This window comes from Lipophrys pholis (genome assembly GCF_963383615.2).
Source record: "Lipophrys pholis genome assembly, chromosome: 18".
Lineage (NCBI taxonomy): Eukaryota > Metazoa > Chordata > Actinopteri > Blenniiformes > Blenniidae > Lipophrys > Lipophrys pholis.
This window is the reverse complement of record NC_137646.1, coordinates 19518938-19733157: the sequence shown is the minus strand read 5'-3', so window position 1 is coordinate 19733157 and position 214220 is coordinate 19518938. Positions and strand designations below refer to the sequence as shown.

General features: G+C 42.9%; 10 protein-coding genes across 15 annotated transcripts; 7 read left to right on the top strand and 3 right to left on the bottom strand.

Moving 5' to 3' along the window:
• Positions 1 to 9412: 9412 nt before the first annotated feature.
• Positions 9413 to 15612, bottom strand: zdhhc21 (zDHHC palmitoyltransferase 21). Its single transcript, XM_080486811.1, has 8 exons — positions 15367 to 15612; positions 14811 to 14975; positions 14610 to 14708; positions 14352 to 14463; positions 13805 to 13943; positions 13484 to 13600; positions 12912 to 12955; positions 9413 to 12106 (listed from the first exon to the last, which is right to left on the bottom strand). Exons 2-8 carry the CDS (start codon positions 14962 to 14964, stop codon positions 11974 to 11976), a joined length of 798 nt encoding a protein of 265 aa, XP_080342937.1. The 5' UTR covers positions 14965 to 14975; positions 15367 to 15612; the 3' UTR covers positions 9413 to 11973.
• A 790-nt stretch (positions 15613 to 16402) lies between these two features.
• plaa (phospholipase A2-activating protein) lies at positions 16403 to 22722 on the top strand. Its single transcript, XM_080485811.1, has 14 exons — positions 16403 to 16633; positions 18242 to 18435; positions 18523 to 18623; positions 18801 to 18921; positions 19178 to 19345; positions 19498 to 19633; positions 19817 to 19986; positions 20079 to 20230; positions 20308 to 20527; positions 20695 to 20760; positions 20836 to 20907; positions 21478 to 21585; positions 21783 to 21953; positions 22047 to 22722. The coding sequence occupies exons 1-14, from the start codon at positions 16485 to 16487 to the stop codon at positions 22613 to 22615; spliced, it is 2397 nt and encodes a 798-aa protein (XP_080341937.1). The 5' UTR covers positions 16403 to 16484; the 3' UTR covers positions 22616 to 22722.
• A 1178-nt stretch (positions 22723 to 23900) lies between these two features.
• On the top strand, positions 23901 to 29945 carry haus6 (HAUS augmin-like complex, subunit 6). The gene is made up of 16 exons (XM_080486011.1): positions 23901 to 24324; positions 24488 to 24583; positions 24662 to 24740; positions 24977 to 25103; positions 25213 to 25357; positions 25942 to 26004; positions 26089 to 26146; positions 26306 to 26479; positions 26661 to 26857; positions 27126 to 27252; positions 27351 to 27441; positions 27530 to 27587; positions 28020 to 28164; positions 28277 to 28375; positions 28526 to 28661; positions 28849 to 29945. Exons 1-16 carry the CDS (start codon positions 24179 to 24181, stop codon positions 29499 to 29501), a joined length of 2394 nt encoding a protein of 797 aa, XP_080342137.1. The 5' UTR covers positions 23901 to 24178; the 3' UTR covers positions 29502 to 29945.
• A 1129-nt stretch (positions 29946 to 31074) lies between these two features.
• dennd4c (DENN/MADD domain containing 4C) lies at positions 31075 to 64231 on the top strand. Of its 2 annotated transcripts, XM_080486328.1 has the most exons (34): positions 31075 to 31397; positions 42935 to 43245; positions 48135 to 48387; positions 48469 to 48538; positions 49803 to 49972; positions 50065 to 50306; positions 50434 to 50500; positions 51498 to 51556; positions 52881 to 53025; positions 53872 to 54047; positions 54204 to 54304; positions 55066 to 55290; positions 55803 to 55948; positions 56157 to 56195; positions 56501 to 56631; positions 56718 to 56850; positions 56942 to 57148; positions 57474 to 57602; positions 57717 to 57870; positions 58007 to 58156; positions 58254 to 58370; positions 58482 to 58613; positions 59238 to 60322; positions 60461 to 60653; positions 60755 to 60852; positions 60942 to 61117; positions 61197 to 61355; positions 61446 to 61644; positions 61730 to 61840; positions 61925 to 62062; positions 62206 to 62323; positions 62508 to 62664; positions 62768 to 62832; positions 63308 to 64231. In XM_080486328.1, exons 2-34 carry the CDS (start codon positions 42947 to 42949, stop codon positions 63442 to 63444), a joined length of 5781 nt encoding a protein of 1926 aa, XP_080342454.1. In that variant the 5' UTR covers positions 31075 to 31397; positions 42935 to 42946; the 3' UTR covers positions 63445 to 64231. The 2 variants fall into 2 exon arrangements, with proteins under 2 accessions (XP_080342454.1, XP_080342455.1); XM_080486329.1 differs by lacking the exon at positions 56157 to 56195 and having other exon boundaries at positions 31134 to 31397.
• Positions 64232 to 65818: 1587 nt separating this feature from the next.
• Positions 65819 to 67779, top strand: cdca9 (cell division cycle associated 9). The gene is made up of 10 exons (XM_080486399.1): positions 65819 to 65954; positions 66026 to 66157; positions 66248 to 66285; positions 66385 to 66436; positions 66583 to 66629; positions 66758 to 66819; positions 66909 to 66989; positions 67065 to 67146; positions 67234 to 67320; positions 67618 to 67779. The coding sequence occupies exons 1-10, from the start codon at positions 65843 to 65845 to the stop codon at positions 67660 to 67662; spliced, it is 738 nt and encodes a 245-aa protein (XP_080342525.1). The 5' UTR covers positions 65819 to 65842; the 3' UTR covers positions 67663 to 67779.
• On the bottom strand, positions 67414 to 71056 carry plin2 (perilipin 2). The gene is made up of 8 exons (XM_080486398.1): positions 70981 to 71056; positions 70780 to 70825; positions 70437 to 70632; positions 70064 to 70146; positions 69638 to 69926; positions 68901 to 69079; positions 68676 to 68795; positions 67414 to 68567 (listed from the first exon to the last, which is right to left on the bottom strand). The coding sequence occupies exons 2-8, from the start codon at positions 70807 to 70809 to the stop codon at positions 68109 to 68111; spliced, it is 1356 nt and encodes a 451-aa protein (XP_080342524.1). The 5' UTR covers positions 70810 to 70825; positions 70981 to 71056; the 3' UTR covers positions 67414 to 68108.
• A 12198-nt stretch (positions 71057 to 83254) lies between these two features.
• Positions 83255 to 171707, top strand: LOC308123763 (ADAMTS-like protein 1). 3 transcript variants are annotated; one of them, XM_080486422.1, is made up of 26 exons: positions 83255 to 83478; positions 116242 to 116358; positions 139981 to 140108; positions 146061 to 146106; positions 146390 to 146626; positions 147547 to 147673; positions 148109 to 148183; positions 150840 to 150997; positions 153550 to 153661; positions 153770 to 153908; positions 153993 to 154043; positions 154117 to 154321; positions 155057 to 155204; positions 155416 to 155500; positions 159577 to 159884; positions 162164 to 162293; positions 164226 to 164436; positions 164519 to 164698; positions 164786 to 164939; positions 165068 to 166076; positions 166171 to 166298; positions 168126 to 168246; positions 168369 to 168573; positions 168679 to 168788; positions 168904 to 169124; positions 169873 to 171707. In XM_080486422.1, exons 1-26 carry the CDS (start codon positions 83413 to 83415, stop codon positions 169980 to 169982), a joined length of 4581 nt encoding a protein of 1526 aa, XP_080342548.1. In that variant the 5' UTR covers positions 83255 to 83412; the 3' UTR covers positions 169983 to 171707. The 3 variants fall into 3 exon arrangements, with proteins under 3 accessions (XP_080342548.1, XP_080342549.1, XP_080342550.1); XM_080486423.1 differs by having other exon boundaries at positions 169876 to 171703; XM_080486424.1 differs by lacking the exons at positions 83255 to 83478; positions 116242 to 116358 and adding an exon at positions 137106 to 137251.
• Positions 171708 to 171908: 201 nt separating this feature from the next.
• LOC308124025 (NACHT, LRR and PYD domains-containing protein 3-like) lies at positions 171909 to 176057 on the top strand. The gene is made up of 6 exons (XM_080486799.1): positions 171909 to 172380; positions 172695 to 174411; positions 174574 to 174657; positions 174794 to 174877; positions 175124 to 175201; positions 175286 to 176057. The coding sequence occupies exons 1-6, from the start codon at positions 172092 to 172094 to the stop codon at positions 175602 to 175604; spliced, it is 2571 nt and encodes an 856-aa protein (XP_080342925.1). The 5' UTR covers positions 171909 to 172091; the 3' UTR covers positions 175605 to 176057.
• Positions 176058 to 176420: 363 nt separating this feature from the next.
• larp7 (La ribonucleoprotein 7, transcriptional regulator) lies at positions 176421 to 182068 on the top strand. Of its 3 annotated transcripts, none has more exons than XM_080486806.1 (13): positions 176421 to 176549; positions 177212 to 177429; positions 177549 to 177649; positions 177778 to 177861; positions 177985 to 178149; positions 178264 to 178366; positions 178443 to 178751; positions 178896 to 179049; positions 179197 to 179348; positions 179949 to 180055; positions 180183 to 180342; positions 180820 to 180911; positions 181202 to 182068. In XM_080486806.1, the coding sequence occupies exons 2-13, from the start codon at positions 177225 to 177227 to the stop codon at positions 181277 to 181279; spliced, it is 1710 nt and encodes a 569-aa protein (XP_080342932.1). In that variant the 5' UTR covers positions 176421 to 176549; positions 177212 to 177224; the 3' UTR covers positions 181280 to 182068. The 3 variants fall into 3 exon arrangements, with proteins under 3 accessions (XP_080342932.1, XP_080342931.1, XP_080342930.1); XM_080486805.1 differs by having other exon boundaries at positions 179946 to 180055; XM_080486804.1 differs by having other exon boundaries at positions 179925 to 180055.
• A 25711-nt stretch (positions 182069 to 207779) lies between these two features.
• LOC308123907 (uncharacterized protein) lies at positions 207780 to 211941 on the bottom strand. The gene is made up of 4 exons (XM_080486637.1): positions 211796 to 211941; positions 209371 to 209529; positions 209114 to 209265; positions 207780 to 209026 (listed from the first exon to the last, which is right to left on the bottom strand). The coding sequence occupies exons 1-4, from the start codon at positions 211930 to 211932 to the stop codon at positions 208356 to 208358; spliced, it is 1119 nt and encodes a 372-aa protein (XP_080342763.1). The 5' UTR covers positions 211933 to 211941; the 3' UTR covers positions 207780 to 208355.
• Between the last annotated feature and the right edge of the window lie 2279 nt (positions 211942 to 214220).

The window sequence follows — 214220 nt, the reverse complement described above, 5'->3', positions numbered from 1 at the left end:
GCCAATGACTTCACACCACTCTCTCTCTCTCTGTGCCTCCATTAATTTACCCTCATATCAAGCACATCACCACACACACAGACACAGACACACGCGCGCGCGTCCCTCTGAATGGAAATCTACCGCCCCCATGTGGGCACAAGAAGAACAGCAAGTTACTTGTTTTCGACCCACTGGAGAAGGTGATGCGCTCATATAGCATCGAGACGATGGCAAAAAAAACCTTTAAGTCATCACACACATGCATGCACACACATATTTTCATTTTCTTCACAACCTTCAGAAAAAGCTGATTTTTTTTTTTCCACGAGGGTCATCCTCCCATGGTCAAAATTCATCACAAATAAGCAAAAGTAATGGCAATATATGTGAACTTATCATCTCTCCACCCACGTCTGAGTTTATCATCCCAAACAATGAAATATTGCAGCTTATTTTGGCAGCACGCGTCCTGACTTATCACAGTGGGAAAAAGTGCAGGTGTAATTAATAACATCGGTGGTGGCCATGCTCTATTTAGGAGGCAGATATTTGGAACCCTGCCACTATTCTCATTATTATTTATAGCTCTTTTTTTCCTACTGTGACTTGTCATCACGTCTCCTGTTGAAAAAAAACCCCCCAAAAACATGCAAAACAGTGCAAACCCCAGGAATATAACAGGTCTCAGTTACTGCTTTTCCTCGAATAAACTATCTCTGCTGTGTACCGCTAGGGGGCGACACTATGTTGTCATTGTTGGAGTCTCAGAGCGTTTCACTCCACCGACGTTGAAAATCAGCTTTATAATTAAAAACAAAAACAAAAAAGAAACATGAGACTGAGTGTAGATTTAAATGAGCTGTAAAAAAAAAAAAAAAAAAAAAGCTGCAGTGTGAAGAAAGTGAAATAAGATCGAATCGGATCAGGTCAGGGCCACATGGAGCAAAGCTGGGTGGAGTTTGCATGTTCTACCTGTGCATTAGAGGTGTGACCAGCTAAACAGTGGTGTAGTGTGTGTGTGTGTGCTCGCTGTGACCTGTCCAGGATGGAACCTGCCTTCACCCCTCATCAGCGCCCCCCCCCCTTCCCCCCTTCCCCCCTTCCCCCCTCCCTTCACTCCGTGACCCTGAATTAATAAAGCCGTTCAGAAGATGGATGAGATGTTGGGGAAAAAAACTATAATAAGACACTTTCTAGATCCGACCCGGACATTTTACGGGCTGCGGGGCCGCATGCGGCCCTTCGTCTGTCCTTGTCCCCGAGGGGGTCAATGAAATATTATGAATCCAATGAAAATTAAGTGTTTTGCTTCCATGTTGAAGATGGCTACTTCATTTTTCTAATGAAACATGGATTGTGCTGTTGGGCGGAGTTCTACACATAAAGCTTTACACAAACAGACAGAACATGGAGAGATTTACTTGATTAATGCAGAGTTGAAGCTGTAGCTTATGAAAACCATGAGACATAATGCCTTTTAATAGGATTTTTATTTTTCGCAGAACTTATGGTTTGAGCCTCTTTTTTTTAATGCGGCCCATTCAGGGAAATGAATTGCCCATAAATTGGGAGTGGCTGATCTAAAATACGTCTACAAAGTAAGTGTGAATGAAGGACCCATAATCACATGCATATGTTACTGTTACAGCTTCAACGCGCTCAGATTACTTTTATTTATACGTATAATTGTATACATACAAAGTACAGATGCAACTAAGAGACCATCAGATGAAAAAGGCAATCAGATTCTAGTGTTTATTCCCGTTCCCGACATCATTTGTAAACAGATGTAAAATGTTTAGGAGGAGAAATTAGTATTTTTTTATTTGTAGCCGAGACACCATAAATAAGAAGCTTTGTCAAATCAGCTAAAGATGGCAAAATCGTTACATTTATTTTGAAATACAAAGACAATATAATGTATGTGTTGCTTCAGGACATTTCTATACTTCAAGACTTTACTGTACAGATAAAACAATATACAATCAAATGTGCTGCGAGTACTTAGTAGTATATTCATTATCTTGCACCCCGTCAATGATTCAGTAATACTACTGCAACTTCTTATAAGTGTTTCTTCCCATGGTGCAACACTGTATGTGAAGCCCAGAAAATGAAGTTAAGAACAGTATTAGATGTGCAATGCATTGCAACCGCAGCCTTTAATATTTCAAATTTCAATAAAGACAATTAGGTCTCTGCTGCTTCTGAAGGTGACGCGCATTGCTGACATGTCAAACAGGCCTCTAGCAGGTGAGCGGAATAAATGAAAGGAGGCAGTATAGACGAGGGGCCCGAGCGTTTCTTTCAGCCCGTGGGCGTTGAGACTCGGTAAACAAACCTCGACTTAAACCCGGGGTGACGGTGGCACAATAAAAGCTCGCCTGTAGTCAGACAAGTAAATAAATATTCAGAGAGAAATGTCAGCCCGCGTTGCCTCTTCAGCATGGGAAAGGCGCGGGCTGGACAAGGGCTCTTTGTCCAGCACTAAATTAACACGGCCGAGGGTCCACAGAGAGGTGCACTTGAGGAACACTCCGATACTAAAAGCCCGGCTGAGTACTTCCTTTTAGTTACTCATCTCAAAATAACAGGATTTATGTTGGAAGTCCTCACCTCACCGCTGCCAAATTGAAATATCACTGGATTTAAACCGATGAAGGTTCAAGCGTTCGGAAATTAATGTCATTGCCAAGGATGTTGTTTTAAAAAAAAATGTTCTTTTGAAAAGTTTTTAAAAGGATGTGAAGAATCCCTTTCTCTTTTTTTTTTTTTTTTTTTTGGTGCTGCAGCCAAAATCATTTATGGGAAAAGCCTTCCCCATAAAGTCCCTCAATAATGTGATCAATCCTGGCCGGAGCACAGACGGAAAAAAAAAAATGGTCTCAAAGCAAAAAAAAAAGAAAAAAAGTTGGCACCTTGAGTGAATCTTCTTTGATTAAAAACAGAAGAAGAAGATTAAAAAAAAAAAAAAAAAAAAAAAAAGAGTCAGGTCATCACAGGATAAGGAGAGGACGAGAAGCTTTTGACTTACCATCCACCACGTCTGGGCCGATACGTCATAACAAAGCTGCCATTTAATGGACCTCTCCGTCAGCGTCCCGGCCATCCCTGCGCTGCCGGTTGGACGATGGAACACCTAATCAGAAAGGGGCATCAGTAGAGGCATGCTGGGCCACATGTAGGCCAGTCCTTGACAATGGTGCATTATGGGAAAGAAAAGAGAGAGAGAGAAAAAAAAACCAAACCCAGTAACAGCTTGACCACTGACTTGAACCTGACTGTGGTAATTATAAGAGCCTATACGACCCTGCAGCCCCCCCCCACACACACACACAGACCTCCTCCCCCCTCGGTCCTCCCCACTCCCCACGCTCACTCATGTACAAATAGCTGGAGTGATAGAGTACAACTAAATTAGCTGAAATAAACCCCCACTCATTCTTGTGTGATTTCAGTTTTTTAGTATTGTCACGCAGTCGTCTGTGATTAATTCCCCTTCATCACTTTGATCGGTGCATCAGTGTCTCTGCTAACATCTCCGTTTATTCTCTGTACATCTTGGGGGGGGGGGGGGGGTGGTTTGCCGGAGACGATCGCTCACGTGTCAAAGAGCAGAGCGGCTGCGTTGCGGTTCCCGCCAACATTTTCACTGCGACCGACCGCGTTCTGGACCATAGATGAAGACGTCTGGATGGTCCATGTAAATGTTATCTGAATGCCAGTTGAAAAGACCTTTTCTCCCCCTGCCACATTCCAATCCTCCTCACTGGGGCCGCTCGGTGGCAGCTGGATTTCCACACAGGGCCCGTGGGTGGACTTAGCAACAGTAACTTAGCATTAGTTACAACAAATAGACCATGTGTGCAATAATAACCGAAAAACAACAACAAAAAAAAAAATAATCTGATTTTATTATGTGACCTTCCTTAACCCTGTGGTGGGCTCATATTTGACCACTTCTTCATTTCCTCTGGTTGGAGCACAAAGTCATCCGACTTGAAAACCAGATTTATTCACAGCGCCCACAAAAACAAGTGACCGGAGACGGAATGGAGGCACGTCCAGCAGCCTCGGTTAGAAATAACACATTACGCATCAGGACAGTGAATGAGACGTGTCTTCAGAACCCAAAAAATATATAAGCTCGTACAGATTCTATGCTCTATATAATGACATATTGACAACGTTGTATATTTTCCCCCCATTATGAGTGAATTGCATATAACGGTCATTTTAAAATCACAGGGATGAATTAACTTTCAGACCGTCCCTATGGAGGGTTTAAGTTCCACTTTTATTGAGCATATTAGTGAGTGCCCCCTAAAGGGTGAAGTGTACTAATTATAAAAATTTTAATAAAATAAATAAAAACATAGATAAAATAAAACATAGATCTTTATGTGTATATTCACAAAAACGGTTAATTTGACCCCACACAGCAGCGTCCAAGTATTTCTGACTTAATACATAAAAAGTACAGTTGGGCTTTTATTAGTAATGTTATCTTATGGTATATTTTTGAGCTATTCTATTGACTATTCCTTTTTTTCTACTTTTAATTATGTCTCATATTTAAATTTGCCACGTTTTTATTTCCATCATTTTATGATGTTGTCTAGTTCTTAATCTTTTATTTTTTATTTCTAAATCAATTGATCTTATAATTATTTATCTATTTCCCATCCCTTTCGTGGCCTCCTCCTTTGTTTTGTCCGATTCACTGGAACAGTTTTTCTGGGGAAGCACCTTGAGTTGTGACGACGCGCACCCTCGGTGTGATGAGACGTCCGTCCTCCCGGTGAAACCACCGACTTGAAGACTCGACATGGTGGACGCGACAGCGACCTGTTGCCCGTTTGTCCCGCGGCTAATTACCCCGTGTTGCTGCTCTTCACGTCTACCTGTTTACAGTTGACCTTTGCGGTGCATCTGGCTCCGATAAAGGACTAATCAGCGGCCTCATTAGGGGAACTGCCTCCTAAAGAGAGAGCACAATGAGACACTCAGCAGCTGCTGCTGGAGGTAAGTACCAGCGGAGCAGAGAGAAAGGCCGATCACACCGAGGCCACGGAAGGTCGCAAAAAGGTAGGGGGGGGGGGGGGGGGATACAAATTTGCAAAGAAACCCGACAGAATAACACTTATTACACGAGTACTTTTGGCAGTAACACGTTGGTTACTGTAATGAAATAATAAATGTTAAATTGCTTGAGCTTACCTTTACAATATCTGTCTGTCTACATCAGGGGTGTCAAGCTTAAGACCCAAATCGGTCCCGCACATCTCGGCCGCTAAACAACGAGCACATTGTAAACATTTAAAAGAAAACATTCATTTTCTAATACATTTCTTAAGAGTAGCGGCAACGAATTCGAGCGTATCCGCAAAACTTTCTTCACTTTTTGGGGGGGGGGGGTCCGTTTACACGCACCAGTTTGAGGATGCACTGTATCCGCAAATCCCTCCTGCAGAGACTGCCCGGAGGCTACAGAGCCTGCTACTGCGCATGCACATCTCTCCCCCTCCCTCCTGCTCATTCTTGTTGTAAACAAACATGGCGGCCGCGTAGTGGTACGACCCGCAGTACATATTCTAGTTTTATCGTCCATATCAGTAGTTTAATAGTTGAGACTCACCCCTGATAGCATCCCATATGTCATCGGTCCATGCGGATGTCGGGTGCTCTCCATTGTCTTCAGGTTTATAGGGTATTGTTCAAAACCAAATCAAGCGACAGCGCCCTCCAGTGGCCCGGCATACTAACTACATCTACTAACTACATGTGTCCGCTGCTGCAGTGTAAACGCACTCCTTTTTTTTTTTTTGCGGATTATGTGTTGTCACGTGAAACTTTATCTTGTAAACCGGACCGATGGTGCCAATAAAGACCTCGTTACGAAAAATGCAAACTGGCATTAGTCGCTATGGACCCGGTCAGACCTGGAGGAAACATGCGCCTCGGGTAATTCGATCACACGTGGCGAGCCCTGACAAGACTGGTTACACAGATGACATTTGACTGCTTGTGGCCCCCTGAACTGAAATGTGTGTGTCAGAGCTGGTCTGCATGTTATTTATTCAAGTGCACCATGGGCACGTTGCTTCACTTGCAGCCAAATAACACATTTGCACCATTCCACTCTAAAAAAAGAAATTGACAGTCTTCCCACTGGAGCAATTTCCGGCCCGACTTAAAATAATGAGTTCTTTTTTTCATGTTTTACCTGCAAAAACATAAACTTAACGGTTATTTCTTCACTCTGGTGCTACATGGACTTTCACCGGTCGCGTTGCTTTTCAACAGGAATTTGAAATGATGTTTTTTTTAAGTGTTTAATCCTGATAATCAGGCGTCACTTCGTCTTGAAGTTGGTGGATTTTTATCTGCACTTCTGTCGGTTTCAACTTGCTTTTACACATTTATCCCCCGAATTGTCCAACATATTCTGCTGGAGCGTTTGTTTGTTTGTTTGATGAGTTAGTTGAACCCTTTCAAAGTTTGCATATTCTTTTATTTAAATCTGAGAATTAGCTCTTGGCAACCAAACCCCAAAAAATCCACAGTGTTGTGCTTTGCACGCTCAGCTCAGCTCAAAAAAAGATTATCCCGCCGGAAAACGGTATGTCCGACACATTCTTGAGACAACAGTGAGCGTGCGCCTTTTCCTTTTGGAGAAAGCGATGCGTCGAGCGCCGGGCGCATGCACAGAGCCGCTTGCACCTTATTGATTTTGAGGTTAAAATCGATACATTTCATCGTCTTGATTGGATTAACGGTTTCAAGTGCAACTTTTAATTGGATTTCTGCTTTCTACGATGGCAGCTTATTTGAAAATCAATACACCAATCAATACCTCCACGTTCGGGAAGGTTTCAGCCGCGGCGCTGAAAATGGAGGCGCGCAGCGGACTCCTGCCACGAGGCCGGCCGCACGCGGGACCCGCTGAGGTCTGACAAATCTAATTATCCTATTCAAAAGGGAGAAAACGGCATTGTTAAATAAGTTCTCGCGATGTTTAAGCGCGATCGGGGGGGTCAATAAAAAACTCCAATTGTATCTTAACGAGTCACAAAGGTGTTTTGATGTTTGTGTTGGGCGGAGGAAGGAAACACGTGGGATGGAAAAAGGCACCAAAGTGCCTGAGATGGTTGTGATGGGTCCGCTCATGAGCTCGTAGAGGATATATGGCCCATATGGAGTTAGATCTACAAATGATCATGCGGCCTGTAATTAGTGATCCAGTGATAAATTCTGTGTTCATGGCGTAAACTTAATCCGTGTCTCGGCTTGGCAGAATAGTAACAATACACGCCAAGCCACTAACTCCAATCCTAGACAGGTAAACAGCCTCGTATGTGAGACATAACTGCTCCAAGCATCATTTATGTTTATCAGGCACGCGGCTAATTATTTCTTTTGTTCAGCCAGATGCCATAGACCATAAAGCTAGCAGGTGGTCCCTTATTCAATTAATCCAGTTGACCAACCATTACCACAGATTAAAAGCACATTCAACCCGGGCAGCTGCGGGCTGCTATCATCTCCACTGGACTCCTCACATGTGATCGTCCCAAAGCCAACACCGACAAATTAAGTGCGCGGCGGGTTAAAACCTTTTGTATCAGTATATGGACACGGACATGTCTGCGTCCCGTGAACCAGGGACGGACACGCTGGATCGTGGTCAGGATCACAAATGAAGTCACCCGTGCGAGCATCGGGCTCGTACGACAATTTTGGTTCGAATTTAATAAAAACTTGTAGGTTTGTTAAGGAAACATGTATATATTTGGTATTTTTAACTACAGTTGATATGTGCAAACGTGTGAAAAACAGTACAATGATTGTACTGGTGACAACTGAATAATTATGGTTAAATATTATTGTTTCACTAGTGAGTATACGTTAATTAGAGGCTAACGTCTTACAGCTGGCTGAATCTATTATTTACATGCTTTTCAATATGTTTATACATTACATCAAAACCCATTTCAGAGCCCTCGTGAGAGAAATATACATATACAGTCAGGATAAACTTGGATTTACCAGTGATGATCCAACACTGATTAAACACTAAAAACAAAATGTCTAAATCAATATATCAACGAATGGATGGATTTATAATCTCATCTCAATTCAGAAGATAATAGTTGGTCAAGCTGTTTGGGGGCGACACGTGTATGAATGCATTAGTGAACAGCTAGAAACCATTTAAGATGACACACAATAATTCATTACACGCGCCTCAGTGACACTGGAGAACCCCTCAAAACAAACGACACTTGGCTGGAAACAAACGGAACCATGATTTTGACGCTGAGCCTGTAAAAAAAACAAAAACAAGTAACATTTATCTTGTAACTCCGCGGCCGTAATTTCACCGTCGAACACGATCAGACTTCTTTCAACTTATCTTAGCGGGAAAAGCAGAGGCGACATCGCAGCAGGAAGTTCATCCTTAGTAGCAGGTTGCTAAGTGCTTGTCGGATCATATTTGTATTTACAATGAGAGGGGAAAACAATAGTTTCAAGCTTCCAGCTGACGAGACATTGGCACGTTGCTCAGCAGGAAGTTTCCTCTATAAATCAGTTTCAGCTCGTCCATGTTATGAGCATGAATGGCTCGATTGTGATCATTCCACATTGTTGTGAATTGAAGACATTATGGTTGCGACGGCATTTTCTCATTGTTGGGCTGATAAAAGATAGATGCCTTACACCATTGTCTGTCAGACTCGGTATGAGCAGGAAAGTCACTTGCCAACTGGTGAGAATATGGACAATCCTCACCAGAAGCTGCATTCAGAACGGAGTTTGCACCTTCTCCGTGTGCTTGTGGATACCTCAGTCTTCGTGCCTTTCTTGGTTCCTCCAAGCCGCTCCGGGTTAGAAGATAGCGTGTCGCCCAGTGCCAAGGTTGGTGGTTCAATTCCTGATACTGCCTTGTAGAAAATCTTCATTATATGAACCGATTTTAATGACAGACCTGAATATATGTTACGGTTATACCTTTTTTTTGTGCTGCTCATTTTTTCACTGAAGAAAATCGAATCAAAAAGTGTGAATGGGTAAATGTGATTCCTCCAGTGAAGCACATATAAGAAAAGTACATTCGTCATTTCCAGACATCAGACTATATGTGCTGGTTCTGTACCAACAGCGACTTATTCTGCTCAATCTAAAGACTTCTGCAATACGAAGGGAGCTTTTAATAGGCTACTGTTCCTGCCCAGTATTAGTCCCGTCTTGTACGTCTCTGCTTTTTTGTATCTGACTAAGACATAGCTGTTATATAAAGTATTGCATACACCTTACACAAAAAAAGGAAGGAAAAACATGACAGGTGAAAAAGCAGAATATAAGTTGCAGATGCAGCCGATAAGAGTTCCTGGCATTCCAGATAAAAACACAACAAGTCAAACTTATTCAGAATCTAATTTATTTAAATATGGATACCTATATATTCCTGTAATCACATTGAATACTTTTGTAACATAGGCAATTGGAAATTCAACTTCAAAACCAGTGATATTATGAGAGTGCATTAAATGAATTCACAAAACAGTAATGTTTCCCGCGTCTGAGGTCAGAATCAAAACAGCTTCAGATCACATTAAAAAAAACAAAAAAAAACAAGAAATAAACAAAGTGAGGATCCCATTTGAAAGCCCTGGGGGACGCCCGTTAACATCTGAGAGGAGAGAAGCACAACCTCTGATAAATGTTCCTCCTCCGGCTTCCTTCCGCTGCTAATAAAAAGGAAATAAGGTGTTCTGTTGTTCGGTAAATAACTTAGTTCGGTGTCGATATTACCATGAAAATATGCTGTAGAGCGATACACAGCACAGCTACAGTAGTGTTGCTCTTGGCAGAGGCTACTGAAGGACTGACCGTTGTCCAAGTCAGGCGATCAGACAAAAAGACAAGACACCAGTTTATAAACTCTGCAGCACACAACAGATTTCAACCCCTTTAACTAGAAGAATGGCTTTAGTGATACACAATGCTTATTGCTTTCCAACGTCAACGTTTTTCAGTGCCAATCACAAAAAAATTCTAAAATAAATCACACAAACATCCAGAACCCTGACTATAAGTGATTAAAAAAAAAACATTCATGCAAACAGTCTGAGGAACCCCACCGACATCACAGAGCAAAGACTCTTTCAAAAGTACCACTGATGCAACAAAAACGACTTGTGTGGGAATGTGAGATTCAGTGCATAAAATCCAACCGCTACCGTCTGTAACTTGGCGAAACATGCGTGTAAGTGAAAGCTTGTATTGCAACATTTCCCCTGTTCTTTGGCTTTGTACGGAGGCCGCAAGATGACGATGCTGATTAAACTGGAAGCAGAAACACAAAACCCAAAGAGGCACTTAAAACTACTTGAATATAGTGATATTCCCACATATTATTAAGCTTTTGCTTACGTACAGTTTTAGCGAAGAGATTGCCAAGTAATACGGACGAGGACAACCACACATTGCTATCATCATCATCATCATCGTCATCACCACCTTAAGTATCTTGTTAAACACGTCAATAAAATCTCTGAACACAAAAACAGCAAAAACTACCATCAATAAATCTCCAGTGTTGTATTAAGTGTACCAACTGTACGTCCCCACAAGTAGACCAAACTGCTTTGCTCACAGTAAAAAAAAAGAAATTTAATAAATAAACGTGCATTTAGATCAGTGATTTAAGTAATAGGTTGACATTGTGGGATATTTCAGAATTATGGAGAGAACTCCCGCAATTGTCCATTGGCCCGCAGCAATTTAGCTTAGCCTTAAGATTAGAAAACAACCGTTGGTTAAAATGTGAGAAAACGAGCTGCAAATATAAGCAGACTGTTGGTTTTTCTCAACCGTGAACATGTGGAGTGACCTCTAGTGGCTGAAGTAGGTGTGACAGACGCAATGTAGAGAGGTAGAAGACACATCCTAAGGTTGGGGGGGGGATTGTAGGACGGGATAAAGGGCTGAACAATTCAATCAGATGGACGGCATTCAAGTGAGAAATTGCTTTTCATTGACGCGAGTTTACGGTTTCACCGAAAGCTAAGCTAACTAGCTCCGGGCTAACTGGCTACGAACCATCAGCCTGGATAATTTACACAGAATATCAAAGCCTGATTTAAGTTATCTCTGAGGACATTATATGAAGCTTAAACACCAACTTATGTTCAGTGGATTGCGTGAGCTCGGTTCCAACTCTGACTTCTTTTCACGTCGTAAAGCTATTCTGGTACATATTTCATATCCACTCGGTCACGGAGCAAAACAGAAACGCACGGCAAGATTCAAGTTACCATCTCAGTTCAGCAGGTCATGCGTCGCAATAAAACATAAAATTCATAAAAACGTTCATATAACAATAAAAAAAGAGACATTCGTCAATCATTAAATGAAGACCAGTGAAAGGAATGCAGCTGAAGACAAAAAAAAAATTAAAAATGAACAAAAACGCTCACAGCTTGTGTGACAAATGAACATTTAAAAAAACAACAAGGCACAAACCTGATACAAAAAAATCCTTTCTGATAAACATGCTGAAATTATCCCAATTCTGTCAGGAGTTGATTAAAGGTCAGCAGTAAAGGCTCTTTATTACAGTAACCTGAGAGGGGGTCTCCTTCGCCAGCTGCTTGCAGGTCAACCTCTTCCATCCTTCTGAAGCACGAAGGTCTCCAAACGCACAAAGTCGCAGTCACAGTGAGTAAAAAAAGCATCGTATCCATCACTCTCAAAGGTGTTTCGTGACCCTATTCACTGTCAGCCGGGGCCTTCTGAAGAAAAATGAAAAAAAAAAAAGAAAATAAAGAAAAAAAGAAAAAGCCTTGAGTATCCACTGACGAACCACGACTGCTGCCCGGCTCTCGGAGCAAGGAGGAGGTCGGCGAAGGCGAGCAGATGGATCGGCGAGTGCGTGTGCAGTGTCTCGTCTGTGCAGGTAGGGGGCGGGCTGAGCCGCCGGCGTACCTACACGTGGGTGCGGTAGTGGTGGGTGCCTTGGAGGGGCTTCCTGCTGCGGAGTGGGAGGAGCCACAGGAGTTTCCAGCGAGTGCCGCAGACCTCAGCGAGAGCCCACTGCCAGGTCTTCTTGATGCCGTATCTAATAGGAACAATGACGTGGAGTTAATGGCACCGAGTTCGAAAGGTCGGGCGTGTGAGGGTTGAAGACAATCTAACATTTGTTGCCAATTTTCCAAAGACTCCCTGAACCCCGTTTGGTTATACTAACGAAGCTCAGTCAAACCAAACACTGACATAAAAACATGGCCGTTTTTCGTTTCTGCAAATTTAACCGTCGTCATAGATTCTCCCAGCCGACGTTCTGCAATGTGAGTAAACTGGAACCGTGTGCAGTTGAAGAAAAATGTTCCGAGTTCAGACGCACCACTACATCAATTAGAAGATCAAATCTCAAACTGAGAGAAATCCCACATACGTAGCTCACGATTTCTACTGGAAAATCCTTGAAATGGACTTTATCGCTTCTTAAAGACTGACTTGGCATCAGATGAATATTACTGTCCTACAATACGCTATTTCGAAGAAGTATATCGAATCTGACTGGTTAAAAGAAATGCAGGAGTTTTCTTTGGTCTCAGCAATCTTTTACGTTTTTGTGAAATGATTTTCTAAAGCTTCTCCTTGAGCGTAAACATTGTGGATTTTATGCTTTTCCCCCCAAGAAATACTACAAAAATAACACATGTAATGGAGTCATATATTACAGTATTTCCTTCAATTCACCATTATCAGTATAGATGAAAACATGTAGAGCTGTACACGGCCCAAACAGATACTCCGATTGATCGTTTTCGCAGAGTTCAGCAGAAGTAGCGGGTTCGCTCAAATACTAAGCTGTTCTGTGAAGGCGACTTGCAAATAAAAGTGAAGCGGAAGACACTCACATTTCATTTGAGAAGGATGACATTTTCTCAATAGTGGTCATATCCTGTAAGAAGAAGAATAAAGTGAAATGACTGGATCATTTTAACAAAATAAATAAACACGTAAGAAACAATACTCATTTTTTTTATCATAAAACCAACTGACATGGCCATTTCAGACATTAATTTGTTCTGTCAGTGAAAAAAAAAAAAGGATTAATATCTTGTGGGTTAGTGATGTCATGTCTTGGATTACAAACACATCACACACACTCTCCTGTTTCGCGCCTATTGATCGCTGCATTACTGGCATTGATTGTTTTATTTCTGTGTACTGAGTCATGTCGGCCTGTCTGAAGCTGCGGCTTTGTTTGTCTTGCTTTCAAACGGCTGAAAATGAGCGCCATCGCGTTCACTCTACACGCCCTGCACAATGGAGTGCAACACCGACGACAGCCTGAAAACACATGTTTTAGCTAATGAGGCCACAATATGATCTCATTAGCACAGCGGCAGTAGGCGGGAAGAGACTTCAAACCTCAGTCGAGATCGAAAACTACAGGAACTCGTCCGCTTAATGACTGAATACTCACGGAGAGAATGCCCGTCATCTGAGTGTAAAACAAGCTCGACATGCCCCCGAACATGACCACACCCATGAGCGCCGAGACTCGCAGCAGAGCCAGTTCATGACGTGTTGTAAACTTCTCCTGGCGAGAATCAAACAAAGCAACCACACTGAGGTGAGGCACTTAAAGAAAATTCACATTTTGTTGATACAGAAATTATTTTTATTTTTTATTTTTTTCGATACAGAAATTAAAGACAAACCTGGTTATGGCCATGCGAATGGAACCAATGAATATGTGTGGATTGAACTTGCAGCCAATAGGCTGAAGCTGTGGGTTAGATACCTGGTCGAGCGTTGTCAGTGGCTGGAAGTAATAGTACTGGCAGAAGTCCAGCACCAGTGTGAACAGACTGAGAAGCTGAGCATAGAAGCACAGCTGAAGAAAGAGCCAGTGGTTGTCTTCTCCCACACAGTTATTAATCCTGAAAGGAAATAAACTGGATTCAGGATCAGCATGAGGCATGAGTGGCTTGTGATGGCAATATAAAATAACGATCCATCTTCTATGCCAATTTACGAGCTTAATAAAAGGTAAAAGCAGGGTACACCGTGAGCAGATTTCCAGTCCATCACAGGGTATACTCAGAAAATACACACACACACACACACACACACAATCGCAGCCCCGAGGGCACGTCACAATCCAGAATCCAAACCAGTGTTTGTGTACAATGTTTCTGAACTGTTGAATATCAGCAGGCAGCTGGTTGCATAAACTCAAGATACTGGTAGAGGGCATGACTTTCGTCCCAGATCATTACTTTGTTATCCTCCTTTCAATTCAACAGTTACTAAATGACAGCTCAATACCTTCAAGAGTGTGTGCTCACCAAGGACAGTGGTGGTCCATCCTGCGCACACAGTGGCCACAGCGACTGCAATGGTGCGACCTTTTGGGCCTCATCAAGTTGCACTTATTGCACAACTCCCATTGCTCTCTCTCTGCAATATAAAGGCCACAATCACTTTATTACCAACGATGACATCCGTAATCATGTTATTGAAGAGATAAGGATTTAGTACATGTTAATCATAGGTGTATACACGGTAAAGTGGGTACAGGTAAGATTTTTCTTCTGTTCCCATACCGGAGTGAGGTATGTGAGGATCCGCAGGAAGACGTCCGGGATCTGCCGTGGAAGCTCTGAACAGGGCTGCTATGCAGAGAGCTGATGCTATGTAATAACCTGGATAAATACACATTCATACAGTCTCATACTGACCTGAGTCAGTGGGGGGATTTTTTATTTATTTATTTATTTTTAAATCATGTGTCGACAGATACTCACAGACAACTATTGCCCAGGGGATGTGACCTTCGTCGTAGTGAGGAAGCAGAACCAGTTTGGGAACGAAGAAGGAGTTGTAGAGCCAGATCCCAAACACCACACTGATGCACAGCCAGCCCATGGGATCCACCACAAAGTGCAGGCGAAGCTTCATGGCTGCAGAGACTGCAACACATCAAGGAGTACTACCACTACTGATATAGAGATGTTGATAATAAGGGTTGATAATGGCTTTGTATTGCATAAACAGGAGATTCAATACAACCTGATAACTACTGTGTTGTAGCAAACAAGCCCGATGTTTATCACATTCCACTTATTATTAACTGCAGCTATTACAACAACATTTAATCCCACATAGAGAGTCTTTTGTGGCTGTGTTGAGCTCCATCAGTGATGATAAACACTGTGGTGGGCTGGGCTCTGCAGCCTCCCTGTGTTAGCTAACATCAGCGGCCCACCTCATTAAATTCATTTATCTACATGTACTCCTGACGCGATACACAGCCAGAGGCGGCATCCGTGATTTCAGGACCGAAAACGAAGGGATACTTACTTAGATTTCAGCGCAGGTTTCGGTGGAGGTACTTCCTCATCGGAGGTGGTGAAGGCGGCCGCACAGGTCTGGTCAGTACCTGCCTCCAGCTGCACTTCCGGTCCGATCGCTTCAAAAAACAAGAGGCCGTCAACAACACGCTGAACGGAATGTTTTACTCAGAAACTTCTCATAACATATATCCTGGCTAACAGTACTACTGCTTTCGTTTTGGTACCGGCTTATTTTCTCCCCTCAGTTTAATGTAAAATGTGTATTTTTTTCCGGCTGCTTGATTGACGAGCATGTGCTCAGGTGATGGTGCATCAAAAACAGTCTGCTGCCCCCTTCCGGTCACATTTAGTAAATGCATATTGGTCTAATCCAGGGGTGAGGCGCCGGGATTAAATTTATCGTCTTTCCACTTCATAGTTTGGATTATGTGGTGAATATGTTCAGGTGAACAAGATAACTACACAGATGTTTGGATTAGAATGTTTTATTTGTCACGTACAAGTATGGCAGTGAAATGCAGCGCCTGTCCACCAGGCTGTTCGTTTGTTCATGAAGGTGGCAGACACCTCTCTCGCGCTCTCTCGCTCGCTCTCTCTCTCTCTTTCTATTTATAAATATATATATATATGAGCTAAAATGTGTTTGACACCAATGATATGAACAAACATATTAAAAAAAAAAAAAAAAAAAACAGCAGTGTATCGAGACTTGAACTATAAAGTATAGTTTAAGAGATTCAATAATAGAATAAATGAATTAAAGAGGTTATCAAATAGTCTAAACAACACATTCTTCCCCTCAAAAGCTCAAATCTTTTAAAAATGTCAACATGAATGACAGTACACTATTTATGCCATAATTGTGTCAGGGCATTCATTTCAAAAGCTACATGTTACATCAAAATATTTCTTGAATCCATATGTTATGTCGGTTTTAGCAGAATAAATCTTTTTGGATAACTTTCTAAAAATGTTTCCTTAACTTTATTTGCATTAGCGTACTGTAAATCGTCAAACAAGAAATTCATTCTTATGGCGGATGTGACGTCAATTCTCTTCCGCTAGCGTTACGGCTGGTGTTTGTTGACAGCGACGCCGCTCCAGCTTTCCTCTGCTGTGCTCGCTATGGCGTCTTCTAACACCTACAAACTCAGGTGCTCCATCCCGGGCCACGAGATGGACGTGAGGGGCCTGGCGGCGGCTGATTTCCCGGATGGATCCTTCGTGTCCGTGTCAAGAGACCGAACCGGAAGAGTCTGGGTCCCAAACTCCAGGTAGCTTTAGCATTAGCTTTCTGCTGACTAACTGATCCGGCTGGTTTCGATTTACTTACTAAGATCTCTGGTCCGGACAGGCATCTGGGCAAGAACCCAACAAGGACACAATCAACATGAAAAAACAAAAACATTTGCGAGTTACCAAGTTTAAGGATTGAAGTAATAATTACAGGCGTGTCTTTGGAAAACGTGTTGCTAACGGCTCAAATTAGCTTTGTCATTCATTCACATGAAACTGTGAATGATCTGCTTGATTTTCTCGTCAAACTCTCACAGATTGACATCTGATCCTTAAACTTTTATCTAACTAACTGTGTAAAGAAGCCAAACATTTATTATAAAAGGTTTCAACATATGTTGTGTATATTACAATTAGTTCATGTACTATAATGTACTAGAACTCAAAGGCAAAAAATATCTATATTTATATAGCACCATTCAGACGCAATGCTTCACAAATAAAGACATTAAAAACAAGACGATTAAGAATGTTAAGTGATTAAGATTTTGAGAAACATTAAAATAAGGAATGGAAAAGAATAAAGTTAAAACTTTATTAAGTCAAAGGTAATAAAATAAGTAAAATATCAAATTTATTGGGAGGCCTGAGCTAATCAAAGTGTTTTAAGGATTTAAAAGAAGTGTCTGTGTCAGCAGGACGTTTGTTCCACAGGTGAGAAGCGTAGGAACTAAAAGCTGCTTCATCTCGTTTGCTTGTGACTCCAATACACTTTAGTAAACCTGTTCCTAAAGATCTCAGGGTTCTGGAGGTTTCATGTTCTACCAGTAAATATCAGATGTATTTAAGCCCAAGGCCATTCAAAGCTTGGACAAGAAGTACTATTTTCAAGTCGATCATTTGACACACAGGCAGCCAATAAATAGTAACTGTGACAGCAATCAGTTTCATTATGACACATTACAGCTTGTCTTGGGACAGCTTTGATGAAAAGGAGATATGGAGTTACTGCAAGAAATAGTTGAACAACAAGGCGCAAAGTACTGTTATTGACATGTGTTAATCTGTATTGTCCACTTAAATGGAAGGTGAACTTAATGAAGCAATTTCATTTTTCTGACTCGTGGTATGAAATCTTAAGCATTTCTTTCTGAGGTTCCTATATTGTATCCTTTTAATTGGACATATTCAGAAATGTGAGAAGCCTTCATGGAAACCTAACATCATATGGTCTATGAATGAAGAGATTGGGAGTTTGCGGGTTCGATTCCCACAGCAAACAGGTCATCACCGTGGGGCCCTGAGCAAGACATTTGATCCCCAATGTGGCTGCCCACCGCATTATAGAAATAGGATCGGTCAGTGTGGAAAAGGACTTTCCCAAATCACAATATAGTGTGATTAGTTTAGTTTAAAAACAGTGAAAGGACCTGTAAATATAGAAATTAAAACTACTACCATCTACAGAACCTTTATTTTTGTTAATGTGAAGGTGTTTACTCCTTTATTCCCCCCCCCCCCCCCCCCCCCCCCCCCCGTATCTCTTGGAGGTTATATCACGATATCATATAAAAGTTTCACACTATATGTTTAGATTTTTGTCACAGTGATCAACTGTAAACCTGTTCCCTCTCTCCTTTTCACAGCCCAGACAAAGGCTTCACAGAGATGCACTGCATGTCTGGTCACTCAAATTTTGTATCCTGCGTTTGCTTCATCGCTCCTAATGAAACGTACCCTCGAGGACTTGTCGCAACGGGTGGAAATGATAATAATATTTGTGTTTTCACACTGGATCAACCACAGCCCCTGTTTACTCTCAAAGGTCACAAAAACACTGGTGAGTATATACATTTTATTTAATTTTTTTCCTCTTCATCGTTCACAAAACTCCTGGCTCCATCTTTCCACCGTTTATCCCACACAGTTTGCACTCTGTCATCTGGGAAGTTTGGGACTCTTCTGAGTGGCTCCTGGGACACAACAGCCAAAGTCTGGCTCAACGAGAAGTGCATGATGACTTTGCAGGTATGCCACAGTTTAACTGATGCTTATTTTGACTCTGATTTTCTTTTCATTGCTGTTTCCCAGTGGAGACAGTCTTACGTTTGCATTCCTTTGCTTTGAGTTCACGTGTTCAGCCAAAGCAAATCATATTCCAAAAGTCTTTCATAACATTGGCTGTGCTTGATGGTTTCGTCGTAGGGCCACACCGCTGCAGTGTGGGCAGTGATCATCTTACCTGAACAAGGCCTGATGCTTTCGGGGTCAGCAGATAAGACCATAAAACTCTGGAAGGCTGGTCGATGTGAGAACACATTTACAGGTGAGTGTTTGCACATGTTTTTTTGGGGGGTCTTGTCTTTTTATTCAATTCAGTTAAAAACAAAAATCTGATCGTAAGTAGTTTTGCATTTTGGTTCTTAGTGGCCCTGTCGTTTTTAGAAAATATCCAAAGGTATGACGTTGATGTACACTTGTGACAGTGTAGTTATAAGACAATATACTCTTGGATTTTTGTCAAAATATTTATCTCTCCTTGTCCTGGATACAATGTCGTCTTTGTGTTTCTCCCCTTCTAGGCCACGAGGACTGTGTAAGGGGACTAGCAGTGATCAGTAGCACTGAATTCTTCTCATGCAGCAATGACACAAGTATCAGAAAGTGGCTGGTGACTGGTGAATGTTTACAAGTCTATTACAGCCACACCAACTACATCTACAGCCTTGCTGTCTTCCCCAATGGCCAAGGTTTGTTCGTCACCATCACATTTCAAGGCATGTGTAGGAGGTGAATTGAGGGAGGCTCTGCTGCAGCAGCAAGGAACTGTGCTGTCACTGGTATTTGTTTCTATTCTGTGTAATACTCATTCATTTATGGCATCGGGTGGTTTATTTTTCAGATTTCATAAGCACGGGAGAGGACCGGACCCTGAGGATTTGGAGGAAGGGAGAATGCTCTCAGACCATCCGCCTGCCTGCCCAGTCTGTCTGGTGCTGCTGTATTCTGCCTAATGGTGATATAGCTGTTGGAGCCAGGTAAAGAAAAATAGTGTGAATGTTTAAGTGGTTTATCATTATAATAAGTCACACTCTAATTATTTAAAAGCTTTTTTTATTTTTATTTTTAACATGCCTTTAGTTTTTTTGACCTCACTGTTGCATTTAGAAAGCCTGCAAGTTATTTTGTGGCTAACTGAAAAGCTCCCCCTCTGCTCACAGTGATGGCATTATCCGTGTGTTTACGGAAGCCGAGGACCGCATGGCTAGTGTGGAGGACCTGCAGGCCTTCGAGGATGAGCTTTCCAAAGCCACCATCGACCCCAAGACCGGGGATCTTGGAGACATCAAAATGGAGGACCTTCCTGGACGGGAGCATCTAAATGAGCCTGGTATTAAATTCTTCTGTTGTATGTTTTATTATATCCGACTGTGAATCTGTTCTTAGTTCATCAAGCTAGATCTGGGTCTTTTTTGCATGCAGGCAATCGTGATGGGCAGACACGCCTGATTAAAGAAGGACAGAAGGTGGAGGCATACCAGTGGAGCGTCAGTGACGAGCGCTGGATGAAAATCGGAGATGTGGTCGGCGGCTCCAATCAACAGACGTCAAAGAGCGTGATGTACGAAGGAAAGGTAAAGCCGCGCCCTTATTGATGAGGAGAGGGACTGCGAGTAAGACCCGTCATCACAGAGACCTGCTCTGCTTTCAGGAATATGACTATGTCTTCACCATCGACGTGAACGAGGGAGGGCCTTCCATGAAGCTGCCCTACAACGTGTCGGAGGACCCCTGGCTCACAGCACACAACTTCCTGCAGAAGAATGACCTCAGCCCCATGTTTCTCGACCAGGTTGCAAACTTTATCATCGAGAACACTAAAGGACACGTGGTGGGAGGAGACCAGCCTGTTGTTGGTGACCCGTTCACAGGTCAGGCCTAAAGCTGGACATACACTCGTCTCTCCATTTATTAATTTTTTTTAGAACTGGTGATGATTTTGTGTAGAACAGAACCCCACATGAATATTTGCATGACATTCATGTACGAGAACAGAGTTCTATTCCCACTGATGGAGTTTGGTCTCTCCCATTGACAGGAGGAGCACGTTACATCCCCGGTTCCTCTGATGACAGGCCAGGCTTCGCTGGTGATCCTTTTACAGGTAATTGATTTTCTGCTGAGGTTGTCTGAACATTGAGCATGAGTGCAGGTGCTCAGCTGCTTTCTTGCCTCTCAGGCTCTGGTCGCTACATCCCAGGATCAGGCCCCGACGTGAGCGCTCCTGGAGGCGGAGCCGATCCTTTCACAGGTGAGATTTTGACTTAAGTGATATAAAGGATTAACAACCAATTAGTAGTTCAATAAAGCTCTCTTAAGCAATGCACACATTTACAGCAGTGTTCCTAATATGGACTAAACTGTGAACAAACCCCCTTTTGGAATAAAATAGAGCCTCTCCGAGCCAAATAGGAACATCATGCAAACTAGTATTTGGCATACAATTAATGTCTCTAATATTTATTATCAATAAACCGTTTACAAAGATTACTTGACGAGTGTTCAGTGATTGACGAGGTGAGAACTGCCAGCAAGTGGTGTCAAATGAACTGTCCCTTGGTGTCATCTTGTAGGACAGACTTTATTCCCAGGCTGTGTTTGATGTGGGATGTCACACTTTGCAGAATCTCATCTTAATATCTTTTTGAACTGAGATCAGCCAATCATGACACCCGATTGTCAGCACATGGGGGCAATAGAGGCTCCAAACTCGAGTAAACAGCTTTAAAAAAAACTTTTAGACAGAGAATATTTGACATGGAGTAATTTTTTAAATGGTGCTTGCACCTCTCATATACCGACTCTCGTGCCCATCTTGCAGGAGGAGGTGCCTACTCCTCAGCAGCCCTGAGGCAGACCACAACCAACATCTACTTCCCAAAGACCGATGGTGTGACCTTCGAGCAAGCCAATTCCTCTCAGATCATTGGTAAGGTTTTTTTTTTACTGGTCTTAATTATGGCAACCTGCATCACACAAAAAGTCTTGCTCATATAGTTGTTGTTTTTTCATTTGTTCTCTCGTATAGAGTATTTAATGTCTTAAGCCAGATGGCATTTCAGCACAGTTAGTTCATGTTATTTTTAGCACCTTTTCTGCACCAACCACTTGTTCTATCTCTACCAGCCAAGTTGAAGGAGCTGAATGGAGGTGCCCCGCAGGAGCACAAGCTCTCCGAGGAAATCCTGGAAAGCCTGGAGAAGCTACTAATGTCTGTGTGTGGGTCCGGCTCCTCTGAGCCTCCCCCAACCATGCAAGAGATCAACGTCCTCTGGACAGCTGCTCACTTGCCTGAAGGTACAACAACAACATGTCATGTGATTTGACTGTGTTTAAAAATTAATCCTCACCACTGCACAGTACTGAAACTCCCCGGTTTGTGTGTTGTAGACATTGTGTTTCCTGTCCTGGACATCATGAGGCTGGCCATGCGTCACCCGCAGGTTAATGAGACTCTCTGTGGCGAGGCAGAGGGAGTCCAGCTGTGTAACCACCTGCTGAGCCTGATGAGGCCTGAGGGGAGGCCTGCCAACCAGATGCTGGCGCTGCGGACTTTGTGCAACTGCTTTAGTAGCAGACACGGTCGAGCCCTCCTCATGGCCCAGCGCGAAGCGGTGCTGTCCCGTGCCGCCGACCTGGCCACCGTCTGTAATAAGAACATCCACATTGCCTTGGCCACACTGGTGCTTAACTACGCTGGCTGCCTTCACAGCCAACCTGACCTCGAGGCCAAGGCCCAGTGCCTGTCTGTGGCCAGCCGAGCTCTGGAGACCGTACAAGACAAGGAGGCCATATTTAGGTTGCTGGTGGCCCTGGGAACCACTGTGGCCTCGGACCAGACAGCCCAGGACCTGGCTCGCTCTCTGGGGGTCACCTCTCAAATCTCAAAGTACTCCTCAGTGTCTGATCCATCAAAAGTGGGCGAGTGTTGTCAGCTGGTTTTAAAACAACTACAATGAAGTGAATGATTAGATGATTTAAAAAAACAAAACAAAAACACTTCTTTCTATTACGCTGTTATGCTTAATCTGTTGTGGTGCAGAAATAATTGTATGTTCTACAATTAAAAAAAAAAAAGACAAATTAAGACTCTGTCTTCTTACTATGTGCTTTCAATACTGCTTCAGGGAAGAGAATGGATTTGGAGTTGGAGCTTCCAGCTATTAGTCTTGTAAAACAAGCTGAAGTTTCAGTTAGGGGAAGGTCGACATAGTGTTAACTTTCAAAACCTTCCCATTTGATAAAGCTGGCACTGAAGGACTGGCTCCAGTTCACTTACACAGTTTCCTAGTCAAGAACGTTCTACTTTCCTTGCAAGATCTTATCTTTTTATCTATTGCTATCTACTAACCTGATGGTTCTCAAAGTGTGTGGCCAACCTTTCTTTGGGTGTGCCGGAGCTTCAGGAGGTCCACAGTAAAACAGCAATTTTTTTTGAGTTTTGAGTAGAACGCATGTAGACAAGAAATAGGTGTAGGGTAAAACTATTACTCTCCTTATTAAACTAAACATTTTTATTACTATTTGTTGAGGAATTAAGATTTTATTGCAGCTTTAAAGGAAAACCACAAAGTTGGTGATTGTTGCTGTGAGGAGATTGATAAACACTATTTCATCTACAATTTGCCGAGGTTGATTCCAGGTTGGTTATTGAGATTTGTGGGGGTTATAGTCCTTTGTGTGAGCTGCCGACCTGCCCGGGGTTGCTTCAGTCCATTGTAAAGTAGGGTTGACTCCAGCCAGACAAGATGATTCATGAGATGGTCAGTAGACTTAAAGTCGTCATTATACAGCTTTTCAACACTTTCACGTGGATCTCATTGGTCCAAAAACGTTGTATTCAAAGTTTATTGCCCGAAATTCAGCTGTTCCTTAATTTGCATCTATTCGAATCTGCTATGTTTGTGTAAGCTGGACTGGCTCCGCCCACACATGCCCATCTTAGGCATGTATTGGATGCATATTACTGTTGTAAAACCATTAGAAAGTGAATTTTGCATAACATCACCCCTTTAAAGGGTAACTGAATCCATAATATTCCCCCATCTTTCGTTAGATATTACTACTAGTTTTACATTTGAATTGCCTGTGATGTTATTTCTTGTGAAATGCTTTATATAAATATGTTTCACTTATTTGCATGTACGAACAATACGTGCTAACCATACATTAAAATAATAAATTGGGGGGGGAAATTAAGTATGAAAATGAATTTACGCTCCCTCACAGGAAGTGATTAATAACGACTTCCGGGTCAACATAAAAAAACTGGCGGGTCCCGCTGCTGATTTAGTTTGTGTTCAGAATTTAAAGTGTCGGTCGTGTCTGTGGTCGTGGTTATACAGTCTTTTGTCCAAAAAGAAGAAGAAGAAGAGGTAGCAGTCTTTTGTCCCTCGGTTCCGTTTCTCACTGACTGGATGCGGACACTTTCGCCAAAGTTAGAAAGCTCGCGCTAAGTTGGCTAACAGTAAATTCCCCGCTCCCGTTGGACGTTTTCACGCCGCTTCGTACTCCTCCGAGCAATGGCTGCAGCCTCCACAGGGTTGCTGAATGAGAATGGAGAACAACTGTGGCTCGCTCTCCTGGCGCTGGGATTTCAAGCGGACACCGAGAGGCTGTCGTACGCCAGGAAAACTAAGATCGCTGCTAAACGCATCCAACTGGGAGCGTGAGTCTGTGTTTCACTTGTGGGGTTTGGGAAGTTAGACAACGAGAGAGAGAGAGAAATAAATGGGAGAAGTCGATCCACTGTGGTAACTTTCAACAAGAAAACATAGGAAGAAGATTTAGTTGACAATATATCGAGCGAAATATTTGCTTCTGTTCCACAGGTCCATGTTTGCCAAACCAAACAAAGATGCCTTCCACATCGTCATTCATTTTCTGCTGGTGAAGCTCAATCCAACTCGATTTCGTGAAGCATACAGGTACAGTTTCCTTAAATAATCAAATGATTTGTCATTTATTTAATTTCTCAAAAATATCCGATGTTTTGCTTGACCTAGGGACTGTTGGCCTGTTTTGGGCCAGAAGGAAGATGCCGAATTTCGTAAAGTGACCTCTGCTTGGATCCGAGAAATAAGGGTAAGTGCAAATCACTTTTTTGTTGGTTAGGTGTTTCATTCATTTGCCTTTATCTATTCAGGAGACCCACATTGAGATTAATAATCTCTTTTGCAAGTGTGTCCTGGTACGCCTCAAGAGTAAGATCCTGAGCATTTGTTTGCTCCACAGTGTTGGAAGCTCCATCCTGGATTTTGTTGTTGTTGGTTTTTTTAACCTTCCCACATTAGCTTGACTTGTTGCCTGTTTTTGTGTAGGATGCAGCCGGAGGATCCAAAGTGGTCCCATCATTATTGCTCACTCCTGGAGGCCACAGATTTGTCCGATTGATGCTTGACTTGGCCAAGCACGTCCTGATGCAGGATATGCTGACATTTACGACAGGTAAGCACTAATTAGACACTATTTGCAGGCTGTCTGCAATTATGTGGAATGACACGGCACTGGAGCTACTTTATCTCACTTTGTTGAATGATCTTGTTATTGTTGACAGATGGAAGCTGGGTTCCAGAGGCTGTAGTAACACCGACCTCCTCCCTGGACATGGAAAAGAAGAGATTCCATCTGGTCCGCAAAAGATTTTTGAAAGCTGTTGTGGATCAGGATCGTTTGCTCAATGAATACCACACACAAGAACAGTAAGTCTTGAATCACTCTTTCTGGCAGGTTGTGCCTCGTTTGAGTCTTTAGGGTTACATTAGTAGTCACCAACTGTACACAGTGATTTAAAGTTATTGGATGGTAGATTCTGGGAGATAAAGCTACCTTAATTCCGATGTAACATTGGTTTTTGCTGTTATTGATGTTTCCCAATTAACTCTTTTTACTGTATTTTAACTTCCATCCATCCGTCTTCCGTACTGCTTCAATCAACTTGAGGATGCAGTGTGTAGGACCAGGTTGTAGTTTGGCTTTAGTGTATATATTGTGACACTGTATCACTGATTCTATTTACATGACCTTCAAAATAAAATGGCAGGAAGATGATAATTAGATTTGATACACTCACACGCACAGACATGTCAGAACATTTGATTCTCAGTGCTTTTTTTACTGAGAAAAACCCAACAGGGGTTTTTCAGAGGAGGATATTGCAGTATTTTGCTGCAACAACACTTTAATATTGTCCTGGACCGTCATACTTTAAGACACTCGATAGAGGAGCTGGTTTGATGGTATTTTGCGTTCCTACTACCACTTCCTTTTCTTTTCTCATTTGAAGGCTAATGGTGAAGTCGATGAGGGATCTTAAAGCCCAATGTGCCAAGTTTGACGAGCAACTTAAGTAAGTGCAGCACCGACATGTTCCTAATGTGTCAAAGTAAATGAGTTGTGTTGCGTATTCACTCAAAGAGAAATCTTATTTTAGGTGTCAAAACAGTGAGTATGTTCCTGAAGAAGCTTCTCGAACAGAGAAGATCGAAAAGGTTAGTTTGACAAACTCTTTGCAAAAGATATAAATAAGAGGCTAAAGTCTTTTAAAAACAATGCTACTGTGTCTTGGGATATATAGCTTGTCAGATGTTACAAGATGTTTAGTGAAGAAGTGTATATCTGTTCACCAGAATGCCCCTTTTTTTCCACAGGTGCGCTCCTTATGGTCCACCATTGATGAAATGCTGGCAGCGGTCAAAGAAAATCAGAATGCAATAGAAAGTGTTTCGAAAGGTGAGGTGGATCAGTACAGACTGGATGGGACGGATCGAGTCCTTAATATCCCCAACGTTCTGCTGGAGAGAATAAAACAGCTCCCACATCAGGTGAGGGTGGACATTCTGGGGTTTATGTGTCTCTGAACAGATTTATTTTTCCTCGTATGAAATGTATCAAGTCTTTAAATTAACAGAGAATTTTGTGAATATGGAGGAAATGTGGGCGCAAAAGTGGCTTTACAGCGACTTGAATTCCTCTGTTCTGACTGATATTGCATCTGTGCTCCAGTTGAAGTCGGGGAACCTGCACGAAGACGGCGAGCTGAACCTCCTCTGTGTGATGGAGCTGCTGAATCACGCGTTGCAGCTGCTGAAGGAGGAACGCTCTCACACGTCTCACCCGTCCAAGTCCCAGCTCAGTCCTCAGCACTTGCAGAAACAGTGTCATCAGATGGACCGCATGGTTCAAGACCTCACGCTCATGAGGTACACCTACAGAGAGCGTGCATGGTGGGCAGCAGTGTATTGTCGGCGGCACACTGTTTGTACATGGGAGAAATGTGGGGATGCACAAAATTTGTGATTTTGGTATTCCTGCTGTGCGTGTAAATGGGTCTTTAAATGATCTAATTACTTCCAGTTATTGGATTTTATATCCTGCGAACTGCACTGACTGAATGGGCCCTTTCCGTATGAACTGATTTGTTCATTTTGCAGCCAAAAAGTCCCATTATGTTGCTGTCGTCCCTCTCAGGGAGAAGATTACTGAGGAAGAAGTGAAATTCTCAGGCGCCATCAGAGAGCAGGAGGCAGACTGGGACCAGAAATGGACGGAGACTCTGAAAGAAATGCCTCTAGCCTCTTTCCTGATTGATGATCCTGTGAGTGGTCATAGACATTTCTCTGTCATAATCACAAAAATTGTAATTCGACATAGATTTTTACTGTTTCCTGAACAACTTTTAATCTCCTTTTTTAGGTTTATGGGTTTCTTTTGCCGAAGACTTTAAACTCGGAAGATGAAGATGGTTACAGGAGTAGCGACCTCTCTCACGACTCAAAACTTCTTGGTGAGCAGAAACAATCTTATCACAGACCAAGTATGAAGTTTATGTGTGATTTTTGTTTTTAATTATGTTGTCTCTTTACCATCCGAAGAATCCGCAACAAGTGACATACAGGAAGATGGTGTTCTTGGTTTATCTACCTTCAAAAGGTAAGTTTGTTTGTTTGTTGTTGTTGTTTTCTCTTGTGGACTTGTAATGTCAATGGGAGGCAGATACCTGGGCAGTCCCAAGCAGTGCTCTGTCCGTCACTAGTCCTCCCTACAGCATCCCTGCTCTCTGATGACCGATGCGAATTGAGAGAAATCGCCACGGACAGATACGGAGCAGACATTCTTGACAACTTTAAATCAATGTGGAAACATTGTGTAAATAGACATAAATAATAAAAATCCTCCAGTTTCGTGTTTGGAAAGTTAAATAAAAATGATGCTTTAAAAAGCTAGAGCATTAAACTGATGGTTTATTCATTGCTGGAGCTCTGAAATATCTGTCCTGCTCTGCATGGTGAAGGAAATCACTCGTCGAAGAGCCTCACTTTAGAGTCGCAAAAGCTTTCTTAAATGTATCATGCTGTCCTGCAGATATACTCAAAGTCCTGCACCCGTTGAGAGGCGAGAAGAGGCTCCCGTCGCTCCCCAAACATCCAAATCAAATGCATCCCTGCACCAGCTGTCTTTCTCGCCCCCATGCAAACCCGTGAAGACTCGGTCTGTCAAACCGTCTCAGGTGAGTCGTGTCATTGAGCTGACCCGGTGGAAGGTTATTTCACCAGACTGAATTCAGTTCCACTTTGAATTTGGGTCTGGGCGAGCTGTAATGATCGTGCTTGTGTTGTTAGGTCACTGTGGAAAAGAAAGCCCCTGTTCACAGTGAAGAAGCTCGCGTGAAGACCAAGGTGCAGATATTAGACATGGAACATGAGAATCTGGCTGACCAGGTATAGTAATTGTCAAAATAATGCGACCCCCGTTATTAAGTGAACCATTGAGTGTCTGACACTTCCTGTTTTTTTGATCCAGTAACCAGTAGTCGGACGTACAACAAGAGTCTCATGATCTGGTTTCTCTGACAAATGTTTGCGTCTCAGTTTGCAGACGCTTTAGCGGCGATCAGTCCTCCGAGGAGCAACGGGAACGGTTTGAAGTTGGAGGATCTCCTGGACAATCTGCAGAGAGATCCTTTCTCCACCAGGAAACAGCTGCCGCGTACACCCGAGAGCTTGAGTAAGCCAATTCAGTTTCCACCGTTCTTTCCTTTGTCCCCACCGTTTCATTGCTTTTGTAGTATTGTTTGCGATTGTACTTCCTTGTGGAGCACTTAAATTGACTCTGTATATAGACAGTGTTATCTAAAGGTATAATCGTTGACTTTCCGTTTGAAAAGTAATCCGTTTCCTCCTCTTGCTTTCAGTTATAGATGTGAAACGCTCCTGGCAAAAGGCTCTTAAGGAAGACGAAGCTGCAAAACTTCAGATGGCCACGTTTGATGACGGCATCAAACAGAGAGCCAGCCCCCCCCATGAGGAGTGCAGTGTCTTCAGTCCTGACGGCCCCTCCAACTTCGACTCCTCCAGTATCATTTTCCCCGGTCGAAGCCGCAGTAGCCAGCACAAGGTCCTGCAGTCCACCTTGTTGTGGGACACTTTCAACATGGGGAATGCTGACGGCAGGGCAGTGCTGTTCAGCCTCGAACATGAAACTCTCCCCGAGCTGCCCAGTTTCGACTCCCTGAACCTCACGGATGACCTGGTGGAGAGCGAAGGTCAGGAGCAGCCACTCATCCCTTCCCCGAGGACTGCGGCGAAGGCGTCGCCCCCCACCCGTCAGATCCAGCAGGTGTGCAGAGACGACGCGGCGCCACAACACGCCAGGACGCCCGAGTGTCTCCTGTCGGATTTCAGGCTTGCTTGTGCAGACAGAGATTGTTTGAAGGAGCCCACCACAGAAGCATCCACAGAAAAGGTGTTTTCACTGGATCTCGACAAGCTGGGGATGACCTCACCTTTAAAGAATCAGAACAGTCTCCCGAAACTCCTCACATTCTCCCCTATAGACGATATGTAGTTTTTTGGCATATTTCTCCCGTTTCGGGTGGTAAAGCTCTGCTGTGATATGTAATATAGACAGTTTGTATATGTCTGTAAATAAACCCACATGTTGCACTATTAAAATCTTAATGTAATTACATGAGTACAATTTACTGACTTAATGAAATGAAGTACATTTTTTTTTTTTTTTTCAAGAATAACATTTTAACTTTGTTTCAATTTACATTTGTTCATTTGCCCAAGGGGATTATTAAAGTTAAATTCTTGTTATTTCAACCAACATTCTTTGTTGTTCTAACATTCAGTGTTAGATGCACTGCATTTGTGGTCCGAATGGGCCTCTTCCTGTTGTGGTTTGTGTATTTAGTCACCTTGCAGTTTGGAGATGAGCAATGTACAGATGCCATGTACACATTTTAATTTTTTTTATTTGTTCAGCATTAAATGATGAATGCAAGCCAGTTGGTGTTGAAGTTATCTTTCATGCAATTGAGGATAAAAACTAATGCCAGGGTGTCCTTAACCGCAGTCTTTCAATTAAAGTTTGCCCACAGAATTGCTTTGAAACACCTTCGGTTTGATTTGTGAACCCTGAAAGAAGTTAGAAATGGCTTTATTTAACCCCATCACATTAACACAGAAAGTCTGTCGTTTGACTTGCAGTGATAAATTAGTTTTTTTATTTTGTAAAAAATGCATCAAATGTATTTTGTTATTTTTAAAGCACTTTATTGTGGTTGTCACTTCAGCAAGTGAAAGGTGGGGGGCGTCAGAAACTGATCAATCCACATCTGCAAGCATAATCAAGTCCCCATGGCACTAAAAACCCCACACAGGAAGTTCAAACACCACCCTTTCACACAAAAGTACAAAGTGATTTTAGAGCTTTCAACTTAACTTCTTTCGATTAATGTCTTGTCATTGGGTGTTGCGTGGACTGTAATTTACCAAGTCATGAAATGCAATAGTAGTTGTAGCTATTTATAAATAATTGTGCAAGAACATGGTTTAATAAATGTCTGTGATGTGAATCATGTATTTCAGTCACACTGGGCATTAATGGGCTTATGAAAAATTCACATTTTGCACATTTATTTGCCTACTAAAAAGCCTTAAAAGGCATCTTATTTAAGAATACCACATTTGCACAGGACATTGAACTTATTTGTATTAACACAGTCAATTCTAATCTTTATCTATAAATCTATCTCTATCTATCTGTGTGTGTGTGTGTGTGTGTGTGTGTGTGTGTGTGTGTGTGTGTGTGTGTGTGTGTGTGTGTGTGTGTGTGTGTGTGTGTGTGTGTGTGTGTGTGTGTGTGTGTGTGTGTGTTAGTATATTCACATTTTTGCATGTTTCTTGAGGATGGATGCAACTTCATTAGTTTGAAAAATTAAAAGTATAACTCTCACGTCCTTTTATCAGAAAATGGATGATATAAACAATGATGCGTAAACTAAGATATTTCTTAGGCAATTCTGGATAAAAAGTTTTCTTTGAAGTTGTAAAGCGTTGCGTTCGTGTTTTATAGTGAAAAGGAGTTCCGGCCAGCGTTGCGTTCACGTGTCCGCGCTTGACGCGGACCGCACGGTGTGCCGTGTGTGTGCGCGCGGCCTCTCCTCGCGCTCCTCTGGGCGGGTCCAGCCTCAGAGCCGTTTAGGAAGAAAACTCAGCGCAGACACAAACATGGCGTCTACCTCCGCCGACAACTTCAGATGAAAGTGTGGCGAAGAAGTGACCTGCAAAGTTTCGGAGGACTGTTCTGTGCGGGCTTCTTCTTTTCTTCCTTTTAAACTTGTTTATTTAATTTTTTGGTTCCCTCGCATCTACTCAAAACACGGAGTAAATAAAGCGGTGGAACAGCAAGTTGCCTACATGTCAACATTGTCTCTCGCTGCAGTGTAAACAGCTGGTAAGTGCTCCAGTTTTCTTCTCGCGGGGTCTCGGGGGAGTGTGTTTTTTACCACGGAGTTATAGCAGTTTTCGTGTTTTGAGGCGACTTGCGCTGCGGTTAGATAAGGTCACACGCTGTAAACAACATTTTCCTGCTTGTGCACTTTCCACCGTGTTATCCAACCGCGGAGAGGGAGAGCCACGTATCCCAGCGTGTGCCACCGATCACGGCGGGGGGGTGGAAACTTCTTTTGTTCGACCCGCGCTGGTGTGTTTTTGACCCAGTTGTGGTTCAGATGCAACAGTTGGAAACATAACACCCCACTCCTCCTCCTGTCTCCTCTCCGGCTCTTCTTGACGCCACATTGCCAGGCTCAGCTCCCCGCCTAACCCTGCAGGTGTCTGGACCCCCCCCCCCCCCCCCCCCTCCCCCCAGTTGCTCATACTAAACACCCCATATGTGTACTTGCTACTGCACGATATATCACAAACTATATACATATCTGAAGGGACTGAGTAAACTACATTTAATTATGCCCCCTTTGCATCATATTTGACCAATCAGATGGAACCCTACTGCCATAGATGCCCACCCACTACAGTTAGATGAGAATCTGAGGTTGCAAAGAGTGCAAATAAACATGGCCCAGTCACACAGCTGGTGTGAATTAGGGACAAGAGAAAGAGCACTGTTATTTTGAAGAAAGCATGTTGTTATCGCAGTACTCATAAAGTTTTACTGCATGTTTCAATCAGACACTTTTTCCTAATCATAGCTGTGCTGAGATGCTCTTTTTGTGCGTGTGTCTGCACAGATGCCATTGTACGAAGTGCAAAGGTACAGTACTGGTATATCTATGCCTCAGCAGTTGATGGTTTGGCAGCACCCTGCTCCATCGCCACACCACCGTTTGGGTGATTCAGGACATGCGTGCGATGTTCCTGTTGTGACAGCCATGGCTTAAGTCCCAGCAGAGCAAGAGTGTGGCACTTCCTCTTGTATTGCGAGAGTGCTCATATTTTCAAAGAGGTGTTGTAAAACAAAGCTGGCACATAATAACGGTGTCATCCACATTGGTGTGGTGTGGAAAAAAACCCCAATGGGAACCACTTTGGCAGGATTTACAGAGTCATTGCCGCTTGGAAACATGCTGCAAAAGGTCCCGTCATTCTTGACCTTGGCTTGGCCAGGCCTGAGAAGAAAAAACACTGGAGAGGAGCGTAGGAGAGAATGTTTCCTCCTGCTATCCGCTACACGCCGCAGGTTTAAAGTGGGTCACGGCTGCACTGTGGCTCTGTGGACATTGAACTTGCACTTTGTCACCTCCATCGGTTGACCAAAGGAGCCGTCAGGTGACCGTGGACAGGAAGTAGGTTGGCCAGTGCAGCAGCAGGCTGTTGAGCGAAATGTGTGGTTGCCAAGATAAAAGTCAAATAAGGTTTTGATGTGTGTGGGAAAGGCTGGTATACTTTCTGCGGGAGTGTTTTATTGCAGTGTGACAAATGATTTGTAAACGCATCTGTTTTTATCTGTAGAAGCAAATCATTCAACTGACATTTTAACCGTTTTATACCTTTTGTTAACACAATCCACAATAATATTTCAAATACATTATTTTTTTTGTCTGGTATTTTGTGAGGAAAAAAATCATAAACTAACTTAGAATCAGTGCTTGTCAAGTTGTGTGGAGAGTTTTACGAATTTGTTGCATGCTTGACTGTTTATTTTGAAATGAAAATAAAATGTTACCAACAGAAACGACAACTGAGCGGAAGTGGGCCCTGGGGGAAAGTAACCTGTTTGATAGGATGTCTTAATCATTGAGTACTCGGGAAAGCATGAATGCAACTGAAAGTGAACGATGAAGCAGCTCATTCTTGATCTATGACCACATTTGAAAGAGATGTGTGACATTGTCAGATATATAAGATGTAATTTATTGTAAATGTGCTGCAGTGAAGAGTCTGAATGAGTTATTTTTGCATGAACTGTACATTCATGCTCCGTTAATTCAAAAAAATAATCAATCATGATTGATTTGCATAAATAGTGTGATCTAATAATCAGAAATTGGAATTGGCTGCTGGAGTGTGTTATTTGGAAAAAAAGATCTCAATGCACAGAGACATTAACATCATATAATAGCAATACAAAATGAAATTATTGAATGTCACATTTTCACTCAATATCTTGCCTCCTAATGGGGAGCCTTGTCAGCTCTTCAAGTTCAGGCCGGGCCCGTCAATGTTGAGTTCTCCGCGTTCTCCCTGTGCATGAGTGGGTTTTCCCAGAGTCACTCCAGTTTCCTCCCGCAGTCGAAAATCATGCATTTGAGGTTAACTATTGATTCCAAAACTGTGCGTAGGTGTGGACATGAGTGTGTTTGCCCTGTGTTGGACCGGCCAACAGTCCAGGGTGTGTTCTGCTTCTCGGCCATTGTTGGCTGAGATCGACTCCAGATCTCTGTTATCCTGAAGCGGATTAAGCAGCATCAAAGATGAATGGCTGGAGGGAGGAAAGCAAAAAGATATTTGAGATTATTAGATTCCTAAAAGAAATTGTTCTCTTATTAGTTGAGTTTTGTCTAGATTTTCTTGATGAATGTTTCAGTTTTCGCTTTGCCTATCCCCACTGTTTGTTTTATTTCAGATTCCTAATTTGTGGTGGAGACAAATGCGTGACAATATTGGAACTTCCTTGCATCTTATTAGTAGGTGAAATAGTTTAGGTTCTCCTAAAATGAACAATTCAGCTCTGTACTGAAAAGTTCTTCTGTAACAACACTGAACAAACAAATCAACATCTTTTTCAAGTTCTGAATTTGTTCCCTCCACTGCCTCTTCTGTTTTCCTTTCACGAGGGCGGTTTTCCGCCACAATCCGATCCGAGGTCAGTGTGAACAACGCTGTAACATCCAGACATGATTTGGGACTTTAGTAAGATCTGCGTTTCATGTCTGAACTCATTGATCCAGAGAAAACTGCAGGTTCAACTGGTGTTAGTGAAACCTTGTCTTAATACAGGTTAACTCTCGAGTCCTAATTTGAGCCAAAACCAATATAAAGTAACCTATTTCTCTCCTCCGACCCTTGTACTGTGCTGTGCCGTGATGTGCCAGTGTTATAGTTTTCTGTCGTTGGGCCTGAGCTGGGCTGGTGCAGTCCCGGTTAGTTAGTAAGGGCAATGAGTTTGCTCCCGTCTCCTTAGAGTGGAAAGAATGCTCTCTGTCCGCCGGGCTGTCACGCTTCAGGAGGGAGGCAGTCTTGTGACGTTTCTGCTTAACCTACGACTTTGCTCCGAGCTGCCTCACATCATCTAAGGAAGTGTTTTTACTTATAAAAAAAAAATCTGATTTTTGTGCAAACTGTTACCTGCAGTGTGTTTAAAACCTTTGTCACATTCTGTGTAATCTTCTTGAACTTGGACTCCATGTTCCTGCGGGCTGTGCAACAGTTGCTTTTGACAGAGCTCAGCAAACACTCCAAGTGTGTCCCTTTCTTCTGAAAACACACCTGCTTCTTGAGTCAGGCCTTTGCACCATGCAGCTTCAGACCCAAACTGTTCTGAGGAGTGGAAAATGTCATTTTTTTTCTTGTATTTAATTTTCTCCATTGTCTTAGTCTGCTCTGATTTTATGTTTGCCAAAACATACATGAAATAGGGATTTACTGCTTTCTTATTTAAATTGAGTGATCACATACAAGAGTGAAAGATGTCTACTAAAACCCTGAAAGAGATTCCCATTTTAATTCAGGTCTTTGTCGTCCAATAATTACTTTCAGGTACATTGCCTGAATGGCATCTGTGGTTAACATATTAAGAACATATTTCAACAGAAATGTGTCATTTAAATATACAATGATAGATTATTTATAATGTTTAAAGACTTGACAGGCTTAATAGGCCAATATTGTCTTCTCATACTAAAATAAATTATTAACCTGTGAAATATAAAAATTTCTCTATTTTTGTTTTTGACTTTCTCAACGTCATGTGGCAACATTATTGATCGTAATATTGTGTTAATAAGTTTTGCCTACCCGTTTGAACATTACTGAGTACTTTACTGCTTTGCTATAGCCATTAGTAGAGAACGTTAAAGTGCACCATTGTAACACAGCACTGTTTTGGGCTGTTCTGCAGATATCAGAAGCAATGAAGTGCAGAAGAATGAGCGCGGTACTACAACAACTTAGGAGTGAGCAAGTGGCTCCATGCTGTAGCGAGTACTCAGGTATCAGTGCAGACTAAAGTGTGCTGCAAGACACGTAGATGTACAGCCTCAGCATCAGTGACGAGTAAATAGATCTAGAATCTGAAAGCAGAGTTCTGTGTTTTGCTTCGTGACCGCTGAGTCAGGAGGCTAACAGAGTTCGCCTAAAAGTTTGGATTGATTTAGAAGATCCATTGAAAAAGGCCTTGTTTAATAAGACTTGTAAATATCCTAATATAATACCCTGTGTTTATTTCTCCTGACCCATAAAAACACATGATCCTGGTAGCACTTTATCAGGTATCAAGCTAAAAGTTCCACCTTGCAAATCGAGACACAGCCTTTTCGTTTCATGGTAGAAAGCCTGACCGTATTCATTAAAACATCACAGCGTGTGCCCAGAGGATCAAAATGAAACTACTACTATTGTAAAAGTACAATTCTTTTATCACCTGCCATCAAAGTCCAAATGAAAGTGATTTTTTTTTTCCTACGTATTTGTTAATCCTCGGTGACATTTCTTTACCACCCCATTCATGCACAGGATTGGGAAACAGAGTTCACTGAAGGGTTTTTACTTTGTCCGGACTCTGCCGACCAGGAGAGCTGTTGTTAGCATATGGATGTGATACTGTTATCACCTCTCACACACTATGAATAGCAAATATTGAAAAGTTAAATATGGGTTTTTTGGACTTGTATTAACGGCACCCGAGGGCATTTTTTGTCTTTGCTGATTTTGCACATCTGAGCTGCCGGTGCCATCATAACAGACAGTTGAGATGAATTAGATCCTGCTTTAACAGGCAGCTACGCACACGCCTACTCTTAAGCAGACGTCAGCACGACAGCCTCTCGTTTTTTCCTGGAGTAGCGAGGCGTTCTCTGTGGTTGTCGCCTTGTAAGAAGGTGGTTTCGTCACCTCGTTGGCATCATGTCTTCACCCTGGTCCCCTGCAGTGACGGTACACTGCGATGACAGGTCGCAGGGAGGGCCACTTGGCTCCCCACAGCTACAAAGTGCCACTTGAAGCAGACGCTGGTGCTGCGAAGGGCTGACCCAGTGTGGCTCTGCAGTCACCACTGCGCCTGAAAGGGCAGTGTGTGTCTGTGACTACTACAGCTGGAATAGGCATATCTTTTCCTTTACCCGTTTCATTATCTCAGTTGGCATCGCTGCTCTTTCAGGAATTACTTCAAGTGCATTGTAGTGGCCCTCTGGCAGCGCTCGCACTGAACCTCGCACACATGCACAGTCGTCACAATAGAGATGCTGGTGTGAAAGTTCAGCCGGACCAAGTATTTATAGCCACGGGCCGGTCTGCTCCAGAGTATAACGACCGCATCTGTCCACACTTTATATTCCTATGCAGTGTTTGAGTGTATCTTTGCGTGTGTCATACCAGCAGCTGTTTGAGATGAGCTGTGAGTGGTCGTGCACGGCGAAGATCCTGCTGGAATGACTGAGACAGACACAGCACTGTCCACAGGCCGGCGTTACACACTCACACTTGTGCATGCGCACACACGCAGGCAGGCTCTTTCACCCATGGGGAGCGAGCCTCCAGGCTCTTTTGTGTGAAGGGGTGAGATCATTGTGGGGCAGATCATGGGGGGATGGAGTAAGGGGTTCCACACTGTAGACCTAAAGAGAGAAACTCCTCTTTCCATGTTTATTTCAGTCGCTTTCTGTTCAGCCCACTTTCCTCTTTAGGCAGGTCTGAATTCATCGGTGGCACAAAGGAGTGACCCAGGTGAATGGCATGAACACCATCTTTTGTACCCGCTCACTGAAGAAGTAGGGCACTCCCTGGTTTTATTTTACCCCGTTTGAGTTTTCCTCCGCCCTCGGGGGCTGCGGGACTGTACAGCCAACCTTTTGCACGTTTGCAAGGTGCCGCCACCGTGGAGCAAAACTTTACAATGCATCCTAGTACTAAGACCGTTTTCACCCTGAAACTGACTCATTAGGCTGAATTTTGAAATGGGCCAGCATCTGTGACCCATCAGCCTTTGACAGTCCACAGTTTACAGTGCTTTGTATACAGTATTATACTGTGTTGCAATCGTGATTATTGAAGGATTATACAGTAGTGTAAATGGGAATAACTGACGGTGTATCTAGAATTGCCGGTTTAACTGTCCAGCAATGATATACTCTGATGTGCATTGTATAAAATCGGAGTTCAGCAGGAAGAAAGCTGTTAAGATGGAAAAAACTGTTTGTGGATTTGGTGGTTTTAGTCCAGAGACGCCCGTAATGCCAGAGGTCAGGAGAGCTAACAGAGGCTGTGCTGGAGGGCAACAGGCTTTCATGCAGTCAAGGTGAGGATCAGCACTACACTCTCACTTGCTGGGGCTTCCAGGTATTCTCCTCTGTGCAGTGCAAAGCGCTGATCTTCCAGTAACAGACAGAAACCCATGAGCTGCAAACAGAAGTGGCTGCAACAAATGGTTCTTCAGTGTGAAATTGTTCATGGCACAAAAACGCGAAAGTGATTCTGATAGTGTTGATATTTTCCTATGTCGTTCTCTCAGAAAATAGTCTTTTATATGCAGGTATAAATTAAATCTTGCTGAATTACCATAAACCTATCCTGTCTTGTGTTACATTTCTCAAGGGCTTTCCTTTACCTGCTCCTCAATATGATCAGAGAGCAGCTCTGAAATTCTGATTTGATTACAGACAAGTACTGACATTGCTGTTCCCGTAACCACAAATACATCCAGCTTCCAGAAATCTCCCAGTCACTTACCAACACTACTCGTTTCAGCTACAAGGTTTAAAAGCATTCTTTTCAGTAAAGTTCTGAACAGTTTTTGAACTTGAGGTGGAGATTTGTAACACTACCAGTGTAAATGTCTTACGTTTGTTTCATAGTACTATTTTCTTCACAGTACATTTTGCACTTCTGTTGTGAATACAGCAGAATCCATGACACGTCCATTTCTGTCTGAGTTTCACAGGAACGACATTGCCTGTATCCACAAAAGCTTTCTAGTATTTTTTGTCATGGTTTGGACTGACCCTTCTCTCAGCGTGTTCAGACCAGACAAAGACTGTGACACTTGATCATCGGGGCTGGGGAGTAACACAGGAACAGGTTTTCACATGGGTAGGGAGGGGCCGAGCGCAACCTTTAGAGTCGGGGGCTCAAATTACAACACAAGACTTCATGTAGTGGAGGACTGGTTTGCCTGACACTTTTCCAAACCATTTCGTAATTTCTCACAAGAACTTTTGAGATGTACCTCTTGGGGTTAACAGGTTTTTCCTGATCTTCTTGCCTGCTGCGTGCTTGTACAAGTAAGACCAAAAAAATCCTTGATGTTTTTGCTCCCCCATCTGTGAACAATAGCTTTAAAGCTCGTGAGGCTAATCCCATGTCAACGCCGCCATTTACGGCCCCAAATGGATTTTATTTGTTCACCACACATAAAAGTGGACAATAAAACGAGCCCTGTCTGCCATTTTGTTGTGAGTGCATCTCGAAACTGAAGCCGGAGTTTGTCTCTGTGTCCTCTGAGTCCGACTGCAGGCTGCGAGATGAACATGTCAGCTACTCTAAATGTACCCTTGAAAGACTCGGAGATCAGTTTCCTCAGCTCGTGGAGTAACAGTAGTCGCCGCTCAGGGTCGCTCAGCCGCCTGGCATTGTTGCGACTTGGTTGCCATGGCAGCATCACTATTTATCTTTCCTGGGCTGTCAAAAAGAGACATTTGTATGGTTGTGGGGACTGTGGTGGAAGAAAAAGGTCAAATGATTCGCACTCCCACAGTTGTGGCCATCGGTTGCTATTTCGTCTCGTGGGGCAATCCAATCATTCATTTCAGTACTTGTGATCTGATGGTAATCCTCAATAAAGGTGCATATCAAAGAGTCAGAAATGTGTCTGGCACTGTGTCAAGTTGTGTTCAGTGTTGCCGTGAGTGACTGTCTATGTTGCACTTCCCTTTTTGTTGCAGAAGTGATATAACATCACATATCATAGACTAATCCTTCCTGTCAAAGCAACTTGTCTGTTACGGTTACAACAAATAATGCGCTGTGCTGGCTCTGTACCATTTTCAAATTGACCGTTACACTTGCTGACATGTGAACCTGATGCAGTTTTTACACTGTCCCACATAAAGGAGACATTTAAGATCTTTATCTGCACAGATTTCTGTAAAAAAAAAAATGTTTGTGTAAAATGTAAACAGCTTTATTTTATGAAATCGTTTCTGGATATAAAATAAATAGAGCTCGTAAATGTGGATATTGAAAGAGAAAAAGGCCAGGGTCAGTAGATTCTGTTCAGTTCATGGATCTGCTGCTTCATATTTCTGATTTAATATTTGGGTCCCTGCTGCTACTCTGTGGTGAGTAATGGCCATGCTGTCAGGATGTCAGTATGACTCACAGCCTTTACAGTTTTCATATAAACGTCATTATTGCAGAGAAAATCGAATGTCGAGGTTGGTGGTTGTGATATTTCAAAAGAGTAGCCAAACATAATAAAAAAATTTAAAAAAAGAAGAAGCTGGATATGGCTTGAGATCATTAAATATTTATTTGCAGGTTACTTTTTCCTGATCTGATATTCTTACTTTGTTGGAGTAATCATTGAAGTTACAATCTTATTATTTTGTTGAAATATCAATATATGCAACCAAATTTGGCAAAATGACGCACATTCTAGATGCTACTGTTACTCAGTAATGCACAGGGAAAGAGTTGGATATGGAACTAGACGGAGAATGTAGAGGTGGCAATTTTACCTTCTTGGGGATTGGCCAACTTGTTTTGGTGCAGCGCTGGGGTCGTTATAATTGCCAGGCTATTTTCTGCTGCATTGTATTAGTTGTTAGCAGCAGTCTCACTGTGCTACATAAGACCACAGATTTGAAACCACGATCAGAGATTTCATCACAATTCTTCAATCGGACACGGACGAAATCATTTAACTTTGTTGATAATGGATGCAAATCTACTCCAAAATTAAAGGTCATATTGTGACTGCTAAATGTAAACGAGTGACTTTTTGCTCTTCATAATTCCACCTGAATAGGATTTTTGCTTCTGGAAATAGATGGAAAGTATCCCAATATACAGCAATACAATATAATTAGAATTTCTATAGTAATGATCAGCTGATGTGTGACCTCCATATTTAAAGTTGAGACTACAATTTACAGGTTAATTGTTAAAACATCATAATTCAAAGTATCACAAATGGGTGCCATGCAGGCAGCTGCAGATTTCAAATGAATTGTCTGACCTGTTCCTACACTGTGATTTAAAAAAAAAAAAAAAAAAAAAAAGAATTCTGTTTGCCTAAACTGCTGAAGTGCAGATCTTCGTGCATGTTTGTTAAAAGCATATGTGGTTTGTTATAGAGCAGATATGGCCTGACAACTGCGATTCTTGCTTTTGAACTAGATTTTCACCGGTGAGATGTAACCATGGATACATTGCAGTAAATTTCTTCAGGGCAATGAGTCTTAGCCCTGACACTCCAATTTGCAGTTGTACTTCATGAAAAAATAAAATCTGGCTCCAGTCAAAACGAGGACAATTTTTAAAAGGAGTGAGACAGACAGGATTTTTCATTGTGTCGTGAAACAACTAGGCCACATCTGGAAGCATTCGTATGAATTTTTATATACAAGTACAAGCACGGACAGAGATTTCAGAGGCAAACAGTGAGGACGAGTGAATGTCTCGTAAAAAGACGGGTGGCCATCATCAAATTTAATCGGGATTCTTCACTTGACGCGCCAACCGGACCAAACATGGGCAGAACTCACATCACAGTCACCTGGTAGTCAGTCCACTTTTACAGTTAGTGGAAACTCAAAGTCACTCCCCTCTGCACGGATATGAAAGGAAAGTGGATTAGTTATGCTGCTTGAGGCTCCATGATCTTTTATTGGAGTGTTTTCCTGGCATTGTAATGACAAATGAGCAGTCCTCTGGGCAAACATCCAACTGCAGTTCTTGAAAAGGTACCTGGACTTGAAAACTGCTCAAAGTCAGTAATGACCCCTTGTGCACAGGCGACATGCCAAGTTCACCACTCGAAAAACTAAGCTGTGTGTTGTGGTCACTGAGAAAATGGGATGAATCCAAGACAAATATTATTTGTATTATTTGCTCATCGTTATATGCACCGACCAATGCATTCAGTCAATGTTTGTTTAATGGAAAGTGTGTCAACTGTTCTTCTCAAGGACATGGATGCAGCAGGGACGCAGCTGGAAACAGCTTCATGTTTTTAGATTTGCCGCGTCACAACAATATAAAGTGAGCTGTATAAAGTCATAGGGTGTTTAAGTTGCATCCACAATGTCCAGGGCCGTCTGTACTCGCTGTGATTGTGCAGAGCAGCTCCTTTTTCCTTTTTTTTTTTCCCCCCCATCCTCCTGCCACAGCTGACTCACCGCTGGAAAAATTGAACTTCCTGTATCCGTCCTAAGGGCTCCTTTGAAGAGGAGGCGAGCTTTAAGTTACTCTTTTCTCTTTAGACCACCATTTGCTTTGTCGTTTTTTTTTTTTTTTTGCAGTTTGAACCAGTAAATCAAATATTGTCCTTTTCTTCTCATTATGTAGTATTTCTTTGACCACACGTTCAAAAAGTGCCCTTTTTAGTTTGTGAACAGAGATGTCATTGAAAAGTAAACTGGAGCATGGCGGCACTAGATCTGTGTACTGGTTCGCTGGCTGTGATCTAAACTTGGTGGCATGACTCATCACTTTGAGAAAACATGAACTTCTATTGAATGCATTCAATCGGGACAAGCTTGGGGCTTCGCAATTTTAACTGTGGAAAATCGCCAAATTTTCCGCGAACAAGTTAAACCTCTGACCATATTCAAAGTGTTTTTTTCAGACTCACTTTGGTGTCTGCTTGATTAACGCTCCCCGTGGCATTTCTGAGCATTCCTCCGGGCTCGGGCGCTCTTCCCCGGCTCTGTGCTGCCATCAGATCTTTCACTGGCTCCATGTGTTTGGAGCAGCGTGGTGATATACAGTGACAAGAGCGTGAATGTCCGTGGATCCAGTCCCTTCGTCAACCCCTCTCCTTAGTTTGTTTGCTTCATTGTGGGGCCGGAGTCCTAAAGGATTCTTTTATGGCTTTGCCGGTAGTATTATTTAGCATTCTGTGTATGTTTGCAGTTGAGTCCGTCCCACTGTCCCACACTGAGATGTCAGAGCTTTGCTTCCAGTTTTCAGTTCCACTATCTGCAGTAGGGGTTATGCATGTATGAAACTGTGGTCGAGATGTACGAGAACGGAGATTTCTTGACCTTATACACAACATTCCCAACTGATTACATATCCTTTTATTTCTCCGCCTAGGTACGTCCAGCCATGATTGAAGACAAGGGTCACCGCGTGACCGACTACTTCGTGGTGGCCGGGCTGACCGACAAGTCCACGCCCCTCGAGCAGGACCTGTCCGAGGCCAAGTCCAGTGGGCCCAAAGCGCCCATCACCGACTTAGCCGTCATTAACAAGTCGGCAGGAGAAGCCGTGCCCGAGGGCTTCACGTGCATCGACAGCACCAGCAGCGGCCAGCCAGCAAATCTCAATCATGGCAGCATCAAGAGTCCTGAGCTCTTTCTGTGTTATAAGAGGGGTCGAGGGAAGCCGCCGCTCATCGACGTCGGGTGAGTGACTGATTTCTTTGCTGTGAAACATCAAATAGTAGCCCGCTCTTTTGTGTACTTTGACCACAATCAGAATATTTCAGCCCAGTGTCGGTAATAAAAGGCATGTTTTTACCCACTCTCACACAAAACCTTTGCAGCAATGTAATCAGAACTTGTTCAAACCAAGCAATCATTATTTTAAGGGCTGTGTATGGGAAGGAATCAGGGAATGGCTCCACGTTTACCAAACAAGATGTATGATATTTGAGTGTATTGATTTTTTTTTTTGTGGCTCTAATCAGTGAGTTGGTAAGATTTCAAACTTTTGTGATAAATTGCTTAATATTTAATGATCTGCAGATTGCAGTAATTCTCCATTTCTGTTCTCCTGGATTTAAATCTTCAATTATTATTATGGTTGTATTTTTGATTTATTTGCACGCTAATGTTTCCATGCTTTAAATCCATCTTGTGATTTTAAAAAAGCGATCAAATTCAACTAGTGACAGCCCAATCCCTTTACTTGACTTCAGCCACCAGATACTGATGCTGTGATTCACTGCATTTAAGACATTATTATGGCTAAAAGACTGGGGCAGAGGGATGCAATATAAAAAAAAACATGCATTTAGATAGATAGGCAATTGTTGTAAATATGCACAAATAAAAAGTTGGATTTAAAGGAAAACCCTGATTAGCTTACTCTCTTGTTAAATTTAAAACCACTAACTCAGCTATTAAGCCAACGTTTATAAAATAAGTGTGTGTGTGTGTGTGTGTGTGTGTGTGTGTGTGTGTGTGTGTGTGTGTGTGTGTGTGTGTGTGTGTGTGTGTGTGTGTGTGTGTGTGTGTGTGTGTGTGTGTGTGTGTGTGTGTGTGTGTGTGTGTGTGTGTGTGTGTGTGTGTGTGTGTGTGTGTGTGTGTGTGTGTGTGTGTGTGTGTAAAGTGAAGGTGATTATTTATCCTTTAAACTCTATAGTTCCAAGAGAAACCCCGGCTGGCTCAGTCCACAGATCTTGCCAGATCTTACCATGTTATAGCCACAGATATGAGTTTTGACACTAAACAAAAAAACTTCCAGCCAGGTCCCGGTGCTGCAGGGACTGATGTGTGCGTGGCCTCCAGACCATAGCAAGCCACACAGGAGCAACGGCTCAATCCAATCGGCAAAGAAATAAAAAGCCAGACACGGGAAACAGATGCAGCAACAATTTCCATTTTTCCCATCATTAGTCTGGAACTGCATCCTACACAGCAACATGAATATAAACCAGCCTGACATTAAGTTGCTCTGCCAATCGAGGTCACCATCTGTGCATGTTGGCCTGTAAAAGTTTTCCTTCCAAACAGACTGTTGCGTGTGGTTTCATCGGCCAACAATGATTTTTCTGTCTTTAGTTCAACTTTGGCGATAAAACGTGTCCTTCGATCATGGATGGAAGTAGACCTGTTGAGCAGCTTTATTGACTTTATTGAGCATAATAATAAAGCAGCTTTATTGACCCGAGTTCATCAGAATTCCTTCTAAGCCAAACTTCCCGTCTCTGACTCGGTTGTAATTTTCCAGTTTCGTCCTTTTACCACATAAAAGGGAACTACAATATAGTTTACTTAACTCTGTCTAGTAAGCTTGAAGGTCTTACTCACCCACCCACCCCACCCCCTCCACCTCCAACCCCAACCCCACCCCAGTGCAGCCAGACCTGTAATCTACGTTTCATCATCAGTGCTTTTACTCTAAACTCATCCGCATGGCCTCAGTGATGCAACTGCCCAGGGCAATTAAGTTCCCCACACACCTAAAGTCTTTGTGCAAACAGTTTGTGCGTCCCACTAACAAACTGGAGTTTCCAGTTCCACGCAGCACCCGTTCTGGAAGATTTCCGTTTACTCTGCAAGGTCGAGACTTTTTGAAGTTTGAAAAGCTTCCTCTGTCTCCGTGTCAGACTGCCTTCAGTTGTTCTTGACAGGTATTTACTTTATTTCATGAGTTTCTGAAGACGTTCCTAGAACGACATGGAATGCTCATGAGCCGTTTCCTTTGAGAGATTGTGCAATCCTGTCCAGTATGCAAATAGCTACATCGGAAGGAGAAAAAAACATGCCTACGTAGATATTTTGTTTTTATCCAGGCGAGTGCTCATATGTGCCCATTGATGCATCAGAGTCTGAATAGTAAGTTCTTAACTATCTAAGAGATATGCAACAGGTGAACATTTCGGCTCGTGTTTTCCTCCCTTATCAGCTGAGCACGGAAAGAGTAACTGCAAACCTTGAAAGCCATAAATCCTGTACCCATCCTCCTGTCACGTGTGCTGTCCATGAAGCATTCCCAACCCGGGGCTCCGGAGCGTTACCACTCACTGTGCCCATTAGGACGCCGGTTTTGTTTCCTAAATGAGAATCTGCTGGCAACTGTCTTCCCGGCCTCTTTAGGTTTGTCCGGCATCTCTTTTCAGAATAAATGGAGTGTTTCAGAACTGGAAAAAAAAAAACCTGTTTTAGTCTTAGGTTGTAGTGAGAGCTGCTGGCCTCCCGTGTGGCTTTGTCCAGAAAGAAAGAGAGATCATGGAGCATGATGCTATAGAACTGCTGCAGCCAAGCAAAGAAATACCAACCCTCCACAGCAGGGCACTTATTTCTTTCCTAACTGTGACATTTCCCAGCAGGGTTGCTTAAGGATACATAGACGGGTATCAGATGATGCATGTTTGATGATCTATGGATAATCGGTTTATTTTAGACTCAAATGGATAGAGTAGTCCTGTTAATGTCTGGGATTTAATTTAGTCACTGAGCAAAAATGTCTGAATCACGTCATCCGTATGAGAGAAGCTCTGGTTTCCGTTTGGATCCAGTGTGAGAAGAACAAAGCCGGGGGTGCTGACCACACACCGATCCTCCTTGTAAAGCAGGAGAGACAGATTATTCTCTCTACAGAGCCACTTTAACGTCGTCTTTGTTGTTAATATAAAACAATTCCCAGATTTGAATGTGATTTGATAGTTTTGTTGGTTTCGTCTTATTTTTCACAATTTCAAGTCACAGTGGATTCTTTCTTTTTGTTGATTGTGTTTAAGTCATGTACACAATGTAATCCATTGCCCAATTGATTTGTGACATGTCTGATTTAGAAAAAAAGAAAAGTTTATGTTGCAGTAATAACAGAAGATATCCAATTTAATGCGGTTCTAAATCTGACCCGGCTCAACATCACCTCAGTCTGAGTGCCTCACTTCATCCGAGTTTCATGTGATTGATTGAAGTGAGGCGGCGTCATTGTGCAGCGGAGGAGGCGAGCCATCAAGATCACATTTCAACACTGTATGAAACACCACATCCACAGTTCCAATCACGCACACCTGTACAGACGTAGCAGCCACTGACCACAAAAGGCCATTGTTAATATTTCAGCTCTGATTTCACAACTTGAACATTGATACAGTGTTCTGCGTATGCGGGTCACTTGAGAGCTGTAGATTGTTCATAAAAAAAAAAAGAAAATTGTGAATGAGTTTTAACAGGGACAGTGGAGGCCTGGAGGAGTCATTCCCAACCAGGGGGGCCCGACCGCTATCGGGGGTGCCAAAGATTCATGGAGCGAGGGGTTGTGAAGACCTCTTGAATTGAAGAAATAAAGCATTTTTTATTTATTTTTATTAAATACGTCAGTTTGCATTTGAATAATTTATGTCACAAAACTACTGCGGAGGTTTGCAGGATTAAATCCCCCGTCTAACTTCATCTGCTCCTATTGTGTGTGTTGTTATGGTGCACTATTTATAGTTTTCTTCTTCCTCCTCTCCTTAGACCTGAAGAAGTTTCAAACATCCAAATTGTTCACCCAAAATCTGCCCTATATCTGAATACACAATTGTCGACATCCAGTCAGGAAATACAACTTTGTACAACGGTGATGGGAACATAAACTAGACAGGAACGGGATCGAGACGGTCAGGAATTTGTCTGCTCTGAGAGTTATTCTTCAAGGAGGAGAGGGATCATGTAGAGCTGCTTTTCAACCAAAAGCACCCCAAACATTTAGTCTCAGGTGCTCTTATGTTGCCCGCGTTTCTACTTGGGCCTGAAGTTCCATGAGTATTAAGCAAATCATCCTGATGTTTAAATCCAGGAGGGCAATTAGCAGAAGACCGAAGTCGTATCACAACAACCCCATAAAAACAAAGGATCCTTGTTTGACAGGCTGAAAGCATCAGGGAGGTTTATGTGCTTTTTGGATGGTGCTTTATTGTATTGTCAATGAATTCATTAGGCAACACAGGGAAGGAGATGAGCTTTTCTGGCATTTCTGGCCAAAATCTGATGAATTTTCTAACTTGGAAAAAGTTCCTGTGAACAAAATACAGCTTATATGCATCTTAAAAGGCTGATTTAGTACATTTACTCTCAAGGTAATACTGCAGTACGATATCTCTAGAGTGTGTTCAGTCAAAGAAAATAAATAAACCCTGTAAATTTTTTGATGAGATGCAGTGAACACAAGGAAATATAAATAAAACAACTAAATTAAAATCAAAACAAACTCTTTTGAATATTGGAAAAAAAAAAAAGTCCCAAGAGGCCCCGTGACGAAGTGTAATTCCCCTGGAAGTTAGGTTGTGATCCTGACTGGAGTCTTTCTTTTCAGCTTCCTGTTACAAATTCCTGATTTGTTGTTGGCATTCTCTTTCTGTTTTTCTACTCTGCTACGCCATTAGTATTGAGTTATTTTCCTGTTGGCAAAGGAACCGTGTTTGAAAACTAAAAGCACTTTTAAGTTACATTCCTGAAAACTGTGAAGACTTCATCTTTTCTTCTATATTCTCGCCCGCATGCACATATTTCTTTTACTCCTTACGAAGGCCTATAGCAGCCACATGTCGCCTTCATCTGTTTGTCTCTCGCAGGGTGTTGTACGAAGGCAAGGAGCGTCTGATCCAGGGCTGTGAGATCATCCAGGCCACGCCGTACGGCCGCTGCGCCAACGTCAACAACAGCTCCGCCTCGTCTCAGCGCATCTTCATCACCTTCCGTCGAGCTCCGCCCGTCCAGCCCCAGAATTCCCTGGCCGTCACCGACATTTGTGTAATCCTCACCAGTAAGGGGGAGATACCACCGCACACCTTCTGTAAGGTGGAGAAGAACCTCAATGGCGGCATGGTAAGTGTGATTTCTGTAACTCTGCTGAAACGTTTCCAAGTAAACACAAACATGAGTGTGAACTTGTGGCGACTCTTTCAGTGGGGCTCCAGCGTGTTCCTCTGTTACAAGAAATCTGTGTCTTCGTCCAATTCCCTCAGCTACAAAGCTGGTGAGTAAAAGTGTGACAATGGTTATGATTGTAAATTTCATGAAAAGTTAAAACAACAACTTCAGCTGCCATGTTTTGCGAGTGCTACCCAGAAATGTCATTTCATTACAATGCCTCTGCTGCATTGTTATTAAAAGATGGCTCTTCAGGTTAGATTAACATGTTTAGCGCAATTGGTGATTATATATAATAAATGTACCTGTAATTATTAAGTAATACAAAAAGATATATTTATGATTAAACATAAATTTGCTTGTTAGCTCTGTTGCCTCACAGGTTCTGGAGCTCAGTGGTCTTTCTTTGTGGAGTTTGTATAGCCTTTTATGCGTACGTACGTACGTACGTATGTGTGTATGTGCGTTTGCTTGCAATTTCCCCTCACAGTTCAAAGACGTGGGTCTGAAATCCTGTTTCTAATTTTGGGGTGAACTGTCCAGGTTGTAACCTACTTTCTTCTTTAGTCGGTGTTGAGTGATGCAGGCATAAAAATGAATGGATATTTGGACTTTAATATGACATTCATTGGCGATATACAGGTTGTAACTGTTATTTTTACATTCTTGGTTGAAAAGATTTTCGATTCGTGTTGTCAATAATGATTGGTGCCAATGTTAATGAGTTTTCAGCTTTTGCTGAACGATGTGACACGCTGATAACAAAAGCACAGCACAGTGCGGAATGGGGCCGCATTGTGTGTCGTCTCACAATCGGCCGATCTTGTGTTTGTGTGTCGGAGCTCGAGCAGGCGGCTCCTTCACTGTGTCTCTGTGATCGGACAGAAGATGGTAATTGCTCATTACAGCTGGTATTTTGAACTGCTGTGTGACATTTTGCCTGACCGAATGTTTGGCCTTTCCAGCATTTCATTGTGCAATCAGTGTTTGTGTGAATATGCACACACACACACACACACACACACACACACACACACACACACACACACACACACACACACACACACACACACACAGAGATGCTGGCTTTATCTTTTTGGCAGGCTGTCTTCCTGTGAGGTTGCTGTTTATTCAGCTGAGACAACTGTGCATCCTGCCACACCCAGAATTTCTGTGACGTGTGTGCGTGCAACATGAAGAAAAAATGTGGAGCATTTCTGTAGTGACAGTTAAATTGTTTGAGCTTTAAGCTGCAGTATGATTTGAATTTTATTGTAAGATCTAAATAACGAGTACCTTGTGACTTATTCTGTGGATGTAATACACACGGGAATCATGGAGTTATAATATGTGTTTTTGTTTTTCTGCAGGTCTGATCTTTCGTTACCCAGAAGAGGATTATGAGTCTTTTCCTCTGTCTGAGTCTGTACCCTTATTCTGTTTGCCCATGGGCGCCAAGATCGAGTGTTGGGCTCCGGACACTCGTGATCCTCTGCCAGTCTTTTCCACGTTTGTCTTAACCATCTCTTCAGGTGAAAAGGTGAGTCCAGCAGAGTCCAACTCAAGCTTCAGCTATAAAGTGGCTGGTCAATGTGAAAGTAACCTTGGTTGTTTGTCCCCCTGTGCCGCCAGGTGTATGGGTCAGCCATTCAGTTCTATGAGCCGTATCCCGTGGATGTGTTGAGCGAGAAGCAGAAGATCCACCTGGGACTGCTCACCACAGTGGAGAAGAAGATGATCCCCAACCGGCCTGTGAACACCAACAAATGCATCTGTCTGCTCTCCCGATGGCCTTTCTTTGAGTCTTTCAGAAAGTTCCTGATGTTCCTCTATAAGCTCTCCGTCTCAGGACCGCACCCACTGCCTATTGAAAAGTAGGGAAACACTGCTGGAATGTCGCCAGTCACTCATACGTTAAATTAACTTTTTTTTTTCTTTTTTTTTTCTATTTAAAAAATGAGATTATCCGTCTCTGGCTTGAACTCGTATTTCTTTCAACAGGCACATCTCGCACTTCATGCACAATGTGTCATTCCCTTCCCCTCAAAGACCCCGAATCTTGGTTCAGGTGAGACTTCACATAATTGATGACTTTAAAATACAAAATCTAATCGGAATGAGCTGGTATAACAACTCGGCGTATTAGACTGTAGCCTTATAACAGCCGATGTTAGTATTGTTTTCCAAGAGGTAGAGTTTTTGTTTAAAGCCTGCAAGCACAACACTAGGACGGCACTTTTTCAAACCTGGAAGTAGTTCCTATACTGTGTTTTTCTTTCAAGCATGAAATCGTTAAAAGTCAATGCCACTGTGGCCTCACAAGCATCTTGTTAAAGTATCTCTGGGATTAGTTCACTCAGGTAAGACCTTGAGACCTTGATGAGGTTTTAGAGGCCAGTAAAACTGTTATGAGAACAGAAAATCGCTGGAAAGCTGTCGGTCAATACATTTTATGGCCTTCCATATATAGGCTTCAGTTCAGTGCTTTTATTGGAGCTGCGGAGTTCTTATTCTCTCGGACAATCAGTGAAGGCTGTGGATTCTAGCAGCTCTCTGTAATTTTTCTGACAAAATATTCGACTCCGTTTTGATAAAACCAGCTACAAATATGCAGAGGAACTCCTGCTATGTTTCAGCGTTTCCTGCAGATGCCTTCAGTGCTCCGCGAACCTTGAGGCAAAGCAAGCAGCTCTCTGTTAGCGGCACACATTTCACATTTTGAATCATCAATCCAGATCAGGTTGCTGTCACTTTTATGCACTCTGGAAGGTTCTTAAATCTTTCTTAGGTTCTGGTTCAATCTACACATTTAATTTCTCTTCTTTAACCTGGTTTATTATCACCGTTTAGGCGTGTAGTGAGATACATGACTGGTATTTCAAGATGTTGATTGAAAAGAGGTCTTTCTTGAACAGTGTAAAGGCGCCACCGGATTTCTTTTTCATATCAATTCTGAAGATATGAGACAGCAGTCCAACTCCAAAGTTAGCGAGTGAAACAGAAGTGCTTAATATGTCCTTACTGTGTGTGACTTCTGCTTTAATACTTTTGATTTTCTCTTGCAGCTGTCGGCACATGACACTTTGATCCTCTCGCAGCCCGTGTGTACACCTTTACCCCTCAGGTACTTGATCATGGAATACTTCACAAATTACACTTGTTTGTTTCCTCAGTGGACTGAAGAAATGCCAGAGTTTTCCCTTAAGTTTACTAAAAGACGTTAAGTTTCAGCTGCTCCATTCCAGATGATTTAATCCTCATGTTTGATTTGGCACAAGTGTCATGCCGACCTTGTCTCTCCATTTAAAGCTAAATAAAAATATATTGGCTTTATGTTATTTACCTCATTGACATAGCAGCATATCACCTCTGTCTTTCCGTGGTCACATGTTTACAATTCTCCTGCAGACTTTACACAGTTTTTTTTATACCATGGAATGTTTGTATGTGCAGCCATAATGCATGGACACACACAGTCGAGCACACTCCCACCACTGTGCAGAAATGTCAGTAAATATGTTGAGTCGACTACCTAAAAAGCAAAAACGTCTGCCTTTTTAAACTATCCCCGTATAGCGAAGATCGTAAAGCTGGCTCACCTGTGAAGAGCAGCTAGATTAGCTCCCCTACATCAGGACCAAGTACGGAAAAGACAGTGCTGCTGACATGCAGCTAAAGTCCAGTCACTTTTTAAAGGGGGAAAATCTCCCCATGGCCGATCTCACGCATGCACTCGCATTGAAGAATCCCATTGAGGGTATGGGCCAACAAAACGGACACTAAAACTAAAAGCCGCAGTTTTGTTCTGATTCGACCATGAAAAATGAATGTCACAGAAAATATCCAAATGCATCATAGAATAGATAGAAACTGTCATTGTGACTTTACATAATTTTGCAGCTTCAGACGCTGCTTTATGTAATTCCGACGCTGTAAACTGATGACTCGACATACGAACACAGTCTGCTGACTGATACTTAACATTGTTTGTCTCACTGTTGTTGCTCATCCAGCATTATGGGAATTACATAGAAATGTAGCACAAATATCATGATGTAGCCTTTTTCAGTTGGTATATTAGTTTATATTAGTAAAACACTGTATCAAGTACATGTTCTGATATAGTTAGAAATATATCCGTATTTGAAACTAGAGCGGGATTAAGAGTTTTTCTTACTTGACAGAGAATAATTTTGGATTATTATTACATTACATATTAATTTAAGATGATGGTCTTATTTTGTGCTTTTGCACGTTGTTACATCCATCCTGGGAAGACTCAGATTTGACTTGCGTGTTTGTTATTCAGCCTTCTTCGCCTTTGTGTCTTTACCTCTGGCTACAAAACCATTTATTAAAAAGACTGAAGACTGCCGATCCTTCTCATATTTACCTTTTGTATTCATTCTCTTTTAACTCTTCCGTGGTGTTTTCTTCTCCCTCTGCAGCGGGGCGGACTACGGCACCCTGCTGGTGAACCTGGGCTCTGAGAACTGCGCCACGCTGCTGCACTTTGTCCTGCAGGAGAGCAAGATCCTGCTCCACTCACTCCGGCCCGCCGTGCTCACCGGAGTGGCCGAGGCTGTGGTGGCTGTGAGTATCACACAAAACAACGTTGCTGGCAAGATTCGATTCAAGCCACAATGGTGCAGTCGTATCTGCATTCACTCTCAAGTCAATTTAACATAGTGTTATTTTGGAACTTGAAAAATAAAAACACGGATCATTCCCGGCTAATAAAGAGTTTTAAATGAGCGACACCTTTACCTCAAGACACTGCATATTGTTTATAGTTCTACCCGATAGATGAGCTTGTTCACTGACCACATAAGGTATTTTAATACCCATGTGTTGTTTATATGGACTTTGATCATAATTTCAATCGCAGCTCAAAATAAACAGAAGATTTTATATGATACAGTTTTAATTGGATTGGCATGCTGGTGCAGCTACTGGTAATCTTCAACGTTCTAAACGTCTTTTGAATTAGAAATCCCGCTACTAAGCGTAAGAGATAATACAACTGCTATTATACAACAGGTCATGATAAGTAATAGTATCTATAATGTCATTTTGTTTTCATTGTTATTTCACTTTATCCATCATTCTGTTTTTGTTTGCCAAATGTGACAAAATAAGGTTTTGTTTTTCGATGCAGAATGTCGCATTCAGCAAAAATCCCTTTTATGCAATGAATCGGTTGTGATCAACAACAGACCAAATTTCTGCAACATCTCCAAATGGAGATGATGATGATGATGATGATGGTCTTGCTGTAGGAACCCAGTTAAAATTCATTGGAACTTAAAGTGTACACAGCTTTTTCTCTACACTCAAGGCCAAGACTTACTTTAAAACTTTAAACTCCATTTGATTAACCGTGAGCATAATCTTTAATTGTGTGTAGTAACCGTTATGGTCCCTCTGGTCTCTCCTCAGATGATCTTCCCCTTCCAGTGGCAGTGTCCATACATCCCCCTCTGTCCACTCTCCCTGGCAGGTGTCCTCAATGCTCCATGTCCGTTCATAGTGGGAGTGGACTCCCGCTACTTTGACCTGTACGACCCTCCTCCAGATGTTGTCTGTGTGGATCTGGACACAAACACTATTTACCTGTAAGCTGTTATTTACAATGTAATTGAAACTATCCTAATCCAAAAGAAGTTGAAAGAAAGCAGAGCGGTACTTCCAAAAGCAGGAAGCCTTTTTTTTTTTGGTGCAGCTCTCTTGTTACTTCCAGCTAACTAACTCTGCGGTATTGTTCACTGCAGGTCTGATGAGAAGAGAAACAGCAACTGGAAGAACCTCCCAAAGAAACCCTGCAAGAGTCTCATCAACTCTCTGAGCAACTTGCACCACCAGCTGGCAACAGGTACAAACTGCATGTGGTTTTCTCCTTGAAAGAAAACCTCAACCATTTACCAACTGCATGAAAGGAAGGAAGGTCAATAAACAGCCATAAACAAGCATGTTTGAAATTCATGAGTTTGAAATAGCCTTTGAAATTTTTTAAAGCGACTTAGTTTCTTCCATCTTTGTAACAATATATATAAGGCTGCTCAGTATATCACAAATGTATTATTATCTCAATATCAGATGTATATACTGTGGTCGGCGCCTTCATGGACGGCAAACTGCAAATTTTAGATATGAAAAAAAAGAAGGATTAATTTTTAACAATTACAGAATTAATTAAAAAAAAAAATTGATAAACTATCAGAAGAACTGCAGTGTTTTTTTGTAAAAGAAGCCTTGAAGCAGAAAGACATTAACATCGTCTCCCTAACTGTTAATTGTTATCTTAGACCAGAAGAAACATAAACAATCAAATAATAAATAAATTTTTTTGATCAATTGGCTTTTTTTGTACATATACAGTGTCTGAAGTAAATTATTTAGTTTAGGTCACTTACTGACATCAGGCCAAAATAAAACATTATATTATTTGGCATAAAAAAGCCACTAAGTGAAGCTGGAATCTTTAACAAAGAAATTAATTTTTTCAAACTGTATGTTTTTAACCGGTTTGGAGAAGTTATTCATCAACCAATCATTGCAGCTCTTAACTAGTTGACACGAACAAAAGTGAGACATTGTTTACAACATTTGACAGGCCCTGGTTTGTGTTTGCAGTTGCAGTGCGTCCAATATCGCAGGACAGCTCCGCCGTGGACATGACCCCCATTGAGGCCGATTTCACCTGGCACAAGAAAAAGACGTCTCTGGAAATGGAAATCCAGGAGGCCTTCCTCCGCTTCATGGCCTCCATTCTGAAGGGCTACCGCTCGTACCTCAAACCCATCACGGAGGCGCCCACTGTAAAGGCCACGGCTGCAGATTCGCTCTATGACCTGCAAGGTGAACGCCTGACCTCATGTCATGCGATTGACTTGTCGAGCGTTTTGCAATCCATTTATAGTTTTGAGCCTTCATTGAAGTCTTCACACCTGAGTGCACCATTACTGGCATCTCTATTTCAAGAGGCACCGCTGGTATCGTCAGTCTCTGCTAATGCTGGGAAATTAGTTTGAAAATGATCTACCTGGGTGACGCTTCAGATATTTAAACACTTTTCTAAATAGCAATTATTGATTAGTGAATGAGGGTCATTCAATAGATATAAATACTCAGAGCCCTTATGTGTGGTACAGTGGTGTCAAGTTAAGTGTAGTCTGAGGCCATAATTGGGCCAAACCCTTGAAATGGCAGCATTAAAGAAACAGCAACCTATAATTAAAAACAAATCTCAGTCTATTTTGTCCCACAGGATGTATGTGTGACTCGTACAAATCACTCTAACCTATCAAGTCCTGTTTGGGCATATTCTTATAATCACCTATTTCTTACATTCGCTCCTTGGATGTCTGCAGGTTTTCTCAAAAGCAGAGACCGAGCGCATCAGAAGTTCTACTTGATCCTCACCAAGACCCAGATATTCATCCGTTTCATCGAGGAGTGCACCTTCGTCAGCGACAAGGACACCGGCCTGGCGTTTTTTGACGACTGCGTGGAGAAGGTGACCACCGACCCGGTGTCAGGCGCCTTGTGCACAAAGCTGCATGCTGGTGTTTTGTTTTCTCCTTGCCAGAGGTTTCCTTCCAGGGACAAGCCTTTGTTTTATGTTGGTTTATTGGCAAAATAACTTTTGTGCACTGGGAGACTAAGGAAGCTCAGATTTCCTCTGATTCATTCTGTCCCCTTTGCTCTCTTTCCTCTTCTTGCAGCTTTTTCCCTCTGATAAAATCACCGACAAGGGCACCAAGGTAATTGTGTAGACTGTAATTGGATTTCCTTCCTGCTTTTTTTTTTTTTTTTTTTCCTCACCCAACATTATAATTTTCCATTCTCAGCAATAATTATGGGTGTTTCCTCCTTTTTTCTTTTTTTTTTTTTTAATTCCTTCATTCATAACAAAATTATAAAGGCACATTTTGCTGCTTAGCCGTGAAGGCATCATTCTTCAAACATGTGAAGTCATTTACTTTCAGCCATCAGACTAAAACAACCATAAAATAAACTTGATAAAGTTTTTTCTGAAAAGAATGAAATGTTTGGATCCTTGCTTTAGGTTGAAGGAGAGTCATTTGAGGACACCAGAATTCTGGAGCTGGATGAGTCTCAAAAGAGCGAGCACACTGTTTTTGTCATGCCTCCCGAGCCGCCACCTGACGACGGGTCTGAACCGGCGCCTCGATACACGTGCGTCTGTCTCTGCCTCTTGTTGGTCTGAGCTTTTGGGGTCTTGGCACCGATGTGATTATGCGACTGTGTTTTCCCTCCTGCAGGTATAAATGTTTCCCCAGGCTGCAGGTGAATTTGTTCGACCGCCCCAGGGTGCTGCGTCCAGCCCTAAGCAGCAGGGCGGCGGGGGCCAGTCTGTCCAGCAGCCCTGCCCTCCTGGCTAAAAGGACAAAGCAGGCGAGTGCAAACAAGAACCGACGTGTATTACTCGCCAATAAAAGCCAACCACTTTTTCAATGACACTGGAATTGTGGTCCTGATTTTAAAGGAGATCAAGCTGGCCTACAAGATGGCGAAGCGGTTCTACCCCCACCCGCAGCTGTGGGCCCGCTGTCTGTTCAGTCACTGCTACAGCATGTGGTTCATCTGCCTGCCAGCAGCTGTCAGACTGGCCAAGTCCAAGAGCCGGGCCATGCAGCAGGCGTACAACGTCCTGCTGAAGATGAGGACCACCGAGGTGGAGATGCTGGATGAGGTGCGCTCACGTAAAGTAGATTTTACCACGTTGATGCCTAATCCAGCGTTTGTCTTGTCTGACAAAGCAAATTTGTTAGCTGAAGCTTGCACAGTGAGCAAAAAGCAACTTTTTGTTAGTTGTTTAAGTCAGAGATAACTGAGGTGTAGCTCAGTGAACAGACTTGCTGCCCGCTTCGAGCATGTCCCAGTTAATCCTACTTCTTACCACTCGTGTTACATTACTGTGTTGACTTTCATTGGAAGCACAGCAGAGGTTTGAAAATGGCAAATCCAAAATGTGAGTGTTTTGTTGTGGATTATTAAAATAATCTTTCAACTCTCAGGTGTGTTACCGAGTGGTGATGCAGCTCTGTGGTGTTTGGGGTCTTCCTGTTATGGCTGTGAGGGTCCTGGTCGAGATGAAGAAAGCTGGAGTTCATCCCAACGCCATCACATACGGATACTACAACAAGGTTTTATTTGTTGCAGAGCATTTCAATACATTTTTTTAAAAAACCTTTTACTTGCATACTGAGTGAAAATATGCAGGTTGAGAGCGTTTTGTGAAAAGCCCGTCTTCTTTGCAGGCTGTCCTGGAGAGCCCGTGGCCCAGCCGGAACCGGAGTGGCCTCTTCATGTGGACCAAGTTGCGCAATGTGCTCCGTGGAGTTGCCCAGTTCAAGCACAGTCTGGATCGCACGTCTTCCTCTTCCAAGACGGGATCCAAATTAACAGTCACAGGTGTGAACCAAGTTTGCAACACACACACACACACACACACACACACACACACACACACACACACACACACACACACACACACACACACACACACAGTCAGTTTTTATTTCTCACAGCTTCTTGTTTCTTTCAATAGCTGCATCGGTAGGCGGGTCAACAGTCACTGATGCAGACCGCTTGAGTCATGGAAGTGCTGACAGCTCAACCGAGGTCAACGGTGAGGAACATAATGTATTTGGCCCCGGCCACGCCATGGAGGACACAGCAGACGTTCACTGTAGTACAGGTACTGACTCCCACATCCATCGAACTGATTTAGGAGAGCTGGAAAAAGAATATATTTGTGAGTGCAGCCTGGTTTGTGCTATTTCTGTGAAATACAGGACAGTCGGATCAAGGCTACGGCTCAAAAGATGAGTTACATCAGGATCTAGCAGAGGCTTTACATACAGCTGTCCCTTCTGCTGTGGAGAGAAACGATGCCAAAGACCAGCATAATGGTAAGAAAAGAAGCTACATTTCACAACTCCACATCTGCATTTTAAATTTGTTTGTGCATGATTATCTTTGCTCTTTTTTTAACATGCGACTTTGTACAATTCTGTAACCAGAAGGAGACATTGCTGGCTCCGTGGACAGTGCAGTAGCGGTAGTGGAACCCACAACGGCGGTTGAGGTGCTCGCTCATGTCCCCAGTATTGTGAAGTTATCAACAGGGAGCTTTGATGGTGGCAGAGAAAAGGGTGAGTGAGGAGTGGAGATCAAATCAGATGAGTAAAATTGTTGAACAAAGTTTGCTTCATTGGGAAATTTATTGGTAATTTTTGTAGTAAATAACCAGATTCCAAGTCAGCGTCTTCAAATGACTTTGCTCTAATGATGGATGTGTACTTATCACTTGGTTTCCAAAGGTTCCCTTTCTACTATTGCTTCTGAGATATTTTGACTTAAAAGGGTCATAATCTGGAAAATCGTGCAACCAATGTCCTTTTCCCGTCTTAATTATACTAGTATATTTTATTCTTATATCTGTAAATTACACTAAGATGTAACAGTGTACAATTTCAATGCTGATTGGGGGACAAGACTACCTATTAAACCTTGACTTATTATTTCAAGTAAAAATATGCACATTGTGAAGCAATCCAAAGTTGCTTCATTAGTAAAATCATCTGAAATATGTGTGTATAAACTTTTGTCCGTTGTTTTATAGACTGAATATTTTTTCTATCATCTCCTTATTAATGAGCTGTCAAACCGTTGTTTTTTTGTTTGTTTGTTTGTTTGTTTGTTTGCTTCATTTCCAGTCATTTTTTTGCTTCAGTCGTACTTTTCAGTGATATGACGATGTTGCATACATTCCACAGGTACAGGGAAGCTGTTCAGGAGGCTCAGTAAGAACGATAACGTGTCTCTATGTGATGAGGATGCCCCCCTTTCTTCTGGAGCGAACCAGAGTCAGCAGCAGCGGCAGAAGGCCTTCTCTGAGCGTAGCTGTAGCTTCAGCGCTGAAACCCGAGCTGGGATGCTCTTGGAGAAAGGCGTGGACCACATGGCCAGCCAAATGGGAGCTGACGCTCGTATCCTGGCCGCGGCACTCTCCGGAAGCAAAAGTCCGCCCCCTAACAGTGCGTCCAAGGCACTTTTTAAAGACTTGGAGGAAGAGCCTGAAGATGATGAGGGCTTGACGCTTGGGAAGCTGCCTGGCGATGAACGTCCAAGAGCAGCGGAAGAAGAGAAGGGGAATGATGAGGAGACGAAGGGGGCTGAGATAAATCTGCTGAAGCGAGAGAGGAAGCTCACAGAAACAGCTGAGGATGAGTCTGGAGCACGAGGAGCAGCCCTGGAGCGGGCAGACGTGGAGGCGGGCGCTGACCCGCTGTCCCTCCTGGTGTCGGAGAAAGAAGAGTCGGCATCTGTTACCAGTCAGGAGCCGGCGCGCCCAGTACCCGCTGTCGTCTCCCGTAACCTGGCCGAAGAGATTGAAATGTACATGAGCCTGAGAAGCCCTTTGGGGGCGAAGTCTTCCAGCATGGAGCTCCAGCAGTCGGAGGAAGACGCCACTGACTCCCCTCAGACAAAACAGTCTCTCGAGCGGAGGTCCAGCCTCCCGGTTCCTCCTGTAAAAACTCCAACGGGCTCGCCAGGCGACACGCCAAAACGCAGCCCCCACACTGTGACCCGCTCCAAAACGTTTGCCGTCAAGACAAAGACGCCAGGAAGCGGCGCAGCCAGCCCCGGTCCCAGGTCGTCTTCACTGACCGCGCTGGTCAAGTCCTCACAGGGAGGCTCGCTGGGCTCAGTCATCAACTCCATTTCAGGAATCAAGATGGACAACCTCTTGTCGGGCCCTAAAATTGATGTGCTGAAGTCGAGCATGAAGCAGGCGGCTAATGTGGCCAGCAAGATGTGGGGGGCCGTGGCCTCAGCCTACTCCTACTCAGATGACGAGGTGAGCCTCAGCGATTCAGGACTCCAAGCAGTTTAATTATCGATTTGAACTAATCCAGTCCGTACCGGGATATAAAAGCACTCTGTCTGCTGATCAAGTGTGAGAGTTTAAATAGTTTTCTTCCTTTTCTCCCTGCAGGATGAACAGGCTCAGGGTGCTGGAGGCTTCCCAGCTCGTCTGGATGACAACATACTGACGGAACACGACTTGGACGAGAGTCCTGAACGACGCGCCATCCCGGTTTTGTTGGCTAATGGTCTGAACCAGAGCTGCACCAGCCTGGGCAGCAGCAGCGGCAGCAGCGACACCGGCCGAGGGACCCACCAAACTCGTAAGCAGTCTCTTTTAAAAGTGTTTCCTTTTTTTATTGGTTTCTGAGGTAAGCAGGCCTGTGTGAGCAGCTGGTAGAGTTGTTTTTGTCTCTGTGCGCAGACATGACTCCAGGGCGTGCAGGCAGAGGTCCTGACTCGGAACAAAGCTCCTTGCATCACGCTTCCTCCTCCAGCATCTACCAGAATTTTGCAATTGAGGTCTGACATACGGCATGAACAGAAACACACATAAACACACAAACATCAGAATGACTCCTGACTGGCAGTGCAAACCTCCCTCCTTGCAGGTGCTGATGTCCAGCTGCTCTCAGTGCCACTCCTGTGAAGCTCTGGTATACGACGAGGAGATCATGGCCGGCTGGACGGCTGACGACTCCAACCTCAATACCAACTGTCCCTTCTGCAACACTGCGTTCCTTCCCTTATTGCACGTCGAGTTTCATGATTTGCGCACAACTAGCGGGTAGGATTCTACTGTCTGTGTAGTTTCACTGTCTCTCTCCAGTGCATTTTCAACTGCAGCCTCTTTTTGTACCTCGCAGGTTTTACATGAATCCCAGCGCCTCAGCCGACAGTATCCACAGCACCAGTGTTCAGCCCACAGCGAGCAGCTCCACCGACATGAAGACGCCAGACCTTCTCACTTTCCCTGAGGGCGAGACCCAGGAGACTCCAGATAATCGTGCTGGAGCACACAAGAGGTACGTCTTGCAACACAAGTTGGATTAATCCTGAAAGAATATATATTCACATTGTGCTGAAATTATTTCCGTTGCTCTTTGTGTTTCCAGTCTGGTTCCAGAGCCGGTGCAGACGGACCCGCTGGGCCTCCTGGAGCACCAGGCAGCAGGGAAGCAGCAGCGGTGCAGTGGGTCGTCACTAACGCGCAGCAACAGTGTTGGGGGACCGCTGCAGAGCCTGGACTACTCCCAGAGACCGGGACACGGCATCTCCACCACCAGCCTGCCCTGCAGCCTGCAGGAGATGTCGGTCAGTGTCCTTCTGCTGTTGCGCACTCAGCTTGCAGACGCTTTCAGCTGTGAAATGAATCGGCTGGACTGTTTGTGCTTCTCAGGATGGGATGGGAACGAAGCGGCCCAATCCTAAACCCGTGTCTGTACCGTACCTCAGTCCCCTGGTTCTCCGCAAGGAGCTGGAGACGTTACTGGAGAATGAGGGCGATCAGGTAAAGAGTTGACATGAGATGGCAGTTTTCTCCAATAAGCACACAGTCGACCCAAATCTCCCTTTTGCGTTTGTGATCATCCAGGTGATTTACACCCACAAGTTTCTCAGCCAGCACCCAATCATTTTCTGGAACCTGGTGTGGTATTTCCGCCGCCTGGACCTGCCCAATCACCTGCCTGGCCTCATTCTCACCTCTGAACACTGTAACAACGGAGTGCAGGTTGGTGACCCCACATGTCATCGTTTTTGTTTGTTTGTTTGTTTGTTTGTTTGTTTGTTTTTAGGTTAAACGTGATGCAGAATTGACTCGCTATAAAAGATGCACGATGGCACCAACATCATGTATTTTTCTCCTCACTGCAGCTGCCAGTGACGTCACTGTTGCAGGACAGTAAGCAGGTGTACGTGCAGCTTCTGTGGGATAACAGCAACCTGCACCAGGAGCCCGGAGAACCCCTGCACCTGCTCTGGAGAAAGTTTTGTGAGTGTTTCAATGTCCTCAAGTGGTAAACTTGTGATTGCAGTGTCTTTGAATGTTGTAGAAAACTACAGCTGCCACCAGAGGGCATCCAAATTACAATTCTCTAATGCATGAACACAAAGTGAAGCTTATATGAGTTCATTTTTGTTCATTTGGTGTTGTTTTTTTGTTTTTTTCCCCCCAGTGGAGAAGAAAGGCACCTTGGCTCCGACAGACCACCAAGAGATTCGCACCCTCCTCAACACAATCGTCCGCAACATCCAGACCAACGATGTTTACGGGCCGATCAACCTGCTGAACCGAGAGATCAAGCGGCGTCCTGACGGGGTCAAACGGCAGAGGTACACCCCTTCTGCTCTTTGTTGTTGACATTTATTGGATCTTTTGTTTTAAGCTGAGCGAGTGTGAATCAAAGTTCATTCCCGTGTTCTGTCTTGGTTTCAGGAGCATCTACAGAGAGATTCTGTTTCTTTCAGTGGTCGCCTTAGGACGGGAGAACATTGACATTGGTGAGGGAATGTTTTAAAAATAAATTCACCGGTAATGGTAAAGAAAAATGTTTCTATTTTGTTTAAGACAAAAAAAAAAATTATTATTATCATTAGTTTGTTCCAGAAAATATAAAATACAGATGCATACAAACGAAAATCTTATTTACAGTATTGTGAATTTATATATAAGTAAAATGTATTTATTAATGAATTTTCAGTATATTTTATAATTCTGCTTGCTGGATTTTGTGGTAAATAGTCATTTAAAAAAGAAGAAGAGATTTGTAACGATATGGTTGTGATGCTCGCTGTTTCGTGGGTTTTTGGCGTATTTAATGTAAAACACCAGGGGTGAGAATGAATTCTTCAAACCAACCCCTGAAGAATACAGAATTTCCAGTTTAGCTCTTGGCAACTCCTCGCTTTTCTGACATCTACACCCCCTCCTCCTCCTCCTCCTCCTCCCCCCCCCCTCCTCCCCCGACACCCGCAGAGGCCTTCGACAGGGAGTACCGCACCGCGTATGACCAGCTGAGCCCGGAGCAGCTCAAGTCTTTGCACCGCATCGATCGTCCGCCCACCGCCAGCATCCAGGCGTGCCTTAAATGTTTCGGAAGCCCTTTCATCTGAAGACCGCCGCCTCCTGCAGCAACACAAAATCTGACTGCACATGTGCAACGGCTGCAGGGGGATAAGTGTTGAATGTTGAAACCGCTGCGATCGCCCAGTTCATGGTACTTCTTGCTCTTCCCCCGGTTTAAACAAAAAAAAAAAAAAAAAAGATGCCCAGTCTGTTTATTTACTACCTTAATATGCTTTGCGGGGTGTCTCCTAATAGGTGTGACTGTTTTGTAAAAAATAAAATAAAAATAACAGCTCGGAAATGAATTTTTGGACTAGTTGAGCTGTATTTCTCTCCAGATGGTGTATAGAATGATTAATCGCTGTACAGAATATTTTTGACTGCACAGATTGTATAGACGTATCTGTGTATAACCAGAGAGTCTGCCCCTGCTGGTCTGGTAGCTTTTCCACCCTCGTTAGACCCCGACTCTTCCTTTGTGCACTTTCCAGATAAAAGAAAAACTCAAGTCCACCCGTTTTGTTTTGTACATATTTTTGTTCAGTTATGGGAATTTTTGTCGCCTTTGCCCGTTTTCACACCATGAAGAATTGACTCTGTGATTTAAGTCTTAATGAAAGTATAAATGTTCACATGAGGGATCTTTGAGGCTGGTACCATTCTGCTCGCAGCGCGCGTGTAAACGGGAGAGGACTGAGACGATCACTAATCCTATTAGCTCTTAAAATCTTTCTCTTTAACATTCCAGATGTACTGCGTTCAAACCAGGACTTACGCAAGTATTGATCTCTGCAACCAAACATGAGAGCCGTCATTTATAAGCCGTGATCCTTTAAAAAAAAAAAAAAGTTTTGAAGTTAAAAAAATAAAAAAAAGTGTGCCACACTACTGATTCACATAAAAAAGACGCGTGGTGTCGTTGATCTGCAGACGGAGGCGTTCGATGGTTTACACATGTAGCTTTGAGAACCAGTGCCAGCAACAACAGCACAAAGGGCTTTTTTTTTTTTTTTTTCCAGTACTGCTGATACTGTTTGGAGAAAAGACAACTTTGTTGTGACATTCCACTAAATGCTGAAACAGACGGGTGGGAGGGAACAGTTCGGTGTTGGGGGGGGGGGGGGTGAAATTTGGGAGAGCGACGCCGACTTGTACAGATGACATGATGTAAAATATTCCATTTGCACTGCAGAGGCTGAGCTGAATCGGTGGCCAGGAGAAGATAAAACCTTATCCGAACACTTACAACATACAAAGGTCTGACTCCATGACAAAAAGAAATGATCAACTATTTATTTTTGTATTATTGACATTTGGATTGCAGACAGCATGCTAACTTAGAATTTTTATGTCTAACAACTCCCCCCCCCCCCCCCCCCCCCCCCCCCCCCCCCCCCCCCGTTTCCTTTTTAAATCTGTCTCGAGATTCCTCCCTGTACTGACTTTGTAAATTTGATCCATTTATGGCAGAGGATGTACAGTAAAGATTGTTTTTGTTTTTTTTAAATAGATTAAATGATCTCTTACCGTCCTGTGGAAAGGAAATGAATGTCTTCACTTAAGTGCGCTGCAATAAAATAAAACATTTGTGAAATAATTTTGAAAACAAAAAATTTGTTGTCTTTTTTTTTATTTTATTTCCTTTCTTCCCTGCCCTGAACAAAAACCTCTTACATCTATCAAGACAAGACGTTTCTTCACAGTTAGAATAATTAAAATGTGTCCTCCGATTTCTCAGCTGTCGAGTTGTTTGTTACAAATCCTGCACATGCGTGTCTGAAAAGAGACGCCTGTATTAACACTTTGGTACAGATGCAAACGATGGCAATCCGTTAAACTTTCACTTTTTAAATAAGATGAAATTCTGATTTGTTCAGTTTTTCCTCTGCTTTGCTGAAAACCTGCGAAGGACTACAGCACTGCCCACAGCACCTCCTGGTGGTCAAGGTTATATTAAGTACGCTGCGTGGGATTACCTCAACTTTATTTGTCATGAGTAATTTAAGCCAGAAAGATAATACAGAAACATAATTGTTTTTATGTTACATGAAATGAATTTGTATTTTGCTAAAAAAAAAATGGGGTTTTGTATTTAATTCCTATTTTAATTAATGACACATCTTGGTAATCATTTTAATGTATTGATTTAATTTTGGCAGTTTTAGTCAAAATATTTTTAGTTTTTTTTTCTTTTTTCTGGGGAAATTCCTAATATTCTGGTTGTTTTACCCGCTTTGGTATTCAAATAAAATAAACATGTAAGCAAAATGTGTATTGACTTGTGACGCACCGCCGCGCTTCTGCCACCAGGCGGGTGGGCGGAGCCTAACACGCGGTCCACATTAAAGCCCCGCCCCGAAGCGCGCGCTCCGTCCAGGTGTGACCCGGAAGCGGGACTTGATTAACGCTCATCGGGAGTCCCACCGGTGACACGCGGACAGCAGGATGCCGGTGAGGAGGCAGAGAAACGCCGGGGCCGGGCAGAGCAAGGAGCGGCTGAGCCGCGACATGCGGCGGAGTAAACTGACACTTTTTATCCAGCAGTTCGAGAAAGAAGGTTTGGTTTTGGAAGTTTGAAAAAAAAAAAATAAATAAATATTCCCACTAACTCCAAACATGTGGCGGCAGCACAAGAGCGCATGAACGAGTTGGAGGTGAAGCTGGAGAACATGCTGGCCACAGTGGACAAAGCCTTCAAGGTGGAGCTGATGAAGATGCCCCCCTCCCTCCAGAACACTCTCATGGGGGATTTATTAAGTGGTGACTTTCTTAAATGAACTCCATCTGACATCTCGAGGTTGTTTTGTTTTTTCCTTCTTCTTTATTGAACTGAAGTTTCTGTGTTGGCAGAGGACGTGTCAGCCAGTGAGGTGTCCATTGCTGCGATGGTGAGTGGACTTTTATTATGAAATTTTTTTTTCTAATTTTAGCTCAGATTTCCATAATCCACTGTCATCATGACACTTTTACATACTTGCTGTTTTCAGAACGAGTCCCGTGAGGCGCCTCAACCAATCAAAAGGATGCCCAGTAGAAGAGGTGAAACTCTTCATTCTACTTTACAAAGATCTGTCAGTTCACCTGTGGCGTCTCGTCTGTGGCGTCTCATGAGGACGGCTGGACAGGTTTCATGTTCACGTGCTAAACGGGTCATTTGATCGTCTTGTCTTTCTGTTTTTTGAAAGTGAAATCGGCAGCTCCCCCGCCCGCCTCCGGACAGAAGGCCTGCAAGGTCAGGACGGGTTTGCACATATTGACTGTGTAATATTTGTTAAACGGCACATTTCCAGTCTGTTTTTCTGTTTTGCACTCCTCACCTTTGATTTTTTTTTTTGATTTTTCTGTTTGTTTGTTTTTAAGACGGTAAAAGGGCCTAAACGGACGAAAACCTTAGTTGGCAGCAACAGCACTGGAAATCTCCTGTAAGGTTAAAAGTATGCGTGGCCATCGTGGTATACTGAGCGTTATACAGTCATTCAATTGTGCTCTGCGTTGTATCTTCTTCTTCCAGTGGTTCTCCGGTCGTGGCCAGTCGGACCCGTAGCGGCTTGCCAAGCCGCGCTGCCAACGGCCAGGCCAAACCTAAACTCAGGTGTGTTCTCCGGTCGCCGGAACCTGCTGTCGTGTTGTGTTGAACTCCCGGTACTGAAACGGACTTTCGTCTCAGGTCTGTGGTGTCTGCTGGTGACATGCACTGCGCCATCGCCGGAGCTGCTGCACACGTCACTGTGACCACGGCGCGTGGGGAGGTAATGAACCCCCCCACCCCCCACCCCCCACCCCTTCCCCAGTGGGTTAATTTTTTAGTAGTAATGTTTTTTTTCCCCCTTTTGTAGGCCGTCAGCTTTTCTGAAGAGATGGAGAACGACGTGAACTGTGATTTGCTGGACGACGTGGCATGGCACCAGATTCAGCAGCTTGTGGTAACGGATGACATATTGACGCTCCGCGTTAGATATTATTAACAGAGTCGAGGATTTTGGAGGGGAAAACATTTCAAAAATGCAATATTTCTTGGCAACACACGTCTTGCGTTGTTCAAAAGACAAAGATGGTTTATTCCTCGTCATTGTCATACCACTTAAAAGAGAAATGAAGAAAAAAAAAATCATTCATTTTAAAGATATTAATTGGCAAACATGGATTTTATTTGAGTTTTTTTGCTATATCTGTAGTAGCTGTTGTTGCCCCTGTTTAAAACCAGATTTTTGGGTTTGCAGACGATGTTGGAGGATCTGTCTCATCGAAAGAGCAAAGATGCCTGAAGGTCCTCCTGTAACCAGGGTTTTGGTCCAGCCGGGCTCCGTGAACGTCATATTTCAATTTTATCCAATGGTCTGTTTTGCTCTTAAAGTATAATAAATATTTACTTTCAATTTTTCAACTTGAGTACTGAATTATTTCTATTTTTCCAATATGTGACAGAAGAAACAGTACTTGTGTGATGTTTGTCTTTTAGACAAATGTTTCAACCAATAATAACTACAATGTCACCAGAAAAGTACTAAAAACAAGCTTAATTTATTTAATACTGATAGAGAAGTACAGGATTACACTTTGCCAGAATGAGTTCTTATCTGCCCGAAATGGAACAAAAAACACTTTGTCATCTCGTTTAAAATAATAAAAAAGAAAAAGGAAAATTCTAACACATTAAGTTACATCTTTGCCTACGAAGCATTTGAAAGCCGCGACGTGGATCGGGCCTGGATTACTGCTGCTGCTGGGAAGACAGCGACTCCATCTCTATGTCGGCCGGCTCGTTCACCACGTGTGGCGGCGTCGGGGGCGAGCTGGAGGAGGAGGAGGACCGCGTGCTGCCAGCAGAGGGCGCCTCGTGGCCGGGCTCGCGGGGCATCCGGGGGTAAAAGGGACCCACCAGCCAGTTGAGCGGCGTGTTGTTCACCAGGTAGTCGAACACGTGATCCAGCGACGTTCTCATTTTGCCCAAGTGGACTCTGCTGCTCGCCAGCATGCTGTCCGACACTTCGCCCAGCACGTTGGCCTTGCTGAAGCCGGAGTAGATCTGCGAGGCGGAGTGGCTGAGGGACAGCGCCTCCTGCTGGATGTGGTTGGGGAGGCCCTGCAGGCCGGAGACGAGGACGAGGCAGGTGGTCTGGAGCTGCTGGGTGAGGGAGCGAGCCAGCGCCAAGGTGCGGGACTCGATGATCTGGAGGACGGGGAGGGCCGGGATTTAGATAAACGTGTCCTTGTAAATTTTAATGCTCTGATAAGCAGGTGGTTCCATTTTGTGTTGACGCAATGTTGTGTCCTTTACCTCCGCCTCATGGCTGCTGCCCTGGCCCGAACGGCTGGATGACCTCCAAGCCACCAAGGAAGTCAGCTTGTCGTTCAACATCTGGTTGGCCCCGTGGATATTCTTCCGGCCATATTCAATCTGTGAAAAAAAAAAAGTGACAAATTAATTTTGTTCTAATTAAGCCGATTTTGTACGTCGAAGCCAAAAAACGGTGCGGGTATCAAACGCAGGAGGAAGACCCACCAAGTCGACGGTGGAGTTGAGCTCGGAGATGAAGTCCACGCTGCGCTGCTTGCCGTCTTGCAGCCGGGTCAGGGCTCTGGTGTACACTCTGCTCCGGACCTTGGTGGAGAGGGAACCCAGGCGGATGTAGTAGCTGGGCTCGTTCCTGTCGAAGCCGTCCACCGTTTTGTCCTCCAGCTCTGTCACGAGGTCAGAAGACACACAATTCCCCAGTGAACACGAAGTCCAACGACATTGTTGCGAGTGGCGCGTTATCAGTCGGGACTAAATGCTGATAAAAGTCTTAACAACTCTCAGGGGTCGTCACCTTTGTTCAAACTGAAAGCTACTTTCATTGATATTAAGGGACACTTGTTCTAATCAAGTTATTTGCTCTGACCGTTACTGAACCTGCTTGTGCGAGGCTCCCTGTTGGCACGGCGATGGCACGAGGCGCTTAAATGAGCTTAAGATCTGATTTAGATTATGAAAGTCGCCGCGAGTCGCTTTGAGCCCCACCGCAGTCCCGGTCTTAAACAATTACGTCTTTACAGAGTGTGGAAAAACTATTTGCACCCTGCGATTTGTCTAATTAAGGAAACCCTGTTTTTTCTGGGAGCTGGGTCAAATCCATTCTGAACAGTGAGCTTCTGCTTACAGCCGATCCTTTGTAGAGATTCACGGCGACAAAAACCCAAAATATCAAGTCGTTGAGAATCCTCCATTCGGTACTTGTAGCCTGTGATGACGCCACTCACCGACAAGCTCGTCCTCCGTCAGCGGTAAGTACTGCTCCACCAGACTCTCGGACGTACTGAGCGCCGTGTCCACGCCGCTGCTGACCAGCCGAGCCACTCGGCTCTCCAGCACCGTGCTCACGCTCCCGTTGACCACGGCCTTGGTCTTCTCCATCCCGTCCTGCACCGCGCCCCGAGTCTTCTCCACCACTGTGGTCAGGGTGTCCGACACCGTGTCCTTGGCTCCGGACACCGTGCCCGTCACGGCGTCCTTAGCCGTGCTCACCACATCCTTGGCACTGGATACAATCTGGGCGGGCAGATTTCAACAATTGCAGCAATTGTTGTGAAACAGCAGGACACAGGTCATGTCTGACCCCCCCCCCCCCCCCAGGAGATTAGCCCACATCAACATTGTGTATTTAAGCCTGGTTATGAAAACCGTACCTGATCGGAGGGCTGGTGGAGGATTGGCAGGGTTTTCTCAATCTTGTCCAAACCTTTACAGGCCAGGTCGTTGGCAATGGCAACTGCAGGAAAAAGGTCAAATCAAGCTTTATGAAGAACTTTGTACCGGAGAATCGGCTGGAACAAACACGCTGCTACAGGCAGGTTTTGTGGGGAAGTAATACTTGTGAAGCTTGTTGTGGTTTATTCCTGGAGAATTAGTCAAACTGGGTGAAAGGTGACGTGAGTAATAACTCCGACCTGAACTTCCTGTTTCAATCTGACTCATCTGTCCAGTTTCAGTATGACTGGAGTTAACTTTAATTTCCCAGAGTCGGGGTGTGTGCTCCTGGAATCGACTGGAGGGTCTTACTTTGGGGCTCCAGCTTGCCGATGATGGGCGAGGCGGTGGTGAGGGCCACGGAGGTGATGGTGCGTACTCCTTGCTCGGCCGCCTCGCACACCGTCCTGATGTAAGGGTGGTTGTCCTTGGTGCTGGAGTAAACGCTGGACACCAAGCTGTAGGTGGAGCTGACCAGGGGGAGGCTGCTCACCCTCTCCACCACATTCTGTGGAGGAAAAAAACACACAAGTCAGTGTTGAAAGTCAATAAAAGATGATTTCACCGAAACAGATCATAATTTAGTTTTTTCATTCGTCAATGTTTTTTTAAAAAGGCATTGTGTTGAAATACAAAGTCTGTTGACCTGCCTCACCTGATTCGAGATAACTACAGCTGCTGCCATGTCTCTTCAAAACAATCTATAGAGAGAAAAGTTCAGGAAAACAGCAGTTGTTACACATTTATTCTTCACATACACACGAGATTCTATTCTACTACAATGTGCTGCTTCTAGATAGTCAATGAATAAGTGATTAATAATAATAATAACCGCGCCACATCTGTTGACACTCACCCAGCTGTTCACTGCTCACGAGCCGTCAGAGGTCTGATACCGCCGCTCGCACTGCCGCCGGCTTTATTTATGTGCCGCTCGATGTCGCGAGACGAAGCGTGACGCCATGACGTCACTCGCAAGTCACTCCGACATGTGGGGCAAAGGTGAGACGGGTCAAAAGTTCAGCGGGGGGGGGGAATTCCTGCGGTGCGCCTGTCACGTGGACACGTTTCACAACTTTTATCTTCTGATTTTAAAATAAATTTCAAACCCCGAAAAGTTTCCACAACTTAGAAACGTTGCCTTTATCATATTTATCATGCTGAGGCCACCTTGTGGCCGAGTTGGGAACATGCAGCTGTCTGATGACTGTAATCTGCATTCAACTGTAACAAGTAGAGTGAAGTACTTTCAAGGTACAAACCTTCAACAACAAAGTCAAGAGTTGTCTCATTAAGTTAAATAAATCTCTGGATGCGAGTATTTGTATTCAAGTGAAGAACAAATACATGAAAAACATACTTGCAAGTAAAACTAGAGGTTTGCATTTCCAGAAGAAAATACAGGTGTGACTGCTGATGGCTGCCCCGGATCCCCACGTTGTGAAGTGAGGAACTCGAAAACATTAGAACAGGAACAGAGAATAAAAAAAACGATTAAAGCAAAGTGCAGAAAAATGAAAGAACGACATAAAACCAGCATATATTTTTCATGTAAAAGTGTTAACAGTCTGGAAAACAATAGAGATAAAACTATAAGTTAAAAAAAAAGTTGATAATGGTAATGTTTTATACAGGATTACATAATACATTTTATTCTAGTTGAAGCAAAGTAAATGTCTATTACAGCATATTCATCCTGTAATAGTTAAAAGTTAAACATATTTGTTGCCGTGTAGCTCCAGCTCGGCTGTCACGTGACTTATGAGAACTATTAGAACGTTTCTTAATTTCTTAATTAATGATGCATTTAAATGTACATTTGACCCGAGCAACACCTCTTTGAATTTACATCTGATCACATCAACGGCTTGACTTTTACAGTCCTCCAGCGGTTTACCAGAAAATAAACAAGTCTGTGTCTCATGTGTGGCTTTGTTTTTAATTACACTGTGTTCTCCTTTCTTTTCTTTGTATGTGTTATCTTTTAAAAGAGATGTATTAAGTGTTGATGCCATTTCTGTGGATATTAAACATTTGGAGGCCAGATGAAGAAGCTGCATTTAGCTCAGATTCGGCAGTTGGCGAACACATGAGGGATCCTGTATTGTGTAGATGAAACCCTCAAGGGCCCATTTATCAGCCTTGATGGAACTCAAATAGACCCCATATGAAAATGTTGGCTGCAGTAAACCACAGACATTGAGACGGTCTGACTGAGCGCCAACATCCAACTTCTCCGGTTTACGCTGACCTACTGAGGAATCACGTCATTAAAGGTTTGCCGGGCGACTGATTGTCAGTCCACTGAACACAGAGTCCGTCTTACAACGAACGCACACCGAGACGACACGCCGTAACAGACACTGATCCGATCGCACTTTATTGTGCAGGTCGCTCTTTGTTAATGGCCGTAATCAGCTCATGTGTGATTCACCAGCAATAAAAGCGGATCAGAACGCTTGCTTGGTCACTGAGACGTGATGAAATCTGGGATACTTCAGCGTGACCTTTGATTGTACAAGTGTGTCGTGGAATCAAACAATTATTTCTTAAGAGGGGAAAACTAGGGCATAGAATTCAGTTTGGATGTGTCTCTTATTAAAAAGCAGCATGTTGCAGTATTGCAGTATGTTCCGACTGATAACAGTGAAACGTTTGTGTCATTCTCCTAGTGTGGGGCAGTTTCAATCTTCAGCTTTGTAAAGGAGTTACTAAAATATGTAGGGATATACATATCTCAAATAAAAACGACAAGACAGCGTTTTATCTGACTAATATGAGATTTTTTCTTTTTTGAAGTTTGTTTCCCTTTAGAGAGTGTGCCCCCCACCGAGTGAGAACCAGACTTTAAGAAAACTATGAAACATTAATTAAATACCTTTTGTGTTTTGTGATTTTTGGATACTTCCACCAACATCATATTAAGGCTGAAGGGGCCCCCGGATGATGATGTGAAATTTGATTTCAGCATTAATTGAAGCTCGATTTTCCTGCTTTTTTTTTTTGTCTTGTTTTGATCTCTTGCTTTGCTTTTGGAGTCAAACACAACTTCCCCGGTGATGAACTTGAATTTCGACTTGAACACTGTTTGCGCGTGCATGCCGAGCCAGCAAGAGGATGCGTTTATTCTTAAAATCAAACACACACAGCTTGCGGGTGTATGTGCAGCTCTCTGGTCAACACTTCCATACAACACGTCCACCTATATCTTACAACACGTCCTTCAAATCGGAACTTCACCCGGGTTTCCTGTCCTAACTTCACCAGCTTTAAATCACAGCCCCACGGTCTGTCAGGTTGGGGGAAAAAAAGAAAAAGCATTAAGCTCCTTTCAGCTCCTCTGTTTAAGTCTTGTTTCAGCTCTGTAATTCTTCACATGTGCCTGTCACTTGCACTCCTGTTCTGCACTCCGCGAAGAACGTCGTCCAAGTGAGATGCGAGGAGATTGCGAGTGAGGTTTTGCCAACTATTTTTAACAAAGCGCTTTGAAAAATAACAGAGACTAAAAAGTTTCTGCTTTCTGTTTGCAATCTGGTAGTTTTCCCTCCGTTTCCTGTGGACGAGAGGAGAGCAATCGCAGGGGGAAAACGCAACAGATTGACCCGTATTAAACATTTAGTGTGTCATTTTCCCAGTAATCGAATTTAAGTTCATACAATAACAAGATACACGTTTTTAACTGAAGGCATTCTGGATGGCCTGCTTTTTTTCTTTTTTTCTTTTTTTTTCTTGTCTCCTTAGATTACTTATATATTTAGTCCACTAGATGGCATCAATGTAGACAAAGTTTTTTTTAATTATTGCGGTTCGTCCAGTTTGCTCCCCTCTTCAAAAAGAAGGCCTGTTTTCAATCATTTGGACTCAGCTTCATTCTACATATTACACTCAGTCATGCATAAAATGTAAAATATGCAGTAGATACTGGATTGGAAAATGAAGCTGCACACGACTTAATTTTGACTTTGGAATCAGATAAATATATGAAGACCATGCACAGTGAAATCTTCTGCTTTTCTCTTCCCACCGGTTTTCAAAGAAATTTCTGTCCGTTTTTTTTTTTTGGCGTCCGGGCGGGGGAGGAGATCGGAGATCCTCACACGGGATCCCTCTATTGTGCCCTCTGAGACAGGCGGGGGGGCCGCGGGGGGCCGCGGGCGGCGTGCCAAGGCTCCCGGCCGGGGTAACGGATACCTGCGGGCGACTGGGAAAGTGTCACACCTCTGGATCACACACAGTCCCAGGCACAGCGGGAAGAAAGAGCGCAGACAGCGAGGAGAGGGCGAAAGGGCCGGAGATGTGGCTTTTAAAGCGGAGGAGTGACATGTCTTTGGTGCCGTGGTATGCTTTGGTTCACTCTACACTCCAGTGGGGCTTCTAATTTGAATGCATCTGCTGTCAGGCAGTGGAGGTGAGCCAGGGGATCGGTGGCTGCCGCTGTCGGTCACATTTGCTGCGGACTCCCAAGCGGGAACACGTTTCGTTGGTTTGCAGCCTCAGGTTTAGAATCGGTTAATGGATTTTCAGTCAAGCAGAATTACAGTGCAGTTTATTTGTGATTTTGTGTATTATGAGGATTACAGACAGATTTTTAATCCTTTTTTTCAATGAAACTTGTGGACTTGCCACCTCGTACTGGTGTGATGGAGCAGTGCTGCTCAAGGTGGAGGACAGGCCTCGCCTGACAGGCGCCACAGAGTTTCACAAGGTTCCGAGCAGCGAGGAATAATCTGGGGATCGGGGTGATTTTTCTCCTTTGAAATCTGAGTCAAGTCGACGATAAAGATGTTTAATACTTTATTATTAGACGCATGATTAGAACTGAAGTTAGAGTTGACGCAGTTGCAAAGTCGTTCCCAAACAGCTGCCATTGAAAGTCCAAATAAATCCATATTAGTGTCTATATGACAGCTAGTTCTCATGAAATTGTTGAAAATTGGGCTTTTATTTCGGTTTCTTTCAACCAAAACAATGGTAAGTTGCCGACGTCTACAGAATATATGATTACAAAGTTGTACGTTGAGATAAGTGCTGCTTTTGTGGGATTCCACCGACGTGAAACTTTCAGTTTTCTGTGTGTGGAGCGTCCTATAAAATGACTCCATATCTCTATTAACATCCACAGGCACTGACAGGCTCCCTTCAGTTCTGGATAACGTTTGAATAATATGTGTTTACGTGTGTTTAATGGTAAGTCACTGCCTCAAGTGCGGATGTTACGCCTATAGCAGTTTGCTAAAAGACGCCAATTATCCTTTATTCTTCTCTGCGTTGCCGAGTCAGGTCAAAACTCACCTTTGTTTCTGTTTTGAGGTGGAAGCTTGCATTTACATTTGCACAATGTCAGCACTGAGGAACACTGACAATGATGTGACTCAGACGGAGCTCCTCCCACCAAAGGTCTTTTGGTTTGTTTTTTCTTTGCATTTCGTGAAATTCCGACAGGATTTCAACATCTGGGATCAAACATATTTCCATAGGCTTTTCGTCGCTTGTTCTTCCTTCGAGCTTCGACCTGGCGCGACAAGCGTAGAGGTCGCGCACAGCAGAAATGAATCACACGTTAACAAGATGATGCCCGCCCTCTTGAAATAAACCATTACTTCAGCCTTTAATAAACGACGGGATCTGTGCAGACAATGTGCGTTTAGTGGGGCAGTAACTGCAGATTTATAGCAACAACACAGACAGGAGTCCTGTTAAGCAGGGTTCTGTGCACCTGTCAGAGGTAATCCTCCAATAATGACTCCGGCTCATTAGGTGGGACATTCAAGTTAACCCTGTACGTTTCCCCACTGCGAGGATCAAGTTAAGAAATGACTTTAAAAAAATGAAAAAAAAAAAAAAAAAAAATGTGTATAATGCTGGGAAAAGTGTGAGGGGAGGTCAACGTCTGGCCAGAGTGTCTTTGAAAATGAGATCCTCCACATTCCAGTGGTAACACACCCTGACTCCACTTGCACATAATTGATGATTTTCAGTAATGACCCCCCCCCCCCCCCCCCCCCCCCCCCCGCCCCACCCCCCACCCACACACACACACACACAAAAAGAATCTCATATTGCATAGTTGGAGGAATATTTTTCTGGCCATTGACCTGTGAGGCACAGATACAATTGCTCCGCCGCCCGCTGAGCACATACTCCGAATGGGTCAGACAGCAGGTCAGACAATGACCACAGAGGGTTCCAACGCCGTCCCACATGACCCCGCCATGTTTCGACGGTATCCCATCACAGAACATTTTAACAGCGCCGTGCTGGGATTAGCAGGGCCGGCTGTTTGAGCTGGCGGGGGGGGGGGGGGGGGGGGGGGGAATGCATTTTCACAGCTTTTTTTTTCCTGGGTGCCGTTGCTGACAATCACGGCGAGTCCGAGTAATTATAATATAATTGAGAATGATCTAAAACCAAATGGCCGAGCTGTGGCGGCCAAGGCTGTGTTTACAGAAAACAGCTGCTTAAATAGGCACTTAGAAGGAATTAGAATAACATTTTTTATGTCCCAGTGTGTGAGTGTGTCTCTGTCTGTGTGCAAGTGTGCGTACATGCGTGGGTTGGCAATTTGGGCACCTAACACAGACAATCTCTTTGTTTTGGAAGTGTTCTCTTAAGTCTTCGGGGGGGAGACGGGAGCCAAGAACAACGTGGGAAATAGGCCCTCGCTCCACTTCTGCTTTCTCTCCGGGCTTCTCCTCTGCAGCCTCTCTGTCTGACGGACATTCAGCTGGCCTCCGAAACATACCTGATGCAGACGCTCAAAAGAAATCCGGGCGGACGGGGACTCGTAATGGGAACCGAGTGGCAGCTTGAAGCTCAGCCAAGCTGTCCGTCGTCACGCTCTCTTTCCACGTTGTTCTCGCTCTTTCACACACGCATCAACAGACGACACACACCCAATCTGGCCTCTGCTCAGGTGGTCTCCAAGGGTAGCCAGGGGTGTGCGGTACCAGCACAGGCAGGAGCAGGAGCGTTGTGGGATCCAGGCCTGTAGTGCAAGACCTTCTGTGCACCTCTGATTATTGGAAAATGTCGACACACTTCAAAAGCTTTTTTATTTTATGGTCATTGCGCATGTGTCTGGCAAAATTCCGCCCCCCCCCCCCTATTGTTTTCACCTATGTGACGTCTACTTCGGGCAACACGCTTCAACTATGTCCAAGAAATTTGGTAGACATACTGGAGCACGTCGGGCTGAACTGAAATGCTACTGACGCTCATAAAACCCAACAGGAAGTCCGCCATTTTGGAAAGCTGGAAAGATTCATGCACATTCATGAAACTCCACTTTCCTTTGATTGGCTGGCTCACATGCTATATGTCGCTGTGAGGGCTTGTATGTTTTCGGTTATAGTAGTGAGTGTCTAATGAGTACCTGCTCCCTTCGGGTAATCATCACAGAGTAAAATCCAGTTATCTTCAAGGAATTTCATTTTCAGTGTGATTGAGGGTGCGATATGCTTTCCTATATATAACATGTAGGCATTTTCAAAAATGCGCTTCATAACTTGTACACATGGCCCTGCTATGTTGTTGCCTCGGTGTCTGAAGTAACTCTATTTTTGTGAATGAAACCCAGTGTAATGTTTGTAGCGTGAGAATTACTCCGCACACGTCCATTCTGCTTGCCAACTTGCAATGCGGCGATGAACCGGGCGCTACGAAACCAGGTTGATCCTTGGGAAGTGACGTCATCAGGGATTTCAATCCCTGAGGCGAGCGTCAGGAGACTTGAGCCTCATCATCTTGTCAGCTGCTGCTGCTGAGTTTTGAACAGACGACCCTAAAAGGAGATCTGTGATGAGCAGATGTCAGCTCGCGCAAATCCGAGTTTTCTCTTTCAAAGAGTTAAGGAATGTGAATAATCTCATTAGCTGACATCGTGGCCGCAATTTATATGAACGCACCACAGTGTAAAGTTGTATATGTGAAAAAAAAAAGAAAAAAAAGAAAGATCTAAAACAGAATAACAGATCCTCTTAATGTGACATATTTAAGCAAAAATGCAATTTGAGAATATTATGAGTTCAGCATTTTTATTAGATATAAAATGTAAGCTTTTCATCAATGACAGACCAAAGCGGTATTACAGCTTTTTGAAGAAAATGCCTTAAATGTTTGTACTTGACACATTTGATAAAGACCAGTCATATAAGGCCATATAAAAATAACACAAGCTGGAATTACTGACTCAGGATTTGGGTTGAACTAATTAGGAATATAAAGTAAAGGATTTTTATCTTAGAAATTAGAATAGAATAGAATAGAATAGAATAGAATAGAATAGAATAGAATAGTGCAATTTAACAGAAAATAGTGCAATGTAAGAAAGACTCGTTCACATTATATGGTTGAGTTGTTGTGATGCACAGAATGTGTGTGAATCAATGAATGTGTGAATTTAGTGGCTCTTGTAAAGGAACCATTTGTTTTTGTTTTGATGCACCTTTAGTGCCTGCCAGAGGACAACAGGTCAAACTAGTGTAAGTGTCCATCAGGGAGGACAGAGGGCAGCCAACAATCTTCTCTGCTGCTGCGTTGACCCTCTGTAGCCTCCTCTCTGCCTCGGTGGTGCCCCCGTACCAGACTGTGATACTGTGCGTCGGCAGGCTCTGGATGGACGGGCGTTAGGAGGTGGGCAGCAGCTCAGTGGACAGGTTGTTCTTCCTGAGGACACTCAAGAAGTGCAGGTGTGGTGAGATCAGTGGAGATGGAAGACACCGAGGAGCCCGAAGGTGTGGGGCTCAGGCCATCAGTGGCGTCGTCAGCAAATTTGATGATCATGTTGTTTTTGTGTGCTGGACTGCAATCGTAGCTGTAGAGACGGTACAATCATTATTTATTATTGTATGACTGGAAAAATCTAGTGAGTGCATCTCAGAAGAGCGTTGAAATAAGATAACGGGACTTCACAGATTTCAAACTTTAAGTTCTGCTCTAGATAAGGACGAGCGGTTTAAACAAAACTTCATGAATATTGTTCCAGCAAACATGTTTGATTTTTTTCCCCAGAAGCCCGACGTGCGAAATGAGATACTTCCCCACGGAAAATGGACAAAAAAAATATTACACCCTTGGGTTCTCAGACAAGCTGTCTGATCACTGGCAGCAGTGTGAAGAGCGTTGTGCCCGCTGTCTGCATGTCTGACGGGCGGTTTGTGGCGCGGTGCCCTCAGACTGCACGGAGAGGCTACAACATGCCCGATGGAAGCCGGAGCCTGCAGCTGAAACAGATCCGCGCTGACAGACAGACGGCTCCCTGTAACCCTTAGCGAGCCTGGCATTCCCGGGACTCGGAGGCCCAGCAACGGCGAGAGCTTTCGTTTCCTCTGGAGTCTCAAGCATGAGCAGACACACGTACAAACACACACATACGGATTGCGTGCCAAATTCCACAGAGGCGTAAAGGCAATCGGGACGGATGAGAAAGGCAACGAAGTGGAGGTGAAACTGCCTGTCGGGGCCGGAGGCTACAACACGGTGCCACAACGCTTGAAGGCAATCCTGTCCGTTATCGTTTGAGGAACAGTTTTTCAGAACCTCATTATGCTCTTGCATCTGTTCGTTATATGTGAAGCGACGGGTAGTGTGTGGTTAGCCTAGCAGTAGGATGGCGAGCGGCACAGAGCTCAGTAATGAACATGTTTCTTCAATGGACTGAAAAATGTGAATGTCGGCACAGAGTAGGTTTTGATCGGGGTGTTGTATCAGACCCCCGAGCCAACACGGGTGCACTACTTACTCTTGTCACTGCTGCGAAGCCGCCAGAGACTGAGCACACGTAAGAGAGTGGTATGAATCATCTCTTTACCCGAAGGTTCATCATAATCACTTTCCAAAATAGTTTCTTTAATCATCAACGTGTTTAAAGGGGAAAAAACGTTTTTTTTTTTTCCTCCCCCAAACATTGCTCACTGCCTTTTTAATGAAAAGACAAGCGATCTGGTGTCCCATGAAGGGCATTTTCTCTCTCTCTCTCTGGTATCTGGCAAATTCCTGCCCTCTCTTTGAACACATGTGACAAGCAGCTCTTTGACTCTCAGGCCAAATAACACTGATCAAACAGCCATGTTTGGTGTCAGACAACTAGGTTACTCATATGGGGGGCGCTGACCTGCTCCAAGTATGTTTAGCCAGGAAACCAACACATGTACTGTACATACCCCCCCACCACCTTTTTTTTTTTTTTTTTTTTTTGCTCTCATGCTTGTATGTGCGTGTGTTCATGCAGATGAACTAACGGCGAGTCGTGGTCGCCTCTAGGAAGGTATCAAAGCGTCACTGAGCTTCCAGGCCATCATTGCATTCAAACAAAAGATCTCCACTAAAGACTGTCATTAGATGCTGCTTCAGCCTCTTATTTGTCCCCCCCCCCCCCCCCCCCCCCCCCCCCACTCACACACACACACACACACACGCACACACCAACTCATACCCAAAACATGTAAGATCTGTCGAGCACACAACAAACAGACGCTATTTAAACTTGACGAGGGCCTAAAAATACATTTACGCCCCCGGGGCGGGGATTTTGTGACTCTGCTGCTTTGAGCAAATGATCCTGCTCAATGCGTCCCATCAATATAAGTAACATTTGTAACATGAGGACGCAGCTTAGCTATGCGCCGCCAGTCGCCGTGAATGTAAACTATTCATGTCTCCACGCATTATCTGCTGCTTTCCGTGGCTTTGTGGGGTTTCCGTGCCGCTCTCAGGGTGCCGCGGGTGGTCAGAGTTCAGCCAGAGGCTCCCAGGGTCCTTTGAAAGACACTGGACTGTTCACGATGAGTGGCATGAGTGCGCGGCGCTTTGAATTTCAAGGAGCCATTAGAGATGATCATTTAACCCCACGAGGTGGACAGGAAATGATTACAACCTCCACCACGGGGCTTCAGGTAAAGCGTTTCCCTCCTCTCCCGGGGAAATAAACATTTACATTCTTGTGCTCAAGCGTGTTAATAGAGATTAAGCTGATTTCAAGCCTGCGTGTCAGGCGGCCATTCAGGTAGCTCATACCATACATACCTATGCAATTTTTTGGGGCTCTTGAAGGACATCTCCCTCAGCCCTTTGAGCCCGGCTGAGGACAGAAGACAATTTTGGAGGAACATTGTTATTGCGGTGGCCCTGTACAGCTTCAAAAGTGACAAGACTTGGTGCCCGACCACGGTGGGCCCGGCTTCAAAGAGCTTAATGTCTTTTAGTTTAATGAAGCTACGGGATCAAACGGAGAAGGAGTCTCCAGGCATCAGTTAGAAAACAAAATTCCTCCTTCGTTGGAGTGGAATATGTTGCAGTTCTTTGTGAGTCACGAAAAGTTAATTTCAAAATGATGTCGAAAGATCGGATTAACACCCCCGGAGTACACTCGTCCACTGAACACAAATTGAATACGACCTTGACAATAAGAAGTTATGGAGTTAATGTCCCAGTATACAAGAGGGCTTTATTAGATTTCACGAGTAAACCTTTTAAAACACAGCAAACGGCTGTTTTTATTGGCGCCGGAAAAGGAACGACATGGGTCTCATCAAGGTAAATCAGAAACAACAGCGGATTTCAATCACGTGCCAGCAAAGGCCCGAGAGTATGAATATTTCATTCCATCCAGTTGATCTCAGTTCGTAAGCAGTCGCAGCTTGATTCAGATAAAACTCCTCTTGACCTTAAATGGCACATGGTTGGCAGCGTCGGGCGCCCAACTTGAAAGACTAATGCATTTCATACTTGTGACTAAACCTAAAGCTGTGAAAAGTAGTCCCAATCTTGGACTGGTGCGCAGCCAACAACACATGGTCCGGGTTTCAGCCCAAGCCCCCCGAATCTGCGGCGCACATGATGTACGGAGTGTGGCGTGAGGAGAAGTGGAGCCTTGTTGTATTGTTTCAATTCTGAGCGTAATTAACAAAGCAGCAGCTGTTGAACGCTCACCTTATACCACATGTGCTCCAACAGTCCTTAAATTAAAAATCGTTTGTAGTGTCGAACCCTTGTGACGTACTTATAACGGTTACCACGATGCCCCTGCTTTTGGCAGCAACGCTCGTTTGCGGCTGATTACTCATGTCAAATAAACAGTGCAGCGACAAGTACTGAAGTTGTCCCTTTTTACATAGAAGGAAAGTGTATGAAAGCTGCTGTCTCCCTCTGTCCTGCAACACAAACTACATAAACACCTTAAATAAAAGAAGCAATTAAAAAAGCGAGTTCTTATTGTTCAAAGTAACGATTAATATGTCCCACAGCTTGAGTTGAATGCTTTCTCAGTGACTATTGGGTATATAAATACATTTGCGTTGCTTCTGTTTATCTTGATTTTCGAAAACAGATCTATTTATTTGCCCAAGAACATAAAAAAGAGCATATTTGAAGTTGTGTCTAATTTGTTGAACTATTTTCTGACTTCATTATTGCCCTTTTAAGCATCATTGTGTAAGAGCGAAGATTTCAGGCATAATAAAGCATGTTGAGTAACCTCTGAGAACTGAATGTGTCTCTGTTTATGGAGACATTATTTTATTATATAACTGAATCTTTTAACGATACAGAGATTACATACTTTAATTTTCAGCAAATAGCAAGGCTGGGCAGAATGTCGAGGAGGAGTCGAAAAATACTTTTTAAGGGGATTACAAGTAGCTGTGCTCGGCAAACACTAATTAGGGCCTGAGATTGATTTTTTGAAAAACAATGAGACATCAACACAAGTGTGAGGCCGAATATCAGCCTGATATCAGCCATTCATCCACATGAAGTCAAGGCAAACACACGTAGAAAAAAAAAAGAAAAAAGAAAGTAGAAGGAAAAGTCAGCAGCAGCACCACCATGAGCGCGTGCTGGCGCGAGGAGCGTGTTTCTTTAAGAATGTAAGGTGGGTGAGACCCTTTTCTCCTGGCGCGCGCCCGGTATGCGAACATAAATTTAGCAGCAACGTGTTTGCAGGGGGAAACAAAATATCTGGACGCGTCCGTGAGGTGTCATGTCGTCTCCGCTTTTTCTGGGCTGACTTTTAAAAAAAAAAAGACATTTTATTTTTACCTTTCTTTTTTTTCTTTCTTTTCCTCCTCCTCTCTCTCTCTCTCTCTCTCTCTCTCTCTCTCTCTCTCTCTCTCTCTCTCTCTCTCTCTCTATTTTGGAAAGTGGAGCGCGCAGAAGGAGCGCGGGTCTCGTTCTGCGCCTCGGACGGACTGACCGGTACAGACAGAGACAGACAGACAATCCCAGCTGTTTCCCAACCAGCCCGGAGGAACTCACGTTGAGCCTGTGTGTGTGTGTGTGTTTTTTTTTTTTAATGCGGCGCGAGATGACTGGAGGCTGCTGGACGGGAGGACTGCTGCTCCTGGCTGCGTGTGTGAAGGTAAGTCACTTTCTAAAACTACATGCAACTTTAAAGAAACACGTGAGAGTTTCATCTGTCATTGTTAAACTTGTTATTAAGTTGTAGAATAACACCTGTCACTTTTCACTTTGATTTCTTCAAACATCCAGTAAAATACGTGGAGAGAGAAATAAACACAAAAGGACAATAGATGTTCATTCATTTTCTTTTTATCTGTCTTAAATCATCTTCTTGTGATGGAAAAGGCTGAGTTCAGTTTGCCTTGATTAACTTATAAAAAGTTGACTTAACTCTAACAGAAATTTGTGTGACGGCTGATAAATGTTCTCTTTACTTTCATGACATGGATCATCTCAAGGTGAGTCACTGGGGAACTCCACTCCCAGACATTTTATAGAGACAGCATGATCCATCCTCCAGAAGGTCAGGTCTTATCAGCCCCGCACTGAAACACACCTCTAAAAACCACATCACTCAGTTTGCACTGATCACTGCTGAAAACACTTTTTACACCTTTATCTCTCAAGGACCCTTCATGCGGAGGCCACCAGTCGTGTGTGTGCGTGTGTGTGTGGGGGGCAAAGCTGTGGAAAAGCCCATTCATGCTGAGCAACATGCCAGCAGGGGCTCAGCGGGAGTTTCAAGTGGAACACAAAGCAGTTGTTTGGTGTGCAGACACGATTTTAGGGCTGGAAGCAGAAGGCAGCAAGTGCCATTGTCAGCGCGAGTAAATGACCTCAACAGGTGCTGATAGCACTTCAAGGTGATTTGGGCTTCAGACACTGTGGCTGCGACGCAGTCCATTTGAGCATGTCAACACTGTGATTAGTGAATAGCAGGGGCCCGAGCAGAGCCGGGGCTTTGCAATGCTTTTCAGGACACAGCCCAGTGTCGGACACACGATGTTACCTTTAATACTTAATAAATAGAAGTGAAATTGGCACGCCGGTGCCTCAATTTGAGACAATACAGCGTTCATCTACAAATCAGCGCTTGAGTCTGTATAAATTTATCCTTTCAACCTCTTAACATTTTGAGAAGAAGTCATAAGAAATTGATGAAATGTGTAAAACAATCGCATATTTCCCTAAAGCCTTCATTTTACGACTTTAAGTCGTAAGTGTAACAACAGTCTGTATCTAATGCGCTACTGGATTTCAAATTAAAAGCTTGTAAAAAGCACAAGAAGAGTTGTGGAATAACACTAGACTATTAAAGAGTATAAAATGCATCACATACGATCCTCGGTTTGTGTAGAAGCTGCATCGGTCGGCATTAATGGGATAAAGACGCCGCCTCATCTGCATTAAGATCAGAAGATGAAATGATTCACATGGATCCTTCGTAGTTACCGTTTTGAAAGGTGTCAGTGTTGCTGCCTGACCGCTGCGTGTTGGTGGACAGAAAAAAAGGACTCGGTCGGCAGACGACAAGCTGTCCCATCTGTGCAGGTCCTAAGTGTGCAACACGAGTCAGCAGTGGACATTTATCTGTTCGCACACATAACACAGACTGACACATGCACCGCAGTGACCCTGCGCTCGGCTTCGAGGAGGCCGGGGATCAACAAGTGCTGCCTCAGAGGGTCCCCGCTCTGCAGTGGCCTTTTCTTTTCATCCCCGCTCCTGGGTCAGAGTCTCTGCATTACTATTTGGCAGTAGAATGGGACTTCTATATTTGTGTGTACGGCTGCTGGAAGTTGCGCTGGTGTGATTTGTGTGTGTGAGGGCCAAATGGCCTGTGGCTCCAACCCCTAAATGGAATAGACCTTCTTTTGTGGGTGACATAATGACATACCTCCAGTGATTCTTGGAGGGTCCTGTTGCTCTCACTCGACTCCCCTGATTTGACTGTTTTCGCATTTCTTTTCCTTTTTTTTTTTTTTTTTTTGCTGAATGGAGGTTTGAAGTGTGCGCAGGAGGCTTTGCCTGTCAGACAATCAGCACAACTCTCTCAGCACCAGTGGTTGTAAATATTAACGTGACACCTGCCAGGGCTATGAAACAAATTAAATCAAATATTGCATTTTTATTTGCCTTGTAACAATATTTCTTGGGACATATCTCAAAAATCCAACATTCAATCCACTCAAAAATAAATTCTGATTTCTTTATGACTCCCTCAAGTACTTCATGTAATAGAAGTAGTTTTGAAATCCTTTCACAAAAGACCAATAACAGGAGAACGTTTCGTCTTGAACACAATGGGTGTCCAGAGGAGGAAGAAGAAATCAGATCAAATGTAGATGATCGGCTATTGCTGTTTTTCCCCCCCGAAGGTCTACATTCCGACTTACACAGACTTAAAGAGAATAAATAAGATGAGCCCACTTATTGTAATTACAAATAAAATGCAGGCAAACAGGCAGCCACGGTGATATCTCTACTGAACATGACTCTCCGTTTGGGAATTGCCGGAGAATTATGTTGGCGTATGGCTTTCATCATTTGATGGATAGGAATCAGTCTTGGTCAGTGCGCCCTGATGCTGCACTCACTTTACCGCATGCCTTTCCTCTAATTACTCAGCTGGAATTCAAAAGAGGAAATTAGTCACAAAAGCAACAGATTTTGATGTTTATTCAGGAAATGGTCTCGTGGCCAGCGGAGTGTATAGAGTCCTCAGGATTGGGGTCTAATGGCAGGATTAAGTGGGGTCACGGCGTACGAACGGTCCCGAGCGAGCGCCCGTCAACAACAACATCTCTTGTTCGCCGAGTCGCGCTCCCCGGCCTGATGGCTGGATCATAAAGACCACGAACCATCCAATTAGCTTTCATGAGGGCCTTTGTTGTGGACGCGAGTGGAATGGGAAGTGAATTAATTTTGAGGGGGATTGGTCCCTCCAGAGGAGTAAAAGAAAGGGCTTCAGAAAACATCTGGCCAGTGATGGATGGATGGAGCAAGTTTTTGGAGTGCGTTAACAAGAGCAAATGTTTTCAGTTACACTGCAAAAGCCCTCATACTCATCTCATTGTTCCCATCTGGCTCTAATCTGCGGAGTGAGAGTGGAGGCTTGTTGCATGTGGAAGTGCGTGTGTGCGCCTGCACTGATATTTGTAATCCGAGGATGAAATTCACCGATACTAACATTTGCAAAGGCAGACGCCAAGGTGCCCACAAGCCGTGCCCGGGCACGGGTGCAGTGTTTCCTCCTGTGTGTGTGCAGCCCAGGTGTGCGGGCAGACTTCAAATCCAGACAACAAGGGGACGCGTCCCTGTAAAGTCCTCCCAAACAGGAAGCCGCGGAACAGCCGTCTCATCGGGCCAATGAAGGAGAAGGCCTGCAGAAGAGAACAAGAGCTGTCAGCTTGGATCGCAAGTAAAATCCTAAAGTATGTTCAGTAAAACCCCCCAAAAAAAACCTTCGCTTTGGTAAAGCATTTATCTCCAATTTGTACTTCACCTCCTTGTGGATCCCGACAGCGCCAGTTCTTTCAGTTCCATTGAGGCATTGTTGGAAAAAAAAAAAGAAGAAGTTGCAATCAGACTATTTCAACAATGTGGCATGACTTAGCAGAAAACTAAAATTAGATGTAACAGTTGAGAGGAGTTCGATTGTTTTAGGTTTCTAAAACGTGGTTTCCTCTCTTGTCTTGCCAAAACCTTAGAATGACTGACACCGCTTCTGATTGAAGAGGCAGAGCAACAAATCCTGACGGAGTGCCTTTGTCTTCATCCTAACAACCTCCTTTAAAATGTTTGACATATTGGGGAAATCTCTCCTTCCTGCCTGTATATGTGTATATATATATATATATATATATATATATATGAGAGGATCAATAACAATAGGATGTCTTTATTCTAAACGTGCAGCTTTAGCCGGTGGGAGGTTTTGATGAGTGCAGCACAGAAACGGGAAACGAGGGGAGTAGTCGGCTTCTCTCTGTGTAAAAATCATTGTATATCAGTCTACTCTGACACGCCGACGTGTTCATGTGCGAAAACCACAAGTTATAATGGATTTTAGGCGAAGCGAAGCATTATCTGCCTCTTTCTCCATATTGGGAGTACAGACTTGTGACGAGGCTCTGTGTCCCCCATGAACTCCAGGCAAGAAAGCGAACGAGCACGATTCCCGAAATGTCAAACTGATGCTTTGAAATCGAGAGCTGATGAACAAACCAGGCGACGCCAAAAAACTGAAAAGATGTGGATCAGAGAATACAGTCGTTTGCCTTCCAAACAAATCCCGTGGAACCCGATCACGTTGTTTACCTTTCGATCACTTGACACCGACTTCTAATAACGCGCTGCAACCGAGTGCCCGAAGTGGCTGGTGCCAGTAAATAGCATAACTCACTGGAATCATGTTGCGCCGCTGTGCCAGAGCGTACACACGAGGACATGTTGTTCAGAGTACAATATCAGAGAGCACTAATGAGTTTTTGTGGTTTTATTTGGTTCCAGGAAAATATGAATTACTATGCAACGTGCGCTGCAAAAGTTTGATTTGAAATCACACTGCTGTCATCGCAGTGATAAAGAGCTGCCAGTAGATGGCAACGTTACAGCAGAGGGGCCCTTTGTGTCAGCTTGGATGGCCTCTCGAGCTCCCACACAAATCCCGGATAGTTGGATCTATTGTGATTTTGCAGGTGGCTGCCCTCCGTCCCGACACTGCTTCCTCTCGAGTCTCATGTGATTGTATTTGTTCCTTGATCACGCGTCTTATTTGTCATGTCCGGGACTTAAAAGCGGAGCCTTTGGCACCGACTTCCTCTGGTGAAACGTCTCGGGCTCCATCTGCAGGGTCGCCGCCACCAGCGTGGACTGAACCTTGTTGTTCTGTCCTGTTGTGTGTTCCTCTACACCAGCTGACACTTCAGCTGCTGCAGCTCGGCATCATCTGGACTGCACATTTTTCACAGAACACACACACACATACACACACACATACACACAGCTGATCTCTGCTGTGGTTAAAACTCGTGCGCCCGGTTCCGCCTGTTCTGTTCCGTCCTGCCCCGGCCTTGACCTCAGAGCCGTCCTGAGGGTGGGATTGCAGCAGGAGTGCCGGGGAGTGGTGCTAACAAGAGGGGAGAAGAAGCACTCTGGCCCCTCTTGTGATGGCTAATTAGAGGGGAGGTGCAGGTAGGAGGTGTGAGTCTTTATCTGTCTGTTTGAAACGGAGCGAGAAGCCAGACTGGACGCTCGACAGAGGAGCTGAAACACAGACGGGGAGGAAGAGAGGAGGAGGAGGAAGGTGAAAAGTTGAACAATGGTCAAGAAAATGGCAACGCAACAAAAGACTTTTGTTAGAATGATTCGGTGATAAATATTGAACATCTGAAGATAAAATCTAGTGGAATTTAAAAAAACAGACTTGAATGCCACGTTAGAGGACACAAAGGAGGGGGAATATTAATGAAGTGACACTGATGTGATAGCAAGAGGAGAAAGGGACACACCGGTCTGGGGATGTACGGAGAAACGAGTGGGGAAAGAGAGCGATCCTGACGGAGTGAGAGGGGGAGAGCGGCATGAAGCATGCACGGGGAGCAAAAGGCCAGCGGGAGTAACGCAGAACAAAGGCATCGGCATGACGAGGGAATTTAAAACATAAATATTCAAGTGCAGCTTCTTGGCCTAAATGGAGAGGCAGTAATTCCAGATCCACCGACTGGCTGACAGGCACAAACGAGAAGAAGAGAAAAAAAAATAAAAAATCCAAGACTAGTTATCTTTTCCTGCTGACCTCACTCCCTCCGCTGGGAGGGGGAAGGAGCGCTCGCATGAGAGTGTGAGAAAAGTTGAGAGTAAGTGGGGGGGGGAAAGAATGGATGGACGGGCTGAATCCAGTGGAAGCATGATTGACTGAGGGTCTCCCCCGGCTGCTGCGGTGAGTGTTTGCGGGGGCTAATGATGCTTCCTGGGGTTCTCACATCTGTTTCCCCCCCGTGGCCACATGTGCTTTGAGTAAACGCCGTGCAAGCCACAAACTAAACACCAGAGAGCCCATTACAAATGATGTGCCATTAGGATTACCCTGCGTACGTCCAGCGAGGCAGATTAATGGCCGGGTGATCATGCAAAGTAGGTGTGCAAACCTTTATGTAAATGCGGGGGCTTTTGTGTCTCACGTAACTCGTTCCCCTTTTCCAAATGATAAATAAACCCGAGAAAAACGATCCGGCTTTACCAGTAAATTGACGGTATTTTCAGTCTGGCACATTTCCACTTGTCTGTGTGTTTGCAGCGCTTTCTGAAGTCGCATTTGTATTCCCCCCCCCCCCCCCCCCCCCCCGCCCCCCACTGGATACTGTAGAAGTCTGTCTTTCACTTATCAAATTGCGGACTGAAGAAAGACACAGAAGAGATCTGCAATGCATTATGCATGTGCACACGAAAGCCAAAAGCTGGATTTTTGGCGACGATGAGCTCATTACTATGTTGGATGAAACGGTTTGTGGCCTGAAATCCTTAAAACGGTACATTTTGGTAAATCCACGTATCAGTCCTCGCCAGAAGTGAGACAGAAAGATTAATGCTCCAATCTCAGTGTGCTGGATCTGAAACGCCAGCTGATTAGCTTCACTTAAGGCAAATAATCCACAAGATTCAATACTTTTAACTGCAACAGTCCCCTCATTCAAAACAAGCTATTACTATATATTATTACTGCTGTTCCATAAAACTGACTCAAAATGTCTTTTATTGTAGTCACCGGCTCTATAAACTTCATATCTATAGTGTTCCTTTCAGACAATCGTGACATTATGTTGTTACATACATTGAATGTCAAAGAGGAAAGAATGTAATACTGTGAGGATAGGAATGTACCCGCCCTCTATAAAAACATGGTGACGCAGCTTTTTTTTTTTTTATAAAGTAAAACAAAATCTAATTTATAGACAACTGTTGAACTGGTCGACGTCGAGCAAATTTTTCAAGAGATTGAAAACACATTTGTCAAGTGTTCTTCACAATGAGCGAGTTTATGGGCGATCTATAATCTAATCTGTAAGCAAACCAGAATGGATTGTACATTTTTCTTTGTTGGCAAAGATATATATATATATATATATATATATATATATATATATTTTAAAAAAAAAGGTACAGAATCCATTCGTCTATCCTCTATAATCCAACTTCCAGTTGCAGAGAGCGAGACTTGATCCCAGATGACGATGGGCGAAGGCAGGATTACACCGCCGACAGAGCAAACACAGAGAGACACACACTCACATTAACACCTATGCTCCAAGTTTACAGTCGCCAATCAACCTCAAATGCTTTTGCGCTGTGTGAGAAAACGGAGTACCTGACGATGCGTGCACAGGGAGAGCATGAGAAGGCGATCGTATGCTAATCTGTACACATCCGTGTGGCCCGAAATGTAATTTAGTATAAATGAGCTTATTCAATCTCAACTTATTCTTCTTATTATTGTTATTATCCTCCAGAAAAGTGTAGGAGAGTTTTTCTGTGACCTCTTGTCAATGGGATGCCATCATCAGCGTCAAAGGTCACGTGGAGTTCCCGGTTCCCAGGCTACTGCAGGGATTACCTGAAATGTACTTTCACGCATATATAACAACACACACACGCTGGTGTGACCCCGGCACAGATGTAGTGGCCGATGCACAGACACTCCGTGTCTCCTCGTTGAGGAAACCCCTGCATGGGAACTTCGCTGAGCAGTATTATTTTTAGGTTTTTGTGAGTGTTTCGACGGATTGGGGGGGCATGCTGAAGCTGGATTACTGGATTTCAGTGTCTCGTCTCAACACGCAGGTTTGACCTCATGGTGAACTTGACTTTCAACCTGAAATGACCTTTACTCAAACGTTTTAATGTTTGAGCCTGTGCAGTCCTGTTGTTTGCACGTTTTGCAGTGATGGATGTCCGACGTCTGAGGATAATTACCTTTGTGACAAATAAAAATGCTCCGGCGGTCGTCAGCCTCTGTCTCGTCCTGGTGTTGCATTTGAAGTGCCACTGTGGAATTTTCTCCTCGCCTGCCTCTGTGCGGTGACGTCTTTCTCAGGACTTCTCGTTGGGATCTCAGTGGAGGTACTCAGACTCAAAACAACGCAGGAAACTGCAGCGTCACACGCACACAGCTCTGTTGACTCTGTCGTCCTCCTCCTCTCAGCAACCCCCCCCCCCCCCCCCCTCCTTTCCTCCCACCGCCCTGATGACAGATATGCTGCTTGAAAAGTATTTGGCAAATGTGACCTGAAAAAGAAAGTGCACATCTGACATTGAGCATGTCACTCAGTCTTCATTTCCCGGCTCCTCCTTCACCTCACTGGGCCATAACGCGCCCTTAAAATGAGGCCTTTTGTGTTATCGCCGCAGTTTCTTCTCTCATCTCGGCAATGATTTACTCCATAGCTGGAATAGTTGGGATTGCGGTGACCAGGTGGCCTGTGAAGTCACCTCAGTGATGTGGCCCGACACTGGAGCCTGCTGGAAACAGAAGAATGAGGAGGATAATAACATTATAACTTGATAACAGCAACAGCGGGCGACACAGTAGCAGAGTGCTGCTTTGAGTCATTGAAATGATGCTGTGAGAACAGAAAGAAGCTCCCATGTGTCACACTTTGTGAACAAAAACTCCACGATCAACTGGAATGCTGCAACTCATTTCTTTCTCTGAGGAAGTGATGTCATTTGAAAGTAGAAATCTGAGCTTGGAGTCAACTGAAAATCCACATACTGTGTGAAACTTCCCTAATTTCAGCTCTGGAGTACCGTTGGGAATGGAGGTAATAAAAGAAATAACTGCCCTCTCTTCACAACGCCAAAGTGCAGTGGGATTTTCTTTCATGTTGGTTGTTTTTTGAATATAAGATCAGTTCACGCATTCCTCAGAAACTTAGTAAAGGGTTTCGTCGACAAAAGAAGAGCCAATTAATTTCCATTGAAATGATGTTTGTCATTTTTAATCCATCTAACAATTTGATACTGAAAATCCCTGAATGTGTCTTTTACCAGTCTTTTATGGAAAAGATCTGTACCTTTTGATTCAGTGTTTTTTTTGCCTGGATTTCCTGGAAGCAGGTGGTCCAAAACATTCCCACTGGTACAACATCTTTCTTCTTAAATAATTGTAATTGGTCATTAGGCCACAGTTTTGTCGGAGCCACACAGACAAACTACGTTTGGGATAAGTTGCATATTTTTTTTTTAAGGGCGTGTTTAATTGGCTAAACATCCTCGGGGAGATTATAAGCTGTTTGTTATTTAGCGCCACTTAGCAGAGATCGTGTGTCGGCCCTCAGCAGAGTAATTTCCCTTTTTTCATGTTTGCTTTTACACCTGATCTGTCATTCCTCACTTAGTTTCTCCCCTCACTTGACTTAGTGCCTCAGTCAAGAGACTTATCATTCAAACAAACCCCATAAATTACATTATTTTTGGGTAAAATGAAAAGCTTCATTCAAGTGGAAGATCACAGACATCGTTATTTCCGAGGTAGGTAGTATAAGAAATACCTCCAATTCTTTTGAATTAAGCCGCTGACATTTTAGATCCCTGCACAGACACTTCTGTCTGCTCATCTGTCACGCTCAATATTTCACACGGCCTCTACTCCAGGTGCACGCCGCAGCAACTTAACATCACACCTCCACGCAGGTTTTTAAAAAACGGCTCAGGAAATCCCGTCATTAAGACGAGAACAATCTTGACATGAGGCCCTGAGGTGAGCCGAGGTTTCAGTGCTCACTGAGGAATGAGGGAGAGGCTCGCGCCCGGATTCTGGATTGACACGGAGAAGGCAGAGAACAGCAGGGCCCGCTTGTGTGTTTCGTCTCGGCGCATCATCAGCCGAGGCCGAGGCGATGAGGGACGCGCGTGCGTCGGTGCGAGACGAGCGCGATTGGCTGACTGTGATTGGCAGGAGGGCGCAGCAGGAATGCGGCCGGCTGCTGCTCCCCGGAGGACAGGTATGAACTGCTCCGTCATCGCATGAGAAAGTAATCATTTCGGGCAAATCATTACATGATCAGAGGGAAACGAGTCGCTGCCAAGTATCCATCGCTGGCTCGGGTTTTAGGAAGGTGGATGTTGTAATAAGTGAACGATGGAGAGCTTCCAGCTCGTAAACAGTGGGATGAAGGCACGTCGGAGACAGGAAGAGGAGTTTCAGATCGGATTAGTCTGAGCGCAGGACGATACAACAATGCGAGTGTTAACATAAATAATAAACAACCAAGTGACTCATTCTGTCAGCATACGATGAGAGAAATACTTTTCTTCACGGTCTGGATGAAGATCACTCAGCAGTCCTTTTAAAAATAAGTTGGATCTCAACGCTTTACGTCTTCTGCACCACATGATCCAACGCAGGCCAGAAGAAAACCATGATGGGAAGAAATTGACTAACTAAGGCTGGAAACTAATAATTATTGTACTGAAGAGAACTTTTAAAACTTGTGTCAATGCAGTGAAGACAAATTACAGTTATGAAATTAAGTGAAGAGCTGTAGTGTAAGAGGACCTATGTTCCTCCCATTATGCTTAATTATTTCTACTTAAGGATTAACATCTCATGCGTTGAAGGTAAAACTAAGTACTTTTGGTTAAATTATGGATTCACCGTCATTTCAAAATAAGATCTTCTCAAAGTCTTCCTCATAGGCATTAATGACATTTTTTTATTGGTGTAAGATGCTTTTATTCACACCTTATTAACATATCTCATGGTCTTGCTTTTAACTATCCGCATAGACGATTGACTTGTGCTTGATATGTTTAATCTGTATTTATAGCTCATGTTCGTTCACACCTCTCCTATTGTTTATGAATTCCAACAGTCGAACCTCAACCGAAAAATGCTCCTAAGATTGAGATTATAGATCAGAGTTTATAGTGCGACAATGATACAAGACAGTTAAAAAAAAAATCTGTCGTTTGGTTACTGTTTCCACCAATACAACCAAAATCCTCAAAACTGGTCTGGTCTGAAACTCCTATCGGGAACAATAAAGGTTCTTAGTGCTAAATATTTTGGTTCAAATCTATACGTTTCACCCAAGCAATCGCACAGGCTTAACACCCCGTGAACAAATAGACCTTGATTTAGAGTGTACATAATAAAACCCTGGTTATGTAATTGGAATAAATCTGTAAAAGCAGGAAAGCTATTTTTCCCATAGCATTACTAAAATCTCCTGAAAAGCCAACGGCAATGGTCGGACAATCAATCAGCTCAGCATTTTGTCTTACCACATTATAGTTACACCTAAATGTAACTGGCTGTGAGCCTTTATGCCTAACTTGTTTGGAATTTATTGCATTTGCCCAAAGCTCGCAAAAGTGCCTCTCGCCTCATACCCGATGCTGTTCGCTCGCCCGGCGTTAATACGACAGTGTGTGGCTGTAATTGCGCTGCCTTAATCTATGCTGACAACAAATATTTTTGCAGGGGGAATATTTTCCTTCGAGCCAAACTGAACTCGCAGACGTCTAATTGATGCAACAGATGTGGAATTGGCCAGGGCTCAGCCTCACAGACAGCTGCCCAAGTGTTGCAGCAAAATTTCAGCTGCGCTCGCAACAGTAAAAGCGCAAAATCCGTTTATGAATCCGACCTTGCATCGCGCATGTCTGAGGATATTGTTTTCCTGCAGCGCCAGCTGTAAAGTAACTGGGGTGAGCGTGGCGTGCTGGTGCTCGGCCCCTGAGCTGCAGCGAAGGATGCAGGTTTGTGTTGAATAAAAGTTTGCCAGAACTGTCTCGCTTGTCACTTTTAACTTTTATCTGTGCAACCACGCGTGTCTGCAAATGCAACCTCAGGTGATTCATGCCCCAACACGCCATTATCTTTTCGGTCGCTCTGAAAGTGAATACACAAGTGTGAGCTTACGCGTCTCGTCTCCCTTACTTAATCTCTTCATCTCCGCGACACGCTGCATTTATGTCTGCGTGTTTGGTTGTGCTTATTAATTAAGCCCTGCAAACAGCACGAAGACTTTTACATTCTAAATCTTGCTTTCATCCTCTTTTTACCCCCCCCCCACGCTGTTGGATATCTCGGTTTGGCTTTGTGTGCCCGCTGGCTGACTCGCAGAGCTCCTGCTGAGCCCTGCTCCTGGTTCTAGGGGTTCATCCACAGCCTCTCCCGTTTCCTGGCTCCAGCCGACTTCAGCTCTCAGGCTTCCTGCTCCTCCTCAGGTCAAACCTTTGAGCGCTGGTGTGTACGAGGGTAAGGATGGAGTCAGATAACTAATGTGTGTGTGCGCCAGTTAAGTCAGAGGTGTGTCCTGGAGGGAAGCCGCCCTATTCCTTTACAGTGCCAGGCAGAGAGGAGGTGTGGCTCAGGGCCACTGAGGGCAGCATGATTTATTCCATCAGAGTGGGCTGCCCAGATGTCTTTTTTTTTTTATTCATTTTATTACGAAGAGGGTGAGGAGCAGTCATGCTTGTTCAACATTTGGATTCCATTCGGCTGCGTGACTTTGTGTCGAAGAGGTTGTGCTTTCCAAACTTTACAACCAGATTTTACGATGGTATCGGATTGGCGTCGCGCCTCCTCCATGCGTCGAGCGACTCGCTGACGGTGTTTCCAACTGCTGAGACAATTTGGAAGAACATTTCTCTGTGTTTATGTGACAATCCAGGTCAAAGGATGGATTGTTTTTCTTTCCGCCGCACTAATCCAGGTTGCTGCAGAGGGCTTAGCCAGTTACTTCCCAGATTTAGCAGAGCAAACGAACCCTCTAATCACATACACACATGCACAGGACTGCAGAACTCCCCTGTAGGTAGAACCATGTGAGCGCTGGTGTGGAGCTCGTCTCAGGCTATATTGGTCACAGCGCCTGATCGACTTTTGCAATTTGGGGGCTTTTATTCTTCAGAGGACGCCAGCTGATGGCGTCCGTGTGAAGTTTGAAGTTTGTGTGGCAGCTCTCTGCATGACGCAAGTAATTGAGGGCAGATCCACCACTGCAGCTGTTGTTATTATGCTGCTGTTTGCATGATTCTCTACGCTCTCATTTTGTCCTCTGTTTCACTCAGCTGTTACTGAAGATGTCAACAGACGTCCTCTCCCGCACTGTTAACGTCTCACTCTGTCACTCAAGAGGCAAAATGTTTTAATGCTTTAGGTTCAGTAATGCAGCAAGGTCTGACACATTTCCTGGTATAATAACAGATTTCAGAAACCAAAACCAGAAAACATCACAGCTCATTCTACAGTTTCTACTTTTTTCCATCTGATGGGAAAACATTTTATTACCCCCCCAAAAATTAAGGAGGTCCTGATCCAAGAAGATGTGGCCGCTAAATATGACTCTTACATGAGCTTTCACTCAGTAGATGGTCTCTTTACATTTGTGTTGTTGAGAGAAATGCACAAGGAAACGTTAAGGTTTTATAGTTGCCAGAACAGCCGCTCACTTTCAAATATTAAGACATTCATCTTATATTCCTTAATAATGAGACACAGTTGCTGTTCTTATATGCAGGCTGGTGACCATGATTGTACTTATCTCTCACAAAACTATCCCTTTTATAGATATTTTTAAAATGCAAAAACTGAAAGGAGAGAAGCAATAAAGCACAATCATCGCCGTATAGCCTTTCCCCACGAGTCGCTCCTCCACAAGCCCGGCACACTGTCCTCCCCGTGACCCATAATTCCCTTCTTCCTGCCCACCTAACTCTTAAAGATTAACAGAGTGCTCACTACCTGTCCACCTGCTAGAGGCATCACATTTACGGGCACCAGAGTAATCTCGAGGGTCCAGTTGGTTTCTTAATCCTTGGAAACAGAAGTGCGGAGCCTGGCCAAGGTCGAGATGTTCAATTTCCAGACGAACCTGGGATTGGACGTGGCATTGTTCAGCCTGGGAGGCCGCCTGTATCGATATCGCCTCTTATAAATGTGCCAAATGCGACTTATTTAGAGATCTCATACTCTTTGCATGACATGATCTCACTTGATTTTGCAGGTTGTTTTTTTTTTCCCCTCTTTGTGGAGGTCAGGATCTTGTTTTAGGGTATATACACTGGTAGCAGCACGCGATTGCTATGAAACTGTGTTTGAGGCTTTTATTGGCGTCCTCTCTCCCCCATCACTCCAGATATACCGTCAGGATCGCTCTGTGGCACCTGGATATCTGACGCCAAATGTGAAACCCGCAGAAGGTGAAGCCATCTCTGTTACACGCACCAACAACAATGGGAGGGGGCTGCCTGGGCCACATTTGGGAGGTTTTGGTTTGCAGAGGCAATTTTGAAGCTATCAGATTGAAACTCAAGATGCCGGCACAAGTAAATTCTGTCAGGAATAATCTGGAAGGGGGCCGTACGTCTTTTGAAAGCTTTTCTCCGAATGTTTATAAAAAAAAAAAAAAAAAAAAAAAGATACTGTTTCATGACTAGACAATCGCTGTGGAGTTAAAAGATGCCACCGTGAGGTTGAGTTTCAAATTGTTTTGGGAAAAAAGACATAAAACTGTCCATGGAAAAAAAGCCACTCTGGTATTTAGGTTTCCTGAATATCTATGATCAGTTGCATTGTATTATATTCCCATAAGTGGATGATTTGTAAGGTTGGCATGTAATACTATTCCTATAATTTCAGAGGCCCTCTTATCTTTACCTGTTCCGCACAGTCCAAAACCGACCCTCTGATTTTTAGGTTTTTAGGGTCTGGTAGCCGCATTCCCCAACACTTATTGACGCCGTGCACTAGTAGATTGAGACGCTAAAGGATTTATGCATTATCCTCCTTAGGAGCATGATATATATCTCAGAAACTGTATTTTTTCTGCATGATTAAGAGACGCAGTGGTCATGTTATACCTTCTACTTCAGACGATAAACCATAATTCAGTGTCTTGACCACAGTGTTGTGCTAAAACGTCTTCAAACCACTGTGCTTATTCCTGAGTTTTTCTGCATCAGAGGTTTGCCCTTGTCTCTTAAAAGACAACTTTACATCTACAAACTGAAGGCATAGCATAGAAAAACTAAATTAGGCGGTGAACAATATTGACCTTTTAGCCTCATCCCAGCACACAACAATGTCCTTAAGTAATAATAATAGAAAAAATACATTTAATTTATTAAACAACTCAGACAATACAGTAAGTAGACAGAATAAATTAAACATAATTCTTACAGAGGCCAGAGCAGTTTAAAACTAATCCTAAAAATCTAAAGTCGTTGGTTTTTAGCTCTTTAGGTGGGCTAGTTTGAATTGTTTTGGAATCATGTGGTGGAATATTATATTTACTTTCTCCTTGGCAAATCTTCGCAAGTTTTTTTTTTTTTTTTTTTTTTTTTTCTGAGACACTGCCTCTCTGAAATTGTCTTTTTGACCCTGTTACCAATTAACCTGATTCACTTCAAAATGCTCTTCTGATCTTTTATTGCCACTATCTCAACCCAAATGATGGATGTTGTTCCAGCCTTTTGGAATTAAGCTTTTAGGTAATGATTGGCCCCGGAGATGAGGATTAGTAATAAAAGCATGATATGATAAAGGCCAGAAGTTTTTCTAATGTGTCCTCAGAGGACAGAGCCAGGTCAACGTGCCCCGGAGGTGCAGTGGGAGAATATAAAAATGCTCCATATCAGGAACACAGTTTTGCGAGGAGACTCCTCTGCCAGAACGTGAGTTTGGCCGGCATTTTTCTGTAAGGGGAAGGACAGGGAGAGGCGTCCACTGCTCTCCAGCGGGTTCGTTCTGTAGCTGTGCCCGGCGGTGCCAGACCCCCGCTCGGATGACCCTGGGCACAAGCTCCAGCTGTGCAAACACAGCTGCATTGCTGAGCACACACTCACGTTCAGGCTGAGCCAAATCCAATTATTTGCCTTAAATCTCTATTTTTTTATTTTTCTTTGTTCCATTTCAGTAGCACATACTCGGCTTCCTTCTGCCGTGGACACTATGTGCTTCAACAGAGGAAAGAGGATGACAAATTAACTACTATGCCTTCTTTTTCTCTGGACTTGTACATTTTCTGCTTTTTTTTCTCCCCACAAAATCCAACAGTGAGTGTCGGGGTGCAATTGGTTTAAAGGGGAACACGAGGCTCAACACGGCGGCCATGTAAGCCACCCAATCGTGTTTCAGTGGAGATGGAAACATGGCAAAAAAAAACCCCAACAAGATTGCATTTCTTTCATATTTAAAATCATGTCTTTCAGACTTAAATCAACTTAAATTGACCGTTTGGTCAGACGTCAGCAGTGTGTATATTATGCATGCTGATAAATGATTCATGCTCTTTTTTTTTCTGCACATTGGGGATATATTTGGGATGAATTACTGCTTATTTACTTACTGCTTACTGTTTTCCTGATTTGTTTGTCTGATTTCAGTTTTTTCCCCCAGTGTCTTGCGTTTCTTATTATTGCTGAAAAGCAGAGGTCAATATTTGCTCTTTATGAACAATGTGTGGAAGTGATGACGATTTCACTTCTCACTCAGGTTCACGGAGTATAAGCACGCAAGGTAAAGCAGCTTTGTTTCATTAGTCAAAATGTCAATGCTTGTTTATCCAAATTGCGAGCAAATTCAACAAATTAAGTTTGAAAGTACAACAGTAAAAGACCGGGCAGCTTATGTTAATAATTTACTTGAATAAAAATCAGTAGCAAAGTACAGATTTAGAAGTTGGAGTGGACTTTGTTTGGGAGCTTTGTTCCAAATATTTAGTGCTTGGAAACTAAATGAAACCTCTGGTTGTTTGTTCTGACTGTGGGAACAGAACGCTGATTTGATCCAGACTACCTGAGACGTCTGGATCACATCGCAGATGATCGGAGCTGTGTTTTAGCCGTGAGTGACCCTAACCTGAAGTGATCCGGACATCAGGTGGAATATTTCAAAAATCAACTTCCAGTGTGATAAACACAGAATTGTGCTGATGGATCAAAACTGCTGGAGTTGATTTTGAAAAGCTATGACTATAGTAATTCTAATAACTCGGCTCTAAAATCCAAGCATGGAATAACTATTAAGTCACGCTAAGACATCAGTAATCAATAATCGGCTCTCTTTTCAAATTGTATTAATTTGTCTGTCAAGGCTACTGTTGTGCAAGTTAGTATTTGAGTATACAGTAGTTGCTCCTTTTAAAAGGTACTTTACGAGCTACTTATTCTCATGCATTTCTTTTAATCTCAAAGTATTTTACAGCGGACTAATGCAGCTTAATATCCAACTATTGCATTTTATTCTAATCTGTTTACATAACCAGCATTTGATCATTTTTACTGTTTGTAGATAAGATGATGTGACGTGTGCTTTGGACCTCTCTGCCAGGTCACCCTTGTAAAGGAGATCTCCATCTGAATGGGTTTCTTCCTGGCTGAATCAAGGTTAAATAATAAAAAATCTAATAAAAATAGGAGGAAGCAGGACAGGGAGACGGCGTCTCTTCAGTTCTTTCCATCTATAACAAAAGCAAATTTGTGGAAACCCTACCTGTTGCTACACTGAATCACTTCACAACACATTCTTCCCAACAACTCCTCTGATGTGTCTGGCCTCGATTGCTTTTCCGTAATGACAAATTGACGGTGAGCAGAAGCTCTTCATCTTTCACCTTCGGCTAAAACACGAGTCGCAAAAAATGTCTTTGCCCTTAAAAGAAAGCCCCGAGAAGTTTGTCTCCACTTTGTAACGCTGACTGCCGACATGCTGACTGCCAAGTTATGCAGTGTGCTGACAAAAGGCCCTTCCTTTTACGAGAGCAAAAGCAGTCAAATAAGTTAAGTGTGAACTATCACGTTGCCGTCGGCTTGACAGTCGGAGTCCGTGCTGCAGACGTGAGCTGAAGCCGTCGCTGCCTTCTGGCTGCAACGCTTTATCTCTTCACTGCGGAGTCGAGACTATCAAATATCTGATTCCAGCTACTATTAAACACACAAATACTAACCATATTGCCATAACTACCCACACACGTAGAAGCCGGGCTGCAGTAATTCTACTTTCAAGGCCAAGTACTTAGAAATAGTCAAACAGAGAGAAAGTTGTGTACACAAGGGAGCAGCGCTTCCTTCAATAACGCTGAGTAATTTTCCACTCACGTTGGGAGGCTGTATCTATGAGAGCAACCGACTCTGGAGCAAGTAAGGTGTTATCTTAACTAAGTAATAGCTTGTTTGAAAGATTTTTTTGGGGGGTGAGTTTGGGTGCAGCAACGCCCCGACGATTGAATCTTTCATTTCCGGCGACCCATCCTGACCTTCCCTTACACATCAACCGCCCGTAGCGTGCAACAAGAGAAGCTACTTGTGGTTCTGGTTCGGAGCTAAATGATTTTCCTGAGATAACAGCATGGCTGTCAGCGCTGCCTGCAGGGAGCCCCCGTGCATAAACAAACATATGGTACGATGTCTTTTACTGTCGCCGGGCCGATATGGGAGTGACCGCGAGTTCCCACAGTTTGAACACACGGGCCAAACTGATGTGTATATGACACAAAAAAGAGAAAGTTGCAACACAAATGCCACATTAAAATGGACTCTCTGAAAAGCCGAATTACTATGAATAAAAGCAGCAGACGCGGCACGAGTTCAATCGACAGTTTCCCATATGAAACGTACATGAAGTTAAACAAACACAGGCCGCTATAGCGGACTCGCACACGAGGTTGGATAAACCTCCAGTGGCGTGTTTGAAATTTTAAGTGGCGCCTCTGATCTGTCACTTTAATACAAAGGGAATGTGGAGACTGAAATGTCCACCCCCTCCCTCCCCCCCTATTTTTTTTTCACATGTCAGGGACGTCATTCATCACACCGCTCCCTCTCATCGGCAATTACACAAGTATGATCGGGATGTTTGAATAATTTTTCTTGATGCGCTATCGCCGCTACAAGTCTCTGCAATCATCCTCCATTATCGATATCCACTGCTGAGCTTCAACAATCTGTTCTGCTACCCATCACTCTGAGATGCTTTTTTTTACAAACTGCCTTCTATCTTAAGGTATTTTTAAGTCATGTCGACTTTTCCTGAGAGATCCTTTCCTGCACTTTTGGTTCACAAAGCACCTTTTTGGACTTTGTCGTCCGTCATTAAACTGAGATTCCACAAGGTGTAATTACAGCGGGAGACTGACAACACAACGGATGATCAGCATTAAACTGTCACATCACGTTGACTGCATTGCCGTAGACAGGCAGGAGCACATTTTTTGTCTGTGATCTCCTCTGTGGCTCCCATATAGCCCCTCCCCGGGGTGATTGTCATATAAAGAGGACCCTGGACAAATCACCGGGTTTTTCCCGGCTCGTCTGTCAGACTGATTATGAAGTCGCGGTTTGTTTGGCTGCTTGAGGACGTGGCGTCAAGTGGCTATGTCTGGGTGGGTCTGCAATGCAGAGACATAAAGTCACTGTCAGTTTGAGTTTTTCTTCACTGTAGACCATAATTCAGATGTCAAAAATCTGGCACTTAATGCACAAAATTCTATCAATTTTGGTAAATGTTGCTTTAAATGAGTCACAAAAGGCAAAACTGCAACTGCTCCATTATAAAATCTTGCGACTGGGCAATATTTCAGTTTGATTTGTTTTCATCTTATCAACGGAATAGAGCAGAGGTCTGCAACTTTTGTGACCAAAAGAGACATTTTTGTGATTTTCCGCCAAATCAAAATTACCTGGCGACGCAAAACATGTTTAACTTTTAAAATGAAGCGAACCCAGCTTCTAAAGTTTCATGTTTACAGTAAAAACACAAATATAAACTATCTATCTTATGAAGTTACTGTGCCCCACACAGAATGCATAGAAGGTTCAATATCAACGAAGACTGGATCAAAATGAAATATTAATTTTGAATATTAATATGTACAAGACTTAATGGTGACTGATATAAACCCAGAAAGGATGAAATTGATTAAAACCAGCAAACACTATTTCCAGGGAGGAGTTATAGAGTCTTATGGCCACAGGAAGAAAGGACTTTTTAACCATTTTATCTTTTTTTTAATATCAGTTTTGCATGTTATTTTCCCCCCCTTTAGAAATTCTAGTATTTTAGCCTTTTTTATCCAGCAGCTAAAACTCATTTGGAAAGTGTCTGGTGTGAAAATACAATAAAAACAAGATAAAAAGTTTGTTTAGGGATCATTTATTGAAAGCCTCTGAGAGCCACTGCATAAGAGCCAAAGAGCCGCAGGTTGCAGACCATTGGAATAGAGACCTTCATCTGAATAAGAACACAATCTCCTTATGAGGTTTTACATTCATTCTTGTTAGTTAGACGGATATGGGTGTGTGTAAAGCCTTGTTACGTGGTTCAGCCAGATGCACAGAGGCATCTGTCATCAACCATGAATAGGATTACTCAGATTTACACTTATTTTGTCAGTCTCGTTACACCTGAGGCAAGCAGAAAAAAAAAAACCTGCCGGTCTGAATCCTCGTGTGCAAAAGGCAGAAATATGCTTTTACAGTCACTACACTTTTGTTACCTATAAATTCCGGGTTGAAGTGGACCCACCCATCCTATACAGTGGTCCTCTAATAAGTGCTACACGGCAACCCCAGGTCAAAAACCCAAGGAGTGTAGGGGAAGCATGCAACCGACTTTTCTTTCCTTTTTGCAGATGTAAAATGCAGTGCATATAAATTTTGCTGTTTCAATAAACGTTGTGGATGTGGCTGCATGTGTACTGTACCTATTTCCTATTACCTCTACGTGAAAATATATTGTCACTTCAAGGAAGCATTTTTACCACATCTACACTCAAAAGTCAATATATATAATTGGAAAAAAAAACCAATATTTATTATTTACAAAAGATGCCGGTCTCTTTGACTCTGGTTAATATTGTAGGTCAGATGCATTCAGTCTGAATTTGATTGGAGTCCAAGGGGCGGGAATGGGCCAAAACATTTTTCATAAATATATCAATGTGTTCTGTGCAGATCTATAAATCGAGTACCTTTTAAAATAAATTTGCAGTTTGGGAGATTGGACTAGTTTTCGACGTGGCAGTCCATCACCAGACACCTTGGCCAATATTTATCGGTACCTTTACTGAAAACCCGCCCTCGTGAAATAGATCAACATCCAAGATGAATCGTCAGAGATTCTTTAACGAGGGAAGCAGACATGTAATGCAGTAAAGTTAGTGACAGCTTTACAGGCATGAACGTTCTGGTCATGTATCATCCTGATCTACGGAGCAGGAATACTAAAATTTGATCACTAAATGGATTCTCATAGAAAACCTGCGCTGTTTGCGATTGGCGGTTTGCAGTCAATGATCTATAGAGCATCGATAAACAGTAGACGGTGCAACGTTGATCAAGTCGTGATGGCAGGCCCTTGATTGGGAAAGCCACTGTAAAGAAAGAGCAACTGGACATTTCGTTGAGGTCTGTGTAACTGGCAGAAACATCAGCTCTGCTGGTAAACATCCAAATTCCTCCCTCTGTGCCCAGTGTGCAGCTGGCTTCCAATATTGCTGAACACAACGGAAGAATGGCGTGTGGATTATGGAGCCCAGCGCTGGCTACTTAAAGATGCCATGCTGCCGGCAGGGCAGCGTTTCATTATTTACCTCGCTGCCAGCCGCATGAGATCAGTGCTGGAGAATGCCGCAGAATATGGAAATTAAGATTGTTCGATGGTCGGACAACTCCACAAATGAGGGGCTTAAGTTAGGCGCAGGAATGCGCCAGTAATTCAGTAGCAACCGCAGACGGCGCTCTGGAGAGGAGTCGGACTTTCATAATGTATGGTGATGTCGGTGAGAACAGTTTTGGGTGAAACTCTGCGGAACAAATTTGCTGGCCTTTGCTGCGGTATGAGAACTGGGTCTTCAACGGATCGCAAGTTTCTCTCGTTTGCTCTCGTTTCCCCGGTTTCAGACGTCTTTTTTTTTTTTTTTTGCTTCAGCTCGTTGAGCACCTCCAAAGGTTTACTTTGTGGCCCCTTCAGTGCCGTGTGGCCACGGTTTAGGGCCCCCAGTTTGCCAGGTTTGTTCTTTGTCTCCTTTAAAGAAAACAGCAACTGAATAGGTCTTCTGGGAGGTCTGGCATTGAAAACTTGCAAGCATTTCATGGAAGGATCCATGTTTGGGGCATTGCCACTCTGAGCTCAGCAGAGGCTTACAATGGCACATTATGTTGAATAATGGCTCAAAAGTGAGCAAATCTTTGTTTATTTTTTCTCCCTTCAACTAAATACAAACTTTGTAGCACAAAAGGTCAGTATTAAGAAGAACATTGCGGACACTTCCACTTGGAGCCATCCTGTGTGGAGTTTGCATGTTCCCTCCTGATACTCTGGGTTAGTTCTCCCTGATACTCTGAGTTGTTCCTACAACCTCATACATGCCTGTATTGTAGCATCTATTTATACAAAGTTGAAATACCTGTCCAGGTTTGTTTTTTTACTTTCTGTAAGACCAATCCACGACCAAGGTACATTCTAATGTCCACAATAAGAGGCTTAAATGATTTTAACATGAAATGCTGCAGTTTGCCTCGTCCTAATCATTCTTTTTTTTTTGCATATTTCACTCAAAGAAAATGCACACCTTCATATTGAACTATGCCATTGTTTTAATTGAAATCATGGGCTGTTTCATTTTGAGGTGAATTAATAAAAATGATGGGATTATAGATATTTTATGTTGGGATAGTCAACATGGAGCTGCAGGCTGAAGTCTCAATGGAAACTTCATAGAATTTCTGCGGCGCCGTTACAAAAGCCCATATAAAGTATTTCCATCAATCATCCAGTGACAAGTCACCTTTATGTGTGAAATCACCCCGGTGTTTTGAATCAAACGGTGAACTCACTGGCCTGCACTGTGTGGAGCATTGTGTTGTAGTGGTGCCGCCCAGCTGTCTATTTTAATCCTTCTACGAAGTGACGTGCCGAGCGAGGACAGATGTTTGTATTTGGGTTTTGTTTTGAATGAAACTATGAATGCGCTTTCAAACGCTGCGTTATCCATCTGGGTTGCAGCTTTCCTTAGCTCCTGGATGGCCACTCCGACTGCAGAACTGCTTGATTGTCAGTCAACTTGGAGCGCATCGAGGCTCAGCAGTGGCTCGGGGCAAATGGTCGAAGCTCTAGATGTATGTGCTTACCACTTCCTGTTTGAATGAACTTTGTTTTACAGTGTTGTGGTAAACAACATTTGAAATATAGTGAGCAAACAGCAGGACATGTCGGACTGCTAATTATAGGGATATGAGCATTTGGCTGCTCATTATGGATAAATACATTTTAAGTAAACCCTCTGATGTTATATGTAGTTAGTTGTGTTGAATGAAGCTATCGTTCTTTCATCTATTAAAACACTGGCATTGCACATATCGCAAGTGGCTGTGGGACCTGATTGGCTCAATTTGCCAATTGCAGATCAATTTAAAAAAAAAAAAAAAAGCAAAACGCGGCCTCGATGTGATGTTGTCGATCCCATCAGGACATTCCCAATTATATTACAGAAGATGTAATCATGAGTAACAAAAATAAACAGATTGTCAGGTGGATCATTCAGGGTCCCTCATTTATGATAGTACAGCTAAAATATCAAAGATTATAGATCTTATAATTGGGTCCTTGAGATCCCGTCTTCCCTTCAGCAATAGATGCACTTCTGTCTGTCCAGATGCTTATTGAGATCAACTAACCCTGCGCGTCCAACACTGTCAACATTAACATGTAGATCCTCGTTTCTCTGGAAAACTTCAGGATGAATTTTGTTTCGTCTTTTTTCAGCTGAAGGCGAGTGAGACAGAAAAAGCGTGACTCAGTGATTTGTACGCCCTTGTTTGCTTTAGTTTCACACTCTTGCGTAACCTTTCCCTCTGTGCTGCACGGTGGAAGCAATGCCAAGGCCATCCATCACGGGCAGGGCCGGCGTGCTCGAACAGCAAATGGCTTTTTAGGCTTTAAACGGTTGTCTTGGAGGATTCGAACTGGGTGGATGTCTTGGTGCAGAGTTAATATGTCAAAGCCTTTCATTTTTGCCTCATGGATCCCGAGCTTTGGCCGGACGAAAGTGGACCACAGGGAAATATTTAAAAGGATTAGACCGAGGCAGTGATCATAACAACCACTTAATGAAGTGATCCACTTCAGCATTAAAGTCCTGCACTGTCGTTCTTTCTGTGCGTGACGGCGTGGCAGGAAAACTTTCGTGTTTCGGGAAATGGGTTGTGATGAGTCCGGACATCAGTCTTCACTCTGCTGCTTTGTGCCTCTGCCCTCATTGTGTATTGTTGGGAGCCCATCTGGGAATCTCATTGTTTCCAACAGCTGGTACAGACTGAACAGGGTCAAGAGTGTTGGGAGATCCTCAGACTTCAGTCGCTGTGCTGCAACGTTTCTCTCAGCTAGATTTGGCCCAAGAAACACATAAAGAAGTTGTGTTTTTCTGTTACAGAATGTAGTTTGTTTACTCTCAGTCAACTCATTTCAAAGGCATTCGGTACATTAATGCTGCATCGGCCAGACAAACAGTCAACCAAACCGGCTCAATTGTGTAGCTTTTAAAATAACTTGGAAAAAAGCAAAAAATGCTGGAACTGAATCAAACACCGCAGGGCCCTGAGGTCCACACTGGTCAGGTTTTATTTAATTAGAATTAACCAGTTTGATGGAGGTCTGAATGCCTCAGTGACCCCTGAATGGATGAATCACAGGAAGTAATGGACTTCAGAAGAAGGATTGTGAGCGATGTTCGCACCAGAAGACTTCCTGCTGCTGATTCGCCGCCTCTGGACATTGTATGAGCTGCTGGTGAGTTTTCAGAATGTGAAATCACCTCCACATTAATGTCACGTCCACTGCAGTGCATTCAGCCCCGCACACAGTATTGTTTTAAAGTGTGGAGAGTTGCGAACCACCGCTGAGGAGGAGTCGGTGAAACGGTGTTACATGAACTTTCTACTGCATAAAGAAAGGGCTCGTTTGGTTTTTTTGTGTGGTGTTCCAGCATGTTCCCGTCCTGGAATTGTCAGAGCTCTCCATGCTGATTCTTTTGAGCTGCCAGAGCTCTTCTTAGGGCTTCATTAAAAACCTCCAGATTAAAATACAGAGCGGCTGTTACCTGAGCTGCAAAACCACACTGTGTCTGCTGCAGAGATTAATGTTCGTGGTAAAGCTATTTTTTGCATGGAGATAATTCCCTGCTGGCCAATGGGATACAAACGCTTCTGCGCCGGATCGCATCTGTACTGACGGCACCGCCAGCCAGGGATCGTAACGCCACAGAATTAGCTCCCCGGCTAAAGCAGAAAGGCTCCGGTGAATCCTCCCGGCCTTGCACGTGGTTAGCAGGTGGACCGACCTGTCTACTTAGCGGGACATGCTGCTTGCTAATGCTGCACACTTGGGCGGGTCAAACGCTCGGGTTGCGGTCAGCTGGTGGTCAGCCCGGTAGTGAAGAGTTGTGATTTATTGTGCAGGAACAGCAGGTGTGAGCATTATAGTATCTGGTCTCTGTTTGTGTTGCAGGCTGATATTTTGCGGTTGGTGGTGGGGGGGGGGGGGGGGGGGGGTTCTTGCAAAATCCAGAGGGTAGTTGAAGAAAAATAGCTGTTGACAACCGTGGAGGGAAATGATCGATGATGACCTCTTCAAATGATTTATCTTGCTGCCTAATGCAGAAATAGTAAGCGACATTTGTGGTCCCTGCAACATAATTCACACGTGGGACAATTTTCAGTCCATATACAACAAGCCTGTATTGTGTACTAACTACTTTACTGTGTGTTGATGAAAACCTGGGCGACCCCAAAAGAGTGTCAGTATTAATTCATCCACAGGGTACTTCTTTCTTTCACCTCAGCCCATCTTCAATGAATTCACGCCTGTAAGGTTTCATATTTTACCCATGAAAATGGTTCTTCCTGAGTTTATACAGTTTTTAAGTGTTTTTTGCAATGGTACACATTCAACCAATTCTGGTTCTTGGCCTTGTCTGGTCAATCTTTGTTCACAGCCTTGTGCAGACTGATGAACATCTCTGCATCTTTACCCTCTTGTTGTTGCTTTTTTCACTGCTGGTGTCAAACACAAAATGTGCAATGATTTTTTTTTAAATAATATGAAAATTTATCTTGGTCTCATGTTGTTATTGTTCCATAAATGAACTGCTGGTGTACTGCGGTGTACTCTCTTAATGTTAATTTGTCAAATATTTCACTTCTTGGGTTGATAAAAGTGAAACCTGATGTACATTAGAGTCATCACATCTAAAGTTGTAAAATGTGAACTAGTGCATCTTGCAGTTTTTACTTTGCTGAGCAAATACAACAAAGTTATACCATAATCCAGGATTGCTGTTAACTGTTTTCAAGTTGTATTTGTCAAATTGCTGATTATTGTCGCCCTCAAATGCCCAAGCGGATGGTGAGATGCACTTAAGTACTTTTATGCACTACAAGTCGAACAAGTATTTTGTTTTCACTGAAAAAGTTCCAGTTTTTTCTCAATGCTTGTGCGCGGTTTAATTTATCAATATATTCCGGACTACATTTATAACGGTCCAAACAGCTAAGACCCAAGTTCGTCAAGTGTTATTGTGGAAAGACAGGTATTTATTTAATACAGTAGCAACATGTTTGTACATATTTACAAAATTTTAAAGAGTTTATACATGTTATGTACATGCTGTAAATATACAGCTTCTCAATTGTAGGTACAGTTTTGAATGATAGGCAGTCGCTCTGGTGGATTCAGTGACGTCAGTGAAGTCTGAGTTGTTGACGTCTCGCCGGTGGCGGCTTCTTTCACACGAGGGATCGAACACCTGAAACGTGACGGAGGAAGACATGAGTACACATGCATACGATCATACAGTGTGAGCACAGTTCACCACACGGTCAAGTCCAGCCTGGAGTCGCTGTATATCAAGTGGAAAATAACTTTACAACAACTGACACACCTTCTGTCGTTGATAATCTCCCTCAGGGGAAGTTTTTAGTTGATAAAGTATTATTGGACCCGTCTTTGCTTTTGTTTACAATTTACAAAGTCGGCATGACATGTTGACAGGCGATCGACACAAGAATGTCGACATGTCTTAATTTGTACTTGTGACCATGTGAGGCTGAATATTAACGTCCAGGTATATTCCATGCGAAGAACAGCAAACATGTTTCTAAAGCAAAATCAACGTGCATGCTGCTTGTAGTACTTAAACCATGTTTTACTTCGTAAATATTGAGCTCAATACATGTTCATTTAATAGACCTATACTTTTATTTTTTTCCCTTTTCCCACATTCACTGAGATTTATTCTCATTGTTCTATAGTCAGGCTTCATGATGCTATTAAATTATTAACTCATTGCAACACACAACATGACCTTACAACTGTTTTACTGAGTTCTTCAAAACATCGCTCGTGTGAAATGATTTGAATCGGACACTTTTATAACTAAAAAAGAAATTCCTCATACTCAGGTAAGCCGTCTCCTACCTCTTGTTTTTCCTCCCGCTAACTTGAACGCCGTCAAGTCAAAGACGCTCTCCATGTGCAGCATTTGACTCCCAAACTCCTGGAAGGTGTCCCAAATGTCTCCACGGCCGATCCTTTGTCTTTTCTTCTCCATTATCATCCTCCTGAGGTGCAGCCCGCTCCTCACTGAGGCCATCTCTGGAGGGAACCAGTCTTTGGAGCTCCTCCTGCTCTCACATGGACTTTTCCAAGGATTCTCTGCATGTTTGCGTCTGCACTGGACAGAGAGACTCTGATGTCCAGGCGAAGTGGTTGATCCCACTGCCATGGATTTTAAGAAGCAGAAGTACACCCCTCTCACATGGGGCCGTGGTTTTCTTCTTGTGTGTTGTTTGAAGGACTGAACGGCCTGTCGTGCAGTGAGCGAGGAAGTGTTGCTGCAAGCCAAGTGCTCAGCGGTCAAAGTCTGTTTATTGAGGATATTGACGCCTCCGACTCTCAAGTATCTCTGACGTTCATAAGAGGTCTTTAAGGAGCCGCAGCCAATAGCGAGATTTCTCAGTTTGTCTCTCTGACGTCTGTTCATATCAGGTGACAACAATTGAACCATAAAAAAACTATTGAATATCGCTCACCTTATATGGAAATAGGCAGTTTGCAGCATAACTACAGTAATGCGGTGAATACAGAACGGATAAGTATGCAATGTTGAAATCTCAATGCAAACTGCATTAGATCAACTGACTTGTCTTGTTTTTCACCCTTTCCCCAAAGTGGAAGCCAATTTAACTGTTGGAGGTAGAATTCAAAACTTCAAGATGCTCTAATGTCGTCCTTATGTTTAAAAACAAAAAAGGAAAGCTTACAATACATAAAAGTGAAAAATATTAGCAAACCTAAATAACTGTGCATTCATGTGTGTGTTTGAGTGTGCATGTAAGTAATTGCTGCGGAGGTAGTTAAGGCTGTATTGCACATATAAAACAGCAGGTATATTAAAGCCGCATTTAAAACTGCAGGATAAATAGCAGAATGTGCAGAGTGGTAATATTGCTGTTAAGTAAAGTAAAAGTAAGCATCTAAGTAAGAATTTCACATGAGGACATTGTGATATTGTGCCTGAGACAATATCACACAAAGCTTAAGGTTCAGGAGGGGACACTTTTATAGTTAAAAAAAAAAAAAGAAAAGTATTCTCTAGTTTTGCTGCTCAATGCAATGGCTCACATTTTTCTGCACATTCTTTATTTACTAAGTTGAAATCCAGAACGGTAACCACGACGAGTTCGGTTGTAATAACTAGTTGTAATATTAGCATTTCGCATTTCGTGTTTAACTGCAGACCTTTTAAGGCTTTTGCAGACTGGAGAGTCCAATAAGTTAATAGTAGCAGACATAGAGAGTGGGCTGTTTCCGACATAACAATGGCTGTCCACTAACATTTCACATTCTACGACATGACACCAAATGTTCATTTTTATTCCGATACAAGTGAAATCCCACAAAGCATGGCCGCATTTATTTTGGTTTCAAGCTGCTTAAAATCAACATGTTAAATATTAGCCTTCATTCGAGATTATGTCTAAAATCCACCTTTGAAAAAAAAAAGGCAATAAACCTATAAAAGATGTCGTTTGCGGCGCTCATCTCTCTTCCCTGCATTCAACCAAAGTGTGTTTTTTTTCCCCCAGTGTGCTGCTGCTGTATTCCGTTTCAACAGAAAATACTTCAAATTGAGAGTAAAACATGCTGCTTCGTGAGGACTTTGAAAAACGACGCCATCGACACACTCTATGCATCATTAGGAGGGTGCCACGCATCGTTATGAGACGTTTAAACACGAGAGAACAAATCGGAGAGGGACGTGATGACAGTGCCAGGAAAGTTTTTCATCTATCAAAGGTGGATTTGTTTTTTTCCCCCTCCCTTGAGGTTTCTGTCCCCCACCACGCTGGTCTGGATGAGAAGTTAAAGATCGCAGCAATGGAGACAAGCTTGAGCTTCTTGCCACTCTTTCTCTGTGTTTGCCGGGGCGGATTGCACTTAGGAGACAGAGATCAGTAAATCAATTTGAGAGGAGTCTGGCAACAGAAACTGTGGCGGTGGTACATCCTCAAAGGTTGCCCGAGGGAGGAAACGAGACAACTAAATAATCCATCAGAAATCGGAGAAAGTGATGAAAGTGGTCTCTCCGTTTTATTTAGTTTTCTCAGAGAGCGTAGTCGTGAAGTGTTGCATTGCAGGTATCCTGTGTGAATGTCTGAAGTGCAAATTGTAACCAGCAGCGCTCTTTCCTCCTCGACACTGAAGAGTGTCTTGTTGCCTGAGCTGTGCCAAGGCTCTGTCACAACCTTTAGGACTCTTACATTATCAGGTTCGGAATCCTCACCGGTTCATGCACCTAAATGAGAAAATATTGCTCACAATCCTCTGTACCAATGTGTGTTTGTGTGTGTGTGTGGGGGGGGGGGGAGGTATGTTGAGGGTCCTTGGATAAGCGAAAGTGCAGGGAAGGGAAGGAAACGAAGGCCACAATGTTTCCTCTCTCGAAGCGTGTTAAGTGAAAATTCACATAACTCTCGTTGAAAGTGGATTAGCAAAAATATCTTTTCCTCTTAGGTTTCTTTCAGACAGGAGCCAGTCACAAAAAAAAAAAGGGGGGGGGGGGGGTGTCCTTATCTAAACATCGGATGGAGTCCTATTAATCAAAGGCAGCAGAGCATGAAATGTAAGTTTAGTTTTTGGAGTCGAGCAGCATGGCAAAAAGTCACTCGTTTTTCACAGTTTCCACCCAAACAGTGGAAGCTGGCACCACGGCGCAGGGAAGCTCAATTATAATATCAGGTTGGATGTTATTACTGTTGATTATGTGCTTTTGAAGACCCGACGTGCCCCGGAGTTCACTTCCTCTCCTCTTCCCTGGTTTAAACGTGCTCTTTGAAATCGAACTCGGGTTGGAGGTTAATGAATCACCGGCCTGGTTCCCTGCTTTACTTCCACCATCGCTCTTTGTGACACTGACGCACAGATACACACTTCTTTTGAACCTGATGTGTAGATTTTGAGTTTGGACTCCTCAAAAGACTTTACGGTCCGACAAACCAATGACTGTGTTTTCTTGACCTCTGTCATGTTCATTTTAGATGGATTTAAAGATTAACGTATGCAAAACGTCCATGTAGTGGTGGAAAAGAGGCCTTCGACTATCAACCCGTTCGTCCCATTTTTATGGACATTTACTCAAATAATGGAAATTGTCAAATAATTTTGTCCTACAAAATCTGCATATTGCAAAATCATGATTTATGTTTGCCATAAGAGGTTACAAGCTGAAAACAAATATTGAGGTTGGTGGTGTAGAAACATTTTGATTTTCTTTTTCCTTTTTTTTATAAAAGACGTAATATTTAAAAGAAACTCTTAGTCAAGGGCTTCTGTTTTTGCAAATGTGTTAATGCATTGTTGATATTTTGAAGTGATTAAATCAGGTCCGCTGGACAAGTCATGTGTCTAGTAGAACTGATTCTTTTGGACTTACTATACACGGCCCATGTACAACTGTTGAAAAATAAAGACTTCCACTTTCCACATCGGGAAACGTAAATCTAATCCAAGCTTAGATAGATTCAAAAAATATTTGTTTAAGATGTTTTATAGTGTATGAGTGACTTTGTTTGGCTCTTATGTTTAAAAATCAAGGATTTGCTCAGCATCTTCGACCCCGCTTCCTTACGTCTTAACGTAACTCAGCACTTTGGCTGTTTTCAGAAATATCAACTCCTGCCAGTTCCTAATTTCTCTGTCCAGTGGGGGTGTTCTGGATGCTTGACATTGGCACTGCACGGCCAGCTTGTTTTCATAAGGAAACGGGTTTGATAGATCTCCTTTTAAGACTCCAGCACGGCGGAGTGTAAGCTGCCATGCTCCATTAGGCCGGAGCTCACTCCAACTCCGGCGTTTCCCACTTCTTGGTGGAGAATGGATGCAGGCTTCTTGATGACGGGGAAACGACTGTTAGATTTGTCAAGTGTTAACGCACCAAAAGTGTGTGAGAAGATCATTTTTAAACACGCGGGTGAGAAATCTCTTGAGAAAGACACAATCAGTGTGTTCATCTCAGCCGGGCCCCCATTTCGCCTTGAGCAAGGACATCTGGTCACTTAAGTTGTTTTCATTACATCTGATCTGGGACACACACACACACACACACACACACACACACACACACACACACACACACTCTTAATGTTTGCATGCTTGACTTATGTTTGCTCTTCCCCTGAGTTGTGCTTGTGCAACATTGGTCATTTTCAGCATCACTGACATGAAATGCTTCACAGCAGTGTTCGTGAAGTTCTCGACTGCATTTTCTTAAAGGTTTCTATATTCAGCTATTGGCTTTACGATGCTTATATGATACTTGTGTGTGTACTTTCTAGTATCTAAATAGTTCATGTTTATCATCTTGCAAATATATGATGAAGGTCTCCCATGCAGCCCACTTTGCATATTGTTAGAGTATTTTCCTCTTTACTGCTGACACACGATCAAGGCAATAGCCTACAAAAATGTGCTGGTACATTGTGGGATTTTTCCTATCCAGTAATGTGTTTGCCTACATTGCGCCGCTCACACTTATGTGCTGTGAGAAGCCTCAGTGGCGCGACTGACTGCAGTTAAGCGGCGCTGAGAGGAGGCTTTGGACTAGATATGATTTGTCTCAATGAGGAGTCTTGACTCTCTGACGGATTCCCACAGAAAGCTGCTGCGGTACAGTTACTTGGCAGAATTTGTGAAAAACTACCACCCCCTAAACTGTGAAGAACCCCAAGGGTACCCAAGAGTCCACATCTCCTGCCTTTGCACATGCCCGCTGGGCAGGCAGTTGACCAGGGTCATTACATGGTGTTTATGACCCACGGAGAGCAGCTGAGGGCCCCCGCTCTGTGAATTTGTGCATCCTTGAGAATGCGGGCCCTGCTGTGCTGCTAATGGGCCCTATCCAAATCCCCCCCCACCCCTCCACTGCCACTACCGATCTCTCCTCAAGACAAGGGTTGTGATATCAGATTTCTTCTGCTGTGAATTCCTCCAGATCCTGCAAACACAAACCCTGCTGTCATCACGACTCTTGGCCGCGTTACATTTGGTAGCACTTTAGATGCACTTTTTTTGGTTGTTTGGACGGTCAAGTGACATTCATGAACATTACTGATGGCACTGTGTGACAACAGAACGCTGCTCCAGTACCACCGGAAAAAAGAAAACCCTCATTACTGCTGTGTTTGACCAACACAATGTTGCCCTAAAGAAAAACCTACACAGCAAGTTAATAGCGTGGAACGACAGTTCTCTGGATCTTTTAAAATTTGACTGTCACAGTTCTCTTGCTGTCATTGTGACTGTGGTTTTGTTTTGCAGGTGGCTGTGTTGGCCAACGATGGGGACGCAGTGTTTATCCGGGAGTTCACTCTGATTCGAAGAGATCACCTTCCCGAAGAGCCGCTTCACGACAACAGCCAAAAACCAGAGGACCCCGTGAGTTTTTCCCCTTCAAATAGTTCAGCGCTCAATATATGAGAACGTTCCCTCGGTAATTTACCAACGAAAATATACATACATATCTGAGGGTGTCAGATAAAAAGTGAATCAGCTCATAAATCTGTAGCAGTGCATTTATGTAACTCACGAGAGCAGAGGAGTGAAGAATCATGTACGTCGCACCTCAGTAATGAGTTTGTGAATGATGACTGTGGGATCTTGGGAGAGGAGGTGTAATCTGACTGCACGCTGACCCAGCTTGATGTGAACCAGGGCAGCGCGTGCAGGCGCACACATTTAACACCCGTTGCATGTTCGAGGGTGGGGTGCGGGTTTTCTTTTTTTTTTTTGCCTCGAGTTACTCCCACTTGTCATCACCTTTTGATGAGACATGAATCCTTCCCGGAGACGTTTCCTGAAGCCGCTGCTTCACCCAGATGTTTTATCTAATTGGGTGGGGGAGACGGTTTGAGCTGCTGCTGTCACCAGTACTGACGTGAAAGCTCACGTCTCACTATTCCTTTGTCTTGGCGGTATTATAGACAGGCTGTTAAAACAGATTTTTATTGATATAAGATGCAGTCTCACATGTATGCGCATGTACACACTCACACATGATCACTGTTGGTATAATAATAATGCTTCTCAGCACGTCCCCCTTTCTCATGTTTTTCCTCATTTGTCCCCTTTGCATTGGAATCGAGAAAACCAGATGTAACTTGTCGGATGTTTTTAGTAACTAAGGCGTTATTCTCCCTAAATAATCACTGAAATTTGCCAACTTCTGCATCGTCAATGTGTTTAACCGTTCTCATGAGCTGCTTGGATCCTCTCACTGGAACTAAATCATCCTCATTAAAACAAGTAATGCGCCAGTTTGAAACATGTATTTCATTTTTCTCTATTTTAAGACGATAAGATCAAAGATCAATATGGACCATGCTGCTTCCAGTAAAACCCTTTCATCTTGATTTCCCTCCCTAAACATACGTTTTGCTCCTTCTTAGCTTCTTACGTGGTCTGTGATATCCCAAAGGCAGGCTTAATGGAAAAACCATTTCAAAACTCTATTAGGAGTCAAGAAGTTAAGCACTGTGATACATGCTTACAGGGCTGTAGTTAGAAACCACAAACAGCTACCTTTACAGCAATTGGACTTTATTCTGTAACCAAGTAGCTGTGTGGTTTAGGGCACACTGACCTCAGGAAATCTTTTGAATATGCATCAGCAAAGGTTTTGAGGGATTTTCAAACCTCAGACAAATAGTATTTATAAATCTAATCCTACTTGCTGTATTATTGCCATCTGAGCCTCAGTCGCTCTTTACGGTTACAGTTATCATCTATTGCTATCAACATGCAGGTGCTTCGATTTTGACAAATACATATATGTTTCCTTCATGGTAAATATAAGTATTTTAAAGTTCAGAGAAGTCTATTGAAAGATGCAGAAGCTGGAGAGAAAGCCCTTTAAAAAAGAAAAGTGATGCCATGTCAAGTGACTTTAGTGGGATGGCCCCCAAATATTATCTAAAGTATTTAATTGAGTGGCCATAATGTGATCTTTCCTTCATGTCTGACTGGTTTTTCCTTTCATCGCTCAGCTGGTTTCAGTCTCGGTGTGCCTGTGGCGCTGCTCTGCGCTGGATCTTGCTTCAATATTAAAGCTTGATTTCAAGCCAAGATAAACGCAGCTTAATTACCGCACCAACCCACGAGGGGGATCGGTGACTCCGAAGCGTATTCGCCTTCTCTTGTTTAACTTTCACGTGCCAGGGTCGGTTGGTGGGCAGTAAGACTGACCTCCCCAGCACCCTTCACCCTATTCCCCCAAGAGGGCCACAGATGAATTGTTCTCTCGGAGCGAAAGTGTTTTTCCTGGCAGCCCCAGCGCGAGGTCTTTCGATGGGATAGAGGCGTCTTACACGGCGAGGGCCTGACATACCTCTGTAAATTAACCCATATTCATTATGTGATGGCGTGCATGTCCTGCAGAGCTTCAGTAATGTCAGGTTTTAAGTATGTTTATTGGGTTGAGAAGTTCCTGATTCAGAGAGTGCGGGGGGTCTGACGGATGAGACGTTGGCTGCTAAGTCTTGAGAAAGACTCAATGAGTAAGACTATAAAGATAAACAGAAGATAAGTCCATAAATAAAGCCGAGGCTATTCCCACTCTCAGAGTTTGACCAGGAGTGACTGTTTTTAACCACCGTGTTTCTTTGATTTGCTTCAGTTTTGGAAAAACAAAAAAGATCATACGAAGACATGAATTTATTTGGTTTTTAATGCCGTTCAACAATGGAAGAAAGTAATGTGAAAGATTGAAACTCAATCTCCTTTGAGGTCCCGGTTTTAAAAGCAATACTTGGGTGGTATCCACTGCTCAGCCTTGAGGGGTGATGGACGAGCGAAAAGAAAGGAGGACAGGGAGCAAGTGCTGTAAATGTAAGAGTTTGGGAGAACAGAGAAAAAGCAGACTTTGGACAAAAGAAGAGAAAGGAGATAGGAGAGACTCGCCACACGGTTTTCTCCTCAGTCGCTCTGGTCTAGACAGCAAATACGATCATCCTGTCAACAGCAACTTTAAATTGGGTTACTGAAAGCTGATCCCTCATTTACTGAATGTGTGTGTGTGTGTGTGTGGTTGCCAGTGTCTGTTTTACTGTGTGCGATAGCGTTTTCAAGTATCCATGTAAAGCGTTTTCCACATGAAAGCATGTCGTGTTCAAATATTTCATGGAACATCAAATTAACCAGTCATTTCAGCACTTTTTTTTTATTTTTAATACAACTGCAACAAAATAGATGACCGGTTAATTCTGTTAACCCACTTGACGCACAGGTTTTCACTGGTGTCTCTTTTATTTTGATCAAGTCATTCGGATAGAATTTGGGGTTTGTGGCACAGAGATATATTCTTTTAAGTTTGGGCAATTTATTTTCAAGCAGAGGCCTAAAAAAAAAAACCTGTTTCACAGGGTTAAGGCATGTTTGTTTCTATTTTACGTTTCCTGGCTATTGTGACAAGCTGGATACTGTAAATCACTGTCCACTTGTTCTCCCTCCGCAACTCTTCTGTGAAAAACGGCTTCTCAGTTTTGTTGCCTTGTAACCTATTTAAGTACAACGCGGGTCAGAGTGATTGCAGCTTTCGGTCACACTTTGCGTCAAACACTCCAGAAATCACCAGGATATTATGGGTTGTGACCGTTCAGTGGTCGGTAATGACGGTCATCAGAGCCCCATTTTTTTCGCCTGATGTGAGGGCATTTCCACTCTGCATGTTTTCACATGTTTCAACCTGTGTGTTTGTCTTTTGCCTCTCATCTTTCTCATTGTTCTGAATGATGGACGCATTGTTAGACATCTATTTCTGTCTGGCCTCCTGTCATCATGTCTGCTGGACTTTTTTTTTTTCTTTTTTCCAAGAAACTTGACAGTGAATGTGAGCCGAGAGTCTTCAGAGTTATTGAAGCCGGGCCAGGAGAGCCCCTAGCCAGACAGGGTGGCGAACACGGGGCGCACACAGTAGCCATGACAGCAGCGTCAGAGAGCGGTCCATTGCTCGGCCGCATGCTGACTTGGCAGCTGTGTTTTGCGTGCAGCGCCAGGTGGAAAGGGCAACAGTCTTGCACAATTAAACACTTCATTTGTCTTCATTAAAAGGATGGACATGTTGGCTTTGGCGGGAAGACAGGATGTTTAGGCGCAGGGTTTTTTTTTCTACGCTGTGCCCCCTGGTGTTAAACATGTCATGTTGGAAGCTCTGGGCCATAGCTCAGGTTCTGATGACTTGGCTGAGCTCGTGCATATATCATCTGCAGCAGTGGCAGGAGTATTGTGTGCATTTGACTGACGAAGCTGTTCTGCATCATTGACTCATTGAACATCATTGAACGTTGACTCTGACGGACCTTCATACTGCACTTTTGCTTAAAAGAAGGTGACTTGGAGAGTTTTGCTTCTCTTATTCGTACGCGTTGGCTGGCCGGCTGGTGTTTGGCACAATGTGAGCGCTGATACGAGGCCGAATCCCGAATCTCTCTGAGAAAGTGCTGAGTGCTGGTGAATGTGGTGCAAAGCCCACGTGGCTTTGGACTGAGGATCTTTTTCTCACCCCGGCGCTTGTTCCATCAGCATGTGTGTTCAGTAAATCCCTGGCCTGCGCCGTCTTCTCCCCGCTTGATGTGGTCTCCCGTCAGTGCGCTGTGGGTATTGGAGCTGCTGAGGTAACGGGGATGAGACCTCGCCGCAACGCCCACATAACAAAATATGGCCGAGTGTGTGAGTGTATGCAGACCGCCTGCTGCTGGCTGCACACACACACACACACACGCTCCGATTCGCGCAGCACACCCTCGTGTAATCCCACAGTTGTTTGTGTTTGCATGCTGACGTGTGCATGTGCTGGAATATACGTACATGTGTTTGTGATTTCTGCGCCTTTCGCGCTCGGCGTATCGCATGTCACCTCTTGCAAAACTGTGTCTTTGATTAATGGGGGGAGAAAAAAAAATCCCTCTCCCTTCCTCCCCCATCACCCTCACATGTTTCTCTCCTCACCCTATCTGCTCCTCCTCGGCGTGTGAAGGCATGCACACATTTTCAGGCCCAGTGATTGATTTCTAATTGTTTACATTTTAGTCCGCTACTCCCTGTTGCAGATGTTTGTATTCTCCTCCGTGTTCTGTTCAGCACGCATTCACACAGGCATGAACAGACCCACAGAGAAACACATACATACAATGGGGATGAGCTGGAGCCACAAACTTTCATCCAGGAGCTTTTTTTTCCTCCTTCTTTTTTTTTGGACGGCTTTACATTGGGTTTTGGCACGCTTCGTATTAATTGCCTCCAAGAGGCGATTGTTACTATTCGTCTCTTTACTTTCTGGCTCTGAATGGGCACATGGAGAAGATCCTTCAAGGTCTTTGTCATGTTTGTGGATTCATTACAGTCGAATAAGAGCATATTAAGCTATATGAAATCATGCCAGAGTTTTCTAAACAAGAAAATTGCTGCCAAAATAATAACATCTCAATCAAGCGAGTTTTTCTTCCAGCTCAGTGCCATTGAAAGAGTCAACGATGAAGTGAAACCGTCCTGTTTTCCACTGTGCGCCTGTTGACTTTACATAAAACGACTAGCTGTCAAGAGGCTGCTCCCAACTTGAACGGCTTCAGCGGCTCCTGTGCGAGCGAGTCCTTTACAGCGGACGCTTGGCTCGGGTGGCTCGCAGTGCGAAGCCGATCTCCAGCGTAAGCAGCGGTGTTAACCTGAGTTACAGCAGTAATTACCTGCCGCTGAAGGATCCCCGCCACCCATGCAGAACGGGGTTTAGGTGAAGCAGTGGGCAGGCTGCAACCCAAAACGTATCCCTTTCTCTTTAATGTGGCCCGTCACTGCTCCACGCTGTGGGGGATAATTGTTTACTGCGCTGTGGGTAGAGCAAGCACATGCCGTCTCCTGGTTTTCCTTATGCGTTAGGCTGTGTTCTGCTCTGGTCATGGGGGCCTTCTATACACTGCTGGATGCTTGTAGCAAAAGGTCAACCAGCTAGTATGTTGTCCACAAAAAAAGTGACGGATTTTTATTGCTTTTGTAAGTATAAGGTAATCTGAGCCGACTGCACCTGCGGGAGCCAGAAGGAAAACTTACAGAAAGCGAGGAAGTTGTAGCGCCTGAGTACGAAAGGCTTGCTGTGATTCTGTACTGTAAAGAGTAAATACGAGTAAATACACAGAATAAATAAGAGCAGAGAGACAGACAACATGCATGCATTCATTCATTCATTCATACTTAGAGAAAATTCATCAAGTAATACAGTCCAAGGAAGCCGGAGCACCCGCATGGAAACTCGCAAACGCCACACAAAAATGGACCAGAATGGACTGCGGCACACTCACTTCACTTTGAGGCGTTGCCAAAACAAGAGCAATGATTTCAAAATCAACGTAACTTTAAGAAGTATAAGACTACGAGGAGCAAAATGCATGTATCTGTGAAAATGTAGAAAGCAAAAGTAAGACGCCTACAGTATTCTGGTGTAATAGAGCTCTGCTCATGTTGCTGAAGGGTAACACATTGTGGCTTGGCTGGAAGTGATATTGTGATAGTAGGTTGTACAATTATCATCATCAAAGAAAAAAATGTCTTGAACGTATAAGGTTTTGTTTCAATTTGTCTAGATACAGTTTTTATGCCCTCGCATTCTTGGAAGTTCTAATTTTCGTGTTTTAAAAAAAACAACAGAATTGATCTCAAAGCGAATCATTCTCAGATATGTTTCCAGCAGTGGTTTTATTGAAGGAGTCAGTATTTTTAAGGAGATTTTAAGGTTCTTTTTAAGGAGATTTTAAGGTTCTCAACGTCCAGCTCTCCCCTCAGCATCTTTGGTTGCGAAGGTCTTAAAGCAAATTGAAAGAGGGATTTGGTCCGAACGTGGTGGTCTCCCTCTGGTGCATGCTGGGGAAGCAATCCCTGCAAACTGCTATAAGTTGTCTGAGCGTAAACAAGAGAGAATCAGAACCATGACGCTTTGTGTGTATGCGCGTGTTTGCCGCTGACACACGTACTCCCACACAACACACACACACACACACACACCCGTACAAGCTGGCTTTGTCCTTCACACCCCCCCAGTTTTCGCTCTCAGGGAGCCCTGGGAGAGAATTTAATCTGTTCACAAACCACAAAATTGAAAAATGACCCTGATACTCTTCCAGGCTGAGACGTGAACAATGCTTGCAACACAAGAAGGCACACTTAGACCAAATCTTTACTCCACACAGAGGGAAGCCTTTCGATTCTCTTCAGGTTGGGCTCCTTTTGCGTGCTCGGACATATACACACACACTTTAATTTTTCGAAGTCGTAGTGCAGCGGTGGGGCATGAAAACACTGCTGCTTTGTAAAATAGCTTCTTAAAACTGTTCAAGTCTCTTCGGCCCTGTGTTTAAATGCAGAAGAGCACATTGGAGGCACTGAAAGGAGGATACCTGACCTGCACACACAACTTCGACATTTCAGCACATTGTTTTGCCTTTATTTGAAAAAAATTTAAATTTTGAAGAGATTGTGAACAAGTTGAGGTTTTTCTTTTTTTAACTTTTTTCAATGTTTCTGTTATTTCTGAATTACTCAGGTTTATTGAACAGCTCTCTGAAATTGAAACTCAAGTTGGTGTCCTTGTATATTCAATAACAATAAGTTGTTTGATAAAGCACATTTGCATGTAGTTTAGTTATTCTAAATAGGGGAAGGTATGCATGGCTGATGACTTTATTTATTTATTTATTTTTAACAACCCCCCGCTGTCACCTGCAGTACACAATTATCCAACAAAGCTTTCTGGATTATTTTAAACTATTAGTGGAAAATTGTAAAAAATTAGCCGATTTTGGTATTACCATAGTACAAACTTCGAAAATTGCCAAAAACACATAGTTATAGTTGGGTTTTTTTGTAATCTCTGTTCGATCAAGCTTAATTAATTTTGGATTAGTAGAAGAAAGGTCCTTTTTATAAGGTTGAAAAAAAGATTTTTAATTATTTATTAGACAAGGTAAAACTTACTGTATATCTATCTATCTATCTATCTATATATCTATATATATATCAATGTTTTGTGAATTTCCAGGCACTGTCTTGTTGCTTGTCAGGTTTAGACAGTAAAGATCTAAGTATGTCAAGTTGCCTTCAGTTGAACTAGATACCAACATTTTCCTATATATCTCCCGTAAACAATTCCCGCCTTGACGAGCATCTGGCGCTGCAGGCGAGGTGCATCCTCCCACAACAGGCACGCAGATTTCCTGGATTCCTTTCCCCCATTTCTTCTTCTTCTTCTTGATTCTTAAACCAAATCACAATGAAAGGTGGCCCCGCCGAGTATTGAAGCTTCCAGATTTATGAGCCCTGAGTGAACGATGAAGGTCCCGGGGTGAAAATGTGGCCTGCAGGCGTCTGGCCGGAAGCCAGGGTGTTAGTTGACTGAAGACAAGCCATTGGGGTTTTGGTGTTGCATCGTCCCCGGACGAAACGTCCGTATTGTCTTGTTGGTGCGTCTGTAAAGATAGTCCATCTGTGATTTATGATGTTAATCTTCTCTTCACGTTGCCGCGGAGCCAAATCTGTTGAGAGGAAATAAAGCCATCAATCATTTGATCGCCGATGAAATCATTAATAACGTGCAGAAAAGGAGTGAAAGCTCGTCCCTACGCAGCGAGAAAAGGGGGGGGAAAATATAAAATAAAAGGATCGGGTTTAGAAAAAGGAGAAACATCCTTCTAAGGCCCTTTTCCTACTGACCCATATAATATTCAGCACGCTTTAATTTCCTCAAAGTGAGGAATTTACTTCATGCTGTTGGGTTATGATTTGTGGCGCCTTCGGTTTTTACAGGTCAAACCACGAGCAGACGAGCAGCGTTTCTCACCATCGGCTCCCCTGAATGACCTCACAGGGATAATGATAGGGGACGGAGCGCAGAGGATGAGCTTCCCTTCCACGCCATCTTTCACCGGGTGTGATAGACAGAGCAGAGGCGAAGGGGAAACGGAGAAAGAGGGGTGGGGTGGGGGTGGGGGGGAGTTAAACTCCTGGCAGTGTTTCGACCTCAATTGCTCGGTGGCAAACGGCAAAGGGTGCCAATTAGATGGAGGCGCAGAGTGAAGCCCTGCTCGATGAGCTCAGCGTTGCGGCTCCCGTCTGGCACACGCAGACAAAAACACGACCCGGCGCTCGAACACTGGGGGGGGGGAGGTGGGGAGGTGGTGGAGGCGCTTCTTCTCCTCACATCGTGTTCGCGGTGCAAGAATTCGATGACGACAGCACGGAGGGAGAAAAGTGTTTGTGTTTGTAGTAGCTGCTAATGATTTAAAGTGTACACACTGGTGCGTGTGATGTATGGGCATGTCTCCCCCCCGTCTGTGGGTCGGCGTGAAGATTTATTTTAACACCCTCTCATTTTGTGTCTGATGCCAGGAGCCATGGGTTCATGTAAACCTCTGCCTCAGCTGAGCGGGCCGGGACCACCACACGCACGCCGACGCGTCTCGTCAGTGTGTTCATGCATCAGACACCGACTCCCTGTGTGTTCCGACCCTCGAGTCGGAGGCTGAAGGGGATATTTGTTGAAATCCCACAAAAAAAACCTACAGTATTCTGGAGTATTACATCTTTTTTATTCTTGACTATATCTGTAAATGTGAAAATGACGACACCAAACTCCACAACCAATATCCTGTACGAGGGAAACATAAAAACTCTCTGCTATTAGTCTGCTGTTTCACCTGATGAGGAGCTGGCGTTACAAAAGGTTGTAGTTTTGTCTTTCAGACACTAGATGCTGCTGTTGAGCCACAATGGCCGCAGCAGCTTTTATTGCAGGTGTTCAGAAATAACTACTTTGTTTTGGAGTTTCTGGAACTGTAATTTAGAAGAGATCAAATGAGAGGGAAAGTTGAGTTTGAATTCTGCTCAGGAGTCACTTTTGATCTGTCTCATTAAGTTTTGGTTTAAAGCTCCTTGTATTACTTTTTTAATCACAATTTCTTGTAAAGGAAAGAAAAATACAACAACACACCCTGTATTTTTGGGTAACCGCTGTCGTCAGTGGAATCCTGAGTTTTATTGATTTTAAGTTGTATTTGTTCTTAAAAATTCCCAAAAGTATCTGAGGGTATCAACTTACTAACCATTGATCACTACTCCACAGATTTATTTAAAAAGAACAATATGACCGACTACAGCTAAGTTTTGGATGGAATATGATAGAAATTCACCAACCCTGTAATCTGCACACACACTCATTTTACTACTTTGGTTTCTTTTGCATGTCGGCAGCGAAAATATATCAATTCCTATTGTGTATTATCTTTTCCAATAAGGAACACAAACACAAGCTGATTTTAATCAAGTCTTTAACATAATCATCCAAAATAAATGTAAAAAAAAATCAGTTATGATGATTTCAGTAATGTTTTGGTTCCATGAATGTGTATAAAATTATACTGTAACTGCAGTAGACATTTTACTGATATTTTAGATAATTGGTCAACTTTTTTTGGCAGTTTATTTCTTTGTTGTAACAATGCTTTTAGTAATAACTAACTGTGAGGAACCCGCCTTATAGAAAAATGTTAAAATGACTGTGAGAGGTGCTTTGTTCAGTTGAGTTCAGTTTAAATCTGTAATTATACACCATTGAGTTTAAAACTATCCTGCATCTATGCACAAAAAAACATCACTACAATTTACATGTATGTAAAAACTCCAACTGAACAAGTATTAGAAATCAGCACTTCGTATTTAGCTTGTCGTTGAAGTGAAGATCAGACTTCGTCTACCATTACTACCGAGGCTTCCACATACACACCAGTGCAAACGCCCTGCTGGTTGGGAGTTCACTACAGTAGCGTATTTAGACAGCTGTGAGTCCAAGGGCTCCTGGGAAAACAGGGTAGAAGTGTTGTTGTTTTTTTTATATATGTGGGAGCGGGCGGACTGGGGGTGAACTGATCCACTGCAGCTCTTTTCCGGTGTGGTTACTCTTCAGTCATGCATCCAAATGTTTCCTCTCCCTCCCGGTCACCTGGGCGAGCGTTCACTTGACACTAACGTCCGAAAGCGGGACGCGCGAGGTTTCTTTTCACAAGCGTGCACTCAGTGATTCTTGTTGTGTAAACTGTGAAAGAGAAACTTGATGTAATTTCCCCGTTTCAACACTAATATAAAGAGTAATGTAGCCCAAGGCGTGAGCTCCGCTATATAAACTGTTTTTTCTCAAAGTGCAATTCGGGGAGTGATGTATTTCTTGGCATGCAAATGTGAACTGCACAATCGCTCACACACGAGGTTTCCGATCTTTTCTTTTGTTCCGCTCTCTTGTCACTTTTACTCTTACGTTCTCCAACGTATTACCCAGAGTGCACTCAGATACACGCTTCGAAGGAGAGCAGCATTGCATACATCCCGTAACTCCATATCATAGATAAATTGACATTCCCCCCCCCCCCCCCCCCCCCATGCAATCATGACCCAAAGTCGTGAAGACATGGAGAACTTTTTTTTTTTTTTTCAGGCTCCTGTACTGTACATGACCGCTGTGTAGGCTCACTGCACTGCAGCTTCGAACTTGCATCAAGTTTTTAACTGTTTCGAGTCCTTGGATTTTTTTTTTTATTCATAGGGAATATGGCACCCTGCTGTCTGAAATCACCATGATTATGGGTCCTTTGTTATTCCAGGGCCTTTCTGTCAAGTTTGAATACACTTCATTTAAATATCTTGTGCAGATTAAAGTCTATCCTAGAAACTATTCGTGAGATAAAAACATTTTAATGCCGTCAAACTGGGAAGTACGTTTTTATACGTCTATATGAGAACACATTAAGACAGTCACACACGTGGAAACACATGCGAAATGTGGGCGGAAGCCAGAGTATCCTGAGAAAACGCGCACATAGAGAACATGCAAACTCCAAAGAGAAAGTCCTTTAAGTCAAAAACAAACGACAAAGACTGGACGAAGGGACAGTTTGAAAAAGAGGGCAGAAATAGAAATATGCCAGCGGACACGAATCGTACGTAACCATGGCCGTCTTCCCGCTCTTTCATCACCAATCGTCTTCAGAATTTCACACACCGCTTCAGTCTGCGATCGTTCTCTCGCGCCACAGCATCGAATGGAAAAACCATCGCTCGTGCACCCCATCGCATTGTGGTTGCGTCTCTCTGTGGACTTGCTGGGTCGATGGCAGAAGCACATGGGCGAGGAATGCCCCGATTGCAGAGCTGTTGCTATGGCAGGCTGATGGATCGTTTCCTTTGTCTGAACGCGGGCGCTGCAGGACAAAGCCCAGTTGATGTGTTGAAGTGCGACCGCTAGAAAGGCCCGTCAGCACTTTCAGCACCCTGCCAAGCTCCGGACAAGGACGCTTATGACATAACAGCCTGTGTCATTTCATCTTTTTGGCTTCAGACGTGGAAAAATGCACTTTTGAGCATAAAGAATGTATTTGTTTGATCCCTGTTTCATGTAAACCGGTTTGAAATGCTTATTGAGAATGTCTTGTTTCCAAACATATTGATTTATAACATAATGGCATCCACAGACAGAATGCTTAATTGTAATCAGCTTTTTTCCAGACACACACATTTTTCACTCAATGTGATCTATTCTGACATTCCCAGCGCCTTCAAATGACTTACAGCCGGAACCAGTAAAAACTAGGACTATAAATAAGTTTTCCTTTTTATAAATACTGTTTGTAACAGGAATAGTACCTTTTTTACTTGCGATTCTCTTCTATTGTTACACTTCACAATATTCTAACTTACTTTTGTTGACTAATTGAATTTCGTCTACATTCTCAATTCTTTAGCGTGGCCTTTGTGGTCACAACATAGTAATATCTTGAACAAGTTTGTATTTTGTCCATATTTTACTTTGAATAAGCTGGAATCGTTAAAAAAACAAAAAAATTAATCTGGTCAGTGTAGCAAAGATCAGAAGACCAAATCACCTTACAATGCTTCCAAACTGGCCGGTACTTATTTGAACATCAGTAAAAGCCAGCGTTTTTCATCCAGAGACGAGCCCTCATCATAAAATGAGTAATGGCTTTAGAAGTGTTTTTGCTGAAAACCTGAAAAGATTCTGTGAATTTCCGTCTCACAAAGGGAATAGGAACAATGTGCTCCAAGTGTCATCCATTTATTTTTTTTTTTTCTTCTTTGATGGTTTCCATATTTGTAGGTCATGTAGAGGTCAGAAGAAGGCACTGGGGTACACACGTCTTTATGCTCTCTGTGTAATTGCGACACCATTTAACCAAGTTTAAAAAACAAAACAAAAAAAAAAGGTTAAAGCCTGCTTTGACCACCTTCAGCATATTACTATCACTTTCACTGATCAACCCGGAGCCAAACAAAACACACAATACATTTTGGACAATGGAAAACACATGTAGCTGATGTGACTTAATTTCAGGGTTAAAAACTTGAAACTGGAGCCGCGTGTAGCGCATACAGGAGATCAGACACGTCGTTCGTGGCTAAGAAAGGCTTCAACTCTCTTTGAGTGTAAAAAGTCCAAACTCACACATCATGAATAATAAGCTTCTGAGACAAACCAGGTGCCTTTTTTTTTTTTTTATTTGGAGCTGCTCCTTTATGTCTGCGCCCCCCCCCCCTCAAAAAAAAATAAAATTGGGGTGAACTGTTTGCGTCTCGTTCTGCAATTATGAAAGATGTTAACAAGAGAGTCTGTTTCATGTCTGAACTGTTTTATTGCTTTGAGCTGCATCTCTCTTTGGTCTCATGTTGTCATTAAATGGCTTGAATACCAGTTGTTAGTCACTATTCTTACGTATTTTTCTGGTTTCTGAATATGTGAGTCGGTTTTTCCATCGCATCTGTGCTTTATTTTTCGCACACTTTCTCACTTTTTCTTTTTTTTTTTTTTTTGCACAGATCAACATTTTTATATGCGACCGTGAACTCTGACCTAATCATACATGTTGTATTTACAGCTCTGCAGTCCTGATGGCGTCTGGTGCAGCCAAAAAGCTTGGGTTTCACACTGTTGATTACTGTAAATGGCTGCTGCAAATGACCGCAATATTTTTTAATCATCACGCGAGGCTTCCAGAGACGACCTCTGCGAAAAGCCAACCTGGCTGTTGAATTCTTCGGGAGTCCTGAAAAAGTGCTTCCAACTGCCTTAGAGAAACTTTTAAGTGGATGATTGAGTTATTAATCTTCTTTAAAAAAAAAAAAAGTCATGAGTGGAAAACTGTGACACAGACGGAGGATTTAACCTGTGAAGTGAGAGAAGATGGATTTAATGTAATCAGTGGAGTCATGATTGCAATCCAACGAGATGCTGTCAAACAAGGTTTTACCTCAACAGAACCCAAAGTTAACAAAAGTAACATGCATGTAGCGCATTTAAAAAACAATAAAAACAATGGTCTCGTCATAAATGAATTATTTAATCTGAAAACTATCAACAACTTTCTGAAAAAAAAAACCTAATGAAATCCAGTATTTATGCCTATAATTTGGCACCAGATGTGACATTTTTAACAAATTTTAAGCAAAACAAACGTGGCCAAGTCTTTCAATGAAAGGCACATTTCTTTTAGGAGACACAAAATAAATTTCTTGTCACTGTAAAATCAAGCTTATATCTTCTTAAATCTAAAACGAGCAGCCACATTAGCGAGCTGGACCGGGAGACATCAGCTCACATTCTGTTTTCATGAACGTCTCCAGTGCCGCCGAGCTTTGCTCACATATCGAGAATGAAACTCGTCCCTGAGAATCATCCCCTCTTCCTCTTTCATCCTGAGTTCTACCTCTTTTATTTTTTTATTTATTTATTTTTGTCATCAGAAACCAAAACAAATGAGATTGTCAGACAGGAAGGCGTTGAACAGAGAAAGGGGATGTCGTGAGCAGGATGTGTGCTGAAGGTGAACGGCCCCAGATGGAGCGCTGACGTCTCCTGTTCAGTTTCACGGCACCAAGAGGGAGAGGATGTGCAATCAATGCTGTCATGTTGGTCTGCGAGAGAGGAACCTCCTTCACATGCCGTTTTCTTTACAAAACAAACCCAGCATCCATCGTGTTTAGCTGAACCTTGTTACCTGGTTGCTTCAAGTAATTAGAGTTAGGCCTGCCAAGACATTTTTCCAAAATTACATGAATTACCTGACTTTGTAATAATAAATTGATAAAGTTGAAGTTGAGAAAATAGTTTGAAGTACTTTGCTTTTTGGATTTAATCCCAAAATGTTTGTATCAGCCCATTGAATGTTTATGGATTTGTATTTTTTTGATTATACATAATAATGTGTGGGAGAATGAGCCCCGCTCACATCTTGAATGTTATTCCCTCTACTCTCGCGCCAACAAATCTCAAACTGCATGCCAAGTAGTCTTTTCTTTTTTTTTGTGGGGTTGAATGTCGGATTTCCTCATGTTTTTCACATCATGGGACAATATTATTTGGTTCCATAAGAAATAAAAAACACAACCCACGTCGTGCTGGTTAGATGGTAAAAATCTGTTTGGTCTTTATATCTAGTCTGTAACTGTTGTAACAAAAGAGAATTTTATGATATTCTTTATTTTTAAAAGTTATTTTCCTCCACAAGTTCACTGGACAATCGGCAGCAGCTGCATTGTGTATTTTAATTCACAGGGAAAGCCTTTTCAGTCGTGACAGCAACAAGAAGTAAACGTAAGAAAGACGCATCAGAACAATAAGCTATGACAGTGAAACGCTGGAGATACGAAGCTTGATGATCGTTCTGGCACGGCTACATAACCACCCTTCAATCACATTGGCAGGTCGGATTTAACCACTTTAAAGTCAAGACGCTTTTATTGATTTCCTACACTGAAAGTACACTTTCGGAAAACGTGTGTAAACCTTTCTGAGGAGCTGTAATACCCAGATGATGTGGCAATAGGGTCTCCATATTGAAGCACATGGGATCAACTTGTCGTTGGCTCGTCCATAAATAAGCCCTGATGCTTAGCGTCTGCCCAGATCTGGACGCAGGTCCCACGCTCCCCGTTTCCTTCCAGCCCACCTTGGCGGGCCAGTTTTAACTGACTCCAGCGGCTTTACGCAGCTAATTTATGCACATCCCCTCTTTTCATACCCTCTTTAAAATGCCACAGTGGCCGTGGTCGAGTAGAAGAGGGGAGGAGAGAGAGAGAGTGTGTGTGTGGAGCTGGTGTAGTGGGAACCCTGATGGTCTCAGCCTGTGCATTCACCAGAAAGCTCCTAAAACATACGAGTGCTTTTCGATGTGCTAATGGGAAAAGCTCGGTGCCGAGAACATATCAACACAGTTTCAGGAAGCCGTAAATGTCACTGCTGATTCTTAATTACGTGCTCGATCCCTCCCGTGCGCTGCGGCCGCGCCAGGAGTTTCAGAGGTTTGCTCAGGTGGGATCAGATTGTGGTCGCGGGCTTATTCACGATGTCACTATAAAGTATAGATAAATTATTGTAAAATATGATGCCTTGACGATAGTTGTAGTCGTCTTTGAATTGAGAAATTTTAACTTTGATCATGGTAAACATATTACCAGTAATCTTTATTACGACGGCGTGAATATTGAAGTACATTAGAGTGCGGTGATTGATTGTTTGTCTATATCAGGTTGTAGCATTTCAAAATGTAATCTGATACAACATCATCATCATCATCATCATCATTCTTCTCCCCCTGTTCCTTATACTTGTGCTATTTCCTCAAAAAAATTTCCCATCTTCAGATGTAGAAGCCGTTGCAAACCAGAATATTCTCTCCAATTCTTCCTGGGCAATGCAAGTTGACAAGTCCTCAATATGAGCTCCGATTTCTCAGAAACAAATCATGTTGTTTTGATTCATGATGTAAAAAGTCCTGGGACAAGTATCCAGGCAGAACAAATGCTTTTCCCTGCAGACCTGCAGGGAGTTCAGTCAGAAGATCTGCAGGACTCCATGCCAGCAGGGATGATTGTACTAAAAGGCCATGTTTGGCGTTTGGCCTCTTCAAGAGCATGTTATTTATTCCGAGGCCTTGCATGCAGCACAATTCTTTCTCTCACCTAAACCAGAGCACAGTATCCTCAGAAGGTGTTTTTATGACCCTTTAAATCTGTCATCCACAGATTACCATCAACTGAAACCAAATATATCTATATCAAAAGCTGGACAGAAAAAGTCAAAAACGCTGACGAATAGAACGAGATAAGTGTTTAAAAGTGGGTGTTTTAGCAGTGATGCTGCTCACTCGGCGCTGCCACTTTTTTCAGTTCACCTCCCATCTGGCTTAAATTGGATTGAGTCGATTGTGAGGGCGTCACGTCTTCATTTTAATCTGCTGGTTTTGGTGGGATGGGGAAGTGCGGCCGATATTCAGCTGCAAGTCATAAAATTTGTGTCCTGGTAAAACATTTTATACCGTGGCCCAGAAAGCCTTTTAAACAATGACTTTGGTGTAAATCATGCCTGGAGCACATGCGCCGCTCGTGGGGGTGGTGGGAGGCTACTATTTATCCCGCCTGAGCCGTTTAAGTCACCCCACGGGAGCCCAGGGTTGGAGTTTGAGTTCAGCAGACGCCGGTAACTTTACCTTCATTTGTCTCTCTTTCTGAGAACACTGGGACCGTTAACGCAGGTCATTGCCTCATAATATGGCAATCTTTTAATTTGACCCTGTATGCTGCCACAGAGGAGGAGAGGAAAGGATCAGTTAAACTCCTACTGCCCGGAAAGCCGACTGGGTGACCTCTTTGTAAGACCTCAAAAGCATTAAACATGAGGGATACAGTGAGTGGTGATGGAAGCAATGATAGCATGTTTTTAGAACTTAAAGGGATACAGGTTGGTAGGCTTCCCAGAATAATGCCGGAAAGCGGAAACGACAAGCAAATTTAACTTAAATTATTATTTTTTTTTAATATTTTGGGGATCGATGACTCATTATACAGAAGATCATATGTTTAAATATGATATAAGAATGACAGTTTTATCGCCTGTTATTCGTGATGGTATAGAGCTTTGCAAAAATGAAAAAGGTCAAGGACGTATTTGCCAGTGGTATTTACAATGGTAATGTAAAACTGCTACAGTTAGTTAAAATTCTAGTAGTTGTATTGTACTATTATTTTCATTGCGCTGTAAAAAGATGTGTATAAATCTTTTTAGGAATAATTTGAAGGCTAGGATTTTTATAAAATGCAACCTTTCTGAAACGTGGTTCGCTGCACATGTGCACTACCGCCAGTCAAGATTGCTCACTTTTTAAAATTTGAAAGCATTTTTCTAATAAAATGCACATTTGGACTCGCATACACCAGCTAGTGAGTGGGCCTTAGTGGGACGCCTAAAAGGAATTTGATTGTTTGCATCTCACTGTTGTCTGAATTCATGCTGGTGTGTTTGTATTACAAAAACACAGCTCCAACTAGTGGCATGAAAGTCAAACTACAGTGTCTTCAGCATTGTTTTTATCCATATGCATGGCAATCAAAAAACTACATATTATTTTGAAGAAATAGTATTAATATTTTGGATGCACCAAATCAAGTATTAATCAAGTATTTTCCTATCTTCCAAATTCTTATACTACTATGACAATTAAGCTGCTAAGCCATTTTCTGTTCCATAGATATTTGGTAATAGAAAATTCATCTTTTGCCATACATGTTACCATCTGCTGTATGGTAAGATTAGGGCCTTTTTTGGCCGTAGGAATAACTACATGAGCATGGAAAATGTATAAATATTACATGTTCAGAAGAAAATGATGCCCAAATATCCAAAGAATTCATGCCGGAGGCTGGAGATTGAGTCTGATGTAATTGTTAGAATTTGAGTTACATAATGCAGGTAATTAACCTAACAATTACAGCTAAAAGTGAATCATTTTGGCTCCCAAAACTAACCAAAGAATGACCTCATCGTATTATGTTTTATCTTGCATCACATCTCCGGGACTGATGGAAGAGTCACCACAGTAATGTGATTCTAAGTGGGTGGACTAAACTATCTGTTTACAACCTACAATCTGCTTGTTTCGATCCCTGTGATTTTACATTGTTTCCAGATGTCGGCAATTACTTGGCACGCAATGTTATCATAGCAGATAAGATATATGGGAAAGACCCAGCCTGTAATAAAGCAGAATAATCTTTTAAAACTCGAGATGACCACATTTGTCGGCGTACAATCAGTTCCCCTAATCCGCCGAACCTCCTGCATGCTTCCTCGTGCAACTCAATCTCTCAGCCTGTTAAATAACAATACACTGTATTGTTTTTTTCTCACCTCATCATCTTTATGAATTATTGTTTAACCAGTCAGAGGACACCTCCAACAATGTTGTGGTAGAGAACTGGCTCCCAGCTCGCGTCAATCAAACGCATTCATTTCCTCCCCGGGTGTTTGGTTTTAAACTCCGGGCACATCACCGACGCCGCAGTTTATTTTCTGAAGTCGCACGTTTGCAAATATGAGAAGGATTTCTTCAGAAAGCAAATATCAGAAGGTTATGGATTAAGGCGGCATGGGGGTAAAACGCCGGTGTTATCCTGTGAAAGACGTGCACGTCCACGTCCCTCCCCGCTGGTACCGCAAAATACCCCCGTGTTAAGTGGATAGTCGAGTGTGTGTGTGTGTGTGTGTGTGTGTGTGTGTGTGTGTGTGTGTGTGTGTGTGTGTGTGTGTGTGTGTGTGTGTGTGTGTGTGTGTGTGTGTGTTTAGATAATTCTCTCAAATTTGTGGAATGTGGAGACATCTTGCTTTACCAAATCAAACAAGCTAAGCCCCGTACTGTGGGCAGTGAGCGAGGACTTCTCGCTGTTGGGGAAATGAAATACAGACAGTTTGCGTGCGTCCTCTAAGTGTCAAGAGTCTGATGTCGTGGTTGAGGCGGCCGACGATTTGCTCTGGAGTGCAGCACATTCCTGCCAGCCTTAATTGATAGTAATTATGTGGTTTTTGATTTGGTGTTTGATTGGAGGGCAGATTTGGACTCTTAATTTGAAGGGACACAGAGTTTTTATTGTCTTTGGAGCCTATTTGGAATGATAGCCCTCTACCTTGTAAGTCACATCGGGGAACACCAGTAGGTTGACACTTATTTTTCTATTTTTAAAGTCAACTCTTGGGTTTTGTTTTTTTGTGTCCAGCTTTAGCTGGAAAGCCACTCGGTGTATCGTATTAGTCTCACCGCGGCTGGAGCTGTCTATCTTTCCAGGTAGGTTTTTTTTTCCCCCCTCTATAACCAAAGGATTTGTCCCTCCAGGGGACACCTGGCTTGTTCCCCACCTCCACAGTGTAAATGTTCCCTGGCTTAAACTGCCAGATGTTATGAAAGGCTGCATTGAAGTGGACCTTCAGCTCATAAAAGAATTGGAGGAAAAATAGAAGAGAAAAAAAAGTGATTCTGTTTGAGAAATCTATCCCGATAGCTTCAGTGACCAGACTATGTCATCTGGTTTACATGGGACTTTCACATGAAACTCCTCGTGAAAAAAAAAAAAAGAAGCAGTCTTGACTCATGTGACTCCAAATATGTCCCCGTTTTGTTTAGATGTGAGCCCGCCACCCTTTCTGAGCGTGCGCCTAAATACAGCTCCTTCCAAAGACGCCAGCAACATGACTACAAATTCCAGACGTTTCCAAAACAAAGTTCTCAAAAAGGAACGTGCAAAACCAGCCGGAGCTTAAAAAAGAAGCAGTGGCACGAGGCAGAAAGAAAGAAAGAAAGAAAGAGGAGCAAGTTGGGGGAAAAAAAAAAAGAGGGAGGAATACAAGAGACAGATATTTGAGATATTATGAGAAATGGAAAAAAAGACAATGGTTCTATAGTTGTCTGTCTGCTGTTTTGCCAGTTATGTCTGACACTAGGACACACACACACACACACACCCACACACACACACACACACACACACACAGCAATGTGTGAAGTTGTGAAGTTGCAGCTGGCTCAGCTCCTTGTTTGTACAAGCACGTGTGACTGAGGCCCATTTATTGATTGGCCGGGGTGCCAGAGCTGACCACTCAAGGGGCTCGGACCCCCCCCCCCCCCCCCCACCCCACACATTCACGCAACACACGCACTGAAACCCACACACACACACTCACGCATACACACTCCCAGTTCCCCTCCCTCCCTCTTTTTCACCAAGTTACTCAGGAGGAAGAACGGGAGCAAGTCAGAGAGGAGACGGCAGCCAGGCAGGCAGGACACACATTGACCCAGAGACAGGGGCATCACACTCAAACAAACGTACAATCAGGACACCTCGAAACGGCATGGAGCAAGAGTTTACATCTTGCAAACTCCTGGTGACAGCGCTTCTCATTCTGGTATTGTAATTTGTATTATTTTTTTTCCAATTTATTTCCTGGTCGGTTACATTGTTGTTGTGTAGCTTGAGTTATTGATTTTCTTTAAACTGCTTGTTAAGGTTGCAGAAAGCCGACGCACTATAATGCCTTTATTGTGTTTGCATGATGTCACCCTGTGCAGCTGAAATGCATCCTCCAGATCTCGCAGTCTATACAGTGGTGGCTTCACCGGAGTAATTACAGTAGCATGAGTCGTCTTCTGCTGTCTGAGCTCCGGCACTTCCAGTAGTTCTGATCCAAGTCACAAAATTAAAGAGCAGTTGTCCTCGTGTAGAAGGATGAATTGTCTGACTTTAGAGCTCCCTGTTGCATTACGGTGGCTACCTCACTCCACGACAGCGAGTACATTGCCGTGCAGCGTGGAGCGTATGGCAAGGGATTCAGCAGATGTGCAAATATCATATGTCTTGCCAACTGAAAAGGCCATCATATGCATATTGACACAGTCTGCAAAAGAAGCCACCGGGGTCGGGTTTCTTTTTCCCTGTCGTGCAGTTTTCCACATTTGAGGAAAATGTACTTAATCTGAGCCGCTGACAAGCGATTCTAATACAATCTGTCCATCAGCGTGAGCAGCGACACAGAGATGACTGGTCTTTTATCACACCCCTGTTTCCTCTCTTCCACCTAATGTGAAAACATAAGACGACAAACTTGTGAAGTTCTTGTGGCTTCTTGGATTTGCTGGTTTTTTTTTGTTGGAAATATTTCAGCTTTGTTGTGTAATCAGTTGTTATTAGAGAGTTTCTCCTGATACCAAAAGGAGCATGGTGCCTGCTTGACGGAGGCCGGCGCAGATAAAAAGCCGGAGGCTTTAGAGCAGGAGAGGTGGGACATGTGGTGGAGGGTTAGGAAGACTCCAACTGGATATTTGAGACTTTCGATTATTGGCTCCAAAAGCCCAGCAGGACGGTCGTCCAACAAGCAGAGCTCCATCTTCCTCCGCCCTCGTTAAGAACAATAGCAGCACAGTTGGCCAAACAACATCTTCGTCCCTCCGTTTGTTTCCTCTCCTCTTTCTTCATCAGCCTCGTTACGCCCCCGGCACTCTTGGCTCCACAACACACGGCCCTCGGTTGTAATTGAGTGCAAAATTTGCTGATTGCTTTTCAAAGGAGACCTAAGGTGGTGCGCTAACTGGCTGCCCAGAGTACAGCCTGTGTTTATTTACTGTGATCCAAACATTGAAATAGTTGGCTTGTGTAGAAAGTAGCACCGTTGCTGATGTGTTTGGCTGCAGGCTCCACTGGCCGTGTGTTTAGCTCTTGCAGCTCTCCTCTGCCGTTCCTCAGGCGTCATCGGCGCTGACAGCCATTTATATCAGTCCCCACGCACATTTTAATAACCCACCCCTCTCTGCACTTTGTAGCATGGGTGTTTTTGGTGCTATGTCCCAAAGAAAACAGCTATTACCTTGTATCAACTTTCACCTGCATCACTCATTCATCTTTGTAAACCAAGCCCTGTGTCATTCTGTCTGGAAAAGTGGCTGAAAAAGTCAAAATAAATACATTCTCCCTCTAAAATATTTAAAGCCGGGCACTTCACATACACGTGTGGACCTTTGCTGTCAGCTCAGTGGGGTAAAAAAAAAAAATCATTCCAAGAACAGGTGATTGATGTAAACTCCTCATATTATTCTGAGTTCTCTGCGGAGCCAGACTTGCTTTGCTTTGCATTTCATGCTTAATCTGCAAGATCTGGGATTTCTGAGTCACTGTGAAAAACTCGGTTGGATGTGCAAGCCAAACTGCCACCTCATGGTGTAAAGCACCCACAGTGCGAGGCTGTCTAAAGGACACAATAGCAGCATTTTTTTTGGCAGTCTTTTGGAGGTTGCTTCATGGCTTAACCGCACCAGAAAGACAGCCGAAGTTTCCTGTTGTTGAAAATTATAATTTTTTTCTCTCTCTTATCCATCAGTTTCTTTTAAGGGCTCTAAAACCTCAGTTGAATGGCAGATTCTTTTATTAAATATGTTTGCACCTCCAGTCTACCGAGACACATTCCTGCTGCCACACGGGGTGGGTGATTTGTCCCACTGTTAGTTCCAAGGTCCAGCTCTTTTTTTTTTTTTTTCTTTTCCCATATTTTGGATTTTCCAGGTTTTCATCCATTTAACTGGTACAAAAGCAGTTTTTCCTTTTTGGCTTTCACTCACCGGCAGTTTTTGAGCAGACTGAGCTTACGCTGTCTTTGTTCTAGATAGCAAAAGCGATCTATTTTCCTTTTTCACTTAATCTGAGCCTGGTATTCAGAAAATGTAGCTCTTAGACTTCATTCATTCGGTGCTGGAAACGGCAGCGAGCAGAGCGAGGCCGCCGAGCACGGCCAAGAGCAAGAACGTTAACTCATGTGCTCCGGCGGATGATCCAATCCACCTGACAGCGCCAGCTACACAAATAAATACTCGCTTGAGAGCAAGGATAGTCAGCGCGGTCAAATCTGCTTCGAAAAATATGTTAGGCCTTGAGAAATAAATCTGAACTGATCGAGAGGATCTCACTCTCCATCGGATTTGCACAACATTAGGCTTTCACCCCGAGACAGCTCGGATAAAGCAGAATAATAGATGGATGAATGGTTGGTCTCTTTTGTGGCTTTAGATCTGAAAACAGTGTGAAAATGATGCGTATCGATAACAATGGTTGTGCAAGACTGACCATGAACTCCTCTCTGCGGTCTAGAGCTCCCGGACAGCCCGTTCAGAGGAGGACAGAGACACGCTGTGGGATGCCTGGGGCTCGTGGAGCGAATGCTCTCGTACCTGTGGCGGAGGAGCTTCATATTCCCTACGACGTTGCCTCAGTTCCAAGTAAGGCCAGCTCTCCTCTAAACACCTGATAGGTAATCTTTGAAATGTCTTTCCGCAATGCATCGATACAATAATGTGAGCACACCTGCTGATACAGAGTACTGGTATGGCATCAATGAGGCAATTTACGCATGTTTAATTTCCCATTTGATTCTGCTTATTGACTGACTTCAACGTTTTTTTTGGATATTACCTACACTTAAGCATTCACTGTCAAACTCTGCTTTTGTGCCTCTGACTTCTGGTCTGTTGCCACCAGCTATGATTTAATGTTTAATGAACGAAGTGAAACACGGTCTGTTGACACAAGATGTTTTATTGAGAAATTTACCGGATTTACTGTGCCTTTCATGTGGGAAACTTCCTGTCTGGTTCAATTTCTTGTTTGCACCTTGACACAGCTTCCGTCTAAAATAGAGGCGGCATTATAGGTCCGCATAGTGAAGCACTGAGCTGCTTCTGGTGGAAACACAAGCACATGCTGCAGTAGTGAAACCTCGCCTGGCGTAAGTGAGGGATTGGCAGTACATTGGCCACAACTTTTTTTTGTTTTGTTTTTCTTTTGCAAATATGCCACTTCACATCACTTAGCATGGACTTAGTGTCCATTCACTTCTCATGTGCAATTGGACTGCAAATTATGCACTATTGGTAATTGTCAGATAGCGTTACTTTTGTCACTGTTGTTCATCTCGTAAAATCTTAAAGCTGACGTCGCTCCTCCGGAACAGCTGAGCTCTGCTGAAAGGTTGATGCCAGTTTATGACAAGTTTTGAGTATCAGGTGAGACGTATTGGGACACTTTCAGAAGGACCAATGTCCAGCCACAGGACAAAGCTGATTCTATGCGGATACAGCTGCAAATACTCAAATACCCACTGGCAAAGGACTGTGTGTTCATATTTACAATAAACCAAATGTTAAACTAAAGTTTCAGTAACAAACTTGTGTTGAATGCATCAAATACGAGCTGCATAGTTTTAATTTCAATATATAAGAAGTCTACATGTGAATTTCCCATTTGGGGCCTTGTTACCGCCCACCCAATCATCCAGTTTGAAACATGGTGCCGCCATAGTCAAGATCCCTTCTTGATGGACCCTCTTTACATTTGTAAAAAAGTGTATAAGAAGGTAGAATAAAGGGAATACACTCATTGAAACACATTAAAATGAGAGATCATAGTCTGGGTCATTATCGTGGCGATTACATGATGACAGTGTGAGAAGATTAGCAGTAAATTGTAAGTTGACCTTCAGATAAATGGAAACATGCCATGGGCAATTTGTCACCTTGTTCCTAAACATGATTTGAGTTAATCTGTTCTTTTAAAGAAGAAAGTCCAGACTGATTTCCACATTATGGCTTCAATATTCGAGCAATGTCCTAAATCATCCGAGGAAATCCCGTCAATCAAATTGCTCCATTTCCATAGGTGCTCTAAATACATCGAATATCCCCGAGGGGTCAACTGTGGAGCTGTCTAGACAGCCATATGACACTAAACCTTGGATTCCTCAATGACACCAGTGTTTTAGTAAATGGCTCAGACACTTTCTTCCATGAGTCAGAAGAGGAAAATCGTCGTCCCTGGATTAAATGCCACATTTGATAACTTTAGATTTTATTGCGTTGAAGCTCTGCAGAAAAATTCAGGCCACATTTGGCGGATTCTCACCGCTCATCGTCTCAGGACACACTTTGAACATCTTGGTCCTTTTATCCTCCTGCCAAAGTCACCTGGGTAAGTTATGCTTCAAACTCGCCCTTTAGGCTGCAAGATTAAAGCAAGGGGCCAAGTGAAGAGGGTAAAGTGGCCAATTACAAGTGGGTTTGAGAAACAAGTGAAAAAAAAAAAAGGAAAGAGAGAAGTAGCGAGACAGTATGTTTTCCATAGAGATGTTGTCACATTTATTGGCTGGGAAATAACTGCTGGGTGACTTCACTGCATTCCTACATTTTACAGTTCCCAGAATGTATTGCTCTCTAAATTGCTGAAGGTAGCTCGCTTGGAGCGTTGCTGCTGAAGCCACCGTTGGGGACGGTGGAGAATCCAGAGTGAGCGCCACCATTGACATCGTAAAACAGTGCAACCGTCTCAAGACAAACTGACAAAACGGCCCAGATCATGCTTGAGGTCGCCACAGAGACGCATTATACCGTGTGGTTCCCCCACAGCTCCATAGCCATGAATGCATCAGTGCGAGGGTGGAAGCGAAGGACTCTCAAAACCTCAAACTGAAAGTGCCAGACACCCCCTGTGCTGCACTGTAAACACTGAGGCCAAGAGCGTTTTGTGGTGTTCGTTTCATTATATCAGCAGCTGCCACTTCTCCCTCCTTGCCCAGAGTTCTTTGGTCAGGCAAACCTCAGAATGCTACTGGCTGTAAAAGCAATTGATAGGTTAAGAGGTGCGTGGGACGTGAGCTCCGTGTGGGAAGTAGGTAATGTTATCACATCTCGGTTTAGTCGGGTGAGTTTATAAAGTTGTGTGTCCTTTGGCAGGAGCAGCAACATCCAGGGTTCTCGCGCAAAACGGTAGGACTCTCCATCCACCTCGCTCCATCCCAACCCGACCGTTGCGTGGGAATGTGGGGGCAAGTAGCCTGGCCTCGGGTGGGAGATCAAACAGCATCATTAAAAAGCGCAGCGCAAGGCCTCCTGTGTGTGCGTGCACTTTTGTGTGTGTGCGTGCGGCTGGAAACGGGCCTGCAACACCCTCGAAACCAATCCCACCAACCTCCAACTCCTCCTGCAGCTGAAATGAGCGAGTTAGTTAACCTTTGCACATGCAAAGTAGTGAGTCCTCACAGGATGTCCTGGCCCTCATTAGTCCCATCCACTCGGCACACATGATCATAAAGGCCATTATTAACAGCAGCGTAGCTGCTTTGAGGCAAGTGTGGACATATGGATTGGGTGTTATAGCGAGAGAAACCGTTGCTCCCATATTTATGAGTTTGGCACGTGATCCTCTCTTCGTTTTTTTCTTTTTTAGCGTTTATGAAAAAATTGAAAAGCTTAACTTTATTCAGAGCCAGAAAAGAGCAGGAGGAAAGGCACATCCAGAACGTGATCCAGAAAGTTTATAATCCAGTGACAATAAATGCTTGTGGCAGAGTGGATGGCATCGCACAGCTATGTTTAAGGTCCTTTTTTTTTTTTATTATTATTATTCTTGAGGGATATAGAGTGAAATCTTTCAATCTTTAATTGGACTGGCACCAAGATTAAACCGTAACTGGAGGGGACCGCCGTCTGCATGGTTTTTGCAGGGCAGCTCCACCATCACCTACTGATTTTACTGAGCATGTGTCAAGCCAGATACTAAAAATTAATTTAGCTTGTGTTGAGATATATGTGTGTGTTTTGTCACAATCAGGAAAAACTACAGTTATAGTTACGTCTTCCGCATCGACCAAACCACACTGAGTCGAGATAAAACACAGAAGGAGGATGTGCCACTTGATATTATCCCACTGGGAGCTAAGATATTGCCCAAAATCAATATAATCAAAGTCCGACAAAGACGATGGACTTTCAGATGAATATTTTTTCTCAGGTTTTCCAAACTAATCGATACCAGAGCACAAGACAACAGCATATTTCAAGCAGTATAAGATCAGCCAAACTCCTCAAGTGTATCAGTATAATGATGAAGGTTATGGGGCCCTGCCTGCACTTACTTTCAATCTCGTGAGAAGACTTGATGACATATATATATATGGGCAATGTGAGCCAGACAAATCTCCCTCCATACACATTGGTATAACAAAGGACTTGGTCGAAATTCAGTTGAGCGTGGATTTTTCTGCACACTTAACAGAAAATAGACGGCCATAATCTGTGAGTTATGCGTTATGTGCTTTAGGAATCTGGTTGGTTTCCCTTCATCAGTGATGATGCCATGATGAATCCTAAGCCCTGCTGCGACTCCTGCCCAGCCTCCACTTTGGAGTTTCCAAATTCAGAAGGAAATGAAAGAGGAAATTCATTTTATTCCCCTTAACTTTTGAATACATCAAGTTTATATATTACTTGTCCCAGTGTGAGTTTCCACACCGATTCAAATCTTTGCTACCTGTCTCTCAACTCTCCGTCTTTGAAAGTCTCTTGTTTGGGTTCCAGCCTTGTGACCTGCTGTTTGGCTTGGCAGAAGGGGGCCGCCTGGATTCATCCCAGGCTCTAATGCGCTTGCCATGCCACACACTCCACATCCATTCCCTCCACTCTCTGGAATAATATTGTAAAAATCCTTAAGCCTGCGTTTATCCGCGAGTCCGGACTCAGCGACGTTGCCTCCAATCAGGATTGTAGATTCGCTAAGGGCCGACGACACTGGAATTCCTCTTCGGTTCCCGAACTCAAAAGACTATCTTTTGATTAGTTTCCACTGGGGTCCCGGATAATTGGCCTATCAGAGTCACCATCAATGGTTTATCATCGCTCGGCATCAAAGCACAAAGGAATCCTCAATTTCAATAAGTGGTGAGCTCCATAATTTGGGCCGAGACACTGCAGACTGTCATGCTGAGAGTCGCAATCCAAACTGCTCCAATCTGTTCAGCAGACACCGACTGTGTCTGCTTCAGTGCTGCATTTGCACTCCGTTTGCTTTATGGAGCGCGGATTTGTTTATAGACGGGTACGAAAAGACAAATGGAAGTGCATTTAGAGGATCCGTTCTTTAAATTTTCCCTTTCTGACACTCAAGCTCATCTCAAGTTTGTGACCCGTTGAATAGCAGAGGTCCTTGTTTCTTTAACGCATGATGGCCGTTCCTAGAAATGATTCCATATTCACTGAGAGAATAAAGGGTGTTCACGGGCTGTGATCTAAAATGTGATAGTAACTTTTGGCACCATGGTGCTGTAGAGGTTAGCAGTAAAAACACACAAGTTTGCATGTTCTACTTTGGCATGCGTGGATGTTCTCCAGATCAGAAGGCAATGTTGAGCGGTGAATGAAAACAATCCCAGATAAAAACCTAAAACCATAGAAATGAATAGACAAGAATACAGTGCAACCTAAGATTGTTATGTACTTTTCTAACAGGCGGCAGTAAAGATAAAAGGTCCTCACTTTTGTTTTTGAACCAGGCTCTCTGGCTTCTTCGGGTGATACAATGACGTGCTTGTTTGGTTTATTGCTTGACAGAACAAGCGGTGACCGGACTGTGAATTTTAATGGTGATTGGGTGTTTCTGTGTGTTCGCCAGTGGCGGACTGCTGACGTGTGCAGGCTGTCATAACATCGTATCCTCAGACGTTTCTTCTTTTTTTTGAATCGAGAGCTGCGACTTTTTAGCTGCCATGAATTATACTCCAATACTCGGATACCTACTTGTGTGGTGTGTATGATAGATATGAATTATTATCATCAGTAAATCTTCACAAAATTCATGCGTTACATGTATTTTGTGAAGTTTTACTGCGTGACAGTTCCAATGTCAAAAGATTTATTTATTTTTTGTTCCCAGTGAAGACACAAATGCTTCCAAATACGATTTTTCATCCATGGCCATATCAGCTCACCCACAGAAAAATGCTACGTTACACCAAGGTCACAAGTTCATCTACTACCGGTTATCGTCACGAAAAATAAACTTTAAAAGATTACTTTATTAAAACCGAAGCGCTTACGCAGCGTATCTGTCTTGTCTGAGTGATTCAGCGTCCCTCCCCTCTGAAATCGCCTCGCCTTTCTCCCTCGTCACTTTGTGTCAGTTCGACTGTTGAAGCTTTGCGAACACGCCACAGACTCGTGTTTGTGGGTTTCCCACATTATCGCCGGAGGATTCCGCCCGCTGCAGAGCAATTTGAAAAATGAGACAGAAGTCGGGGGATGAAACGCCAAGCTGCTTCAGGCCAAGATGATTCGAGCACATTGTGGTTTGTTTCATCGTTCGCCTCGCGAAGCCAGTTACCAACATCTTCTCTCTTTCTTCCACAGGACCTGTGAAGGGCAGAATATCAAATATCGCACATGCAGTAATGTGGTAAGCTCGCAAAGCTCTTTTTTTTTTTTTTTTTTTTTTTTTTTTTTTTTTTTATGTAATGTGTGTCAGTAGATCTTTCAAGTGGTCTGTGACTGAAACAAAGAGATCTGGTAAATTGTAATTGACCAGAGAGAGAAAACGACCAAGGTTTAGTGCCTAAAGGGTGTAATTTAGTGATCGAGGATTATATATCGTCAGAGAGAAAGTGATGTGAGCGTTACAAAGTCGTCACTCCCACAATGTGTCTTTAACTTTCTGTTTCTCATTTGTCTTTCGCCATCAGGACTGCCCCCCAGACGCTGGCGACTTTCGCGCCCAGCAGTGTTCAGCTCATGCAGACGTGCGATACCAGGGTCAGTACCACGAGTGGCTGCCCGTCTACAACGACCCCGACAACCCCTGCGCTCTCAGATGCAAAGCGAAAGGCTCGGGCCTGGTGGTGGAGCTGGCTCCCAAAGTGCTGGACGGAACGCGCTGTTACACCGAGTCCTTGGACATGTGCATCAGTGGAGCCTGCCAGGTGGGGGAACGAGTCATTGATCTGTATTGTTTTTGATCTTTGAGGATTTCCAGCATTTATTTCTTTTTGATTCATCCTTTGTTGGGACTCAGAGTTGACGTGGGCCTGAGAGAAGAAGAACAAATATTGAATTTGCTCATTCATTCAGCATTTTGACATTTTAAATTCTTTTTTGTTGTTGTTCCAGAAGAGATTTTCAAAAACCAAAAAAGTGTTTTTTTATTTTTCAAAAACATCTGAGGAATGCATCATTCAGAGGAGCAGTTTCAGATGTCCCAATGCCACAAGCTTGGATTAAATTAGAGACAGATTCTGAGATCACATGAAGAAACAGCTGCCAATTCAAAATAGAAACATGTCCAAGTTTGCAGAATATTCCTGTTAATGACCACACAAACCCAAAGACCAGCAGTTCTTTGTAAAACTACATTTAATCAATTTTTGTAATTTATTTCTATGTTTTGAGTCACAGTGGTCCTCATTCTGAGCCATACCAGCTGTTTTTCAAATGAATACTCAACGAGAATAATATTTAATTTGAGTGACAGTCTAGGAAATAGTTAACAGTGCATTTTTGCCTCGGTTGAATAGGTTTACGTCCCAAGGCGTTTGCTTGTGTCGAGTCGATTCCGGCGCTTTAATGCACACTCCGACAGTGCTTACAATCACATGGTGGTTTTGGTGTTGCCTTACTGACAGGAAAAGAGTCCATCAATCAACTGTGGATGGTTTCAGATAATGTTGAATAACAAAAAGTGAGACATGTTGTTGGTAACTTAATCCGTTTTAAACAGGATCTCTCATGATATATTATTAACGTAAACAATGGATTACTTTTGGGTGGTTTGGGTTGCTCCATTTCAGTATTTCCGTGTCTTTTTTTTTTATCTGTTGTAAGATGTTTTGTTTTTCATTAACAGATTGTAGGTTGCGATCACGAGCTCGGCAGCACAACAAAGGAAGACAACTGTGGCGTCTGCAATGGAGACGGTTCATCCTGCAGACTTGTACGAGGCCACTACAAATCCCAGCATGCTTCAGGAAAACGTAAAGTATCTTCACTCCGTATTTGTTTGTCTTTTCAGACACCAATGCACCATCAACAATTATTACATCTGCAGTTTTAACTTAAAAGGAAACTATATTAGTGCTCGGGAACAGAAGGATTAAAAATTCAATTGCAAGCTGATTTTAGTTAGAATGCTTTAAAAATGGAATATCTTGGCAAGTTTTACTTACATTTCTCTGAAATATATTTCACTTTTGTTTCCAGGAGTATGAAAGTGTAATACAAATTCACTCAACTTTTCCTTTAAGCAAACTTTAACATGTTTGCTGCTCACGTAAAACAACACGTGTTATATAACAAGCTTCACATTTGATGATTATTGAGTTTTGGAAAGTGTATGTACCATGTATAACCATGTTCTCTTACTTCATCACACATGTAATCGGCTGCGATGTTTCCGTCTCTCTCTCCAGCTGAAGACACAGTCGTCGTCATCCCCTATAAGAGCCGCCACGTCCGTCTGGTCCTGAAAGGCCCGGATCACTTGTGTAAGTCCTGGTAGGTCCAGGGAGCACATTGCAATGTTTAATTTAGACTGTACTATGTTTTTGATACATGCATTATATACATTCACACACACACACACACACACACACACACACACACACACACAAAAAAACCAATGATGTCAATTTAATTCCAAATAAAATGTTCCAGAAGACTTTGTGATGAAGCAAACACCATGAATCATGAAAATTGTAGCACAAAACGGGGCAGCCAGTGGTGATATACACCACCTTATTAGGTAATGATTATCTATGTTTATATATCATTTCTCATACATTAAAACCAGAACTAAATGACACAATCTAATGTGATCCAGTATAACGGTTCTGCCATTCATTTTGTCTTTAAGAATGTCATATTACAGTAAACTTAACATCATTAGCAAAGTTTCATTGTACTCAATAACGCAAAGAAAGGTGTTTTAACTTACTTTGAACGTGAGCTGCCAGGATCTTCTTGCACAACCGTCTCCAGGGTTTCCAGAGATTGATCCGATAGAGAAAAGTCAACAGTAACTTAAGTAACAACGGTGAGCAGAAGACCATCTCTGATCACACAACATGTCAAAACCTGAAGACCACCCCAGGTACCACTGCTGTCAGCTACAGGCAGGAAACTGAGGCTGCGGTTCACACAGACTCGCCAAAATTCGACAATTCAAGTTAGAAAAAGAGCCTGGATCGATTCTGCCCTCTACCAGTTGTTCACATCCTACTAATCTTGCAGAGCATGTTTATCCTTTTTTATTACCAGTGCACCATCTTCTCATGGTTGCCTCCGGCAGGAAAACACACATCATGTCACAAAACTCAACTCGTTTGACGTGATGAATTAACTTTCTTCCACGTTTACCAGATTTTAATCCAATGAAGCACCTTTGAGATATCGTGTAATGAATTATTCACGCCATCGATCACTGCAGATTTGTGCAGCCTGCAACTGTGTGATACATCCATGTCAATAAGAAGCAAAAGCTTTGAGAAACATTTCAAGCATTTTCTGGAATTTCTGCCACGAGAACTAAAGCGGCTCTGCAAGTAAGAGAGAGTTCACCCGAGTGCTACCATGGTGCACCTATTAAAGTGGCCAGTGAGTGTACGTATGTATTGAATTGACTTCATTATGCTGAGAGGTGTGTCTGATACTCGCTCACATAAAACATCTCAGCTTATACTGCTGATGTCAAACTCTGCCCTGCATCAAATTGATATCAAATGTTTCTTCTTTAGACCAATTCTTTGCTCCATGCTCAGCTTACAGAGAGATTCCTAAAAGGACATATTTTTCATTAAATATTTCCACCCACTCTTTTTGCCTTGGAGGCACTTAAATTGCAACCATCTGTTGACAGATGATGACTGCTGCTGGTTACGGGTTGTCCCTGTGTTGCTTCGCTGTTTTTCCTTCAGCGTGCATGCAACATCCAGGAATTACACAAGACCCTGTTAAGCCAGGGGTGATGTGAGGTCAAACAATAGGGGGGGGGGGGGGGGGGGGGGGGGCTTACTGCGATGCTGGCCTGCTCGCACACCCACATGAGCCCCCAGGAAGTGCCAGAGTGATCTCTCCAAACACAACAGTCAGACTGTGTTCTTTGCGTGTAACTTTATCTGAGCGAGGCTTTGTGTCGGAGGCTCAGCGATGAATGAAAGTCTTTCCTTGAAGCCGTTTGTTGCTTTATTCACGTCTTTAAATCATGTCTTTCATTTGCCGTTTCTTTCTGTTAAAATAATGATGACAGACTGATGGGGAATACTGTTAAGCTGTGGCTTTCAAAGTGTTTCAAAGAGGGAGCGCTTCAGGGAAACTCTGGGGGTCAGATGGATTCCTTCTCCCGTTTGGTTTTTCGAAATAATCGTGATAAAATATGAATAATTGGAGGGTAAAACTGTTAGATTTATTTAGAAAATGTCTATTTTGAACTAAATGTTGGTGCACAAGAGAATGTTATTGCCAAACCAAAAGTGACAGATTGGACAGTTTGCATGATTTTGTACGATCATAGTTGAGAGAGAGTGCTGCGTAGTATGTTTCCTCAGTGAATTCATACGCCGGCTGTGCCTCCACCATGGTTTTGATAGGAAAACTACACAAAACCTGTCAAGAAAAGCTTTTATTTCCAACAAATGCAGCCATTTTTATGTATTATTACAATTTTGGCTTCAGTTATAACATGTTGAAAGGATTTTATTTTTTTTTAAATGCTACTCTTTAATGTAATAAATTCTAAATAAAATAATTGGCAATGACGTCGATGGCTCAAATGTCCTATTACTCTGTTGGCAAGTGATTACATTTAAAATGGGCAGAATTCTTACATTGCTGGCAGGTATTTTTCAGGTTATTGGACATTATTACATTATTGCTTGTTTTAGACCCCAACAGCTGCTAACAATACTACAATATGAAAACATGAGGGAATCCGGCATTCAACCAAAGTTCCTCTTGTTAAGCTCTGTTTCCTGTTTTGAGCTCTGTTAAACGGGGGTCACCCTCACACACTTTGAATACCCTTGCTGGAGAGTAAATGTTAATAACGTCATCGTTATGGGGTTGCTGAAACCTTAGCAAGGCAAAGTAAAAGTCAAGACTTCTGATTACATGTTGTGACCAATGTTACCATTGTGCCTCCTTCAGATGTGGAGAGTAAGACTCTACAAGGGGTCAAAGGTGACATGTCCTTGGATAAATCAGGGCAGTACCACCTGGAAAACACCACCTTGGACTACCAGAAACTCTCCGATAAGGAAGTCTTAAGGATCTCAGGCCCGCTCGGAGCAGATTTCACAGTCAAAGTAAGAGCTGAAATGATATTTTATTTTATTTTATTTATTTCATTTTATTTCATTTTATTTCATTTTATTTCATTTTATTTCATTTTATTTTATTTTATTTTATTTTATTTTATTTTATTTTATTTTATTTGTTATTATTGATTTATTGCTGTTCGTGATTAGCTGCTCAACTTAGTGAAGACATGAAAATTGAAAGTAAAGACTGGACAATGAGCCTGATAATCTGATCTATTTCCATGCACTTGAAAAAAAGGCTCATCAGGTGGACAGAAACACACCTCGATATGTTGCTCAGTAAGTGCTTGACTTGTAAATAAGCAGTAAGTATTTTTGGCTGAAACAGTGGTCTCCCTCCTTATCGGGCCTATCGGGTGCAGACTTTTGACAACGATCCCAATCTGCTCCTCTTAACTCTTTAAGACCTTTTTGTAGGGTTCACTATAAAGCTGTAATTTCAGGCACAAAAAGGTCAGTTGATACCGCAGCTGAACTAAACTGGGTTCAAATCAGGTCTTTATTCCTGTGAACTCCCTGTGACCTCAGAGCCCATAGCTTTGAGATTTAAAGATATTTGAGGACGTGTGAGCCACTTTAATAGGAAATTCAAGCTATTTCTGTCTCTGTTAAATGTTGAAGCACATGTGTCATGAATTAATAATAGTAACACACAATCCAGTAGTTAGTTTTGGCTTAATGATGTGAAATGATTTCATGTTTTTTGGCTGCCATGCTCACTATTACTCTACAGACAGTGTAATGCCTTTTGATTAAACTGGGTTTTTTCTCTCTCTCTTTTTTTTTTTTTTTTTTTGGTGGTGTAACTTCAAACCTTAAAGAATAATTGCAGTTTGTCCCGTCGGTTTTTCCCCAAATGTCTTATTGCATGACTCTACATAAATTCAGTAATTTTATAGTGCCATGGATACAACACATTTACACAAAACTTCTCAGACTGGGTCAAATGAGTGGACATTAAAAAACAAATTATACAGCTCCCAGAGTGAGAAACGCTTATGAAAGCTTTCATACTCATAAACACAAGTGAGACCAGACAATAAATAGGAATGGCTGAGGCTGATATCTGAGAAGCTATAAATGCATAGTTTTCTAATCTGCTATGAGGCAGACGGCCAGTTCATATCACAGTAATGGAAAAAGGGGGAAAATCCTATTTGAGAATTTGCCAGACAGTCTTTCCATATAGTCAGTGCACAAACGTGAACGACGGGCAGCACAGTCCGATTCATGTGTATTGGATTATAAGGCTGGTGTGTCAAACACGAGGCCCGTGGGCCAAAACTGGACCGACAGAGGGTTTCAGTCCAGCCTGCAGGAGGATCTTGCAACGTGTAAAATCTATATAAGATGATTTATAGTCTATTCGGGTGTTCTGTTTTCCAGTTCTTGCCACAGAAGGTCACTGTTTTGCCCATAGGCTTGGCTACTTTACGCACTTCCTGTTGCATCTAGGATTCAATCCCACGTTCCCCGCAGGTCAAAATCAACATGCAACTCTGCACGCCACGAGGGAGGACATCTGTAATTTTTCTTTAAATTGAAAACAATTATTATTAATTTGTGAACAGAAGTATTTCTGTGATTCATTATAACTTTCATTCATTATAAAAACGTACATAAATGTAAACCTTTCAACAATATCTTTGTATATCTTCATCCTGTAATCCAGGGACAATTTGGTTTTGCTCTTATATAAACGTTTTTATGGAATAATTTCACTTGTTTGGCCCAGTTGTTGCTTATTGTTCCCCCTGAACTAGAATGAATTTGATACCCCTGTTATAAGGTGTTTAAATTCGTTTTTCTAAATGTGTTAAATGACTAAACACAAGTGCACATAGTCAAATATTTATAAAAGCAGAAAATGATTGGCCTAATTTTGTCATCAGTATCCATAATAATAATTTTATGATTATTTCTTGAATAATAAACACCCTTTGGGAGTGATAATGCACTAACTTGCTGTACTTCCACTAGTGGGCAGAAAGATATTTACACAAGTTAACCTGTGGTTAAGCTAAACCAGGATTTTCTTGCCTGCCAGCTTGGTTGTGAGCTGCAATTTAATCTGATTTCCCAGTTGAATAATCACAGTTAATCAAGTTACAGTGAAAGTTCTGACCTCCATAAGTTCTTGGAAAACTGTAATTGCTTGTGGCCTACCAGCGCCACAAACCACTAACTGCTAATGATGAAAAACATTTCGTTGACGAAACAGTAGTGGCCGCATTGGATCATGTGATTGTGCTCTGACCGATGTATGTCATAACCCGTTTTAAAGGCTTAAGAACAAAACAGAAGCCCTGTAAGGTACTTATAGCTTATGCTGGACAATAGTCCATTTACAAAGCAAGTAGAAGGGAGTGACTGAGGAATCCCACTGGACTCTGATTATTTTAGGAGTGAGTTGTAGAGACTGAACCATATATTTGGGTAAAAGAACTCCATCAACTGAAAGGGGTTTGATCCTTTGATATTTGTATGGAATCTCTGGCCATGATTTGACGGTGAGCTTTTGAACTTGGTTTCTGTAGGTGCAGTTTGCTAGTGGAGCAGACAGTGTGGTCCAGTATATTTACTACCAGCCCATCATCCACCGCTGGAGGGAGACCGACTTCTTCCCCTGCTCTGTCACATGTGGTGGAGGTAAACTGTACTGCCGTTCTTCCTCTATGAAGTTTAGTCCAACTTCAACTCGGGAAACTGGAGCTCTATATCATATATGTTCATATTATACCCCGTTATTGTGTGTAGGTTACCAGCTGACCTCGGCGGAGTGCTTCGACCTTCGGACTGGCCGGGTGGTCGTGGACCAGTATTGTCATTATTACCCGGAAAATGTCAAACCGAAACCGAAACTGCAAGAGTGCAACATGGACCCATGTCTGGACAGGTTGGACACCAGAGCTGTAGAGAACAAAACTCTGAATTTTACTTCAACAAATACTAATTTCCCTCACTTTTTCTGTCTTCTTAGTGATGGCTACAAGCAGATCATGCCATATGACCTCTACCACCCCTTGCCGAGGTATTTGTTAAGCGACGATGAAATATAACCCAATAGAAAACCTCCACTGACCTTCATCATTCTCTGATGTCAGGTGGGAGAGCAGTCCCTGGACGGCCTGCTCCACCTCTTGTGGCGGCGGCATTCAGAGTCGCTCAGTATCGTGTGTAGAGGAAGACATGCAGGGAAACATCACCCCAACAGAAGAGTGGAAGTGCCTCTACTCTCCCAAGACGGCCATCCTGCAGCCCTGCAACACCTTCGACTGTCCCACCTGGCTGGCACAGGAGTGGTCGCCTGTAGGTATCCTTCTATTTTTCTCTTACTAAATACTTGCGAGTGAAAGAACCATCAAATCCTTAGTCATAAAAGGTTTGAAGTAGAACACATTTGAGCAAAAATACATGATGACTACAATTAGATAAATGCTTCTGTCCTGTCTGTAGCAGTTGCCACGTAGAAAAGATTAAATATTGGCAAATCTTTCATTTGACTGCACAAAGCTGGGTAATATCTCATCTATGAAGAGATTTAAACACAAAGTAAAACACAACCTTAGTTTATGTTAAAGAATAGTTTCCCTTCTAAGCCTTTTGACCACTGCGCCGGGATCGGCCTCATCTCCCTCGTCAGCTCACTTTAATTCTTAGAGCTGCTGTTTCATTAACCAATCCCGCCATAAATGTCCCACTTGACTGCCTTGTGGGAATTTCTCTCCCTTCCCAGTTAAACAGGCACATGCAGAAGCCCAGGGAGCCGGGTTTGCGGCCCCCTAAAAACCTTGGATGCTGTTTATCTTGCACATTCTTCCCCCACGTTTAAAATGCTTGTTTTGGCAAAGGATATACAAAGTTCGCTCCTGAGCTCGAAAGCTGCGGGGAGTTTTTAGAAGGTCCCTCTCTTGAGTCAAAGACAGACTTTCAATCAAGTAGAAGCCAACAAATGTAACCACAGGGGTTTACTTGGATAAAAAAAAAAAAAAGACTGATATGTCCATTATCAATCAGTAACTAGTATTTGCTTGTTGTCATCAGTGTACAGTGACATGTGGACAGGGTCTGCGCTACAGAGTGGTGCTGTGCATCGATCACAGAGGTCTCCATGCCGGAGGCTGCAACCCCACCACCAAACCCCACATCAAGGAGGAGTGTCTGGTGACCGTGCCTTGCTACAAGTCCATAGGTAGGTGAGGTTTGGTGTTCAGTCTTGTTTTGTTTTTTTAATCTTTCAACCAGGACAGAAGAGTTGCAGCATAAATATATGGGATCACATAATATTTCATTGCTCATCTGTGTCTGGAAGGACATTAATGTACATTACAAGTTTGTTTGTTGGCAAACACACACAGCTGACAGGTGGTAAGTTTAGTTTTTCTTCTGTTATGTGCTCTCAGATACATTGCCTGTCGAGGCCAAACCGGTGTGGCATAAGCAGGCCATAGAGCTGGAGGAAGAGATCACTGTAACTGAGGAACCAACGTAAGTATTTGCAAAACACACACACATACTCACAAACGCCCCAGATGTGCAACCCAGATACAGACTTGGGTTTGGGGGTTTTCTCAAGCTCAGCAGGCAGGGTTCGACACAAATATAAGAACAACAGTTAAACATGAAGCTGCACAAGATCTAGAAAGGGCTGAAATTACTTCTACCAGTGTGCGCCAGACGGAGTGAAAGAAACTGGCAACCGACAAGACCAATACAGACACACATAGGGTGTGGGGAGACAATGAGGCACTGCTGATAGCACTCCACGGTCATTAGTGCAAGACACCTGAGGCCAGACGTCCAACACACCACAGACAAGGAACCTGAAGACAGACACCGGCACAGCCGCAGCATGAAATGTGCACAAACAAGCAGTCACACGCAATCGTCTGATCTGAAACCTGATGAACTGTGACTTTAAAGCATAAGGGAAACACATTGGGAACACAACTCATGAAGACATCCAAAACGTAACATGATTGTGATAATTGATAGTATCATTGTGGTTTCAGAGCGTCACTGGTTGTTGCGTCGTTCCCTTAAAACCAAAAGAAATTACATTTTAAGCTTCAAAATGTACTTTCATTATGAGATTATTTGAGGGTTTCTTTGATGCTGCAGTAGTTATCCAGATCGCAAAACCAGTTTGGATCCACAATTTACTGTTTGAGGTGCAGATTCTGGTAAAACCATCACAGGCCTGTTTGTAATTTATTATTATGCGAAGACGCAACTGCGAAAGCTATAAGAGATTTTTAAAGTTCAGAACCCAAAGGAAGGATTTCATGCTGTAAATTTCCTTCATGTTTTACTGTGACTCCTCAGGAGTAAAAAAAATTAAATAAGCAAATGTCAGTCGTACAGTTTCCACAACAAATTTTCACAGGCTTTGGAGTTACCTCATAGGGAATCAGGGACAATGTTGTCACACAGCCGGTCATGTGTGCAGCAATTCTCATTAACATGGAGGCATAGACAGTACGACTCTGTCCAGTTGTCTCACACTTTCCAGTCAGATCAGCTGTGCAAAACCTTTGTAAAATATTATTAAAGATATTGGCTCAAGTAGTTGGAAATGTATTGCTTCATTGGCAGTTGCGACAACGTGAAAAGATAGATTGGCACTTGCCAAAGTTGAGTGCAAATGGCGCCTCGGCTATTTGTGCGGACACAACATGTCGCGTGAGGTCATTCAACTCTGTTTCTATCAGACATTTATCAAAACCATCAGGAACACAAATAAAATAGATATTGTGAAATGACCAAGGATAAAAACGATATAGGAAAGGTTGTAAACACCAGTGCGTTATTAGAATTCTCCACAGTCTAATCTGTAAGTGCAAAACTGACCAAAACCACTCATATTTCATCATTTGAGCATTCTAGTTGAAAAACCTTCTCGGTACATTTCTTTAAAAATTCAACCAGCCTGTTGTCACGTCCTTTATACCAGGGCAACACTCGATATGTGTTATAAATATAAAACATGTACAAAACACCATAAATAGGACTCACTGTGCGCATGTTTAACATGCGTGAGCTGGGATTCTGTGACTCATTGTCATAATATTGTTATTTGTGAAGAAATGTGGAAGTTACCGAATATGGCGAGCCTCTGTCGCTGGAACGCAGCTCGCTCTCCGATGTTCCAGATGTTTTCGTCCCACGTTTCAGTTGACTGTCCTCTGAAGATGGACAATATTTGGCCTGTACCCAGCGTCTTGCATGACTTGTATCATCAGCCATGTAAGGCGCTAAGTAAGTCTGACTGACTGAGAAATGCCAAAACATGGGATTTTGCTCCAAAAAAAAAGAAAAAAAGTATGTCTTTCCTCGAAAAGCACATAAATATCTGTGTATAATATACCTTCAGTTACGCGCCAACAACAATATCTGCCTACCATCTGGAGCCAGGTTACAGGCATGAGAGGAAGACGGAACAAGAGAAAAGTCCCGTTAGACTTATTGCACCTTCACTGCCAGGTCTTCAGCTCCGAACCGCCGCTGTGCAGTCGTTTGAAAAATTAAAATCAATCCGGCCAAATTTTTTTATTTTGTTTTTGTAACCATGAGAAAATAAAATGTTGATGCACTGATGAGAGTATAATTGATTTGATTGTCGTGAGGCCTGAGAGGATGATACAAAAAAAAATAAAAATAAGGGTCGTTTCCTTCCAAAGATTGTTTTTGAACTGACAGATGTATTTTTATCCGTGCGTGAAGATAAACATTTCTGCGGCTTTGCTTTTTGACTCTGTTGTTCCTGTTCCAAGGTCGACCCGTGGGTGATTCATTTGTTTGCTCCGAAACACTGCGAGTCCGTGAGCTCTCGTAAAGCGCCAATTTGAGTGTAATTATGAGCTCATTATTAAGGCATTTTATAAAACAGTGTGATGCTCTTGTGTTGTGGTCAGACCATCGGAGCAGCTAAGAATGCTGAAGGCTGCTAAACGAGAGAGAGAGAGAGAGAGAGAGAGAGAGACGTCATGAGATGGCACATGACGCCCGTGCGCACGAGGAATATACTTTGCTGCCTTTAGAAACTCAGGTCGTCGTCTCAGAGGGGATCTTGTCGGCTCAGATAAGATAAGACAACTTTGCTAAAAACAATGAGCAGAAAATGCTTGTCGTTCTTACTGATTGCTTATTAAAACCTTCCTTTTTTTAGTGGAAATATTAGCATTTTACCGCTTTTTTGGGGGGAAAATACAGAGAAACATCTAGATTTCAAATTGACTTGTGCACATTACCTGCTTGTTCAGAATACTATTTGAGGGTGTAAAGTCACTGATACAGTCATTTTTTAGAAACGCAGTTCCACAAACACATATCTGCTCCAAAACCAATGACTTCTGCTTAAATCTGTGACACTTGATACAACTACTGGTTGCTATTGTAATAATACTGATATATCATCACTAATATTGTATTTTATACTCTTTTTTTTTTTTTTTTTCTTCACACATGATCTGGTAACAGTAAAATAGAAACATGTACAGCAGTCTGAAAATAGAAGAATCCTGATAGGAGTAATCTTAACTTTACTGTGGGTATTTTCTTGTATCAGGAAGGAATTGTGTGAGAAACGGCTGTAACACTGAGCATTCATATCAAATACATACAGTCACTTTCTATATATACAATATGTGCACTGCATGCTGCCAGCTGTCAACTTCCTGTTGGATCTGAGAAAATAAGATATGCTTTCACGGCTTTATAATAATAGAAAAAAGTGGATCAAGTGGATCTCATGTAGTTCCAATCCCATCTTTTTGTGTCTAACATAACAATGATGGAACTGCTGCATCATTCGTGAGCAATTAGGGATCACAAGCGAGGCTGAAAACTGCTGTTATGATCTTCAAAAGCACCACAGATGTGAACATCGTTGAATCGTAAAAGAAGCTCTATTGGTTTTGATTTCCCCTCCTTGAACCTGCACAGCATTAATGTTTTTCATCATCGCCAATGTTTCTCTTTTCACATCCTCGATGGTTTAATTCTCATCAAGAGTGTCTATTCAATTTGAAGATCAAGAGGGATTTGAATACCTTTCTGTCTCACGCTTTCTACAGATATTATTTCTTTTATGCTCTCCTGAAACTTTTGAAGAGGTGACAGTTCAGTCTCTGGACTTTAAGTATTTCCTCCTTGGATCCATTGTTTAAGATGAGGAAGGATGCGCATAGATGCCAGTAATAGCTTCATCCTAATGCTGTGCAGCTGTTCAATTAATCACAGCGCGGCTGTTTTTCATAAATACTCTGAGAGTTTATGAACCGTGGAGTAAATTAATAAAATCTGTGTGCAGGGAAGGCTAGAAACTTGTGAACTGCTCTCCAAACTACTTCCAAACGAGACGGCGCTGGATTGGAAACGGTCCCGATCAAATTCGACTGGATTCACTTAAACTGCTTTTCCAGCCTGTTCGGCATTAAACATATAGACTTCGGAAACGAGCAGAGTTTCTATATATTTTATGTCAGCAATTAATCATTCCCTTTGATTTTTTTTTTTTCTTTTACTTCCTTCTTTCTTTTAAATGCTGTTGTTTTCCTCTGCAGCTTCATCCCCGGTCCCTGGCAGGCCTGCAGCCGGACATGTGGAGCCGGGACCCAGCGCCGGACCGTCAGGTGCCAGGTGCTGCTCTCCTTCTCGCAGACGGTTGCCGACCTGCCCGATGATGAATGTGACGGGGTCAAGCCGGCTTCGAGGCAGCCCTGCTACCGTACGCCCTGCTCTGGAGCAGATGCAGAGGAGGCAGAGGAGGCAGAGGAGGCAGAGGAGGAGGAAGCGAAGACGCCGGGGAGAGAGGAGCTTCACGACTGGGAGTACGAGGGCTTCACGGAGTGCTCGGAGAGCTGCGGAGGAGGTATGGATCTCGGATGAGTTCTACGATTTCAGAAAGTAGAGAGTGAATAGTCGGAAAAACTGACACGGGACAGTGGAAACTTCACTGTAAATGCTGTAAATTATTCATTCCATAGAAGAGACACGCCCACATAACGTGCAAAAGAAAAAATATCACATTTTATTCATTTCAAAGGTATAAAACATATATGGTTGTTGTAGTCTTAAGCAAAGTAATATACATGTACAAATAACACAAATGGGTCCATGACTATTCTTAATTATTTAGTGACTCAAGGTTAACTTGTGAAAATCAAATGAGCGAATCACATGATCTGCTGTCGTGACCCTGCAAGCGGAGGAATTGATAAACCTCACCAACGCCACCACAAGGAAGAATAAGTCAGTGGCTCAGTTGGTTCCGTGGTAAATCTTGATTCCCTCAGATTGGTGGTTCAATCCCTCATCTCAGCTGGACCATAAGGCAAATTGGGAAGGACAGTCGTCTCCATCCAAGTTGAACCTGGTGGTGTGCTTGCATGGCAGCCGTTGAACTTGGCGTGTAAATGGATGAATGTGACTTATTGTTTAAAATGGAAAGAGACTGCCAAAGTAATATAATGTGCTTTAGAAGTCAGTTTACATTTACAGACGTGACAGTTTCATTGGAGTTGATGGCTAATAGTTGCGTTTATAAAGTGTAATTCTCTGCATACTATTTCTATAAATAACACGTCCTGATTCTAAAAAGACACATTCAAAGGACCTTTTTCACTGCTCAGTTGCAGTGTGACACAGACCTTAGACTATATACAACTTGATTTGATATTCTCCAAAAGCAACATTTTACGATCTACGTTTGCCCATTAGTGTGGTGAGATTTAAGCCGTCTCTGTGGAGTGATAGGAACCCACTGTGGAGGAGTCAGAGGTTTACTGCGGTGGGTTGCACATTTCCTCAAAGTCAATTGATAGTCCGAGGATTTGATCCAGTTACTTTGAGGGAACAAACTTGCTTCGCTGACCTCGAACAGTCTGACCACCAAATCGATTTCATCACATTCAGACAGTTTACGAACATTATCTCCCTTTTAAGTCTTCATTTTATAGATGCAGAAAACACCCGAAGGCTGTATCTCCTGAACGTAAACACATCTCCAACAGGCTCCTCGAATTTACTCCGTCAAAACAAATGTGAAACGCTCCGGTAGTAAATAGTGACATCATATGAATGGATGACTAAATCTACGGGAGTTTAGACTTTGAGCAGGAGTAAGTGATATTATGTTAGATGATAATGGATTGAGTTACAGGGTCAGGCTGAAAGGCTATACGTCACGGCAGAATATGAATGCTTGGCCAGAGAGAGACAGCTTTCCTAAACATCCTGCCAACACGCGCTGAGGCCAACGCTGATCCCCTGTCCTCCACATCGGAGTCTGCATGCCAGCATTGTGTGTCTTTGTGTTGAAGTCTAAAGTGTAACCTCATTTTTGGTCGACGCGTGTGTGCGTGTGTGCGCGCTTAACAAACTCCCACTGGGGGATGATTTCAGACTGGTATCCGATATCACATGCGCACCCTGAGGGCTGCGCTCCTGTGGACCATCACACCACTGCGGCGTTTGAAGTGCCTGCCTCGCTGTTATTGTCCCCACATTAGAAGCAGACTCGCAGATTTATGTTACATTGCTTTTAATATGACATCACATTGCACGCAGGAGTTTATTTACAGTTCAGGCCCTACAGATGGTGTTTTTTAATGCTCACTGTGGGTTTTTTTTTTTTTTTTTGCACAGGCTAATATCTGAGCTTTCATTGTGGTATCTGCTTACACTATATAGCTTCTTTGTGTTTTTGTGGTAATTTGAGAGCGCTACTTGGTTTTGGCCAAGAGATCGGAGAAGTGAATTTGTGATCGGTGGTTCGAATCCCACAGCTGAGAGATTACCACAGAGGGTTTCTGAGCAAGGCTCTAGACCCACTAGCTCCCCACCATAACAGCCCACAGCCTTCGGGTTAAAGAACCGAACTTGAGATCGAATGTTTGCAGGTTTGAACCCACAGCCGACTGTTGGTCCCTGAGCAAGACCCTCAATCCCACAGCTCCTTGGCGTGCATAGTTAAGGTTTATTATGAAAAGGATACGTAAAAGGCACAAAAGTAATTTCCCTAAGTCGATTGATAAAGAATGCTTTCTTTCTTCTTAACAAGAACATAAGGGCCCTAGAAATGTATAGACACTTCAATAACATTGCATTTTAAAACTCGGCTGTCCATTTTGTGATTGTGCTGAACCGCAGGTGTGCAGGAGGCCGTGATCATTTGCCTGAACAAGCAGACGAGGGAGGCGGCAGAGCAGAGCCTGTGTGTGAGCGCCCGTCGCCCCCCGCAACTTCTCCAAGACTGCAAAACTCAGCCTTGCCCGCCAAGGTACAAAAACACCCACAAATCATGCCTTATCACCGGTATTACTGCTTAGTACTTTCAAACATTTGATTGTATTGAGCAGATACAACTTAATTGTGGTTGTGATTGTTAGAATGAACCCTATTTATATTTACTTATATGTCTCCTTTGCTACGAGCCCCGTTCTATTCCTGGCTTATACACCTGCAACTCCTTTCCTCTGAAACCGTCAGACATGCGTCACACTAGTTAAATCAATGAATAACTACTAATCACTGTTGCTGAACAAAGAAGAGACTCAAACTCTTCTAATCCACTTTATTCTGCCTCTCATATTAAACCACTTGGGCCAATTAAATCACAGTCGGGGCCACTGGAGTCTTAGTGATACTGAAGCAGGATGACAGTGATAGATGATTGTATCAGTGAGAGCAGGAAATTAAGTCTTGTGGAACCCTGGTCGAAATCCGACACAAGAGGGATCCAATATCAGTGGTTAGCTGTACCTGCGAGGCTGAGATGTAAAATTGTCCTTGGACGAAACGTTTCAAGATATATTTCTTTTCCAGAGCTGTGTTAATGCAGAAAGGTAGGAGGCTTCAGCTTCTCTACTTAGTGTTTCCACTTGGCAAGCCGCTACTGCAAAATACCACCACTTGGACTTTTACACAACTACAAATGACCTTTAATAATCGCACGTCATCTTGATGAATTAGTCACGTTACCACGAGGGTTAATGGTGTTGGTGTTTGTCCTGAGGGGATGCTGCTATAAAAGCCTGTGGAGGTTGACTGAAGTCATACGGCCAAGCATGACTTCAGCTTCTAAACCTAGTGGTAGTGTTTTCATTAAATTATGAAATACTTTACATGTAGAAATAGAGGGTCATAGATGAAATTTTACACTATTAAATCTTCAAAAAAAAAAAAAAAACTCTTTCTCTACATGCCAAATGAGCAGTGTTGTTCATATTTTCAGTCATTTTCAGTAAATGGATCTAATGTTAGAATTTAATCCCCAAAAATTTAAAAGAAAAAAATGAAACAATATATGTTGTTTAATGTAATAACTGAAAATGTTATTAGTTAGTGGATTTGATGGTGGGCCACACGTTTCAAATTAACACCGGGCACATTGTCCACCACTGTGTGTTCCACTGCTCACACTTTGGTCAGAAAAACCCAGAGGCTTGCTGCCTGCGCTGGCCTGTTTTTCCAGGCCTTGAGTCTTGTTTTTAAGCACAACAAACGCTGCACTGGACTTGTTTCCTTTGGCCCTTCACTCCCTCCCTCAGGCCTCCTCGCCCTCTCATATTAAGCTACACTCTTTGGATAGTGTTCCCTCTGAAGGGAAACAGCCATAGGATTTTTCTTTGAATATAGTCCCGCTCCCTGTACAAGCTTCATTCCCAATTCTCCTCAGTCCCTAAACCCTTGAGTAAATACGAATAGTTTTGAAATATCACCTAATCTGTCAAGCCAAAAGTGGACTTGCTGCCATCTCAGCAAAGCCGAAGATTTAAAGGCATAAACCAGTTAGACACAGGCCTCTTACTGAAATAAAGCTGGCGAGGTAACTTTGATGCTGGATTAATGGCCCAACATGAAATTATGTGTTAGGACAACAAAAATAATAGTCCACATAGGTCACGGAAAAAAGAGGAGGGCAAAAGCAATGCCTGGGGAATTTCTCATTTATCACTGAAATCAAAGATGTGATGTATCTCATGTTTTTACTGAATATACTTATTTATTGAAAATGACAGATCAGAGGTTGAGAAGGTTACAGGTCAAGCTAGAGAGGCACGGTTGAGGTGGATATATTGGAGATTGTTGGGTGTAATGAAAAAGGACACGAAGAAATACAATTTTTCTGTGTTTGATGAAGAACTTGGTCTGTATTGTCGTGTTTGAAATCTGATGTTTGGAGTCTCCGGACATAAAAATGGTTTTATAGGTGGGAAACAGGAAACTGGACTTCGTGCTCCGCTACCTGTGGGGTTGGCCTGATGACCCGCACCGTGGCGTGTACCCACCGGCCCTCTCGGAGCAGCAACCACACAGCAGCACTTCGAGATGAAGACTGTCATAGCCCCAAACCCAGTCCCCTCCAAGCCTGCAACCGCTTCGACTGCCCTCCCATGTGGGACGGCGGTGACTGGGGACAGGTAATAGAGCTCCTCCATGACTCTACAAATGTACAACTCAGTAAGTATTGACGATCTAACGTGTACAACCTTGTGTGTCCAGTGCTCCCAGAGCTGTGGTGGGGGTGTTCAGAGGAGGCAGATATTGTGCAAACAGCGGCTCGCTGATGGAAGTGTCCTGGAGCTGCCTGACACCTTCTGCCCATCCAGAAGTCTGACCAGCCAGCAGCCCTGTGGCAAGAAGGACTGCCCACCTCAGTGGATCACGACAGACTGGACACAGGTAGCCTGCCAATAGTAGCAAAATTCGCTTGTGTTTTACAAAATAGTTTTTTACACCTTTTGATGTTGTGAATGTTCATTTTTCTAGTGTTCAGTGACCTGTGGAAATGGCATTCAGACTCTGCAAGCCATTTGCAGGAAGCCTGGAGAAAATGGTCAATATTCCACTGTAGACCCTAAGGACTGTCTTGAGCTGGCCAGACCCATCCGAATCCGAGCATGCTCCCTCAGGCACTGTGAAAGTAAGAGAACCCTCTATTTACCTCTTCTGTGGTCACTTGTATTCCTAATAAACGGGGGCATGTTGTGTGAAATCAGAGTTTAGCTGAGACAGCTGCAGCCACTCACATGTTCTTTGATTTGACTGCAGACAATGCCAAGCCCGACCCCTCCATACTGGCTCAGAGGAACGTTTACATCCAGTGGAAGAAAGGGAAAAAGGTGCAGTTGGTTGTCGGCGGCTACGCCTACCTGCTGCCCTGGACAACTGTTGTTCTCCGCTGCCCGACCCGCCACTTCCGTAAAGGCCACATCAGATGGCTGAAGGAAGGGAAGCCCCTCGTCGGCCTCCCGCACCGCTCCACAACCTCACTTGGCTCCGTGAAGATCCAGCAGGTCCGCGCCTCCGACGCTGGGATATACACATGCGTCGCCGGCAAAGCCCGAGAGCATCTAGTTCTACAGATTATTGGCAGCAAGCAAAAGCTGTCCGTTCCAGAGTCATGGCTCTTTGACAATGGACAACAGAAGGCTTGGTGGCCAGACGTGATCTCAGCCAGGGAGACATTTCAGGAGTTACCCATTTCTCTCAACCAATATGACAACATCGTTGAGCAGCTGCTTGAACTGAAAGACTCAGTCCAGGAGGAAAAGCACATTGGCGACAAGCCTCACTCGAGTGAGAAGAACAGGTCGACTCTGGAGGACGAGAGAGCGAGTTCTGAACTTTCCGCCCCCGTTGTGCTCACTGCTGACACCCACAGGTTAGATGAGATCATGCAGAACCTCTCCGCCGGCCTCGGCGGACCGCCGAGGGAACAGCTCATCACTCAGTTGCTCAGCGAGCTCACAATGACGGAGGGCGACACCAATGAGTCGACTCTTCACCCGCCGGAAAGCGCAGAGTCCTCCACCCAATCGCCGGCCCTTTACAAACCGAACACCAAAGCTCACACTCCCAGACTCAGAACCCCTGTGATAATCCAGCGGATGAAAAAGGTCGGAGGGGCACCGCAGTCCGCGCTGGTTGTTTCCGTGGGTGTGCCAGTGGTGCTGCAGAAACCGGTCGCCTCTTTGGTACTGAGGTGCGAAGCACTCGGGAATCCAGAACCGACCTTGAAATGGACAAAGAACGGAAAAGAGCTGCACTTCAGTAACAGGTAAGAAACTACCCCTTCAGTGTGATTTTTAACTTTATTTACGTGGCACCGCCCACTGTGGCTCACTGTCGGGATCCTGTCTTGGTGTGTCCAGAGTAGATCTGCTGCCCACTGGTTCACTCAGGATTCAGTCTCCTGGCAAGGAGGAGGAGGGTTTATACACTTGCACTGCCAGGAACCGTGTTGGAAGGACGTCTCTGTCATCTTGGCTGCAGTTTACAGGTGAGATCCAACATTTCTTCTCTCCTCGGTGACGTATTTCCTCACATTACGAGTTTTAACTCGAGGACACGGAGACAAAATCAACAATGTGAAAAGTGCTAGTGTGAAGCTTTTTTTTCAAGCTTTTCAAGTTAAACTGTGTTTTAAGATTCAAAAAAATGCCCCATCACTTCTAATGACTACATTAACTGTTGCCGACGAATTGATTTTTGTTGTTGTTGTTGTTACAAGTACTGATGAAGTCAGCAGTACTGACTTAATGTTGAGTTTAGCTTACCCTGTTTAAGTTTTATGTATTCAGTTTACACTAATTTGTGTTGTTCTTCTGCGGTTTCCACTGAGAGCTTCTGGGAAAGCATTTTTTTCAGCTGAGAAACACGCAGACACAAGAGTAACCATAGACACACATATACAGGCAGATTTTTTTTTTACTTTCCCCCCCGATATCTCTCGTCTGATTCAGTGATGGAGAATGTTCGGGGCATCACACAGTCCTTCGTCTCGTTAAAACGCCATCAGCCCCAGACGAGCTTCGTCCTCATCAAAGCGCCATCACGGCGGGTTTCCTGACTCTCCAGCACTTTCCAGACCCATACGGCAACAATTAGAGGTTCCAGGCAATGTTTCAAGGAGGATTAAGTGGATGTAACCCATTCAGCTAATCTAAATGGAAAGGATAAAGAGGCTTAAAAGTGCTGAAAAATATCCCAACCGTATTTTCCTATATTTCCAATTCTGGTTCAGTTAAAGGCAACGTGAAGGATGCACTGATGAGCATTTTAGGGATAAACTGGAAGGAGAAAGAGTTTAGTCCACAGTCTGAATAACTTTACAAGGAGCTGAGTTAGAGATGGAATTTATTCCTGGCTTTGCGGTAAAAACAGACTTGCTCTGAGGGGGAGATCGGCCCTCGTAAAAACACAAACTAGAAACCTTTTTGATGAAGTGGAAGGCTGAATTTTAATGATTGCATCTTACTTTGAAAATAGGTGCATTCACTAATATGCGGTAAAGATGTGACTGTAATATTTATCAGGAAATGCAGCAACATCGTAATAATATTGGAATGTTGACAAAATGAAATGTAAGACTATAGTAAATGTTTCAGGTGTTGTTGTTTGCAGAGAATTTTTATAACCGTCAATGATATATGGGTTTTATTGAAAATAATTTAAATGTAGAACCAAATTTACCTACTACTTAGGAAGTTATTTGCGCGTGTTTCACCCTGTTTGTGTGAAAAGAGAGAACTCTAAAAGTACATTTATTAGAAGCGTCTGCTGGTGGACGAGCCATTTCATCCCTCATTCCAGTTAAATGAAGGTTCCGGAGAGGGGATATGTAGTCCAGATGGATAGTCTATCCCTTCTATCACACCCAGAAAATCACACCCTGAGCTTAACTATGTCGATACATTCCCATTTTCTTTAAATCGGCTTTATTATTCTGAAAGATTGACTCCAGACTTCACTGAACTGGACAAATTTGTATAGAAGATGAATTGATGTTTTGTCCCATTGTGATTCCTACGACCTCAAATAAATGATTGATTTTTCTGATCTGCTGATATATGGTTAATAGTAGGACTCGGGCTAAAAGGCAAAAGAGACAATAACCCTCAATAGAATAATATCCTATAAATAATAATCATTCAAGTCAGCTGATTTGTCTCCGTACGAGTTGATCCTACTCAACACATTGAACCTTTGTATTAATATCGTGGTCATCATGCCACTGCCTCTGGCTCTGTGGTCTTTTTTTTGGCCACACCAGTCAAAAGGTTCTGGATAAACCACCACTCAGGTTTGTTTGCTTCTGTTTTTTCAGGTGTTAAAGGAAGAAACTGTGTCCAAGGGAGCAATGTGGGACCAAATGGTTCTGCTTGTTCTGAGAGGAGAAACAGCAGCCTGTCAGCTGAGCTTTGTCAAGGACAAGTCTGCCCCCTAAGGTTTGTCTTCTGTACTACATGGCTGCTGGTTGATACGGCTCACAGTAGCCGCACACTTGCACAGCACTGGTGTGACTATTCACTGACGGCGTTTTGATTGACTTACTCTGTGGTTGGATCAGGTGGCGGGTAGACCCTTGGTCATCGTGCTCCACGTCTTGCGGCGGTGGATCCCAAACTAGGGTCGTCCGCTGTTTAAGCGGCGCTGAAGGCAGATCGAGAGAGGTAGAGAGCCAGCAGTGCCTGGTAACGGGGAAGAGACCCTCTGACACCAGGCTATGTAATATATTGCCCTGTGCCAGATGGGCCACAACCTCCTGGGGGCCAGTGAGTCCATGTTTCCTTCAGCTTTAAAAATGTGAAATTCCCTGAGAGCAAATTGCTTTATAAATAAGCTAGAATTTGTAATTCTGATTGAATGTTCTGTTTTAGTGTCATGGCCAGTGCGTGGGTCCGAGCTTGGCCACACAACACCGACATGTTTATTGCCAAGACACAAACGGTACCAAAGTCCCCTACAGGACCTGCAGCGGGCTCCAAAGGTGAATGCAACTAACAGATTATGAAGGATTGTGGAGTGATTTACCTTATTGCTGAAACTTCTCGTGTTTGATGATCAAATCTGGAGCTTTTCGTCACGTGTGTTTGTTTCCTTAGGCCGAGCTCCGTGAAGAACTGCTCCACAGACATGTGCGCTCTGCAATGGCGCGTCGGCCCGTGGACGCAGTGCACCGCCTCCTGTGGCCGCCATGGTTTCCAGTCCCGTCAGGTGACCTGCATCCACCACCGGACCAGCAAGGCCACAAGAGACCACCACTGCATGTGGAGTCCTCGGCCTCCCAGCTGGCAGCGATGCAACATTCTGTCGTGTGGGAGAGGTGAGGAAAGAATCTGCACTCGTGGAGTAAAATGGTTTATTTAGAAAAATTGGTTGAAATGAAGCGACTCTATTATATATTGTTCACCATTCATTACACCGTAGTGTAATGAATTCCCTCTGAGAAGCATTATTTCGTGGTGAAATAACCTCATCACTCGCTTGTTGCCATAACTTGCACATGAATAACATAATTTTTGAGGTCTAGCGCTCAATAAACTAGTGAAAGGGGGGAGAAAAAAAACAACCTGATATTTGAACCGAGGGAAAATGAAGAAGTGAAAGCCAGTTTTGCAGTGTTTGTTGCTGAAAGCCGCAACTCATAATAGTCGTAGCTTTGGTTTCACATGATGAGGTTTGAAAGTATTTTTCTCTGAAATGTGTGGTGCTATTGTGATGGGAAACTAGTCGGAAGGAATTTCACTTCTGGTACTTAAAGTACTAAACAATTATCTTTTTACAGTCTCCGAAGTATCAAGTATTCCCATAAGTAATATGCTTGTTAATTTGAAAGACCGACCAGACCTCATTGTGAGATGAAAGATTGTTCTTGTCATGTCTTTTTTTTTTTTTTTTAACCATGCCAGTGCAAACAAAACTCCTCAAACCTCTTTTGGTTTCGGTGGCAGAAAACGGTATTTCGGAGGTTCACCACACCGATGAAAGTATCCTCGCGTACCGACGTCCTCGCCGCTTGATCCTGGAACGATCTGTGCTTCATAAATGTGTATCCCCGTTGTCGGTTCCAGCAGGCGACTGCAGAGACAGCACGAGGTACTGTGAGAAGGTTCGACAGCTGGAGCTTTGCCCGCTGCCCCAATTCAAAAGCCGCTGCTGTTACTCCTGTCGAAACACCTGAGGGGACGGACGTGAGCGGGACCGAGGAAAACCTGGAGACGCCAAGAGGGACGTGCCAACGGAGACGTGACATCCTGACACCTGCCAAGCTCTTGAGTGTGAAGGACTGTTTGGTTTGTGGTTTTGATCTGCCCTCCTCAAAGATGCCAATTTTTTTTTTTTTTGAATTTGAAAAAGGAAAGACATTGTTGTTGATGAAGGCTTCCGGTTTTAAACAGCTTGACTTTCTAAATTAAGCAAACTTGAGGAAGTTCCCCCCCCCCCCCCCCTGTGGGCAGTAGTAACCTGTGGTTGACCACGTGTTTTTGCTATCAAAGGGGAACTTGAGACAATAAAAGCAGCGACATTCGGGCGATCCCCTTCGATGAATAGTCAGTTTCGAGGATTTCTCAAAAAACAAAAGTGCATCATGACTTCCTGTACCTCCATCACCACATACACAGCATATGCTATCGATAAATTCTACGTCCGATCCCACACAGGCACAGATCTAAGTGGAATAAAACAGAAATTCTTTTTTTTTTATTGATTGACGTCATTACACAGAAGTCCTCTAACCTTGAGATAACCACTGGAAAGATGTACGCGTTTCATTATCGCAACAGTCGCCACAGCAGTTAAACCTTTTTAATGTTAAATGAGATTTTGTTTATGTGGCATGAAAAAAACTTCTTTTTTTTTAAACCGAAAAAATAACGTCAAGGCTGTTTAGAAATGGGAAGCAGTTAATGTTACTAGGAACACATACTCAATGTTCAACGTTTGGTATCAAGCATGTGAGATTGAAATTTAGCACATGTTGACCACAGTCATTGTTCCAGGGAAAGGAATCTGGCTTGCAGGTGCATCAACCACACAGAATAGAAAGTGAGACAAAGATTTCTTATGCGTGGTTTGCACTTTGGGAAGTGTTTTACTCCAACAAATATTGTTTTGGGTAGAAACAAATTTATTTTGCACTTAGAACTCATCCGAGTCCTTGTTAAGAACATGGCTTGCAGGGTTTGATTTCTCTCTAGTTTGTAAACTTCAGGTTGTTGTAATAGTTCTTGAAGAGACTTGTCAATCGTCCCTCTAACCACTGTATGACATTACATGATTTAAACATGAGGTGAGCATCATGATATTAAATAAAATTGTGGTTCGACCCGACCACAAAATCGTATTCTTTTCACTGGTTTGGCATTTTAGTGAAAAAAAACCCCAAACAAACAGCTTTTTACCTTTGACGGTTCTTGTGTTGTTAACTTTTTGGGCAAATTTCAATCTTACTGAAACGTCATTGTAAATGTTACTGTAGAGAATTTTGTAAAGCTCTTTATTGACGTACCATTCTTACATTAGTGTGCCAGATAGGCAGGGTTTGCACTTTTCACATTGTGTCCTAGATTGTCGGAAAGCTTCCCCGTCAAGTCCAACGTGTATGTCGGCAGGGGACGACTCCACCTGTTAACGGAGGTGCAATTATGTGAAATAATAATTGGAAGATATCATAAATATATTGCTTATGCTCTTAAGTTATGTAGATATTCGTTTTGTCGTTCTATTTATTTCCATGTGAGTTCTTGTGCATAGTGTTGTATATATTTACAGGATTGGGGTTTGAGCATCGATTTCCCTGCAGCTGTTGGTGTTTGGTGTGCATTGCTCCAGGGACCCTCTGCTGGTGACATGATGTGTTGCTTTTTATCATCAAATAAAACCAAATACATTCCTTTTTCTAATTAAGTCTTTTTCTTTCTTTCATTCTTTCTCGCAATAAAATCCCCTTTCATTCTGTGGGACTGCTCATAATGATGACGTCAAAGTAGATGGGTGAGAGGATCAAATATCAAAATACATGTCCCGGCTCCACCCAGCAGCAATGCAATGTTAAACCACACACTTGATCAGCAAGATTTCAACACGATGATGTCATTCTGACAACTTCCTACAAGAAGAAATATGCACTTCCTCATTTTCTAATAGTGCGTACCCTTGCTCCGGTCTGCAAGGAGAACATGCATCCTCAAGATCCCCCAGGACATCAAACTGGAGTTCAAACCGGCGCCATCAGGCCGTCGGAACTAAACTTCCCTTGAGTGGTTGCGGGGATAATTTCACATTAGTTATGGTGGACAAAAGTGTTTTGGATTCTTTGACTGCAGTGAGGGTACTGCGGGTTTCTCTTGTGGATGAACTGGAGGGGCAGATCGACTCTCTGCTGGAGGCTCTAGTGAGCAGGGACGCGTTCACTCGAGATGATCGTGAGGAAGTGTTGTGTCTGCCTGGGCCCCGGGCGAGAGTGAGGAAGGTGCTGGATATCCTGGAGTGTAAAGGCGAGGAGGCAGCCAGCATTTTTCTCTCTGCCAGGAACCAGCACTTGAAAGACGTGAACACAGATCAGCCTCCTTCTAAAGGTATGCAAATCTAACCAACGGTGTCATGAGTACACTGAAGCTGCTTTCTGGATGGGCAACGATGCTTGAACCACATCATTGTTCACTTCTGCCCTTATCCACAGCCTCATCACTGCTTCTGCAGTCTCACACATCATTTATTCTGCATGTGAGCTATTATCTGTTTGTACAGTGTCCTTGGATGCTTCGAAAGCTGCTTTAAATCAAATATATTATTATTTTAGGCCTTACTATTTTTATTATTAGCATTAAAAGTGCATAGTTTGTTGCGCTTTAGAGTGAAAACAATGAAGCAAACTTGTTTTCTTTTGCAGATTACCACAAACTGAAACAAAAGCACAAGGATGTCCTCAGGCGTAGGAGTGAGAGCATGCTCTTCTACAACACCCGACACGGAGAGAAAATCATTTTTTCTGAACACTACGTCAACCTCCTGCTGGTCGACGGACACCAGGCCTTAGAGATTAAGAGACATGAGGTTCTTACCTTTGGACAAAAGCGACTCTCGATGCAGCAGAAGTCGGTTGTGCATAAGGAGATCACACCAGATGAACTGTTTTCAAGTGCAAACACGAAGTGTCGGGTGAAAAAGGTCCTGGTGACTGGCGTGGCGGGGATTGGAAAGACGATCCTGGTGCAAAAGATGCTATTTGACTTTGGAGGAAACAAGGGCCACCCGGCCTTCGACTTCATCATCCACATGACCTTCCGAGACTTGAACCTGATTGACAAACCCACAAACCTCAGAGAGTTGATTTTGCGTAGAAACAGACACCTTGCCAAAGAACTGGATAACATCTTGGCCAATGATGAAAGACTTCTGATTATCCTGGATGGCTTTGACGAGTTCCGGCATTACAGGAGCTGCGACGGCGACGTGTTTGTGAGCGAACCCGACGAAGAGGCAGAGGTGAAGGAGGTTTTTCAGAGCTTGATGCAGGGCGAGCTGCTGCCAGATGCCTCTGTCCTGCTCACCACTCGCCCTGCAGCTGTTGGCCACATCCCCGTGGGCTGCGTCGACCGCTTCGCGCTCATCGCTGGCTTCTCTCTGGCTGAAGTTCAGGATTTCTTCTCTCGTTATTTTCAGGACTGTGCAACTGCTGACCGCATGTTCAAGGTGGTACTAGAGAATGAGCTGATGTTGACGCTGTGCTACATACCTGCGTTTTGCTGCATTGTGTGCTGCATCCTCAAAGAAAGCGAGGACGTCTGTGAAGAAAGGCCCAAGACCATGACAGATATCTATGTGCAGTATCTGGTGGCTTTGCTTCGTTCTCACACCCAAACAAGAGCCGGAACACCAGACCAACGAGCAGGAACCCTCCAGCATCTGTCTGACGTCGTACTACAGCTGGGGAGACTCGCCTTCCACAAACTGATGGAGCATCAAACTCTTTTCTACAGCAGCGACCGTGATGTAGCCACCTTGGAGAAGTGCAGTCTCATCAGTACCTTTCTTGACACGACAGTAGCACAAGAGCCCGGCTGCACCGAGGAGGTTTTCTCCTTCGCTCATCTGACCATTCAAGAGTTCTTTGCCGCGCTCTACTGTGCCGTAACAGATCACCTTTTACCCGACGAGCTGCAGCGCACCCCGGGCCCCGGAGAAGTAACAAGCGGCGGACACTTGGACCTGTTCAATCGCTTCCTGTCGGGAATTCTCTCTGAGCGCAATGCCAACTTCCTGTCGAGGCAAGTGGGGTTGTGTTGCCACAAAGACAAAGTGGTCTCATATCGTAATAAAATCATCACAGAGCTGACAACACTGTGTGAGAATGGAGGCCATATCCTCAACCACATCCACTGCATGTTTGAGCAACAGGACCCTTCATTAGCACTTGCCGTGCAGCCAAACTCACTGCGGGTTAACGTCAGTGACGAAACGCTCTCTCAGATGGACTACAACGCCGTCAAGTACTTCCTTAACCTCACAAATGGAAAAATATCAGAGTTGGATCTGACGGGGACCGGAGTGAGCGCTGACGCTCTCAGAGACATTCAACCGCTGCTGCTCAGGTGTGAGAGACTTTGGTGAGTTCCAGGTACAAATAGTTCACATCTGAAGTCACGTAATCCTCAAACATTTCAGTTCCTGCTGAGTACAACGGCGTCCTTTTGTTGTCAGTGTGCACTCTCATGTGTCAAAATATTAAATTAAATGTTGTTTTTTTCCTCTGACGATTGCGATTTAAGGCTGGGAGAAAACAACCTCAGTGTGGACTCAGTTCAGGTCATTGCAGATGTGCTGCAGGAGTCAGAGACGCTCACCCACCTCGGGTAAGACACTCGGGGTGGTTTGGGTTTTGACAATCAGAAAATCTGGATTTGAAAAAAAACGAACTCTTACAAACTTGTGTGACAACCTCAAAAGATCAACACAGAGTTTGTGACACGCCTTTTGCTTCTCGTACAGTCTCGGGTGGTCGAACATCGGTGACGATGAAATACTAGTTCTTTCTAACGCAATAGCGGTGAAAAGAAGGCTTGAGGAATTGTGGTAAGAAACTTGCACAACTGGCATTTGACGTCATGTTTTTAGAGGAACTGAAAATTGTTTATCATTGGAATGAAAAGGATAATTCATATTAATGACCTTTTTGAAGTGGAGGGCATAATGGCCAAATTTTAATGAAAGTTTTAGTGATTTTAGTTGGTGATGCATAGCTATTGTGTTTTAGCTCTTTTATTCATTTGTAAATTGTGTAAGACTAATTGAAATAGCGTCACCTATGTGCTCTCACAGGATGGAAGGAAACAGAATTAGTTACCAAGGCCTGCTGTCTCTCAGTGACTTAATCCCACACCCACTGAACAGAGCTGTGTGAGTGAATCTTTAATTTAACTTTTAATTTAATCAATCTAACCATTTTTTTTCTGAGGTGTATGTTTTTGTTTTTAACTACAGAGCCATATGGAACGACTTGACCGACGTGGGGCCACAGTCCGTGCTCAACCAGGAAAGCATTGCTGTGAGTTTCACAGACGATGATAGTTGGGAAGCATGGGGCGAGTGGGTCTTCAAACGGTGTGAGGTGAACAGCAACGAGAAGCTGGTGATGTTTCTCCACAAAGTGTGCAACCTCTCGGCCCAGTGCTTGGAAACTCAGTGGGTGATGACCTTCTACACTAAGCTGTCGCAGCTTATCAAGAGCAGGATCAAGAGCTGCACCGAGGATGACATGTGCAAGAAACTCAGAAAGTTTGAGAACATTTTGGACCTGTGACGGAGACAGCACCAGCTCTGTACAATAAGCTCAACGTGAAGTGTGAATTTCAAACTGTTATGCGGAAGACAATACAGAAAAGTGAAGTACACTAAATTGAATTCATAGCATTGCACTACTATACATTCATGCTGTACGTTCTGTAGAATTTCTCCAAAAACCATGATTGGACCACTGTACACACTTTATTGTTATTCACACTGTGCACATAGACATACTGTATTATGGTCATAGCCTGAATCCCTCGACCTTGAATTAATGTACACATACTATTTATATATGGTTTAATACCTGCAACTGTATGTATTATCATATGTATTACTTAATTACAGTTAAATTTTTTTAACTTATTGGATACAGTCTGCTGTTGGTACCACTGAAAACTGCAAATCCAATCCGCTATTTATGACTTTTATAGAAACAGAACCTCCAATAAATATTTTTTAAAAGTTACTCCGTGTCTTATTCGTAGCGTTTTTCAAAGATATTATATTCTGTGAACAATAGAAGCAGAGGAGGAACTTCACGGAAAAAGGATGATGGCCAGTACGGGGATCGAACCCGCGACCTTGGCGTTATTAGCACCACGCTCTAACCAACTGAGCTAACCGGCCCATGCCGCTCGCTCAATAATTGTAGTACAAGTATTCTCGTAGAACGGTCAAGTCTTCTCTAAAGCGAGTTATTGTTCAAAATCATGATCATACCTGAATTAAAAAGAGGAAATACAATAAAAAGTCGAAGTCATAAACTTGCCGCGTGTTTTTTAACTCAACGTTTCTATAATTCACAGGAAGTTGGGTCGCTCGTGATGACGCATTTATTCTGCGACATTATCCGACACGACGTAATGACGTTCAGAAGTGAGCCCGCTATTTCTTAATATTTCTTATTATTTTATGAATGCAGCGCCGGGCTTGACGTGTTTTCCCCATTTACAGTCGGGTGAGTTTCGTCGTCCTTCAGATGTCCCATGAATGTTACAACCTCTCATTGTGCTCTTTCCGTGGCTTGTAAACATTTAGCAAGGCGAGCCTGCGTTAACACACAGATGCAGTTATCTATCGGCAGGCAGAGCTCATATTAATGAATTAGGTCAAGTTAGAATAGTATTAGTGGCATGTTTACAGTACAACTCTCTGCAAATGTTGCAGCATGTCTGAAAGACTCTCCATGAAGCCAATACCAACAAGAAAATGATTAGTGAGATATAGCCTATGTGATCAAGCATTAGCAAGACAAAGTATGAATCCTGGAGCTACTGGTTCTTTAGGACTGCTCAAACACATTCAAGATCTGTCCTTATTTGTGAAAGATGTTTTAAATAACTTTCCTCCAAGTACTGTCAGCAAATTTTTAGAAGTTATGCTGTTTGCAAAGAGTTATATTGATTTGGCTTGTGTTACCTTTTGCATTGTGTTGCATGATAAAAGCAAATATTAACTCTGTATTTGAGTAACATAGAGTATTGACCTAAAAAGTAAAGTTATTAAAGGCCTGTTTTGACTAAAGGAAATAATATGCAGACAAATAGAGTAAAATCAGAGCATATGTCGGATTTCTGTGCAACTTTATCACAGTGTGTTTTGTGTTGATCTATGTGGCAGTGCCATCTTCGCCATGATCACCTCAGAAAGGGGGGCCAGCGTTGATGCTCCTCAGTCCAGCAGTAAGGAGAAGGAGAAGGAGACGGAGAAGAAGAAGAGGTCTCGTGTCAAACAGTTGCTTGGTGACGTGAAGAAGCAAGTGGAGTTCTGGTTTGGGGACGTCAACCTCCACAAGGACCGCTTTCTTAAGAATCTCGTCGACGAGTCCAGCGATGGATGTGGGTGGCTGTTTGTGCTGAACGTATACGGCCACATTCGCACCTGTCATTGAATATTTTGATGTGGGTTTTGGTTTGATTTTTGGCTCAACTCATGCGCCTTTTGTTCTTTCTTGCAGATGTGGATATTTCTGTGTTGGCAAGTTTCAATCGAATGAAGAAGCTGACAACAGACACAAAGCTGATTGCCAGAGCGCTGAGAAATTCATCTGTAGTTGAGGTACTGCTGCTTTATATTAGTTCAACGTGTGATCATTTACAAACCTCCCCTCATGTTTTCATAGTTTACCAATCAAAACTTGGTTTCCAGTGACATAAACATGTCGCATATTTGTTTTTGTGTTCTAGATCAATTTGGAGGGGACAAAAGTAAGACGCCAACTTCCTGTTGGAGACGTACCAAACGATGTCGATACCCGCACAGTCTACGTGGTAATACATGTTGGTTTTCTTTTCACAGATTTGAATATGAAAAATGATCCCGTTTAAAGTGGCTTCTTTCTGATGATATTGGCTCACAAAATGTGAAATGTCCACCTTTTGCTTGTTCATCAGGAACTTTTGCCCAAGGATGTGACGCACAGCTGGATCGAGAGAGTTTTCACAAAGTGTGGGAACGTGGTTTACGTCAGCATTCCCAGATACAAGTCGTCTGGGGACTCGAAGGGATTCGCCTTTGTCGAGTTTGAGGAGGAGGAGCAAGCGCTCAAAGCCATAGAGGTGAGACGACAAGTTCTTGAAGGCTGCCTGGAATATTTTTACGACTCGCGTGAAGTCGGTGCTTAGTTTTTAGGGAAGGCAAATCGTAATTGGAAACGTTGATGGTTAACACAGATGCTGAACAATCCTCCCGAAGACGCTCCCAGGAAACCGGGGATTTTCCCCAAAACTAAAAGTGGGAAGGCGATTCCTCCGGCAGCGGACAATCCGCCAGCAGGTAGAACTCTTCTCAAACGCAAAGGACTTGAGGCGTCTTATCGTGGCATTGACATTTTGACATGTACACACTGCAGGTGAGGAGGAGGAGAAGAAAAAGCGCAAAAAGAAGAAAAAGAAAGACGGCGCCTCGCTGAAGACGTCCGCCGGCGATGTGAAAGAACAGGCGATGGAGGATGAACCCTCCGTGCCGAAGAGGAAGGTGTCGGCAGCGGAGAAGTTTGAGCCCGAGCTGGGCAGCGCTCAGAAGACGGCAGGCAAATTGTCCGAGAAGAAAAGACGGCGGTCGCAGACAGCAGAGCTCTCGGAAAGCGACGTTCCATCAAAGATGAGAAAAACCAGTGAAAGTAAATCTGCAGAGATGGAGAGGGAAACAACAAAGAGAGGTACATCATCCGAGCAGGGTTTGGGCCACTGATCCTTTAAGAGGAAGACTTTTACTCTTCCCTCACTTAAAGTTGGAGCGGACTTTGAAGAAATGTTTATATCCCAACAAGTACTTTTTGTTAACTGAGATTTCCTCTTTTTAGATTCACCCAGTCAAGGTGACTCACAGCGAGATCTGGAGACGGGGAAGGAAAACATAGATGACGCGACTGTCAAGGCAAAGAGGAAGAGAAAAAAGAAACACAAAGAGAAACTGAAAATCGGGGAGGAAGTCATCCCACTTCGAGTTTTATCAAAGTAAGATCCCTTTTTTTTTTTTTTTGAAGCACCAGCACAGATGATTTATTTAATAAAAGCCCCTTCAGAACTAAAATAACTTTAGGAACTTAACACGCACCCTACTGAAAGCCCTCTTCCCTTTTTTTTTTCTTCCCCTATGACAAGGAGAGATTGGCTGGCACTGAAGGACGAGTACTTGAGATTGCAGAAACGCAGCATGGCCTCGCTGAAGAGGTGCATTACCAGAATTGACCACAAGGAGCCCCGACTTCACCAGACTGGAATGGAAACCGACGCGAAGCCTCAAGACGCACACGGTGACTTTCTATAGAAATGTGTAGTATGCACATTCCACTCCGTTATTTATCAGCACTCATATTTATTCATGACAGTATGCGAGACTCTTTTTATTTTTCCCTGTACGTATTTAATTAGTTGTTAAAAATAAATCGCACATCTTAGTTTATTTATCGTAATTCAAAGTAAACCCAAAGAAAGTAGAAAAGAAATGCATAAACTGGCCAAAAAAAAATCCCATCACTCACTTCTGCCCGTAACAACAATCTAAACAAAACTCAAAATCATGTATAATTATTAGATTCAGTCAAAGGTGAGAAATCAGAAGTTAGGCTCCTGTGGAAGCTCATTGTCTCCATGACGACTTTAGTTCTTCCGTCATGGTTTAAAAGTTGTGGAACGGTGGCGGTATTTGACAGACCGTTCTCATCACGGTCTAAAGAAAGCCAAACATGATGGTGATTTTCTATTTTCTTTAACGGGGGCATTTTTAAGAACCACAAGGCCACGTTACATAGAAACACATACAATCTTAAAAATAAGGCAATAAGGAAGAAATCCAGACTGAACCTGTTTGAAGGAGTAACATTGTTTAGTTTATTTGTGTGTTTGTCCAGCAGAGAACAACAGAAGTGAGAAGGAGCTGAAGCAGGGCCCCCAGTTTACCAGCGGAGTCATCATGAAGATCACCGACAGCAAGCCGTTACCGGGACGGAAGATTATCAAAGTACAGCACACCTCCCTTTCTCCCTCACAAGACTTGTTATCGTCTCCGCATCGTCCCAAAGTTCTGAAAGCGCTTTATCAACGTTAGAACTATCGTCCGTATTCTTTCTTTCTTCTTTTCTTTGTAGGAAGCCTTGAGCAGAATCTCTCCAGTGGCCTACATCGACATCTTGGAAGGAGATGCTGAAGGTCACATCCGTTTCCACTCGCCAGAGGAAGCGAAAGCCGTCGGCAAAGTGAAAGCAGAACTGCAGAAACAACACAGCTGGAAACTTGAAATTCTCTCAGGTGAGATTTCCTTTTGTGTGTGTGTACGTGCGTTCCAGTAAGCCCACATGTATCGCCCTGCATATGAGAGGGGGAGGATATGGATGTCAGCGTGTCGGCTCTCTCCGTTCTTCATAATTGATGATGGTAAAAGCAAAATAATTTAAAGGGCCAGCAGGCCTCGTCGAGTTGCAGGATTCTTCACATCGTTACACCACCTTATTCAATGTACTTCAACACTAATTCCATGACAGATGCTCCTCTCGGCATCTGGTCCTATTGCCATTAAAAAATTATTTTCGCTTTTTACAGCAGTGGTTTGATAGCACCGAAAAAAAGTGTCATTTAAAGAGCTTAAGCTCAAAACTGCTGTTAAAAACCGCGTCCGTTTCATTCAGGCCTCCTTGTACTGATGTAACCCCAACAGTCAAGCACAATTACTGTAGAAAACAGAAATAATAATAATTCTGCCACACTTTGGTCTAAATCCTCTTCAAGGTGACCATGAACAAAGGTACTGGCAGAAGATCTTGGTGGACCGGCAGGTGAAACTCAATCGTCCAAGAGAAAAGAAACGGGGAACGGAAAAGGTGAGCAAACACCGAGACCAATACTCTTTGTGTCAGGTTTACCTGTGACATCCTATCGTAGCGAGCATGAACACTTTAATATTTAGAGTACAACTTAGCTTTTTGTTTGGGAGATTTAGTGTGCATATTTAATAGGCAGCTTACCCTGCGTGTACAGATAGGAACTAATAGCGCGACTAATTCGTGCAGATTATCTGTTCATCTTGTGGCCGTTTCATCACCGCTGTGTTAAAAGCACAATCCAGTTTGTCCTTCCTTGTTTTTGTTTTGAAACCTTTCTCCCTCTTCAGCTCACGTCCAAAGCCGAAAAGATCCTCATCGCCCGAGCCAAGGAGGCTTACAAACACATCCGTTTCCAGGAGGACTGAAAGTCTCTCAGATTAGCCGTCACACTTTTTAACGTCGGAAGAGAAACTAACATGGAATTTTATTTTTTTAAATGTCTCTTAGTTAATTAGTTAGGTTTTTGTCTATGTTTTTTTGCACTGGAGCCCCCAAGATATTGTGGAATACTGCTATGCATGTAGACATTTGACTTTTTCTTTTTTTTTTAGTTAACTTCTTTTTTTTTTTTAAAGGAAAATAAAAATCTGTACAGATGTAAATATGATTGGTGTGAACATTCTCCTGGTGAAGACATGTACAAGCAAATTCCTTTCTGTTTCTTGTTTTTATTTTTTTCTCAAGTATATTTATTGAGTTGTGGCTTTTATGAACAAATGACCTCAAACAGCTGAGCAGAAAATACATTACATATGTGACATACAGAGTCCACGTTTTCATGAATGAAGACGACGTGTCAAGTATTCAAGGGGAAAACAAGATCATCCGCTGCAGGTTTGTTCTGAAAGGATGTTTAGCAGTTTATATGCAAGATTACAGTCTGTGAGAGCGAGTACCAACAATTGGGGCTCAACTCTGATGCCCAAGGAGCAGAGAAATGGTCCAAACAAAAATATACCACTTTTTATTTTTCATATGTACAACTACGGAAGAGTTTTAGGGCCACTGAAGGAAAAAAAAAAAAAAAAAACCTTCGTGGCGCCAGAAAAAGTCGAGAATCGAAGTCGAGATTTTTTCTTTTCACGGAGAGACGTCTGTCCATCCCTCATCATTTGCCCGTAGATGTGAATTCACATTAAATCACTTAATTCTGACTATATCGGGTTGCTTACTGCTTATGGACGTGTGATTTTACACAGGATTTCCTTGATTAATAAGAACACATTTAAACAAGCAGCCCGGGATCCGTGCCTTTGTCCTTCGTACTAGTCGGTGTTGAAAAGGCTGGATGTGGTTCAGGCGCAAGCCTTGAGGGTGTGTTTGGGAGACGTTCGTACATCTCCAGTGTGCGCCCTCCAAGTTGAGGCGGGGGAAATGCCACTTGGTCTTTGGAGGAAACTTACTGGTCAACTACTGGATTTACCGAGAAGGGCACGGTGAGGTATATCCCACTAAGAAAGAAATGATAAAGTGCTGGGAGAGAGAGAGAAAGCTAAAAAGCTTGTGTGTTTACAGTGGAAATGTATGCCATCTCGATGGAATGGGAGTGGGTGAGAAAGATAAGCAAGGATAAGCAAGGCTCTGGTGTGCAGTGATTTGGTGGCAGTATCAGGGATATCACACAGCAGACAAGACCTATTGTATAAAGTAATGCTGGAGCATTCAGAGGTCAAAAAGCAGGTGATTGAAATTGGGTTTATGTGGGTTCCAGCGCATGTGGGTATTATCGGGAATGATGAAGGGTTAGATCAAAAATATTTTTATAAACGCGCAAAAACTGAGGACTCAATTTATTCACTTTATTTTGACTTAATAAAACAAGATTGGAAAGAGGTATATAACAAGAATGATGTAGAGAGTGCTTATGATACTTTCACGGAAATCTTTAGTGTAGTATACAATAAAAACTGTCCAATTCGGCAATTTAGTAAAAACAGCAAAACAATAAAATGTCCGTGGTTAACCAAGGGTTTACAAAATGCATGTAAGAAGAAAAATATATAGACAGTTTATTAGACTAAAAACAGATGACTCTGAAAGCAGATATAAAACATATAAAAATAAACTGACCGATATATTAAGAAATACTAAGAAACTATATTATACCAATCTATTATATAAAAACAAGAACAACATGAAAGGGGTATGGGGAATACTAAATACTATAATCAAAGGTAATGCAAACAATAATTCATATCCAAACTATTTCACTGATGGGAACAATGACAATCATAATATGAATGATATTGTGGAAAGTTTTAATAGATTTTTTGTAAATGTTGGAACGGATCTGGCAGCAGAGATTCCGGAGTGTAGTAGCAACGAAATGGAGTCATTGATTGACATTAATTCAAAAACGATGTTTTTGACTGGAGTAACTGAAGCAGAAATAATAGATGTTGTTAACGGGTGTAAGAATAAATTGTCTACAGATTGTTTTGATATAGATATGACACTAGTTAAACAACTTATATATGGTATCGTGAAACCATTAACTTACATATGCAACTTATCGTTTCAAACAGGAACATTTCCAAATAAAATGAAAATTGCAAAAGTTATACCAATACATAAAAATGGGAACAAACACATCTTCACTAACTACAGACCTGTCTCTCTGCTCCCCCAGTTTTCTAAAATCTTAGAGAAACTTTATAACAGTAGAATGGACAATTTCATAGATAAGATGAACTAATTAATGAAGGTCAGTATGGGTTTCGAGCAGCAAGGTCAACTTCAATGGCCATCATCGATGCAATCGAAGAGATTACCAATAGCTTAGAGGGAAAGAAACATGCAGCTGGAGTATTTATTGACTTGAAAAAAGCATTTGATACACTTAATCATTCTATATTATTAAAAAAATTAGACAGATATGGCATAAGGGGAGTGGCTTTGAGTTGGATTCAAAGCTATTTAACTGGGAGACAACAGTATGTGAAGATGGGGGAATTTACATCAGGATATTTGGACATTGGTTGTGGGGTCCCACAGGGATCTGTCTTAGGCCCAAAGTTGTTCAATTTATACATTAATGACATTTTTAATGTGTCAACATTATTAAAATTAGTTATTTTCGCAGACGACACAAACATTTTCTATTCTAATGACAATTATAGTAATTTAGTAACTAATCTAAACTGTGAACTAAGGAAATTAAAAACATGGATGGACATTAACAAATTGTCCCTCAACTTAAACAAAACAAAAGTAATGTTTTTCGGTAATTATAATGGAAAAGCAGACCCAGTAATTATAGACGGTGTAGTTTTAGATACAGTATCAGAAATTAAATTCTTAGGAGTCACCATTGACAGTAAATTAAGCTGGAAACCACACATAAGTCACATACAAGGTAAAGTCTCCAAAAGCATCTCAATCATTAATAAAGCCAAGTTTTTCTTAAATTACAATGCATTGTTTCTATTATATGGTTCGTTAGTTTTGCCATATCTAAATTATTGTATAGAAGTTTGGGGCAATAACTATAAAAGTTCATTACACCCCCTTGTTATACTCCAAAAACGGGCTGTAAGAATTATACACAAAGTAGGATATTGTGATCACACTAATATATTATTTTTGCAGTCTAAAATGTTAAAATTGATGATTTAGTTGAATTCTCTACTGCCCAACGTCTGTTTAAAGCTAATAAAAATGTGCTACCTGCAAGAATACAAATGCTTTCTGCACGCACAGAAGGGGGATATAACCTGAGGGGGTGTGATAACTTTAAGGTTCAAGCAGTGTCTTCCACTAGGGAAAGTATGTGTGTGTCTGTATGTGGAGTTAAACTCTGGAACAAAATGGGAGTAGAGCACAAACAATGTCCAAATATTAATCAGTTCAAATCAAGATATAAAAAAATAGTATGGTCAAAATACCAGAAGGAGGAAATGGGTACTTGATTACGAATGGGTGTTACAAAGTGATGTATACTTTAATACTTTAATGGTCAGATCTAGCTAATGATGAAGTCTATTGTTGTTGTTACTATTATACTATTGCAGTTGTTATTATTGTTATTGGTATCATTATTTTTATCATTATGGTTGTTATTATTGTAAGAGGATATAACATGTAATTCAGTTAACAAGAAATAACTAAGTGATTATATTGTATTAGTAATATCTTACATTATCTAATAGACTATATGTCTTGGCTGTTTTTGTTGTTGTTTTATTTTCTGTTTTATTTTAACAGTGTTATTGTAGCAGCCACATTATCATTATTATTTAAGTTTATGAACAGGGGTGGGAGTTAATAAGCTTGTCTTCTTCCCACTCCTTTCTCAGAGGCACTGTCCAGCCTCCATACCTGGAATTATGCTCGCCTTTTTCCTGATTCTGAGGCGGACTGGAAACATTATTCCGTACCGGACTCCCTGTCGGTCGCGGAGGAGCTTTCTCACCTCCGTGAACGCGGCCCGAGCCATGGCCACCCCCGGAGTGTCGTCAGGGAAGATGGTAAGCAGTTCTCCTTAAAAACGCAATGGCCCGCGCGTGCGAGCGTGACGCAGGGCCTCGGCGCAGTCTTGGTACTAGTGAAGTTTAGCAACAATGGCACGCGGTTTTCCATCCGATCTCCGCGGGCCTGGGGTCCGGTGTGAGCGGTCGACGAGCGGCTCTTTGTCCAGCTGCTGCACCTCCGTTAGCAGCTTCGACGCCGTCGCTGTGGCGGTGGAGTCAGGTGTTTCCGGGATGCCGATGATTCTTATATTGCGCCTCCCCAATCCCCCTTCCATATCCTCACACTTATCTCGAAGTTTCGCCATCTCTATCTTCATATCACTTACTGTATTCTGAAGAGTGGCTACTTCGTCCGACCATGTTGAAAGTCCCCCCTCAACCTCTCTGATGTTCACCGTCATTTGGTCGATGTCGGATTTCAGCGCAGCGTTGTTGTTAATTATCTCCGTTTTCACTGCTTTCAGCGAGGGCATTTTTCAGTTCGGACTTTATCACCGCTGAAATATCCGCTTTAAGTGAAAGAAGGATTTCTGACTTTAAGCTCGCTATTTCCATCTCTCCGGTATCCGCTGGGGGTGGGGTCTTCTCACCTGGACTCTTGGAAACACTCTGGTCCGAGGAGTTGCTTGGCCTTGTGCTGGCTGGGCCAGAATACTTGTATTTCCGCAAATTAGTCGCCATTTGTCCATCTTCAGTGAGGAAGCCTTCTTTGGAGTTATATTAACCAAGTTGTAGTTGCTGTATACACTGAAATACTCATTAAATATTGCTTTTAGTAGAGTTTACACAGCTAAACACGGCTTACTCCATCGTGGTCAAGCCACGCCCCGGCTAGGTACTTTTTTATGTCATAAAAATAGGTGGGTCAGCATTAAATACATTTCTCACAAAACTACAAAAAATGGAAGCATTTACATTAAAAGTGTATCCTTACAGATATATATATTTAAAAGTGTGTGTGTGTGGGGGGGGGGGGGGGGGGGGGGGGGGGGATGTGGGTCCTGTGGCCTTGTTGGTGATGTCATGTATCATCAAGGAGATAAATATAGCTCATTGATGACATCACCCTTTGATCATTAAAAGGGATGTTAAGCCCTTTCGTGTCACTGTGTGCCTAGTCTGAAAGCTACTCACAAAGTCTCAGTTTCAAAAAATGTTTAGACAAATGAGGAACCCGCTACAGAGTGCAGGAACAGTTAGCATCATGCAAACCACGAACAAGAGGTGAGGTGGTGACAGGTGAAACACACAAAGCTTGCTTGTAAATTACTTACATGTTCCCATCTTTCCTTTTTTGCTCTGATATTTTAATGATTACTATTGCTACAACACTTGGCATTTGCCATTTTGAAATCTATTATCAAAACCCAATTCAAAGCAGAAGCCCCGGCTAGCTCAGTTGGTAGAGCATGAGACTCACAATCTCAGGGTAGTGGGTTCATGTCCCACGCCGGGCGCCACCTTCCCGTGGGCTCACCACCTGCAGGAAGGTTCTTAAATGGTGCATTGTGAACTGGGTGACAGTGCTCAGACCCCCGTGACCCGGAAATGGATAAGTGGAAGAAAATGAATGAATGAATTCAAAGCAGAGTTTTAATTCCTTCATATTGCACATTGTTGAAGGTTTTTCATTCTAGTAAACTTTTGATTTTGTCTCAATACTCAGGATGGATTCTAGCATTAGAGAAGCACAGGCAAGGGTACCAAGGAAGACAGAGTACCAGGAGAGATTTCAGCTTCCTTCCAGCCATAAGAAAAGCACCACAACATCAAAACAGGATTCAAAGAATCACCAAAATACAAGCAATGGTGTTAAAACTTTTCAGTAAGTCAAATCTAGAGCTCTGAGTATTAATTTCTCCATATTACCCAATGTTGAAGGTTCATCATTCCACTAAACTTTTGATTTTTTCCTCAATACTCAGGATGGGTTCTCGTGCTCAGGAAGCACAGGCATGGGTACCCGGGAAGACTGAGTACCAGGATAGATTTCAGCTTCCTTCCGCCCATAAGAAAAGCACCACAACATCAAAACAGGATTCAAAGAATCATCAAAATACAAGCAGTGGTGTTAAAACCTTTCAGTAAGTCAAATCTAGAGCTCTGAGTATTAATTTCTCCATATTGCCCAATGTTGAAGGTTCATCATTCCACTAAACTTTTGATTTTTTCCTCAATACTCAGGATGGGTTCTCGTGCTCAGCAAGCACAGGCATGGGTACCCGGGAAGACTGAGTACCAGGAGAGATTTCAGCTTCCTTCCGGCCATAAGAAAAGCACCACAACATCGATACAGGGTTCAAAGAATCACCTAAATACATGCAGTGGTGTTAAAACCTTTCAGTAAGTCAAATCTAGAGCTCTGAGTATTAATTTCTCCATATTGCCCAATGTTGAAGGTTCATCATTCCACTAAACTTTTGATTTTTTCCTCAATACTCAGGATGGGTTCTCGTGCTCAGCAAGCACAGGCATGGGTACCCGGGAAGACTGAGTACCAGGAGAGATTTCAGCTTCCTTCCGGCCATAAGAAAAGCACCACAACATCGATACAGGGTTCAAAGAATCACCTAAATACATGCAGTGGTGTTAAAACCTTTCAGTAAGTCAAATCTAGAGCTCTGAGTATTAATTTCTCCATATTGCCCAATGTTGAAGGTTCATCATTCCACTAAACTTTTGATTTTTTCCTCAATACTCAGGATGGGTTCTCGTGCTCAGCAAGCACAGGCATGGGTACCCGGGAAGACTGAGTACCAGGAGAGATTTCAGCTTCCTTCCTGCTATAAGAAAAGCACCACAACATCAAAACAGGATTCGAAGAATCATCAAAATACAAGCAGTGGTGTTAAAACCTTTCAGTAAGTCAAATCTAGAGCTCTGAGTATTAATTTCTCCATATTACCCAATGTTGAAGGTTCATCATTCCACTAAACTTTTGATTTTTTCCTCAATACTCAGGATGGGTTCTCGTGCTCAGCAAGCACAGGCATGGGTACCCGGGAAGACTGAGTACCAGGAGAGATTTCAGCTTCCTTCCGCCCATAAGAAAAGCACCACAACATCAATACAGGGTTCAAAGAATCACCTAAATACATGCAGTGGTGTTAAAACCTTTCAGTAAGTCAAATCTAGAGCTCTGAGTATTAATTTCTCCATATTGCCCAATGTTGAAGGTTCATCATTCCACTAAACTTTTGATTTTTTCCTCAATACTCAGGATGGGTTCTCGTGCTCAGGATGCGCAGGCATGGGTACCCAGGAAGACTGAGTACCAGGAGAAGTTCGGCTTTCCTTCCTGCTATAAGAAAGACCAACCAAAGGGAAGCAGCGTTGTTACAACCTTTCAGTAAGTGAAATATAGAGTTTTAATTCCTTCATATTGCCCAATGTTGAATGTTTATCATTCCTCTGAACTCTTGATGTTGTCTTAATATTCAGGAAAGACTCTGCTACTCAGAAAGCAGATATGCCGGCCTTTGGCACCAAAGAGGACCAGAAGAGGTCCCAGCCGGATTCTTACCATAAGAATCCAAAAACTCCTCATGGTATATGTGACTTGGACATCGAGAAGACAGACTTTACAACCATTTACATGAGTAAGCATCCGAAGTATCACCGTCGTCACATAAACAAAACAAGAGACGGCAGGATCTATAGACTTTTTTAAAAATCTGCTTTGTTTTTCAGACGATTTCAAATATTGTAAGGCGAACAAACGATCGCCAATCAAACCAATTGACGTCCTGAAGACCAAATACGGACTGGTCACTACAAAGAAGTCATCTGATGGACCAAACAGATCCTTAGTGTCCGTCCAAGATGAAGAAAACCCACTTCCTTTTGAACGTATGACCTGCTACAGAAGCGATTACATCCGCCATGCTATACCGGCCAAACCCCTCAGGGCGACCCCCTCCTACGCAGAGACCAAAAATCTACTAGCATGGGGACGCACATGCCCAGGAGTGGCGGAAAATAAACCAAGGTGAGGCTGTATTTTTCCTAAACAGATGGTGATACAGACAACAGTCGAAGAGGGGATTATATACACAAGGAAGGTAGGGAGACTACAGGTGCTGCACGTGAGTATTAAGAAAACATGATGTGAGACAAACAGGGGTAGACAGGCACAGAGAGCTGACAGAAACAAATAACTTATTAAGTTAACACATTTTTAGATAAAGCTGTAGACAGTTGTAACAATGCCCTCTTGTGGCACAAATATTATAGCCGGACACGTAAGATGGCACATTAGTTGTGAATTGGCAGAAGCACAACACTAGAATGTAAAAATGACTAGTTTACATCCTGTAAGAGTAGAAGATATATATCTCGTACACTACGTACATTATTCAATTCACTTAAATTCACCTGCTCATTCCGCAAGTAGAAAGAAAACAGTGTTCATCAAATACTGTTAAGGCCCTCAGCTGGTGCCTCCTCCACTTCTATGTACTGTGTATGTTTTGGTTTTGCAAATTGATCTATGCAGATACTTTCCTTGGAGTGGCTGGATACGTCGACGACCCGCCCGCAATGTCATGTGGTATGCAGATTGGTCTGCACTTCTGCCTTTCTGGGATTGGCTTGGCGTCCTGGGTAGCCAGTTGGAAGATCATAGATGCCAGACGAGCATCAGTCCGGGGACCTGGGTAGATCGCTCTTCGCTGATGATGGGGCTTTGTGGAAGAGACAGAATGTGGGACACGTGTGATCCACAATCTGCAGGAAGGAGTCCAGATGACTGAAAAGTCGGGGCTGAAATGGGGATTTACTTTTTCAGTGGGAAAAACAAAAGTCATGTTATTTAACAATGAGAGAAGCACAGAAGGGAAGGAGGTTAAAATTAGGGATGTACCGATACCAGTTTTTTCCAAAACGATTAGTGTATGACTACTCATGCCTGGTATCGAACCGATACCCGATACTAGTATCGGTATTGGTGCATCCCTCGTTAAACTGTATGGGGATAGTATTGAGAGAGTAAATAAGTTTAGTTTTTTGGGGGTATGGAGAGACACAAAGCTAACAGGGAGAGAACATGTACAGCATCTAGTGCTGAAATGTAAAAAAAGTTTAGGGGGAGACCGGGGATGGTTGTAACATGGGGAGAGTTGTAACACCACCACTTCCACCAAATAGGGATAAGATTGGAGTCATATGATGATGTAAGTGTTTATCCACTTCCTCCCCAATCCCACATGGTGATTATCAAGGCTGGGAACAGGTGTATACAGATTCGCCAGAGAAATTTTTTTATTTTGAGGTATGAAAGTAATTTTTTTCAGAATGCCCAGGCAGTGGAAAAGAAAGACTGACCAAGGTGTGCCCGCAAATGTTTTTAAAAAAGCATCTGATGAGGTTACAAAGAAGGGCAAGTCAGGCAGATCAGTGGCGAAGGCACATGGGGTCTGCCATGTACCACTGAGCAGATACTGCAAAACAATGCAGAAGCTGAGAGACCAGGGCTCCAGCGATTTTCCCAGTGTAGGTTACTGGAGCAGCAACAACGTTTTCTCTGAGGAGCAGGAGGAAATGTTGGCTGATAATTGGACTTAAGCAGCAGACCTTAATTATAGATTTATGGATTATGGACTAACCATATACCAGGCTAGTAATATGTAATAGTAATATGACAGGTTAGACTAGAGAATACTAGCATAGGTGCAAAATAAATAAACTAACGGTTTGTGTCTTTGTACTCGAGTTTTCTATTCCACTTTCTTTTCAGGTCAGAAAGTTTGCATTTTGATATATAACATAAAACACCCACAAACATGAGCTGAGAAGCAGATGGGAGGGCCTGACTGGTTCAGTACTGTTCGAGATTGTTCTTGTATTTCAAAAAACCTCTTTTTGAAGCATATTACATGGCCTCTCTTTGGTTTTTGCTTCTTTTGTCTAATTGTTACAACTTACCCAAGTATGTGTTACAACCTACCCCGGTGGTGGGGTAGGTTGTAACAAAGGAACACCATGTCTTTGACATCAACTCACGCTGTCTGTGTTATTCTTGCAGAGGTTTGAATTTATGCCATTTGTAGTAAACAAATGTGGGTACTTTGTATGAAAGTTCTATCCCCGGTCTCCCCTAATGAGGTGTCTCACAGGGGAGAAATGGGGGGCTAACATGGCATCATTGAAGAAAATCGACACCGCACTAATCAGGTCAAGGTTAGATTATGGGAGTGTGGCATATGGGTCAGCTGCTGAGTCGGTGTTGAAAAGGCTGGATGTGGTTCAGGCGCAAGCCTTGAGGGTGTGTTTGGGAGACGTTCGTACATCTCCAGTGTGCGCCCTCCAAGTTGAGGCGGGGGAAATGCCACTTGGTCTTTGGAGGAAACTTACTGGTCAACTACTGGATTTACCGAGAAGGGCACGGTGAGGTATATCCCACTAAGAAAGAAATGATAAAGTGCTGGGAGAGAGAGAAAGCTAAAAAGCTTCGTGTGTTTACAGTGGAAATGTATGCCATCTCGATGGAATGGGAGTGGGTGAGAAAGATAAGCAAGGATAAGCAAGGCTCTGGTGTGCAGTGATTTGGTGGCAGTATTGATGGGCCTCAGGTCAGGGATATCACACAGCAGACAAGACCTATTGTATAAAGTAATGCTGGAGCATTCAGAGGTCAAAAAGCAGGTGATTGAAATTGGGTTTATGTGGGTTCCAGCGCATGTGGGTATTATCGGGAATGAGAAGGCTGACAGGCTGGCCAAGAAACCACAAGCAAAGTATATATAGATACTAACTTCTAATTCGTCTATCCTCTCTTTCCCCTGCTTCTCTCTTTCTACCTCCCCCTACCCGAACCAGGGTCTGCTTGCTCATGTGGATTTGTTGGGTTTTTCTCTGTTAAAAACACCTAGAAATTACTGTGTTGTATTTGGTGCTATATAAATAAAGTTGAATTGAATTGACAGCTAGAACTAGTCAAAAATAGATGTTTTAACAGGCCGTAATCTGGACGTCTATTTGACAGCCAGAACGAGTTGACAAATGACACATATAAATAAAATGATGGACATCTTAGACACCCAGAGTTAAAAGAGGCAGGTCACAAGCTGTCTGTTAAGTCCAACTGCCTGTATGATTATTGATTTGTCATGAAAATAATGAGGGAAGTAGATCATGACAGGCAAGAGGAGACAGCATGTGAATTTGAATGCACAATGTCTGAGTTATGACCATTTTTTAATTTGGTCAAAAGGCATTGTACTTTTCAAGTCCATCCATCCATCCATTTTCTCCCGCTTATCTGTTTCCAGGTCGCGGGGGTGGCAGTCTGAGCACTGCCACCCAGATCACATTGCACTGATTAAGAACCTTTCCTACAGATGGTGAGCCCACGGGAAGATGGCGCCCGGCATGAGACACTAACCCTTAAGATTCCTAGTCTCATGCTCTACCAACTGAGCAAGCCGGGGGCACACAAATGGCAGTTGTCCGTTTGGTGTTTTTCAAGCGATTTCAAAAGTTGGAACACAGAGAGCAGATTTTAGTCAAAGTCTATAGATTCTGCCGTGTCGTGTCTTGTGCTTGGGATCCTCGGGTTGCTTACTTCTGTACACTGTTGTGTAATCCATGTTGTCGATGTCAAAGTGCGCGAAATCATGAGGAGCACTTTTGTATCTCCTGCAGTCTTTGGGTTTCATGCCCGGAGATGGAGACTTTGGTGTGTTTTTGGTCCATCTGTGGGCCACACAGAGTGACCTGAAACACATACGATATAAAATCAGCCATGTTTATTGAGTTAGGAGCATTGATTTCATGCAGTGTCCAGTTTATTTGTAACTCATAGCTCTAGATTTTACTTACTGAAAGGTTGTAACACCGCTGCTTCCATTAGGTTGATGCTTTGGGTTCTGTTTTGATGTTGGGATGCATGTCTTATAGCAGGAAGGAGGCAGGGACCTCTCCTGGTACTCTGTGGCGCTGGAGGGCCATGTCTGTATTCCCTGTGTACTAGAACCCTTCCTGAGCAGTAAGAAAAAATCAAATGTTTAATGGGACAATAAACCTTCAATATCAGGCAATACGAAGGACAGCCCAACACTGGCAAGAAAATCTTTAACTCAATAAAAATTATATCTATAAATAGTATAGTTCAGAAAGTGCTACAAAACACCAATAAATACAATATTGCCAAAAACAGGAAATAAAGTAAAAGAACAAGTTTGAATTTGAAAGATACCAATTCATATACAGTACTCCAAACTCAGTTTGATCAATTAAAAGATTACTTCCACACAGCCTATTATCTAAATGTGCAGCTTGATGGAAAGATATCCCCAAACTGGCATTGTGTAAAAACAATGTTAATTTATGGTTGATGGATTTCTCATGGAATCATAAAGTTAGTATTTTTTAGTATTCTTAGTATTTGTACTTATCTGGCCTGTCTGCCACTCTCTCTCTCCCTCTTCTATTCCTCTCTCTCCCTGTCCTATCCCATGTACTTCTCCCCCCAACCGGTCAAGGTGGATGGCCGCCCTTCCAGAGTCTAGGGTCCGCCCCATGGTTTCTTCCTGAAGAGGGAGTTCTTATGAACTTTTCTCCATGCGAGGGAGTTTTTCCTGGCCACTGTTGCTTGTTACATCTGCTTGCTTTGGAAGGGTTTTGTTGGGTTCTGTTGTACTCTATCATTGTAAGAGCGCTTTGAGATGTTTGTTGATGTGATTTAGCGCTTTACAAATAAAATTGAATTGAATTGAAAAAGGGATTAAACTCTGTATTTTGAAATGAAAATGGGACTAGGAGCTGAGGTCATAAATCCCAGAGAACGTGTTGAATGACATGTTGGAAACAAAAGTACAACACAGTCACAGAAATAAAGAGAATTTGTTTGGACAAAAAAAGGATCCAATGCTTCTTTACGTGGAGAAAAGAGACTCAACTGCTGAAATTAAGAGGACTTAATTACCCCTCATGCTCCAACCTTTGTTGAGATGAGGCGCCAATCAATGATTTTTTTTGATATGGTCTGTATTTAATGTTCATTTGAAAACCATATTAGAATTAAAAAGTTTAAAAGCTTCTGGTTCTATTATCGTACTAATGTCAGGAACGCATAAAAAAAATGAAACATACCCTGAACACACCACAAAATACCACTGCTAGATCGCAAATAGAGCAAATGAACTCAGTAACGAACAAGGGGAAGAAACAGCATGAAAAAATATGAGAGTATATAAGATCTAATTCTAGGCCCAACTCATCAAAACGACATTTTCTAAAACATTTTAGTTAGTTCAGAGAAACTAACATGGAATTCTATTTTTTAAATGTCTGTTTGTTAATTAGTTAGGTTTTTGTCTACGTTTTTTGATTGTGTCTGCCGTGGGGGAGTGAGAGAGAAAAATAGGAATATGCTCTGGTAGTGGGGTTGCGAATTCGCCAGACATCTGCCACGCCATCGTTGTTTAGGAAGTGCTGAATAGAGTGAGCCGATTTTGACACGGATGCCCTCCTAGAAACACTCCGATCCATATTGGAAGAAAGTGTACAGTTAGTGTCACCACCAAGTATGAGGTAGTGTGTTATCATATCTGGTAAGCTCGAGAAAGGGTTTGTAAAGAATTTGGGATCATCCCAGTTTGGGGCATAGATGCATACTAAAATAACTGGAAGTGTGTATAGTTGTCCCACAACAATGACGAATCGCCCAGAGCAGTCATTCTTAAAGTGTGGTACGTGTACCACTAGTGGTACTCGGGGTTCCCTCAAGTGGTACGCCAAAGGATCACTGAAATAAATATAAATGCGTTGACATCAACAGTTATTCACGATAGCAGGCAAGAATTGATGGCAAGAGGTGGAGGTTTTCAACCCTTTGGGCCCTAAAGCTCATTTTGACTGTTTTCACTGGTGTTGGTTTTACGTTCATATCTCACTATATAAAGTGTTTTTCTTGAAAATTTGGTACCGGCGCGTGAACTAATCAGTGCCATTCGGCGTTGTCATGCCCACCTGATGTGGGCACAGGTGGGCATCTCCGCCTATACAGCTCCGGACAATGTTTCTGAACATGAATTTCTAAGAGTTCCTCCACTGTACCATGAATAACGACATATACAATCGAGTTCTTATAAAAAAAAAAGTTTTTTTGTGAAAATGGTTATTCAGCGGTGCTTTCTGTGGACTGACCCCAACAAAGGGACCTCATTTCTGGGTTCGCGTCACGGCAACTCACGGTAGAGCGTTTATACCCGAAACTTAGTCTGTACTGCACCTGAAAACATGGGATTTAGCCAGCTCAGTGAGAAAAGGCCTATCTAAGCTGATTCTTGTGAAAAACCTTAAGTATTTTGTGTGTAAAATGACTTTTCACGTCGAGTCTCGGAGGTTAGCAGGTCGCTAAGCGTAGAATTACGGGCGATCGTGACATGAAGTGCCGCAACTACCGTAATGCTGCCCGCTGATTACAAATATGGATGTCCCGATCAGATCGGTAGATGTCGGCTCGTGGCCGATATTGGTGATTTGTGAGTGACGGGAATCGGCAAATCCAGCTGATCACCCCGCCGATCTGGAAAAAAAAAAAAGAATGCGGTCCGCAAAGTCATCGGATTGGAGCGGGACATCCCTAGTTACAACCCATAATAAACATGAAATAAACTAGAAATATTTATGGACGTGCAAATCAGGATGTTCCCTAGCTTGTAATTACATAGAAACATTAATATACCAATGTAAATATGAACTTAAGTTTTCTTGTAGGAGAAAAAAAAATAAAATAAAGAGAAGTTATACATGCGTGAAATAGCGTCAGAACAGGCACTCAAACATTTTCAATCTCATGCAATGACATCCAATCATACTTCATATACCTCTGATAGCAGTGACCTAGGATTACAGCAAAGAATCTTGGACTATGAGCTCTTTGAGCTGAAAACTTCAGAGTACACCGAACATAATGCATTAGATTTGGAAGATCAGTTAGACCCAGATAACCTGTTCTTAACATCTAACGCAATTAATTGCAAATACTACACTGAGAATGAATTTAACAACTCTGTTAAAATGGAAGGGAAATTCTCAATTATTCATTTCAATAGTAGAAGCATGTACGCGAATTTTGACGCAATCAAAGATTACGTACAACAGTTTGAGCATCCATTTAGTATCATTGCAATATCAGAAACATGGTTTAATGAGGATCAAGGCATTGTTTTTGAGTTAAATAATTATACGTTAAACTATGTAAACAGATCCAATAAAGGGGGAGGAGGAGTTGCTATATACGTCCTCAAGGAATTTAAATTCAAAATATTAGAAAATATGACAGCATCAATAAACAACTTACTTGAATGCTTATCAATAGAAATTATCAATGAAAAAAAGAAAAATATAATAGTTGTCTATACAGATCACCAGGCTCATCCGTGGAAATATTTACAAACTGGGCAGAAAAAACATTCTCAGAATTAAGTAACAAAGTATTATTTATCTGTGGGGATTATAACATTGATTTGATCAATCCAAATAAACATAAGACTACTGATGAGTATATTAATAGGATGTACAGTTTGAGTTTATACCCGACTGTCACAAGACCTAGCAGAATAACAAAGCACAGTGCTACCCTCATTGACAACATCTTCACTAACAATATGCAGTTCACAAATGTCAGCGGCCTAATGGTTTGTGATATAACGGATCATCTGCCCGTATTTACTGTGTATGATGATGAAGGGTTAGATCAAAAATATTTTTATAAACGCGCAAAAACTGAGGACTCAATTTATTCAGTTTATTTTGACTTAATAAAACAAGATTGGAAAGAGGTATATAACAAGAATGATGTAGAGAGTGCTTATGATACTTTCACGGAAATCTTTAGTGTAGTATACAATAAAAACTGTCCAATTCGGCAATTTAGTAAAAACAGCAAAACAATAAAATGTCCGTGGTTAACCAAGGGTTTACAAAATGCATGTAAGAAGAAAAATATATAGACAGTTTATTAGACTAAAAACAGATGACTCTGAAAGCAGATATAAAACATATAAAAATAAACTGACCGATATATTAAGAAATACTAAGAAACTATATTATACCAATCTATTATATAAAAACAAGAACAACATGAAAGGGGTATGGGGAATACTAAATACTATAATCAAAGGTAATGCAAACAATACTTCATATCCAAACTATTTCACTGATGGGAACAATGACAATCATAATATGAATGATATTGTGGAAAGTTTTAATAGATTTTTTGTAAATGTTGGAACGGATCTGGCAGCAGAGATTCCGGAGTGTAGTAGCAACGAAATGGAGTCATTGATTGACATTAATTCAAAAACGATGTTTTTGACTGGAGTAACTGAAGCAGAAATAATAGATGTTGTTAACGGGTGTAAGAATAAATTGTCTACAGATTGTTTTGATATAGATATGACACTAGTTAAACAACTTATATATGGTATCGTGAAACCATTAACTTACATATGCAACTTATCGTTTCAAACGGGAACATTTCCAAATAAAATGAAAATTGCAAAAGTTATACCAATACATAAAAATTGGAACAAACACATCTTCACTAACTACAGACCTGTCTCTCTGCTCCCCCAGTTTTCTAAAATCTTAGAGAAACTTTATAACAGTAGAATGGACAATTTCATAGATAAGATGAACTAATTAATGAAGGTCAGTATGGGTTTCGAGCAGCAAGGTCAACTTCAATGGCCATCATCGATGCAATCGAAGAGATTACCAATAGCTTAGAGGGAAAGAAACATGCAGCTGGAGTATTTATTGACTTGAAAAAAGCATTTGATACACTTAATCATTCTATATTATTAAAAAAATTAGACAGATATGGCATAAGGGGAGTGGCTTTGAGTTGGATTCAAAGCTATTTAACTGGGAGACAACAGTATGTGAAGATGGGGGAATTTACATCAGGATATTTGGACATTGGTTGTGGGGTCCCACAGGGATCTGTCTTAGGCCCAAAGTTGTTCAATTTATACATTAATGACATTTTTAATGTGTCAACATTATTAAAATTAGTTATTTTCGCAGACGACACAAACATTTTCTATTCTAATGACAATTATAGTAATTTAGTAACTAATCTAAACTGTGAACTAAGGAAATTAAAAACATGGATGGACATTAACAAATTGTCCCTCAACTTAAACAAAACAAAAGTAATGTTTTTCGGTAATTATAATGGAAAACCAGACCCAGTAATTATAGACGGTGTAGTTTTAGATACAGTATCAGAAATTAAATTCTTAGGAGTCACCATTGACAGTAAATTAAGCTGGAAACCACACATAAGTCACATACAAGGTAAAGTCTCCAAAAGCATCTCAATCATTAATAAAGCCAAGTTTTTCTTAAATTACAATGCATTGTTTCTATTATATGGTTCGTTAGTTTTGCCATATCTAAATTATTGTATAGAAGTTTGGGGCAATAACTATACAAGTTCATTACACCCCCTTGTTATACTCCAAAAACGGGCTGTAAGAATTATACACAAAGTAGGATATTGTGATCACACTAATATATTATTTTTGCAGTCTAAAATGTTAAAATTGATGATTTAGTTGAATTCTCTACTGCCCAACGTCTGTTTAAAGCTAATAAAAATGTGCTACCTGCAAGAATACAAATGCTTTCTGCACGCACAGAAGGGGGATATAACCTGAGGGGGTGTGATAACTTTAAGGTTCAAGCAGTGTCTTCCACTAGGGAAAGTATGTGTGTGTCTGTATGTGGAGTTAAACTCTGGAACAAAATGGGAGTAGAGCACAAACAATGTCCAAATATTCATCAGTTCAAATCAAGATATAAAAAAATAGTATGGTCAAAATACCAGAAGGAGGAAATGGGTACTTGATTACGAATGGGTGTTACAAAGTGATGTATACTTTAATACTTTAATGGTCAGATCTAGCTAATGATGAAGTCTATTGTTGTTGTTACTATTATACTATTGCAGTTGTTATTATTGTTATTGGTATCATTATTTTTATCATTATGGTTGTTATTATTGTAAGAGGATATAACATGTAATTCAGTTAACAAGAAATAACTAAGTGATTATATTGTATTAGTAATATCTTACATTATCTAATAGACTATATGTCTTGGCTGTTTTTGTTGTTGTTTTATTTTCTGTTTTATTTTAACAGTGTTATTGTAGCAGCCACATTATCATTATTATTTAAGTTTATGAACAGGGGTGGGAGTTAATAAGCTTGTCTTCTTCCCACTCCTTTCTCAGAGGCACTGTCCAGCCTCCATACCTGGAATTATGCTCGCCTTTTTCCTGATTCTGAGGCGGACTGGAAACATTATTCCGTACCGGAGTCCCTGTCGGTCGCGGAGGAGCTTTCTCACCTCCGTGAACGCGGCCCGAGCCATGGCCACCCCCGGAGTGTCGTCAGGGAAGATGGTAAGCAGTTCTCCTTAAAAACGCAATGGCCCGCGCGTGCGAGCGTGACGCAGGGCCTCGGCGCAGTCTTGGTAGTAGTGAAGTTTAGCAACAATGGCACGCGGTTTTCCATCCGATCTCCGCGGGCCTGGGGTCCGGTGTGAGCGGTCGACGAGCGGCTCTTTGTCCAGCTGCTGCACCTCCGTTAGCAGCTTCGACGCCGTCGCTGTGGCGGTGGAGTCAGGTGTTTCCGGGATGCCGATGATTCTTATATTGCGCCTCCCCAATCCCCCTTCCATATCCTCACACTTATCTCGAAGTTTCGCCATCTCTATCTTCATATCACTTACTGTATTCTGAAGAGTGGCTACTTCGTCCGACCATGTTGAAAGTCCCCCCTCAACCTCTCTGATGTTCACCGTCATTTGGTCGATGTCGGATTTCAGCGCAGCGTTGTTGTTAATTATCTCCGTTTTCACTGCTTTCAGCGAGGGCATTTTTCAGTTCGGACTTTATCACCGCTGAAATATCCGCTTTAAGTGAAAGAAGGATTTCTGACTTTAAGCTCGCTATTTCCATCTCTCCGGTATCCGCTGGGGGTGGGGTCTTCTCACCTGGACTCTTGGAAACACTCTGGTCCGAGGAGTTGCTTGGCCTTGTGCTGGCTGGGCCAGAATACTTGTATTTCCGCAAATTAGTCGCCATTTGTCCATCTTCAGTGAGGAAGCCTTCTTTGGAGTTATATTAACCAAGTTGTAGTTGCTGTATACACTGAAATACTCATTAAATATTGCTTTTAGTAGAGTTTACACAGCTAAACACGGCTTACTCCATCGTGGTCAAGCCACGCCCCGGCTAGGTACTTTTTTATGTCATAAAAATAGGTGGGTCAGCATTAAATACATTTCTCACAAAACTACAAAAAATGGAAGCATTTACATTAAAAGTGTATCCTTACAGATATATATATTTAAAAGTGTGTGTGTGTGGGGGGGGGGGGGGGGGGGGGGGGGGGGATGTGGGTCCTGTGGCCTTGTTGGTGATGTCATGTATCATCAAGGAGATAAATATAGCTCATTGATGACATCACCCTTTGATCATTAAAAGGGATGTTAAGCCCTTTCGTGTCACTGTGTGCCTAGTCTGAAAGCTACTCACAAAGTCTCAGTTTCAAAAAATGTTTAGACAAATGAGGAACCCGCTACAGAGTGCAGGAACAGTTAGCATCATGCAAACCACGAACAAGAGGTGAGGTGGTGACAGGTGAAACACACAAAGCTTGCTTGTAAATTACTTACATGTTCCCATCTTTCCTTTTTTGCTCTGATATTTTAATGATTACTATTGCTACAACACTTGGCATTTGCCATTTTGAAATCTATTATCAAAACCCAATTCAAAGCAGAAGCCCCGGCTAGCTCAGTTGGTAGAGCATGAGACTCACAATCTCAGGGTAGTGGGTTCATGTCCCACGCCGGGCGCCACCTTCCCGTGGGCTCACCACCTGCAGGAAGGTTCTTAAATGGTGCATTGTGAACTGGGTGACAGTGCTCAGACTGTCACCCCCGTGACCCGGAAACGGATAAGTGGAAGAAAATGAATGAATGAATGAATTCAAAGCAGAGTTTTAATTCCTTCATATTGCACATTGTTGAAGGTTTTTCATTCTAGTAAACTTTTGATTTTGTCTCAATACTCAGGATGGATTCTAGCATTAGAGAAGCACAGGCAAGGGTACCAAGGAAGACAGAGTACCAGGAGAGATTTCAGCTTCCTTCCAGCCATAAGAAAAGCACCACAACATCAAAACAGGATTCAAAGAATCACCAAAATACAAGCAATGGTGTTAAAACTTTTCAGTAAGTCAAATCTAGAGCTCTGAGTATTAATTTCTCCATATTACCCAATGTTGAAGGTTCATCATTCCACTAAACTTTTGATTTTTTCCTCAATACTCAGGATGGGTTCTCGTGCTCAGGAAGCACAGGCATGGGTACCCGGGAAGACTGAGTACCAGGATAGATTTCAGCTTCCTTCCGCCCATAAGAAAAGCACCACAACATCGATACAGGGTTCAAAGAATCACCTAAATACATGCAGTGGTGTTAAAACCTTTCAGTAAGTCAAATCTAGAGCTCTGAGTATTAATTTCTCCATATTGCCCAATGTTGAAGGTTCATCATTCCACTAAACTTTTGATTTTTTCCTCAATACTCAGGATGGGTTCTCGTGCTCAGCAAGCACAGGCATGGGTACCCGGGAAGACTGAGTACCAGGAGAGATTTCAGCTTCCTTCCTGCTATAAGAAAAGCACCACAACATCAAAACAGGATTCGAAGAATCATCAAAATACAAGCAGTGGTGTTAAAACCTTTCAGTAAGTCAAATCTAGAGCTCTGAGTATTAATTTCTCCATATTACCCAATGTTGAAGGTTCATCATTCCACTAAACTTTTGATTTTTTCCTCAATACTCAGGATGGGTTCTCGTGCTCAGCAAGCACAGGCATGGGTACCCGGGAAGACTGAGTACCAGGAGAGATTTCAGCTTCCTTCCGGCCATAAGAAAAGCACCACAACATCAATACAGGGTTCAAAGAATCACCTAAATACATGCAGTGGTGTTAAAACCTTTCAGTAAGTCAAATCTAGAGCTCTGAGTATTAATTTCTCCATATTGCCCAATGTTGAAGGTTCATCATTCCACTAAACTTTTGATTTTTTCCTCAATACTCAGGATGGGTTCTCGTGCTCAGCAAGCACAGGCATGGGTACCCGGGAAGACTGAGTACCAGGAGAGATTTCAGCTTCCTTCCGCCCATAAGAAAAGCACCACAACATCAAAACAGGATTCAAAGAATCACCAAAATACAAGCAGTGGTGTTAAAACCTTTCAGTAAGTCAAATCTAGAGCTCTGAGTATTAATTTCTCCATATTGCCCAATGTTGAAGGTTCATCATTCCACTAAACTTTTGATTTTTTCCTCAATACTCAGGATGGGTTCTCGTGCTCAGGATGCGCAGGCATGGGTACCCAGGAAGACTGAGTACCAGGAGAAGTTCGGCTTTCCTTCCTGCTATAAGAAAGACCAACCAAAGGGAAGCAGCGTTGTTACAACCTTTCAGTAAGTGAAATATAGAGTTTTAATTCCTTCATATTGCCCAATGTTGAATGTTTATCATTCCTCTGAACTTTTGATGTTGTCTTAATATTCAGGAAAGACTCTGCTACTCAGAAAGCAGATATGCCGGCCTTTGGCACCAAAGAGGACCAGAAGAGGTCCCAGCCGGATTCTTACCATAAGAATCCAAAAACTCCTCATGGTATATGTGACTTGGACATCGAGAAGACAGACTTTACAACCATTTACATGAGTAAGCATCCGAAGTATCACCGTCGTCACATAAACAAAACAAGAGACGGCAGGATCTATAGACTTTTTTAAAAATCTGCTTTGTTTTTCAGACGATTTCAAATATTGTAAGGCGAACAAACGATCGCCAATCAAACCAATTGACGTCCTGAAGACCAAATACGGACTGGTCACTACAAAGAAGTCATCTGATGGACCAAACAGATCCTTAGTGTCCGTCCAAGATGAAGAAAACCCACTTCCTTTTGAACGTATGACCTGCTACAGAAGCGATTACATCCGCCATGCTATACCGGCCAAACCCCTCAGGGCGACCCCCTCCTACGCAGAGACCAAAAATCTACTAGCATGGGGACGCACATGCCCAGGAGTGGCGGAAAATAAACCAAGGTGAGGCTGTATTTTTCCTAAACAGATGGTGATACAGACAACAGTCGAAGAGGGGATTATATACACAAGGAAGGTAGGGAGACTACAGGTGCTGCACGTGAGTATTAAGCAGGGGAAAAAGTCAATTGGATAATTGGAAACATGATGTGAGACAAACAGGGGTAGACAGGCACAGAGAGCTGACAGAAACAAATAACTTATTAAGTTAACACATTTTTAGATAAAGCTGTAGACAGTTGTAACAATGCCCTCTTGTGGCACAAATATTATAGCCGGACACGTAAGATGGCACATTAGTTGTGAATTGGCAGAAGCACAACACTAGAATGTAAAAATGACTAGTTTACATCCTGTAAGAGTAGAAGATATATATCTCGTACACTACGTACATTATTCAATTCACTTAAATTCACCTGCTCATTCCGCAAGTAGAAAGAAAACAGTGTTCATCAAATACTGTTAAGGCCCTCAGCTGGTGCCTCCTCCACTTCTATGTACTGTGTATGTTTTGGTTTTGCAAATTGATCTATGCAGATACTTTCCTTGGAGTGGCTGGATACGTCGACGACCCGCCCGCAATGTCATGTGGTATGCAGATTGGTCTGCACTTCTGCCTTTCTGGGATTGGCTTGGCGTCCTGGGTAGCCAGTTGGAAGATCATAGATGCCAGACGAGCATCAGTCCGGCGACCTGGGTAGATCGCTCTTCGCTGATGATGGGGCTTTGTGGAAGAGACAGAATGTGGGACACGTGTGATCCACAATCTGCAGGAAGGAGTCCAGATGACTGAAAAGTCGGGGCTGAAATGGGGATTTACTTTTTCAGTGGGAAAAACAAAAGTCATGTTATTTAACAATGAGAGAAGCACAGAAGGGAAGGAGGTTAAAATTAGGGATGCACCGATACCACTTTTTTCCAAAACGATTAGTGTATGAGTACTCATGCCTGGTATCGAACCGATACCCGATACTAGTATCGGTATTGGTGCATCCCTCGTTAAACTGTATGGGGATAGTATTGAGAGAGTAAATAAGTTTAGTTTTTTGGGGGTATGGAGAGACACAAAGTTAACAGGGAGAGAACATGTACAGCATCTAGTGCTGAAATGTAAAAAAAGTTTAGGGGGAGACCGGGGATGGTTGTAACATGGGGAGAGTTGTAACACCACCACTTCCACCAAATAGGGATAAGATTGGAGTCATATGATGATGTAAGTGTTTATCCACTTCCTCCCCAATCCCACATGGTGATTATCAAGGCTGGGAACAGGTGTATACAGATTCGCCAGAGAAATTTTTTATTTTGAGGTATGAAAGTAATTTTTTTCAGAATGCCCAGGCAGTGGAAAAGAAAGACTGACCAAGGTATGCCCGCAAATGTTTTTAAAAAAGCATCTGATGAGGTTACAAAGAAGGGCAAGTCAGGCAGATCAGTGGCGAAGGCACATGGGGTCTGCCATGTACCACTGAGCAGATACTGCAAAACAATGCAGAAGCTGAGAGACCAGGGCTCCAGCGATTTTCCCAGTGTAGGTTACTGGAGCAGCAACAACGTTTTCTCTGAGGAGCAGGAGGAAATGTTGGCTGATAATTGGACTTAAGCAGCAGACCTTAATTATAGATTTATGGATTATGGACTAACCATATACCAGGCTAGTAATATGTAATAGTAATATGACAGGTTAGACTAGAGAATACTAGCATAGGTGCAAAATAAATAAACTAACAGTTTGTGTCTTTGTACTCGAGTTTTCTATTCCACTTTCTTTTCAGGTCAGAAAGTTTGCATTTTGATATATAACATAAAACACCCACAAACATGAGCTGAGAAGCAGATGGGAGGGCCTGACTGGTTCAGTACTGTTCGAGATTGTTCTTGTATTTCAAAAAACCTCTTTTTGAAGCATATTACATGGCCTCTCTTTGGTTTTTGCTTCTTTTGTCTAATTGTTACAACTTACCCAAGTATGTGTTACAACCTACCCCGGTAGTGGGGTAGGTTGTAACAAAGGAACACCATGTCTTTGACATCAACTCACGCTGTCTGTGTTATTCTTGCAGAGGTTTGAATTTATGCCATTTGTAGTAAACAAATGTGGGTACTTTGTATGAAAGTTCTATCCCCGGTCTCCCCTAATGAGGTGTCTCACAGGGGAGAAATGGGGGGCTAACATGGCATCATTGAAGAAAATCGACACCGCACTAATCAGGTCAAGGTTAGATTATGGGAGTGTGGCATATGGGTCAGCTGCTGAGTCGGTGTTGAAAAGGCTGGATGTGGTTCAGGCGCAAGCCTTGAGGGTGTGTTTGGGAGACGTTCGTCCATCTCCAGTGTGCGCCCTCCAAGTTGAGGCGGGGGAAATGCCACTTGGTCTTTAGAGGAAACTTACTGGTCAACTACTGGATTTACCGAGAAGGGCACGGTGAGGTATATCCCACTAAGAAAGAAATGATGAACTGCTGGGAGAGAGAGAAAGCTAAAAAGCTTGTGTGTTTACAGTGGAAATGTATGCCATCTCGATGGAATGGGAGTGGGTGAGAAAGATAAGCAAGGATAAGCAAGGCTCTGGTGTGCAGTGATTTGGTGGCAGTATTGATGGGCCTCAGGTCAGGGATATCACACAGCAGACAAGACCTATTGTATAAAGTAATGCTGGAGCATTCAGAGGTCAAAAAGCAGGTGATTGAAATTGGGTTTATGTGGGTTCCAGCGCATGTGGGTATTATAGGGAATGAGAAGGCTGACAGGCTGACCAAGAAACCACAAGCAAAGTAAATATAGATATTAACTTCTAATTCTAAAATCCACTCTTTCCCCTGCCTCTCTCTCTCTACCTCCCCCTACCCGAACCAGGGTCTGTTTCTTGCCCCCTACCCAAACCAAGGTTTGTACCCCCCCAATCTATCTCTCTGACTATCCTATCCTTTCCTCTCCTCTATCCCCTCACCCCAACCGGCCAGCAGAAAAGCCGCCACCTCTGAGTCTGGTTTCTGCAAAGGTTTCTTCCTGTTAGAGAGAGTTTTTTCTTTCCACAGTCGCAAATAAATCTGCTTGCTCATGTGGATTTGTTGGGTTTTCCTCGGTTAACTACACCTGCTGTTGTATTTGGTGCTATATAAATAAAGTTGAATTGAATTGACAGCCAGAACTAGTCAAAAATAGATGTTTTAACAGGCCGTAATTTGGACGTCTATTTGACAGCCAGAACGAGTTATGACCATTTTTTAATTTGGTCAAAAGGCATTGTACTTTTCAAGTCCATCCATCCATCCATTTTCTCCCGCTCATCTGTTTCCACGTCGTGGGGGTGGCAGTCTGAGCACTGCCACCCAGATCACATTGCACTGATTAAGAACCTTTCCTACAGATGGTGAGCCCACGGGAAGATGGCGCCCGGCATGAGACACTAACCCTTAAGATTTCAAGTCTCATGCTCTACCACCTGAGCAAGCCGGGGGCACTTTTCAAGTCTCCACAGAGAAACTTGCCGTTTTGATAACCTTTCATTTTGTGAATACAACGATGTACATGAATAAAAGTTTTATCAGCACCATCAATTATTAGTGTCAATTGTCTCATTGGTTAGTCCTCTCACTTAATAGACAGGAGATTGTGGGTTCAAATCCAGCTGGAAGTGTTGGTGGAATTTATCTGTGTGTATGGGTTTCCTCCCACATTCCAAAAAATTGCATGTAATTGCTAATGCTAAATTATCTGTCTGTGTAAGACTGATGACCTGTCATTGATCTTTTGAAACGTATTTTCATTGATGTCCATATGACGTCCAGACAAGACTAAAAAACTTTCATTCTGGCTCATCTGAGGATGCCTTCTGGATGTACTGTATAGAGATAACATCTTTTACATGTGTTATGGACCACTTTTTGCTCAGTGGGTACCCTGTGTAGAGACCATTCTATCTGTCTTATGTTACACCCAGATCCCTAGCCAGCCAGGTTAGAACATTGATTAAATTAAAGCTGCAAGCACTCTGGCAGTTTTCTCCATCTGACTCGATGATAAATGTTGCCTCCAATGCTTCATGAACCGTGGTACAGCTGGTTCTCGAGGTCTCTCTCTCTCTCTCTCTCTCTCTCTCTCTCTCTCTCTGTCCATGTCTGTCTGTCTCTGACTGGTTTGATTTTAGACAAGTTATGAGTTTAATTTTAGACTAGTTTCAGGTCAACAAATATGTCAAAATATGTTTAATTGATTTGAAAAAGACCGTTTTGTTTAATCTTTTATTCACCGACATATAAACATGAATGAAGACCCTCGCCTGTAGTTTCAGAGATGGTAGTTCTGTGTTTCCACCGCCCCCAGCCGCTGACATATCGGGGCTTCGCTCAGGCCCAGTAAAGACTTGATGCTTGCTCATCAGCATGGCTGACGACAAGGAGAGTGGGGAGACTGAAGAGGTTCGCCAAGCCATGCAACCACCATCAGTGAGGACCTCCATGCTGCAAGCGCACACCAAACATGAGTGACTGCTGCTTTTCAATGGCCTCTCTTCTCTTCTGTTCCTTGTATTTTGCCCCTTTGATGTTAATCTGTTTTCTCCTCCCTAATCTGCTTTCGGATCTTCCATAACAGTCCAAATGAGATGCACAAAGGGAGTGTCAGTGACTTTCAGGCCTGTATCAAAATAGCTGCCATCAGTACTCCAGCTGCTCTTTATGGCTTTTATTGATGCAAAGGTAGACTGCATGAAGTAATGTAACTGCACCGCACTGACAGCGGCTAGGCTCCAAGAGGCTTCAGTCATTCCCACAGCCGTTGCCTTCTGGCACCCTTGTGTCCAGAGAGCTGGACTAGCACACCCTGGTTTTTCCGTTGCCAGTGGAGCATTTGATGCCAGAAAACTCAATGGTGGTGTTGCAGCTGGAGTGCATCCTGGGAAGAAGTCTTGAACTCTTGGTTATTGTTTTGCGATCCACGGCAGGCCTGGCTTTGAGAAGGTGTGGAGCATCACAACCTTTACAGTCCTCCTTTAGACTGGTCATTGTCTGGAACACTCCATGTTTTTCCTCACTGGTCTGTATGGATGGCAGTATTGGCTTGTCGGCTGCAGGTGTGTTTGAGTGGAACTGGTAATCTGGCTGTGGACTGGACACCAGTGAGCATGTCTTGAACTCCTGAAACAACCTGTTTCCCTCAGGATACACTTGGTTTCCGTCCATGGCTGCTGTCGGCCTTGAGGGTGTCGCAGTGTTTGATAGTAGCACTTCCCTTTTTTGGTAGGAATGCTTCACTCTGCAGGGTCTGGACAGCACCTCATGTGGGATGTAATCCGCTCTGTAGCTGGTGATGCTTTCAATCGGTTGTGGCTCTCGTTCCTCTGAGATTGACCGTGAGAGAGGTACCAAGGATTTCTTTTGTTCGTCAGATGACATATCTGTAACAACCAATCCGTGTCTGACCTTCAGGGTGTCTTTATGTTTGAATGGCGGTTGTCTGTTTGTGTTCCAACTTTTGAAATCGCCTGAAAAACACCAGAGAGCAGATTTTAGTCAAAGTCTATAGATTCTGCCGTGTCGTGTCTTGTGCTTGGGATCCTCGGGTTGCTTACTTCTGTACACTGTTGTGTAATCCATGTTGTCGATGTCAAAGTGCGCGAAATCATGAGGAGCACTTTTGTATCTCCTGCAATCTTTGGGTTTCACAGCCGGAGATGGAGACTTTGGTGTGTTTTTGGTCCATCTGTGGGCCACACAGAGTGACCTGAAACACATACGATATAAAATCAGCCATGTTTATTGAGTTAGGAGCATTTATCTCATGCAGTGTCCAGTTTATTTGTAACTCAAAGCTCTGGATTTTACTTACTGAAAGGTTGTAACACCGCTGCTTCCATTAGGTTGATGCTTTGGGTTCTGTTTTGATGTTGGGATGCATGTCTTATAGCAGGAAGGAGGCAGGAACCTCTCCTGGTACTCTGTGGCGCTGGAGGGCCATGTCTGTATTCCCTGTGTACTAGAACCCTTCCTGAGCAGCAAGAAAAAATCAAATGTTTAATGGGACAATAAACCTTCAATATCAGGCAATACGAAGGACAGCCCAACACTGGCAAGAAAATCTTTAACTCAATAAAAGTTATATCTAGAAATAGTATAGTTCAGAAAGTGCTACAAAACACCAATAAATACAATATTGCCAAAAACTGGAAATAAAGTAAAAGTACAGGTTTGAATTTGAAAGATACCAATATATATACAGTACTCCAAACTCAGTTTGATCAATTGAAAGATTACTTCCACACAGCCTATTATCGAAATGTGAAATCCCCAAACTGGCATTGTGTAAAAACAATGTTAATTTATGGCTGATGGATTTCTCATGGAATCAAAAAGGGATTAAACTCTGTATGTTGAAATGAAAATGGGACTAGGAGCCGAGGTCATAAATCCCAGAGAACGTGTTGAATGACATCTTGGAAACAAAAGTACGACACAGTCACAGAAATAAAGAGAATTTGTTTGGACAAAAAAAGGATCCAATGCTTCTTGACATGGAGAAAAGAGACTCAACTGCTGAAATTAAGAAGACTTAATTACCCCTCATGCTCCAACCAATGATTGTTTTTGATATGTTCTGTATTTAATGTTCATTTAAAAACCATATTAGAATTATTAAGTTTAAAAGCTTCTGGTTCTATTATTGTACTAATGTCACACCACAAAACACCACTGCTATATCGCAAATAGAGCAAATGAACTCAGTAACGCACAAGGGGAAGAAACAGCATGAAAAAATATGAGAGCACATAAGATCTAATTCTTGGCCCAACTCATCAAAACTACATTTTCTAAAACATTTTAGTTTATATGTCATGAGTGTCACGACTGAAGAGACAAATTCAATTTCAGTATTACTGAACTTTTTTGTTGTTGCACCTGTATGTTTCCTCTCTTGAGTTCATGAAGTGCAGAATCCACAAAGCGATGGATTGTTCACCCACTAACAGGGAGGCTGAACTGGGATTACCCAGGTTAGTTTTACCCTAGTGACGATGTCTTGTTGCAATAGTAATCACGACCATTTCAGAACAGAAAACATAGGAAATCCAAATTAAGATACAAACTGCATCTAAATAAAGTTGTTGGCTTTCAAACTAACATGTGCTGACCAATTCTACCAGTACCATCAAATAATACATTACGTTTGAGCGTTTTCTGAGACAGACCGACAATCAGTTTTCCACATCATGGTAGGGGGCGCTCGTGAGTCCAGAGATTCCTATGCTACAGCTGCAGAGGAAGAAACCACGCGATAACTCGTGTTTACAAACTGTGGTTACGCTGGACGTTCAATCGCAACAGGAGGTAGTAATTTAAGGGATTTTGTCCAGAAGGCTCTGCATGTGTACTTCATATAGAAGCAAAGGTAGGACCATAATGACATTTTTGGAATGAAACGTGCATCACATTGTTCACAATTTGGAGATGCTGCCTGTTTTCATTCACTCGTTGTACAATCTTTATTCTTTTTTCCATCACTTTTGGTGTCTGTTTGTTGGTTTCCCCTCCGCAGTCAGGAAACATGCATGCGGGGTTAATTGGTGTCCCTACATTGTCCATATTGATGTGTGTGTGTGTGTGTGTGTGTGTGTGTGTGTGTGTGTGTGTGTGTGTGTGTGTGTGTGTGTGTGTGTGTGTGTGTGTGTGTGTGTGTGTGTGTGTGCGCGCGCGCGCGCGCGCGTGCGTGCGTGTGTCCTGTGATGGGCTAGTGACCTGTCCAGGGTGTATCCTGCCCTCACCAACAGTAAACTGATTGGCTCCAATACAACACAACCCTGGATGGATGGATGGATGATTGGCAGACATTTGTAAATCTGATTCTGATGGAATAACCCAGTACTCAGTGCCTCACCAGCTACACGTCAGAGATAGATAGATAGATAGATAGATAGATAGATAGATAGATAGTGCCTATTTTAACATCAACCTTTATAGTAACATAACATTTTATAGCACGAAAGGCAAGATACACATTTTTTTTTGTAATTTTTCCCCCCCAAGTTTTTACTGGTCAACTTGGCTCCTTCAGACCTTTCCACAAATATAATTAAATATAATTAAAGCTTTAGTCATAAGCATAAAGGCTGGATTCGTCTGATCACACGTTTTTGAAGGCATATCATAACAAATACCACCCCGCAGCTCTACAGCGTCAACAATGCCATTGCGCAAAAGTACAATAAAATCTGAAAAATACAAGCAAGCTTTGTGGTTTCAAGGTGTCACCGGCTCACCTCTTGGACGCGGCTTGCAGGATGCCGCCTCCTCGTGCGTTCTGCTGTGGGGCCGTTTGGGGACGCATTGCTGCCCCGATGTTGTTTGACATCCAGCAGCTCGGAGTTGTGGCGCTTTTGCGCCCCTGACTTGTCATCGTAGGCCTGCCTGTGTCCTATGAATTATTGACCCGTCCGGAGGAGCAGGCGCTGAGTGCGGAGCGACGGTGGTTGCTATAAATAAACCCCGGGCCGGTCGTCATGGAGAAGACGCGTCGATTTGGTGCGTAAAGTGGATTCACGTCGCAGCTGTAATGTCAGTCTCCACCGAAATGGACACTTAAAATAATACAACATCAAGTTAAACCTCTGAGCAGGATTATCCTAAGTGTTTTTGACATTTTTACATGCTGAATGGTGCATTTTGGGTCATGTCTTTTTCCGCTTGTGTGCAGCGTGACAGTCGGATGGAGTCCATCTGTCACTTTCTAACTATACCCCCCCCCCCCCCCCCCCCCCCCCCAAAAAAAATAAAAGAAAACAAAAACATGAGAACAGAAACACGTGTACAAACTGGCACACAAAGCGATGAGCAGCCTCAGACAGACAGTGACCCTGTGACTTCCCAGCAGGTTTCCACTGAATAGAAGCGCTGATCAACACACAGTGAATTATAACTGGAATTCGCCAGATCAAGGCTGCGCTTTGTTACTCCACTAGATGGCGTCCGTCGATCTAACAATTTCCTTTACCTTCCACGTTATATAATCAGTAACAGTTTTACGCTCAGGGACTTTCTTTGAAGAAATATTTTGATTATAATATAGAGCAGTGGACTTCTAAAGTCAAATAATTGACATTCTAAAAATACTAAAACATCAGTGACTGACTTTGTTCACCTCCCATTATAAACTGCTTCAAATTGTCATTCTGCATATTGAACCCCGAAGTTTTAACTTTAGGGACTAAAATCAGAGACAATCAGGGACGAACTTGTTTCAGCCTCCAGAGAAGGTCCACCCTCTCCTGAGATGTCTGTAGTGCAGGTGAGGTCAGCTGAGTTCTGAACACCAAGAGTATTTGAAGTTCTCCACACTCTCACCCTGTATGCAGAGAACAGAGAGTTCAGTGTGCTCGTGCCCCCCCCCCCCCCCCCCCCCCCCCCTCTAACTTTGAGAGAGATAAATAAAAGATACATGTTCAGATTTGAATCAGACCTTTGTAGATTGTACCAGATCTTCTGCGGAAGAATGTCTAAAGGAAACCAGCTCAACAGTGAACCAAGACATCTGCATCTCTGCTTGTGCACTTCGCATCCTTCATTCTGAGTGACTTGGAGTGAAATGTTAGTTGTTAAAATGCAAAAAGACCCCCACATGTGAGGAACCCCACACTGAGAAGTCAGGAGTCAGTGGAGATTTTAGAAATTTGAAGTCTTTCCCATTTTAAAAACGTCTGACTGCATATGGAAAAGAAATACTTCCTTTTCAGAATTGGTCGTAATACATTTTAGCATAAAAATCCAATTGAATCGTGTGGCGTTTATGAGAAGATATTATTTAAAAATTTGAATCTATATTCTCCACAATGGCCACTGTTTCATTTAAGTTACTCAACAGTGATGTGCCTGTTCTTTTTTGTGGATTTTCTGTAAAACATTGACCGTTTTTATGATGCTGAGATACAAAGGAACAACGCATTCCCGAGACTTCTGACCAAGTCCAGCTGACCTGATTTGCTTCTCTTAGAGATGCCCCCTGTCTGGACGAATGAGAATATGCTCAGACACTCTGCGCGCGAGTGTTTCTCATGCGTAATAGCGAGCGTCCGTTGGCACTGACGCATACCTGAGCCTGATGGTGGTGCCAAAGGTCAGCAAATACCGTTAGACTACAACCTTTACCTTTTCCGTAGTTTTGCGCAAATGTACAAACAGTACACGAGTTTTCCAATCATTTGACAACTATAAATGTCTTAACTAGATCCAGACGTTGTATTTCACTTTAAATTGTTTTCTTAGTCCCAGTTGAGCTGCATTCATTGTTTTGCTGCCAATACGAAAAGTCTCGATCGCAATTACTTCATAGGATGTGCGTTTTTGTCTTTTTTCCCCATCTACCACCTCGAAAGAGACCATTCAAGGATATGTGCGTGTTCACGCAGCTACAGGCGAAATGTTTTAAACGTCAAACACTTCATGCATAACAAGCCATGCTTTACTCCATAACAATAGGATGATTTAATAAATATTTTATCTTGGACACGATTTCTGCCTATTAGTACCCTCGCGGTGAACCCTAATTGTTTACATATGGATATTATGTTCCTTTGGAAGTGTTTTACGCAGCGTTCCGTCGCTGCGCAATTGAGGGGAACCCAGGAATGAAGTGAACATGGACGTAATATCGGCTAATGGCAATTCCTTCTGCATGTGGGAGCGCCAACG

What these genes read in the sequence shown, in the direction of transcription:
- zdhhc21 (XM_080486811.1), bottom strand. Translation starts at nt 14,964, where the DNA reads ATGAAGCTTCGCCTGCACTTTGTGGTGGATCCCATGGGCTGGCTGTGC. An exon ending in CCCCTGGGCAATAGTTGTCT is followed by an intron (nt 14,709 to 14,810) that starts GTGAGTATCTGT and finishes GTATTTATCCAG; the next exon opens with GTTATTACATAGCATCAGCT. An exon ending in ATGGACCACCACTGTCCTTG is followed by an intron (nt 13,944 to 14,351) that starts GTGAGCACACAC and finishes ATTTCCTTTCAG; the next exon opens with GATTAATAACTGTGTGGGAG.
- plaa (XM_080485811.1), top strand. Translation starts at nt 16,485, where the DNA reads ATGGCGTCTTCTAACACCTACAAACTCAGGTGCTCCATCCCGGGCCAC. An exon ending in TGTCTTCCCCAATGGCCAAG is followed by an intron (nt 19,346 to 19,497) that starts GTTTGTTCGTCA and finishes TTTATTTTTCAG; the next exon opens with ATTTCATAAGCACGGGAGAG. An exon ending in GATATAGCTGTTGGAGCCAG is followed by an intron (nt 19,634 to 19,816) that starts GTAAAGAAAAAT and finishes CTCTGCTCACAG; the next exon opens with TGATGGCATTATCCGTGTGT.
- haus6 (XM_080486011.1), top strand. Translation starts at nt 24,179, where the DNA reads ATGGCTGCAGCCTCCACAGGGTTGCTGAATGAGAATGGAGAACAACTG. An exon ending in CTTGGATCCGAGAAATAAGG is followed by an intron (nt 24,741 to 24,976) that starts GTAAGTGCAAAT and finishes GTTTTTGTGTAG; the next exon opens with GATGCAGCCGGAGGATCCAA. An exon ending in GCGTACACCCGAGAGCTTGA is followed by an intron (nt 28,662 to 28,848) that starts GTAAGCCAATTC and finishes TCTTGCTTTCAG; the next exon opens with TTATAGATGTGAAACGCTCC.
- dennd4c (XM_080486328.1), top strand. Translation starts at nt 42,947, where the DNA reads ATGATTGAAGACAAGGGTCACCGCGTGACCGACTACTTCGTGGTGGCC. An exon ending in TGGCTAAAAGGACAAAGCAG is followed by an intron (nt 56,851 to 56,941) that starts GCGAGTGCAAAC and finishes CTGATTTTAAAG; the next exon opens with GAGATCAAGCTGGCCTACAA. An exon ending in GACGGGGTCAAACGGCAGAG is followed by an intron (nt 62,665 to 62,767) that starts GTACACCCCTTC and finishes TCTTGGTTTCAG; the next exon opens with GAGCATCTACAGAGAGATTC.
- cdca9 (XM_080486399.1), top strand. Translation starts at nt 65,843, where the DNA reads ATGCCGGTGAGGAGGCAGAGAAACGCCGGGGCCGGGCAGAGCAAGGAG. An exon ending in CCGGACAGAAGGCCTGCAAG is followed by an intron (nt 66,630 to 66,757) that starts GTCAGGACGGGT and finishes TTTGTTTTTAAG; the next exon opens with ACGGTAAAAGGGCCTAAACG. An exon ending in CAGGCCAAACCTAAACTCAG is followed by an intron (nt 66,990 to 67,064) that starts GTGTGTTCTCCG and finishes CTTTCGTCTCAG; the next exon opens with GTCTGTGGTGTCTGCTGGTG.
- plin2 (XM_080486398.1), bottom strand. Translation starts at nt 70,809, where the DNA reads ATGGCAGCAGCTGTAGTTATCTCGAATCAG. An exon ending in GACGGAGGACGAGCTTGTCG is followed by an intron (nt 69,080 to 69,637) that starts GTGAGTGGCGTC and finishes ACCTCGTGACAG; the next exon opens with AGCTGGAGGACAAAACGGTG. An exon ending in GCAGCAGCCATGAGGCGGAG is followed by an intron (nt 68,568 to 68,675) that starts GTAAAGGACACA and finishes CCCGTCCTCCAG; the next exon opens with ATCATCGAGTCCCGCACCTT.
- LOC308123763 (XM_080486422.1), top strand. Translation starts at nt 83,413, where the DNA reads ATGCGGCGCGAGATGACTGGAGGCTGCTGGACGGGAGGACTGCTGCTC. An exon ending in GCATCAGTGGAGCCTGCCAG is followed by an intron (nt 146,627 to 147,546) that starts GTGGGGGAACGA and finishes TTTCATTAACAG; the next exon opens with ATTGTAGGTTGCGATCACGA. An exon ending in CATTCTGTCGTGTGGGAGAG is followed by an intron (nt 169,125 to 169,872) that starts GTGAGGAAAGAA and finishes TGTCGGTTCCAG; the next exon opens with CAGGCGACTGCAGAGACAGC.
- LOC308124025 (XM_080486799.1), top strand. Translation starts at nt 172,092, where the DNA reads ATGGTGGACAAAAGTGTTTTGGATTCTTTGACTGCAGTGAGGGTACTG. An exon ending in AGATCAGCCTCCTTCTAAAG is followed by an intron (nt 172,381 to 172,694) that starts GTATGCAAATCT and finishes TTTCTTTTGCAG; the next exon opens with ATTACCACAAACTGAAACAA. An exon ending in CTCAGGTGTGAGAGACTTTG is followed by an intron (nt 174,412 to 174,573) that starts GTGAGTTCCAGG and finishes TTGCGATTTAAG; the next exon opens with GCTGGGAGAAAACAACCTCA.
- larp7 (XM_080486804.1), top strand. Translation starts at nt 177,225, where the DNA reads ATGATCACCTCAGAAAGGGGGGCCAGCGTTGATGCTCCTCAGTCCAGC. An exon ending in GAAATTCATCTGTAGTTGAG is followed by an intron (nt 177,650 to 177,777) that starts GTACTGCTGCTT and finishes TTTGTGTTCTAG; the next exon opens with ATCAATTTGGAGGGGACAAA. An exon ending in ATACCCGCACAGTCTACGTG is followed by an intron (nt 177,862 to 177,984) that starts GTAATACATGTT and finishes CTTGTTCATCAG; the next exon opens with GAACTTTTGCCCAAGGATGT.
- LOC308123907 (XM_080486637.1), bottom strand. Translation starts at nt 211,932, where the DNA reads ATGACAAGTCAGGGGCGCAAAAGCGCCACAACTCCGAGCTGCTGGATG. An exon ending in CTGCAAGCCGCGTCCAAGAG is followed by an intron (nt 209,530 to 211,795) that starts GTGAGCCGGTGA and finishes CTTGCTGCTCAG; the next exon opens with GAAGGGTTCTAGTACACAGG. An exon ending in TTACACAACAGTGTACAGAA is followed by an intron (nt 209,027 to 209,113) that starts GTAAGCAACCCG and finishes GGTGTTTTTCAG; the next exon opens with GCGATTTCAAAAGTTGGAAC.